Genomic DNA, 260936 nt, shown 5'->3' with positions numbered 1-260936 from the left:
TATCTGACCAGCCAAGCTATATGGTCCTGGTGAGTTCTCTCTAAACCCACTCGCCCTGCAGCCACACTCTATCTACTATCTGGAAGACCTTCAACCTACACCAACTCTTTCATCTATCCTGGTCCCAATACCCTCTCTCCAACCATTCATTCTATTCTATCCTTGAGATCTAAGAATACCATTTCTAGAATACCTACGCCATGATTAAAAGGGGGGAAGGGGCCCCTGATGGTTGATATGCCATCTGGGATACATTCAGAAACTTTTCAAAAGTCATCATAAACTGGTAATGGCAACAGTACAGAGCATAGGAGTAGAAATGGCTGAATGATTCAGAGTTAGAGGTGGTAATTTTATAGAATGAAAATGAAAACTGTGGCTGGTGCTTCTTATTGTCTGTCCCAGTTACCTGAAAAGGAAATGCAGAGCTAATAATTTCATACTCACATGGCTATCTCAGAAATTATGCAGTACTGTCCACCATTTTCAGAGGAAGATTTTTAATTTTTTAATATACTAATAACAACCATCAATAATAACAAAAATCAGTGTTTGGAAAAAATGTCTGGAAGCATCTAATCTATCTATTTGCTTTAAGGTGTTATTAAATAAACCATCTCAAACATGCCTAAGACAATCCCTAGTTTTGTCTTCTGTTTTAAGAGATGGCCTAATTTAAGTGATAATTAATTGAAAGACAAAACTCAACTTGTTTATTCCAAGTCTGAGTTTCGGGAGAAACCAGCAGGCTGGAAAAATCAGTAGATTATCTAATATTGGTCTTAATTCCACAGAGAGGTTTGGAAACTTTTTAAAAAAAATCTCTGCTAAAATCTTATGACTATTTCTATGACTTTGGTTTCCAATTACAAAGCCTTCTGAGGGTTGCCAACTCAGTGTTAAATGGGAACATGGAAGTTGACAACTGATTTATTTCCTAGTCCCCTGTGTTTCCTCTGATTGTGCTTGTTCCGAATTAGCTAAGAAAGGGAGGACAAAGTATACAAGTTGGTATTAGCCTTAACATTTTTCAAGGGAAAAATCATCATCGACCTTGTTGATAATAAAATTACTGGTAAATAAGGCTAATGATGATAACTCTAAGGTCAGTGGAATGCTATCAAATGCCTTTATTATAGGAATATTTAATAAAGAGGAAAATTAAGGCATCAGCTCAGCTTCTTCAACAGAATTGGGTCACAAAATTCATCCCCAAAGAAAAAGTCCTTCTAAATTCTAAATTATCAATTAAACATCAAAACCTTTTTACAGCTAATCATTCTAATTAAATTGTTTTAGCTATCTCTGTACATTATTTACCTTGTATAATTATGGACAAGGATGCCCATGTTCTAGTAAATAGAGTACAGATCTTCTTTTTTGAGGTGTTGTAAAATAATAAAGTTACCATACTTCGCATTTTCCTCCTCTATTGTCATCCCCAACAGCATATAAACATGGCATTGTTTTTCCTATGTTAAAAGAAAAATCCTTTACTTGACTCCACTTCTCTCCCAATCATTTCTTTGGCGCCTCTGTCACAAAGCTAGACAAAAAAGAGTTGCCTTTACTCACAGCTATAAATTGCTTTCCTCTAATTCCTTGTTAAACCCAATCTAACTAGGTTTTCAGACCCACAGCTGCATGAAAACCGATCTCATTAAGGTCATCCATGTTGTTAAACCCAATGGTCACTTTTATGGTCTATTAGCAGTATATTGTTATAGTAGGATCTGGCATATTGCTCACCTCCTCCTCGCTGATTCCTTTTCTTCCCTTTGCTTCCAAGAGACCACACTACTGGTTTTCCACTTAAGTCACCGACTGCTCCCTTTTCTCTTTGCATCAACATTTTAATATTGGGATAACCTGGGGTTCAGTCTTTGGCTCTTTTCTCTTCTCTGTCAATGCTTATTCCCTGGCTGATCTCACACAATCACAAGGCTTTAAATATTATCTATTTGGGATGATTCCTCAAAGAATATCTCCATACCACACCTTTCTCCAAACTCCAAATTTGTGCATCTGGTCTGCCTCCTCACAATTTCCACTCTGATATCTAATAGGCTTCTTGAAGTCAACATGCCCAAATGAAACTTCTGATCTTCTCCCTAAAACCCACTTCACCTTCAGCCTTTCCTATCTCAGTTGATCATAATACATCCTTCAAGGTGCTCAGATGAAAATCCCGAGATCTTCCTTGATCCTTCCCATTCTCTCATACCCCACATCCAAATCATCAGCAAGCCTTTTCGTTTAACTTTTAGATGTATTTAGAATAGGACCACTTCTGGGGCTCCTGGGTGGCTCAGTGGGTTAAAGCCTCTGCCTTTGGCTCGGGTCACCATCCCAGGCTGGGATGGAGCCCTGCATCAGGCTCTCTGCTCAGCACGGAGCCTGCTTCCCCCTCTCTTTCTGCCTGCTTCTCTGCCTACCTTGTGATCTGTCAAATTAATAAACAAAATCTTTTAAAAATAAAAAAAAAAAAACAAAATAAAATAAAGACAGAATAGGACTACTTCTTACACCTTAACTGCTATTGCCCTCTTCCTTGGATTACTAAATAGTCTCCACTGTTCTCCTTTTATCCCTTTACAGTCTATTTAAGAGGTTAACAAACTACTGCCTATGGGCCAAATTGGTCCAACTTCCTAGTTTTGTACATCCTAAGAACAAAATTGGTTAAAGAAATCAAAAGGAGAAGAATATTTTGAGGCAATATGAAAATTACATGCAACTCAAATTTTGGTCTCTATAAATAAAGATGTACTGGAACACAGCCATGCTCATTCATGTGCATGGGTAGACATATGCTACAGCAGCAGAGTTGAGTAGTTGTGAGAGAAACTATATAGCCCACATAGTCTTAAATATTTACTCTCTGGCTCTTTACAGAACAATCTGCCAACCTGTGGTATATTCTCAACAGATCAGAACGGAGTGGTCCTTTTAAAACTTCAGTCAGATCAGGACATTCCTCTGTAGTCTCTTAAGTGGCTCTCCAGTTCTCTCAGAGCAAAAGCCGAAGTCCATAGGATTTGGCCCCAGATGCCTCACTGCCTTCATTTCCTACAATCCTCCTTGTAAATGTTGTTCCAACTGCTCTGCCTCCCTGCTATTCCTTGATTACACCAACAGACACCCTTACCAGACCCTTGGCATTGACTCATCATTGTCTGGAACACTTTGCCTGAGATAGCTCCATGGATAAATCCTTCACCTCCATCAAGCCTTTGCCTAAATGGCACCTTTATACTGAGTCCTGTCTTGACTATTCTACTTAGAGTTATTACAAGTTCCATGCTGCTATATTTTTTTCTTTGTTGCACTTGCTCATAGCAGACTATATTATTTATTTATTTATCATTATAATAAACATAATAGGACAAAAGCTCCATAAGAACGACATTTTATGTTGGTTTTATCCACTGATATATCCCAAAAGCATAGACAAATAGCACATCATAGATGTTCAATAAATATTTGATGGTTTGACTTGAATTTCTGATATGTTACTGTTCATGTCTATGACATTTTTAATTGATCCTGGGCCCTTAATGTAAATCCTACCCAATATAACACCATATCTCTGGTAGAGCACAACTACTCAGCAGTTATCTACTTTATGGTATAGTTAAGCATCCTCTGTGCTAAAAATTAGAGATGGCCTTATATGAATTTTTAAAAACCATGAGAAAAAGATTCCTACCATACACATTTCCTTGGCAAGGAGTCCCATTTATTGAGGCATCAATCTTACAGAAGGAAGTACTTGTAATCACTAATCTAAAACTCCTGAAACTCCTGATTTTTAAAACTTCCCTTTTAAGAACCCAGAGAACTGGTTATCCTCACCCAAGAAAAAGGATTTGAATGTGACACTTTTTTTTTTTTTACTTAACTCATTATGTGTTTGAGTACTTATTATATGTAAGACATGTAAGTCAAAGATTTTTTTATATCCCAGTTTTTAAGAAAACTTATAATCTGGAGAAAAAGACAGATGTGTTCATTGTACTATAAAAAAAGATTACAAAGAGTTCCTAAATGTTAGTATAGAACACTTTTGTCCAATAGAAATATAACCCAAGCTACTACATCACTGCAAATTTTCTTGTAGCCACACCAAGGAAAGATAAAAAGGAACAGGTGGGGGACAAAAAAGGAACAGGTAAAATTAACACCCCAGTGTTTATAGCTGCGGTATCGACAATAACACCCCAGTGTTTATAGCTGCGGTATCGACAACAACACCCCAGTGTTTATAGCTGCGGTATCGACAATAACACCCCAGTGTTTATAGCTGCGGTATCGACAATTGCCAAATTATAAACACAGCCCAAATGTCCATGAACAGGTAAAGAAGTGAATGGAATATTACTTAGCCATTAAAAAAGAATGAAATCTTGTCTTTTGCAATGACATGGCTGGAGCTAGAAAGTATTATGCTAAGTGAAATAAGTCAGTCAAAGAAAGACAAATACTATATGATTTCACTTGTATATGGAATTTAAGAAACAAAACAAATGAGCAAAGGGGAAAAAGAGAGAAAGAGGCAAATTAAGAATTAGACTCTTAACTATAGAGAATAAACTATAAAAATTTAAGGCAGAAGACCTTTTTCCCAAAGACATACAGATAGCCAACAGACACATGAAAAGAAGCTCAACGTCACTAATCACAGAGAAATGTAAATCAAAACCATAATGACATATCACTTTACACCAGTCACAATGGCTAGTATCAAAAAAGATAAAAAATACTAAGTATTGGCAAGGATATGGAGAAACAGGGACCCTTATGCACAACTGGGGGAAATGCAAATTTCGTGCAGACACTTTGAAAAACAGTACAGAGAATCCTCAAAAAATTAAAAATAGAGGGGTGCCTGGGTGGCTCAGTGGGTTAAGCCTCTGCCTTCAGCTCAGGTCATGATCTCAGGGTCCTGGGAGCCTACTTCCCTCTCTCTCTCTGCCTTCTTCTCTGCCTACTTGTGATCTCTATCAAATAAATAAATAAAATCTTTAAAAGAAAAATTAAAAATAGAAACACTGTATGATCTAGTAGTATTTTCTCAAAGAAAACGAAAACACTGGGGTGACTGCGTGGCTCAGTGGGTTAAGCCTCTGCCTTCAGCTCAGGTCATGATCTCAGAGTTCTGGGATGGAGCCCCGTTCTCTGCTCAGGAGGGAGCCTGCTTCCTCCTCTCTCTCTGCCTGCTGCTCTGCCTACTTGTAAACTCTCTTTCTGTCAAATAAATAAATAAAATCTTTTTAAAAAACAAAGAAAATGAAAACATTAACTTGAAAAGATATGTGCACACCTGTGTTCATTACAACATTATTTACAACAGCCAAAGTATGGAAGCAATCCAAGTGTCAATCTATAAATGAATGGATAAAGAAGATGTGGAATATTAGCCATAAAAAAGAAAGAAACCCTGCCATTTGTGATAGTATGGATGGACCTAGAGGGTAAATTCAGAGAAAGACAAATACTATAAGAGTTCACTTAAATGTGGAATCTAAAAAAACAAAAACCAAACTTTAAAAAAAAAAAAAAAAAAACTCTACTTGAGAGAACACAAGCAGTAGGGTGACAGGGAAGCAGACTCCCTGCTGAGCTGGAGCCCGGTGCAGGACTTGATTCCAGGACCCTGAGATGGTGATCTGACCTAAGGCAGATGCTTAACAGACTGAGCCAGCCAGTCTCACCAAAAACAGACTCTTAAATACAGAGAATAAACTGGTAGTTGTCAGAGGGGAGGTAGGTGGGAAGGTTGGTGAAAGAGATGAAAGGTACAAGCTTCCAGTTATAAAATAAATAAATAATAGAGATGAAAAGTATACCATAGGGAATATAGTCAATAACATTGTATGGTAACAGGTGATGACTACACTGATCGTGTTGAGAATTCAGTAATGTCGAGAATTTTCAGATCAGTGTATTGGACATCTGAAACTAGTACAACATTGTATGTTAATCACACTTAAAAAAAAAAAAAAGCCAGTGTATCCTTATGGCACACTGCAATTTGAAAATCAAGTTTTCTTCAGAAATATTTGATCCATATTAAAAGTTCCTGAAATTTACAGTTGAAAAAAACAGAGTTGCACATCCAAGTTGCTCTAAACAAACTTGCAGCCCACAAGTAGGCTGACTGCCTTCTTACCTTGATCACACCTTTCTAGCTTTCTCCCATCAGTCACTCTGCTCTTGTGACCCTTTTAGCTGGGTCTGGTTCTCTTGGCTGGCTCTTCCGTAGGTAGCTTGACCTTCTATGAATGCTATACTTGCATATCAAATACTATATTTCCATCTTCCCATCATATGCTGAGTTTTAGGATCTATCTTGATAACATCCAAGATTTCTGGAAGTTGGACCATGTCTATGTCTTCTTTCTTGAAGTTTCTGCTCCTGCTTCTGCATCTGGTCTACCCAGTAGCTGGGCTCATCCCATTAATCCAACAACATAATCCCGAGTATCAACACCCTTATCAAAATCAATCCCTTGCCTGCCAAGGTTGATAATAGAGAAGGTGAGGAGAGGAAAAACAGAAGTTGAAGCTTTAAAGTTTGTCGCAGCCAGTGCGACAACACGACCAGGGTCGAGAAGATAAAAGGATGGTGAGGTGAAGAAGAGACGTAAAGAGCTGGGGACAGGAGGGACACAGTGGATGATGTTCAAGCGGTGCCAACTTTAGTACGAAGTGTGCACGATTATATAGAAAGCAGAAACACTTAGGGGAGACTAACCACCCACCACGTACCAAAAATAGTTTCTCCAGGCTCCTGTTTACCAGTTCCCTTAGGTTAAACACGCAGACATCCTGCCGCCAGCATGTTGCTTACTTATGGATAAGTTCCCTATTGATGAAGGGACTGAAGAAGGGCGCCAGGTGCATTTTATGGTCCATGCAAGAACAGCAAGGTCCAGGCATGGATTTAGGACTTAGGCCTGCATTGTCCTGTTCCTGATAAAGCCCAATGGGGAGTCACGTAGGTGATCATGAGACTCATAGCACAGACCCTATCTCAGAGCTACTCAACCTTTCCATTGCTGAGGTTGCTTAACCCCTTAATGTCAGGAAGGCGCACGTCAGGGCCTGGTTTGGCTCATATCTCAAGCTTCTGCGTGGCTTCCCACAAAAGTTCAGGTACCTTCTCTTTGTGGAAAGTCCTGCTCCTTGGCCAACTTAAATCTAAGCTTGATTTCATTAGGGAATTGACAGAGAATTTTAGTTTTTACTTCATGTAATGTAAGTATAGGAAGGTCTCCCATGAGTCAAATGCTCGTGTTCTCACACTGAGGTTAACAGGGGTAACGGGCCCTAGTTACATGCCTTACGTATACATCTACATTCTCACCTGTGTCCTGGATATGTCCAGCTGCTAGACAAATGCACTCTTTACCAGCAGCCCCAAATGGGTCTGACAGACCCAGCCTCAGAGTCAAAATGTGGCAAGGGATGAACTCTTCTCCAAATGTGGGTAAGGTCAACATGACCTAATACCAAAGCTCCTCTGTTCCTTGCCAAATATGAATGAGCTTGTTGTGAGTAATAAAAAAGAAAACCTTAATGAGACATACCTGCGTCACTAGGTGTGCTTTCTGCAGACACTCAGCTCGTCTGTCAAGTCAGTGGTGAGGTAAAGGACTTGCCACGTTGAAGGGCTATCATCAACCAATGGAACAGAAAGAGAAGAAGGAGGAAAAACGTTAAGTAGCTTTGAGCCGAGACGTGAGGCCCAGTTTCCCACTGAGAGCTACTTGAAAATAAGTTTCTCCCCTCTCCTCTTGCCAGAGAAGCAGGGCCTGTCCAGGTCTTCACAGCTGACTGGTATCACAAACCAAATCCTCACCTGGACAGCATGCTTTGCCTCTGAAGGCTGCACAGCTGGAACACAAGGAAGGCACGTCTCCTCAGCTGTCCCCAGGTATGACCAACAGACGTGTCTCCTGCGTCCCTGACCCTTAGATGTCATTCTCTCAGCCAGCATATTATGATAATGACCAATCGCTCTGCTGACTTATACACTGGGACATACAAAAACCAAAGCCAGTGTGTGGGCCTGAAACTCAGCTCAGCTTCTTGACCTTTTCACCTTTATCTGTAACACAGGCCATGAGTTTGATGCAAAACATGTTAGCACGGCCCCACTGGTATGGGAAAACACCAAATGAAGGCGCTTTCCCACATTCCATGACCTTTCAGCACCTTCTTGTTTTAGGTCAAACTCCCAGATTGCTCGTCCCATTTTGCTAATGAAGGTAGATTGCGTCACTCTCCCTCCTCCTCCTCCTCCTGCAGGGAACCAAGGAACCACTCAGGTGGTTTGGAAACAACTTCCTTTCTTTAGAGGGTGGGGCTCTGGAATCCAGACAATCTGACCCCAAGTTACCTTGTGACCTGTCAGGAGGCAGGCTGTTCTGAGGAAAGAATCACAGGAGATAGGGATGTTACTTGCAACCTAATAATTCACAAACTTACATACACCTAACCTAATAATTCACAAACTTATATACACATCTCCACATCAGCCCTCCTTTCAGTGACTGAAATCCGGCCAGTGGAATACAGACAGGGGCCAGGAATGACACATCCTGGAAACCTCCCATACCTAATCTTCCTATGCTCTCTACCTCCCTGCTCTGTTAGACCAATGCAAAGGATCTTGGGAAGAGGCAGAGAGTAATGTCCCAGGGAAAGACAAAACCACTCCATGGGAGGAGCTTACATTCCGGAATTACTGCATGGAGAAGAACCACCCCTACCAGCTGTCCTGGGACATGCAGAAATAAACCTTTACTGAGGAAATCTTGGGATTTTAAGGAACATTACTAAATTCACCTTCCCTGACTAATTTACATTCTTACACTGTATTCTTATCCCTTTACTTCAGAAACTGAGCATATAGGAAAAACACATACTTATTTTTTCCATAATCGGAATGTATTTGAATTCTTTGTCGATGTTACTAGAGTTCCTTTCATGTCAATACAATTTGACATAATAATGAGAAATTGTGCATAAATAATAAATTGTGCAATCATCTTTTATGGAGTCCCTTCAGCAACCATGTTGACTTGTGATGCTAAATTCAGAATAAAAATGCATAGAATCCAAATATAAGGAGTTGGAAAAAAATCTGTTTAATAGTGTTAGATACCACTATTAATCATCTTATAAAGGTCATTTCATGGAAAAGTAAATTTTTTCCTTAATATACATTACTGTCAACAAATACCTGCAAATTACACAAGAAATAAGTCACTGTCATTGTTCCAATGTCTAGGACAAGGGATTTTCAAAAAAACTCTTTCCTAAAAGGAAAAAATTTTTTGACATGTGTGGTAATGCTACATGACCATTAAAACCCTGCGAAGTTATCTGGACTAAATCAAGGATCGGTATGTGTCGGGAGTGAACCCAAGTCAAAATGCTTAAGAGGGAGGAACATAGCCTTCACCACTGGTACATCTCCACCAGTCCAAGGTAAAATATCAAAACTGGAATAACCAAAATGTGCATTTTCCCAGTAGAATCAACTTAGGAGGTTAACAATAGTGGCATTCACCAAAAAAAAAAAAAATCTTGACACCACTATTTAGTTATCTTTGAATTTTTGTTCTGTATTTATATATAAGAGAGGTTTATTGGGCTATCACCTCTGAGGAGAGACAACTTAACTGAGATCAAGCCTAAAATTTGTCCTCATCTATATGGAGGAACTCCACTATCTACAGGTCACAGAATAATTGAATTTTGGTCTAATTATATTTGTTTCATTTTCTTTTAAAAGTCTCCACATGAATGCTTCTCTCATGGTTAATATTCAGATTCATCTCTCCACACCAATTTTCTCACTCTCCATCCCTTTTTTCCCTAGTCCCCCGCCATAATCCTTCCATAATCTTTTTTCCTGAAAAAAAGATTATTTAGTAGTTTTTTTTTCCAGTCTGGGCCTTAATAAATAGTAATCACTTTCCATTTTTACCTAAGCTTATCTTTACTTCTTCCACATTCAATAATAGCTTCAGCTGGCTAGAAGCTTCTAGGTTGAATTATCCCTTCTGAGCACTCTGAGTACTAACTAGATCATCGCTCTTGTTTTTGAGGATGAATCTGCTCTTAATGGTGAGCAGTCGGTTTCTAGGGTCAGCCTGGGTTCGAGCTCAGCTTCACTTGCTGTGCTGTGTGGCTTTGAACAAGGTTACACAATCTTTCTGACCGAGTTTCCCTATCTGTACACTGGGGGGCAGGGGGTGGAACCTAAAGTTTTGAGTTATTCAAGATTCACGTATGACCAGTGTTCAGAACATAAAAAGCATTTGGCATCATTTTTAATCTTGCCTAGGACTAGACATTTTCTTGAATCTGTGAATTGTTCGTATGTTATTTCTAGCAAAGTCTTGGTGAGTATCTCTTCAAATATTGCCTTTCCTTCACCATTTCCTATGAGAACTCCTGATAAATGTATGTTAGGCTTTCTGGCTTTCTCACTACCATCTCCATGTCTAGCAACCTCTCCTGCTTTTATTTATTTCTTTATTTAGGCGGGGAGGGGCAGAGGGAGAGAATCTTGAGCAGGCTCCACGCCCAGCGTGGTGCCCGATCATGACCAGAGCTGAAATGAAGAGTTAGATACTTAACTGACTGTGCCACCCAGATGCCCCTCTCCTGCTTTTAATATCTCTACTTCTGTGTGCCATTTTTTAGGTAATTTCCTTATGACTGCTTTCCCAGTTTACTAATAATCTTTTCAGTTATGACTAATCTGCTGCTGAACATTTTTGTTGATAATTTTAAATATATACATTTTCAGGGGTGCCTGGGTGGCTCAGTGGGTTAAAGCCTCTGCCTTCGGCTCAGGTCATGATCCCAGGGTCCTGGGATCGAGCCCCACATCGGGCTCTCTGCTCCGTGGGGAGCCTGCTTCCCCCTCTCTCTCTGCCTGCCTCTCTGCCTACTTGTGATCTCTCTCTGTCAAATAAATAAATAAAATGTTGAAAAAAAAAATAATGGCATAAGTCCTGCTCAGTTATTTTCTTGTGAGTACAGAACTTCACTTATCTAGTCATTTTACACATATTAGAGTCTTTTTGATATTATTTTTATCTTGAATTTTATTTTTTTTTATGATTTTATTTATTTATTTGACAGAGAGAGAGTGCGCGCAAGCAGGGGGAGTGGCTGGGAGAGAGAGAAGGAGAAGCAGAGCACCGCTGATCAAGAGTCTGATGCGGGGCTCCACTGGACCTGAGCCGAAGGCAGACATTTAACTGACTGAGTTACCCAGGTGCCCCTATCTTGAATTTTAGAGTATTAATCGTCTTGTTTGTAGTATCTTCTGATTCTGTCTCAACAGTGAACTGGTTCTTCTTGTAATTTTTCATTCTTCCCCGTGTGCAACTCTTTAGCCAGCTTTGGCTTTTTCCAGGTACCCCAAGTGGTGGGAACATTCTGGACAGAAATTTTGCACTGCTTTTGCTGCGGACTCCATATATTTCTCGGACCAGTTTTTATATTATATTTTTTGGCTTCAAGATTCTTGAGTCAATGCCTAGTGTAAATTTAGATTCTATACATATGCTCAGAACCTTGAGTTTTCATGGGAGGCTTTTTGTCTCCCCAAAGCTGTAGGCAGACAGAAGCATGCTTCCTTGAAAGGTAATACAGGAAATAGACTAAAAGCACCAACGCTAAATACTTTCTGGGTTTTAATCTTCACTTGACTTTGTAATTAGCACTGAAGCTCAGACATGTTCTAAAGGAAAAAAAAAAAAAAAAAAAAAAAAAAACCCTGTGACAATTTACCTGTCTAGAGCCTTTCAATGAAAGGGAATTAGAAAAACTTCACATACAGGGATGTCTGGGTGGCTCAGTCAGTTAAGTGTCCAACTCTTGATTTTGGGTCAGGTCATGATTTCAGGGTCGTGAGATCAAGCCCCACATTGGGCTCTGCACTGAGCATGGATCCTGCTTAAGAGTCTCTCCCCACCCCCCTCCCGCTACCCCTCAATCCCCCACCAAAAAAAACAAGCAAACAAACAAACAAAAAAAAACTCCACATAACAGCACAGAAATATGGCAATGACAGCTAACACACAGCACAGAGTATGTGTCCTGCACTGTTCTAAATGTTTTACCTACATTAACTCATTTAATCCTTATAGCAACCTTACCAGGTAGGTAATATTAGTTTCATTTTACAGACAGGAAAACTAAATCACGGGGAGGTTTTGTTTTACAATATGAACTACTTCAGGCATATGGTTTCAGATATAATCTGGATATAATCTTTTTCCTTCTTGTGTACACAAAAGGTTTGGTGGAATAGTTGGAATAAGGAATGAGCAGTGGGGGGTAGGGGGTGGGGAGTGGGGAATGCGGCTCATACTAGCACAGTTGGCAATGCTGCCAAAATCCAAAGTCTGCAATCAAATTCTTAATACTCTTTTCATTCAAAGCCACTGATAGGAAAGCCTCATTTTCCAATACCCAAAGTTCCTTCTGAAGTCATTTCTTCCCTAATGCCCCTTAAGAGAGTGCTCTAGTTTTCTAAAAGCTGGCCGACAACCCATGGCCATTTCCAGAGCACATCACTCCTCTGAGCTGAAAGCACTTCTAATCTGTAGGACATGTGCAAAGGCTACCCAAAGTCACCTCTGATATCCCTAGCCTCTTCCCCAAAATCACCTACCTTAATTATTAAACAAAAATAATATTCCTAGATTCATTAGATCATTTCATATAATGGAAAAAATACAATATATTTGTCAAAAATATTTTGCTTAGAAGTTCAAAGAAGTGAGTCGAGCTAGAGACTTTTTCTGATACAACCAGCTTTTTATTGTCCTCTGTGCATAGGAAGAAATAAAAAAAGATTTTGGGGAAGTAAAATCAATACTAATAAAACTTAACCATCTAGAATTTAAACTGGTGAAATTTCAATATTACTCAAAACATGCTATGATTTTCTACACCATTTCTCTGGCAGCTGCAAAACTATAGTGGGTAGAACCATCTGGAAATTGGTCCGTGATCCCCTCCACTCTCCCATCCCAGGCTCCTGGTGACAGAAGTTCACGGAAGCAGAAGTGGGGTGCATTGGAGTCTCTCAACTGGCCCTCCACCTGAGAATCAGTGACAAGTTCAGGGCTCAACCCTGGGACCTGCTGTATTCAGGTCACTCAAACCCTCTTTGTTTGTAAAATGAGGGACAACCAAAGTGTTAGCCAGCCACCTGATGATACCCCAACTCTCCAGTCTTATTGGTTACCATTTCTTTAATATTTAAATTAAAATGGTGTAAGCTGCCACTCAAACACAGAGAAGAAAGCAGCACACAGGCTACCATCTTGAATAGTTATGGAGACACCCAAGAGTATCCATTTCCCTGGATGACTTTCTGCTCAGATTTCCCTGAGCCCCTAAATCTTCAACTCTACTCACATCTTACCCCCTCCAGTTTAATCTTCCCTTCACTCTCAGTAGCGCAACCAATAAAGCAACCCCTTTTTCCTTTGATTCCCCAAAGCCATCATGATGACCAGCCTTCTGAACTTATCAAACCAACTTTTTGAAGGCTTATAAGTAAACGGGTTGTGGTGATGGGGTGGGGGAATGCCTCACGTCACAGAATCAGACCCTCATGAACCTTAACTTTGAACTATGGACACTGCTGTTCTCAAAAGTCCCTCAACTATCCTTGATTATGGAAACTTGTCCCTGGTGGTTTTGTCCTCTGGGATCTTCATGGAGCTCAGGATTAGCCCCCTCTACTTCTTTCTTCTCAAACCAACCTTTAAGTTCCCACAATGTCTTACCATTTTTCGTATAGCAATTCTTCATTCCTTACTCTAAAGTTTCTGCAGCCTACTTGTTGACAGGGGAAACTCATTAAGGTGATTTAAAAATTAATTAATTAATTGATTGATTAATAATAAATTATTTTTCTATTTTTCCCTATTCCGTAGCCCCATCCCCAAACGCATTCCTGGAAGTGGCTAAATTTGCACATCAATGTCTTTAAGGAGAAGGGATCAGTATAAAAACACATTCTTCCCTTTTTTTTTTTTTGACACATCCTTCCTCTTAGATGAATTATGCCCCTTCCTCCTGTTATCTCCTGTGAAGAACCAGAGAGTCCACTTTCTTGTTTTAAATAGCAACGTTTCCCTTCCTACTGCAGGGAGTAATACCCATTCTCCAGTGGGCGTGAGGATGACACATGTGCACCAGCATATGCAAACTGGCAGATCTGTACTTAGTGTAAGAGCGTTGTGGTTGCTATGATTTTTTGACTGGCATTATTTCCAACCCTCCCCTTTTGGAAATACACAGTAATCTTAAAAAAAAAAAGAAAAAAAAACGAAATAAATCATATTACCCCCTGCTTTCAACTCCCCAGTAGACTCCCACTACTCTGAGGATATAATCCAGTGTCTTTCTCAACTGGGCTCCAGTTCTCCTTCCTAACCCTTCCGTGTTCTTTGACCTCACCTCCTAGCACTCTTCTTTTTATTTACGACACTCCACGTGTATGGGCCTTCCTTCAATGCTTTCATTCAAGACACATGTAGTGAATGCTTGCTGGGTCCCAGGTAATGTTCCAGATACTTGAGGTATATCACTGAACAAAATATGAAACACTTTCCTACCCAGAAGCTATTGTAGCTGCTATTTCCTCCTCCTAGAATATGTTTACCCCAAAGCCTGGCAAGGTCCAGCTCCTCCGCGTGCTTTGTGTCTCAGCTCAAATGTTACCTCCTCTAAGACGACTTCCCCAACCCCCCTTTGGAGTGGTGCCCACTTCCTTGATCACTGTGGATTTCATCATCCTTCTTTGGTTTCAATTGTACTTATTATCTTCCAATACTATCTCTGTTCCAGTACTGTCTCGTACATTTATCTATGTATTTAATTTTTAAATTGTACTTATTTTTTTTTAAGATTTTATTTATTTGACAGACAGAGATCACAAGTAGGCAGAGGCAGTCAAAGAGAGAGGAAGGGAAGCAGGCTCCCCACCGAGCAGAGAGCCCGATGTGGGGCTCGATCCCAGGACCCTAGGATGGTGATCTGAGCCGAAAGCAGAGGCTTTGACCCACTGAGCCACTCAGGTGTCCCCTTAAATTGTACTTATTAGTCATGTGTCTTTCCCAGTTAGAAGGTAAGCACCAATGAGAGCAAGGACTCGGTCTGTTACACTCCCTGTTGTATCCCCAGCCGTATTGTAGGCACTCAATAAACTGTATACACTGAACGAGTGAGCGAATGGAGGAATGAATAAATGAAAGAAACTATACCTACTTTTGTTTGAGGACATTTTTCCTGTTCTATGTGGTCCTTATTGAGTTGTCAGTAGTGGTACAGCCCTGCCATCCCTGGGTAGAGGTGACCCAGCTTGGGTCAGTTATGGACCTGCATTCTTTTGGATACGGTGATTAGTCCAAGCCAGGCCAACTAGTACATTTTTCCAAAATTGTCAAAATAGGAAGTTAAGAGGGATATATAAGCTTTAAGGATATATTTGCAAAGCTACTGGCAGCCACCATCTTCCTTTGACATAGACTCTGTCGAGGGTAGATCAGAATGAGATTAAAATTTAAGGTGAAACTGACCAAGAGATAGAGCCAGAGAAAAAAAACCACTTTAATAACATTAATTGAGCCTGTGTTTCTAGTCCTGCTTAAAGTCTAAAATCCCGAGTCATTAAATTTCTATTTTTGCTTAAGGCAGCATGAGTTGGGTTTTTGTGCTATGCAGCTGAAGAAAGTCCTTTTCATGAGTTGGTACTTAAACTGGTAACTTCCAAGCCCCTCTGCTTGTCTTTTCCTAATGAAATAGTCAAGCACAGCAGCCCCCAAGCAATAGCCATGGCATATGACCCTGTCATATTTGAATGTTGTTTAAAACCTGGGCTTAATAAAGGCAGCCACAAGTCTACTCCCACAATTCAGGGAAGCTGCAAGCTGCTTGAGAGGACACCCCAATTTTTCCTTCCCCTCACTACTGGGTAAGCAACAAGGAACAAGGTTTATGGTCAATGGAGTGCGATTTTTTTCTCCCACCCCAGACCCACTCTGAAAAGTATCCTTTGCCCGGGATCTGTCCATCAAAAGCACTGGCAATGGCTATTTTCCTCTCTCCATTTCCCCCAACCTCACCCCCTTTCCCAGTGGCCAGAAGAGAGGCAAACCAAAATCTTACACCTAAGAGTAGAGCATGGCTGGCTTATTTATTCCACTCTGTGAAAGACAAAAGCAATGATACCAGTTGGGCTGATTATGCCTAGATGGTTGCAAAAGATCTTTCCTGCCAAAACCAGACCCTGAGCAATTCATATTGGATGCTTTAAATCTCATCAGAAAACCCAAAGCAAAAAGAAGCAAAAATCAGACAATAGAAACAAGGCAAGGTGCTGATCTGGCTGTGCTTAGCACTTAATGAGCCACCTGACTTTTCAATCTAATTCTCCCTCTTCTTTTCTTTCTTTTTTTTTTTTTTTTTTAAGATTATTTATTTATTTGACAGAGAGAGAGCACAAGCAGGGAGAGTGGAAGAGGGAGAAGCAGGCTTCCCACTGAGCTGGGACCCCGATATAGGACTCGATCCCAGAACTTCCCTCCACCCGCCAAGATCTAGAGGCAAGAAAACACTGAAATGAAGGAGTTTCTAAGGTTTACCAAATTCTCTGAACCACACAGTAAAAAGAGACGATGAAGAAACTTGGCCTTGACCTGTGACTAGTGTGGAGAGGCCTGCCCTGTTTCTTGGATATGCTCTGCACAGAGCCCAATGTGCATACAATGTTTAATATTCATACTAATGGCTAGCTGTAGCAGGTTATGTAAATGTGACCTTATTTGGAAAAAAAAAAGTCTTTGCAGATAAGGATCTCCAGAAGAGAATACCCTAGATTACCTTAGTGGGCCCTAAATTCAGTGATGAATGCCTTTATAAGAATGAGGCACAGGGGCACCTGGGTGGCTCAGTCTGTTAGAGGACCGGCTCTGGATTTTGGCTCAGGTCATGATCTCAGGGTCCTGCGAGTGGGCTCCGTGCTCAGGGGGAGTCTGCTTGAGGATTCTTTCCCTCTTCCCCCTGCTCATGTGCATATGCACACTCTATCTTTAAAATTAATTAATTAAATTGATTTTAAGAAAGAGTAAGGCAGAGACTGGAGTATGAAGCTGTAAGTCAAGAAACATCAAGGCCATCAGAAACTGAGGAGGTAAGTAAGGACTTCCTTTCTGGAGCTTTCAGAGGGGAACACAGCCCTGCTGACCCTTTGACTTCTTACTTCTGACCTCTAGAGCTGTGAAAATAAATTCTGTTATTTGAAGCCGCCCGGATGGTGGAAAATCATTTTGGCAGTCCAGAGAGAATAAAGCACCAGCCCATAGCATTGGTCCAATAGCTGTTAGGTGCTTTGCGGTCACTTTCTCCTTTACTCATGGCAAAATATCTTTACAAGGGAGGGAATTTAGCCCCCTGAAACAGACAAAGGGCTTAAAAACCTTGCCCAAAGTCTGCTGAGGAAAGATGACATCTGACTTCAAATTTGAATCCAATTCTGAAGCCCAGGCTCTCTCCACCATGTCACTATTTCTGTAGTTGGTACAAGCATTTGTTTTCTTTTCTTTCTTTCTTTCTTTCTTTCTTTCTTTTTTAATTTTTTATTTTTTATAAACATATATTTTTATCCCCAGGGGTACAGGTCTGTGAATCACCAGGTTTACACACTTCACAGCACTCACCAAAGCACATACCCTCCCCAATGTCCATAATCCCACCCCCCCCTTCTCCCAAACCCCCTCCCCCCCAGCAACCCTCAGTTTGTTTTGTGAGATTAAGAGTCACTTATGGTTTGTCTCCCTTCCAATCCCATCTTGTTTCATTGATTCTTCTCCTACCCACTTAAGCCCCCATGTTGCATCACCACTTCCTCATATCAGGGAGATCATATGATCGTTGTCTTTCTCTGCTTGACTTATTTCGCTAAGCATGATACGTTTTCAAATCATGAAAGAATTGGGTCTGCTCTGGAGGCCCAGTTTCTAGCATCTCTGACTCCCAGAACTTCTCATTTTTTAACACCTCCTCTTCCTTTATAGGACACAATTATTTTCAGTCATAGGCATGGACTGCAACAAATATATTTGTTTACAGACTAAAATTTGCATTTACCAAACAAAATGACTGCATTTCACACCTTGCACTGTTTCTATGTTTTATATTTAAACACACAAAAACTCCCAGTGGTCACACTGAAGGACATAATTAAATAACTAAATTCTGTTTCTGTTCTTACCATTGTTATGCTCCAACTGTGTCTTTCTCATCTACGGCCTAAACACAAATACATGTAATACCACAAGAGCTGGACGCATGAGTTTAGCCCTAAATGGGAACAATTCTGAACCCACAGGAATTTACTCTTGAAACAAATGAACATGGCTGTGCCCTGAGTGTTGGGATCTGACTGTATAATTAAGAGTTGTCCAATTGACTTATATACTAAATACAATGATTATTAAAAGATACATAGACTTTTTTTTTTACTGCGGTAAAAACACATTAAAAAATTATCATCTTAACCATCTTTAAGTATATAGCTTAGTAGTGTTAACTATATTCAGGCTGTTGTGCAGCCAACCTACGGAACGCTTTCATCTTGCGAAAAATGAAACTCTCTACCCATCCAACAACTCCCCAATTCCCCTTCCCTCTGGTCTATAGCAACTATTTTCTAATTTCTGTTTTTATGTATCTGACACCTTTAGATACCTCATACCAGTGGAATCATACAGTATTTGTAAATTTTGTGATGGTCTGACTTCATTTTAAGTGAAATGTAGAAAATGTAAAAATGTTTTTTTTTTTTTTAAAACATTACACACGGGGCACCTGGGTGGCTCAGTGGGTTAAGCCTCTGCCTTCGGCTCAGGTCATGATCTCAGGGTCCTGGGATCGAGTCCCTACATCGGATTCTCTGCTCAGCAGGGATCCTGCTTCCCCCTCTCTCTCTGCCTGCCTCTCTGCCAACTTGTGATCTCTGTCAAATAAATAAATAAAATCTTTTAAAAAAATTACACAAAGGAACCTAACAAATATATTATTATTAAAACTCAACACTAATACCAAAATACCAAAAACTTTATACCAAAAACCTATTTCTTATAGGGAGTGTGCATCATAAACATTGCTGAGAATTGCTGTTAGGTGGAATATAATGAAATACACTAAACTCATAATCAGCTTTGTTATCATGTTTAAACTCTGCACCAGTGGTTCCCCACTTCTTGCCCACTCTGGGGACTGACTACTGCCCACCTTGGGCACACCCCTGCTACAGAAGATGCCAAGACGCCAAGCATGTGAGGCTCCAGGCGATCAGGGCTACCATGCTCACCGATTTAAATTTAAAAAATCAAAGTATGTTTTCTGATGACCAGGTCACCGGCCTCTGGGTTTCTATATCCCTGCTGCATCCTGCTATGAGACACTCAGAAGCCAGGACCCACTTTGATAGCATTAGGAAGCTGACTTGGGAATAAACTTCCAGAAAAGAAGTGGTATGAGCTGAATGCAGACAACACTCCCTCAAGCAAACAAAAATACTCATTTTTTTTTTTCTGAAACCACACTGTTTTCCTTTAATTCATTTAACTTGACACTATCAGTACAGAGAAAAAAAAAAAAAAAAACGAACCCGCCCCTTTGAGCATCCCCAGCTCAGCACAGAAGCACTCACCAGAGTGACTTTGCCACCATGGCCCTGGGCCATTGTATTTGTCTCCCCATGTTTCATAATGGTAAGTGTGGACAGTACTGACGGGGGGAGTGCTCTTAGAACAGAAGTGCTCCCCTGAACAGGAACAGGAGACCAAGCTACTGCAAAAGCCGCAGTCTCATCAGCAGGCTTAGCTGGAGTGGACACCATTTGTTTCTGCAAACTCAGGGATGGAGAGACCTATCTAGACCTAAGCATGATCTTGACCTCACTCGCCACCCCCCCCAGCTCCGGCCTCACTGTTGTTTTGCCATGGGATCTGAGGCAAATTACTTAACCTCCCTAAAGCTCAGTGAACCATCTGTAGAAGGAAGATACAGAGAATCCTTCAGTGACCTTCTTTAATGCCCTCTTTATTTGAAAACAAGAACTCCTCACACATGGGTCCTTGACTGTGGAAGTAAAATGCTATGGGAAAGCTCCAGAATATATGAAGCATGTCAAAAACAAGATTTTAAGAATTTGAAATAACATTATGTACATATTATACATGTATTCCTTATAATGCAGGACATAAAAACTAAATGTCATCTCAGGACAGAGCCCGGCATCTTGATATGTGCTTGCAAGCAAGAAAAGAGAGAAAGTTTGGTAGCAAGGGTCCCAGTGCAGGCAGAGTTGGGCTACAATAGGTTTAGGGAGATGTTGATAACTAGGGAAAATCCATGCTCCTTCATTCCCTATAAATGGGCCTCCAGTGGCTTCATCCCGACAAGCCCTAGTTTGACCTCCAGAGGGCAGCTATGTGAGGGATGAAGCATCTCCACCTGACCCTGCCAAACCTCCCTACCGGCCATGCCACTAAGACCGCACTGGGTTGGATTTGGGGCCTCGCTCTCTTTGTGCACATAGTAGGTACTCAATATAGGAATAATACAAAAATAACTAAAGGGCTAAAATGTACTAGAACTCTTACGCTCAAGGATGATTAGTCAGCCAACGACAATTGTGACCAATACTGAAAAACAATAAATACTACTACTACTATAATAATGTCCATACATTGCTGTTTTGTGTACCTGTGAAGATTATAGGATATTGAAAGCTTAATGGAAAGAAAAGGTAAATATAAAGGTAGAAGCCCCTCTGCAAGGGAAGGAAGACGAGTCTTAAGCCATGCTTTGTTATTTCCACAGTTTTGCTGAATCAAACCTTGTTTACCTCGCCTTACCAAAAGATAAGTGTGGAGGTGTGTGAATGCTGTATAGACGTGTAACTGAGCATGAAGCTCGCCATTGGCCCATGCAACATATCCTGCTTTGGCATGATAAAGCTTTCATGCCAACTGAATGCTTAATGTGGTTCCTTCCCAGATGAACTGAGCTATACCATTAGGGTTCTTGGTTGCAAATACGAGAAATAGACTCTGGTTAACTGGAGCAGAAAGGGGAGTTGATTTAAAGGACAGGGTAGTCTGCAGAATCAACAAGAAGCCTGGATAACCAGCCTCGGGGAGAAATCAAGCAAGGGGAAGCAAAACCACAGTTCTGCCCCTGCAAAAATTTGTTTAGAAGGCTGCCACTGGCACCCTTACCCAAGACAGTCACTGTCACACCACTGGACCTGAACATATGTAAGACCCCTGACAGCTCCTATAACTTCATCCCATGCCCTCAAGATTTGAAGTCCTCCAACTTTAAAACTTACTACAAAGCAGCAGTCAATAAAACAGTGTGGCACTGGTATAAACACAAAATAGAGATCCTGGAATAGAGATCCCAGAAACAAACCCTTACATACCTGCTCAAATTATTTTTGAGAAGAGTTCTAAGGTTATATAATGGGAAAAAGGCAGTCTATTCAACAAACGGTGCTAAGAAAACTTGATATATGCAAAAGAATGAAACTGGACCTTCAGCTAATACTATATAAAAAAATTAACTCAAAGTGAATCACATATCTAAGGGCAAGACCTAAAACTATAAAAAAAAAAAAAAAAAAACAGAAGATAACTCGGGACAAAAGCTTTTTGACATTGGATTTGGCAAGGAGTTCTTGGAGGTGATACCAAAGGCACAGGCAATGAAAGAAAAAAATTGGCAAACTGGACTTCATGAAAATTATAAAATCTTGACATCAAAAGACAGTATCAACAAAATTAAAAGGAAAACCATTGAATGGGAGAAAATATTTGCAAATCATCTATCTGATAAGAAATTGTATCCTGAGTACTTACAGAACCTCTAAAACTCAACAATGACAACAACAACAACAAAAAATAAATCTGACTCAGAAATGGGCAAAGGACTTGAGTAGAAATTTCTCCAAAGAAGACACACAGATGGTGAATAGATACATGAAAAGGAGCTCAACAGCACTAATTATTAAAGAGCTGCAAATCAAAGCCACCATGAGATATAATCTCATTAGGATGGCGACAATCAAAGAAAGAAACAAAAAACAGAACAAGTGTTGATGAGGATGTGGAGAAATTGGAACCCTTGTGCACTGTTGATAGGAATGTAAAACAGTACAGCTGTTAGAAAACAGCATGGCAGTTACTCAAAAAATTAAACATAGAATTGTCATACAATACAGCAATGCCACTTCTGGGTATATCCCTGAATATTAGAAGCAGGGTCTCAAAGAGATATTTGTACATCTATGTTCATAGCAGCATTATTCACAGTCACTAAAATGTGAAAGCAACCTAAGGGTCCATCCACAGATAAACAGATAAGCAAACTGTGGTATATACATATAACATAATATCATGCAGCCTTAAAAAGGAAGGCAATTCTGACATAGGCTACATACAGCGTGGTAAAACCTGAGGACATTGTGCTAAGGGATATAAGTCAATCACGAAAAGACAAATACTGTATGATCCGTCAAGGTACCCTACTTAGTTTAAATCATACATAAAGTAGAATGGTGGTTGTCAGGGTTTGGGGAAAAGGCGGAATGAGGAGTTACTGTATAATGGGTATAGAGTTTCAGTTTTACAAGATGAAAAGAGTTCCAAAGATGCATGGTGATGAGGGTAGCACACTTCAAAATGACTGAAATGATGAGTTTTTATGTTTCTGTCCTTTACCACAAAAAACTGAAAAAAAAAGGGGGGGTCACAGTCTGAGTGCAAGCATCAGACTGGGTACCTTGAGATTTTAGCCCCTGTTTCTGGACAAAGAGGCAGGGAAGGGACAACCTGCCCCATCCCATTTCCCTAACAAGAGGTCTAGCCCTGTTCTCCATCCTGCTTGGCATGAAGCAAAATAGGCAGAGTGTGCTGTGAAGCCTGAAACAACAAATATCTCTCATTCATCCCACTGAAATCAAACAACCATTAGGAGCCTCTATTCTCATCATCTATTAAAACTAACCTGGATGGCATCCCTGGTTTTCCTGCCCGGCGTTGCCGCCCTAACCTGGGGTATCCTCCGTGTGGACGTGCTGGCAGCTGAGCAGGAAAGGCAGTGGGCTCTTTCCAAAATGAAGGAGACGAACCTCTGACTTCCTTCCAGTTTACAAGCACATCACTTCTAGTTATCATCACTCATTCATTCAACACACATGTGTATGCCTGGCAAGGAATCCGGTCCTAGAAATACAGTTGTGAAATGGAAAGACAAAACAGCCCTGATGGGATTTATAGTCCAGTGACCCAAAATTCACCCCTAAGGAAACTCCCTATAGGATATTCTTTTTGTTTTGTTTTGTTTTTAAATTTGAGAGTGAGAAAGGGAGAACAAGTCAGGGGGAGCGGCAGAGGGAGAGGGGGAAGCAGACACCCCGCTGAGCAGGGAGCCCCACATGGGACTCAATCCCAGGACCCCAGGACCCCAGGATCATGACCTGAGCTAAATGCAGGCTCTTAACCGTCTGAGCCACCTGGGCACCCCCCCCCCCCCATAGGATATTCTTTTCTGGAGGCTTTTAATAACAGCCTAAATTCTGATCAGCTTCATGGCCTCCAAGCCGCTATCCCTAAAAAGATAAAAATGACCTCAATGACCACTCAGCTTCCCTCAACCTAGGGGATGTATGAAAGTGTTCAGATGTTGAGCTTTTTCACATCTTAGAATTTATGTAAACAAATGATTATTAAGGAATGGAAATGACTCCCTTTAACTCAGTTCCCTGAAACATAAAACAACAAAGCAGCCCACTGTGCCCTGTTTCCCTAATTATAGTTAGGCGCATTCCACAGAAGGAGGTACAAAGCTGAGCAAACACAGACATTCTGATGGTTCCCAGGCACCCACCCTCTAGCCCCCCATAGCTTGCCCTGTGGCAAAATACAATTTACTTCTGAAAAGACCACAAACCTTTCAGCAGCTTCTCACTGATAGGCCCTGAAGAAAACAGAAAGGTCTAGGAGGGTAACTACTTGACTTTAAATTAATGGGAGATATCTATATCTATATCTAAATCTATATAGATATATAGATATCTTTTTTAATGGGACATTTTTGTAAATCATTTCACATCTGTTCTTAAAACCAACAGGAGGGGCAGACAAGTTATCACATGGGACCACAGACTCAGTGCCTAAGAACAGGTACAGTTGGTATAAATACATAAAGTCGGCTGGGTATAGGAAAAGAAGTCCGATTCCTGCATTACAACTAAACATAAATAACCACCATTGTACACTGTTAAAACAAATACAACAAAACATGGCCAGGTAACATCCCTCTCTATAGGCTGTCTGCCTCAAGAAACAGAAGGGGAACCTACCTAGGTATTCGGCCTTCTGGTGGTAACTTTTATTAGTTGTACAACATTAATCAATTTGCATCACTTTTGGGGGGTCTTAAAGTCTCAACTGTAAAATATAAAGCTCAAACCAGAAGAACCTGAAGTCCTTTATGTTAACAAAATATTTTCAGAATCCAGTATGTGCCCCACACTTTAAATACACTGTACTTTACAACACGGATGCAAAATAACCATTATTGTGTCCATTTTTCAGATGAGGACTCAAGGCCCAGAGAGTGTAGTTATAGCTGGCACTCAACTTGAGATATTCCACCCTGTAGAATTTTCCACTATGTGTCTAGGGCTATGCTTACAGGCCCCTGCAACTCTAGGGAAGCAAGAGAGTAAAGACAGTTTCATCACCTAGGCCTAAACCAAGCCAGCAAATCAGCAGGGAAAATGCTTAATTGTATACAACTATATAGGAAGGCAAGGGCAGAGTGGGCAGGGGGTAAGATGGATAGAAATAAAGAGAAAGAATGACAAACAGAAAAATATAAAATCAGAATCTATGATAACTAGAAATAGAATGGATTAACTACTTAGCTGTGTAACTAAGGACCCTGTTTCTTTCCATCTTCTGCTCTGCCTCTCTATTTCATATGTCTGTTAAGCTTGGTTCTCCTCAAGGTCATGAGATAGCTGCTGGTGCAACAGAGCTATGTGCTTCCTCATATAATTCTGCTAAGAGAAAGAAATATTTTGTTTGAGCATTTCAAGCAAGAGCCGTGAAGTTCACGGAATGACATCTTGGGTCATACTCCCAGCCCTCAATCAATAACCGTGGCCAGAGAAGTAGGATAGCTGAAGCACCCGGAACCCAATCCCCATGAAAATACTGTCTTATTGATAGATTCTCCCCTTTCTTCCTAGTTTACCGGGCCTTACCATTCTCCGGGATGGCTTCAAAAATGTGTGACATGTGCAGTCACACAAGGCCCCACTTTTGGTTTAATGCTCTGCTGTCACCACCTTGAAATTCTTAGGAAGGTATGAACAATGGGCCCCACGTTGTCATTTTGCATTAGGTTGTGTAGATTATGTAGCCAGTCCTGTTAACTCCTCCTCTTCCCAAATTTCTGCATTGGGAGTGCCTTTCGGATTGGTTTGGACACTCTTAAATTCTCTATCATCTCTGTGTTCTGGCTTAGGTGAATCATTTCTGTGGCTTTCAATGCTCTCCATCCAAAGATACTACTTAGCTCAAACACCCCTGCCAAGCTCATCTACTTATATCCAACTTGCCATAGTGATACCTCAACCTGGATGTCTTAATGGGCAGTGCACACTTAAAAATATATAAAATATGAATCTTTTTTCATTTTTTCTTTTTATTTATCCTTATTATGATCACTTAGCCACCATATAGTACATCGTTAGTTTCTGATGTAGTGTTCAATGAATCTTTTTATTTCCTCCCCCCAAATACCTCTACTCTTCCATGCTCACTACAATCAAGGTTCTTTGGGTAAATTTCTGTACCTTTACACACCATCTCCCTTTCCTGACTCAAAGCATTTGTGTGTTTATTGCTCCCTCTGTCCACCAGAATGTCTGTATCAAATTACATTTCCATAGGCAATCTATCATAAAGCCCATTTACCCACACCCTGACCATGACAGTTTATTCTTTCTTCTACTAGTCATTGGATAGGTAGAAAAATGGTTTATTGTCTTATTTCCTATTCTTTCAATTATGAAAAAGGTAAATTAATTGACATTTGCCTTTCTTCTTTGAAGAACTGATTTTTTTGTTCCATGTGTCCACCTTCCCTCGTAGAATATCTTAATTTATATGAGTCCATTATATATGAAAAACATCAATTGTTTGTCTTAAAATGAGTTGGAATATACTTGGAACAAGGAAAGACAAATCATCATCAGGTCTCAATATAAGATAAAGCTTGGTAGAAGCAATAGGAATGTTCTTTACTCTGAGACCATAAAGATCGAAAGGGAGAGTGTTGGGGAGCCTGGATGGCTCAGTTGGTTAAACATATGCCTTTGGTTCAGGTCATGGTCTTGGAGTCCTGAGTTTGAGCCCCACATTAGGCTCCCCGCTCAGGGGGGAACCTGCTTGTGCTGTGTGCATAAATAAATAAAATCTTAAAAAAAAAAAAAATTAGGGAGAGTGTTGTGGGCAAAGGGCAAAATCAGGTGTAAATGCCATATTTAGGAATTGAGTTTTGTATGTTTGTGCTGTCAGATGGGTCCCTATGTGGTTGCCACTTGTGCATCAGGACTTTGAATCAATTCCACATGGACTAATGGGCTTTAGTGAGACGTAGCTACTTGAGTCAGGTCAGCAAGAGAGTAACGGGCCATGGTGGGGCCCTCCTCCAATGGACACATTTGAGATCCAGTTGAGGGAGCCTGACTCACTTTGTTTCTCCCTTCATATGAAAGATCAAGTACAACAAAGCAGCTTTGTCAGACTGGTTGATGGCAGTCTGATTTCGGGGTGACTTAGACTAGCTACTAGTGGTGTCAATGTTTATATTGACAGTAGGCCCAGCAAAACTTGCTGATAGATTAGATGAGGTAAAATGAGGGGGAGAAAGGGCTTCAGGGTTGACTCCTTGGTTTTGTTTTGAGTGGACAGTGTAGCTATTTACTAAGATTGGTTAAGACTAGGGAAGGAACAGGTTCAGATGACACTAAACTTCAAATCACAGTGAGTGGGAAAACAGTAGTTACTGATAAACAAGGTTTGGATAGGGAAATAGAAACAGGAATAAACAGTTTCTGTAACATTGTGTTTGACAAAGAGGGCTATTCTGGAAGTGCTCAGGAAGCAACTGGTATCATTTCAATTCCATAACCTTCAGAAAGGTGAAGTTTGAAGGTAAGTGAAGACTCAGAATGTTCTTGATTCAAGAAGGCAAAATTCAATTTCAATGTGAAGGTCACAACTATAATTAAGTTTCTACAATTATTTCTATTGACAAACTCGGTGCCCAATATAATCACTACTATTGTCTTCTGAATCCGTCCGTTGCAGAGGCATCATCATAGGCTGTTAGCCTGTGTCTGTGAAGGTAGGAAGGTAAGGAGAACACACATAAGTAACCTAGCCAAACTAAGATCTTCTCCGGGACCATTATTCCTTGCTAAAATATATGGGTATATTAACACCATTATTGAGCAGTTACTATGTGCCAAGGACTGCATCAAAGGAAACGTATGCATCATGCCATCTTCACAACAGCCCTGAGGTAGTCAAGTTTGGCAACACAACCAAGTTCACACCATTACTAATCCAATCTACACTGGAATTAGAACCCACACAATTCAACCTCACTTTTTTGAAAAGGTGGCAACTATCTTACTCATCTCGGAGTTCTCCAAAAGTACTGGTCACAATTCCTGGACCATGGGAGATCACCATAGAGTTGAGTTGAGTGAGACTTAATATATGCTCTGTGCTCAATTTCTTCTCAGACCAAGAAAACTATTTCAAAACAAAAGTAAGCAACTACTTATATCTGCCTCTTCCTTGACTGAGGAGTAGGAAGGTTTACACAAAAGCCAACAATCACTAGGAGAGGGATTCAGGTCAGACTCAAGGTGAGGTAATCGAAGTTTCAGAATCTTTCCGTAATAGTATTTTAGTATCAATGTTTTTCTCCATAAATGAATTGGCAAGAATCCACTGACATTTAGGAAAATGTGTAATTTTTAAAAATGCTCCCATTCTACTAATTTTAGCTTTGGGAAAATTCGACCTATTTTAGACCTCTACTTTAGAATATGTTTACTTTGGTGGGGGGGGGGAGAAGAGTTTAAAGCCTTCTAACCGTTTTTCATTACCCTCTCCCATGCCTGTCCTTCGCCTTTCTTCCCTCAGGCACTGCTCCAGCCACTGTGCTTCACTAACTCAGTACCAGGTTTGATTCGTTTAGCTGGAACCAAATCTTCCACTGCCTCAACTTCATCAGATCACATTTTCTTCTGCTATTTTTCACCATTAGAAAAAAAAAAACAAAAACTTTTTGCAGCTCCACTAATCATTTCAAATTATGCAAATAATTACAAAATTTGTAATTTGTGACATCTGGGTGCTTGCTGGTACCAAGCACGATTCTAAGAGCTTTACATGCTTTATACTCAAAACCACAGTCATCATTTTACAGAGGAAGAAACTGAGGCCAAAATGGTTAAAATCATCAACATAGGAGCTTAAAGTGCAAAAATACAAGATTTGCTGGCAATAAATGTCTTTATTATGATTGTTTTAATGGTTAAAATTTTATTTCCTAGGTAAAGTAGTAACAGGATAAAAAAATTACAAAAAAACCCTCCTTAATAATTCATTTGAATTAACTATAAAATTAAAATACCTAATTAACACCTTCTAAAATAACACCTTCTAAAATAAAATATATATGTAATAAAAACCTCAATAATCCAGTTCTCCTCTTATGCAATTACTTACAGACTCTGAACTAAGTTAAAGATTTAGCCAAACAGTAATTAAAATATGCCCTCAAATAATTTTATTCTAAGTATCCTATACTTTGGAGTAGAATTATTCCTTTATTACAATATGTTAATTATATCAATTTTTAGTTACATTTTTTTGGTGTGAACTTAGCCCAATTTAAAATCCTGTGTGCCTGGAAAATACAACTAATTCTTCTTAAAAGCTACTAAGAACTTGTAACAGTTTAATATTTAGATTTACATCTCACCCTATTTATTTTGCAGGTAGAGGATTTAATGATACCCTTTTCTTTTGTGAAGTGGAACTTAACAATGTAAAAGCAATTTCCTTTCTAAACTGTATAGTTTTATTAGTTATCTATATAACAGTCTTATACACTAGTAAGCAAAGCAAGCAACATTACTTTTTTAAATAACATCTTTAATTAAAGTTTTTGCAAAGGTAAAATATTAAACTTAAAATAGGTCTTAGTACATCAAAATACTAAGTTCTCTAATTGTATTCCAAGATGGTCTTTAAAACATAATATCCTGTATATCACAGAAGAGCAACCTTGATCTGCAATTGTACAGAATGAATTTTACAAACATAATAAATATATTTACGCCCTTACACATAACAGTATGTACAACAGCAGTTGACAATAGTAGCTCAGAACAGCGAAAGGATTAGCCCCTCCCCCAAAATTGTAGCCCTGACACATACTGGACCGATTTAAGGAAACTTGACTAAAATAGTAGTTACTAATTCAAAGCAGTTCTTCCCTTAAGAGAAGAAAAACATTTCTCTTGTTCCTCAAAATAATCACAAATATTAAGTTCGGTATGTTCTTCCTTAAATCATAAAAAATGACAAAAGATAGGCTAAGGCAGGTTTAAAAAGGGAATTATAAACTTCAGAATAATTTCCATAGCATAATAGATTAAAATGCAAAACTATTTAATATAAACTCATGAGGAACTATTTAAGCAACTATGTTTTAACCAATGAATTCAAAATCTGAAATAGCTGACTCAGACAGATAGATGGCAAACAGACATGAAATCAAATGAAAATGTACAAAGATGGATCAATAAAATATTCCATTGCACAAAAGTTCAAAAAGTTCAAGATGAAGTAATCTGAAAATATAGGAATTTTCTCAAGTGGAAGAAAATGCTAAGTTATAAAGGGAACTCCCAAGAGGAAATTATGTGTTTTCCTGTACAAGGCATATTTACCTTTTGAAAAGAATGCTGACATTATTGCTATAAGGTAACCAAAAATTACTTAGAGGGAGACAACCCTTTTCTATTCCTCCATAAAAGCCAGAAAAAAAGAAAACCAAATCTTTGATTTTCAATATAGCAAAAGAAAATCTTTATACAAAAGCTATTATATTTTTATGTTCTTGCTAAAACCAAAATCTATTAGAATATGCTCTTCAAGAACATATTTTAATCACTATACACACCACACAGATCCTGATATATTCCTAAGAATAACATCAAGGTGGCTTTGATTTTAAGAGAGGCAACAATATGTGATATGATGACATTTAATTAACAGAAAGAAATGTGAACATTTAAAAAATATAAAAGCCCAATATAAAGATCCCCCTCATATAACAGACATTTTACTCTAGGAACTAATTGCACATTAAAGTTGTTGTAGCCAAATGTGGCTCTCCACAGAAATTAAATGTGCTCTCAGGCAATTCAAATGGTCTGATTATCCAAACGACCACCAAAAAAGAGTACATATACTGAAAGGCACACATTTCCACACTTTACCTAGTAATTTTGTGTAAATTTTCCTTAGCACTGCTAACATTAATCTTTTTTTTTTTTTGTAGTAAAAGGTGCCATCACCATCTGTGCAAATCTCAACAAATTCTCTTCTGAAACCTTTACTTATTTTCATAATACCAAGTCTGAACTATTTTCCCTCTTTGAATAAACATGTTATTTTTATTTTAAAATTCTGAAAGTGGGAATCCTTGCCTTTTTCAAAGGAATGACATTTTATAGAACCTAATGAAATGATTTGTTAAATACAATGTAAAAGCATGATTAAGAATTCAAGTACAGTAAAAGATAAGCAAGTGGCATTCTTATAGCAAGCCACTATAATAAAACCAAAACATTCTATCTGATTAAAAAGGAACACGATGCAGTAATATATTAAGAGCACAATTTGGTATGCAGTGTTGTTTGGACCGGTTTTCAGAATTTTCACAGGTAAAAGAAAAGCATTTGCCAAGTATGCCATAATTAATATGCAATACACAGGTGCAAATACAAATGATTATTTCCTGCTTCAAAATAACCCTAGTGAGTCACTCTGAAAGCAGTGGTTGTTCATGTTTGAAAATAACGTTATAAAAACAGGCCTGTATACAATTCTACTATGAATACAAATGTTTGTCTACATAGAAGGCCCAAAACATGAGCTGTGTATCATATAGTAATTCAAGGTTCAGTAGCAGAAGAACTACAACAAGCCAAAGGGTTTCAATCAACATTGCAGCACTGCTAAACTTTTATAGGTAGTTCAGGTGGTTGACTTCTTCATTGGGTAAATACAAACCTATTAGCAACTAACTGAAGGACAACTGAAAAACAGGACTTCTGTGATTTCACTCCCTCCCTTCTCTTCTCCCAGATTCATTAACAAAAACAAACAAAAAACCTGTGTGTGCTTTGAGTAGTGGGGTAAACAAACAAACCTCCCCTCCAAAAAAACTAAATTAATATAGTAAAAAATAAAACCGTATTACACCAGTTAATGGTATCTAAATAAAACCTAACTACTAGCATGCTAGAAACCATCATTTACACCAAAGTTCAGAACATAAGTTAAAGGGACCAAGTTGCTATGTGGGGTGGGAAGTAGGGAAAAAAAAAAAAATTAGCCTTTTTAAGAAGTTTAAAGATTTCTGTTAAAAAAAAACAACATATAACAGCTCACAGTTTTTCTTTGCAATGTAAAGTGTTTCTGTTATTTCTGGAAATACCAAAGGCAAATAAAAGGAAGACAAAAATGGAAGACTTTAAAAAAAAAAAAAAAGCAATGTACAAGTATCTTAAACACACGTTAATTTTGTCAAGATAGACCATGAAAAAGAATCAGTTATAAGAAAACACAGATGAAGTGTTCCTACAGTTCTCCCAGGCAACTAGTTCATACAGAACACAGCACTGCCATATTGTTCTTTAGAGGCTCTTACAGAATACAGAGCTGTGCATTCTTAATATACATATTACATTTCTATTATTCTTAATATACAAGTCAAATTTCTATGCTTTCTTCTCGATGTGCAAACTGGAGCCCATGCCTACATTACCAATGGCCTGGAAGGGCCACCAAATGAAAGAGAGGTAAATATGTACTTAGTGGCCCACCCCCTTTAACCCCAAAATTTCTCCCTCAAATTACCAAGTTGCAATTAAAAAAATTTGTTCAATTAGAATAGTTTTTAAATTCTTCACTAGTAAACACAAGAAACTTTTATAATTACTAAACTGTTTTAAAAAAAATCCAGGTCCTCACTACCCACTGCTTCAGTCAATGCACAGAATGTTATCTGAATGTCTGTTTAGCTTAAAGATTAAACACATATATAAGCATATACTTCAGCCCAACAGGAAAAAATCTGTATCTATTCTTATGTATGTAATTTCAGCTAGATGGTACCTCTGTGAAATAAAACTGTATTCCTGAGGAGCCATCCTGGGGTTTCTTCATAAGGAATGGGACTAAAAGAAACAAGCATTTTTGGTAAGGAAACCAAAGTTGTCATTTTAATTCTGTTTAACTCAATGAGGCCCAAGTCTTTAAATTAAGTTATATTTAATGAGTACAAAACCTAATTAAAATAAATAACCATTCCTGGGTCAAATTGTCTCCAAACTGTGATTACTGATTACTTCCTTTAACTCTTAAAGAGATGTTTCATAAAGCAGGGAAGAAGAGGTATATATTACTGAGGGAGAATAGCTAGTAAAAATATTTAAGACCTATAATGAGAGTTCTAAGTTGTTTCCTTATACAAGTGATAAAATTCAACACCATAATTCTTACCCTTTTGTAAAAAGATCACACGCAATTTTTACCAAATATAACCACATACGATACGCAGTTTCAGTTCAATCTATCAAAAGGGAATTTTCTTCAGTTCGTTCCAAGTTTCTTCTGATTGAACCCAAGTTGAAGGAAGGAATATAGACAAAGCTTTACATGCTAATTACTGGTGGCAGGTACCTGTATTTAAAATCAACAGTTATGGTTTTCCAAAACCCCAACCTCCCCCACCCCAACAACCCCAGGTGCTACAGTTCCATGGCTTGCCAGTTAGTAGTGTCTATGTTGTCAAGGTCTCTTTGTTCCAGTAGCTTTGATTCTACTGCACTTTTCTGACATGCAGAAGTTAAGTTTTGGTTGGTGTATGTCCCAAGTTTCAAACTGTCCACTTTAATTTTTTTTAAGTTTCTTTGTTTTATTTATAAAAGAAAAGAACCAACTCTTCACCATTCTGCATCTCCAATGGCTTTGGAAAATATATAATCTCTTCCATTAAGATTCATAATGCCATCCTTGAGATGAAATTTCCACTTGTTTTTACTTCTGTGTATCTAAATAAATAAAAAAAAGAATGTAAAAGATACATTCAAAAGACAAAGCAAACAAAAAAACCCATTAATACACCAAAAAAATCTGTCTTATACATTACTACATTTATATTCTTTTAATTGATAATTGACATGTAACATTAGTTATAGCAGCACGATTCAGTATTTATATATATTACAAAATGATCATAAGTCCAGTTAATAACTATCACCATAATACAGTTACAAATTTTTTTCTTGTGATGAGAATTTCCAGTATATAACATGTCATTAACTATAGTCATTATGCTGTGTATCACATCCCTATAACTTATTTTATAACTTCCAAGTTTATACCTTTGACCCCCTTCACACATTTGCCCCAATCTACCCTCTGGACTCTAATAACCACCAATCTGTTCTCTGTGTCTATGAGTTTGGTTTTTGCTTCATTGTTTTTGGTTTTTTTGGCCTGGTTTATTGTAGAATTCACATACAAAAGTAAGGTCGTATGATATTTGTCTTTCTTTCTCCTGTTCCACTTAGAATAATGCCTCAAGGTCCACCCATGTTGTCACAGATGACAAGCTTGCTTTCTTTTTTATGGCTGAATATTACATCATGTGTATATAAATATATATCACATTTTCTTTATCATTCATCCACTAATGGACCTTAGGTTGCCTCCATGTCTTGGCTATGGTAAATAATGCTGCAATGAACATGGGAGGGCAGAAATCTTTCAGAGTTAGTGTTCTCCTTTGAATAACCATTAAGAAAGCAGAATTACTGAATTATATGGTAGTTCTATTTTGGATTTTCAAGGAAACTCCACACAGGTTTCCACAGTGGCTATACAAATTTACATTCCTACCAAAAGTGTCTAAGGGCTTCCACTTCTCTACAACCATATGTAACACTTGTTAACTTCTTATTTTGGGGGGAACAGTCATTCTGACAGGTATGAGCTGATATTTTATTGTGGTTCTAATTTGTATTTTCCTAACAAACAGTAATGTTGAGTACCTTTTCATGTACCTGTTGGCTATTTTATGTCTTCTTTGGAAAATGTTCAGTTCTGCCCATTTTTTAAACTGAATTGCTTATTTGCTATTGTGTTGTATGAGTTCTCCATACATTTTGGCTATTTACTCCTTATCAGATATGTGATTTGCAAATATTTTCTATTCCGTAGGTTGCCTTTTCATTTTCTATTTCCGTAGGTTGATGGTCCCCTTTGCTGCGCAGAAGCTTTATAGTTTAATGTAGTCCTGTTTATTTTTGCTTGTGTTGCCTTTGCTTTTGGTGCCAAATCTAAAAAAATTATGACCAAGACCCATGCCAAGGAGCTTAATCCCTGTTTTCTTCTACTTTTATGGTTTCAGATTTTTTTTTTTTTTAAGGTTTTATTTATTTGACAGAGAAACGAGAGAGGGAACGTAAACTGGGGGGTGGGATAGGGAGAAGGAGGTCCCCCCCGAGCAGGGAGCCCAATGCAGGACTAAATCTCAGGACCCTGGCATCACAACCTGAGCCCAAGGCAGACACCTAACAACTGAGCCACCCGGGAGCCCCATGGTTTCAGATCTTACATTAAAGTCTTTAATCCAGGCGGCACCTGGGTGGCTCAGTGGGTTAAGCCTCTGCCTTCTGCTCAGGTCATGATCCCAGGATCCTGGGATGGAGCCCTGCAGCGGGTTCTCTGCTCAGCAGGAAGCCTGCTTCCCCGCCTCCCCCACTTTGTCTGCCTCTTTGACTACTTGTGATCTCTGTCAAATAAATAAATAAAATCTTTAAAAAAAAAAGTCTTTACTCCATCTTGAGTTGACTTTTGTGTATGTCATAAGATAGTGGTCTAGTTTCATTGCTTTGCATGTGATTGTCCAGTTTTCCCAAAACCACTTATTGAAATGATTGTTGTTTCCATTGTATATTCTTAGCTCCTTTGTTGTAAATCAATTGAATACATATGTCTGGGAACATTTCTGGGTTCTTTTCTGTTCCATGGATCTGCATGTCTGACATTATGCTAATACATACTGTTTTGATTCTTACAGCTTTGTAATGTAGTATAAAATCAGAAAGCATGATGCCTCTCTCTCTTAAGATTGCTTTGGCTATTCAGGGTCTTTTGAATTTTGGAATTATTTGTTCCAGTTCTGTGAAAAATGCCACTGACATTTTGATAGGGATTACACTGAAAATGCTGAATCTGTTTAACACTTTAAGTAGTATGGACACTTTAACAATATTAATTCTTTCAATCAATGAACACAAAATATTTTTCCATTTGTTTCTTCTTCAATTTCCTTCATCAATATCTTAAGTTTTCATTGCACACATGTTTCATCTGCTTGGTTAAATTTATTCCAAGGCATTTTATTCTTTTTGATACAATAAATGGAATTAACTTCCCCTTCTGATTGTTTATCAGCATATAGAAATGCAACATATTTTGTATACTGATTTTGTATCCTCCAATTTTATTGTATTTGTTTATTACTTAACAGTTTTTTGGTAGTCTTCAGGATCTTCTGTATGTAATACTTGGTCTTCCATAAATAGTGACAGTTTTACTTCTTCCTTTATAATTTAATTTGGATGCTTTTTATTTCTTTTTCTTGCATAACTGTTCTGGCTAGAATTTCTAATACCATTACACAATGGAATACTATGCAGCCATCAAAAGAAATGAAATCTTGCCATTTGCGATGACATGGGTGGAACTAGAGGGTATCATGCTTAGCGAAATAAGCGGAGAAAGACAACTATTATATGATCTCCCTGATATGAGGAAGTGGAGATGCTACAGGGGGGGGTTAAGGGGGTAGAAGAATAAATGAAACAAGATAGGATTGGGAGGGAAACAAAGCATAAGTGACTCTTAATCTCACAAAACAAACTGAGGGTTGCTGGGGGAAAAGGGGTTGGGGGAAGGGGGGTAGGGTTATGGACATTGGGGAGGGTATGTGCTATGGTGAGTGCTGTCAAGTATGTAAACCTGGTGATTCACATACCTGTACCCCAGGGGATAAAAATATGTTATATGTTTATAAAAAATAAAAAATTTAATTAAAAAAAAAGAATTTCTAATACCATGTTGAAAATGGCAAGAATAAGCATTCTTGTCTTGTTCCCGATCTCAGAGGAAAAGCTTTCAGCTTTTCTTCTTTGACTGTGTTACTTGTAGCTTTGTCATGTATGTCCTTTATTATGTCGAGGTATATACGTTCCTTCTGATACTTTTTTGAGTTTTTATCATAAACGGATGCTGAATTCTGCCATATGCTTTTTCGGCATCTACTGAGATTATCATAAGGTTTTTATCCTTCATTTTGTTAATGGGGTCAGTTGCCACATTGATTTGTGTATGCTGAATCATCCTTAGATCCCCTGAAACAAATTCCACTTCGTCATGGTCATGGTGTATGATCATCTTAACATATTTATAGCTGAATTCAGTTTGCTAATGTTTTGTTGAGGATTTTGGCAACTGTGTTCATCAGGAATATTGGCCTTCTGATTTTCTTTCCTTGTGGTGTCTTTCTCTGGTTTAGGTGTCAGGTTTAATACTGACCTTATAAAAGGAGTTTAGAAGTATTCCCACCTCTTCTATTTTTTGGAAAAGTTTGAGAAGGACTAGTATTAATTCTTCTTGAAGAATTTCTTCTTTATCCTCTTAGAGTTCACTAAAAACTATCTGGTTTCATGATGGTGTGCTGGAAGGCTTTTATTAGGAATTTATCCATTTCTTCTAGGTTGTCCAATTTCTTGGCGTATAACTGTTCACAGTTGTCTTGTGATTCTTTGTATTTTTGTGATATGTTATAACAACTCCTTTTCACCTGATTTTGAGTCTTAACCTTTTTTTTTCTTGGTGAGTCTAACTAGAGGTATGTCAATTTTCTTTTTCTTTTCAAAGAACCAGCTCTTAGTTTCACTGATCTTCTCTATTATCTTTTTAGTCTCTATTTCATTTATCTTCACTCTGATCTTTATGTCCTCTCTTCTACTAACTTTGAACTTCATTTGTTCTTTTTCTAGTTCTCTGAGATATAAAATTAGGCTGATATTTCTTGTTTCTTGACATAGGCATTTATCTCTATTCCCTCCTAAGAGCGCTTTTACTACATCTTATGAGTTTTGGTATGCTCTATTTCCATTTTCATTTGTCTCAAGATTTGTTTTCCTCTTTTGATTTCTTCTTTCACTCAATGATTGTAGAGTAGCATGCTGTTTAATCTCCAAATATCTGTGAATGTCCCAATTTTTTTCTTGTAATAGATTTCTAGTTTCATACCATTGTGGCTGGCCAAACTGGTGTGACCTTTTTTTTCCCCCCAAGATTGACTGACTGATAGAGAGAGAGAGAGAGAGACAGAGAGAGAGCGCGCGCACGCGCACACACAACCAAGGAGAGCAGCAGGCAGAGGGAGAGAGAGAAGAAGCGGGATCGCCATTTAACAGGGAGCCTGATTCGGGGCTCAATCCTAGGACTTTGGGATCATGACCTGAACCGAAAGGAAGAAACAACCAACTGAGCCACCAAGGTGCCCCCAAACTGGTTTCTTAATAAAGTAAAATCTGAAAAAAACAGGGCGCCTGGGTGGCTCAGTGGGTTAAGCCGCTGCCTTCGGCTCGGGTCATGATCTCAGGGTCCTGGGATCGAGTCCCGTATCGGGCTCTCTGCTCAGCAGGGAGCCTGCTTCCTCCTCTCTCTCTCTCTCTCTGCCTGCCTCTCTGCCTACTTGTGATCTGTGTCTGTCAGATAAATAAATAAAATCTTTAAAAAAAAAATAATCTGAAAAAAACAAAAACAAAAAACACCAAACCACCAGCCTATTCACTCATTAGGTGAGTTTTTAAAGAAATAAATATATCTACAATTAATATTATTTTACAGCTCTTAATACTTGTATTCATTAATAACAAATTTCTCTGCTAAGTATCTTATCTTTGCCAGCTTTATATATACATGTGTCCCTTTTTCCACAGGAAATTTTCTACTAGCAAACTTTTAAAATAGGATAACCTTTGTTTTCTCTGATGCTTCTAGACCACGGTTTTGCCTTTTCTCTGTAACTCCTTTTATATCTACACCATGTAACCTTGGGCTTTTCTTCATTCTTATCTAGACTACTGGGACACTATCCTCAATACTGGAATCATGTTTACAACCATTCTCTTCCTCACACAGAGTAACAATTTCCATATTGCTAACTCTTCTGATACTATGGTCAAACAGTATTAATATCCATACTAATATTAGTATTTCTAACCTCTAATTACTTTATCTCTAATTCTACTTTAGTTGTCTACAGAACATCTGGCAACTGTTTTCTCGATGGCCACCAAATTATCTTCTAGTTTACCACATCAATAGCCTCTTGTTACCTGATTTATTACAGTAACTTTCCAACTCCAGGCTTCACGTTCAACTTTCTTCCAATCTGCTTATAAATACTGGTGCCACAAGCACAGTTCTAACCAATCATCTCCACTTAACTATTTCTATTTCTAAATGACCTGGTAATAACTCACCTTCCAAGCTTATTTCCTACTTCCACATTCCTCAAAGACTGTATTTCAATCAAAAGAAGTATCCCATTTCTACAAATTCAATTCCTACTTCAGGATCCACCTCAAAAACACTGCTGTGTTCTTCTCAAAGCGTTCCTTAATCACATCAGCTAAAAGTAGTCTCCCCTAATAATTTTCAGTGTCATTCCCAAACACATTTCTAGTATCATTTCTAAGTATATACAAATATGAAGAATTTCTTCTATCAAAGTAAAACCGCTTATAGTTTCCTCAAGACCTAACATGGAACATTATATGTGGCAGTATTTAACAAATACATCTGAGGGAATGCTGATCATCTGGTCACTTACAGATTTCAAAAACTATGTCCATCTGCAATTATGCCAAAAGGGTAAGGGCAGTGTTCAAATAGCACCAGATCCTGGGCACTCCCCTCCTTACCTTCATTTATAGTTTTTAGTTGTTTGCAATTCATAGACTGAAGGAGAAAAGGAGTTATAAAAGTTAATCAACTGGGGTGCCTGGGTGGCTCAGTGGGTTAAAGTCTCTGCTTTCGGCTCAAGTCATGATCCCAGGGTCCTGGGATGGAGCCCTGAATCGGGCTCTCTGCTCAGCAGGGAGCCTGCTTCCTCCTCTCTCTCTGTCTGCCTCTGTGCCTACTTGTGATCTCTGTCTGTCAAATAAATAAATAAATCTTAAAAAAAAAAAAAACTTAATCAACTGAAATGACCTTTCTTCCCTTTCCCGATAAATCCCTTGCATCATTCAATTTTCAGCTTAAGCTCCCTATTTTCCAAGAAGGACCCATGGTTCTCCCTCTTCTCTGATCTAAAGGGACTTCAAAATCAAGCAGCTTTTATTTTCAAAAAAAGATAATCATAGCTTAGAGAGGTTCAATGAACTGACCAGGAATATTTTGCTAGTAAGTAAGTGGCAAACATGATTCTCAAACACAAGACACTTTTGACTAAATCAGGCCATTTCATATAAAAATCCAAAAATGCTCACTATGATAGATATTGTCTGAACATCCTTGCATAAAATTCCATGGTCTACCCTCCCAATACAAACATCTCCATGGCATATTCTTGGCAAGCTGTCATTCAATTTCTGCTTCAGTATGATTAGACACGGGGGACAAAGAATTGCAAATTAAGTTATTCCACTCTGGGCCTATTCTAAGTCTTTCATACTTTACCCCTTATTGAAATCTGCTTCCTCCAAGCTTCCACTCACTGATCCTAGCTCTATCTTCTGGGCTTAATTTAAAAAAAAAAAAAGAAGAAGAAGAAGAAAGGAAGAAAATCATACACTTAATGTATTTGAAAACTACTCCCAAACTTTTCCTCTACATCACTGAATTAAGCTATATACACATTTAATATTTATCACATTTGTCTTTTTATTACAAGAAAATAGAGCAAAATAAAGTTAAAATAGCAGTTACGGCAGAAACTCTCATGTTAAGTGGTCTTGTATTTCTGGTCTAAGAATACACTATGTAGATAAGATGTTAAACCTAACATCTTAAGATGAATGATTTGAATATCCAACAGATGAATGATTTGAATATTTAAATCCAATGATTTGAATATCTGTTGGATATTCAAGTCTGAGACTTATCATGCTCAGAACTAATCACTCTCCTCACCCAAACATGCTCCATCTTCAGTCTTTCCCATCTGAGTTGATGGCATCTCCATTCTTCCTCCTGGTTCCTCATCAAAAAATCCTGGAATCATTCTTGATTCCTCTTTTTCTTTTCTACCACTTATCAAGAAGAGTCAGAAAATCCTGCTCACTCTTCCTTCAAAACACATCCAAGATTCAGCGCTTCTCACCACTTTGAGTACTATCCCCCTAGCCTAAGTCACCATTATCTCTCATTTGGACTACCACAGTATCTTAGTCTTCTTGTCTCAACTCTGCTTCCTCGGCACAGTCCACTCTCACCAAAGTAGGCAAGGTAATCTTTTTAGAATTAAAATGTAAGTGACACTACATCTATTTGAAACCCTCCAATTTGCTCATAAGAGGCCATGTCCTCACAAACTTTCATACACCTGCCCCACTTACCTCTGACTTAATCTACTAACTATACCCCTTCCCCTGCAACCCCAGTCCAACCACTCTCACCTCCATGCCACTGCTCACACACAACAGCTAGGCTTTGTTACCAGATAATGACAAGGCTAACTCTCCTCAAGGCTTTGTTCAAATGTCATCCATTCAAAAGATTTAACAAGACTAACCTTCTAACCTTTTAAAAACTCTAACCTGAATCCTTTCCTACCAATTATCAGCTTCTAACATACCACAATTATTTATTTATTACATTTTAGCATCCATCTCCCTTAACTAAACTTCCCAATGGCAAGGATTGCTTTAATTTGTTTACTAGTGTTTCTCAACCTCCTAGCACAGCATCCTGGTACACCAAAGACATTCTATTTATTGAATGAAAAGACTTCCGTCTCCTTTTTTTCTCTGACTCTCTAGGAAGAAAGTAGGAACTATCCAAAAGTGGGCAAATTTATTTCCAGCATGAACTGAGTGACTGCAACTTGAAAGACAACAGGATTATATAAGCAAAAAAGTGATGAGAAGCCAGGAAAAAGAAATTCCCCAGACAAGTAAAGACACTGATCACATTCTTCTGTATTGACAACTTGCTAAAAGCAACAAGCTAAAAGCTTCAGGATCAAACAGTCTGTATACTCAGCACTTCAAAAGAAAAGGCCCTTAAATTTCCTAATGACAAACATATTAAGTAAAATTGCCAATAAATAAGACTGAAGCCTCAACACCTGATGCCATCAGTACTTATCTATCATAATAAGGGAGAACTCTGCTTTATTATTAGGTTTAACTATAATTTTTATTTGATTGGCAACATAAACTTCATTATTCTTTCTATAAGTTTCTAAAATTGACTCGTTGAAATTCTAAAGTTTAGTCTTCAAAAATAAAATCCTAAAATTCAAGTTGGCTCAAACCACTTCCAACCCCATTTTAATCATTCATAGAACACTAGCATTCTTTATTATTGACTAAAACATCAGGCCAAGCCCTCAAGAACTCATTTGATTCTAAAAATTAGATCTTTGTAAACTTTAAAATTGTTTATTGCTCAACACACTACTTAAAGCTATTTTCAATTTCTGTCTCAAACATTAAATTGTCTCTAGGAGCAAAACCAACTAATTTTAACATTTAAAATATTGTATGTACAATTTGTACCAGAGAATACAACCATTCTTACATTATGAAAATACTTAGAAGTATATTCTTCAGTCTAGCTAAGGTAAAGGACTCTACTGCCTGATAAATCTGACATCTTCTCATCATGAAACTGTGTTCTAATTTGGTTACATGAGGTCTCTTTGAGATTTCCTGACAATATAAGGTATTTTCCTAACTATTTTAACACTAATACTCTTCCACTACACAATAACAAAAAATTACATTTATTGGGGAGCCTGGGTGGCTCAGTGGGTTAAAGCCTCTGTCTTCAGCTCAAGTCCTGATCCCAGGGTCCTGGGATCGAGCCCCGCATTGGGCTCTCTACTCAGCAGGGAGCCTGCTTCCCCATTTCTCTCTCTGCCTGCCTCTGCCTACTTGTGATCTCTGTCAAATAAATAAAAATCTTAAAAAAAAAATTACATTTATTATAATGTCCCTGGTGTAATTAAGAATGCTCACCCAAAAGTCACACAGTACAAAAGCAAATGCCCTGATAATTCTGTTTATGAATGACTTCACTGCTTTATTCTGTAATCTCACTGCAAGTAACTGGCTTTATTTCTCCTTTTCATTTCAAAATGATAAAACTGTTTTGACATTTCCCTCCATATATGTTTCCAGTAAGTATGGCTATTCATATGCAGTAAGGATGACTACTTATAAGATTCATTTCTATAAAAGCAACACAAATGTAAAATTTTCATTACTTATAAAGGAAACTCATGCAAGGCACAATTTTGCATGATCATGACTACAGCTCCAGTGCCTGGCGTATGCAGACACTTAGTAAGTATTTGTTTAGTGAATGAGTATGCTTATAAACAAAAGCCCAATTGCTTCTATTAAGGTTTTCCTCATTTGGTAAAAACCACTGTTGAAATTAAATTATAAATGCAATATAATTTGTGGACTTATTAGAAATTTCATGAGCATAGATCATTTTATTCCGAATTAATGTTTCAATAATTAACAAAATTTCAACAATAATGCTAATAACTGTAACAAAAAAACGCTTGGCAAGTAGCAACCTTTTGAAGAATTAGGAAAACAAGAATTCAACAGTTAATTCTCACAGATCTAGTTTAAAAATACCTGAGGCTATAAAAAATACAGCAAAGCTAAACAATTTTAAAAATGATTTTTAGTAAAAACATATTTGTTAGTTAGCAGTCCTGTTTACTGCCCTAGTTTTTTCCTTAGTAATAAAAAAGTGACAGGATTCAATTAAAGCCGTTTAGTTTGGAGGCAGTTGAAACTAAAGGAAAAACTGGTGGGGCGCCTGGGTGGCTCAGTGGGTTAAGCCGCTGCCTTCGGCTCAGGTCATGATCTCAGGGTCCTGGGATCGAGTCCCGCATCGGGCTCTCTGCTCGGCAGGGAGCCTGCTTCCCTCTCTCTCTGCCTGCCTCTCCATCTACTTGTGATTTCTCTCTGTCAAATAAATAAATAAAATCTTTAAAAAAATAAAAAATAAAAAATAAAGGAAAAACTGGTTACTCTACTGGGTTATTAATGTTAAAGGACAACCCTAAAGTGACTGTTAACTTTGCTAGCGAGTTAGGAGATGGTATAAATTCAAAGAAGCCTACTTCTCCTCACGATGTCATTCTTAACATTTTTTCCAAATGTAAAGCCACATAATTTCTCATTTTATTAAAATAATCTACTAAATTTTAACAATGTCTACATTCACCCTGTTTATACTGAATGTAAGAGGCATCTGTTAACTGCCCAAATTTTTGAACAAGGTAGAGAAGATACTGAGGGAAGAAATTACAACGGAAAAAATGTCAGTAACTTGATATAATCCTTACCTTATCATATTGGCATACAACAACATTTTCTGTATCAAAGAGCTCCTGTCCTTCCTCATCACTCACATCATCTTCACTGTTGAGGGGCTCCTACAAATAAGAAATAAAGAGTATTTATTTATACTTCATGTATTATTAGAAAAAGGCCCTTCTAATATTCAAGGAAAATATAATGACCTTGATGTTCTTGGAGAATGAAGGTTCAGACAGAAGCATATACATACATATATTTATATCAAACTTACTATTAATCAGCTGTGTTAAGATTTTGCCGATTTTACTGAAATTCCAACAAGAAATCAAAAATAAAAAGTTAAGCTACATTAATGTTAAAGTCTGAAAAGATGTTTATCTCCTTCATTCTTTCAGAATAGCACAAGACTACTCTGTTTAAGAGACCTAGAAGGGGACCTAAGAAAATGTGAAGGTTTAATGAGATAATGGTACTATGTACCAACAGCAGCAGCAGAGCAAAAGGGAAAACAGTGGTAAAGTTGGAGGGGGGGGAAAAGGATTATAAAAGAGGCTAGGAATCTGGCTTTTCTCTATGTGGAGAACTAAGACTCTATTTATAATATTAGCATGTCTACCGTTATGATGGTGATTGTGGGAGGCTTATAGTCTAACTAAGGCATTTAGATTAAAAGGATACATGTCGGAGGGGTAAAATGGAAGGGGGTCTCAATCCCAAAAAGAATTAAAGGCCAAGACCTACTAAAGCATAAAATGACCAACTATGTTAAATCTGACCTCAGTTATTTGAGAAGACCAAAGATGTAACTCAGATTTCTAGTTAACAGAAAAAGAGAGTAAGACAAAATGAAAAAAGAGAAAATGTAAAGGAAAATAATCAAGTAGATATTAAGTCTAGGCTTATACCTCACACACATGTATATTTAATTTAAAATAGGTATCACCAATGTAAATATAAAAACAATTTATTGAAGCAAAATTCACATAACATAAAATTCACCATGTTTTCCATTTTAGAGCATACAACCAGTTATACTTGGTACATAATGTAATTATCATCACTATCTAATTCCAGAACGTTATCTCCTTTACCATTAAGCAGTTGCTCAACCCCCATCCCCACCTCTCCCCAGCCCCCCACTAATCTGCTTTCCATCACTATATATTTACCTCTGGCTAGTTCATATAAATGCAAACATACAATATACACATATAACAACATGAGGTATGTATGGTTTCTTTAATTTATAATGTGTGAGGTTCATCCATGTTGTAGCATAAACTGGTACTTTGTTCCTTTTCACAGCTAAATAATACTCCATTAAAAATCACATTTTAATTTATCCATCCATCAACTGATAGACATTTGGGTTATTTACATCTTTTGGATTTTGTAAGCAATTTTGAACATTCATGTACAAGCTTTTGTTTGAATAACAGTTTTCAATTCTCTTATACATATACTTAGGAGAATTGCTGGGTCATATGATAATTTTACACTTAACATTTTGAGGAAACGCCAAACCATTTTCCACAACAGCTACACTATTTTCCATTTCCACCAGCAATGCAAAAGAGTCCCAATTTCTCCACATGCTCACCAACATCTGTTTCTTTTTTTTATCTCTTTTGATTACAGCCATCCTGGTAAATGTGAAGTGGTATCTCTTTGTGGCTTTGATATATGCATTCCTGTAATAACTAATGATGCTGAACATCCATTCACATGCTTATTGTCTACCTGTATATTCTCCTTGGATTAATGTCTATTAAAGTCCTTTACCCACTTTGGAATAGAGTTATTGTTGAATTTAAAAGTTTTCTAGTCTGGATATTGAGCCCATGTTAGATAGAGGATTTGAAATATTTTCTATTTTATAGTCTGTCTTTTAACTTTCTGCATATTGTCCTTGAATATACAAAAGCTTTTAATCTACTAAGTCTGTTGTTTTTTTAATCACCTGTGCTTTGGTGTCATATTTAAGAAACTATTTCCAAACCCAGTGTTATGAAGCTTCTACCCTATTTTCTTCTAAGAATTTTATAGTTTTAGGTCTTTAAGATCTTTGATCCATTTTGAGTTAATTCTGTGTAAGGTGTAAGGCAGGGGTCTAATTTCACTGTTTTGCATGTGGATATTCAGTTGTCCAAGCTACGTTTATTTAATAAGATCATTCTTTTCCTATTGAATAGTCTTAACCCATGTAAAGATTTTTTTAAGATGATAGCATACATAGCAGTATTCCACATTAAAAAAGACACAACTTCTAAAGCTTAGGGATCCAAAAATTTGAAATGAAAAGAGCTATTATAACAGAAATAAAGTTGGTATGATTCCACTAATATAACACAAAACAAACTATATGGGCAAAAAAAGAGAAATTACTAGAGATAAATAGCATATAATCATAAATGGCTCAATTCACTGCAAAGTGTTTAAGTTTAAGCTAATATGCATCCACTTTGAGGTTCAAAATATAAAAAGCATAATGACCACAAAACAAAGAAATACACCATCATAGTAGGAGATGTGAACATATCTCCCTCACTAATCGATAATGGTGTAAGCACACAAAAAATATCAGTAAGGGTATAGATTATCCAAAGAATCTAATTCTAGTAATACATATAGAAGACAACCAACAGCTACAGAAAAGGTCTTTTTCAAATATACAGGAAGCATATGCAAACACTGACCACATAAAGCAAGTTCTAATCAATTTCAAAGGATGCATACGTTAGTTACACAGATCATAACTCTACAAACAAAAGTTAACTCAGAATAAGAATGAACTACAAAAAAATATACTAAAGCTAAAAGTTGATTCTTAAAAAGCATTAATAATCAACATAACCTCTGCCTAGACTGAACAAAAGAAGAGCAGGATGGCACAAGATCAGAAATGAGAATATAAAAATGAAAACGACTACAAAGGATTCTGGTACCAAAACATAATTATCATTAACTTTATGCTAACTTAAAAATTTGCAGACATAGCTCCAGAAAAATATAACTTATCCAAACTGTCTCAAAAAGAAACAATACCTGAATACAGTAAGGACATTACTAGAATCAAATAATTTTAGCAGTATGCTTTAACCAATATTCACAGAATTAAGTACATCTTTTAAAAAAAAGAAATCCAAGTGTGACAGAACACTCACCAGAACTCATTTTATAATGCTATCACAAACCTGAAAACCTAGCAAGAAGAGTATGAGAACAGAGAATCATAAACAGTACAGGAATGTCCATGAAAAAGTCCTGAACAAAGTGAATTCAGCAATTCATAAAAAGGGTAAGAATAACCAAGTTGTGCTATCCAACGAATACAAAACTGGTTATAAGTAGAAAACCAATTAGTGCAACTAGTTATTAGATAACAGATTAAGGATAAGAAATTGTATGATTAACAATTGCAGAAAAACTATTTAACAAAATTCAACATTCACTTAGAATTTAAAAAAGCAAAGCTCTTAGTTAATGTGAATAGAAGATAAAAGATGTCCATAAAAAGCCTATAATAAACATTATACTTAATAGTGAACCACAGAAAGGGTTTCTTTTAAAATTAAGAACAAGATAAGGCTGCCTGCTATTTCTAATCAATATTGTGCTAGAGGGCTAAGCCAATGAGGCAAGAAAAACTGCCATTTTTAATTATTTGATTGTCTACAGAGAAAATATGAAAGAATCAAATATGCTAAATCTCATTAGTAATCAAATTAAAACTAAAAGGAAACACATTTTCTACATATTAGACTGGCAAAAATTAAGAAGCGTGACAATATCAAGTATCGGTGAAGACATATTAGTATAATTTGGCATTTTATTGTAAAGTTAAAAACATGCATGCCTTAGAATCCAGTAATTCAATGGTTAGGTGTAACACTTAAAAAAAAGTCATGACTTCAAAATATTTTATAACTTTAAGAGGAAACAAATAGAAACAACCCTAATGCCCATCACATCAGAAAAGAAATGGACAAATCAACTATGGTATATTCAATAGTGAAAATAATTACCAGTATATACAACAACTTAGATGAACCTCAGAAATAACACCCTGAGGGGGGGGGAGCAATCAACTTGTAGAAGAATAGACAGAATTACTCCATTTATGTTATAAATGGGCATTCAAAACTAAACACTATGCTCTTTAGGAATATTAATAGATGGTAAACAAAAAAAAGTTAATGATAAAAATCCATGAGCCTGGTTACTCTGATAACAGAAAGAAGAGGATGGAGGTTAGAGAGAGGTACTCAGGACACTTTAATAATGGATATATATTTTTTAAAGATTGATTGATTGATTGATTGATTGATTTAGCACTGGTGAGCAGGCGGAAGGGGCAGAGGGAGATGGAGAGAGAGAGAATCTCAAGCAGACTGTGCTGAGCGTGGAGCTTGATGTAGGGCATGACCCTGAGATCATGACCTGAGCTGAAATCAAGAGTAGGACCTTAACTGACTAAGCCATTAAATGTATTTTAAACTAAATGTGGACATAAGGGTATTTTTATGTTAAAATATTTTTTACTCATTGGTATCTATTCAACATTTAATATTTTTTAAAAAAACATTAGATATAAAGAATTTTGTCCTAAAATAAAACTACATCTTAAGTTGCAGAAAGCAATGAACAATGAAAACTGTGGTTAAGACAAATATCTTGAACACAAGTAACCAAGCAGGAACACTGTGGACAACAAAGATATATTTATAAGCTTCTAGAAATATGTAACTAAAGATGAGTAACAATGGTTTATTTAACTCACAGATAGACACTAGGAGTAGGTAAAGTGATGTACAGAACTAGTATAGAATACAGACCAAAAGGAAGTTATGAATAAGTCTGTGACATTCAGTTTTTTCTTCAAGTCTCCTCACTTCCCAGATGTGCCATACCTTTTTAATTATTGAAGCAGAAGATTAAGCTCATTTTATCTGCTCTGCCAAGGTCTTATGTTTCAATCACATCATGAATGCATAAGCCAGAAAATTACAATTACTTACACTCTTCTCTCCACCCCCTTTATAAATACAACTCAGTATGATATATTTATATTTTATTACTGGCTATAAGAAACAGTATTTTATGATGATAAATACAACCAGAACCACCTAAAAACCTTATTAGGTTAGAACAATCTAACTTTATATTTAAAATCCTATTTATATAACACCTTAATTAGTCTCTGAAAAAATAGGATATAATTCATCAGTTTGGCACCAAGTAAAAGAAATGATTGAGTAGTTTCTCATTTCAAGTCTTTTACTATAAACTTACTTCTTCTACCTGCCCATCCTCAGCTCCATCTTTCTCTTTGTCTTCCTCCTCATCATCATCATAGTCTTCTTCTTCATCTTCATCTTCTTCAGATGATGTATCCCCAGTGCCATCAACCTGTAACACCAATGGGGCTTGTGCTTGTGCAGGCTGGGCCTGTGGTTGCTGTTGGCCAGTTGCAGTTATCTGTGCTTGTGCCGGTGTAGGTGCAGCCACTGTTGTAGGTATAACTTGAGTCTTATTTCCTGTAAATAAGATTTGTTGTGGCTGAATGATGACACCTGTCTGTGGTGAAATCCCTCCAGGAAGAGGGGCCAGTACCTAAGGCAAAAGAAAACCATAGTAAAACTAGTAAGAGGACCAAGTAGCTCAGTTTCATTTTGTGGCACACAGAACTAGGCATAAATGCTAAAGAATCATCCAAAATGGCCTTATCTCATACAGTTAAAACCAAGCACAAAAGGGAGTTAAACGAGTATAATGATCCCACTTCCACTTTACCATTCAAAATTCTGAAGGAAAAAAGATTTTCTGAAAATAAGTATTTATTGAGCACTGGCTATATACCTGGCAAATTCCAAGCCAACAGTTACACATATGATTAATTTATTTCTTTGATGTATGGACAAGTTTAGTAACTTGCCAAGTTCATAGTCACCGAGACACAAAATTTTAACCCAAGTTTTCTGATTCTGCGCTAATTATTATGTTACACTGCCTCCCTGTGGAGAACACTGCACTGAAAATGTGGTCCTAGGCCCCAGTTTTGTCTAGGATCCCAGGTCAAGATATAGCAAAGGCATGTCATTTAACCTCCTCTGGCTTTTGTCACTTCACTGTTAAATTAGGATCAATGGTTCTCAACCCTGGCTACAAATTACAACCACCTGGTAGCTTAAAAATACTGAACTTGGGCCCCACTCCAACTATTCTGATTTAATTGCTATGAAATGAAATCTAATCATTCAAAGCTCTCCAACTGATTCTAACTATACAACCACACCAGATCAGATGATTTCTAAAGTTCCTTTTTGCTTCTGCATCTAGAATTCTAAAGTAAACTATAACTCAAAAAGAACACATTAACAAATATTAACTGTATCTTTTACAATAAATATAATCATAGGTATTAACAAATTAATAAATTAATCATTAGTGATAAATAAAAAACAGTAAATGGCAATTACTTGCCTTTAGGTTCAAGGAGTGCAAAATAAGACAGTATTTCCCTCAAGAAGTTTACAGATTAATGGTGCAATAGACAAAGCAGTAATACAACTCAAAAGGTAGAAGGTATAACAGAAACATGATATGGTATTATGAGAACACAGGAGACTGGACTAAATTCAGCTTGAGGGCTAAGGTATGGGCATAAAGCCTTCTTAATAGGTAATACTTGAGTTCTTTTGTGCTTGGAAGATTAGCCAGGCTTTTCCATTTGATTGCTTTGTCTGATGCAGAGAGTAAAGGGAGTTGCTAGAAGGAAGGTCAAAGGGCTTTCTAAGTAAAATAACATCAAGTGAAAATCTGGAAAGCTGTAAATCGGCTAGATTAATGCTTCTCTGATCTTACTACTATCATCACACTATAATATGGACATTATGTTTTCATGTGTCTCTTTTTTAAAGTACCTAAATTCTTTAAGAAAATAAATTATTTCTCTTTCCTCTTTGTCCTCATAGTACAAGAGTTTAACACCCAGCACAGAAGTAGATACAAAGATTTAACTTTGATCTAAACAGCAGCTGAAGAAGATAACTGGAAGCATGGCAAGAAATAAACCTGAAGAAATCAATAAAATCAGATCCATAAATAAACAAAGATCCTATGAATCATGCTGAGTTTTAGACTTGGAAAAAGCCTAAGAGAAATTTTCAAAATGAGAACTAGAAAATACAGAGTATCAAGTTAGGAAGGAAGCTTAAGAGTCAGGGAAATCAATTAAGAGGATAATATGCACACGCACACACAAACATTACATATAGTATATATACTACTGGGGGAATAAGAAAAGTATTTTAAGTGGGAAATTATGAAAGCTTGAACTAAGAACATGATGAGAGAGACCGAGAAAAGAAAACTAGTTTCAAACATCAAGGGACTGCAAATATGTTAAAACTGCAGTGTGAAAAAAAGGAATATTAAGAATTGGTAGGACTGGGCGCCTGGGTGGCTCAGTGGGTTAAGCCGCTGCCTTCGGCTCAGGTCATGATCTCAGAGTCCTGGGATCGAGTCCCGCATCGGGCTCTCTGCTCAGCAGGGAGCCTGCTTCCCCCTCTCTCTCTGCCTGCCTCTCCATCTACTTGTGATTTCTCTCTGTCAAATAAATAAATAAAATCTTAAAAAAAAAAAAAAAAAAGAATTGGTAGGACTTCATGATACTTTGCACATTAAAAACGCATAAGTTTCATGAAACTGGATTCATGTCTGCCTTGCTCACTCCTAAATCTCCAATCCCTTGCAAAGACTCTGATACACAGCCACATAGTAAATGCTTGTTGAATGAATGCTAGATAACTTAGAGGCTTAGGAGGCTGGATGGAGGGTGGTATCACTGATAAAAAAGCATGTCCCGGGGAATGATGAAAGATAAGCAGGGGTAACAACAATTTAGTCTTAAGTATATTGAATGTAAGTTAAGCTGTGAGGTATATAGGAGGAATTTGCAATGACAGGACATACAGCGTTGGGAGAATAGTCTAAGAATTCGTATAGATAAAGCCATGGGAAAGGGAAAGAGAACCACCAGAATTCATACAGAAGAAAAAAGAGCCACATCGTAATCACAACTTACTATTCTATTACCTGTTGTATAACAGGAGCTTGTACTCCACCAGGCTGCATTTGTGGTATAACTTGTTGTTGGAGAACCACTGACTGCTGAGGCTGAAAGATATACTGGGCACCATTGGCTGCTCTTACTACTTGAAGAAGCTGGCCTAAAGCAGAAGGTAAGTATTACAAGTTATCATTTTAGCAGTGACCATCTGAAAACAAATGAATTCATAAAGAATGTCAAAATGCCATAGAAATGGCTGGGCAAGAAGTCTAACAACTAAGGGCTGCCATACACAGTAAACTATAATCCTCACCTTCTCTAGGTTCCCTCCATGTTCAAGTATGCTGCTTAAAATCTTTTTCCTTACTTACCATCCTTATAAAACTCTTTTCCAATAAAGTTTTAACAGATTATGGAAGTTGATTAGAAGTTTAAATTATCTTTACTAACATGTTAGGAGTCGTGTAAAAGCAGTAAGATCAGATGTTTCAAGGGCTATTTCTTTTTAAAGCTCTAAAGACATGAAAGTATAATAGTTCATTAACATCTTGAGCCAAAGCATCAGGATTGTGATCTCTGTCAAATAAATAAATAAAATCTTAAAAAAAAAAAAAAAAAAAAGCTCAAGTGCAATTTTCATCTTCTCTACTGCATCCTCAGTAGTAATTATCATTTTATGTGCTATAGTACTCAATCTTTTTTTAACAACCTAAGCCAAATGGTAAAAGAAATATTGATTCTGTCTTTCAATGAGGCCAAAAATGAAGACTAGATGTTACAATTTTCTGAATTATACATATAAATAATGGTACCATTACTCCTCATTACCTGAATTTGTTAGTATCTGCTGAACAGGAGTCACACCCGCAGGGAGTGCCAAGGTAGCAGCTGTAGCAGCAGCACTCTGAAAAAAAAAAAATCAAAACCATATATGTGCATAACAGTACCTCAATTTATCTCTGGCACATTTTCATAGTGTTTGAAGTTTATCATTTAGTACACACTAAAATGAAAAGTTTTAACAAGACTAAATCCCATTTTATAGAATGATACAATGAAGACCACCTAGCTTAAAGGCCTTACTTAAATACTTCAAACAACAAAGTAGAGTAATATAATTGGGTTTTTTTCCCCCTGAAGAATGTGTTCTAAGGAAACCTCACACATACTAATAGTGCTATTCCACATATAAAATATCCATTCCATTATTTCTTTTCCTACTCTATTTCTTATTCCCAATTCCTTGTTGTCAATTACAGCTGACCCTTCAACAATGCAGGGGCTAAGGGCATCAACTCCTCACACAAGTGAAAATCCACATGTGACTTGTGACTTCCCAAAAGTTAAATAGCCTACTGTTGACCAGAAGCCTTACCAATAACATAAATGGTCAATTAAAACCTATTCTGCGTGATATATATATACGTATTATATACTGTATTCTATAATAAAGTAAGCTAGAAGAAAATATATACCTTATTTATTGAAAATAACCATATTTATCAAAAAAAACCCTGCATATATATGGACCATACAGTTCAAACCAAACTGTTCAAGTTCATACTTGAAGCAAAATGTTAAGTATCTTTGTTTTAGAAATCTTAATATTTTTAATTTATACTAAAATGAACAGGCCTAAAAGAAACCTTATATCAGAAGGATGAGCTTATATAGCTAGCAATTCTATGATGCCCTAAGATGACAATACTGGTACTCTACCTAGATGAAACATATTAGTAATAGTTTAATTAACACTTAAAATACCTAAAAATCTTAAGAAAAGTCATCAACTTTAATTTCTACATTCTAAAATGAAGGTAGTATCTGACATTTAAGTTAAAAATATATATATACATGGGTGTACTCTGAATCTCTTTAAATCCAGGATAAATTTTTCATTTATTGCTTCTGGAGACTTCTCCTCTCCCCTTTCCTCCAAGAGTTACACCACATTTTCTTTTACTGTTTTTTTTTTTTTTTAAATTCTGTACTCAAAAGTATTTCCATGCATCTCAATATAACTACATATGGAGGTAATTTTTCTCCCTCATCCTTCAATCTTTTTACAGGTACCAAGTCTTCACATACCAATCTAACATATACATTTCTAGAAACATCTCTATTTGGCAAGCTTTGAGAAATAAATTTAACTGTGCTTTGAAGATATTAATGCCAGAGAATCTCAACAATACTTGGAAAATTATATGCAAGTAGGTTCATGACACTATCTAGTATAGACTTCACATATGGTATTCCAAGAAAATGTGCTTCTTGTTGCCATTTGATAGGCCTACCTAGTTTCTACATCTAAAGCCTCCAATTCCCACTACACCCCAGAATCCAGCTATAGCCCCACCAGGTTTCTTCATGAAATCCTAGTTCTGCATTTCATTTATTTTAAATAAATCTTGTCCATATAGGCAAATGTAAGATAATCTAAGTCTAAGGACCACATTAACAACCACTTACTACTGAGAAATACTATTCAGAAATTTTAATATTCAGATTTTATGAGATTAATAGGGCTCCCTCTACTGGCAAAGTGAGAAATGTAGTTTCTACATGGCATACATGACACAATAACCACCTTCACACCTCTGCACATCCAAGACACTATCAGTAAGTATTTGTTGAGTGACACACCATACACAAAACACCTTTTATCAATGCCTACTGGGGCATCTGGGTGGCTCAGTGGGTTAAGCCTCTGCCTTCAGCTCAGGTCATGATCTCAGGGTCCTGGGATAGAGCCCCACATCGGGCGCTCTGCTCAGTGGGGAGCCTACTTCCCTCTCTTTCTCTGCCTGCCTACTTGTGATCTCTCTATCAAATAAATAAATAAAATCTTTAAAAACAAACCAAAAAATGCCTACTAAAAATTTCTTCTTGTATTTTATGAAATAGCCCTAAAATGAATAATGAATTAGAGCAATTATTTCATTAAGAGAACCTGTAAAACTGGTTTGACGTCAGGTCCTATTTGTTTTGTAGGTTCCCTGAAATAGCTGTCTACCTAATATATCACTATCCTACATTCTTATTAAATTACGTAACTTTTCAATGTTCATTTCCAAAGCATGCATAGCTTTAAAAAAAAAAAAATCAAAACCAGAATAAAATCTTGCCATCTGCAATGACATGCATGAATGGAGCTAAAGTGTATTACATTAAGTGAAATAAGTCAGAGAAAGACCAATACTCTGTGATCTCACTCATATGTGGAATCTAAAAAAGAGAACAGATGAACATATGGAAGAGGGAAAAGACAAAAAGGAGAGAGAGAAACAGGCCATCAGAGACTCTTAACAAAAGAGAACAGACTGAAGGCTGATAGAGGGAGGTGAGCAGGGAATGAGCTAAATGGGCGATGGGTATTAAGGAGGGCAACTGTTCTGAAGAGCACTGTGTATTGTATTTAAGTGATGAATCACTGAATTCTGCTCAAGAAACCACTATTACACTGTATGTTAACTAACTAGAATTTAAATTATTCTTTAAAAAAAGGAACTCATTCATCAAATGGTTATCTTTGAGTCAGGAATAATTTGAACAAACAAAACAAAAAAAAACCCTTTTATTTGTAAAGAGCCTACAGTGATTGTATTTCAGAACATATAAAATACATGGATAAACACTGATACACCAACTAAAATACTAAAATACACATAAATGCTACTAACACCTTTTACTGACAGATGTTTCTGATGTATGATCTATTTAAATACATGCTCTTTAGAATCAAGACATAACAAACAACTAAGAGACGTGCCACTAATTTTGACTTAGTCTCTCTTTTTCTTTTTTTTTTTTTAAAGATTTTATTTATTTATTTGTCAGAGAGAGAGCGAGCGAAAGCGAGCACAGGCAGACAGAGTGGAAGGCAGAGTCAGAGGGAGAAGCAGGCTCCCCGTGGAGCAAGGAGCCCAATGTGGGACTTGATCCCAGGACGCTGGGATCATGACCTGAGCCGAAGGCAGCTGCTTAACCAACTGAGCCACCCAGGCATCCCTTGACTTAGTCTCTTTAAACACTATGTTAATTCAAAATTTTCTTCCAAACACTAAAAATTCTTAGAAATCAGAGGGGCCTACTCCAAGTGATTCTACAAAATTTTCTGTTTTAAAAAGGACAAAAGTCAGGGCGCCTGGGTGGCTCACTGGATTAAGTGGCCAATTCTTGATTTCAGCTCAGGTCATGATCTCAGGGTCCTGGGATCAAATTCAGCGTCTGCCTCTGCACTCAGCAGGGAGCCTGCCCCCTCTCCCTCTGCCCTGCCACCTGCTTTGCATGTGCACACGCTCTCTCCTTCCTTCTCTCTTAGATGAATAACTAAATCTTAAAAAATAAAATAAAATAAAATAAAAGGACACAAGTTATTCCTTAGGAAACAGTCTCAATAGTACCAACTGCAATACAGATCCTACAGTGAGACTTGCATTTTAAAGAGTGGAGGTTAAAAAGAAATTTGGGCCTGAGACTTGAAATAGAATTTTCTGAATGATAATAATTCTTGTGATGCCATGACAGACTGGAATTTTGTGATTTATGAAGAACTGATTCCAGCAATTTGAACTAGAAGGACAAACAGATATCCTTGATTCTTTTGTGAATTTAAAAACTGCAACTTCTACTATCATGCAGAAATTTGCAAAAACTGCAACTTCTACTATCATGCAGAAATCTGTAATTCTGTCAAGCTATAAATTTGTAAGGCTGGTATATTTAAAAAGGAGTCATCTGTCTGGTAGGTGAGCCCTGTTTCGTATCTGCTTATCAATCACAGATGAGCTCTGAAGTTAACTATTCATTACTCACCAAACAGAAGTGATTTTTTAAAATACTGCTTTTTCAGGGCACCTGGGTGGTGCATTTGGTTAAGCATCCAACTTTTGGTGGCTCAGGTCATGATCTCAGGGTTGTGAGATCAATGGAGCCCTGCATCAGGCTCTGCATTCTCTGCATTCTTTCCCTCTCACCTCCTCCCAATGCGCTGCCCCTCCACGCATACGTACACACAAGCATACTATCAAATCAATAAATTTTTGAAAAATACCTATTTTTGCTTTTTTCATTTTAAAAAAAGAACTATCTGAAAAAAAAATCTCACTGCTAGCATTAGACTAAGATTTTCTTTAAAAAGTGATTCTTGGGATGCCTGGGTGGCTCAGTTGGTTAAGCAGCTGCCTTCGGCTCAGGTCACGATCCCAGCGTCCTGGGATCAAGTCCCACATCGGGCTCCTTGCTCCGCGGGGAGCCTGCTTCTCCCTCTGACTCTGCCTTCCACTCTGTCTGCCTGTGCTCACTCTCACTCTCTCTCTTACAAATAAATAAATAAAATCTACATTCTATTTATTGTAAAAAGAACAAAAAGCCATTTATGAGAATGCACTGGAATAACTATTCTAATAAGACTTCTTTTTAATGTCTTATTAAAAAAAAAACTTTAAGCATATAGGTAAAGACTCTCTAAGAATCTGAAGTAGTTTTTCTCATTTTATTTATATGGTACTATATTCGATGGGAAATATCACATGCCCTAAATGAAATTTGAAAATTTAGTTTGTTCAGTGAATATCCCTTAGAAATACCAAAAAACTAATGCATAATAAACTCAACTGTTTAAAATATATTTTAAAGTAGTGATATACACATTGTAATAAATCTTATTATGCTATACTATGGTTAAATCAGAGCAAAAATTTTCAAAGGTTTCATCTTAAAAACAGTTATCCTGAACTATCCAAACAGTTCATTTTTATTTTTAAAGTTTTAATTCTAGTAATTAATGGGTCTTCTGAAACAGGACTATAATTGGCATATTATGTTTGGTAGGTCCCCTAAACCCATTTTCCAAAAATAGCTTGGAATGAAATAGCTCTCACAAAGCATCATTCTTTTGGTATTTTCAACAGAAAACTGCATGATTTTATGAAATCTACGTCTAAATACAAAACTAACCTTGAGATCTACTGCTAAATCTAGTAATTAGGAAACCAAATAAAACAGCTATTTTGTTCAAGTCTTGAATAAACTTCAAGTTGTTAATACACAACATACCTGGGCATAATCACAATTTTGAGTTAGAATAAGTAGAGCCAAACAAAGTCTTATGTTCTGAGTCTTACCATGTTTGATGCATTCATATGTTGTATCAGCTTAGAATCAGGAACTATAACTTGTGGTGCAGCAGCTATTAAAAAAAAAAGTACAAGTACAAACAAGGAACCGTGACATGAGGCTGTTTCATAATCCAAAGAATACTATACAATGCTGAAAACTTATTTCCTGTTTCCTACATTCAAATGTATTCACCCATTTGATACCTCAGAATGTTATAAATTTCTATAGCAAGTAACAGCTGTGATATACCCATCTTATACTGAAAACATCAATTAAAAAGATTTGAGTAACAACACCTAAGAATACAAGGGAATTGGGGAACATGAAGTAGTGAGATACCTAATACCTACACGTATCCAGCTCTGTGCATTCTTAAACTGGAAATTTTCAAACACAACTTAATTGTCTTACTAACTCAATACTGTTTTATTGATATAAAGATACTACTGTTAGAATGAGTTAGTAGTCCATTAAGAATGAACTCAAAAAAACTATTAACTAGTTGCTTTTAATCTATATAGCCCTCTTCTCCCATCTGGTAGTTGCCAGAATTTTAAGTTACATCCACCAACTTTTTCAAAAATATAAATCAGAAATAATGACAATGTTAAAAAAAAAAAAAAATAAGAAAGAAAGAATGGCAATGTTACATAAGAACAAAAGGAACTAAGTGTTTGATTCCGCAAATTTCAGAGAATAAACAGATAATCCCATTATCCTAATATTCTCTGAGTGAAGAAAATCAAATTTTAATTTATGATGACCTAAAATCCTAGTGCCAGCCCTAAAGGCAATAGGAGGAACAGTCATCAAAACGGATCAAAAGGATAAGATGATTTGATCCAGGAATAGAATAAAACCAAATATTAAAAGTCTTATTTGGTATAAATAGTAAAACAATCCAAACAGACATTTCTACCATACATTAGTTACTAAATATCACTATCCATTAGAAGTCTTATATATTCTCAGATACTCTCAAATGGGGCAAATGGGTAACTAAACCATTATCTTAAAATAAAACTTTTCACTAACCTTCATTCTCCTCTCCAGTAACAAGATTTACAAAACTAAAATACATTTGAGTTTCAGCTCAGGTCATAATCTCAGGGTTAAGTTTTATAACTGAATACATTATGTGTCATGACCGAAAATACTTACTACATATTATAGGCCAAACTTCCTAACCTTCTCAGGGCCCAAATTTTCCTTAGCACTGAAATGTTGGAAGAGCTACTTCACAAAGCCTTTTATAAGGCTTCAATGAAACAAATCTATAAATTCACTGGCACATTACAAAGCACTATGGACACACTCTATAAATACCTGATTTTTCTTACCTTCAAACCAAGTAATATAAATTAAGATATGTATATACACTCTTCACTTAAAAGAAATCTAATTTCATCATTTTACATTTAAAGTACTAGGGAATTGAAATCTCAGACTGCCACACTTAAAAACTCCCCCAGTGTTTAAGATATATTTATAAAAACCAACTCAAATGTCTCTGAAATAATAAATCAATTTCATAAAGAAAGTAGATAACGATTTTACCATATAAAATAATGAAATCCTCAGTAAATAAATCTTTGTCCATCTGATGTATTTTAGGAAATCTACCATTATGTAGCCTTCTCAAAAGAAAATATTAATATTAATAAAATATTAATACACTTACATCATCTTAGGCTCTCAATTGGTTATTATTACTACAATACAGAATCCATGTAAATACACATACACAGACAACCCCTCAGTCAACAGAAAGAAAAAATCCACATTTCTCTTCTCTGAAAATGACAAATTTCATTTCCAAGTTGTAAGCTGAAAAATACATCCAGTCTCACCTTGCTGTGATGCAGGAATAAGGACCTGTTGGGTCTGCGCTTGCTGAGGTACTGTCTGCTGTGGCTGAGTTTGCTGATGGTGGTGGTGGTGGTGATGTTGCTGCTGCTGGGGTTGATGTTGCTGCTGAACTTGCAATAAAAGCTGCTGCTCTTCTGAATGAAATCCATCTACTGCCCTAGACTGCATTAGTTTATTCTCCCACAACTAAGGCAAAGAAAAGTAAAAAACATTCTAAGTCAATGCTAGTAAAGGTAACTCCAGCCACATGGACAAAATATATTTTACTAGTCTGTTTATAAAATTCTCCCATTTTCAATCTTTATTTTCTCCTCTCACCCTAGGACAGCTATTATAATGGGAAAAAAATCAGATACGGGCAAAAATAAGAAAGAAAATATTTATGACTATTTCATACTTTTCCCTAACACAGATCCTCTCTAACAGACTTAAGTGTTCAATCTGGAGAATCTCAACCCTTATAAGAAACTGCCCAAGAAAGAAATAAGCCATTTTTTAAATATACAAAATGAAATTAATTTAGTTATTTTGGGGTGCACCTGCGTGGCTCAGTCAGTTAAGCATTTGACTCTGATTTAGGCGGTAAGCTCTGCACAGTTTGACCCACCTCCCAGCCCCCACTCTTGAGGACACATATAGTCTCAAAAAAGTAAATGTAATATTTTTAAAAAGTAATTCAGTCATTTTGTACACACACCTAGCCCATACACACACTTTGTTTTCTCCCCTAGGATATCCTCTTGGAATACTGCCTAACACACCTGAGACTTCTAGGAGATCCTTCAAAAAGGTCTTTTTACCATACTCACAATGATTTTTACATCTTCCAATACTTCGAACTGTTCCAGAAATTCTGTATTTGTAGCTACATGCTAATAACAATTCCAGCATATCTCTAATGGCTTGCTAAAAAAGTAAACTAAAGGTCAATCTCCCAAAGCAACAATTCCCCTTAGTAAGCTCACTGTTTAGATCTGCCTGAAGACTACAGAGATACTAACAGTATCTCCCTCCACTGGTTGTTGTGAAGATTCAGTAACATATTTATGTAAAACGTTTATCAGAATCTAGCATAAACTCAGTGACCAATAAATGTTAGTTTTCATTATTACAGTGCTAGTGCTATTAATTGTGTAATAGAGCATTACACTAGAAATCAGAAACATGGTCCTCGTTCGGCCACTATTCGGTTTTGTGGACAAATTGCCTTTCTTGGGCATTTTCCTCATCTAAAAAGAGGACAAGCTGATTTACTTCTAAAATCACTTCCAGCAAGAAACTGTAAGTGTATGAAAAATCTCAAATTAAAAACAGCTAGAATTCTACCTAGGGTAACAAAGAATTACTTTCGGAGAGCTCAAGTTGTATCTGGTTCATCTCTGTAGAGTAGGCATTTAGCACAACACACAAGACAAAATGGACACCTATTACTGTCACTATCCCTTCCAAAGCACTGTTCCAATCTGTCCTTACTAGTATGGCCCTGGTTCAAGTCCTTTCCTCCCACCAGTACTACCATAAAGTGTAATGACTTAGCCCACTGAGCTCCCCATATCGTCATAAATTCCACAAATAATTACTGAGATCTCCTATATACTAGGCACTATTAGAGGCACTGAAACAGTGAACAAGCCTGACAAAATCCTTCCCCTCACAGAGCCCACCAATCTAGTGAAAACTTGCTCTTCCAATCTATCCTCTATAAATCAGTGGTCCTCAAAATACTGTCATCAGCATCACCTGAGAACTTGTTAGGCATACTAATTCTCAGGCCCCACGCCAGACCTACTGACTCAGCAACTCTGGGGATGGAGCCAAAAATCTGTTTTAATAACCTGTCCAGGTCACTTTAATGCATGCTGTTAAAGTCTAAACCAATGCTTTTCAAAGTGCATATTGCAATCCATTAGTGGGTTGTTAAAAGTCAATTTAATTTCTTTTTTCTTTTTTAGTATAAGTAATTGAATTAAAAAGAAAATGTCAAACTGTGCCTCTATCAGGTCAGACTCTCTGCAACAGCAGTCCAAAAATCTGCATTTTAACTAGCAGCCCAGAGAATCTTTCTCACTTTGAAGATTAAGCTCCTTAATACAGAATTATGTTACCTCTGTAACTGTTACTATGACTCGCATTCTACCTTCCTAACAGTGTCAACGTACTTTAAGTTCCCTGAATATAGCATACCTATCTCATGTCTAAATCTTACTAAACCATTCCTTCTGCCTAGCAGTCTTCCCTCATGATTCCCTAAACAATGGATATGTCAAAGTCACATAGCCTCGAAAGAAATCACTCACTGCCTCCAAATTCTAGAAATATTTTTTTAAAGATTTTATTTATTTATTTGACAGAGAGACATCACAAGTAGGCAGAGAGGCAGGCAGAGAGAGAGGAGGAAGCAGGCTTCCCACTGAGCAAAGAACACAGGGCTCGATCTCAGGACTCTGGGATCAAGACCAGAGCTGAAGGCAGAGGCTTTAACCCACTGGGCCACCCAGGCACCCCTCTATCATACTTTTCACACCAAGTCTACCTTCTCTACTGAAGTATGAACTCCTTCAAGGCAGAGACTGTCTTATTCAGGAGGCAACAGAATGACTAAGAGCTTATCAGACATTTAGATTTAATTTCAAAGAAGAGACGGGCAAACAAACTGTTGTTTCTAGCTAATGTACAGATGCTACTGACATCTTGGCCAAGACAATTTTTATTGTACAGGTAGTGCCACAGGAAGTATACCCCTACCCCAAAAAAACCCCAAAAATCCATTCTGGGCTGTAGCCGACTAAATGCCAAAGGTGCCCACTAGACATTAAGACAAGCAAACATGGCCCCACACATTTCCAACTGCTGCAGGTGGGTAGGGAGCAGAGGAAAAAGGGGTGTTGGAGTAGGCCACTGAGAATTCACATTTACCAAGTACCAAATACTGTCCCAGGTAACATGAAAAATACAAATACAATACTGTATATTTAGCATTAAACTTTAATATCAAATAATATAAAGTTCAAACTAATTATTGTTTTTATCCAATTTTTTATGATTTTAATTGTACTTATCAAAATACTCTACTATTCAAATATCACCTATTTATTTTTTTAAAAGATTTTATTTATTTATTTGACAGACAGAGATCACAAGTAGGCAGAGAGAGAGGGGAGGAAGCAGGCTCCCTGCACTTTCCAAGTAACTTTACACATAGACTCATTTTTACAAAATCCTGTAACACAGACATTGTTACTATCTCCTTTTTACAGAAAAACAACAACAACAACAACAACAAAAACAGAAGAACAATAAGTTAGATAATTTATCCAAGACCACCAACCAACAGCAGGCAAAGTGGTATATAATCCAGGCAGTCTGATTCCAGTATTCCCCAGTCACAGAACCTGGACCCTGAGAGTGAAGACTAAGTGTCCTTTAAATTCTACACCCTAGACCCCTTGCTTGCCACATCCTAATCCTAGCTCTGGTCCAAGTTTTAATCTCTACACTATATTGCTGCTATCACAGCAGGTCCAGTCACAACTCTGGTACCTTCCTTTTCCCTGGTAAGTATTATACATGTCATCTGAAGACAAAAGGCCTTCATTAAAGTCTGTACTATTTGCTAAATAATCTTATCAAAGCATATTCCTTCTGAATCTGTTTTTTGACCTATAAGTTTGTGATTAAATCTATGGTTTCCTGGCAGTTTGCCAGGCTAGAAATTTGAAGGATTCTACTTCCACAAAACATCTAGTTCCTGAATAAATACAAGAAAACTGCATTTCTGGGCTCCCATGAAATGAGGTTGGGGTATGGAGATCCCCCCAAGGAAAATGAAGTAGAGAATAATAAATTATTGTTCAAGTTATGGCCCAAGTATTTATATACAACTTGAGTATATTTAGAAGAGTGGTTCTCAATCAGAGGTGGTTTTGCCCCCCAGGGACATTTGGCAATGCAGAGAGAAATTTTTAGTTGTCAGAAATGAGCAGTACTACGGGCATTTAGTAGGCAGAGGCCAGGTATGCTGTTAACATTCTACAATGATCAGAACAGCTCTCTGCAACAAAGAATTAACAAATGACAGTAATGTCAAGGCTGAGAAACCTGATCTAGAGACCAATAAACTGAGTTTCAGATTTGTCTCCAACTGAGGAAATTATTCTCACTTTATTTCATTGAGAAGAGAGGCCAAGTTTTATATGTACTTGCTATTTAGATATGGGTAGGTCTGACAGTGTGGAAATGAGGATGACTTTATCATTCACTTTAAACAGGATTTGTAGACTGTCATTCCCACCCATAATCACTCACTAACCCAAAACACAATTTACATTCAAATACAAATTAAAGAATATCAAGACTATGTTTTAGGTGTTTTTTCTATCTCCCATAGTTTATACATTCAAGTAGGTCCAAAGTGTTTCAAGAGATAACCTCTGTGACTTTTTTAATCACCTCTCTTCCAGCATTATCTAGTTAGACTTCAAATTACATGCACAGTCCTTACTCATCTTAATTCGTCATCTAATTCACCACTGTATCCTTCAGCAGTGGTGAAGTTTTTGATAAGAGTCTGTGACACAGCCAAAAAACGGGGAGGAAGGGGTTAGAACTAGACAAAGTTCTCTGTGAATAATAAAACATAAAAGCAATGTTAGTTTTTATTAGCAAGATGTCTAAACCTGTAGAATATAATACAGTATCTAGCGGCCACACATAGTGATTTATTTATTTTTACTTTTTAATACATGGTGATTTAAATTGCAATTAATTATAATTAAAAATTTAGTTCTTCAGTTCCATTAATTACATTTCAAGTGCTTAATAGCCACATGTCACTAGTGGCTACCATACTGGAGAGTACAGATACGGACCATTTATCACCACAGATAGGGCATATTCTGGAAATTCTGAGATCTTGAAGAAATTCAGTAAAGAGAATTAAAATAACATAAATTCCATTTAGTGTAACAGTGTATTTTCAAACACAGTTACAACCCACAATAGAAGAGTATGCCCCATCTGAAAAACAGCAAAAATATTAAAATACTTTGTTCTGTTAGGTTCTGGAACCATGTTTGTTATTAACTAACTTAATTAAATACTTACTGAATACCAACCACATATGCGAGGCACTGTGCTAGAGACTAGGGATTCAAAGTCGAATAATTCACAATTTTTGTCATTATACATCAAACAATGTATAACACATACATAATATTCATATATTACATACATTATTTATCTATTACACATATATTTGAAAAATCAAGTGTAATAAAAATAGAGTGAGATCTATTTAATCTCAAAGACAGCTCATTCTCTTTGGATAATGCTTTGATGCTAGTGGGACCAGTAGAAAAAATAAACTCCCCACAGTTTGTGAAAAGCAAGAATAGATAACCAACAACCTGGATTGACTACCAATTTGATTTAGAGTGGATTAAAGAATTTGGGGCTGATTTTCTACATTTAAAAATGTTATATCGGGGCACCTAAAGCCTCTGCCTTCAGCTCAGGTCATGGTCTCAGGGTCCAGGGATCAAGCCCTGCATCGGGCTCTTTGCTCAGCGGGGAGCCTGCTTCCCCCCCCTTTCTCTACCTGCCTCTCCGCCTACTTGTGATCTCTGTCAAATAAATAAATAAAAATCTTTAAAAATGTTGTATCTTGGGGTGCCTGGGTGGCTCAGTGGGTTAAAGCCTCTGCCTTCAGCTCAGGTCATGATCTCAGGGTCCTGGGATGGAGCCCCACATCAGGCTCTCTGCTCAGCAGGGAGCCTGTTTCCTCCTCTCTCTCTGCCTGCCTCTGCCTACTTGTGATCTCTGTCAAATTAAAAAAAAAAAATATATATATATATATACTGTATCTTCTAAATAAGGTCAAAGTACCTCAAGGAAAACCATTATATGAGCGTAAGATAAACTGCAAAGTAGCTCCACATAACACAAAGGGATCTTACTCTCTCATTCATATCCTGAGACACTTTATGCTACTTAAGCAGTATATATTGCGATTCTTCCATCTTATGCCTCAAGAGTTGGCATTCTTTTGCTTGTATTTTAGGATGCCTACTCTTCACTTTTAATCACACCATCACATTTCATGAACCATCACATTTGTCTCAAGGTAAATACAAATTTCCTCATCTCACTTAAATCTACGTGTTTCCTTCCTTGCACAGGCAGATTCTTGTTAAAAACTCCACAGAAGCTACCCCCAGATGCCTAAACACTCTAATATTTCATGACCGTAATAAAGCTGAGGTTTACTTTATTTAAGGTAAGTTCCTAAGCTGCAGCCTCCACACTGCCACTGAATAGATAAATAATAAAGTTCTTAACACTGACTATGATTACTGATTTGTACGTAGTCCTCAAGAATATCAATACCCAATTTTTAAGCCAGCAGTTCTAAAACTTTTTAGTCTCAGGATCCTTCACTGCTATCAAAAATTACTAAAGACCTCAAAGAGCTTTTATGAAATTGTAACTAAGTTGGGTATTTTGTTTACAAATTCATTTAAAAACAGCAATGTATCCATCGCATGTTAACATAAATAACACATTTTTAACAAAAATAACCAAATCAAATTTACTGACAAATAGTTTAAAGGAAAAATAGCTGGGTTCTCCTATCTGCTTCTACAACCATCTTATTGTTTTGGTTGAATATATCAAGAAAATCTGTCTTCCCACACAGTTGGAATGGTGATGTTTCTTAAAAGGTAGCTACAATGTAAAATCTGAAACCACACACCAATGAACTTTTTGTACTCTTAGATTAAAATCCATTAATTTATCTTTCACTTTGAACAAGGGATTTTGCAACATCATGCATTGGTCATTTGGAAAATGTAAATTCAGTGAATTATGTGATATTTCAAATATTAACACATTTCATTAAAGGTATCAAATATTCTGATTTCTTAACATTAACAATGATCTCATCTTGATTCTTCAGTACACATCTTTTTTTTTTTTTTTGAGATTTTATTTATTTGACAGAGAGAAATCCCAAGTAGGCAGAGAGGCAGGCAGAGAGAGAGGGAGAAACAGGCTTTCCGCTGAGCAGAGAGCAGGATGCAAAGTTTGATCCCAGGACCCTGAGACCATGACCTGAGTGAGCAGAAGGCAGAGGCTTAACCCACTGAGCCACTCGGGCACCCCAGTACACATCTTTTTAAATATTCACTGCATCAAAAAGGGAAGCATACATAAAGCACTGTGCATATGAAGAGTTACCTCAAAGAAAAGTACTTGTGCAGTTGAGTAGCAAGTTTAATTGGCCACTTTTCATGGAACACAACTTTTACCGAAAACATGACAAACTCATGTTTTATTATTTACTATTATTATTATTATTATTTATTATTTTTATTATTTACTCATCTGTCATTATTCAGATGGACATTTGGCCAACCTCACCTCCTGAAAGAATCTGTGGGGAAACCTTAGGATTTCACAGACCTTATTTTGAAAACTACTGTTCTGAGCAATAAAGCAAAATATTCAATGATTTCATGAGTTATTACAACAACAAGGAAACACAAATGTTAAATAAAAATATCTAATTACCATTGCGTAAGTCCAAAGAAATTCAAGAGATAGAAAACCAACACCCAGTGTAAAATATATCATAAACCTAGTATTTGGCCTACATTTAAAAAAAAAAAACACTTAAGAACACAAAACTATTTTATCAAAGCACTTACTTAATCTCCACAACATAAATACTTGTGATTTTATTTATTTACTTGACAGAGAGATCACAAGTAGGCAGAGACAAGCAGAGAAAGAGAGGGAAGGAGACTCCCTACCGAGCAGAGAACCCGATGTAGGGCTTGATCCCAGGACCCTGAGATCATGACCTGAGCTGCAGGCAGAGGCTTAATGATGAGCCGCCCAGGCACCCCCATAAATACTTTTTAAAATATAGGTACATTAAAGATCATTAAAAAAGTAAAAACAAACAAACAAACAAAACAAAAATCAAAAACTGTACATATGTTAAATAATTAGACCATAAATATGCAATGTTAATGGTCCATTAATAATAGTGAATGCTATTGCCAGGCACTGTGCTTAATAAGCACTTTATATGGTTATTGTATTTAATCCTCAAAACAAACCTATAAGGCAAGTCTGACCAATTCTTGTATCACACATAATGGAACTGAAATACAAACAGTGTGCCTAGGAGCAGAGGAAGGATGGATGGTAGAGCAATCTAAAACTAGCATCCTTCACCCATCCACACACTGCCTCCTGCAGCAAAGTTGAATGTTCACCCCATGGAAAAATTATGGATCAGTCCCTAGCTGAAGAGAGGATTTTAAGGGGGGGAGAAAAAAAGGCATGACTATTAAAAATAACAAAAAGAGGCAAACTCACGGTTTTTAGTTCCATCAGAACTTGTTCATCAACTCCATCATCCAAAAAGATGTCTCTTACATCATTAATAACATCTTCAATCACAGATCTGTACAATTTAGGCTTCAAAGGAAAAATAAAAAACTTGAAAAAATCATTTTTCACATATTACAAACAAACAGTCATTTTTCCAACTAAACACAATTTATTTTAGAAGCTATCACTTAAGATACGGTCATCCTAACAAACACGATTTGCTTCAATTAAAATGGATTATTTTACGACTGCATATTTTAAAAGAAGTCTCAAAGACTAATACAATTCAAATACAGAAGTCCTTATGCATACAAGGTCCACACAATTTCCAGTTATAACTTCCTATGTTGTTATAATTAAAACATCTAATATGACCCAATAAATAGCCTTATGGGTTGCTTATGTCTGGTTCCTATTATTCTTCCCTTTGTTTGACCCCTGTTAGATCTCACAACCTCCTCACTAAGACTTAAACTGGACAACCTTATGTCCTGCAGTCATTTGCCTGATAGTATCTACAACCTAATTTAAAAATCACGTAATTTCTATTTTCTGTTAACCAGTCTGTGCCTTTAAACCATGAAATTGTTCATATACCCACAATAACAGGAATCAAAGGCCCAGATGAACAAGGAACACTGACCTCTTTCCCAGGATTTCTTTCCTTTAACAACTGCCCAGATGATGCTATGAAACAGAATCATGGACAGCCTCAACGTTTACTTTTCTAATTATTATTATTACTACTATTGTTGGTATTATTTAGGAAGGGTTGGAGGAGAAGATTGTTCTAAAGGTTGCCAGAAGAATAAAAGGAGAAAAAATGTGAAAGCACTTTCAAAAGTATAAAGTATTTTTTAAAAATCAAAATGTAACGGACAATAATCTGCTCAACCCACATCCTATTTTTAACATGTTAGGCAAGAAGCTTGCATGTCAGTATGATAGAACTAGTGCTATCTTGTTATAAATCCTAACCATTATCTCACACAATTAAGGTTATCATCCTTTTTCTTTTAATGTTTGTTATTATTTGTGTTTTATAACCTGCTTAAAGTAAGAATTACTGGTTCCCCAATAATACCAAGGGTTTGCTCTCATAACCAAACCTCAAACAGAAATGCTTCACTAGCATCTCTTTCAGAAACATTGTTATCACAGGAGAACCATCTAAGAAAATGCATTTCTTGCACTGCCAAAACTACAAATAACGAGTTCCTCTGCATAACTTACCTCAACCATTAAAATCTATTCCTTTTCATCACAACCAGAAAAACAATTCATATACCTGGGTTCTGACCTTTGCTATTCCACACACTAACCTACTTTACCAAATTAACCTCTGTAAACTATTAAGTTATTCATGTGCAAATGTGGAACTCTATAGGATCTCAATTTTAACATTCTGATTGTATATATAAGGAAATTGTCACTGACTATAGGTATCACTTTATCTATGCAGATTTAACCACTGAATTACAAAAATAACATTTAAAAAGTGGCTTTTTTAAGCCAATAATGATCCTTAAACCACTATTAAGGTGACGGTATAATTTTAAATTTATTACTATGAATCTGGACAGTTGGCGTTTTATGAAGTCAATCACTCCTAAAAATCTGCAGCTTGGAGATCCAGAGATTTACAGGTACAAAACTTGCTTCCCTCTGGCACTCCCTACTTAATGAATTTATCTTGTTTTAGGATTTTGCTTATGCACCTTAGTTAAGTCACAACTTCACCATTTAGCGGATTCATAAAAGCACTATAAAGGGAAATGTGTATTCTTCATGACATACACACACAAAGAACAATTTAGCAGAATTCTTCCGAAGTTGATAAGCCCCCATAATACTGATGAATGGGGGGATGTAGGGACTATCTGAAATAAGCAATTTCCAAGTTATTATTTAAAATACTAAACCTTACTTGAGCCAAAGTTTTTGCCTTTTACAAAATAAGAACTATTTTAGGTTTGTCCTGGTTTTCAAAACACAGACATTCCAAACTGGTAAATTAAAGAAACATGACTGTCACTATCTAATGACTATTTAGAAGGTTCCTTTCAAAAGTGTTAGTTCCCTGAGGGAACACTGGAAAATAAATCAGATTAACATCCATCTAGAATATTAATATCCAATGAAATAAACTGCCAACTTACAATTTTAATTTTTTTAAGATCCAGTTTGCACTACGCCTCCTCACTCTCATTACTCACAATTCGTCTGTACATAAGTGTACTATAGAGATAAGGTCCTATGCTGAGGCTTTAAACACTTGAATATTTCTTCAAAAAGCTTTGTGTCTCCAACATTTATTACAGAAAAAAGACGTATTAGAAGCTTTACTTTTAACATATTTTCTGAATACTTGAAGAACAGAACACTACCAAAAGTCAAGTACCCTGCAGCTCACAGTTAATGTAGGAAGCATTTTTTTTTTAATTCCCGACAATAACGCATTTTCCAATACAAAAACGATTAGACATCTGAGCTACAGTTCTGTTTAAAAGCAAAAATAAAAAGAAGGGCCAGCAATTTTATTTTCCCCTAACAAAAACAAGAAACCCTAACTGCTGCTTCACAACCACCACCACCAACTTGGGACGCTGAAAGCGGCCCTGTCGGGTGCGAAATTACAGGGCAAGCAGAGGACCTAGAAATAAACTGAGCTCTGCACACTCCTGCCTCTCGCCTCGGGAGCACGCACCTCCCAGCCCCGCTCTCAGCAGCTCTCACTATTTAAAGCCGGATCTAGTGTTTAAATGGAGAGGCGGTGACGTAGGCCTGAAAAGCACCTTCCCATCCTGGCAGAGTCTATATTAGAGAGCGGCAATGGCTCTATATAAACAGGGCAGCCAAAGGGAGGAGGACCACAAGGCTCAGGGACTGAAAAGCAGGGTAAGCGGCCGCAGCCATGATGGATCGACCCGAGTCGCCAACGGTACGGAGTCGGGCGGCCGCGGGCTTATCCGCGGCGTTTGGGACCGGGCAAAAACGTGTTTTATTGTCAGAACAAAAATAAGAGTGGGGTGGACTAGTGATCACATTGCGTTGGTGACTGACAAGGTTATTTATGTGACTGCTTTTTGCAAACCTACGTGATCGCAAGTAACCAAAAAGGGACTAATGGGGAGAAGTAGGCAAATTTCAAGGCGAAAGCAGGGGCACTTTGACCACTGTAAGCTTTTTTTTTTGTTGCTTTGGTGCTTTTGCTAGTGGAAGATACGATGGGGGTTTTGCTTCCCCTTCGCCATTTTACCGATTCGGAAGGAACCGAGATAAGTGCTTTTCAACCTTAGTCCTTTTTTTTTTTTTTTTTTTTTTTTTTTTTTAAGAAATATAAAATGGCCCCAGTGAAGGCTCCCTAAGCACAACCGCCAGAAACACCCCAAGTGACCCCCAAAGTAGCCGTTCACCTTCCACTGCATTGAAGTGGACCACAGCGGGTCTTGGGGACTTGCCTAATTCCCCAGGCGCGGTTTTTGTTTTGAGGCTGCTCAGGGTGCCCTTCTCGAGCCGGCGCGACCCGGCCCGCTTCAGGGTGGGGGAAGCGGCGGCTTCCCGCCCACCCTCCCACCCGGCGACCGGGGTCTGGGACCCGGGCCGCGCGCTCGCCCCGGCCCAACGGCCTCTGCGGCCCGGACCGCCCCGCGGCGGCCCCAGGCCCAGCCGGCGCCCCCGCCCTCCCGCCGCCGCCGTCGCCGCCGCCGCGAGCCCGAGGCGCCCCCCCGCGCCCGCCGCCCCGGCCCGCTCCGCCCGAGGCGGGAAGCGGCGGCGGCGGCGGCCGCGCGGGCGGCTGAGGAGAGTAGAGGCCGGGAGTCGCCGCCGTCCCCGCCCCCGCCCGTTCCGGCCGTTGCTGCCGCCTGGACGAAGCCCCCGCCGGCCACCAAACCACGTCCTTACCACGGTGTTTGTATTTGCCGAGTTCGCCATTTCCACACACAACACAAACAAGAGGGGGGCAAGCCCGAGAAAACAAGATAAAAACAAAACCAAAAAAGAAAAAAGAAAACCAAAACACCCGGAGGGTGGCCCAAGCCACCGCAAGATTGGGGGTAAAAATTTCAAACAAAATCGAATCCTGAAAGAGTAGAGGGGAGCGGTGAGAGGAGGAGGAGGAGGGGGGCAGTCCTCCCAGAGCTAAAAACCTCGAGAATCGCCCTTAAAAAAAAAAGCCACGACCCTTTTGGGGTCCAGGGGGCGTTGCCCGCTCCCCACCCCGCGCCAAGGAGGGAAACCACCACCGGTCGCCGCTCCCCGCGCCGCCGCTGCCGCCACCGGCTGCAGCTCCAGCCGTCCGGTCCGCCCGCTTCTCCCCTTTATATAGTGAGCCAACGAGCTGCGCGAGCCGCCGCCGCCGCCGCTGCCGCCGAGAGACAGGGCGGAGGGGGAGGGAGGGGCGGAAAGGGCGGGGGCAGAGGTGGGCGGGGTTGAGCGCGAGACACCGCGAGAGCCGCCTGCGCAGGCGCGCCGGGGCGGAGGCCGCCGTGGGCCGCGTCGTCACGCGCCGTGGAGGGTGCTGGGCGGGCGGAGCCAGGGAACTGGAGTAGTTCTGTCCGCTTGCCGACTCCCCAAGTCTCGCGTGATCACGTGGTTGCCAGCCAGGCGGAAGTGTTCCACAGCTCTTTTAGGGTGAGGGACTTGCAAAGCACTGCTGGAGAAGACGTGAGTTCTGGTGACCCTGGAGTCCAGAGTTACCTGGGACCGACTCTTGTCAGGTGTTTCTGCATCTCCCTGAGCTGGAGAAGCTAGGAAATATGGAAGGGGTGGTGGCTCCTGCCTCGCTAGCAATGGCTGCAGAGGACCTGTCACGTGTTCCCGCTTCCGGCCCCGGGAGTGCTCGGACTCCGGGCAGAGTTTTAAATGCGGAGTCATCTCAGGGCTTGAGTTAGTGATTCCAAGCTCTGAGGCTTCCGTTCGTCTCCTGAAGGGTGGGCCTTTCCCCAGCAAAATTGTGTGCGTCTTCCTGAAGGGGAAGAAATCTGATTTGGGCCCACTGTTAACACATTTCAGGATTAGTAACCCCCTGAACTGGCTGAGTTGTCTCCCCAGTACAGCTAAAAGTCTTTGGGCTCAAGTTTCCCAAGTTTCGGCCATCTACTAGCCTACTAGTACTTTAAGTGACTTACAACGGTGGTGGGAATACCAAACAAAACGAAACGAAGCAAAATACGAGCTACCGGATTATGACAGCACGTAACGTTCTCCCCCACCACCACCTCTTTTTAATACTGCCAAAATTCTGTAACCATATGTCCTGCGTGTATTGACTAACATCTGAAATACTTCCCCTTGACCCACCAACTCTCGTGGCCTCTCGCTGCGAGAGAGCGGGCAAAAAAAGTCCATGTCTTGAAGTATAAATCAGAAGGCGTTTGACCTGCTCTACTCGGGCAAATCCCGCCTTTATGGCAACATTTCACGCGGAACAGAGAATGCTCTGTTTAGAAGGTAGAACTCACAGTACCTAATTCTCTTGTCCCTAGGAATTTTGAGAAACATGGAATGTAGTCTGGACAAGTGAGGGAGTTTATCCTCATAAAGCAAAACGAAATGAAGTTGGATGCAGCTGAGAGCATTTTTGAAAAATATCAAAGACAACGTACCAGAGAGAGGAAAAAGATGCAACCTGCCAGGACCTGAAGGAAGAAATTAGAGAAAGCAGAGGCCGTTAAGACTCAAAAAATGGGAAGTTGTGGGTATGCTTGTGATGGGCATAGAGAATATCAATTTTGAGATTTCTTTTAACACCACCTGCCTTAAATGAGTTGCATTTCAGTTCCCTGCACAGCTTCCTGAGTGAAGGCACTTAAAAAGCCGTCCTAGAAAATCTTAGTGTTCTTGATACATAAAAATTGGATTCTATCACCTTTTGTAATTCTTTTAATATTCAGGTGACCATTAGCCGGAAAAGTTGTACTAAACAGTACCACTACTGGTAAATTTCATCACTAATTAGGACTTCTTTTTACCTCTTTATGTATGCATACTACCAACTATTTGCACTTGGAATCACTCACCTTCCACGTCATTTTCTTCTCTCACCACTTGATAGTCTTAACTAAATGATAAAATGTTTTGCCATCAGTTAAGATAAAGACCACTGCATACAAAACATGGGTTTGAATGTATGAGATTTATTCTCCACAGACTTATTCCAATGGGATTAGTCACCATTTTGCTCTGATTGAACCTGGTAACAAAATACAGTTACTGGATTAAAAAGACAGAAAACCCCGTCCTGGACTCCTTAAGATCTTCCTACTTCTAAGAGGTTCTGAGATGGCCTCTGTTTGTACATACTTTAAATTGCAACAGTGCTGAAGCACTTAACTAATATTAAACCAGATCTCTTCCCTTCTCTTTTCATTGTGCCTGGATTCCATTCCAATTTAGTTTTCCGTTCCTCATTTAGTTGTAATATGTTGTAATATGCCTTCAATCACTACATATGTGGGCCAGCCACCTTAGTTACAGAAAGAGACATTACCTGATCTTGCACCAAAATAGTGGGTCTGGATAATTTGGAGACTACAGCTGTTTAATTCACAAAACTGGAAATCTGTGAATAGAAAGCTCCTCCCATGTAAGACTAGATTTAGCATTATATGTAAATTGTTTTTATCTGAACTTTTTCTTGGGGAAGGGTAGCTTGAATAACTTTTCTAATTTTAGCTGTTCCTTGTACCATGTATGAATCATGAATCATTTTACTGCATATTCAGTTTACAAACTCATACTTTGTAACAGCCATATACTTAAACAGATAGATACTTATAGTGCTCTCTTTCTTTGTAATGCATCTTTTATTTATTTTTTTTACTTCAAAGTGATTTGTACTGTACGATAGCAAGTTACTTCTTCCTTTTAATGTTAATATTCTGCCTAAACACTGAATAATTGCTAAACAAAAGAAGCAATGGAAAAATTTAGTGCTTAAATTTTAATATACCATAAACAAAATGACACCAAACCTTATATGTCCAAACAGTAAAATGTTCTGCTCTGCAAATGACTATTTTAGCAACAATGCCAAGAGAGAAAAAAAAAAAATCTAAAAAGACTGCTCATGGAAATTAGCTTGAACTAAAATCTCATTATGTAACTTACCTTCAGTTTCCATGTTCTTAAATAATAGATAGATAGATAGATAGATAGATAGATAGATGGATCAATAAAGGGGTAATTATCTGGTGTCTTTAGGAAGCATGCAGCCCTAGTAGTATTGGGCACTTTGGGAGAACACTGAAGTGAAGAGGGAAGATCTTGTAATTCAAGTCTACCAATCCTAGTGAAAGTCCCTATTGTATAGTGCATAGTTATAGCATTCATTCAATATATTAAAAGCACTGATGTATTTCAGAACTAACAAAAAGAAATATATTCAGAATTCATATATTTTTAGGTCTTTATAAAAGCAAAACAAAAAACACCTGTTGATTTCCATATGCACTGATGTATAATGCAGTGTATAAAAAGAAATAACTAGCCACACCAATGACTTTATACATATGAGGAGATTTTTTAAATTATTTTTTTCACTATTCTCTTCCTTTTCGCTTACAGTTTAAAATTGCTGCATGGGACGCCTGGGTGGCTCAGTTGGTTGGACGACTGCCTTCGGCTCAGGTCATGATCCTGGATTCCTGGGATCGAGTCCCGCATCGGGCTCCCAGCTCCATGGGGAGTCTGCTTCTCTCTCTGACCTTCTCCTCACTCATGCTCTCTCTCACTGTCTCTCTCTCAAATAGATAAATAAAATATTTAAAAAAAAAAAAAAAAAAAAATAAAATAAAATTGCTGCTTCATGTCTTAAAACAGCAACTTACTTGCAATTATTTCTTGTATATGGAAATATAAGGCAGTTAGTGGTGGCTTAGCAAAAATAACTTAGTGCAGAGTCTGTGCAATCATGTTTGACAGTGCCATTACTTTACTGTGAGACGTTCTGCAGTAACTAAACTTCTCTGTGCTTGATAAGATGAAATAGTAACCACCACCTATGGATTGTTGGTAAGATCAAAGGTACTAGAAAGTGCTTTGGTAAGTATTGGATGGACGTTTTTATTATTAACGGTAAGTTACGTCAACAACATCAAAAGGGGATGTTCTTTTTAACACACTTTATAGAACACTCCTATGGTTGATGATTAATTTATCCAGAGAAGTTTGGCTAAATCTTGATAACTTAAGTGGTGAGTATACAGAATAAGTTTTGTATGTAAATGTAATATATGCTGTTGTAAGATAAGATTCCATAAGCCAAGGGACACCTGGGTGTCTCAGTCAATTAAGTCTCTGACTCTTGATCTCTGACTCTGGTCATGATCTCAGGGTACCTAGATCAAGCCCCATGCTGAGCAACACGTTCAGCAGGGAGTCTGCTTCTCCTTTTCCCTCTACCCCCTAGCCCAACCCCTGCTCACGCGTGCTCTCTCTCACTCTCAAATAAATCTGGGGGGAAAAAAAAAAAGAATTCTTTAAGCCTTTAGCTTTAAGCTAAAGGCTTAAGGAATTCATGATCATTGGATACAATTTAGATATAAGGATATATCCCACTGGATATAAGGAATTCCAGTATCATTGGAATTCATTAGGTTGCTTGGTTACATGTGTACAATTATACCTAGCAAAATTACTTTTGAATTTGTTTATTGACCCAGCAATGCCAATTCTAGGACTCTATCCCACAGATATAGTAGCAAAAATATGAAAAGGTATATGCCCAGACCTATTCAGTATAGGGCTGCTTGTAACACCAAAAGAAAGGAAACACCCTGATATGTCCATATAAGAAGATTGGTTGAATAAACTATGGTACTTGCACACAGTGAAATACTATACAGCTGTAAGAAGGAATGAGGAATATCTCTATATACCACTATGGACAGAATACAATGTTAAGTGAGAAAAGCAAATAGAGATAAGTGTTCCTTGTATGCTACCATTTAAGAAAAGAAAGACTATAAAAATATGTGTACATACACTTGCTTAAATTAAAAAAAAAAAAGGAAAGATAAACCAAAAATTTTTAAAGGAAAGTTACCTATAAGGACAAGTAGAAAATATTATGATGAGAGCAGGTATAGAAACTAGGCTTATTTAAATATGTTCTTTATATTTTACTCTGGAAACCTATTCACTTAATTACAAAATGAAAATAAAACTTATTTATAAGATAAGATTAATTATAATTGGTCTCAAAACTAAAATAAAATGAAGGAAATAAACCTAATAATATATTTCATAACACACAGAGAGGAACCTTTCCAAGTGACCTTAAAACACAGTAATTTGGAGCACCTGGGTGGCTCAGCACATTAAGCATCCTGCCTTCAGCTCAGGTCATGATCCCAGGGTCCTGGGATCGGGTGCCATGGGTCCTATGAGTCCCACCAGTTCCACATCAGGCTCCTGCTAGCCTACTCTTCCCTTTCCCTCTCCCCCTCCCCACCACTGTGCTCTCTGTCTCAAATAAATAAAATATTGTTTAAAAACAGTAATTTGATTATACATCTGTAAGGACATATTTTCTAAAAACAAGAAGAAATATGAAAGTTTTTTTTTCCACTCCTCTTTGTATTGATGTGATAATGTTTGTACATGTATTCTGGCTTTTTAAATGTGAAATGTGAGATAAATAAAATGAGTAATGTTCTAATGATATCATCTTAAATCATTCTTGAAAACCAGGATTCCCAGCATTGGAGAAAGGAAATGCAGATGTAAGGTACAAGTGGATAAGTAAAAATTCCATAGTCCTGAATTTGAATTAGAAGCGCCATGGTCCATTTTGTTGTATTTTTTACCCTGCCTCTGAAAAGGCCTAGAACTAACCAACCCAGTAGCACTGTGTACACCTAATGCCTAAATTATGGCATTTCAAGACTGGGACTCCTTAGAGAAATGTCTCATTCTGATTCCAGGTCAAGACCAAGAAATGTCTTTTTTCTAAAAAACAACAAAACCCAAATCCAATGTTTTAGCATGTAAAATATACATAGCTCTGAAAGAGTCTAAAGACAGTAACCGATCTAGCAACTGTGAGCATCTCTAGCTCCCAGAAATAATCTTGAAATATTTTCCACTAAAAGGTATCAAGCCTCCTTGCAGATATTGCTGATTCCAAGATCTGAGCAAGAAAAATATCAGCTTGAATCAGATGAAATTGCCAATGATTGCCCAACCTAATACAAAATGAAATATCCTTTCATACAGATCACAAGGAAGATGTATTAGTTTCCCTGGGCTATTGTAACAAGGTCCCACAAACTGGGTGACTTAAAGATTAGAAATTTATTTTCCCACAGTCCTGGAAGCTGGAAATCTGAAATCAAGGTGTCAGCAAAACCATGCTCTATCTGACCTTCTGAGAAGAATCTTCGCAGCTTCTCGTGGTGGCCTGCAATCCTGGGTGTTCTTTGGCTTATGGTTGCATCACTCCAATCTTCTGCCTCTATCTGGACATGGCATTCTCCCTGTCTTTACATTGTTTTCCCTCTAGGCATGTCTGTCTCTGTGTCCCAAATTCCCCTTTTTGTAAGGATGCCAGTCCTGTGGGATTAGGGTTTATGACCACATTCTAACTTAACTGTCTTTGAAAGACCCTATTTCCAAATAAGGCCACTTTCTGAGCTACTGGGGTTTAGATTCCAACATCTCTTTTTTGGAGGACACAATTCAACCCATAACAGAAGACACCAAAGATTGCTCATGTCCTGTCGAGAGAATTTAGGAGCCAACATGAAGAGGCCCCTATTGGCCAAAGCTGAGGCGCTTTGAGTTCCAATAGGATAGAACTTAATAGCAAGTTGAAGTACATCAAATATTTAAATCCATTAATTTATAATACTACTTAAAAATGAAACTTCTAATTGGTCACTATTGGAGGATGCTGGGGAATTAACTCTTTATTTTGAAGAGTGATAAATGAAGAAAACTAATTGAGCACTTATCTAGCCTTTCCACACGGACTGTACTACCAAGTACCAAATTGTGGGTGTCTTGGATTGAATGTGACCCCCCAAAAGAAAACGTCCTAATCCTCAGAACCTGTGAATGTTACCTTACTTAGAAAAAAGTTCTTTTTTTACTTAAGGTTTTATTTTTTTGAGAGAGAGAGAGAGAGAACAAGTTGGGGCAGCAGGAGAGAGAGAAGCAGACTTCCCAGCTAAGCAAAGGAACCCAACACGGGTCTCAATCCCAGGACCTGGAGATCATGTCCTAGCTGAAGGCAGATTCTTAACCAACTGAGCCACCCAGCCGCCCCAGAGAAAGGGTCTTTACAGATATAATTATGTTGTTGAGTTTGTGATGAGATCATCCTGGATTACCCTGGTAGGTCCTAAATCTAAGAGATACAGAGAGGTGAGCAAAAAGAGGAGGAAAGGGAATGTAACCGCGGTGGTAGAAATTGGAGTGGTGCAGCCACAAGTTGTGCCAACAGCCACCAGAAGCTGGAAGAGGCAAGGAACAGATTCTCCCCTAGTGCCTCCGGGAGGAATGTGGCCCTGCCAATACCTTTATTTTAGACTTCTGGCCTCCGGAACTGCATGAGAATAAATTTTTGTTATGTTTAAGCCACCAAGTTCATGGTTATTTATTACAATGGCCTCAGGAAACTAATACAGTAGATGAGAGGAAGTTTCTCAGTAAAGAAGTATTCCAACTAGAAAGTGAATAAAGAACGATAAAATATCACCATTTCACAGCCTCTAATGAATTGACATGGAGGCCTTAAACACTGGCATCTGCTAACATCACAAAAAGAGAAATAACCAGATGTATATGGTTCCTGATGAAGAACATACTACCACCAATAAGGTAGTCTTACCTTCACGGCCACGACCCGAAAATAGAAACCCTGCATCTGACTAGGCTTATAGATCCAACTAACAATTTTCAAAAAATACAGAGGAGGCAAGGACATCACAAACTACAAAACTGGAATTCAGTCAGCAAAACTCAGACGCTGGGAAGCTAGAGGACAATTGGTCCAATTTCTCAACAAATAAATTCAGGGAGAGAGAGAGGAACCTGCAGATTAAAAGAGGCATATCAATCTATCACAATGTGTGGAACTTACTGGAATCCTAATTCAAGTAAACCATAAAAGAAATGACAGTTATGACACAATTGGAAATCTGTAATTTACTGGATATTTGATGAAATTAGAGTTACTGAATTAAATGAAATCATTCGTGTAAAGTGTCAAAAATAAGTCCTGTGAAGCTTTATTTTACAATCAGTGATGGTTCTTTCTCCAGATGGCTTGTCTTCCAGTCAAAAAACAGTTCATATCCCCAAGAAGGCCTGTTATTGTGTTATAAAAGTAAACACTGTTTAATTACATGGATTATCTCTTTCTCTGATTCTTGGACCTCAGCCATATATACCTTATCTTGATTCACAAGTTCAATAGCTGTGATTTGAGACAGTTAAAAATGGTGAAAATTAAGGTGCTCACTGATGTATTTATAAAAGCATTCTTCTAGAAGACAAAATCTTTTTTTTTTTAGAGGCTTTATTTATTTGAGAGAGAGGGAGTGCATGAACGCAGGAGGGGCACATGGAGAGGGAGAAGCAGACTTGCTGCAGAGCAGGAAACCCACCTCCCTCAATCCTAAAACACTGAGATCGTGACCATGACCAGAGCCACAGGCAGATGCTTAACCGATTTAGTCACCCAGGTGCCCCCAAATTATCTTTGATTTACATGCCAACTTTATCTTCTTATTTATACATCTTCAACTTGATAGAGGCCTCTGATATGACACATTATTCTACATAGATAATTTTCTAATAAAACACAATAAAATCTGTAGTTTATCTACAAACCCTGTCTTAGAGAATTATTATGTAAACTGGAACTAGATGGACCATTTTCAATTCTTCAGAATCTACCTTCCTCTGATAGTAGAGGTTGTACAGCTTGTAAAAAGGGAGGGGGTAGAAAGACTCTCATAGATTCCAGGCCAGAATGGGAGTACTGGTCTTCCATTTAATAGTTTCCTGTGAGAAAATCGAGGGGTGCATTTCAAATACCTTGTTGTGAACAAGGTTCTGGATTAATGTTGTAGGATGTTTCTTCAAGGTAATGAGATACCCAGCAGGCAAAACATAATAGATGATTAAACAGAAAAAATGGAGCTTAAAAAAAAAAATGAGGAATTTGCCATTTTGTGTTCCTGCCAAGATGAGAAGCAATAATAATAATAATGGATTTACTTTAAAAGCTTTAATCACAGGGTACCTCCTTTAAAGCTTGTAGCAGTCCAATGAGATAAGTAATATAATCCCTTCGCTGTGGATGGGAAACTGAGACTCACCTTCAGCAGTGACTTGTCCAAGGTCATACTGCTGTTTACTTGTGAAATTTTAGAGGTACAAGTTCAAGGCTCTTTCCACCTGTCTTAGGAATAAGAAATTATCAGTCCAGGTAAATGCTAAGGTTTTGAGTCAATTCACCTTGCTCCTTAAGTTTGTCAAATATATGTTAATTATATAATGCATTAAACTTCATTTGGGAGTAGAGAAGCTATAGCTTGTGCAAAACTGAGACCTGAAACTGAGACTTTTCCCTGATTAAGAAAATTGCCTTCATAAAAGTGTCATCAAGAAGCATGTATTAAATCATTTAAATAATTAATTTTTCTGTTTTTACATCAACTGAAAATCATGCATTTCCCATTTTAAGTAGCATCTACTCAATTACTGAATTTGTCAAGAACAGTTATTTTCTAGCAAGATTCTTTATAATCAAAACATTTATGTCTGGATTTATCATTTATCATTATCATGCTTTCATTAAACAAGAAAATAAAGGGTGACCATTAGAAAGGGGAATCCTTTCTATTTTACCTAATAAGCCAGTGGCATACCTCTGATTCTGTAGATAAAAAAAAATATTAAATTGGGCATGTGCTAATGTCTTTGCACAAAAATAAATCAGAAGAGACAACAGTATACATTGAAAGGTATAGTGGTTTAGCAAGTAGCCAAGCGTGTGGACTTTGCAGTCATGTGCACTAAGATGCTTTTTCTTGCAATGACCAAGGGCAAGTTACCTCATCTGTGAAGTGGAAGTTTAGTAATATTACCTACTTTAGAGAGTTGTGCAATGATAATCCATGTAAAGCCTCTTAGCATGGTGATTGCCACAAAGTAGGTCCTCAGTAAGTATTAAAGACCGTAACAACAACAACAAGAAGAATGCTGTTGGTACAGAAAATGAAATAGGTTCCATTTTGTCCTTGTCTTGATCACGTTGAGCAGTGGAGAAAATGTGAGTTAGAATGTCCTTCTGAACTGAGTTTACCAATTAAGCAAAGCCATCCTCTCTTTTGGATGTGTAAGAGTTTATTTTTTCCATCTGTAAAATTAGAATCAAAGAAGCAATTCCAAGTATGAGATGGAACACATACTATACTCTGAATTAGTAAATTTTTCACCAGTTTCTTTGAGGTTAAGTCATTTGAATAACTGATTTCTGTTTTAAATCTGTTGAAAATCATCTATTTCCTGAAATGACTCAGACTGTTTAAAACTAGAGGCCTTATATAAATCTCTAGTCAAGAGATATAATTGCTCATTTGCCAAGTGTAGAATGCATTACCATTCCTCAATAAATGTTAAATGAAATGATAGATTTTCCAGCCTTCAGATACATTGTAGCATGTGATAAAGACAATCGATACTGTCATTTGGGCACAGGAGGACAAAATACACCTGAGCCCAGATAGAACACAGAACTCGGAACCCACAGTATGTAGAGTGGTGTTTCATTTCTTCTTCATATATTTTGCACACCCTTAGGGATATTTATCACTAACTGTTGTTTTACTTTCCAAGGATAGAATTCATTACATAATCACTTCTTAATTTTCTCAAATTTTAGTGAACAATACGATCAATTCCATATCCTTCTTCCTGTCTCCCCTTTGATCAATTCCATATTCTTCTTCCGGTCTGTCTCCCCATCCTTCCTCCTGTCTCCCCTTTTCCCTGAACTTACCTTCCTTTTTCCTTCCCTCCCTCTTGCCTCTCATTGTCTCCATTACTGTTCCTTTGCTTTTCTTTTTCCTTTTTAATAGACTAATTACAGAATACCAAACATAGCCTCTTTTCAGTGCCCTTAAGGTGTTTTCATCTTTCCAATATTGGCTTAAAAAATGAAATCAGAATTTCTGTCTGACTTTCAAAGAATGTGATTGGATAGTGATAATCAAATACAGACCATTTTCAAAATCTCTATGTTCTTAGTTTCCATATTTAGCCACTGATTTTTTTTTCCCAAACCAATCATGACATTCAAAAAATATTTTATTGGAGAGGAAAAACAACAATAAAACAAGAAAAGTTAAATTACCAAAAGCCATCAAATAAAAATTATATAAAAGAATATATGAAGCCCGTGTATTTCTGCCTTTCCAGTCATACCTTTTGATCACACATGTGTTTTTTCTTATGTTCACAAAGCATCTCTGGCTATAGATAGATGATAGATAGATAGATAGTTCTACCGCTAGATAGATAAATATAAGTACACTTTGTTTTTTACCAAAAAAAGGATTCATGCCTTAAATTTTATATACAACTTGCTTTTTTTATTTTTAGAAAAAACGATTTATTTATTTATTTGAGAGAGAGAGAGAGAACAAGCAGGAGAGACAGGGAGAGGGAGAAAGGATCTCAAGCAAATTCTATGCTGAGCATGGAGCCCGACATGGGGCTCGATATCACAACCTTGAGATTATAACCTGACCCAAAACCAAGAGTCAGATGCATAACCAGCTGCACTATCCAGGCAAACGCTCGGTTTGCGTTTTCATAGACCCAGTATATCACAGACCTCTTTCTAGACCAGTAAATTTCATGTTCTCAGGTGACTTTAACGGCCCCCTCTGTGGGTACCCAAAGAGTAGGGCTGTTTCCTTTTGTGCTATTTTAAACATTGCTGCAATAATGTCCTTGTGAATGTTCCTTTATACACTTTTGCTATTGCATTTGTAGAATAGATAAGTAGAAATGGAGTTGATGGGTCTCAGGATTTTTACATTTTAAATACTAGTCGATAGTCACAAGCTACCCGTAATAGGTTGTCCCCACTCTCTCTCTGACTTTATACAAGTCCCACATAGCTGTCCTGTAAAGTTGAGACCATCTCCATTCTCATTGCTCCGGAAAAAGGAATTTTAAAAAAGTTGTTTCTGGGGCACCTGGGTGGCTCAGTGGGTTAAGCCGCTGCCTTCGGCTCAGGTCATGATCTCAGGGTCCTGGGGTCGAGTCCCGCATCGGGCTCTCTGCTCAGCAGGGATCCTGCTTCCCCTCTCTCTCTCTGTCTGCCTCTCCGTCTACTTGTGATTTCTCTCTATCAAATAAATAAAATCTTAAAAAAAAAAAAAGTTGTTTCTGTATCTTTCTTCACATTACACTCTTATCAATGTCTTCCTCCACTTATGTTTTTTCCTTTCTAGAGAAATCCAGCTCCTGGAAGCTTTAATTCCTTCCATTATTTGCCCCATCATTGTTTCTCCATATTTATTTTTGTAAATTACTTGGAAAGTGGTAATATTTTATGTAATTACTTGTGTATTGTGCTTTAACAGGCATTTTAATGGGAATATTAAGACATATTTTCACAATGTTCTTTGTTCTTAGCTTATTTTCCTTTCATCCAAAAAGAAAGACTAAAGCTGTGTCTAATTCCCAAGATCTGGAACTCTCCTTTCTCAATTTTGTACATACTCCCATTTAAAAGAATGTATTATAGGGGGACCTGGGTGGCTTAGTCATTAAGTGTCTGCCTTTGGCCCAGGTCATGATCCCAGGATCCTGTGATGAAGCACTGCATCACATCACATTGGGCTCCCTGCACAGCAGGGAGTCTGCTTCTCCCTCTCCCACTCCCCCTGCTGTGTTCCCTCTCTCACTGTGTCTCTCTCTGTCAAATAAATAAATACAATTTTTTAAAAAAAAATTTTAATTAAAAAAATTTTTTAAAAGAATGTATAATTCAATTTTTGCATGTCTGATTCCCACTAGACTTTTCTTCCAATTATTCAGTGAATACTTATTAAGCAACTGGCCCTATTCTAAGCTATGAGTGTATAGCACAAGATAAAACAAGCCAAATTCCCTTCACTCATAAATCTCATGAGGCTGGTGAAACAGACAACAGAAAAGAGAAGTAAGTAGAATATTATATGTTAGGCGTTTGTAGAAATTCAGGTGAGAAGAGTAGAGATAGATTCATTGTGTGTTTTGCAAAGGGCTCCAGTAAGGCCTGCATTGGGTAGAACATGGGATTTTAGAAAAATGAGTAATCAGAAATGATGCCCAGGTTTCTGTTAGGTAACTGGGAAGATGTCACGTTCATTCAGGTTGGGGGAAATTGAGGGATAGACATGTTTAGGTGATAAAAATTGTTCTGGTTAGGTTTAGATGTCTGTTGCGCATTCAAGTGGAGACATCAGATAAACTGTTGAATACAAGTTTAGAGCTCAGCAGTTTGACCTGGAAATAAATATTGGGGAATCATTTAGCATGTATAGGTACTTACAGCCATGGAGATGCGTGAGATGCTGTGAAGAGTGTAAGAAGAGAGTATAGAGGCATTCTGACATTTAGAGGCTGGACCAAGGAGAAAGAGCCAAAAAACAAAACCTAAACAAACAAACAAAAAAACCAAACCAAAACTGAGAAGGAGTTCGCAACGATGTAGCATACAAACCAGGAGAATGAGAGCCAGGGTGGAAGGTGGGTGTGGATACCAAGGTTAGAGAATGTTGCAAGAAGAGAGTAAAGCTGCCAAATGCTGCCAAGAAGCACAGAAGAGAAGGTAGGAAAGATCTTAATCTGCCAAGTCAGAGGACATTGGCAAAAGCCATTAGAGTGTAGTAATGGAGATGGAAGACAAATTGGAGTGAATTGAGAAGAAAAGATGAAGTGAGAAAATGGTGATCTCCATGGTCAGAAGTAGCAATCAGCAGTCGGAAGACAGACTTCTCATATTGGGAGGACAGGGTCCTTTGTGTCTGCTCTTGCTCCTGCAAGAGCCTGCGCTGGGAAGATGGGGGTTGGGTAGCTGCTTCTGTGCTAAGAGCAGACATTGACTGAACCTAACTGCACTTTACCGTCCAAGCCTTGGCCTGGAAATTGCAAGCCTTCAATAGACTCCAGCATTCCAACAGGTTGTATCAGATTCTGTCAATGCAATGGATTGTCTAGATGGGGAGACAAGATTCCTCGTACTTCCTACTCCACCAGCTTCCCAGAATCCTTGCCTCAAATGATTTTTTGAAGATGGGATTTGCTAGAGACTATTTCTGGGAATAGTCAATGAGGAAAAAAAATTCATAATGATACAAGAGAAATTGCATATTATTGCAGTCATCACTCTTTGAGAAAGGCCAGCGAGGATAGGCTTCAGAGCAAAAAGGGAGGCGTTCATCTTTGCTGGGAGCAGGAAGCGTCCATATACTGTAAAAGGAGAGAGGATGAGAAGAAAGAAAGTTAGAATTGGTGGTGGAAGTGTGTAGGTAAGTTGATAGATTTGGTGGTAGGAAGGAAAGGAATTTCCTGTGATTGTTTAAAAATTTTGGGTAAAATACAAGGGAAAGTTATCAGCTGAGAATGCAGTGTAAAAAGTGGGAAGGAATTGTTGAAGTTTTGAGAAAAGAGGCGAAAATATGAATTAGTCATTTTTTGCAGGTACAACATCAAGGGTATCTTTAAAAGTATATAGGATTGTTATGGAGAATCAATTGCTTTCTTGAGATTTAGGATAAGAGTCATCATGGCTGTGGTGCTTTTCTCTGGTGTCAGCTGCTTGTGGGAAGGCATAGAGTAGGTAGGCTTAATTAATGTGATAGAGATTACTTACTGCTCCCAAATATCCATTTTTGCCTTTCCCTTAGTAGTAGAATTCCCTGAGTGTTAGCTGGTCTTGCCCAGCAAGAGATTACATTTTGATCTTCCTTTGTGGCTAAATGTCATCCTGTGCTTACATTTGATCCAATGCATATAAGAGGTGATGTGAGCAACTTTTGGAACATCTTCCTAAAGAGTGAGCCATGTGCCTTGGGCCTCGGCAAGTCACTATTGTCAAAAGTACATATATGACAGAAAACCAGCGAACAACCAAGTAGTAATTCATAAAAGTTTATTTTTATTTATTTATTTATTTATTTATTTATTTAAGAGAGAGACAGTGAGAGAGAGCATGAGCAAGGAGAAGGTCAGAGGGAGAAGCAGACTCCCCATGGAGCTGGGAGCCTGATGTGGGACTCAATCCCGGAACTTCAGGATCATGACCTGAGCCGAAGGCAGTCATCCAACCAACTGAGCCACCCAGGCGTCCCACATAAAAGTTTATTGTGCACACACCAAAATACAGTTTGCAAACTGGGAGCACTCAGACCAAAACATGGAATGAGCCTCAGGGTATATGGTTAGAGGACAAGGTCCCTTCTCTAAGGGGTAGTTTATATAGTGGGAAGGCAGTGGTTATTTATACTTCCCAGTGATTGGTTATAATAGAATTTTCTTAAATAATAGGGAATTGGTCTGTAATGACCTCATATTAACCTTGGGAACCAGTTCAAGTTTTGCTTGTGATTTCCAGACACAATCGAGAAATAACCCAGGTCAAGTTAGTCTTCCAAAATAAGCTAAATTAAACTTTGTATGAAGGTCAAGGAGATAGCAATATTTGGGGTTATAGTGTCTGATAGCATGAACAAGATCCAAGTTTTGAAGAGGAAGGAGAATGAGTTACGAAGCAAAGAGGATAACTCTCTCCTCTTTCATCTTCAAGCCCACAGGTATCTGGTATAAAAGAGAAAAACCACCTCCTGTTGCAAGGACTGCAGGGCAGTGGGAGCTTGTGGCTGGAAGGGGATACCAGTGTTTCAGTCTGAAGGTGGATGGGAGTGAAGGGACTGTTCAGAGAAGATATTATAGGTAAAGAGTACTGATGACAGGTCTTGAGTCTTAGAGGCACAGGAAATTTTGAGGGAGCTAGAGAGCAGCGTAAGAGGGGTTGTATTCATGGATGAATTGGGGTGATGGGTGGAACAGTTGGGATTTCTAGTGGTTCCTGAGGCTAATGGAAACATTCATTGGCAAAGTGATCCTAAGGTCCAACTAGAGGAAGGTCAGGAATTGGTTTAAGGTGGGAAGCACAGACGACCCAGCACTCTTGCAGCCAGCTGAGATCTAACACCTAAAAAGCAAAGACATCATCTGAGACTTTGGTCTCTTAAACAGTTGCAGTGATGAGCCAGCCATAGGAGCAGCCGAGTCACTGAAAGCGCCAGGAACTCTGTTAATTCACGGTATTTAAGTTCTCTGTGCTGCAGTTTCTCAATGACATGGATGGGAAGGGGATGATAATGGTACTTATTGGATAATTATGCAATAGATTGAATTAACAGCTCTAATTCTTCACCCCTCCCTATGTGTACACCCTCTGCCTGTGACTTTGCAGTAATACTAAACAGATGGATCTGATTTCTCTCCCTGTTAATCTCGGTCTGGTCATGGAAGTCCCTTTGGCCAACAGAATTTGGTAGAAGCAATGGTGTGCCATTTCTAACTGTAGGCCCTAAGAAGCCTAAGTATTTCCACTCTTGTTCTTGTGCTCTTGCTTCTCCATGAAAATGACATACCCAGACAAACCTGTCAGTTCCAAAGGAGGATAAGAGATACATACAATGGATCTGCCCTAAACTAAGATGCCCCAGCCAAGCCCAGGCTAAGGCAGAGCTCGAGGCAAACATTCAGCACCGAACCGAAGTGAGCCCAGCTTAGGTTGGCCTCAGTAGACCACAGATATGTGAGCTTTAATAAGCAAGAACTATTGTTTTAAGCAACTGAGGATTGGAATGGTTTGTTATACAGAAATGGCTAACCAATATAAAATATAAGGCATCAAACATGGTACATGGCATTTGGTAATTACTCAATGTTATTGTTCTAGTTACTATGGCTCTTAACAAGTTACCCCAGAATTATTGGTCGGAAACAATTATTTATTATGCTCATAGATTATGAGGATCAGGAATTTGGACAGAGTACAGCAGGAATGGCTTGTCCCTTCTCTGTGACATCGGGTGCCTCAGCTGGAAGGCTTGAAGTCTTTGGGCTGGAAAACAACAGAATCTCCACGCACTTACGTGTCTTAATTGATTTTAGCAGTCAGCTGAGACCTTCGCTGAGACTGTTGAGTGGGACACCTACATATGGTCACTGGACGTGGCCTGGGCTCCCTCAAAACATGGTAGCCAGGGTGGAAAGGTGAGTAAACTAAGAGAAAAGGAGACAGAAACTGCATCATGTTATGACCTCACCCTGAAAGTCCCATAGCATCACATGCACTGTGCTCTACTAATTGGAGCATTCATAAGACCACCATTGAAGACCCAGATTCAAGGGGCAAGGAAATAGGTTCCACAGTCTGATGGGGGCTGGAAGGTTCTGGAAAATCATCTGGGACTGGAAATATTGGTATTTATTGCATTTATTTGAGGAAAATATAGTCTGTCATAGTTAGCCACTTTTGTTTCTGTTATTCTCGTCAAATAGGTATACTGACCCTATCTAAATCCACCATTTATGCTTAATTCTGCCTACTTACTTACCTACCGGTGTTCCCACTATTTGTTATGCACCTGACCCCCTCACCATGCCATACTTTGCCTTTGGAAGTGGCACCCTTTCCTTCAAGAGCTGGCCCAAAACCCATCCCTTCACAAAATCTTTTCCCTGGTTGAAATAATTCATTTGAATTCATCCACAAATTTCTAAAATCTGTCATTTTAGCCCCACTTTTTCAGCACTCTTTGTATATACCTTGCATTATACATTACCTTGCTATATATAATTCTTCCTGAGGGCAAGAATGATAATATTTAAACTTTTTAATGTACTTAGTGAAAACCAATTATTTTTGATGATCTTAAGAATGCCCCCAAACATTTATTGTTTTTGTTGTTGAAGATGATGGTAACACCAGATAAATAGTCTGTAGTCACATGACAAACGCAGCTTTCTAAGCACATGTGAAATACTGCTTGCAAATATATTGCTGCCTAGCACGAACCAACGTGGGGCTGCCTCCCAGAGCCATTCTTAGGAACATTTCTGCGTGTGCTTGTGTAAAACATATGTATCACCTTTTCCTAAAGTTTCAAGATGAAGGGTGTGCTCATTCTAGTGTAGGTCCTTCAGCCATCCCCTCTTCATTGGTTTTGGTTTTTCCATTTGTGGCTCCTCTTTTTTCCCTTCAAACCCTTTAGACATCATCTTTCTTGTTTCTTGTAGGCTCGTCTCCTCGTCTATGTCCACTGATACAGGGATTAAAATGAAATATTAAAACATTGTTACTACATCTATATTTCCTTATGTATGGATTTATGTTTTTGTAAATTCTAGGCTCCAGATATTTTCATGTCTATTTTTTTTTTTTAAGTAAGCGCCACACCCAGTGGGGAAACTTACAAGGGGCTTGAACTCACACAAGACCCGAGCTGAAATCAATAGTTGGATGCTTAACCAACTGAGCTACCCAGGCTCCCCTTTCATGACTACTTTTATTTTTTTTAATTTTTTAAAACAGATTTTATTCATTTATTTGACAGGCAGAGATCGCAAGTAGGCAGAGAGGCAGTCAGAGAGAGAGAGGAGGAAGCAGGCTCCCAGTGGATCAGAGAGCCTGATGTGGGGCTTGATCCCAGGACCCTGGGATCATGACCTGAGCCAAAGGCAGAGGCTTTAACCCAATGAGCCACCCAGGTACCCCTCATGCCTACTTTTAAAAAATAGATCTCCATAAGCTCATGATTTAAGTACCAGCTACAGAACAAAGGAGGCCACATACTGTTGTGTAGTTCTTATATTGCACAGAAGGACTCTTATGAGAAGGCAGAGGTGAAACCCCGTGCTTGATCTACTTGCAGTATTCTCTGTGTTCTAATGTGGGGCTTTACCAGCCCAGAAAGCGGGATGCCCTTTTGTAATTCAAATGAAGTTGTCAAATGTGCTACCCTTGATCTTGATGATGCATTTCCTATCCGAACCATCTTCTGAACGAGTTATTTCACGGGAGGCTGAATGTCTCATTCACCTCCGCATCCTTCAAACCTAACAGAACACAGAATGGGTGTTTCAAAACATTCTTGAATGACTACTATATTGATTAGCAGTTATTCCAAAGAAGAGTACTTTGCAGATATGTTAGTCATTGCTGTCACCTGAAAGTGAGATGACCCACTCACAACCTTCCTGTAGGTGGCAGAGTAGCATAGATAAGAGGATGCTGATTTAGATCTGCTGATTACTGTGGCTTTCGGTGCATTTTTGCTGCATGCCCAGAAGACTAATTCTTTTAGTCATGATTACTTTTTAACAAGGAGGATAAACCTAATAAATTAAAAAACAAAAAAAAACATTAAAAGGCAGCACACAACTGTTAAAAGGTGGCAGACGAGATGTGCGCTTTATTCAAAAAGAGTTCAATCTGGTAAGAAATAATTGGAGACCATTTCAGTCTCTGGGATATCTTCCTTTTCCCGCCAGTGCCCACCACACTACTCCAGGCTCTTGGGACTTTATAGTGTTTAGTGAGGAGAAGAGAGAGGAGGAGAAGAAGAGGTGAGGGAGGTGAAACAAGATTAAAAAAAAAAAAAAAAAAAGGAACCCCTGGGGTTTGCTTTCTACAGGTATAGAAGAGATTTACCTCGTCCCCTCTGTTGACCTAGACTGTGTGGGGGAAGGAAAGTACATGTATTTCAGCTCTGAGTTCTTCTAAAAATAGTATCTGTAATTTTTTTAAAAATTAAATTTTTTAAAAAGTGAATTTATATAAGTTCTTTTTGGAGATCTAGGATAGCGTTCTCTTTGGTTTGGAAAGATATTTCAGTGGGTTCATGACATGATGCAATGGAGTAGAACCAAAAATTGCTTTGCATAAGAAAGTGAACTATAAAGGATTCTCATTATACTTCTGTTCAAGTTATTTGGTCTGCCATTCCACTCAGTGGGTCTGTGAGGCGAAGAAAAGATGCCATCAAGCCTGAAACATCAATTCATACTGGTAAAACTCAGGAAATAATTGTGACTCATGTTCATGGCTTCCCCACATTGGCCATGAACTGGGACACATAGTTCAGGTGGCCGGGATTTGGGGCGGTGATGACTCTGTCAGTATTCTCAATGAAGAAATTGAAAAATTAATTGAGGGTCAGAGGGCAACTTTCACTAAAGAAGACTTATGCCTTGGACTATTTTCTGGGCACTTTGATTTTCAAGAGTGATGACTTTAGAACTTAATCCCCACTTACCATGAGATTTTAAGAATTTTTCAGTTTTCTCTTGGCAGTCAGGGAGACCACAGTTTGGGGACTTGAGGTCTTGGCTCCATTTACTCGGGCTAGAGGTGGGGAGAGAGATGTTGAGCAAGGATTCCCTCAGTGGGTTGCGAGCAGTGAGCTTTCAGAGCAGGGATGTCTGATATTGAGTCTTAAGTGCTTTCCTGCTTTGTGCTGTACTCACTATTAATTGCTAACCTTCAGTAAATATCCATTGTACCATCAGACTTGAATTATTAGTACCTGGCAGCATGGAGAGAGGGGCTGCCTGCATTAAATATGAACGCATCTACAACCCTTAGGACACATGGTTGCACCGGAGTATAACGCTAACTTGTATTATGTTTTGGGAATAGAGAAAGTTGCCCAGCATGGAGGGAAAAAGAGGAAATAGAGGTGATCAAGAAAGAGGGGGGGGGGAATTTGGAAAAGAGCTAACAGATGATACAGAGGACATTTAAATTCTCATCTTCACGTCCTCTCATTCCCAGCTTTTCTTCCCACAAATCCTGAAGAACACTAGGGAGCACCCTTGGCTTCAGACAGCCACTTGCATAGTTATTCCACTTGAATATTGAAGTACAGGGGGACCTTCGCAGACTGAAACCTTGTGCCCGTGTGGGACCTAGACAGGTCTCAAAACCTGCGCAAGAGGACTCTGGGCCGATAGGGATGAAAGAATGGGGGAAGGAGTATATTATTCTTCAGCTAAGAAAATTTCACGCTGTTATTTGGCCATTAACCCTTCTGTGTACCTGCTATCAGTTACCAGTATCAATTAATTTCATACTGGCTAGACTATACAGTTCTGTGTTCTATTCAGGACAGAGTTCTCTCAATGACAGGGGACCCCTTATGGATCATTGTATTTTGCAGTAAGATGTCCATGGTCTATTTGAACTAAATAAAACACAAAGCTCCGTTTCTCTCTTTCCTTGTTTACTCAAAAACAAAAGAAAACAAAACAAAACAACAAAAAAAAAACCCCTTCTTTTCTTTGCCCTTAAGCTTTCCTCTTGTCCAAAAATACCTGGCACATTGTAGATGGAGGAGTCTTTGTAGAATAGTGCTTTATTGGTAAGATTCTAAAATAGCTTCATAGCATTTACTGGGTTGAGTCGGCCTCAGGCTAGCTGCAAGCCCTCCGTCAGCTTGCTTCGCTACCAACCTTACCTGCGGATGTGCAGGAGGCCTTCACTCAGGTCAGGCTCACCTCCCACGCATGCAGCATGCCCCTTCGCCACCTGACTCTTCCCCGTTCTAAACTCCCTTCCTCTTGCCACGGAGACCTCCAGGTCTCACAAGTCATCTTTTCTGTGAAGATCTTACAGGTAATCTAGTCCACATTGATTTTGCCCCCATCTGAGTTTACGTTGACATTAGCCATTTGGATTCATCAATCGATTGAACAGTTGTTTGTTGAGCCCTGACCGTATGCCAGGAGCACATTGCAAATATGGTATTTGATGATGCACTTTTATATTTCTCACTTATAGGCTTATGCACTTGTTGCCAAGAAAACCTTAAGGATTACATAATTTCGTATCCTCACAGAATTGGCCAGAAAATAGGAACACAATAAGTATCTCTTGAATTGACTAAATTATATATGCGATAAACTAGGATAAACAGTTGTTAACCCGCCACTTGTTAACTTGTCCTCTTATGATCATTAACCATATTAACTGGGTGATGGGCCTTCTTTATAATAAACATTTTTCCTTATGCCCCCCCTCATTAAATCTTCCATAGTGAAAAACTGTGTTTAAAAATGTTTATTAATAGCTTGTTTTCATAGCTCAAAAGAAGGGTATTACAGACAATAATCAGCAGAACAATAAAAAACAGAACCTTACCTCTATAAAGTTAGCCAGTGTGTAGACTTTATTACATAGGCACATATTCTTTTTCTTTTAAAAAAAGTAAACTGGTTTGACATAAAATTAATCACACTAGTACAAGAAGTTACACCAAATGAGGATGGATGCTGAAGGAAGGAAATACAAGCCTTGGATCAGCTGAATCATTCATTAGATCTTGGGTCTCTCCATTTTGACAGATTGAAATTCACTGATGGACATTACAAAAGTGGAGGGTCAGCAGGAGAGCTCTTTTATCACACTCCCCATGCGAAAACACTGATTCTGTTTATTTTCTTGCATATGGTAAAGTTTTCTCCAGGTTCTGTTGGCAGGTGGACACCAAGGTCAAATGAATGCTGGCTTAGGGTTAGAGGAACTCAAAAATCTTCCCTTTCACCTTTGACTTCAAAACCCTTCAACCCTTTGGTCCAGGGTCTGTGCACATCTGCTTTCCCAGATCTACTTGCATTGGATACTACCTGGGGTTGCTGATCCTGAAGCACATGGAGGCAAGATGATTGTGGCTAGATGGTGTCCATGACGGGCACTGCAGGTTTGATCTGAGGCACACGGGACTGACCAGGAAGAGGATGCTAAGATTCCTTGCTCAGTCCAGTTCGAATTGAGCCTTTACATTTGACCCCATTCTAAGTATAAGAAACTAAAATCACACTAACATAGACCACAGAAGAGATGGTATTCTGTGGCTTCTGGATGTTTAAAAAAATTTTAATCTACATTTTCATGTTACTAATAGACAGTGAGGATAGAGAGAACTGACCCTTTCCATAACTGTTTTACAAATAGTCCCAGAATGTTTACGGAGCATTTTTTTTTTCCTCCCTCAATTTCTGCAGTCTTTTGTGTAAAAGGACATAACTATAAATCATAGATCATCCTAATGTGGCCCCTCAGTACCTTGGAGGGTTAGACCTACGTTTGCTTCAAGTGGTCTCCAAATCCTAACATCCATTTTGGAGCCCTGTCTGGTCTGTTCCTCCTCACACTCGCAGCCCTGTTGTGCTGGGTGATGCAGGTAGAACTTACAGAGCAGTGTTCTCGCTGAGGGCCACCATCCTTTTGATCCTCCAACTACAAAACAGAGGACTGCAGAATTTTCTGTGTTTGTCGTCTGGGCAGACAGTAAAGGATCGAGACATAAAAAGGAAAAAGATGGGCCAGCTGATATTGGTTCTTGGTTCTTGAGACTAAATGAAGAGTCCTACAGACACGAAGTATCATTAACAGTGGCACCAATGGCTCTTTTATAAAATAATCCATAAAACTGGAGCTGGCAAGGACCATTAGTTCAGCTTTTTCACTTTTTTAGCTGAGGTTACTGAGGTCCAGTTGTGAAAACAGCAAGTTACTTCACATGGTGATTGTCTCCATGACTATGCCCTTCAAAGCTTCATAGAAACTCTAATTTTCCCTTGATAAAGGGCAATCCCTTCAACGACTTCACATCAACAATGCTCAGTGTCCTTGGCTTTGACCTTACCTCCTTTTAAGGAAGCTGGCTGACAGCACGGAACTTGGACCAGAGTAGACATTTGATAAACATTTGAACTGAAATCGTTCTACTGTTTAGCCCCACTACATAATCTTTTATTTTTCCCAGAGCTCTTTCCTTTAAGGGATGCTCTCTAGTTCAAGTATTTTGAGGTTTGGTGGCCAGTGCTGTATTTGTCACCTCTCTACACTTTGTCTTTTCATACTGAAATTCTAATTTTTGAGTCTGTTCTTTTATAGCTTTTCAGTATACACAGTTATTGTTTTCCTCTGTCCAGGTACCAAATACATTATTATGGATAATTTCTGTCTTTACAGACCTGGAATTCCAAGTTCAGAGTTGTGTTCCCCCCACCCCCTCAATTCTTAAAAGAAAAACAAAAAACTAGACTCTCAAGCAGATTCACTAAGGCACACTAGAAGAAATGTGAAAATTACATAGTCCTTCTTTTAGTTAATACATGGGAAAATGTTACTGATACGTTTATTTTCTAATCTTGTTCACTTTTAATTCCTCAAACACATAAATATGAGTCACAATATCCAAAGCAAGTTTCTTTTACAAATAGCACAACTAAAAAATGATGAAGAAATGGTGATTTGTAGGGAATTGGCACTTAAATAGTGGTAATGTTTAGGAAACTTTCATTGAAAATCTGGTGAGAATGCCACGGCTGATGTTGAATAAAGAGTGGTCATAGTTTTGATGGGACTTGGTATAAGGTGTTAAAGATGATTTGCTTATCCTAGCAGATATTTTTTGGTGGATATAATCTCTTGGGTCAGTTTTGTTCAAATTTTTTGGTAGACTGCATTCTTAACATGACCTAAACTCTAGAAATGCTAGAATTAACCATGATCACTGTTTGTAGAAGAGTTAAAGTTATCAGCCTCAAGTGGGAGAAATTCTAAATGTGGGAGAATTCTAAAAGTAGGCGAGGTGGCAATGCTTCCTACTCAAATTAATTTAATATTCCCAAGGCTTTTAAGAAAAAAAAAAATCAGATCTTCCTGTGCTTTCCTACCACTAATCTTATAATGAGACTGAAAGCAGCCGTGAAATCATGATTTCATTTCACAAATTTCATTCTTACTCTCTGACCTCCATCTTCATAGGGTGACAAAGGAAGTACCCAGTAATGTTGGTCAGTGCTTACTGTTGGGGAAAAACGAGGACCTCACACACCAAGACCGGCCATGCTTTCTTCTCCTGCTGGCTATTCAAATGGGCAAGATCTGTCTGATCAAGATCTGGCTTGCAGAAATAAAATTGAGTCAATAATCTTACTATGGACAACATCTGTGCTATTGTATTTTGGGCACAAAAATGTTTTTCAATATGAGTAAAGTAAACTGTAGTTTAAATTCGCAGCTATTGGTTGACAGGGGAAGCAGGAATTTTAAAAAAATTTAAGTTTTCCACAAAATAAAGCATGCTTGCTTGCTTTAATATAAGTATCTGATGATAAGTAAGGGTTAAGTATCTTAGAGCTCCAGGGTCAGTGTTCATTCAGCACTTACCGAATACCTAATAATTTCTCTCTCTCTCTCTCTCTTTTTTTTAAATTAAGCTCTACAACCAACGTGGGGCTGGAACTCAGGACTCAGAGATCAAGAGTGGCATGCTATATCAACTGAGCCAGCCAGGCACCCCCTAATAACTTCCTTGTATTTCATTAATATATGTTTGTCCTATCAGCAAGGATTTAAAGTGGCTGAAACCTATTATACTCCCTAGCTTTGTCCTAGGTACAGGAAACAAAGAACAAGATACATTCTTTGCCATCATGGATCATATTTCTTGGGGGCACTGATTTCTAGGGAAATAAACTCTTGCTCTCACCCACTGGATTTGAATAGAAATTAGTCCCATTTCAAATAGAAATATATTACATAAAAAAAGTTCTCAGGAGTTCTGAGTCCTGCCAATAATGCGGGAATGCTGAGAGCGGGGAAAGACCCAAGTAGGAAAAAAAAAATTGTCCGGATAATATTTAATATAAGTGAAATGCAAAACTTTGATAAGAAATAACTAGTATTATGTTTATAAGAGTGGCAAAAGGGGTTTAATGCCCCCCCCAAATATCTTAACTTCATTCTCCTTTGACCTATCATAATGAGTACATTTCTTATCCTCTTTTACAATAAAGTCACAAAGCAAGCCACTGGACTCAGAAGAAAGCATAGCTCTTAATATCATGTGACATCTAATTTATGTCCTAATAATAATACTATGTATTGGTAAAATGAACTTACTTTTTATTTCACATTATTGCTAACACAGACAAGGATTTTTGGTGACCACACATAGACACAATCCAGGTCCAGAGGCAAACTTAGAATCCGCACACCAAAAAGGCAATTTTCCTAACTGTGTTTTCTAGGTAGCCTATTAACAAAACACTAGGCCTAAAATATATACTATTGTATTTCCCAAACCCCTAAATGCTACCCATAATTAGTTTCCCAAAAATACTAGTAGGAAAGCAAATTTGATGAAATCAAGGTGATAGTTTTTTTTGTTTTTTTTTTTTTTAATAATTTGCTTGTTGAATGTGGATAGCATGGAAGGGATGTTCCTAAGGGTTGGTTTAAAAAAAAAAGTCGAGGTAAAAGCACAAAGGCAGTGCGAATTAACCACGATGGGGGAAAAAGTTTCAATAAGCAATACACACGCGATGCTAGCAGGTGAGGCAGAGATCTCGAGAGGGTGCACAGGCACTAACCTTAAGTAAGGAAGGTGCCAGAATGACCTTCACCTTGCCAGCTCCTTCAGTCCACCTTGATGTTTTTATGAGGAATCTCATGTGTCTCTCATACAACAGGGGAAGAGCACTTCCTCACTTGACAAAGACCTCCAGGGAGCCCCACTGTATTTCAAAGAGCATACAAAACCACTTATCAAAGAAAAAACAACTAGAGTTAGAGAGTCCTGTTACTACTGAGATGAACCTATATGCAGAAGGGATCTTGGTAGCCATCCAGTTCAAATCCAATGTCCCTCTCATAGCATCTGGGACTGATGGTTATTTTAACCTTTGTTTGGGCATTTGCCACAAACGGAAATTTTACTGCTCAAGTCTATTCCTCTTTAGAACCACTCTTATTAGAAAATTCTTTATGTTGAAGCAAACATCTGTCATCTAGAAAGTTCCTCTTTGTTCCTATTTTTGCCCTTTGAAATTACACAGGGTAAGGCTAATTCCTCTCCTTTTTATTAAAACTCAACAGAAATTTCAAGGCAGCGATATTATTTTATTCTCTCCTATTCTATTCCCCTGCTCCTTATATCATCAGACCCTTCACAACCCTGACCACCTGCCTCTGGACACAATTTAATAATGTCTTTCATAAAATATGGTACCCAGAATGGAACTCAGCCTTCCATCCAGAAGTGGACTGACCAAAGCAGCATGCAGGGCTCCCTGGGCTTTTGTTACCACAGGCTGATGCACTGACTTTGTGAATAATCATGATACACTCCTGATTCAACAATGAACTCCTATTTTGACATGAACTGCTATGAAACCAGCACTTTTCAGCACCCTTCCCACCACCTCTCTGTATTTAGAGAGTTGCATTTAAGCAACTAGAATACAGTTTCTTACTAATGTCTACTGAATTTCATCCTTTTAGTTTCAGTCTTACGTTCAGGTATTTTTAAAAAATGGTACTGATGTCTATTTTCTAGTGTCAGTACATAGTCATAATTCAATTAATATTCATTGAATCAATTAATCCTAAATCTGCCAGTCGAAACAGGATATATCATTTATTTCTCTGTGTCATCTGACAAATCTGACAAGCATGCTTCTGTCCCCTTACTGTATTCTTCATGGGAGAAACAGGCATTTAGAGCCTACCTGTAAATTGCTGGGCAGGTGTCCCATCTGGGATGGCCGATATAGGTCCGTGTGTGGTAAGAAAACACCAAGATACAAGTAAGAAGTAGAGGTACAGAGTGTAAATGGGACCATATGAAGGGAAAGAAAATTGAGTGTCCTAGCCTCTTGGGACTGGGACTAATATTCTCAACATTAGAAAAATATGGCTTTCCCCCATTTCTACCCTAGAGACTTCTGCCTTGTAGATCTGTTACAATACTGTGATTATGGATCTCTGAATTTTAGGGAAAAGATCATGTAAGTTCAGTTTTAAAACAGCTCTTAAAATGATCTTTTCCACTTATATTCCGTGTAAAGTCTGAGTCAGAGAGACATGCAACTGTCTATAGGCTTGAGGTATAAAAAGAGCTCCCAAGTTCCCCGACAAATGCCTGAGGTATTATATATATATATATATACATATATCCATGTGTTTCAGGAATCGGAAATGGCCTATGTTTTTCAGTGTGAATTTGGGAATTCATTGAGATTGCAAATGTCTCCTGAATTGAATATAATCTTCTAATTAATGTCTCTTTTCCCCCAGAATGAAGAAAAATAAGCTCAATTTTGCTTTCCCTTTCATAGCCACCCTTTGCCAAATATGGGGCTAATCACAGAATAAAAAAATATCCTATTGTGCCTTTTCCCATTGTCTATTGTGACTCAGGATGGTGAACCCTGGGACCAGAGAGATGGAAAAAGTGTCTTCATCAAAATGATCCCAAACCGGGAGGGAAATGTCTCAAAAACTTCTGTTGCATAGCGTTAACATTGCAAGAATAGAGACATGTATGAAAGGCCTAGTAGACCCAAAAAGGAAATATGTTTTGTACCTCTTCTGAACCTTTTCTAGAGGGCATGACAGAGGGGGATTCTCAAGACTGTGTTTTCTAGAAAATCATGGAAGTGACAGATGAACACCAGAAGGAAATCCTGCCAACACTGATGTGGAAGGTTCTCTTCCTAACTCCAGTAGTCACAACAAGCCACACTCAAGAGCTACAAGATCAACAGAGCAAAGAGAAGGAGGCTTAATTAGACAACAAGCTCCAGAAGTCAGGGAAACCACCTGCTTCAGGCATATCAGTCTCTCCAAAGCAGTCATCTCAAGGTTTCCTGTGAGATTACAGGTAACCACAAACAGGAAAGTCCAACATACTGTTCCAGTAAGGAGTAGCCATGGTAGGTACTGCCTTGAACTCCAGCTGCTCAGGAAGACGTCCTGTCATGATGCTTGGGTCAGGCCCAAGCGGGCCTGCAAGAGGGCTTCATCACTGGACCCCACACTCCTTGGGGTTTTCCATTTCATCTCCTTCAAAGTCTGGCTTCAAACTCTTTTTTTGCTCAATTTCCACCTGTCGAGAGTAGAAGTTGGAAAGAAATGTCAGAAAGGAGAAAAAAACATCCCAATAAGAAGTAATCCCAAAGAGAATACCTCACCGGGAGATTCCCTATAATTTTGTCACTGTTTTGAGCTTTGGCCACACTGGAGCTACTCTGGCCTGGAGGACGGCACGGTTCTCTCTTGGCACATGCTTTTTGCTTGGTCTGGAACTCCCTCTTCTTCGCAGTCCACCTGGAAATTTTTTATTCTTTGCCTTGCACGCTGCTCAAAGGTCACCTCTTCTGTGAAGCTGTCCTCAAGTCATTAGGTGCTTCTCCTATCCATATCTCCACTGTCCTTGGTACATGAACCTGACTCCAGCATTCCACAGGCTCCCTGGGACAGCAGCAGGCCCTCCTTGACTACTGTATCCCCATAATGCAGGCATGTGGCGGGCAAGCATAAAGGTTTGCAAATAAATGGATTCCTCTCCAGCCAGCTGTTTATACTCTCTATTACTTTATGGCTTTACAAAGTCTCCCAACTGGTCCTGGGATGGAGCCCTGCATCGGCCTTTCTGCTCAGCAGGGAGCCTGCTTCCCCCCCTCTCTCTCCGCCTGCCTCTCTGCCGACTTGCGATCTCTCTCTGTCAAATAAATAAATAAAATCTAAAAACAAAAAACAAAACAAAAAAACCCCAAGTCTCCAAACTGGTAGGTATTGTCTTGTTTATGGTTCTACCTGTGTTTTCAGCAAAATATGGTAGCTGTAACTAAATGGATTAATACATTCATCTTGCCTTGAAAGAGACACACAATGAAGCCTTTGACAAGTCAGAAAAGAAGTACATCAAGTAAGAGAGTTTCACAGTTAAAGCCGCTCCACTCTTTACCACTTTGGATATTTTATGACGAAGGAAACAATTCAAGCAGTGGACTAGGCCCATGCTTGATGAAAGTGCTATTTTTTTTTCTGGCCACAAGATGGAGTATTTGTTCTTCTCGGTAGTTTAAGATTGTAGAGGCCACAACTAAGGAAACATTTACAGAAAAACAAACCATAAAAAATCTAAGAATATTATTAAGAATAAAAAATTATTAAACCACTTTGAAAAATACTTCTTCAATAAGTCCCACTTTCTGTCTTTGACATTTAATCTGCTACTGAATTTCTAACACCTCAAGACAGAATGACCATGTCTGAACTCTTCCAATTTTGTTTCCTCCTTCCACTGCCCGGATCCTGTTACAGAAGCTTGCTTGGCTTCTGAATTTTGTCTTGCTATAGCCCTGTGACCAGGTCATATGTGTCCCGATTTTACACGGATCTACATCATCAACTCTGAAGCCGAAACACATACTTTGGGTTAGCACTTTCCTGAATTCCCCTCCACCTTCCAAGTGCACAACTTCTGCAACATGTATTATGAATGAGAATATGATCTTATGATATACTCATTTATAATATTCATATATCTACTCATTCATAATATTCATATTATATATAGTGTACAATTAATAATACAGAATGTTATAGATTAATAATAATCCCTTTACCCCATGACTTTTTTTTTTTTAATTTATTTATTTGACAGAGAGAGAGCACAAGTAAGCAGAGCAGCAGGCAGACTTTCCGCTAAGCAGGGAGCCCGATGTGGGGCTTGATCCCAGGACCCCGGAATCATGACCTGAGCCGAAGGCAGCCGCTTAGCCCACTGAGCCACCCAGGTGCGCCACCCATGACTCTTTTGATGTTGTTCATGATGACTGAAAGACATTATACTCTCCTCTTCCGCCCACCTCTTATCTTTTCCCAACATTTCTCTTGCTCACTAGAGATTAATCATTCAAATCACAGCGGACTCACCCACAGCCGCGTATGGCACACCTGTCTCTAAGGCAGTAAGAGTCTGAACACATGGCATCCAGGGCAGACACCGCTAAAAGGAACAAGATGGGGCAAGGAAGGGTGGGGAGGGGGGATGGTGGAGGGATAAACAAACGGTCTTGGACACATTAGCCAGATGCCTCCCGAGGCTACCTTGTAGCTGTAGTGTGCGGAATAATTGACCCACTTCCTGACGTCAGTCTTGTCTTCCACGGAGATGGATCTTACAGCGGCTTTGGAGGCAGAAGTTGTGGGCATGCTGAACTCCACATTCACGTGACTGGCAAATCTGGAAGGCACTTCCCGGTCAGAGCCAAGTTCAAGGTGGCAGAAGAAACAGTGAGGGTGACCAGAAGCTATGAAAGGGAAAGAATCCAGACATTAGGTTCTTTGGAGAGCCATGGAAGGAGAGGCCCATAGAGGCACCTCAACCACAAAAAAGGCCTGAAGACCGCCTCCCAGCTCCACACCGGGCAGTCTTTCCGGGGGTCCAGGGCTGAGCATTTCCTTCCGCGGAAATCACAGTGCCTGTGCCTCAGACCCTTTGCTAGAACTATCTGATTACAGTGGCCTTTATCCTAGCAATAAAACCCACAGCCTGAAAAACGGGTCACTCTGCCTGCTGAAGTCAGGGTGATATGGGAACACAGCACGAATACCAGAAATAAAGGCCTAGATCCATAGAATGGCAGAAAGGAATAAAAGGGAGCAGCACTTAGCAACGAATAAAACATCAATGACAGCTACACGGAGCCAAAGAATCAATTCCCTTTGAAAGAAGAATTTTCTCAACAGCATTTCGTCTTTTTACAAAAATGCTTTGGCACGTTGGTGTGGGTAATGGCATCTGTAAATGACAAAGCCTTTAGAAACAGCACAGACACATGAAGGATGGACGTGATGCACTGGATAGGATGCAGACTAACAGAACCCTGCGTGTGAGCCCCAGCTCTCCTCCTATGTGGTAGAGATCCTGCCCCCAAGTCGTTTGTTCTCCCCTCGCCTCAAATCCTGACTTGGGAAATGGGGAAATGGGAGATGGGTGGTAAAGGGTGGGCTAGACAACGCCAGGCAGAGTCCCTGGCTGTTCTTTAATTCTATACATCTATGGCTAGTTCTACTGCACTTGGATGGAAAACTTAATGTTTTCCATTTGAGGGCTGTTCTTAGATATGTGCGTGAAGAGACAGATCAGTCTGTGGCTATAACCTCTGAAAGCACGGTTTGCTGAGCACTCTAGTGTCTCAAATGCTGCCTGCACACCCTCTCCCTGCATCTTTGCAAGAATCCCTTGAGATCACAGTCTTTACGTTCTACAGATGAGGCCACAAAAGCTTTGGGAGGGAAAGTGAATGAGCCAAGGTCAAAGCTGGAAAGTGGTGGACTGAGGACTGAATCCAAGCACTCTAGCCCGGAGGTGTTTCAACCACTCTGAGTCACAGCCCCCCACAGAGTCCCCAAAGAGTCCCCAACCCCAAGACCAGTTTGCAGGGTGACGTGAGTGGAGAAGTGAGCTGTAGGAACCTCCGTACAGCAACTTGCCATGGATAAACAATGTGACATGGCTTTGGCTTCATTATGTAATACCAACAGCCCTTAGTTAAAGGAGTTTCCCCAAATAAACAATTGCAATTTTCTTTATTGATCTGGGCAGGACTTTCTAATCTCAGCAAGTGAGGACATACACACTCTCTCTAAGGAAAACATTACGGAGTGAAGTACATGTTTTGCTCTGCTTGACAAATAACATAGTTCAGTGGTTATTTCTAAAAAGTAAAATTCTGGAAAACTGAGAAATTTGCACTGGTTTCTAAGAAAGAAATTTTAAATTGGATACACATAATAGTAAAAATTACATTATCTAAAAATGAATCCGTGTGTTTATTTTTTAATTATAATTACAATTACAGTTGTAATTACATAGCTATCGGCTACATTTATTACAGGCCAGAGATTGTCCTAAACACTTAAAGGCATTATCTAATTTCTTTCTTAATGAGCTAGGTATTAATAACCCTATTCTGTAAATGAGGAAAGTAAGATTTCTTTGCAAGGTTTAAGTAAATCGCCTGAGGTGACAAAGCTACTAAAATGCAGCACTAGGAATAAAACTCAGATCTGATGCGGAATTATTGTGTATTGCTATGGATTTAGATCACTACAAATTACATTGAGGAGTTTCTTACTTTTAATCAATGGCAACCTGGACAACAGGTTTTTGTTGTTTTTATCTAACTGTCCTTATGTGCACAGTGTTGGAATAATGAGGAATCATTACTTTCCACAAAGCTGGTCTCTCCGCCCACCCCTCCAAAGTACATTCACAGCAAACTCTCTGAATGCGGCATTCTCCCATGATTCCCAGCACCAACCAATGGATGTGTAGGGCTGGTGGACAGGTAGGAGAATGCAATTCTGAGAGCTAGTGTCGTCTAATTTATGGTAATGAACTATGCGAGCCCACGCATTTTGTCATCTTCCTTGATGAAGTTGAGAAAATTTAACATTAAAATTCAGATTTCTATTTTCCATAAAAGGTAAATTCTATTGAAATTGTTTTCTCTCGATCTAATATTAGAGAACTGGAGTTCCAGCAAAGAAAGCTACCTATGCAAGACAGCATATTTTGTTTCCTGGTGGATGACCTGGGCAAGCAGTAGGCCTTGTTCTGCCACATTCTAAGACTTAGAAAAGCTCTAAGTCTTGGGATCAGGGTGAAAGGGGTCCTTAAGAGCCCGGTGGGAAGGCAGGGGCGGCCAAACATGCATAAGGCGGGGCTGGACCTGCCAGTTTAAACCATGTTGGACTCCAACGGCAGCTTGTGAACCATTTGGTAGCAGGACTGGGAGAAGCCCACTGTGGCTGCAGCAAGTCAGGGGTGCTGACCCGCGGTCCCGGGCTGCCTCCGGTCTGACAGCCCTGCCGGCGGCAGGCAGGAGTAAGCATGCAGAGGTTCTGGTCTCCTTCTCTGCTAAATGGAGGTATGAGAATTATGAAAAAATCACCTGTAAAATATACCATCCAAGGCTGACTGAAGTCCAAGATGAGCTCAGAAAAAGGATGGCAACTAACGGAGGGCACACCAGATGGGCGGAGCAGGAGCTGGTCACAGCGAGTGCTGGCAACGCTAAGAACCCACTGTCCGACTGCAATTCAGATCCTATATCTCTCAGGTTTCCAGAAAAGAGTCTTACCAATTTCTGGAACCTATCCAGAAATATACCATTGGCCAAGAGTAGAAGAAGAAGCCCTTTTTGGGTGTGTGGGTGGGGGTCGTTACTAAAAATGTATAACCAGGATGCCTAGGTGGCTGAGTCGGCTAACGGCCTGCCTTCAGCTCAGGTCAGGTGTCCCAGGGTCTGGGATCGAGCCCCCCCCATCAGGTGCCCTGTTCAGCAGGGAGTCTGCTTCTTCCTCTGGCTACCACTCTCCCTGCTTATGCTCTCTTTTTCTCTCTCTCTCTGAAAAATAAATAAAATCTTTAATAAAATAAAATAACGTGTAACCATGATATAATAGCAAAAGCAGTGATGGGGGAATAGCTTAAGGGTAGACTTAGACTGTCCTGTATTTCAAAAATATTTCACAAATAAAGGTTCCAGTAATCAGGAAATACATTTGCAATACATCATCTGCATTTCCTTGGCCTTGAGCCTACTGAACACTAACCTGCTGGGAAGCATTAAGTCAAGTGTTTGCTGAAGACCTATATTTTCCCTTGTCCCCTGTCCTGCAACCACTCTCCCCACCCCCACCCCTTCTTCTGGTCACAATCCTTCCCCCCCTCACCTTTGCTTTGAGAAATAATCTTCCCTAGCACTGCATGTCGTGTCAGTCAAAATGTGCTACCCTCCCCTTGACTCCTGAGCCAAGTGACGCAAGGACAGAAAACGGCTTGTGATGACTGACCCCAACGGCTGCAGCCTGAGGAGACATCTCTCAGTTCTGCTTTCGAGAGCCATCCTTTCTAAGCCTGCTGGCTCAACTGTTCCAAGCTTTCCTTCAGTTCTCCAAGCTACCCTCCAACAATCTTTTTGTTGTTGTTGTTGTTGTTGTCTTTGCTGCTTATCACCAAAACCCTCTCATACAGTAACTGTTAAATATTCGAGAGCAAGAACTTTGAAACAAACGAGATAGATGTGCGCCCACTGAGAAAACCGCAAACCTCTTCTCTTAGAAGAAATACTTTCACATTTGTGCCTACTGTGTCCTCTACAAGAGGCAGCTGGGTATTAAGAAAAGACCCCTGGATGTGGCTTTGTGACTTCAGATACGTCGTGTTGCTCCTGGTCCCTAATTTTCTCATCTATAGAGTGAAGAGGTTTGACTGAGTTATCGCCAAGGTCCCTTCCAGCTTGAAGACTCAGTAATTTCATAACGAAATTATCTGAATCCACGCTTAACAAACTTGAAGGGCCAAACATTCCGATAAACATAAACCTGAGGCCTTGTCTTTTGGAGGTCAAGTCTCCAGCAGGTTCAACGGTCACTCCCCCGCCTTCCACCTCACTTCTCTTCTCAAGGGCTTCTGTGCCGAAGGAGAATTCAGGGCTTTTCCTTTCAGACAGGTCCCGTGGCTGAGGTAGAAATCACAGTGCTATCACCAGGAGAATACAGTGCTGATGTCAGGAGAAATGTATAAGCAGGCCCAGAGAGGGAGACTTTGTTTTTTTAAAAAAAAATCCTGTCAGTTTGGAAACCAGGGTGGGGGTGGGGGTGTTTGGCAAGTCCGGCCTCCAGCACAGAGGTCCAATTGTCTCTTCATTTCGCACTGGGCTACAGTGTCTGACACAGAATGCCCCGGTGTGTGTGCAGGGCCTGGCCAGCTTGGGGAGGTGACCCGATCGTCCTGCTTCTTACAGGCACGTCACGTCCCAGTTTGGGTAGGATGACACAGCCATTCCACACTCAGAGCAGGAAATGGAGACTCTAAACCCTTCTCAGGGTTTAATAGTGAGAATGGAAGAAGGCTATCTGCAGAAGGGTAGAGTTCTTCCCAACCTCATCCTTTTTGCCTGGCTAGCATATCTACTTTTGTTAACAAATGGGCGAAGTTTACAATAAACAAGAAGTGGTTGAAAGGACCATTCGATTGTGGGCTTATGGCCTGTCATTGGGGTCATGCAGACTTCCTCTTAGAAATAAGACTATTAAAGCCTGTTGGATTGCTCTCTAGTTTTGTCATTTCGCTAAATTCCCTGGACCCCTAAGGAAAGTCGTCACCTTCCGTGCTCACTCAAGCACAAAAGCCTCCCTGAGAGCTGTGAGCAAGGCAGTGAGGGCTGGTAAGCTTGCTTTCTTTGTGTAAATCAAACACGCCTTCCTTTCCTTTGTATCTGATAGAATTTCCTTTTGGACCTTCTGGTCCTGGCTGACCTTCAGTCTGATCAGAGGCCATTTCTCCTTTTCTCCCTCCTCAAAATCCCAACTCTGAGTTGGAGATGTAATGACTGACACGGGTCTCGCACAAGGGGACTGGCATCATGAGTCTGACTCCTCACCCATACTGCATTTATGACTGGCCATAAACTGATCCCTCTTCCTACACTCAAGGCACAGCGGGAAAGCTACCTCTTCAAAACCAGAGGCTTTCTAGGATCTGGAGATAGACAGCTTCCGGAACCACAGAGAATACTTAAATGAGTCGGAAAAAGCATACAAATTCATAAGTTGCCCTGCAATCTGCTTAGCAGCTCAGCTGACAAGAAGAACACAGAGTTTTCTAGAAGTAGGTAATAAAGGAGAAAAATGGAGTAAACTGGGCCATTCACGTTTGTTACTTACTTTTTGCTCAAGTGTTTTTGCTTCTCTGGTCCCACTTCTCCATTACCATATTTCTGTCACACAACAAAAGCCAGGCCTTCATAGGGAGACAGAATGTGGAACTCTAGGGTCAGAGAGCTGGGGTCAGCTCTCCTGTAACCCACGTGGCAGCTTTCACAGAAGAGAAACCTCTACCTACCTGAGTTTTTGTCAGGCAGTCGGTTTATCCTCCACACAATGGAGTTGAAGGCATGTTCGTACTTGGCAGTTCCCAGAGTTACTCTCATCACAGGCTCAGAGCCAGACATACTGGCTGAGCCAAAACTCGCCCCCCGGTTCACTTTGGCTTTTAAAGACTTTTCCCCCAGGACGCTTTCCCTGCGGAAGTTTTTCACCCATTCACTGGGCACGGGGTAGCGAACCATCACATTCTCACAGGGAACCTGAGTGAGAGGGTCTCGGTTAGAGGAGAAGCCGGCTGACATCCTGAGCCAGCTCTGCACCTCCACCTCCGCCCCATTGATGCTTGCTGCCGTCCTGAGTGTGAAAGGCAAGGTCTTCTCTGCAAATACTGTCCTGAACCGCATGAGCTCAAAGCGGCAGGCATCCAAAGGGTTGAACAGAATAACCCGTGAGCTGCTGAATACGTCCTCATCCACACACCCATGAAAACGGCACTGATGGAGCTTGATCCACTTGGTGGTGGTGGTGGGCATGATGTCTTGCCGGGAAACTATCTCGTTCCCTTTGACAAGGACATCGTTGAGACCCAGGCGGCACTCTGCCAGGCCAGAGAGGAAACTCAGAATGTGGATCCGCGTCAAGACGTGGTGCTGGAGAATCTGGTTGTCTCCTTTGCTCACAATGCCAGAGAATTCATCCTTGACATCCACAGTAATCTCCTCCTCCAGGTAGTTCAAGCCAACTGTGCTCAAGTCCATTGACAACACCGGCAGATTCATGAGCCGGTCCTGAACGGCACGGATGAAACTCAGGAAGTCGTCGTAATCGGTGGTGCCCAGCTTAATCACTTGTTCCCTCTCTGCTGTGTGGGCCACAGCAGGTTTGGGTTGGTATTTCTTCTTCTCCTTGTAGATGACACGGTCTATTCGTAAGCTGTGGATCCTGCCATTCTCATCATAGTTTTGGAGCCGGGGTTCCGAAATTTCATGGCAGATCTCCAGCTTGAACTCACGGAATGGTTTTTCTAGACCCTGCTCATAATACAGCTGCAGGTAACCACTGTCTGTTAGTTTGATGTAGATGGGTCCCCAGTGCCTAGACGACATGATGTTTTTCTTCTCAGGGATCCTTAGCATCATTGGCCACCCATCTCTGGGCCGGGACAGTGCTGAACCAGGTGGGGGGTCATCTAGTTCAACCCAGGCTATGGGGTCATCATCTGGTAGCGTCGCGCTGCCTGAACGATCAGGGTCATCAATCTGGAGTTGCTTGAGTTTTTCAACAGCATCAGAGTGGGACTGGGTTTTGCTTGAGTCATCAAAACAGATGGCATCCTGGTGGACGGCAATGAGAGAATCCCTTTGGCTCTTGCCTGTGGCACTGGAAACGGAATTGTTTTGGGAGCGTCTCTCCTGCTCCTCAAAGAAAGCAGTGAAAGGGTTGATAGGGGAGGGTTGGACATCCTGCAGAGTCTCATTCAGGAAAGGATTGGTTGCCCTCCAAGGCGGAGCCTCCGTTATGGAAGGCGGTTGGTTTAAGGATGAAATGTCCAGTTTCTGAACTTTGGAAAAGTTCATCAAAGTGCTCTTGGGACGTTCCCTCTTCTTAAATGACCCAGCTGAGTGATGAGGTACATCTGGGGTCACAGATGCAATAGGTGGTGGGTTTGGCTTCAGGGGAGAGGTGACTGGTGGCAAAGGGCAGCTGACCTCATTGTCATCAAAAGTGACCCAGCTGGGGAAACGAGCAGAGGTTACTGGAGAGGCAGGATATCCGTTCATGGCTGGACTACTGGCCTGCCAGCTGATGGCCTCCATCTCTACCTCTTCATCTTCCTGGACTGAGGAAGAACTGTCTAAAAGAAAAAGGAGAACATATGAGGGCTGCTATTCAGGGCCTCTTAGATGTATGGGAAACAGGTATGGGAATGAAGAATGACTAGAACTTTATCTGGAATCCAGTAAATTCCAAAGAAGCTCATTACCTGTGTCAAGATGCTAGTCTGGGCACAGATTTCATAATTTTGTAATAAGCACAGCACAGGGGCCACACGTCAAATGCAGTAAGAATACAAATGGGCCTATCGATAAGACTAAGGCCCCTCATAGTTTAACTCTTATACATTCTCCCCTTGATAGAAGTTTCTAGAAAAGATGCTGTCCTTACTATGCTCTAAAGTGTGTATTAATTTTTAGACATTGAATTCCACCTCCTACATAAAATGATAAAAAGATGATCTCATCTCATTGAACAAAACACATTACCTGTTCTAAGTGATCACAGATAATGTGATTGGAGGGGTTTTTGCCCAAATGTGATCAAGAAATACTAAAGACAAAATATTAATACCCTTAAGATGAAGTAAGTCCATACAAGTGAATAAGAAGGCTACAAAAACTTTAATAGAAATTTAGACAAAGGACATATACAGACAGCTCAGGGGAGGGAAACAAAAACAGAGTAATAAGCATGTGAAAAAATGTCCAATCTCACTAGCAATAAAAAATGTAAATTAAAAACAATCAGTGAAGGGACGCCTGGGTGGCTCAGTTGGTTAAGCAGCTGCCTTTGGCTCAGGTCATGATCCCAGCGTCCTGGGATCGAGTCCCACATCAGGCTCCTTGCTCAGCAGGGAGCCTGCTTCTCCCTCTGCCTCTGCCTGCCATTCTGTCTGCCTGTGCTTGTTCTCTCCCCCCATCTTTCAGTGAAGATTTTAAAAACTTTTCATCTTCAGTGAGGTTAAGGATACCATTATATGAACAGTAAACAGAACTTTAAATGGACTGTAAGTTTCTATAAACTCTCTATAAGTGGTTTAGCAATTTGTATTAAGGCTTTTACAAACATGTGTAAACAATAACTTTGTATTTTACCCTAAGGAAATAAATCCAAATTGTGAACCCTGTTTTGACTAAATGTTAACCAACTAAGGTATACAATAGAATAATACCCAGCCATTATAACATTTATAAGTATGCAGTAATACGAGAAAACACCCACAGTCTCTTCTTTTTTCTCTAAAATACTTTCCCGTCTTGGGGTTTATTTATTTTTTGTGGAAGGAAAGGGGATATTATAAATAAAACACCACCTTAGCAGGGACTTCAAGGGAAGGGATACAGGACTTGATTTTCCATGTGGGAAAGATCCAAACCTTTTAGGTAGCAAAATGGCCCTGTGTGTTCGCTGGAATTGTGCAAAGGGAGGGGAAATTGAAGACTTTGGCAAGGAGTGGATTGTGACGAAGGAATGGCACAGAAAACAAACCTGTGTGGCATATAGTAGATACTCCGTAAAAATGTGTTGATTGAATAAGTGAGAAAGGAGACTTTGCACTGGGGCAGTTCTATTTTCTCTGTCCCTGGAAGAAAGCGTATGGAGATCTCTGAAACCATTCCACCCACTATGTCTACCGCCAGCAACCTGGCATCAAAGGAAACAGATGCTCAGTGGTTGAGTCAAGTAGTTGAGTTTTCTAACCGCCTCACTAGACCTTCATGAATATCATATCCAACCAAACCAGATCAGCAAAGCCACACACAACTGCAAGTGGAATTACAGGTAAATGGGATGGCTGGCTCGTTACTCATCTTCCCAAGTGTATTTATTCAAACAACGAGCAACTTCCTCTGCTGAAAACATCACCTTGAAAATGTAAGCTAAAATATGTGAGCATGCATACACACAGATCCATACTCACCCCAGAAATATAATGGGTAAAAAAGTGTTTTCTGTGTGTACAGCAACCACAAAAGGATTTCAAAGCATTTTAAAATGACAGATGAGACTTTCCTTCAAATTAATCATTAATCCACTTTTGGAGATGTGGGATTTATTTTCTGGAAAATGAAGGGAAAAGGGTCAATAACCTAGGTTTGTAGGATTTGTATTTTACTTATTATCATTACTACTACTTCTACCAGTATTGTATCAGAAGCCAAAGGGAACAATGTGGGTCTGAGTAAAACAGAATCACTTCCTTGGAACGTGACTGATCCTCCCCAGATGACTGGAGAAGCCGTGCATCTCAAAACATCAGTGTTTTATGAAGCTGCTCTAAGGAGCTTTTGTAACAGTAGAGTTTCCACCCAGACAGCCTGGTACTGACCCAGCCCCTGTACCAGGGACATCCTTTTTGTCTTGGGGCTCATCACCACTCCCTAGTCTGAACAAGCCAAAGTTCTTTTCCTTTGGAGGGTGCTTTTCTGCCAAAGCTGTTTATTCTTGCTGCCAAAGGATTCCCTTCTGTTGGGAATCTTGTCCCCAAAATAGTATTTCTCATTTTCCTCTATGAAGCCAAAAAAGAAATGGACAGGGCAGGGGTGGGGCAAGTCTTTGTCTTCACTGAACATAATTTTTTTTTTAGAATAAATTCCTTTGTAAATGAGGTTATTTAAAATCATACAAAGTCCTCGACAGTTCTGAAGCATTAGACTTAGCATACAATTTAAATGAAATTTCTTTAAATCTGGAGGGAAAATTTTTAATTAAATTAATTTCGAGAGACTCCATCTTCTCTTTGACAGCCATTAAAAACTATCAAAAGACTATTACAAAATATCTCTCGGTTGGTAGAGAATCATCTCCCATGATTATAATCCGTTCTAAAAATCCATCTTTGGGGGCAGTAGTGGAGTGCAGGTCAAATTTCTGGAAATAAGATTTTTTTTCTATGAAGTCATTTATAAAGAAAAATGTCTTAATAAAGATACTTTTACAGATGAAAAGCAAAAATGGTCTCTAGTTCACGTGAAAATAAAGCATTTCTTGGACTGAACTCAAGGACTAACAAACACAGTTTTTAGAAATAATCCCTTATTGACTTTCCTATTTGTAAGCTCTTAATTTTCTATCATTTGTCAATAACTGAAAGGCATCTTGAATTGTTTTTTCAAAGATTAGGTCATATTTTTTCTGAGCCTCTTTTTTTAATTTTTTAAAAAGATTTTATTTATTTATTTGACAGAGAGAGAGATTACAAGTAGACAGAGAGGCAGGCAGAGAGAGAGAGAGAGAGAGAGGAGGAAGCAGGCTCCCTGCTGAGCAGAGAGCCCGATGCGGGACTCGATCCCAGGATCCTGAGATCATGACCTGAGCTGAAGGCAGCAGCCCAACCCACTGAGCCACCCAGGCACCCCTCAGAGCCTCTTTTTATTAAAACCTCTTTATTATATTATTCAAGACTTTCACATGTAAAAAATCAACTTATCTGTATGTGAAATTTCTGGAGGAAAATATCCGATCATATATGACAAAAACTTGGTATCCTTTATGTAATACGACAGTGTATTCTTAATAAAAATGATACACCTGGGGTGCGTGGGTGGCTCAGTTGGTTAAGCGTCTGCCTTTGGCTCCGGTCATGATCCCAGAATCCTGGGGTGGAGCGCCAAGGCAAGCTTTCCGCTCAGCAGGGAATCGGCTTCTCCCTCAGTCCTCTCCCACCCTCTCCCCATTTGTGTTTTGCTTTCTCTCAAATTAAAAAACAAAAAACAAAAAACTTACAAAAAGATACACCCTCACCAAAAAAATTAAATAAAATAAAACAGGATAAAAACACATAATTCGCCAATTAAGAAATATAAATGTCAGTAACTATTTAGGAAAGAAAGTTGAACCTTATAAAACAATAAATACAATTATCTCTGTGTCAAAGGGACAAAAATTTACTATGAATCATTACTTGTGACATCAGGAAGTTAACACTCTGATGGAAGGGCTCAAAAAATCTTCCTGAAGGACAATTTGAAAATTTGTGTAAAAGACTCAAACAATGCGATCCAAAAATTCTATTCTCAGGAATGTAATCTAAGGAAAGAACAAGATGGGCATGAGAAGAGTAGATAGCGGTAGGTTTATCACAGCAATGTTTGTATCGTAGAAAAATCAGGAACAACGCAAATGGGAGATTGGTTATATTAACTATCATGCCCCTAAAATGGAATCCCCGGCAGCTATCAAGACAACGCTAGTGATGCCTGTTTATTCACATGGAAGCTGTTCATGATATATACAGCTAAGGGAATAGTAACAAGAGCCTACAAACTGGAATCTGACTGCCTTGGTTTCAAATCTGTACCTGCCGCTTATTAGTTAAGTGACTCTGGGCAAGTTGTTCAATTTATTGGCAACTCAGCTTTCCCACTTATGACATTAAGAAAATACTAAATCCTACCTGACAGGGTTGTTGGGAAAATACAGATGTTAAAATTGTGCCTCACAAGTAATTAATGTCCAGTAGATGACAGCTGTTATTACTACTACTACTAGAATGATACATTTTTATTATATAAAGTTTACATGTATTAAAAAGCCTTGGAATATAATATTTCATAATATTTTGATGTGAAAACAGATGTGTCCTGTGGGGTAAGAAGTGATTTAAAAATACTAAATCTGTATTAAAAAATACTGTTTGCTTACAAAATAAAGAAATGACAAAAGGTCAAAACACATCTTTAGCACTCCTACTATTTAACCTAGAGAAAGAAAATAGTTTAGCTGTAATCCATGTTGAAAAAGCAGTAGTTAGATCTTTCCCATGACACTTACGACTGATGTGGCTGATACTGGAAACAATGAAGGGAATGGGGGGGAGCTGGCAAATTTCTCCAGTAAAAAATAGGCAAAAACTAATTATCTTCAGAACAAAATTAACTATCATAAAGAATTCCATTTTACTGACTTGATAAAAATAAAACCAAAACCAAAAATCCAGCATAATTTTAATTACTATCTCTTCCACTTGCTACCTCCAAATTACTTTTACTATGAGTTGGGCTGCTGCCAAACAAAAGCCATGTATAAAAATCAGGCTCTCATTTGACACCACAGGGAGAACTGCTAATACCTATGAGCTTCCTAATGTCTTTACTGATGCAAACAAACAAAAAAAAGAAATGGTGGTAGAACTCATACAGGAATTCATCAAAGTGGAGGATATAAAATCAATGCAACAAAATCAGTTGCATTTCTATACACCAACAAGACAGAAGAAAGAAATTAGGGAGTCGATCTCATTTACAATTGTAACCCAAACCATAAGACACCTAGAAATAAATGTAACCAAAGAGGCAAAGGATCTGTACTCAGAAAACTATAGAACACTCGTGAAAAAAATTGAGGAAGACACAAAGAAATGGAAAAACGTTCTATATGTTCATTGATTGGAAGAACAAATATTGTGAAAATGTCTGTGCTACCTAGAACAATCTATACATTCCATGCAATCCCTATCAAAATACCATCAACTTTTTTCACAGAGCTGGAACAAATAATTCTAAAATTTGTATGGAACCAGAAAGACCCTGAATAGCCAAAGGAATGTTGAAAAAGAAAACCAAAGCTGATGACATCGTAATTCCAAACTTCCAGCTCTATTACAAAGCTGTAATCATCAAGACAGTATGGTACTGGCACAAAAACAGACACACAGATCAGTGGAACAGCCCAGAAATGGACCCTTAATCAACTAATCTTTGACAGAGCAGGAAAGAATAACCAATGGAAAAAAAGACAGTTTCTTCAACAAATGGTGTTGGGAAAATTGGACAACCACATCCAGAAGAATGAAACTGGACCATTTCCTGACACCACATACAAAAATAGACTCAAAATGTATGAAAGACCTAAATGTGAGACAGGAATCCATCAAAATCCTAGAGAAGAATACAGACAGCAACCTCTTTGACCTTAGCTGCAGCAACTTCTTGCTAGACACGTCTCCAAAGGCAAGGGAAACAAAGGTAAAAATGAACTATTGGGACTTCATCAGGATAAAGAGCTTTTGCACAGCAAAAAAAACAAAAAACAAAACAAAACAAAACAAAACAAAAAAACCAGTTGACAAAACTGATGAAGTTCTAGAGCATAGGTGATGTTCAGTGGGGTGAGGTCTGGAGCCGATGACCAAGAAAGAATTCTTGAGACATCTTTGGTGCAGAATGGTGGTTTATTAAAGCACGGAGACAGGACCTGTGGGCCGGAAGAGCTGCTGCCCCGGGCATGTGAGGGGTGGTCTATTACATACTTGTAAGATTGGGAGGGGATTAGGGATGGCGTAAGTCTCTAAGGAATTTTGGAAGCAAGGTTTCTAGGACCTTGAGGGGCTAGCTATTTCTGGGGAAAAGGTTATTCATTACCAGTAATAAAACCTTCTGGTGAGACTCTTTAGATGTGTATCAGTGGGCCATATGCTTGGGAATGATTGTCAACACTATCTTGGAGGTTTAGAGATAAAGTTTCCTAAAGGAATTGTTAAAGTAGACTTACAGGATCCTGGTTGTGGGTAGGGGGTTGGTCAGGATAGGATTGTCCTTTGCCCTTAGCAAAGCCTTGTGGTAGAGGTCACTCTACCTATTTTAAGGGCTTGTCATTAGGTAAGGAAAGTTAATAATTATTCTTCTGCCTCTGTGTCCCACATCAAAACCAAAAGACAACTGACAGAATGGGAGAAGATATTTGCAAATGATGTATCAAATAAAGGGCTAGTATTTAAATCTAACACCCAAAGAACAAATAATTCAACCAAAAAATGGGCAGGAGACACGAACAGACATTTCTCCAAAGACATCCAAATGGCCAAAAGACAACATGAAAAAATGCTCAACATTACTTGGTATCAGGGAAAGACAGATCAAAACCACAATGAGATACTACCTCACACCAGTCAGAATGGCTAAAATGAACAAGTCAGGAAATGACAGATATTGGCAAAGATGAGGAGAAAGGGGAACCCTCCTCCACTGTTGGTGGGAATGCAAGCCAGTGCAGCCACTCTGAGAAACAGTATGGAGGTTCCTCAAAAAGTTGAAAATAGAGCTACCCTATGACCCAGCGATTGCACTATTAAGGATTTACCAGAAAGATACAAATGTAGTGATCCAAAGGGGCACCTACACCCCAATGTTTATAGCTGCAATGTCCACAAGATCCAAACTATGGTAAGAACCCAGATATCCATTGACAGATGAATGGACAAAGAAGATGTGAATACACACACACACACACACATACAATGGAAAACAACTCAGCCATCAAAAAAAAAAAAAAAAGAAAAGAAAAGAAATCTTGCCATTTGCAGTGATGTGGATGGAACTAAAGGATATTCTGCTAATTAAGTAAAATAAGTCAATTAGAGAAAGACCATTATCATATGATAACAGAAAAAATAATTCTACATACGATCTCATTCATATGTGGAATTTAAGAAACAAAACAGAGGATCATAGGGGAAGAGAAAAAAAATAAAACATGATGAAATTATAGAAGGAGACAAACCATGAAAGACTCTTAATCACAGGAAACAAACAGGGTTGCTGGAGAGGAGGAAGTGGTGGGACAGACAGGGTGACGGGGTGGTGGACATTCGGGACAACACATGGTGTAATGAACACTGGGTATTCTATCAGACCGAGGAATCCCGGACCTCTACCTGTGACCCCGCTACCTCTATTTGCACTATATGATCATTAATTGAACTTAAAAAGTGAAAAGAAAAGAAAAAAAGAAATGGTAGATTCTTTCAATGTTAGACCACAATCTATTTTAAGTTCCCCGAAGATTAAATTAAATGATTACAACGGTAGTCAAAGTCACCAATCTGAAGAAGAAGTCAGAACTATGGGGGAAGATGAAGTTTCCATGGTATCTTGAACACAGCAGATACTCTGTCATCTTTCCCCGTTTGCTACCTAATGTGCGCATTCAATGACAAATGCAAAAAACTTACTGAGAGCTATTCCCTGGAATTTATTTTCAGTGGCAAGAACACATAATCTGAGCTGACTGCTGTTGTCTCAAGATGAGACAGCAAGAGCATCTACTTGAAACTGTAATCAATCTCAATGCCCAGCAGGCCCTTATGTATTTGTGGATTGGTATGTAGAGTGAAAAGAGGAACACAGAATTTTGGGGTTTGAAGAGATTTTAGAAATAATGAAACTTGGCCCCTTCATTTTTTGCTAAGACTGAAGCTCAGGAAGTTTATGTGGACTGCCCAAGGTGATATTTAAAAAGTCCTACTTTTAATGTTCACTAATTGTGGCATTTTCTTAATGATTGTTTGTTAAGCTAAAATCCAGTTAATTTTTCCCATTGTCTCTGAGATTGGCAAGAGTTACCTCGACCCACAGCTTTTCAGCAGCATTGCTCAGCAGGGGGAAAGAAATGAACGAAACAAGGGTCTACATCCATTTATACAGAGAAACCTTTGGGCACAAGGTCAGGTGATGTCAGTCCCTGATGTGTGAATGTCTAAGAGTGAGAAAGGAGTCAGTCCTCTGAACCTTATCAAGGGAGCTTCTAACCGGGATAAAAGAAGCTGAGACCGGTTTAATCTTCACAATACACTGATAGTGAGAGCCAGAGGGTACGTGTCTGTTCATTGGTCCTCAGCATTCTCCAGGAGAAAGGATGCATTGATGCTGGTCAGAGATATCCTTAAAGTAAAGAAGTTCATAGAACTACCACTTAACTACTATTTGACCGAATCCCCGGCAGGGGTATTTGACACTACATTGTGGTTTCTATTTGTTAAGAGGACCTATGAAGCAGTGTTGAGCTGCCCTGCCAACTTCCTCTCTGCTTACCAAGATGAGCGCACCCAACACATTTTTATCTCTTTTTTTGCTCAGAAAAGCATCTGACCCTAAGTTTGATGAATGTCTCAGGAACTTGTGTGCTCCCGATGACTCTGTTCTCTCTGGTTCTAAACTTTTGCTTTTGTTGTCCCCCTGCCCACTTTGCCAGCACTCAACCTCTGGATCCCTGCTTTTGGTGTCTTCCTCTAACAGCTAAACTTCCACTCAACCGGCTTACTGGTTGCCGGGTGTCCTAGGCCTTTCTGGTATCAGCTTCTCATGTTGTCTTAGATGAAGATGCTATTCTTCAGCTCCCACCAGGGCAGAGATCTTACTGTAACACCTTGCTGTGGTCTGAGGGAACCAAGTTCAGTTCCTTAGCAGAGGTCACAGGCAGGGAGCAGGGATAGATTCCAATATCCGTAACAAACTGAAAAATCAACATTCCATTTTATAAATTAATCTCTTTAACATTTTATACATTAGCCAAAGACTTAACTAGTAATAAGGCCTGCTGAGAACCTAACCTGTGTTTCATTTATTTGTTATTGCCATAGCAAAAAGCCTCATGTATTTTCCTCTCATCCTTGACTATTTGAGCACACCAAAGAGGGGTGAACAAAGAGGACTTTGTAGGGTCTAAGCCTTTTTGAATGGGCAATGAAGCTCTGCCTAATGGACCATAACATTCTTCTATGATGTCCTAAATAGACGTTTTTCCCAAGAAGATATACAAATGGCCAACAAAAGGGGTACCTGGGTGGCTCAGTCAGTTAAGCATCTGCTTTCAGCTCAGGTCATGATCTCAGAGCCCTACATCAGGTGTCCCATTCAATGGTGAATCTGCTTGAGATTCTCTCTCTTCCTCTGCCTCTCCCACCATTGATGCTCTTTCTTTCTCTCTCAAATAAATAAAATATGAAAAAAAAGAAAAATGCCAACAGACATATGAAAAGATGTTCAACATCACTAATCAACAGGAAAATGCAAATCAAAAGCACAGTGAGATATCAATCACTTTATGCCAGTCAGAATGGCTCAATTAAAAAAAACAAGAAATAATTATTGGCAAGGATGTGGAGAGAAAGCAACCCTGTGCACGTTGGTGGTAACGTAAATCAGAATAGCCACTGTGGAAAACAGTACAGAGGTTCCTCAAAAAATTAAAAATAGGGGGTGCCTCGGTGGCTCAATCATTAGGCATCTGCCTTTGGCTCAGACCATGATCCCAGCGTTCTAGGCTCAGGCCCCACAACTGGCTCCCCACTCAGCGGGAATACTGCTTCTTCCTCTCTCACTCCCCCTGCTTGTGTTCCCTCTCTCTGTTAAGTAAATAAAGAAAATCTTTTAAAAAGAATTAAAAATAGAACAAGCATATGACCCATTAATTCTACTAATAGGTATTTACCCAAAGAAAATGAAAACACTAATTTGAAAAGATACACACACCCCTGTGTTTATTGTAGCATTATTTACAATCGCTGAGATATGGAAGCAACCTAAGTATCTATAGGTAAAAGAAGAGATCAGGAAGATGTAAAACACACACACACACACACACACACACACACACACTGGAATATTATGTAGCCATAAAAAAGATGAGCATGTCATTTGTAATAACATGGATGGATCTCAGAGATATCATGTAAGTGAAATAGGTAGGATGAAAAAGACAAATACTATATGATTTCACGCATATGTGGATCTAAAAAACAAATGAAGAAACAGAAACAGAATCAGATCTATAAAAACAGGGAACAAGCTGGGAGAGGGGAAGGGGTAGGGGGATGGGCAAAATGAATGAAGGGGAGTGAGAGACAAAGGCTACCAGTTACGGAATGAATACATCACAAGAATAAAAAACACAGGAGAGGGAATATGTAGTTAATGGTACTGTAGTAGCATTGTGTGGGGATGATGGTAGCTACGCTGTGCTGTGCACAGCATACAGCATAAAGAAGTTGAATCACTATGTTCTGCTCCTGAAACTAACGTAGCATTATGTGTCAACAATACTTAAATAGAAATTAAAAAAAAAAAAAAAACAATAACTCATCTCTGGGGTGATGAGAGGTAGGAAAGGTTCTTTTGGTTCAGGAGCTTAAAAGAGAAAGAGAAGCATCCAGAAGTTACTGTAAGGGAGAATGCATGGGAGGGCCAAGGGAAAAAGAGGGTCTCCATCCTGACTCTGAGTTGAGGGAGAGTGTTTAGACCCAAGAAGTACCAGAGGCTGGGACCAGGACCGTCTACAGGGGCACTGGGACAATGTTCATGTCCTTATTGTGACCAGGACAGGGGACTCATGAGGCCTGGCTGTCCCTCTGCCACAGTGGAGTCTCACCCATGCGTGTCCCCATACCCTCCCTCACTATTCTTCCGGCTACCACGTGAGGAAACACCCCAGCAACAGCCTGTTGGAGCCTTAGTGAGAGGAACAGCTACTTCTCCAAGGCGGACTCTGTAAGTTCAGCAGGGCGCTTGGATAAGGGCAAAGAAACAGAGCTGGGGGCTCTCACATAGTATTACATGCACTTGGGTATATGTGTGCTGGGGATAAGGAGAAAAGCGAGCATTCGGACTGAGTCTGTATCAAGCCTATCTTCCATGTGTTGTTGACTTTGCTAGGCTATAATATAGCTTCCAGGAGAAATTCAAAAAGTCTGTTGGTGGCAGCGGTACCATCAGCTGGTCTAAGATCACCCGCAGAAAGGTTAAGGGCAACTTTTACTAGCCGAAAAGATCTCTATAAATGATTCCCTTTCACCTATATTGCCTAAAGCTCGTTTCTGTTCATATGGACTTTCCAGCAATGACAATAACACATAACCAACAGCTCCTGCGTGCAGTAAGCCACTTCTTTCCAATTGAATTTGAGGTTGGTAATTCGCTTTCATTTCAGTACTTATTCAGCTCCCGTTTAGTTACCAAGATCAAAGGAGACATTCTCTTTTTCTTCCATCCTTTCTTTCTTTCTTCTTTCTTTTTTGAGAGAGAGAGAGAGAGAGAGAGCACGCACGAGCATATGCATGCACGGAGTGGCTGGAGGTGCAGGGGGGAGGGGCACGGGGAGAGGAGGAGAGAATCCTAAGCACGTTCCATGTCCAGGGCTCGATCTCAGGACCCTGGGATCATGACCAGAGCTGAAATCAAGAGTCAGAGGCTTAACCTACTGAGCCATCAAGGCAGCCCAGCAGGTGTTCTTAAACAGACACTGATGGTAGATGAAATTTATGAACTGTAAGCATATCAAGTTAAGATCATTTCTTAGAAAAATAGGAGAGCAACTAATTTCTAGCCTGACAATAGATTAATTCTTTCAGGTAGAGCTCTGTTTACATTTTTGAACATCTAAAATTTTTCAGAAGCCCTCATCAGGTAGATAATCTGCAGGCAAACCGTGAAATGCTATTTCCAGATGGTTTACTCACTCAGTGCTTTTCCTGACTTGCTACAGCATCCACACAGTCTGGCATATATACACCATGACTCCTGGGTGGACACAAAGCTCGTATGGGAAAGGCTAGATTAAAAGTGGTTTGTACTAATGATGGATTGAATTCTTGGCTTTATACTGGTCTCTACTGCCTTTTTGTGCCACTGTAGACAACAGAGAGCAAAGCTTGGGCCCTGTAGTCAGATCAACCTGGCTCTGCCATTAGAAAACTCTGAACCCTCGGGCACCCTACTTCACCCTTTCTAAACCTCAGGATTTCTCAACTCTCAAGGCAAATAATAACAATATCCACTTCATAGAGTTGTGAGGGTAAATGAGATCATTAATGGACACTGAATTTAGCCAGCCCACAACTCAATAAATGTCACTATCACAATAAAAAATATGTAAGCATTCATTTCAGAGTTCTCAAGGAAGCAAAAAAGAGAGAGGGAAGAAAGAGAGGAGAGAGAATGCCTTTGAAGGTGTATTCTTAATCTCATAGAGACTGAAGGACTATTCTTAATCTGATAGAGACTGAAGGACAGACTGAAGAGGGAAAGGAGGAAGAAAAATGGAAGGAAGGAGAAGAGAGGTGGAGAAGGAGAAAGGGATGTCTCAGATTATGATTGCAGGAGTTCAAATCTTTCCGTAATTATTGCATAGATAAATCCCCAAAGGCTTGGGGATTACAAGAGACACGGGGGTCTGCATTCACAAAGTCATTGTGACTACACAAAGCAGCACTAGTCTATCATGTAAGAGAAGTGTTAAGTCTTGAGTACACTCTGGTTGAGACAGAACGTCAAACTTTCTATTATCCGTCTGGTACTAAGAAGTACTAAGAATTGCCTACGGAATTGTTGGGCAGATCTCAGGTGTTTTCATACTCCAGACAAGTAGTTCCCAAAGTAGGGGGATGCACACAGACAGGCACAGGGAATCGCTGACTGGGGTGTGGGAAGAAAATATCAGAAACTTTTTGTTTACTTTATAACCAATCCTTCAAACATTTCTAATTTTTGTTCACATTATAAAACATGTACTAAAATACCTATTATGTTTGTAATTTAGAAATAAATTAATATTACACACACACACACACACACACACATGCACACATATATTAGAGGCTCACGATCAAACCTCTTTGGAGAAATGTGACCAAACATTCAGAGAAAACTGATATAGTACATTACGCATATGTACTATATTAGCATGACTTCACATATACAAAAAGGTATCACCTTTTCCTTGTTCTTTATAAAAGTGGGCTATTGTAACCAGGAAAATGGTCTTGGTTGTCAGTCCAAAGGGAGAAGTATCTTGCCAACAAGAAGATTCTATTACTCTCTTAAGCTCTCCTATTATTCCGGCAATAATTCAATCCTAAGTGCTCCAAGCTCCCCTATGATCACACTAATGACCTATGTGAGGCTTTCCCTGTTGCCTAGAACCCAGCTAAATATGACTTCACCACCACTCATTCTTAGCTTTCTAGACCGTTTTAAGAACAGTCTTCTAATTCTGCAGAAATTACGAAATTAACCTAAATAAATGTCAGAGTAGTTGTCCTGGTCAAGGACTGTATGACGTCGGTATCAGACCCCCCCGTCTTATCTCCCTTTCTGATTTGTCCTCTTGGTGCCCAATGAAGACATAGCAATGACAGGAAGAGGGGATGTCTGTGAGCCTGTGAGATCCTGACCTATGCCAGGTTCATCACTAGCACAATAAATGTCTTTAGTTAGTTAGTTAGTTAGTTAAGATTTATTTATTTATTTTAGAGACAGTGAGAGAGCACAAGTAGGAGATGCAGAGTGAGAGGGACAGAGAAGCTCAAGCAGACTTCATGCTGAGCGTGGAACCCCAAGCGGGGGCTCCATCTCACAACCCTACGATGAGGACCCAAGCGAAACCAAGAGTTGGACGCTTATCCGACTGTGCCATCTGGGCATCCCTCAGCAAGTGTCTTTAAATTAAATGTTTTAAATATCCTGCTGTTCAAGTAACAGGTTGAGACTGTTACTTTTCAATAAGGTTTTAGAGGAAAATTCAATCCCCAGAATTCAGAGCAGAAGGACAAAGTCAATAGAGTGAACAAGACAGATCGAAGAAATTGTGTACTGCCTCTCCTGCATCTCTCCCCAACCTCGGGTAACCATTTCACAACTGAAACATCTCCCCCTCTCATTCAAGGCTTCAGCAATCAAGGTGCCCGACCCCTAATGCATATGGCCCAAGCCAAGTCAGATACTTGTTGGAAATCTTGGATAGACTGATGCCAGCACAAAAATAATGGAAGCTGAGGTATCCAGATAGAGACACACTGGAGAGCCTGCACATTAGTTCTTATGGATTTGAGGCTTACAGTTGCCAAGGTTCCTGACCCTCTGTGGGAGAAAGCAAAAATGGCCTCCAATCCTTCCTTTCTCCAGCCACACTCTTGGGCAGTCCCTTCCCACAAGGACTCTGTGCTGCAGCATGGGATTTAACCTAGTCAGGATCAAGTAGATCACAAGCACAAACGTGAAAGGTTTGCCCTCTTTTGCTGTACTTGGTACCCTGAGACCATGATGAAGAGACTGTGCTGGGGAATGAATGACCATGTGGAGAAGCAAGGTACCCTCGCCAACCCGGCACCTGACGGCAGACCCCCAAGTGAGTCCCCATGGTGATCAGCGTGGCCTAGCGCAGATTGGGATTGCTCGAGCTTGTCTAGACCGTGGATATGCAGAACCTTTAGCTAAACCAATGATTGTTGGGGTTGCGGCAGGTACTAATTTTCAGTGTGGTTTTTATGGAACACAGTTCAAGTTGATAGACCAACTTCCTGCCGTGTGAATTCTCAGCTTTTCTTCTGATTCTGTAAACCATTATATCCTTAGAATAAATTCCTTTTGCTTTAAGTTAGTAACGTTGGCTTCTGTTGCTTACAATCCAAAATTATTTAGTAGCCAGGAAGGAGACAGATAACAAGATCTTTGTTGGAACCACAGGCAGATATAAATTTCTAAAACCTTCTAAATGTGTCTGGCTTTGAGCCAAACTATTTTGTTGCTCCTCTCCACTCTCCCTCATTCTTTTCACAAGGAAATAGAACAGTATTCTTATGGCTTAAACAATACAAGACACATACTCATAACTCTGGTCAGGCTGGAGGGGAGGAATTTTAAGACTCTTCTCTGAAGAACACTCATCTTTGGTCTGGTCACCCCAGGCAAAAACAGGTGGGAAGGGGAGAGGCTCTGATTGCACCGCCAAGTGGTCAATGGACTCTGGCTCTAGGCTGGATCCTATTCTGGTTTCTCCATCTGTTAACACTGTGACCTTGGGCAAGTTACTTAAATATACTAGGGCTTTAGTTCCTTCACCTGTAAAATAGAGATAATAGCAATATTTACCTCTTTTTTTTTTTTTAAGATTTTATTTTTTTATTTGACAAAGAGAGAGAGATCACAAGTAGGCAGAGCAGCAGGCAGAGAGGGGGGGGGGAAAGCAGGCTTCCCGCTGAGCAGAGGGCCCAACGTAGGGCTTGATCCCAGGACCCTGAGATCATGACCTGAGCCTAAGGCAGAGGCTTAACCCACTGAGCCACCCAGATGCCCCATATTTACCTCTTTTTAAAAAATATATATATTTTATTTATTTATTTGACACAGACAGAGAGAGAGAGAGAGAGAGAGAGAGAGCAAGCACAAGCAGGGGGAATAGCTGTCAAAGGGAGAAACAGACTCCCTGCTGAGCAGGGAGCCCAACGTGGGGCTCCATCCCAGGGTCCTGGAATCATGACCTGAGCCGAAGGCAGCTGCTTACTGACTTGGCCTCCCGGGTGCCCCTAATATTAACCTCTTAAGTTGTGGTAAGGACTGAGTTCATCTATATAAAGCTTATATGGCAAACATTTTATAAATATTTAGTGTTATTATTATAATGATTATTCCTTAGAGTCTAGATAACCTTGGGGAACAACTTGGAAAGAAACATTTGGCGCTGTGGGAACTTCAATAAAGACATGAAGCAGAAGGTTTTATTTCTAGTCCGGGCTCTGCCACAAACTTGCTATGATCTTGGGCAAATCTCTGGGCCATCTCCCCACCTAAAACATGGGATAATCATAAATCCTGTTCTAGTTGGAAGCAAATATAAAATAACACATATGTCGGAATGTTTCTAAACATTCAAAAGTGCGCTTAACTGATGTTTGGTAAGGTCTATAATTACTATTCAGATAATGTGGTAGTTTTAGGTTCCAAGTATGTCCTACAATTCCCCATGCCATTCAAGTAGGTCCAAGCTGGGCACTTGTTGCATTTGAGAGAGAGAGAGAGAAAGAGACAGAGAGAAATGCAAAAAGCAGTCTTGGAATAAAGATTTATTTACAGATCTATTAAACCAAAACCGATGTGTTGAAAAGGTTGGTTACATGTCAGATCAAAGAGGTCATAGCCTTTTCAAAAGTCTCCCAAAGACCATTGGTATTTCTGAGGAAGTAAATGAAATCAGGTAACCAGAGAATACGGGAAAGTGGAAGGCCAACAACACACTCCTACCTTTCTATAACCTGAGCTGACATATCCAACTGAACTGACTGGTTCCCCAGATGTCCACAGGACCAGGGTTCAGTGTCTTTTGCCTCTGCTGGGCATACCTCAGGATTTAAGGCCCACTGAATCTAATGTCCTTGCAATGTGAATTCATTTTAAAGCACACTACTATTTATAATTGTTCCAGTTACCAAGTTCTAAATTAAGTAACAATTTGCTTCTGTACTATAAAGATGAACTTTTTCGATAATTTTAAGAAACATGTTATATTTTTGAACATTTTCATGGTGCAGAAATACATAAAATTAAAAGCACCTGGGGTGCCTGGTTGGTTCAGTCTGTTAAGGGTCTGACTCTTGATTTCAGCTCAGGTCCATGATCTCAGGGTTGTAAGATCGAACCCCGGATCAAGAGCCATGCAGGGTGTGGAGTCTGTTTAAGATGAAATCAGGGCCCCCAAATCCTGCTGCCGCCTGAGATGACTGATGTCACTATGACAGTTTTTTCTTCACGCTGTCTCACCATGCACAGCCACATTCATGAACACACAGCTATCTAGAGAGTAGGGATCCTTTTGCATATATAGTTTTAGAACCCACATTTTCTTTTGCTTAATAATCGCAGATGAGAATTTTCATGGGACAACATTCGAAATAGGCAGCGAGCAAGACAGTAAGTGCCAGCAGCTGTTGGCAGAGGCTGACCAAAAGTTAGTATGACATTACGTTCGCTCAGAGAGTCTGGAGGGCGGTTGGTATTCATTCCAGTGCATACATACAATGTCTGGCAGCCTCGGTGGGGACATGCAGGATATGTGAAAAGTAATAAGAAGCTGTGATCGTGGGTAAAGGATGGTCAATGTTGATCATTTGTTTCATGAGGTCAATGTGATCCCTGACTGAAAGTCAGGGGCTTCAGTAGACAGGCATGAGGTAATGGAATCAGGATTTCTATTTTCAAATCGAAAACTTGCCTGGCTGTGACACGCCGAAATGTTGACAAACATGCGGACTTCCAACTCTTTAAAAATAGTAATCTCTGTTTCCTCCATGGAGGGCGTTTCCTAAGGTCAGACTGAACCTCCTTTGCAGCTGGACACACAACCGACTGGTGTGTGTGGCTACTTGTTGCTGCTTCTTTGCACAAATGAGAGAAGTCAAGCGAAAGATGCAAAGGTGGTATCATCTGGCCACCTCAAGGCATAAACATGGTTATGTTAGAGGGCAAGTTGCACAACATAAAACACAGGTTTGCTTCCTCAAAGACTCTTCAAGATCATGCGCTGCATGGTATAGGGCTTTCTAGCCTATCTTCAAGAGCAGACGTGGGCAAATACACTAGTCAGCATTTGATCAAGGCTGTTAGCAAATAAAGGGTAAACCGTCCCAAAATATTTAGAGGAAGAATGTAACTATTCTGTCTAAAACTTTAAGATTTCTGCTTAAGATTAAGGGGCGGTAAGGCATGTGTCAGTGGAGAGAAGCACACGCTGAATCAGGACAAAATTGAGCCAAGGAAAGAGATCTTTGTGGTGTTCGTTTTTCTTCAAAGTATTTAATTTGGGATGGACTGTCTAAACGTTTCCACATAGCCCCTGGTGACTTCTGGAGTGTGTCTAGAGTTCTCTGGGGATTTGGGGAGTAAACTTGAGGTTTTAGGGCAGGAGAGGGAGCTGGAGGGAGAGAAGGATAACAACCCACCATCACCTCCACGTTCAAGACCACAGCAGGGGCCAGGCTGACGCTCAGCATTCCTGTCCTGGATACCAGAGGCTCCACCAGACTGCAACTCCATGTGATCCTGGAACACCTGACCTAAGGTGGGTCCCACCTCGGGGACACTGAGGCATGGAGGTTAGTGAGCAAACCAGTTAAGTGGTGGAGCTAGAATCCAGACCCAGGAAGCGGGAGCTCACCACGCTCAGCTTGACCGCTCTGAGGTACCGCAGCACCGACCACCGCTCAGGGTTATGGAACTACCGAATCTCGAGCAAGTGACTTAATTTCCACGTCTCTGTTGCTTCACTTTTAAAAAGCATAATAAAAATAATCTGGTCTGTCCGCCACAACATGGCTGTGACAATCCTAACAAGACGTGGGAGGGGCGCCTGGGTGGCTCAGGGGGTTAAGCCGCTGCCTTCGGCTCAGGTCATGATCTCAGGGTCCTGGGATGGAGTCCCGCATCGGGCTCTCTGCTCAGCAGGGAGCCTGCTTCCCTCTCTCTCTCTCTCTGGCTGCCTCTCTGTCTACTTGTGATTTCTCTCTGTCAAATTAATAAATAAAATCTTAAAAAAAAAAAAAAAGACGTGGGAATACATGTGAGTGTCCCTTGTACAATACGGCATGCCCTCCATCTTAAGTTATGTGCATTATTACTGATGCAAGAAGAGAAAGAAAAGGGGCACTGATTTCTTCATTTTGAGGTTTGTTCTTTGTCGTATGAACATTTTAATTTGAATAATCAACATCAGGCAATGGAAGTAATGGATATTCACATTAAACATTGAGAAAAAGCAGAAAGCATTCTCTCTATCAGGAATCTGTGATGAGAAAGAAAGAAAAAAAAAACAGTGATTATTTCGACAAGGCAGTGACTTAGGCTCTCTGGGGGGTACTCTAGCTCCGGTGATAAAGCCTGCACTAACTGCTGGCAGGCAAGGGACACTTCCCTTTCTGGAAGTGGAAATGAACTCTCAAGGATTTGTGGCTCTCCAGATAATGACTTCCTGTTCCACAAAAACAAAGCACACCCACTGGAAATAACAGTTATCTCTGGTCTTAGAGCTATGGTTCTTAGTCTGGTCTGCAAGAGGGTTCTCTAGTTCCAGGCCTCCAAATCCTCAACTATTAATCAGATGGACAAAAATGCCAGAATTTATTTCTCTTTTAAAGATTTTATTTACTGGGGCGCCTGGGTGGCTCAGTGGGTCAAAGCCTCTGCCTTTGGCTCAGGTCATAATCCCAGGGTCCTGGGTTCCAACCCCACATTGGGCTCTCTGCTCAGCAGGGATTCTGCTTCCCTCTTTCTCTCTGCCTGCCTCTCTGCCTACTTGTGATCTCTGTCAAATAAATAAATAAAATCTTTAAAAATAAAAAAAAATAAATTAAATAAAGATTTTATTTACTTTATTTGACAGACAAGAGATTACAAGTAGGCAGAGAGGCAGGAAGGGTGGAGGGTGGAGGGGAGGGGAAGCAGGCTCCCTGCTGAACAAAGATCCCTGACACGGGGCTCGATCCCAGGACCCTGAGATCATGACCTGGGCTGAAGGCAGAGGCTTAACACTGAGCCACCCAGGTGCCCCCCAAATGCCAGAATTTAAGTTCTTTATAGATTCTGGACACTAGTCCTTTATCTGATATGTCGTTTGCAAATATCTTCTCCCATTCTGTCAGTTGTCTTTTGATTTTGTTAACTGTTTCCTTTGCTGTGCAAAAGCTTTTGATCTTGATGAAATCCCAATAGTTCATTTTTTCCTTTGCTTCCCTTGCCTTTTGCGTTGTTCCTAGGAAGATGTTGCTGCGGCAGAGGTCGAAGAGGTTGCTGCCCGTGTTCTCCTCAAGGATTTTGATGGATTCCTTTCGCACATTGAAGTCCTTCATCCATTTTGAGTCTATTTTTGTGTGTGGTGTAAGGAAATGGTCCAATTTCATTTTTCTGCATGTGGCTGTCCAATTTTCCCAGCACCATTTATTGAAGAGGCTGTCTTTTTTCCATTGGACATTCTTTCCTGCTTTGTCGAAGATTAGTTGACCATAGATTTGAGGGTCTATTTCTGGGCTCTCTATTCTGTTCCATTGATCTATGTGTCTGTTTTTGTGCCAGTACCATGCTGTCTTGATGATGACAGCTTTGTAATAGAGCTTGAAATCCGGAATTGTGATGCCACCAACGTTGGCTTTCTTTTTCAATATCCCTTTGGCTATTCGAGGTCTTTTCTGGTTCCATATAAATTTTAGCATTATTTGTTCCATTTCTTTGAAAAAGATGGATGGTACTTTGATAGGAATTGCATTAAATGTGTAGATTGCTTTAGGTAGCATAGACATTTTCACAATATTTATTCTTCCAATCCAGGAGCATGGAACATTTTTCCATTTCTTTGTGTCTTCCTCAATTTCTTTCATGAGTACTTTATAGTTTTCTGAGTATAGATTCTGTGTCTCTTTGGTTAGGTTTATTCCTAGCTATCTTATGGTTTTGGATGCAATTGTAAATGGGATTGACTCCTTAATATCTCTTTCTTCTGTCTTGCTGTTGGTGTAGAGAAATGCAACTGATTTCTGTGCATTGATTTTATATCCTGACACTTTACTGAATTCCTGTATAAGTTCTAGCAGTTTTGGAGTGGAGTCTTTTGGGTTTTCCACATAGAGTATCATATCATCTGCGAAGAGTGATAATTTGACTTCTTCTTTGCCGATTTGGATGCCTTTAATTTCCTTTTGTTGTCTGATTGCTGAGGCTAGGACCTCTAGTACAATGTTGAATAGCAGTGGTGATAATGGACATCCCTGCCGTGTTCCTGACCTTAGCGGAAAAGCTTTCAGTTTTTCTCCATTGAGAATGATATTTGCGGTGGGTTTTTCATAGATGGCTTTGAAAGCCAAGGTTAGAGACAGTTACCTTTGAGCAGAATCACCCCGGACTCAGACCAATCTGCTGGAAGTCATTAAACTCCCAAGCAGGGCTGAAGTCTTTGATATATTTCTCCATCAGAGCACACACAGGCATGATCTCTTTGTGTTTATATTCCCACTCTGGCCACTACATAACAGACTTTTTTTTTTTTAAGATGTTATTTATTTATTTGACAGAGAGAGAACACAAGTAGGCAGAAAGGCAGGCAGAGAAAGAGGGGGAAGCAGGCTCCCCGCTGAGCAGAGAGCCCGATGCGAAGCTCGATCCCAGGACCCTGAGATCATGACCTAAGCTGAAAGCAGAGGCTTAACTCACTGAGCCACCCAGGCGCCCCTACATAACAGTGTTTGAACTGAATTGTGCTGGGAACTTCATCTAGGAGACCAAAGTTGGGAAAGAGGAGAAAAACAAACAGCTCCATAAATCAAGTGATAGAGAGGTCAGCAAAGAGAGTTTAGTCATCTACCATTAAATGAATTCTCTTTTCAGTTGATCTATACATGTTCAAGTTTTATTACAATGTATGATGGGCAGAAAATACAGTACTTCTTATATAAGAGGCTGAAAAAGAAGGAAAGGGTGAAAATTAGATTTGATGTACTCAAGAAGCAAGAAATGAAGTCATAGATGTAACACTCCACTTTCAGGTGCCTTTGAAGTCACCTTCAATGGAGATTTGCCATAGTGCTTTCACAGAACAGTGTTCATATTTTATTAGCGCCCTGTGTACAATCAGTCCTGTGATAATATTTTAAAAAGAAAAAACAGTGACCCTACAGTTCTGCAAGGGGACAGCTTCCTTTCCACATGACCATGGAATGTCATAAAACCTAGAGTATAGAGAAGTTTAAAAGTTTTCAGAAAGAATTGATAGGATTCTAAAGTCTACTAATCTGTAACCTCATTAATTACAAAGAAGGTTCAAAACTTTCTTTTAACACAAGCAATCCATGCTCAGTGAAGAAAATTTAGAAAGATATGGGCAAGTCGGGGTGCGTGAGCACCCAAAGTCCCACGTTTACCACCATGATAAGAGACATCTGTGCTGTTATAAAGGTTGATGAAGGAGAAACTGAAAATAACAGCAGCCAAACGTGTTCCCAGATTAACTGTAGGACACAGGTGGGAATAACAGGACCTGAAACTGCGCTTGGTACTAGGATCTAGTGGTCACTTTAAAAAAAAGGTGCGGGGACTTCCGTCATCTTATGCAACTCCTCTGAACCTCCCAGATGATTACAGAAGTTATTCACACATACATAGAATAATACGTTGTATAAGCACACCTTGTGAGACCATCACAATAAATGAAGAAAAGGTAAAATTTAACACTCTCAGCATACTAGAAATGGGGGACAATTTCCTCAGTCTGATAAATGTGTGTGTGTGTGTGTGTGTGTGTGTGAATGTGCACGCGCGTGTGTGAGTAAACTTCAGCTAATTTCCTAATGGTGAAATATTGAATGTTTATCCCCAAACTCACCGCATCTATTCAGTATTGTAGTGGAGTCCATATGCATGGCAACAAGATAAGGAAAGGGAATGAAAAGCAAATGAAAGAAATAAAACTCTCTTCATAGGTGGTATCATTGTGTACTCAGCAAATCCAAAAATATCAGCAAAATCATAGAAGCATAAGCAAATGCAGCAAGGTGTCAGGACACAAAGTCATAACTTAAAAAACTCATTATAGGGGCGCCTGGGTGGCTCAGTAGTTAAACTGCCTTTGGCTCAGGTCATGATCCCAGGGCCCTGGCAGGAAGCCTGCTTCTCCCTCTTCCACTCTCCCTGCTTGTGTTCCCTCTCTCACTATGTCTCTCTCTGTCAAATAAGTAAAGAAAATCTTAAAAAACTAATTATGTATTTTATTATATGTCTAAATACTAGTAACAGGGATACCTGGATGGCTCAGTCAGTTAAGTGTCTGCCTTCAGCTCAGGCCATGATGCCAGGGTCCTGGAATCAAGCCCTGTGTCAGGCTCCCTACTGAGCAGGGAGCCTGCTTCTCCCTCTCCCTTTGCAGCTTCCCCTGACTGTGCTCTCTCTTGCTCATCCTCTCATACTCTCTTTCAAGTAAATACATAAAATCTTTAGTACAAATAACTGGAAAATGAAATTTTAAAAAATTACAATATCATAAAAATTTCAAATACACAGAGTAAATTAAATATGTAAGACCTCTATACTTGAAAGCTACAGAACACTAGTCAGATAAAATAAAGAAGGCCTAAACAATGAAAAGATTTCATGTGATTTGAATGATTGGATTTGAAGATTCAAAATGTTAAGAAGAAAAAGTTTCTGAAATTGAATTATAGTCGATGCAAATCCAAACACAACCCCTGGATTTTTTCTTCCCCTTTTGGTAGAAACTGATATACTGTCAATTTTTATGAAAGCCTGTCAGTAGCCAATATAAACTTGAAGAAGAAAAATTCTGGAAGGCTTATATTAGTAAATTGTAGTATTTATTATAAAGATTCAGTAACTATGATAGTTTAGTAGGAAAGATAAGTAAGTTAATAGAGAGTCTGGAAGTAGACCCATAATATATACTCATTTGGGTTTTGGCAAAGGTGTCATAGAATTCAATGGGGGAGGAGAGTTCTTTTCAATAAAATGTACTGGAGGGCGCCTGGGTGTCTCAGTGGGTTAAGCCGCTGCCTTCGGCTCGGGTCATGATCTTAGAGTCCTGGGATCGAGTCCCGCATCGGGCTCTCTGCTCAGCAGGGAGCCTGCTTCCCTCTCTCTCTCTCTGCCTGCCTCTCTGTCTACTTGTGATTTCTCTCTGTCAAATAAATAAATAAAATCTTAAAAAAAAAAATGTACTGGAGCGACTAAACATACATATGGAAAAAAAAAAAACAGACCTAAACCTTTTCCTCTCTCTATATATACAGGAATTAAAGTGAGAAAAATCATAGATCTAAATGAGAGCCCAAACTGTAACACTTCTATAGGAAAACATTAAAAAAAAAAATTTCATGACCTTGCAGGATGCAGTGATTTCTCGGGACACAAAAAGCACTACTATGAAAACAAACAAACCAAACAACAAAAACAAAACAAAACAAAACAAAAAAACCAAAAAACCCGTAATAAATTGCAATTGATTTATCAAGATATCACTTAAAAAGTTAGAAGGCAAGCTACTGAAAAAAGACTTCTATCAAGCATACATAAAGAATTCCCATAAATCAATAATAAAAAGAAGAATAACCAATAAAAAAAATGGGCCCCTCATAAAAGAAGCTTTGTGAATGGCCATAGAGCACAAGGTAAGGTGTTTAACATCATTAGACAGTAAGGAAGTGTAAACTGAACTACAGTGAGATACAACCCATCCACTAGAAAGGCTGAAGTTGGGAAGTATGATAATATCATGCGTTATAGGATGGAAAACAACTAAAACTCTCTTATATTGCTGGTAAGAGTATAAAGCAGTAAAATCACTTTGAAAAATGGTTTAGCAGCCTCTAATAAATTTACACATTCACCTAACTTACAACCCAGCAATTCCACTACTATCTTTATATATAAGAGAAGTGAAAAATGTGTCCACAAATAGATTTGCTCGAGAATGTTCATAGCAGCTTTATTCATTATAGTGAAACAATAGAACTACCCCAACTATCCATCACTAAGAGAATGGATAAGCAAATGGATATGCAGTTTGCTTCATATTCATATAATAGAGTACTACTGTAGCAGTAAACCTAAGTGAACTGTTTACACATATAGCAACATGACAAATCTTAAAACCATCACCTGAATCTCAAAAGTCACTGTCACACACCATCACCTACTCTGGTTTCACTGATTCATTTAATGTCATATGAGCCCTATAAAGTAGATACAATTATCCCTCTGTTTTATTTTTTAAAAAAATTTAAGGATTTTATTTATTTATTTATTTATTTGAGGGAGAAAGATAGTGAGAGAGAGCACGAGCAGGGAAGAGAGGGAGAAGCAGCTTCCCTGGTGAGCAGGGAGTCCCATGTGGGGCTCGATCCCAGGATCCTGAGATCCTGACCTGAGCCCAAGGCAGCTGCTTAACCAGCTGAGCCACTCAGGCACCCCTATTCCTCAGTAATGAAATACTAGTAATGAAAAAGATTCACAGAGGAAGAATAATAGCCAAGCCTGTATTTACTCTTTCATTAATTCATTCAATATTTACTGAGCACGTACTGTTTGCTAACAGGTGGTGTGTCACATGTTGAGGATACAATGTTAGCGAAACCAGACACAAGATTTAAACCCAGTCCTTCCACTACACACACTGCCAGGTACTGAGACAAGCCCTACATTAAAAAAAAATGAGTAATGTACTATCACTGCAATTACAATACAATAAAGTGCTCCCATAGGTATATGCAAAGGGCTGTGTGAACCCGGAAAGTGAAATGCCTGAGAATTCCGCCTGAGTTGGTTGAAGCCAAACTGGCAAAAGGGCTGACATTTCCACTGGTAACGTAACAGCAGACAGAATGCTTTCCGGGGCTGAGAAAAAGTGGAAAGAGCTCAAGACCTGGAACTAACTCTGCCTGGGTGGGAGGGGGGCTCAGTACTGACATCTGCGAAATGCTAACTGACAATTTGAGGGGTGGTTGTGGGAACCGGAAATAATACCTAAAAATCAAAGCACATGCAGAAAAAAATGAAAAGTATAGTAGCTTTTATTTTTGAGCAGATCACTGGTGTTAGTCATCCTGTCAACATACGTCTCCTATTGTAGTTGGTGCATCAATCCCCAGGAAGACCTACCCGTCAAAATAAGAATGTGATTACCTTTCTAAGGCTTGAAAAGCTTTAGACTAGACCCTCAACCCACAGTGATTTGCTGGCTTTTGATCCCCTTCCTCGTCTGAGCATGCCTTGTGCCCAACATACACCACGAGACTGTTAAGTAGAGTTGGCTATCTCAGTATGAGTGGCTCCATATGTGGTTAGAGGCCAGGACCCCAAATACTTGGACTAATGGGAACCACAGCCACTCCCCACTCTGCATTGTTCCTTTTCATACAAAACCACTCAGAACATGCACTCAATCGCTGCCTCCTCTGTGCCCAGCTCATACAATCCTGCTTTTAATCGACACCACATAGCCCTCTCAGTCTCCAGGTTCCTAGAACAGAGGCTAGCGGTAAGCATTAAATTAATTTGAGAGAGACAGCCTCTCAAGGGAGGGCCAAAGTGGCAGAATCTTCTCAATACACAGAGGCTCTTCCTGTGGCGCCTGCATCCAGGATTTTAATATAGATAATGAAATAGGTTCTGTATCCCCTCTGATACAGCAGGTTAGTGCTGCTGAATATTAAGGCATTTACAAAATGCAAGGTCAGAAGTTGTTTGCGAGGCTGAGTAGCTCTTTACTGACATTTCTAGTTGAGCCTAGAATAATTACAGCAAGAGTGGCCCTGGCCCCAACCTCTCCTAACCACACAGGTTTACATGCACACGGTTGACTGATGAACTGATGCAGAATGGTGTTTACATTATTTAATCATCAGAGCACAGCACATGGGAGAGAGCGCAGCACCAGAGAGAAGTGTGGGTAACGTCGGGCCAATAACTTCTGTTCTCCAAGCCTCAGCTCCCTCACCTAGAAAATGGGATAATGATGCCGTGCGGGACACTGTGAGAGTTCCAGATAATGCAGGCAAGTGCCTGGCATAATGCCTTGCATGTACCAGACACCTAATAAATGGCTGCTTTTGTTATCATAATTAATGGAAGGCATGGACATCTAGAGTTCTGGGGGAGCCAAAGAAGAAGATATATATGCTACCAGCTGGTTGCTTTTGTTGGAGAGAGGCCATGGTAAATGGCTCGTAGCGGGCTTCCGTGGAGTGGAGTTCAGGGAAGGGTTGGTGTGTGACGGGGGCAGGGTGGGGGTGAGTGGAGGGAAACAGGAGAGACAAAGTGGGGAGAGGAGCAGGGAAAGAAACAGCTTTCAGAACAAGCACAAATATCTTGTTACTAGACTATAAGCTATTTGAAGGCAAAGCTCCGGTCTTATTTTAGGTTACCTTTCTTTTTTTCAACCCTGTTTTTATTTGTTATTACAAGCTCTATCAGCATCTAACATGACACCTGACACCCAGCAGGCACTCGGTCAATGTTTACTGATCTACTGCGCTGACCTGCGCTCACAGGTGTGGCTCTGACTAAACAGGAAGAGGAAACGGACAGTGGCGGTGTGGGACCATTGTTGAGCAGCCGTTCTGATAAGCAGAAGTGCCCTTTGTCCCAGCAGTTGAATCACTTGCCCCATCGCAATGACAAACTGTGACAGGTTAAACTCACAACACCAATAATGCCATGAAATCATTCCCTCGACAAAGCACTAACTCCCAGATAAAGGCTCCAGATCTTAACACAGGCAACGTCTGTCCCAGTCTGTCACCTTCCATCCCAGTTAGTACATCAGATACATGGAGTATTTTACTGTCCTGTCCTGGACTAGGCATTCTGCATACCCTTTGTCCATTAATCTCAGGACAACGCTATGTAAGGTATGAAGCATAGTTTAAAAGTGAAGAAAGTGAAATTCACAGAGGTGAAGTAACTTGCCTAAAGTCAAATATCAACCAGGCTTCAAAATCCTATCGTCCGATACACCCACAGAAGGGTGTATGTATCACAAGTTTTCACACACCGAGTACAGTCATGGAACCATACCCGAGGAAGAAATAAATTCCCTGTACTTCTTTCTTGTCACGCCCCCTCCAAAGGCAGCCCCTCTTCTGACTTTTCACAACTCTATGAGTTTTGCCCAGAACACTCCAACCCATAGTAATTTCTCCTTCCACTGAATGCTTGGGTTTTTCTTCTCTGTAATTTCCTAAGACCTTCTTGGCATGTCAATTATTCATTCTGTTACATACGTTGTCTTTGTAATCACGACTGTTATAAGCTTTTTGAGGCCCAGGTTTTATACTTCTTTACCTCCCCTGGCACTTCTAGGATGGAGAACTTAATGCACAGGATAGGTACCTAACAGTTAACTTTCTTTCTGTGTATCTGGCACTGCTCTAAGTATTATACTGGGATTAGCTCATTTAACCCTTCCAACAGCCCAGTGAGGTAGGTACTGCTGTTTCTATAAATGATGAAATGGAGGCACAAAGCAATAACTTGCCCAAAGTCATACAGTCAGGGAGGGTCCTCTGGATTCAGCTGGGGCATTGTTAGGCCAGGGAATGCAGGAATTGGAGGGCTTTCATTATTCTGTTCTCTTTTCATAACATTTTTATTCAAGTATTAAAACACATAGAAAAAAGACCACTTAAATCACACATTTAGGTTCAATGTACTCTGGGTGTGAGGAGAAAGGAACTATGGGGAGAGCGTGTCTCGTTTGACCAAGCACTTGGAGTGAGCTCCTTCATTTCCAACACAGAAGAAACTTACATCAATTCCCCGTACCCTGAAAAGCTATCATAATGCCCTTAGGATAAAAACCACCAGATCAGGGTCTGCAGGCTTCCTTATCATTTTATCAAAGGCAGAAAGAATCATCCTTAATGTTGTAAACAAATTGGCCATTTTGTCCCTTCAATGCTCACCACCAGCTTCCGTGGGCCAAAAATCAGTCATCATATCTCCAGCTATGAAGATAAAAGTTGTAGTAAGCAGGATGTTGTGAACCAAACCAGAAACCTTGGACAAGACAAACGGTTAACCTACTGAGACATACAGGTATCCCGGCCCGACAAGACCCTTGCTTCTTCCTGCTACCAGTGGGTTTTTCATTTTTTTTTTCCCCCTGAATTTAATTTCAGAAAAATAAACTGTGACTTTCTATCAAGTATCTTTTTTATTTCCTCCCTTCTTTGAGCCTTCACTCATTTGATGCAAGAAAAAAACCTCAAAAGCAGAACGATCTCGAATAAGCATCAATGTAGACAGCTTAAAAAACAAATAAAGTTGAACGGGTTTTTAGAAAATGAAGACACCTGTGTAACTCACACCCAGATCAGGAGAGAGAATATGATCAACAACCCAGAAGACCCCTTAGTGCCCCATTTAGTCACTAACTGCATCCTTACGCTCCAGGGTATCTGCTATCCTGACTCGTCACACCATATATTAATTTACTTATTGTTGAACTTCATATAAATGAAATTATATAGTATGTCCTCTTTATATTCATGAGATTCCATCACTTTGTTGCACGTGGTATGTTAATTTGCATTTCCTATTGCATTTTCTATGTTGAAGTATGTGGATGTGATATGATTTCTCCACTCTGGTGTTGATAAGACATAGCTACATTAACTGTAGCTAATGCTCTGTGAACATTCTTATACATGCTTTTTGGTACAAAATATGTGTGTGTTTTCTTGAGTATATAAGCAGGTATGGAATTATTATGTCTTCGGATATGCAAAGTTGATCATAACAAGTTACACTCCCATCTGCAGTGTTTGTGATTTCTGTTCACTCTAAATCCTTGCCAACACCTGATAGTGTCTGTCATTTTCATTTATTTTTTATTAAATATTTATTTATTTATTTATTTATTTGAGAGTGAGTGATACATCTGTGAGTGGGGGGCGGGGCAAAGGCAGAGAATCTTCAAACAGACTCCCTGCTGAGTACGGAGCCTGACATGGGGCTCGATGTCATAACCCATGAGGTCATGACCTGAGCTGAAACCAGGAGCTGGACATTTAACCAACTAAGCCACCCAGGAGCCCCAGGTCATTTTCATTCTAGCTATGGTGCTAAGTGTATAGTGGTGTTATATTGTGCCTTTATGTGAGTTTTCACTGATGGCTGTGGAGTCAGTTGTACACCTGCTGGTCATTTGGATATTCTCTTTTGCGAGTACCTTTTCAAGGCTTTTCTGCATTGGGTGGTCTACTGTCTTGGAGTGGTGTAGAAGTTCCTTACATGTTCTATATGTGAGTCCTCAGTAGATAAATCTACTGCAAGTATCTTCTCACAATGTAGCTTGCTTTTCACTCTCTTAATAGCATTTACTAGCAAACAGTCTTAATTTTAATGTCATCTAATTTATCAGTTTTTGTCCTTTATAGTTAGTTCTTTTTGGCTCTTGCTTAAAATGCATTTTTTAGGGGCTGCCGTAATAGAGACTGACTGGTGGGGCTTCCTGACAAGGCCCCAGCCAACCAAAGTCATACGAGCTCATCTAGGCCATCACAAAGCTCTTTCTTTGGAATTTTACTCTTTAGGAAATGAAAATGAAACTGAAAATGGTTGATAGCACGAGAAGAAACCATCTGAGAATCTCTACCGGAGACCCAAATTCTGTTCTCCCGTCCTTTCTGAGCATGGCTTTTCAGCTTGATTTCTTCAGTTCTTCCTTTTTCCTTCAGTTCTGTGAGAACACCCTTCCCCTCGGCTCCTCCATATCCTTCCAATAAAAATTTCTAATTAACCAGAGTCTATTTCTGTTGCTCACAACCAAAGAATCCCACTGGTTTGTTCATTTACTCTCTCTATAGTCACATCTATTTTTATATTTGGTGCTAAGCACAAAAGGGCAGCTTGACGTTACACTGTGCGAACAAGTAATTTCACCTTCTTGAAACGCAGTCCTCACCCTTTCACGACCGAAGGATCATTTTTAAAAACTCTGAGTTTCCTGATATGCCGGGACTCATTCTGCCAGGACACTCACATTAGGAAAAACAATGGCATTTCCAACTGATTGGCTCCTAGGGAAATGAAGAAGGGGAAATCTAGCTAAAACTGCACATTCTCCAATAAAGCAGACAATAAAAAGGTACAATAGAGCATTAACCCCTTAACAAAGTACCCAGCAAAGACAGCTCTGCAGCTGTGCCCAAACATGATAATTACTACCTTTTTATTGCTGATGGCTAAAATAATGAGTACTGATCATTTAAGTGGAAGAGCAAATGATATATTTGTACATTATTATTTAAATAAGGAGCACTTCTAAAAATTAAATTATCCTGAATAGGCAGCATGGGGGAAGGAGGTGACAATCTATAGAGACACTCTTTTAACTGGAAGGGTGTTTGGGGAATCATCTCAATAATTATGTGTTCAGACCCTTCATGTTTCACAAAATAAGAGCACAGGCCAACATTAATGTGATTTTTAAAAGAAAAAACAAACAAATTAAACCTCCAAATGAGTCTGAACTAGCAAGTCATACACATATTTCATTGATACAATTGTAATATTGGGCATTTCTGGATTACAGTTTTCGGAAGTGTTTTTAGAAACTATGCTGTTTCCTTCAGCATGACCTTAGTCGTGGTGAATCTTCATTCCTTAAAGCTGATTGGGTTTGACTGCTCGAAAACATTCAAAAACTCAGCCTGATGAGTAAATTTCTGTAAATACATTTTCTTTTAAAAAAAGGGACAACACAGGGGAACCTGGGGTGGCTGGGTTGGTTCGGCGTCTCCCTTTGGCTTGGGTCATGGGCCCGTGGTCCTGGGATCGAGCCCTGTGTTGGGCTCCCTGCTCAGCGGAGAGCTTGCTTCTCCCTCTGCCTCTGCCCCTCCTCTGCTTGTGCTCTCTCTCTTTCTCGCAAATAAATAAATAAAATCTTTAAAAAATAATATTTTTTAAAATAATATTTTTTAAAGATTTTATTTATTTGACAGACGGAAATCACAGAGAAGCAGGCAGAGAAAGAGAGAGAGAGGAGGAAGCAGGCTCCCTGCTGAGCAGAGAGCCCAATGCAGGGCTCTATCCCAGGACCCTGGGATCATGACCTGAGCCGAAGGCAGAGGCTTTAACTCACTAAGCCACCCAGGCACCCAAATAAATAAAATCTTAAAAAAAAAAAAAAAAAAAAAAAAAGTGGGGGGGGGCACACAACACTTCGGAGTTAGAGCAATCTATACTCTGACACATCCTGGTTTGGGATCTTGAACACAAGAAAGTCTACTTGTGTCTCAGTTTCCTTATACATAAGAAGGAACTAACAGTCTTTCAGACGGGTGTGGCTGGTAAATGAGATACTGTACCTGAAGCTATTATATCTTTAGCTTTTATTATTGTGACTAAGGAAGGAGAATGGTTTCTGTCTGTCAAATGTAAATTGGTTCTGAAAGGGCTTCACAAAAAAAGTTTACAGAATTTAAGCATTACCATTAGGGAGTGACAAGACTTGCGAAGTCTCTGGACTTATGCCACCCAGCTCAGACCCAGAAATTATTTTTATGGATGTATGTATATTTGTATTTAATTTTCAGACCCAGGAATTATTTTTAAAAGGATTCTAAGAACAAAACACAATCATAGAGTCTAGGTACTAAAGTTGGAGCATTAATGCACAGATGTGCCTCTTGGTGTCCGACGAGATAACACTCATGCTCTAATTTTGAACCCATCCCTACAAAGCCCATAAAGAGGCCCATGGAGAAGGGGTAGCTATTGGTGCAGGGAAAATTGAAAGACTGACAGACACAACAGAAGTGCTCAAAAGAAACCAGATTCACTGAGAGAACATCTTTTACCCATGAACATAGATGCTAAGGGACTGTGGGAGGGTCAGGGACAGAATGGCTCCTTTAATGGGCTGCAACTTCAAAATTCAGAGGGCAGGCTTCTGGGATGGTGCTAGCCAGGTACAATAGGCTGGTCTTCGGACAGTCAAGCTTTATTTGGTTCAGCACTGGATTACCGGTCTTTCCTTGGTATTTGCCTAAAACCTACTTCCAAGGGAACAGAATAGTTCATCAAACACCCCAAAATCTGGTTACCTTGACCACTTAGGGTCCTTATCAACAAAATGAGAAAAATCACACCTACCTCATGGTACTACGCAAATTAAATGAGATCTCATGAAAAGCATCATTATAGTGTCTGACACGTAGCAGTTGCTTGATTAATAAGTAATTATTGGCTTTAAACAAAAAAAGAAAAGCCAAATGTTGCATCTAAACTGCTAAGAAGATAATCTATGGATCAAGAGAAAAACTTCATCTAGTCTGGATAATTCTATAATTTGTTGAATCTTGGTTTTGAATAACTGCTATTATATCTTGAATGCATATTTTCTCCAAATATTTTCTCCATACCTTCTTGTTTTATCTACACATATCTTAAAATTTTGCTTAGTTGTGGAAGCCTGATGATACACAGTCCTGCACCGCTGGGGCAATAATACATTATATGTTAATAAAAATTAAAAAAAAAAAAGAATTAAAACTCACTTAACCAATCATATAGACCAAGCAATAAATATATATATATATATATATAAAAACCATATATAACCAATCTATAGAAAAAAATCTATTCATAAATATTCAGGTCTTGTGCTCTGCAGATCTGACCTTTTCTTGGAATTACAGAGCTAGAGGATGAGATCCCACAGAGGCTGGTTTTTCAACAGATGATGAAATGGTCCTTCAATCAATCCTATGGACCAGGTATTTTTGTTTTGTTTTGTTTTGTTTTGAATCTGAATCTGTTTTGATCATGTGTATCGAGGGGAAAACCAGGAACTGTTCGTTCTGTCTCCATTGCCTCTTTCGCATAATAGATGTGTATTTCCTGTGGCGAGTCAGGGATAATGTGCCAAAGACAGGAAGAGACTGGGTCAAAGGTGTCATTGTCTTGTTTGAGAAGCCTCCACACCTTTACATTTCAAAAACTATGGCTCTCAAATCGTTTCATATGCATGGTCACCTTGGAAGGGCAATAAACCAAAAGACACACACAGGGGACCCTGAATTAGGGCAGGAAGACCCGTCCCTCTGGCACTCAGAGAATTCATTGAACACCTTTGTGCCTCAATTTCCACATCTGGAAAGTGCAGGGGTTGGATCAGAGAACGCTGAAGTACTCTAGTGTTTAAAACTCTGTAATTTATATCCACTCTTCCACTTTTTTTTTTAATGTGAAAGACAGCAATGAAAGCCACCCCACTTTTGCCAGAATGAATGAAGAATAAGACATTGCTCTGATGGGACAAATGAAAGAAATAATAAAATACGAATTCCTGTTAAATATAAACATACACACAGTGCCGTCCTGCAGTCATCCCCCGAGAGCCATCTGCCCCACGAGCGACGAGCCTGCCTGTGATGGGCTCTTTCTTACCATCTACAGTAATGATGGAACAGACCTCTGAACCCTCAAAATGGCGCATTTAATTCCAACTTACAAACTGTGGAGACTAGCCAGAGCTGCAGACAGACAGGGCACCTGCTCCCTGCTAACCGTGGTCAACACGTGAGCGGCAGGCAGCATCAGGAACGAGTGGTAACGCTGAAGTTATGTTGACCTGGGAGACCACGGCATTCAGCCACACAACAGCCAGGTGTTATTTGTGAGCTCATCATGGCTAATATTTCTTGAGTATTTACTTCATGCCAGCACTTAAAGCCACGTGCTTTATATACGTTATCGAATGCTTAAGCCTCCTCTGTACCACGTGGGTCAGGAGACCAAGGCTATGGCAGCCCAGGTCCCAGCCGTGCTGCTCAGAAGCACCATGACTGCTTTCTCACAGGGAAGCCGGACAGGGGGAGCTCCTGTCTCCTTTTTCCCACACCTTCTTTCCAGCTCCAGTGATCCACATTCCTTCCTCTCAAGCCCGTGAGTCCCAACAGACTGGAAAGCTCAGAAAGTTTGATGCCTGACCTGCTCTTTGATTTTTTGCAAGTGTTTTCCTCTACGTGCCAAATGGTTCAATGACTACTCCTGTCTTCCATGATTACATACACATGTACCACCAGTATCCCTAGAGTGCTTGTTGTGTTAGATGTTAATTCACGGAGTAGGTTTGAGCTAGAATTTAAGCTAAATAGCAAGACATGTTGCAGACTTGGAGGACAGGTCAAAGGGAGACTGGACCCTCCTGGAAGACATAGCTGAATGTGCATTCCTTCTTGCACTGCATCTAGTTTCGTATCTAGCCATTGACAGGTACACACCGGGATGGTATAATGGAAAGAACAAGGGGACAGGAGGGAGTACACAACACGGGCTCAGGTCTCCACCGTCCTCATTCTCACGCAGCCATCTCCGCTCTTGCTTTCCTCTCCCCACACCGGAACAGAACCCTGACACCGAGAAGTACCCAATGTCGAGGGGTGTTTCTAACTCTGGAGGGGCAAAGAGGAAGAGAAAAAGCTGAAATCGATTTAATGGACTAAAAACAGTAACAACTTATAAATTCACACTATGTGCCAGGCACTGTGCAGAAAAACTTTTCTAAGATGATCTTCCTGGCTTCCCACAAGGCTCCTATGAGGGAGACATTCTTATTAACTCCATATAAAGACGAAGTAAATGAGGCATGGAGAGGTTAAATAACATCCCCAAGCTATACAGGTAGGAAGTGGCAGAGCTGAGATGCGGCAGAGCTTTGCCACTGAAAACAAAGGGATCTGCTTTGTAAAGAATTGTGTGAAACTGTTAGAAAGGGGCAAGTTCCTAGGAAACCAAGAGACTGCTCGGAGCAGACCTTCTCTGGAACTAACTCGGAAAGGGGTATCAGACAGGAAAGCACCACGTTCCCATACACTATCTTTGTTGAGTGTATTTTTGTAAATGAAGGAGGGGCCAATTAACATTGTCTAGTGGGACACATGAGCCTGATGGCTTGGCTGCTTGTCAGCCCAACACAGTTATCTCCTGGTCTTTGGCCAACATGTCACCCCATACTGTCTCTGCCTCACTAAGTGAAAAGCAGAATGGACATACGTGTGTGTGGGTTTGGGTGTGTGTAGGATTTGTGCAGTGTAGGCGCAAAGCCCACAGGCACACCTTGCATTCTTGGCTAAAATTCCTTCCTCTTCATAAAGAAGAGAGATTATGTGATTGTTTTAGTCATTCTTTTCTTCCTGGAATGGCTTTGGGAGGGATATAGTCTGGCTGGGGTTTAAGCTCCCAAGCAGACCAAGCATAAAGGCAGGCTACTGACACCCTCTGTGTCTGTGGATTTTGGTCAGAAGGGGAAGCTGGGACAACTATGCAGGCAAAGGCTGTCTTTTGCTGTGAAAGCTGAACTCTCTAAGGAGAGGAACCAGAAGAGAAACTTTACCTTATCTCAACTGTCCATACTCTCTCTCTGTTTTCAAAATAAATTGAAGCTGTTTGGCTTTTTAAAGCTACGAGTTTTGTGCTTTCTACAGAAATGTAATCAGTAAATCTCCCCTAAGTCATTTCCCCTACAAACTGCAAACTCCATGATACCAGAAGGAGTTGTATTTTCTAATTCAATCAACTTCCCTCCTGGCTTCTGTTCCTGGCTGATGAATCCCCACCACACCTCCAACCTAAGGAATTCTTGCTTTTCCCTGCCGGCAGCATTGAGTCTAGGCTTGCCGCTGACATATGCAATGGCTAGCTCTCGTTTCCTAGTGTAAGTGCCTGTACTGATCACAACTGTGCGGGTTTAGGTTTTTTTTTTTTTTTTTTTTTTTAAAGATTATTTATTTATTTATTTGTAAGAGAGAGAGAGTGAGAGCGAGCACAGGCAGACAGAGTGGAAGGCAGAGTCAGAGGGAGAAGCAGGCTCCCTGCGGAACAAGGAGCCCGATGTGGGACTCGATCCCAGGACGCTGGGATCATGACCTGGGCCGAAGGCAGCTGCTTAACCAACTGAGCCACCCAGGCGTCCCCGGGTTTAGGTTTTTAAAGCAGAGAGATTTCTGGAGACTAGTAAACCTTTTGTGTGCCTTGGGGTTACAAACTTTTTGTGTTTTCATTACGTAACACTTAAGAATTGTTTAAGAAACCTGTCCTTACTTATAAAGCCCATCAGTCGAAAAAGGACATTTACAAATTAATGAAAAAGACAGAACTCCACAATTTCAGTGTTCTTCTTGCTGTATTGTCCTCCTCATTTCTCCCTCTCCCCTCTCTTTCCCTTTTTTCCCTCACCACTTTCATTCGGTATACGATCTCCTATAAGTTCTTTCCAGCACCTGGCTTCCGTTCATGGATTCTGTCACAAAGACCAAGGAGTCTAATCAAGGAAAATTGAAACATGTCACGTGATCAGATCAGTAACAAGAGCCCAGGGTTTTTTGTTTTCATTTCTTGCAGCATATTTTGGGTGTGGGGTGAGATGGTAGAGAACAGAAACAGGAAAAGTAAAGCTGAAGATCCTTAAGGGCAGAGACTGTCACGTAATCATCTCTGTTCCCTCCAGGAAGCCTAATGGAGCACCACTGAGTCTCCAACAGATGTTTACTGAGCGGTTCCTATGCAGAGTCCATGGTGACTAAAACAGACAGGGTGCCTGCCTCCCGGAGTCCTCAGTCTCAGAACGAGAGAGAAAATGGCTAAAAACAAAAAACCACCAGCCCCCACATAAGAAATAAATCATTACACACTGTGCTAAGTGTGATGAAATAAAAGAACACACTTCGCAGGGAGCCTAAGCCTGGCTTTCTATTCTAGCCCCGGGGGAGGGGTTGGGGGTTGGGAGCGGTCAGGGAAGCCTCCCCGAGGAAGCCACACTTAAGTGGAGACCAGAAATATGAACAGGAACATTTACAGAGTAAATGATCTTCAATAAAGCAAAGGCTTTTTTCCCCACTTTTCAGACAACTGGAGTACCACTTTCTGTGTGTGCAGGAAAGACGTGAGTGAAATGTTAACAGTGTCATCCACATCTTTCGTTCCACAGGCAATGGAAGTAAGATCCTCCTATGAGCTGCCCGAGGCCACTGGGTCAAGGACTAGACCCCGGGGCCGCTGGCCCCCAGCCGAAAGTCCTTAGGACTATACCTCAAGAATAGTAGTGGGTTGGGGATAAAATATTTTTAAAAGTGAACTTTTACATTTTTGTTTAGGATTTATTTATTTGAGAAAGAGAGAGTGTGCAAGTGAGCAGGGCAGGGGTGATGGGGGTAGGGGGCACTTTGGAGGGGGAGGGAGAGGGAGAATCCAAGCTCAGGCTGGAGCCCAGCGCCTCAATGTGACCACCTCAGGATCACGACATAAGCAGAAACCAAGACTGTATATGTGTATACAGGTGTATAACCTGTATATATCAGGTGTATAACCAACTGAGCCACCCAGGTGCCCTAAAATTGAACTTTAAGTAAAAGAACTCAGTGCTGCTTCCCCAGAATGGCTGGTTATGTTCAGATATTTCTAACCAAAATGTTTTTGTGAACCAGGAACAAAGAGGGAATCAGGCAGATTTCGCCATCTGCGTTCAAAGTGAAAACAAGATGTAGACGCGAAAACAGTACTGTAGCGATGCGATCTAATCAATTCAAAGTGATATTTAAGGTCTACTGACTTCACCCATTAGCCCAACAGGAACTATGATTAGCCCTAAATGCTAAGCTTAACTGCACCCAAGAAGCAGTCCTGAATTCCCAGGTTAGGCAGTTTTTAAATGCCTGTGACACCTGGCAAGCTAACGCCACCTAAGCAACTTTCCTGAGCAACTTCCCCATCTTCGTCCCTCTCTTTCCAACACTGCTACAGCAAACAATGACTAACACCTCCATTTCTCACTCTCAGTCAGCTTGCCCTTCCTTCTCACAACAAAGATACAGAATGAATTAGAAGGACTGGAGAATACAGAGGGGAAAACCCACATTCTGGTCCACTCTGGCTGCTCCAAACTTAGAAGTGAACACACCATGGGCAATAATCCAAGAGCTTCACCACCACCCTGTTTGTTAAGCAAAGATAGTAAGAGAAAGGTTTCCAATAGCTGCCAGGGGGTGTCTCTCAGAAGAGAGGTCTCATGAAGAAGGGAGACAGACTTGACTAGCACTAAAACTCAAATCCTTCACCACTTCACACCTCTTCGGGAGACAAAAGATTGGAAATGTCCCTCCAGTCAAAACAAGATCTCTCTCTCTCTCTCTCTCTCTCTCTGCCTTTCCATGATTCTTAGCCCCTGCTTTGTGTTGGCCTCTTTGTCTCTGCAAAGAAGCTGCTTCATTGAAACATCATAGGAAAAAAAAAAAAAAAAAAACAGTTGTCCCCCAGACAATGAAGTCCCCTGCACACAGGCATTTCCAACGTAGGCAGAAGGCAGGCGACAAAGCCTGCAGAATTCTCAACCTGTTGCTATAGTAGCAAAAAGAATGTGATTCAAGCAGCTCTGCTGAGATCCATATCCAAATCCTTCCAGCTCCCAAAGAGAACATTAACCCTTCACTGCCCCTTGTTGGGGGCAGAATCACCCGGGGAGAACTGTAAATTTGTCTTGGGCCCTGGGTATTGTAATCCTAGCATTTATTCACTCCTGCATTCACTCAGTATCTATTTATCTGGATTCGCTTGTGCTGGCTCCTAGGTTTTCAGCTGTAAACAACGCAGACATGGCCCTTGGCGAAGAGCAAGAGGAGGAGTAGGATATTAAATCATTGCTCAAATAACAATACATTACGGAGCATTAGTCATATATGGGAGCCACATGAGGTTCTCAGCGAAGCCATCGCCAGAATGGAAACAACCTATCCAAGATAACAGCTTATACACTAACTCTAGCAGACTCTACATATCCTGGGCCACTGCCATTATTTGATTGTTTGCATGTGCTAATCTGACAAGAACACCACTGGAAATGCCTGTTCCCATCATATCACACCTCCTACAAAGCATTAATTTGAATGAGTTGTTTAATCAAGTTGGTTTTCCCCATAAAATAGAAATAGCACTGTTTGTCAGAGAAGCACGGCAGGCAATTGCGGAACAACGACTAGGAAACAGACGTGGCAGGTGAGGGCACAGAGAACCCAGGAAAGAAGCATAGTCACAAGGACACTCCAAGGACTTCTATCTAAACAGCCCCCAACCCAATTTACTTCTAAGGTCAAGATGGTAACAAAGAAACGTTAGGGAAGAGAATTTAGAAAGGACTCATAATCCAGCTTACTTTCCCAACGTGGTAGTGCAGAAATCTTATAGCACTGAACACCTTCCTGCTAGACTTCTTTATTTCTCATGGAGCATTAGTACTAGGAGGGAGGGGTTTCTTAGGAAGCTAAACTCATTAGGTAATGAAATCCTCATATGCTTTTTGTGAAACAAGGCAGCATCGATCAGCCAGTGGAGCAAAAGTGGAAAAACCAACAGGACAGGTTGCTAATCTCAGATGGCTAGAAGAGGCAGTTTTGTGGAACTTGCATAATCTTTTGTATCTCAGTTTCCTCGGAGGTAAATCTGATACACTCTGTAGATCCAAAGGCACAGAATGATCAACAGCAATGCCTATACAACAGTGGTCTGAAATACAGTTGACCCTTGAAGAGCCTAGGAGTCAGGGAAGAGCCAACACCCCATAGAGTTGAAAATCCACATGTAACTTTTGACTCCCCAAAACCTAACCACGAAGAGCCAACTGTTGTGCAGAAGCCATACTGATAAGATTAACGGTAATAAATCTTTCCTTAAGAAAATCAGAAGGAAGAGGGGCACCTGGGTGGCTCAGTTCTGTGTCTGCCTTTGGCTCAGGTCCTGATCCCAGGGTTCTGGGATTTCAAGCCCCATGTGAAGCTCCCTGCTCAGTGGGGAGTCTGCTTCTTCCTCTCCCTCTACCCCACCCCCTGCTTGTGGCTCTCTCTCACTCTCAAAGAAATAAATAAATCCTTAGAAAGAAAAGAAAAGAAAAAAAATCATAAGGAAGAGAAATACATTTATGGTACTATAAAAAACCCATGCCTGTGTGGACTTGCGCAGTTCAAACCCAAATTATTCAATGCAAACTGTATTTTGTCGCTATTCTTAGTAACATTGTAAAACATAGTTTCTGGAGAATACCTGAGCAGCTCAATCATATTTAAGAAGACTAGTTTCCTATCTTAACCAGAGGCACAGGCTAAAGGTCTTTCACCAAACAGTACAGGGAGAGATGGGCCCTCAGAAAGGGATATTCACCCAAATCTCTTTTAACCCCTGCAGCACTAGGCTAAGACTTAGGAAAATGTCCCAAATGATTTGACTAGATGGAAACTGGTTTCTTTTTGCCTGAGAAAGAATGATGATAGCAAACATGTTGTACGATCTGAAGAAATGACTTCATCCTGACTTGGCAGTTTCTCTCTACAAATCTGTATTTCCCTGGCCTTTGACAATGGATTTGGTTACGTGACCTGCTTTGACCAAGAGATGTTAACAGATTAATGACATAACCAGCAGCCTGAACTGAGCTTGCTCATCATGGCTTATGCTTTTTTTTATGCCTGCCATCACCATGAGAAGAATGTGTCCAAGCTAATAGCTGATCCTATAGAAAGGTTGAGGGACATATAAGAGTAAAGGCACTCCCTGGGGCACCTATGTGGCTCAGTGGGTTAAAGCCTCTGCCTTTGGCTCAGGTCATGATCCCAGGATCCTGGGATCAAGCCCCGAATTGGGCTCTCTGCTCAGCAGGAAGCCTGCTACCCTTCCTTTCTCTCTGCCTGCCTCTCTGCCTACTTGTGATCTCGGTCAAATAAATAAATAAAGCCTTAAAGGAAAAAAAAAAAGAGAGAGAGTAAAGGCACTCCCAAAGCCAAACCAGGATCAGTGGATTCTCCCCACTCTAACCTGCACACAGAAGGGTTAATAAAACACACTGTTGTATGCTACTGAGGCTTTGGGGTTGTCTATAATGTAGTGTTATTGTTGCAACAACGGAAACACTCACCATAGTAAAAATTCACCTGTAGTTTAAGGGTCAAAACCTTGCTTGCTTTTTTTTCTCTTAATATGTAACAAATAACAGATTTCTGATTCCCCCCGACCCCATTGGGCTGTAAGGTTCTCAAAGCAGGGTCCTATTACATCCCCAATGCAAAGACTTACTTAGGGAGTCTATATCACGTTCTCAGCTCAGGGTATGCAACCGTAAACATACATATGCAGCCATCAGTCTCCACGTGTGAATTTCCCCACCTAAGATCAGGTCCGTGTGATTGCCCAAAGCTGCTTACAAAGTTTACTGATGTGGCATGAAGTACATCAAATCGGTAACGAACTCAGAACCACCCGGTGTTGTTTGCCCAAGTAGGAGAGCTGGAATCACCGCATCTTTCAGTAACGGAAGGGACTAACAAGGTCACTACGTCACTGGTTTTCAATCCTAGACAATCATTATTAGAGCTTTCTGAATTAGATTCCTAAACCCCATGTATAGATATTTAGTTGAATAATCTGACATAAGGCCCAGACATGTGTTAGGGTTTTCGTTTGTTTTAAAGATTTTATTTATTTATTTGAGAGAGAGACAGAGCACAAGCAGGGGGAGTGGCAGAGGGAGAGGGAGAAGCAGGCTCCCTGTTCAACAATCCCAGGGCCCTGGAACCATGACCTGAGCAGAAGGCAGACATTTAGCTGACTGAGCCACCTAACATGTGTTGTTAAAAGGTCTCAAAGCAACGCTGATGATCACAAGAACTGCAGATGCCCCGCATCTAACAGAACCCCTCCAAGCATGGACTGCATTTCTTATGCTGAGCTCCACTGAGCATTTGTGATGATGATAATGGACCAAAGAGTGAACCCAGAGGTACCACCGCCAGGGAACCACATGAATCCATTAGTTGTTGTTAGCATAACAAACCATTCTAAAACTCAGTAGCTTCAAACAGTAGGCACTCATTATTGCTCCTGAGTCCTTGGATCACTTTATGTGATCTCTGCTGGGCCCATTCATGCATCAGGTCTGCTGGCTAGTCAAGGATAGCCTTAGTCACATATCTGGTGGGGAGACAAAGGTCTCTGGGCCCCTGCAACAGAGTGCAGGCATGTCCATAGGGTGACCGGGCTAGATTCTAGGTGAGCAAGTAGACATATGTGAGGCCACTTAAGAGCTACACTGGGGACTGGTACATATGCATATTGTCACTCCAGCATATTTTGTTGGCCAAAGCTACAAGGCCTAGCCCAGATTCAGGGACTGGGTAAACGGACTCTACCTCTTGATAAAGGGAGCTACAACGTCCTTATCACAACAGACTCGTTTCAAAGTCTATTATACAACCAAAGGGAGACAAGGTTGCCTTAACCCAAACACGATTTCTAAGCATGGGCCAAAGTTTTCCCCTAATCGCAAAAAGTTAGACACTCCTGAAGGTGAGCTTTCATCTGACATTCCTCATTTCCATTCCCGCCTGCATACACATACCTTACTTACTCCTCAAGACCTCAGTTTCAAAAGAAAGCCAAATAAATCTATTTCTTCTCAGCACTATTTCATATCATCCTCTGAGGTTTTTAAAGATGATGTGGAAGGCACGCCATCCTTACAAGGACTTGTTCAGGGCGAGTGTCTCTGTGATGCGTCTTCTTGGTGTAGGATGTGCCCACAGGTAAATGTGACCAAATGATCCGCAGGGCTACATCCTGCAAAGGCCTCCACAGCCTTCTCATGAGGAGCACCGAAGTGTAAGAACTATTACAGGAAAAAGATAACACACTAGGCTGGTAAAGAGCTCTGAGGAGCAGGAAACGGGCGCTTACTGAAGATGATAGGCTGAGACTAATTATATTCTCGCCACCAGCTGCTTCACTCACCCGTGCCTGACTGTGCCACTTAGGAACTGCACTTAAAGGACACTGGCTGAGTCCATAACTGCGTTCCTGACCCACGCCCCGAGACGTACGTAGCCTGGCTGGGATGCTGCCGGAGTTATTACAGCATCCCTACAGCTAAGGGGTTGCTTTCTGGTTTTTTTGAAAAATTACTATGACCTTTGGGTTAGTTCTACTTAAATTCTCTAAACACGGGCGCCTGGGTAGCTCAGTGGGTTAAGCCGCTGCCTTCGGCTCAGGTCATGATCTCAGGGTCCTGGGATCGAGTCCCGCATCGGGCTCTCTGCTCAGCAGGGAGCCTGCTTCCTCCTCTCTCTCTCTGCCTGCCTCTCTGCCTACTTGTGATCCCTCTCTCTGTCAAATAAATAAATAAAATCTTTAAAAAAAAAAAATTCTCTAAACACCTACTTGTGAGGTTCGGGACAGCAAAGGGAGTGCCTGGAAGCTCCTTAGGAGGGACATGGAGGATAGGAGGAGAAAGCATGTGCTGCTCACAGACAAGGTTGTCTTAAGGGCCTATTTGGTTCCCATTTATACGGCCAGCTTTCACTCTGCTTGGTGTCACCGTCTGAAAGACTAAGCAAGAGGAGTGGGTGAAATGCAGTGAACTAGAAAGAAATGCTAAATTCACCATAAAGATGCCTCAGAAAAGCCAAATTCAAGAAGATACTGCATTTAATTTAGTTTGCCAAGAAACTGTACAAAGTTCTGAAAATGCGTGAAACAGGCCATTGCTGGGAGGAAACACCCTCCACTCTCTAAATGGTCTTTCATTCCCAAGCACTGAGCCCTGGATCCGGGAGACAAGCAGGTGTGGCAGCACTAGCGATGGTTTGGTTTGGTTGGTTTTGTTTTGTTTTGTTTTTTAAGATTTATTTGAGAGAGAGAGAGAGTGACCACACAGGTGGCAGAGGCAGAGGGAAAATCTCTAGCAGACTCCTCACTGGGTGCAGAGCCCGACACGGGATTCGATCTCACGACCCTCAGCCGAAATCAAGACTCAGACACTTAACTGACTGTGCCGCTCAGGCATCCCCCGGGACAGCGATGTGTTCTACCCCGAACATGTAGTAACCAAACTGCAAATGCTCCCGAAGGCTAGAACTGCTGCTGGGGCTGGTCACTCCATGGGCGCCTCGGAGTGTATTCCGTTTGTTTGTCAATCACAGCTGAAAAGACTCACGAAATACAAACCGGCATCTCCAGGTGAAATCACCAGAAGGGTTCCCACCCCCATCTTCTGCTCACTCGGCAAAAAAGTAAGTGGCATTTTCGGATGGTCTTTTAATGAGCTGGTGGATTGGGCTATAGCCAGACTATGCTTTTGATTAATTAGCTAAGGGGAAACCAAAGCAGTAAGAAAGTGAACTATTAGTATTATCACCACAGGAACACTGATAGTGACAACGACGAGGAATTACTGATTTCTTTATTTTTTTTTTAAAGATTTTATTTATTTGACAGGCAGAGATCACAAGTAGGCAGAGAGGCAGGCGGAGAGAGAGGGGGGGAAACAGGCTCCCCACTGAGCAGAGAGCCCGATGTGGGGCTCGATCCCAGGACTCTGGGATCATGACCTGAGCTGAAGGCAGAGGCTTTAACCCACTGAGCCACCCAGGTGCCCCTAATTACTGATTTCTTTTCAGAAAAAGACAACGTCAGAAGAGGGAACTAAGAAGGGGATCTTCACCCTGCTCGTGCTCCTCCCCACTTGGACACACACACACACACACCCCCCACAACTTCATACCCTTCTTTGCACACTACTTTTTAGTAGTGCTTTTTAATGCTGCTCTAAAAACCTAGCTATGTGAGGTACAGGCTGCTCTTCCTAGAGAATCCTTTTTTTTTTTTTTTTTTAAGAATTTATTTTTTCATGTTAGAGAGAGAGAGACAGAGAGACAGAGCACAAGCAAGTGAGAGAAAGTGGAAGAGGGGAAGGCAGGCTCCCCGCTGAGCTGGGAGCCCGATGTGGGGCTAGATCCCAGGATTCCAAGACCATGACCTGAGCTGAAAATAGATACTTAACCATCTGAGCCATCCAGGCACCCCTTCCTAGAGCATCCTTACATTGCCTGCACAGCAGTGCCAAGGATGAACCCGTGATGCATTTGCAGGGACATCCAGACACAAGGCAAACTTTCACATGTGTCAGGGGAGTGCCTCGGCTTTGGGCAATTTCTATTCCAGTTTCTGCACCATTCTCCTGTGAAACCCCTTAGCTCAGCATCTCCACTCTAATGTAACCACATTTTAAGTCCTCGTGGCTGTTCAAGGAATGGGGCCATCTCAAACATACTGTAATAGTGGAGTATCAAATTCACATTACACATAGCTTTATCTTTCCTACAACCGTTTTCCTGAAGTCTCCCCAGGTATTAAAGTTAAGGCTACGCCAAGAACCAGAGGCTGCAGCTTCATTCCCCCACGTTCAGTGCAATCAACTGCTTGTGTTTAGAATAAATATTTGAAACTCAGAAGCCTGTTAACAATGTAGCACTTGATTACTCTGAATTACTCTCACCCACAGCATTGAGGGAGAAGTCCTTGGCACCAGCCCCACGCAGAAAACCTGCTTCCCAGCCCGCTCCATTTGCTTTCCAACGCTTCCCTCAAACTCTCAACACACTACACAAAGGTCCCAGTTTTCTCCCTTAAAGACCCCACGAATCCCACATCCAACATCTGACTTCCTTCTTCCCAGAGCACACAGATTTACTTCAATACTTCCAGTTCAGATATATTTAATTAGACCGACCTGTCTTGTTATCTCTTAATCAAACCCCTCTGCTAGCATCTTTCTCATTCAACACTGAAATCTCTTTGAAAGGGTTTTCTGTTTGCTTGTTTTGAGACAAAACATCATCTTGGTCTATTTTAAAGCTAGAGTAAAAGCTACTTTTCAGTTAGAGGTGCCTATGTATTAAAATGGCCACAATCAGTAGCACTTTTCCTCCTTCAAAACCTATCAGGTAAATAAAGTCTTTTTTTTTTTTTTTTTTTTTAAAGATGGCCAAAAGGGTAAACTGTACTAACCAGAAGTAATTAATATGTTAAGTTTTGTTTCAAGGCCATGCTATCAGGTTACAAGTTCTGATAAACCCTGCTGTGGGAAGACATGTCTTTGTCTTGGGACCACTGAGAACTAACCAAACAACCAAACAAAACACCTTTAATTCCATCAGAAACTCTCCCATCTAAACACAACGGAAACAGAAAAGCCAACACCAAAGCAGAGCAAATGAATGAAGTGTTCCTGCTGCTGGCAGCCCTTACCATTGGGAACAGAGGCCCCTTCCGGTCCCTCGCAGGGGCTCTGGCTCTTCCTGGGGTGGGGTAGGGGTGGCGAGGGGTCCAAGCCCTGGGTGCAGGTAGAGGAATGCTCCGTGCATGCTTGAACAGGACTCACAGCCGTCTGCCTGCCTGTCTGCCACTCCGTCCTCTCGTCTGGGTGGGAAGGGCCAAGATGAAAAAAAAAAAAAATGTGCAGGTTACTCACTGGCCTTCCCCAGCGGGCACACCCAGGAGGAGGGAGAGGCCCGGCACCGACAGGGAGATTCTTCAGCGGCTGTGCCTGAGATCTTGCTTCTGATTCCTTTTGTTAATACTTCCCGAACTTTAAACTCGGTCTGCACAGGCGCAGGTATTTGGGGGGAGGCAAACAACACTTGGGTAATTAGATTCCAAGAGCTTTGTGCAAAGGTTACTGTGAAAAGGCAATGCTGTAGTGCACATATTTTTAAATTTAACTCTGAAATTTGTTTCCACCGTGTGTGAGCTTTAACTTTAGCACAGGAAATGAGAGCAAGGGGCAACCTTGGTGCAGGGCCTGGAAAGGCCTGGAGCAAGGCAAACCTGAGTGTGGTTCAGACAATGAATTTCTCTATCTTTTAGGCTCTAACTTTTAGAGAAACAGGATTCTCAACAGTCTCCCAGAGTCGGTGAATCTTCCCTTGTATAAGAGACATGATCTTGAAATACGTGCCCAGAGATCAAGATTTTAGAAATGGATTCCCACTGAAGATGCAAGAACTTGGTACCTGATAGCCTGGCCTCTGTAAATCCTGACGGGGGAAGCTTTGTCAGTGGAGGGAGCCTCAGAAATCTGTCCGTATTTCAGTAGAAGGAGGTGGAGAAATGGAGCCTAGGGTGAGGAGTACCGACTGCAGACCAGGTACTTCTCTAATTTAATCCTGAAATGTCTTTAGGAGGGAGGTATCCTTCATCCTCTCTCACAGGTTAGGTAACTTGGGCAGGGCTTGGGGTAACTTGGGCAGGGCTTGGCCAGGTAGGGAATGGAAAACCCAGAATTTGGACCCAGGTTTGCCTGAACCTAAGACCCAGTCTCCTCACGACACCACCAGCTCTGACACCCACAATTCCTGCAGAACGTCACCATTTTCCCACTTGGAATTGACCTAAGGCTAGGTTACCTTTTCTTAAGTTTTTATACCAGTTCCAAAATGGATATTCTGTGAAATATAATTCTGCAGGATGTTAATAGGTATAACAAAGAATATCGAAGAAGAATATTCTATATAGGTTTCTTCATGGTGGCTTTTCACATCTTTAGTTTACTAACATATATTGCGAATCTCCCAGCTCAGGACCTAGTGTGCCAGGTTTCCTTTCCCAAAGCCTTTTGGAGTGGGGGAAGGGGAGCTTTTGGGTTTGGGAAATATTGTTCTAGAGATTGGTTATTGTGGTACTTTTCTCTCCCTCTGCTACAATCTGAATTTATGAGTCCTTTCAAAACTCACACATGGAATCCTAATGCCCAGCGCCGTGTTAGGAGGTAGGGCCTATGATCACCTAACTAGGACGGAACCCTCATGAAGGGGATTGGTAACCTTCTAAAGGGGAGTCCATACAGTTGCCTAGACCCTTCTACCATGGGAAGCCAAGAAGTCTTCCTCCCAAAAGAAGACTCTTGCCTGACCATGCTTCCATCCCAATCTCAGACCTGCAGCCTTCAGAGCTATGAGAAATAAATTTCTGTTGTTTATAAGTCACCCAGTCTGTGGTACCTTGTTACAGCAGCCCCCCAAGCAGACTAGGATACTGTCCTTACCTTTTTAAAGTGTTGTTGTTTTTTTAAATTTATACTTGATCTTAGCCAAAAGGCTTAGAAGTGTTTTTTTTTTTAATTAATCAAATTATTTTTATTTATTTATTTATTTTAAAGATTCTGTTTATTTATTTGACAGAAAGAGAGAGATCACAAGTAGGCAGAGAGGCAGGCAGAGGTTAGGGGGAAGCAGGCTCCCCATTGAGCAGAGAGCCCGATGCGGAGCCTGTTCCCAGGACTCCAAGATCATGACCTGAGCAGAAGGCAGATGTTTAACCCACTGAGCCACCCAGGTGCCCCTTTTGCTTAATTTATAAAGACAACTCATGACAAAAAAAGTTCAAACAGTATATAAGGGTATAAAATAAATAGTAACAATCGACTTGTTCTTTGTGACCACTAGTCCCATCCCCCAGAGGTAACCACTGTTGGGAATTTCTTGGGAATCTGCTTTAGGAATTTTTACACATATGAAGCATATATGAATACCCTTTTTAAAATAATGCAATTGGGATTAAAGCATACCCATGATGTGTGATCTGGCACTTAAAAAAATCTGGATATCGTTGAAATTTTCCATACCAGCAGAGAGTATTGTTATTGATAAACCGGAGCCCAGAATAGTAAAAGGTAGCTCTATCCCATGGGATCACTGCTTTATCAAAGGGTCCCCTGTGTGGGTCACAATATGCTTCAGTACTCGGCGTCAGATGTCCAGCCCCACCTTCCGTCCCCCACCACCCCCCAGCTCCGGGTAGCCACCTGCACACTTGATACTCATGCACATGACAGGAAGGATCTAAAACCTACCTCGTATCACAGGTTGTTATGAGGATCAAGAACAATGAGGACAATGACACCCCAGCCACACCCCAGGTGTTCCAGGCACTCCCCTTAATGTCGTCTATGTATTAGACTAAACCTTGCTCTTTGCAGCCCTGTGAAGTAGGCGTTACTATTAGCGCACAAACTGAAGGAGCCATCTCGCTGCGTGTACCTAGCACACAAGCCCACCCCAAGTGCGTGACACTCTATCAATAAAGTGACATCGTGTCAGCAAACCTGATCGGTGCCACAATAATATTTCTCAAATGGGCACTATAAAGTGGATCCCATGTTCCCCTTAAGAATAATGTTGTAATTAAGGGTTCTGTTCCAAAACTTCCCATTGCCTTACTATACATTCTAGACATAAGAAAATCTTGTAAAAACAGACCATAACAAAGCTCATCATCATTCAAAATAACAAAATAAGGTTCCATGGCTCAGAGATTCTGAGAGATTGGCTCCTACAACCCCTCCTTTTTTACTGATCAAGGAAATCAAACCCAGAAAATACGCGGGTCTTCTCTAAGGGTATATACCCTGTTACAACGGTCTCAGCCATGAAATAATTTTTAAATATACATACATTTCAACCCCGTATGATTGCTTAAGGGACTCCAACATATTCTATATGTAAATACAAAATATACTGCATCACAATCTGATGTGATATTAATATACAAGTTAGAGTAAGCATTAACCATTTAATTAGAAGTAGCTTTTCCTGCCTTAGAATTTAAAAAGTCATTTGAGAAATGGTTTGACCGACTCATTTCTCTTATAAAAAAAACTCTCTAGGCATAACATGAATCAATATCACCTTATTCTCTCAATTTATTTTTCTATAAAAACCACAAAATGAGTCCACTGGGTACTTTCCCCCATTAACATGGTAGCAGAAGCCTCTCTAGAGTTTGAGACATCACTCCAGACCTTAGCTTTGGTTCAGGATGCTCAAGCTTTGACCTGATCCTCTTGCCGATCTCTTTTTCTTTTTCCTTCCTCCCCACCCACCTGAAAGAAGGGAGGAGGGAGAGAGACTCATATTCCTTTAGTGTGGATACAGCTGAGTGGACACTATGCATTTTACTCTAAAGATGAAAAAAAAAAAAAAAAAAAGACAGGGACCTAACTCTTCCCTTCCTCCAACTCTGACTCTCATCCATCTCATCACCATCTCACCCGACCTTTGGCTCAGGTCATGATCCTGGTGTTCTGGGATGGAGCCTCGCGTCAGTCGGGCTCCCAACTCAGCAGGGAGCCTGGTTCCTCTCCCTCTGCCTGCCATTCCCCCTGCTTATTCTTTCTCTGTGTGTCAAATAAATAAGTAAAACTTAAAAAAAAAAAAAGACACGATAACTGCTTGCTTTGACTTCTCTGCAAACAGGAGTTGGGAAGAAACACAGTGCTCAGCTGCATCCAAGACGGGGCTTGTTGTGATCAAGTCATAGGTCAGGGTTCCAGCTTCCCAGTCTCTCGAGTGAGGAAAAGATCATCTACCTCATCAGGCTGTGACTCAAGTTTAACCATCAGACATTTCGTGAATGGCACAGCACCACACAAGTATCAGGTAATGACCATCACTGCTTCTGGCTCTCTAAATATGTTGGAGGGATGGGCTGCCTGGGTGGCTCAGTGGGTTAGAGCCTCTGCCTTTTGCTCAGGTCATGATCTCAGGGTCCTGGGATCGAGGCCGGCATTGGGCTCTCTGCTCAGCAGGGAGTCAGCTTCCTTCTCTCTCTCTGCCTGCCTCTCTGCCTGCTTGTGATCTCTCTGTCAAATAAATACATAAAATCTTTAAACATAAATAAATAAATAAATAAGTTGGAGGGAGATCGTGATAGTTGCTTTGAAAGTGGAACCAAGTTGTTTCTGTTGTTCGTGATCTCCCAGCCCATGGCCTCTGGTTCCCAAGGTAGGTCCATCAGGATAGTAACTAGAAGGTGGGCACAATTCTAGTAGAAAACAGACCTGCTTATTTTCATGTGAACACAGACCTTTTTCTCCACTCTTCTTGCTTTATCAGACTTTCTGAACTCCTTCCTTTTAGCATAATTATAAAACTATTTTTAAACCTTCTATGATAAAAAATTTCAAATGTATATCAAGGTGGAGACAAGGTGGAGACAAGAGTGTAACAAACCTCCCACACATCCCCCAGCACCTTCACGATTACCGGTTCACCCAAATCTTGTTTCACCTATTTCCCTACCATTATTTTGAAGCAAATTCCCAGCATCACATCATTTTATCCATAAACATCTTTGCATGTATCTCTAAAAGATATGGATTCTGTATGCAAACCAACCAAAATATTATTACATCCAAAAGGAAACCATAATTACTTAATATCTAATATCCTACCGGTATTTAAATTTCTCCAAATCTATTAAAAGATTTTTTTTGGTACTTTCCCCAAATGAATTAATTGATAAATGTTGTCTTTTCAAATCTAAAACTTCTTTTCCATCTTCATTTTTTCCTTGCAATTTACTTGTTAAAGCAGCTGGTTCTTTTGTCATAGAGATTGTCCTGCAATCAGATTTTGATTTGATGCTGTGACTCATAACATGTTCCTCGGTCCCTATTATTTCCTGTGAATTCAGAGTTAGATCTAGGGACTTGATCAAACTCATATTTGATTTTTGGATAGAAGAATCGATTACTCCAGTTTTATGCACAGAGCAGCCACTGAGAATCAGTGTTTAGGCATTACTTCATGGGAACTAGAAAATGATGATTTTCTCCCATTATTTCTTCATTTGCTAATTGGGACGCTATTATTATTAAAAGTTTATATCTGACTGAAATGAAAGCATGTAGTTCCCACTTCATTTTGCCAATAAGGTGTTGGACAATATATTAGTTCCTTTCTATCTACATATCTCAATACTGAAAAGATAATTTTAGACTTCAATTAAAAAAAAAAAAGACGACTCTATTAGATTTCTGGGGGAAACAACTGGGAAAATTTTTTAGAAACCTTCAATCAAAGGGCAGAGAAGGACTGGTCCACAGTGTATCATTCAGATTCAAATGTGATTCTTTCTATTGTGAGCTCTAGGACTCTGCTCAAGGTTTTTGGCATTTTTACCTTTAGTTTTCTTACCTATAAAGTAGGGATAGTAACTCCTACCTTATGACTTCTGTGAGGATGCATGAAAAAGCATTCAAAGAGCCTGTTCCAGCATCTGAAAAATCACAGATGCTCAATAAATTATAGTTACCACTGGTTGCACCATTGTCTCCCCCATAAGTAGCACAGTGCCTGGCAAACAGCAGTAGCTCAATAAATGCTGAGTGAATAAATAAAGTGTTGATTGACTTTACTTTGGCCCAAGCTAATGGTGCTTTAATATTTTAAGATGCTGGGGATATAAAAGTGAACAAAAAGTTCTGCTCATGAATTTACGCAGGAATGGAAAAGGGAATTTATTTGCTCTCAGGGTATTTATTCTAGTTGGCTCTTTTGAAAATAAGCACTACTAGTAACCCACAGGGTCAGGATAAGAGGGGAGCATGACCTCAACTACATAGGAAGACATGAGAAGACATCAATTTTCACCAAAAGAAAAATATACCAGTACTGTCATCATATTAGATTTGACCTGAGGTGCATTAAGGACTCACTAGGTATAGTGAGTTCACCTGTGTCCCACAAAAATGCAGGCTGAAGTCCGAAGCCCTAAATCTGTGGATGTAACCTTATCTGGAAATAGTCTTTGAGAATGTAGTCAAGTGAAGATGAGGCTTTACTGCATTAGGGTGGGCTCTAAATCCAGTGACCGTTGCCCTTATAGGAAAGGACCAGCATCATTGAGATACACAGGGAAAAAGACAGGGTGAAAACAGAATCAGAGATTATAGAGTTATGCTGCCATAAGAAAGGGCAAGGACTGCCAGCCATCACTTGAAGCTAGAAGAGGCAGGATGGACACTTTGCTATAGCTGTCTGAGGGAACATGGCCCTCCTGACACACTGGTTTCTAGTTTCTAGTCCCCAGAACTACAAGAGAATAAATTTCTCTTATTTTAGGCCACCCAGTTGGTAGTAAGTGACTATGGCACCCCTAGGAAACTAATATGTCCAGTGAACCGAGACCAAAGGTATGGACCAATCAGCCTAGCTTTGGCTTCAAGTGTCTAGTGAGAAAAAGAGCAAAGGAGGGGAGAGACCTTAAACAAGAGAACCTGATCGGTTTTAATTCATCTTATTTCAAGCGGGTCTATGATTGACGCTTCAAAGCTATGCAAGTACCAACAGGCAAGCTTGCTTTACCTGAAAGGCAGGTAGGCAGAAGTCATGGAACTTGCTGGCAAGGATACTTTGGGAAAAGGCACGCTGTCTGTGGAGTCTGGCAGGGGGAAAGGGAAACAATGCTGTCCGGGCAGGCATGGTGGTGGAAGCACGCTAGCCTAGGCACCCACCTTCCTATCTTTACTGTAACTCAGGAAGGCTCTATAGTCTAAGGGCGATGTTCCTGAGAGCACTACCCTCACCTAACCACACTGAGCCTCAACATACCATCCCATGCACTGTGAGAAGTCAGTGCAACGGTGTGGTAGAGAACCTGGCTTGGTCCCTTTACAAGACCATTGTTTGGATATTTGTAATACAAAACAGTGCTGGGAGGGGTGCATTCACAAACATTCCCTGAGCCCCCTCTGTGTGCCAGGCACTGGGCTGGACACTGGAGAAACTAAGAGTGAAAATAAGAACTAACAAAGAAACGAAGTCTTTGATAAATTAATTGTATTAGGGATGCAGGATTAGGGATGACTTCCTTCTTTTTTCCTTAAAATGTCTTTTAATGTTAAAATGTTTTACAATGAAATCCTTAAAATTAAAACTCAGAGCTAATTTTTTTTTAAAGATGTGGGAAAAGCTGTCACAGGCAGCTGTTTTGTTATTACCTATTTAACAAATATATGTGTATATATTTACAACATTGTGCAATTCTTCAACAAGGCAAAGCCCTAGGTACCTAGGGAGACAATGCTGCCCTCTAAGTTACCCCCACTCACACTGCACACTAACACAGGGTCAGTAACACATGATTTCACACTTAATTGGTAGCTAATTATTTCAGATGTGCTAATTTTATTTTCCCAGATTAGCTCCCCCAGGGCAGGAATTACCTCCTTTCATACCATCTGTTAGCACCTACTCCAAAGCCCACCATGCCCCAGGATGAGCTGGCCTTGTAGATGGAACTATGCAACGGACTTCTCTCTACTGTTCTGGGAAACGAGCCACGACAAGTTGCTCAGTGGTTATGTTAGGGCAAGGAAAGAGGCAGAAGAAACTGTGACTAAGCATCCCACTCACTGCAAGGGTCTGCTTAATCATTTCCTATTGGTTTGCCCTGAAATGGCACCACTGGAGACCACAGAGCGAAACATGCATGTGCGACCAAGGGAACCACCTACAAGTGCCCAGTGCCCGGGAGACAGAAGGGAACATGTGTATGTACACGTGCATGTGTGTGTACTCCACCTGATGCCTAAAGCAAATAAAAACTTTCTCGGTGAATTCAGACTTTTATTGTTCCACTGTGATGGCCACAGATGCCTGGGATACTTGCTGGAAGCAACCAGGAGGATTTTGCCCCACATATCTTTGGAAATGTGGGTAGGAGTATTATGTGCCTGACACCGTGCTAAGCTCTTTACATCTACTCTCATTTATTCCATTCAGAGGCCCTGCCAGCTCACCCCAAACCTGTTTCCCTGGTTGGGAACCTAGCTACAAAGGGCCGAGCTGGGACTGGATCCCAGTCACTCCTTTGGTGAGTCCAGCACAGACCTCTGCATGATCAGCTCAACAGCATGGCTGGCTGCACTGACAGAACCAGGAGCAAACAAAACCATTAGTCCCAAGCCCTTTGTCTTCCATACCCGAAGCCATCGCTCACCAGTGAAGCAATGAACTTTGCCTGGAGACTCAAATAACCCCACAAACTTGGCCTCTATGCATTCCTCCAGCGTTGGACAGAGGAGAGAAAGGGAACCCCGCTGTAACCACCAGAGTGAGTTGAGGAGCTGCATCCCCCCTCCTCCGCATGCACTGCAGCTAGTTGAGGTTAGAGCCATAGAAACCAAACAAAGGCTCCCAGGAGCCCACACAGCCTGGGCTCACAGCTGCCAGCCACTGTGGAAGGGAAAAGGGAGCCCCTCCCTCCTTCATTCCTCAATGGCTTAATGAAGATTTGGCCTGCCATCTTCCCAGGAAACAAACTCCACGCTGTCTGAGACTGATTTGTATTCTCGAACAACACAGCAGATCCACCTTTGAAACCAAAAGTCAGCAATAAAATGGGTCATAAACATGTGAGGTTATGAGCCCTCAGAGAAGGTGACTGGATTCCTCCCAGCCCTTGGGCCTGTCAAAACCAAACTCGTGAGGAAGTTCCTCAATGTCCCCACTGGGGCAAGGGGGAAGAAGGTGGAGGTCACGGCTCTCACTGCACTACTAACACAGACAGTGTGCTTTGTAGGCAGGACCTCCTTGCGCTCCAAGCTATAGGCTCCGCTGCCGGATGCCATCCACCAACAAATGAGAATTATCCACCTGGCCTTGCAGATCTGGAATGATTCTGAAAAAAATCACACTCATATTCGAAAATGTCCAAGATTCTAGCACATAAATGACAGACTGACTGAATGACTGAATGAATAAGGACTTTATATATAGCATAAGCAAGTACTATCTTTGAATCCAGCAAAGAAAACCCAATCATTTTCCTACTAAAGTTATTTATTTTTTTAAAGTATTCTTTAAATCCCTCTTTTGGGGATAGAAATTCCAAGGAAGACATCATCATTATTCAGATATTATAATATTTTTATTATTAAGGTCTTTGAATGCGTCTGAATATATCAAACTGACCTCAGTGCTTTGAACTTCTTTGTCATCTTCGTAGAGCGAGGCTCACAAGTAGACGGTTTCTGGGACTGAGTGTGTCTGGCTCTTTTCCAAAAGGGAAGAAGTCATAGGGAAAAAAGATACATCTGTCCTTTATGGATCCAAGACATGTGGAAAATAGTAGCTATAGTAAAATTATTATGATTTTATTGGAAGAGCTGACATTAATTAAACACATCTATATCAAGCATTTTTCTATAAGCATTAAAGACAGTCTTTTCGTTCACCTTCACAACAGCTCTCGAAACTGTTACTAGATTCTAATTTTGTATACAAAGAAACTGAAGCTCAGAAAACTAAAGTGTATTATCCAAGGCCAAACCGCTAATAAGTAGGGAAGCCAGTGTTCAAATTAGGCAGTTAGCTGCCAAAGGACTACTAGGTAGATGGCAGTGTTCTACCTTGTTCACGTCATGACAAGGGATGGAGAGTGAGTGCGTCCTTGGGAACACAAGGTGTCAGGCAGTGGCCACCATCGTGAGAACTTCCCCTTCGTGGGGACCCTGGCAAACGCCCCTCTCAGGTCCCCAGTGAGGCTCAGTTCCTCACATCCCACAGGGTCGCACTACTGAGTAGCCACATGATTTTACTTTCTAGCTCTGGATAGATTCTTTTGTTCGATTTCTCCTTTCTGGCAGAAAGTATGTCATTTAGAAAGCAGAGGAGCACTCTGTCACCACAGGTGATAATTCAGATTTCTATCTGGAGAAAAGATTCAGGTTTGCATACCTGTTCCGAAACTGCCTCTTTTTCTTCACCTTGGAAGCAGAGAGTAAATGGCTGTTTTTCCCAGTGGCTGTTCTATTATTGTTTCATTTTTCTTTTCTTTTCAGTGTTCCAGCATTCATTGTCTATGCAGCACTCCCAGTGCTCCATGCAATACGCGCCCTCCTTAATACCCACCACCAGGCTCACCCAACCCCCCACCCCCCTCCCCTCCAAAGCCCTCAGTGTACTTCTCAGAGTCCACAGCCTCTCATGAATTGTTCTAAAGCCAGTCTCTGCAGTGAGGAAGATGCTACCCGGCCCCTGTGAGCTCCAGCCAGAACGGATGCAGAGGTTCAAGCACGGCAATGAAGCTAAAGACAATCCTGACCATTAAAGTCTGTGTAAGAGTTCGTTAAACCAGCCTTCCATAAGCCACCCTGCCACCTCTAAGGCACTTGGAACTGTCAAACCAACGCCCACTTCCTCTCTGTTGGAGGAGCTGACTCTAAGAAATACCTATAAGACAGGAGTGAAATATTAGATCAGCTAAGACTGCTTGTTGTCTCCCTTTTTTTTTTCCTTCTCTTCATTTACTTAAATATTAAGACACCATTGAAGTCCCACCACACACTATACAGAGATTTCAAAAAAAAGGAATTCAATAACATATTAAGTTCATCATCCGGCCCTGAATTCATTAAGATGAGAATCTTCACCAAGTTTCCAGAACCTCTAAAACAGGGACAACCACCATGTATTATTCTAAGGGTCAACAACCAGGACTCTGGGCCTTCAGCGAGCTCTTCCTAGCTTCCGAATCTCTTTCTGCCTCCAGTTCTTTGCCAACTGCCTCCAAAATGCCTTTCATGGGCATCTGAAAGGAGAGAGGGACATATCGGAAGCACCAATGAGGCTGGTGCAAGGAAGCCCCCACAGGCAGAAGGCAGAGAGAGCGCCGAGGGAAGACAGGGGAGGAGCAAGCAAAACAGGAGTTTGGAAACACCGGACAGCCACTGGTGTGCCTCCACGGGGAGCCGGGCTGCTCTTCTGAATAAAGACGTGCTGCCCCTGCCAAGCAGCCTCCCTTGTAAAACAAATAAGTCCCAGGGATGGAATGTACAACACGATGAGGACAGCTAACACCACTGCAGGACATACAGGGAGGGACGTTACTAAGAGAGCAGATCCCACGAGTTCTCAACACAAAGACAAAGTTTTCTTTTCTTCTTCCTTTTCTTTTATATGAGAAGATGGATCCTTTTTGAACAAATTGTAGTAAGCATTTCACAACTTACGCATCTCAAACCGTCATGCGTTCCCCTTAAACTTACATAGTGATGTATGCCAACTGTTTGTCGATTAAACTGGAAAAAAAAGAATGCCTCCCTACTCCCCAAAAGACTTGCTGCCAATTTTAACTACAAGAGTCAGCCCTAAAAATGGTGGATCCTTTCCCTGTGGCCACACTGACCAGAGACACTCTCCAAGACACTTTCCAAGAACCAACTCTCTGTGGTAATGGAAAGGCAAGGGAAAAGGAAGAGAGAACAAACTGGAAGGAGGAAAAAAAGATGGTAGGGGGCATGAGCTGTCAGTCTTAGTCCTAAAAACTGACCAAGTATGCCTCTTCCTACCCCCCCACTTCCTGTTGTTTCCATCTAGCAAGATCTGCAGGGATGGTCTGAAGAGACGGAGGTCACAGGGGAGGAAGAGGCTGGGTGAAGAACACAGTGTTTCACTTCTTAAGAGCTGTTCTTTCTCTTAGTTCTGCAGACATAGCTGGACTGTTAGTCCCGCTGCCACATGAAAAATCCTACAAGGGAGATACGGGACAGACTAAAGGGAGGGAAAAAGAGCTAAACTGGAGGAAGACCACACCTATGTGTTCCATGAGCTTCATAAATAATATTCTTGGGTTTACTATGGAGTCAGTCCAGCCAAAATTTACACTAGCACTTGAAACTTAAATGAGGAAGTTCTTTCAAAAATGTCAAGATGAGCAAAGGCAAGATTGAAAAAAGCTTCTGCCAAGAGTAAGAATTAACAAATCATATTTAGGGGAGAGAGAATTTAGGGATGGGGGCGAGAGAGATATACACAAGGGGGGTTGGTATTTGAAGGAGCAAGGTTCTTGATGAGGCAAAAATATCAGTTCAAGACTCTGGTTTTTAGCAGAGCTCAGCAGCACAGGGATTCTGAGTATCTGGTAGGGGCTACCCAGGACTGACAACTGTCCAAGGAGTATGGTGGAAGGTCAAGGAGCCAAAGAATTCTAAGGCTACTGGTAGAGTATTAAAGAAAAAACTGTCCTTGAGGTCCAGTTGGGTTGGGTTGCACGTGAAGCCAGAAAAATCACCCAGAGACGTTTCAGCTGCGAATGAGATCCAACGTTGGCAAGCTGCAGAATAGCTAAGAGAGCAACTGTCCATGATGCTCATGGCTTCTAAGGTAACTTGATATTGCATACTTCACTTTATTCCTCAATAAATCCTGTGAGGTAGTCAGGCAGAGGGAGTATCACTATTGCCGTGTTCCAGATGAAGGCACAGAAGCTCACAGGGGCAAGATGATTTGCCAAAATCTTATTACTACTAAACTGGAGAGCGATGCCTCCAGATCAGCTCTTCTGACTCTTCTCCATCCAGTGCTCATTTCACTGCACCGTGACTCCAGCGTACTGGATATATCCAAAGTCAGCAGTGTGACATGCATGGCTCAGACAGACTCCGGTAGGTAGGCACTGGCAGTTCGTCTAAAAGTATGGAATGATGGCAAATGGAAGGCAATGGAAGTAACACAGAGGAATGGGGATTATGTCAGTTCTCCCACAGTTCGGGAAATTAGGGCTAGAGAGAGAGCGGGGGAAGCCAAATCCCCCAGGACAAGGAATTAGAAGGAACATAATGTACAGGCAGAGAAAGCAAGCGTATTTCCTCACCAGCAACAAGAGTTGAAAGCTAGAAGATGGCTCACGGTAGAGTGAAGGAATCCATTCGTGAGTGAATGCATGAAAGCCAAAGGAGCAGGGCAGAGGGCTCTGGCCCCCAGTGGATGATCAGCAATGGCTGAGCAAAACCTCTAAGCCAAGAAGTGGTGAGGCCCCATCTGTGACGGAAATGGAGGCAACCATTGAAGAAATCGTGGAACCTTCCCAAGGTTCTAATTAGGATGTTAGTATGAAGAGGTGAGAACCGCTATGAGCTTCAGATGAGACAATGTATGTAAAAGTATCCAATGGTGCCTGGTACACAGTAGATGCTCAGTAAGCTTTGGCTGAATCCGAACTTGAGTCATGTGAGCCTTGGGGAAATTTTCTCCTCCGTGTTGACCTTTGACTTTCAAATATTTACTGATGTTCTTATAGACAATGTGTTTGAGGTGATCTAATAATGAATCAGACACTGATACTGCTCTTATCCCCAAGGCATACCTGAGAGCAACTAGAGTGTCATCTTCTGAGCAATATTCACTTGCTCAGCAAATATTAAGCACCTGCTACGTGTTGGGCACTAGTGATACACCAGTGACATGACAAAGTCCCTGCACACACGGAGTTCCTGTGGGCACGACCATCAGAAACAAGCAACTAACATCAGGTGGGATCATGTGCCATGGAGAAACACAAGCAGGGTAAGGAGAGTGGAAATCGGGAGCAGGAGGCCATGAGTGAGATGGAGTGATCTGCGGAGGTGGCAGACGAGCCGGGACCTGAATGCAGGAAGGGAGAAAGATGTGTGCAAGTCTTGCAGAACATTCTCGCAAACAAGGAACAGCAAGAGAAAGAGCCCTGAGGTGCAGAACAGCAAGTGGGTCAGTTTGGGATGAATATGATAAAGATAAGAGTGGTCGGGGACACAGTGAAGCTGCTGTGGCAGAGAAGTGACTCCCTGTTGGGGTGTTGGTGTATCTGTGGGGAGCATGACAAGGAATCGAAGGTGGTTTCCAGAGGTGCAGGGCTGGACCCTGACAGAGCAACACCATTTGTGCCCACGGCAAAGGAACCCCATAAACCAAGGTCCAAAGGGAGGAAAGCAAAGGTTATATCCCTGGGGAACAATAAAGAGTTTGGTTTGGATGGACAGTACATTTGATAGAGGAAGTGGTTAAAAATCAGACTGGAAAGGTAAGATAATGCCAGAAGAGCGTTTGAGGGGCTGTGGGAGAGAAAGGTCAGAAGGAACGGAAACATGTAAGTTTTTATGTGAACGATGAGAGTAAGTACTTTATAAGATTTCATTAATTTCTATTTCAATAATTCATTTCATTCAGGGAAAGGAATATTTCATTCAGTAAACAGTTCCTGATACACATGGTCCGCTTCACGCTATCGGTGAGACACTGAGGCTGAGAAAGGTTCAACCTCAGTGTGAGCTGTGGGTGTTGGGGTAAGCATGAACCTTCTCCTCGTTCATGCTCTCTCTCACTGTCTCTCTCTCAAGGTTGGGCAGGGGAAAGCACAGAAAGTATGTGGACACCGCAGGGCCACGGGCAGCCCCGTGCCATGCTGGCATGAACCAGGCACACAGCATGGACAGCGGCTCCAGGACCAGAGAACAGGTAGAGAGATGATGGTGCCAAGCTTGGACTATCGAATTCTGGGATTAGCCATCTGGTTTCTGTTGTGTTCCCCAAGCCATAGGGCACAGCGCTCCATCTACATTAGGTGGTCAGTACTTGATTCATAGTCCACCCAATCTGAGTTCAAAAGCAAGAGAAGCACCGCACCTGTCCCATCTAGTCCTTCTCTTCTTGTGACCAGGGTTATGTGTGAGACACTCGGGGCTGTTCCTTCTGACCTGCCCAAAGAAGGCTGGGCATGTTAGCCTTTTCAAACTGTCAGGCGAAGTATCAAGAAAGGAATGACCTATAGGTCCTTTAATACTGAAAAGTTGCATTTGCTTGTTTGTTTGAAATAAAACAGACTGTAGTATACCCATGTAATGGAATGCTACTCGATAGAAAAGAATGAATTACTGATACATGCAACAGACCTGAGTCCCAAAATAATTAGGCTGGGTGAAAGAAGCCAAATGAAAGAGCCTATTGTATGATTCCATTTCTACAAAATTCTTAAAAATACAAAGAAATGTGCAGAAGCAGAGAGTGGGTGCCTGAGATGGGAGGTGGGGAGACAGCGAGAAACAGAGGGTTACAAATGGACACCAGGAACAACTGGGCACCGCAGATATGCTTGTTATCCTGATTACGGTGATGACGTCATAGATATGTATGTGTGTCAAAGTGCATCACACTGTATGTTACAAATATCGTTAGTGCAGTCTATGTCCATCATTCCTCAGTAAAGCTGGGGAAAAAAGGTAATGGTATATAGATCCTAAGCAGGGGTCCTAAAATCATATGCATTTCTATAACTTTTGTGGCAGAGCTTTCTTATGTCCATGAATATTGCTGTTCTCTGCCTTCAGGCCACAGAGTTAGGCCACAATTTCCAGCCTCTGGCTGGAAAACATGGTCAGGACTGGAGTTCTGCCAGCTGACTGTGCACCTTCCCCCACACACACACACACCTGACTGGAGGAGACTCTAAACACACAGAGTAGCTGGGGTCCTGGAACTCTGGAGTAGAGCCCCTATTCCCACCCTGTGTTCACAGTGCTGTGAATGAGAAATAAACTTAGAACTATGGAGAGCCACTGAAATTTGGGGCTCGCTCTATTTGATTTCCTAAGGCCAATTTCATGGTTTTACTTGTCTAGGGAGGTCTGGGTGATTTTTCTTTGTTCTGAGTCAGAAAGACCTTATTCTGAACTCTAGTAAGTACCTTGTACTTTATAGAATCTGAGCGGATATCATCTGGAAACCATTCACTGGAATCATTCTTTTTGGTACAAGGCGGGAGACAAATAGGTATATTCGAATGTAAATTCATAGATAATGGATACATTTTAAAGAAAATAAAAATACTATCCACTATTCTTCATGCTGGGGGCTTCATTTGTATTTTCTCATTTTAAGTTTTTTTTTGTTTGTTTTTCCCAAGGTCTGACTCTGAATTCGGTATCTGGAGGGTCAGAAGGGAAATGAGGCAAGCAGATGTATTGATAACACAAACCATCACTACTAGAAAGAAGGCCCTCAAATTCCACTGAATGCTAGTAACTCAGTAGTAAGAGTAATCGGGCAAGTACGGGGCCTGTATGTACCCACTCAGAGAACTCCAGTCAACTCCTGGGATTTCTTCCAGACTCTCCTGGGTAGCACTACCATGCATATAGCAACAAAAAGTTGTGCCAATATCTTTTTAAAATGGGTCAAGTTTGACACCTTCAGTGAACGTCACCTCTTTATCCTGGAATTAATGACCTTAATCTAAATTGTGCCATGGTGAGCAGATAACCCCAGAATCTCAGTGGCTTACAATTACAAGGATTTATCTCTCCAATTACATCCGTTAAGAATTAGCCCCAGCCAAACGAGCAGGCCCTGTCTAGAACATCAGACTCATCCCGAGCATTGGCGGGCACTGCCCTAAGAATTCAGACGTTGGCTAACATGTCTCAGTATTTAAAAGTACAGACCAAGTTAAAAACTGTTAAATAGGGGCGCCTGGGTGGCTGAGCTGCTTAAGCATTTGCCTTCGGCTCAGGTCATGATCCCAGGGTCCTGGGATCAAGCCCCCCATTAGGCTCCCTGCTCAAGGGAGTCTGCTTCTCCCTCTCCCACCACCCCAGCTCATGCTCTCTCTCTGTCAAATAAATAAATACAATCTTAAAAAAAAAAACTATTAAATAAAGTATGTCGTATCTTCCTCGATGAATATATGTTCATAACAACCCAGAAAGGCTGAGACGGAACGGCAGCTTGTTAGACTCCTCGGGGCTCCACACAGAAACCTCACTATGTAGCAGGAAGGAGTCCTACCTGAGGCCTGCTCCCTTCCTTCTCCTCCTGCTCAGCCCACCCAGCCTGGACCGTGAAGGCTACCCCTATCAGCACACTCAAGCTCTCTTCCCGGCCCCTGGAGGACTGGAGTTGCCTATACCAGCAGCACGGGCTGCACGTGGGTATACAAGTCCAGGAAGAAGCTGGAACGCAGGCCTGGGGCTGTTTAGGAAAAGGGTTCTGGAGTCCTGGGTATAGGGACTGTGTTGTAGAAGAAGGGGACTGGGGACAAGAGAAGCCAGAGGAGAACCAAAACAGGGCCCAATCCAGGGTCTGAGGGTGGCGTGCGGGTGAGTATGACAGAGAGAAAAGGAATGGCGGTGGAAGCATCTAGAATTTGATGCCAGAAGCCTCACTTCTGCCTGCATTTCATTGGCCAAGCCTGATGTCAACGGGGCAGAACACAATGCTGGGGGTGGGGGGGCTCCAGCATAGAGGGACAGTGAATACTTTGATCAATAATATAATCTTTCCTTAGACACCAGTACTGAGGTGTTTAAGGAAGGAGGAAAAAAATCCAGGAGTTGAAAATAAATATGAATAGCTCATGACTATGCTTTCTGAATGCAGTGAAATGACACGGTGCCTTCCAAATTGCACTCAGTGAAAGGAACTCAGTGGATTGGAATATGCCAAAGTGGAAAATGCCCCCACAATCCCAGCATCCTCTGCAGGGAAAAGGACAATTATTTGGCAAAGGGAAAGCAGGAAGTCTCCCGGGATACATTCTGGCTCAAACTAATAACGTGTTGCTTGAGGCAACCAATTTGTACAAACAAGGCAATCCTGAAGGGGCAGGGGGAGCAAGTCCCCGTGGTTGCTCCCTGCCCCCCCCCCACCTTCCCTCCCCACCTTCCCTCCCACCTCCCCTCAGGAAAGATTTTCTTTCTGATTTCCATGCAAAAAAAAAAAAAAAGAAGAAGAAGAAGAAGAAGCCAAAGACACAAGTGGTTTCCCAAATCATGTTGAGTGAGCCCACCGTTCTGAGTCAACGGGATCTGAGAGAATAAAAGAAACTGCCCTTCTCTAAAGGTGGTTTATAAAAACCAGCCGAGGACATAAAATAGAACTTATTTGGGGTTTGATTTCAGCTGTTTTTCCACAACTTTAAGAAATTTTCTTCCCACAGACTGAATCCGAGCTCTTAAATATGGGGAATTCTGAAAACGACATCATATGGCTATCATCGTAATGACGACTCCTTATTATAGACCAGGAACTTTATGTACCTGGTCTCATTTAACCCTCAGAACAAACTTGCAAGCTCAGTATTACCATTATTATTTCCGTTCTACAGTCAAAAAACTAAAAGTCAATATAATTAAATAATTTGCTGAACATCACAGAGCAGGAGAGTAGGAGAGGTGGTGTTTGACTCTATCAAACCCAGGGAACTGTAGCTCTCCATTACACCATATCTACCTCCTGCCAGGAATATGCAACTAACATTATGTTGGTGAAAAGCAAAACACAAGTGTATGACAGCAATATCTGAAACACCAGCCCCCTACCCCAAAGCAAAGAGACCAGCATTCGACAGCCCACCCCCAACAAATAAACCTGCCCCCAGACACATAAAAAATTTTAAAAATAGTGCCAGTAACACATTTCATTTTCGAAATGGAAATATTTTCATTCTTATTTTTTCTGATTTTTTAGAGTGATCTATATTATATATAATATACATCCCATAGAAATATATACAGTAGGGAAAGTCCCTGAGATAACCAATATTAGCAGCTTAGGAAATAGCTTATTAAACTTTTTTGTATATAGTTAGAAACACAAATACATCCATATATACATAGATTATATATGTATATATACACACACACATACACTTATACATACACATATATACATATGTATACACATACACTAATATAGCAAAACTATATATAGGCCAATGTAGCAGAATGATTATACATTCTATTCTCTAACTTACCTTTTTTAATTAAAAATATAATTAATTGAGACACTTTCTATGACTGCATAGCATTCCATTTATTTGATTATTTGGTTGGCTATTTGAGTTTTGTTTGCCTTTACTAATGTAAGCAGTGCCAGAAGGTACATCCACACACATGTCTAGCTATTTCCTGGGGACAGACTAAGAGTTACAGAGTGTGACATTTAAACTGACACCAAGGGCTAGGAATGTCTTCCCACACTCCTAGTGTGCAAAGTCCCAACTCTCCACTCCCCATACAAGATCGTTTCAATCATTTAAACTCTGCCAAGGTGCCAGACATTCTTGTTTAATCTGTATGACCAAATGGGGACTAATCATCTCTTCATAGCACTTTTTTGCATTTCCTCTTTAGTGAACGGACATATTTATGTTTGAACTGGCACAGAAGCCAACCAGTCGAGCAGGATACATTGCTCCTAGCTGACCCACCAAGCCATTCTGTAGATAAGCAGGTGAAAAGGCTAGGTGAGGGATTTTTTAAAAATATATTTTATTTTTTTAACTTATGAGAGAGATAGAGAGTCTCAAGCAGACTGTGCTGAGCTCAATCCCATGACCCTGAGATGATGACTTGAGCCAAAATCAAGAGTCTGACGTTTAACCGACTGAGCCACCCAGGTGCCCCTGCGAGGGATTTATGAGTCATAACCAGCTCCTTTCTCCTTACTGCCACTGAGGGAGGTAGTGAAGCATCAGATGCACTCCGGTTTCTATAGCAAGTGGCACTGCTAAGTATGGCTCCACAAAGACTACAGAGGATGGGATTATAGTGTCTTGGGCAGGGAAGGGAGAAGACTTCTAACGTGTGTTTGTATAGTGTTAGGGGTTGAACTGTGTGTCCCCAAATTTATGTTGACATCTTAATCCCTAGGACTTCAGTATGTGACTGTATTTGGAGATAGGGTCTTTAAAGAGGCAGTTAAATTAAAGTGAGGTCTTAAGAGTGGGCCCTAGTCCTGTATGGCCACCGTTATAAGAAGAAGAGACCAGGATGCAGACACATCCAGAGGCAATACCAGGTGAAGAAACAGGACAGAGGTTTCAGAAGAACCAATTCTGCTGATGCCTTAATCTTAAAATTTGGGCCTCCAGAATTATGAGGAAATGAATTTCTGTTGGTTAAGCCATCTGGTCTATGGTACTTTGTTACGGCAGCCCTGGTAAACTAATACACATAACATTCCAGATAAAACTAAAACAAACAAACAAACAAACAAAAAAACCAATTGTCCATTTCACAGAAGAAGAACCGATGAGCAACCCTTGGTGCTACCACTGGGGAGGGCTGACATCTTTTTTTTAAGTAAGTTGCAGAAGTAGAATTTAGTGACTCATCAGTTGGATATAATACCCCGTGCTCAGGACATCATGTGCCCTCCTTAATGCCCCTCACCCTGACCCCCCATCCCCCTTCCCACCTCCCCTTCCCCAACCCTGTTTGTTCCCAAGAGTTCAGCATCTCTTATGGCTCCACTCACTTTCTTAATTTTCATCTGATTTTATTTTTCAGGAAAGGCTGACATCTCGTTGATGTTTATAACCTTGTGTTTAGTGCTTCTCTCCGTTTGTAGATGAACCACGAGGTGGTGACATGAATTTGTTCTTGAGGCTCATGGCAGATGTGAATTCTACCAAAGACAGCTTCCTTTTTATAGGAAGTAGCACGATCTGTTTCCTCCCTTGACCCATACTCTGTTTCATCATTTAAACTGAGAATTCATTCTCTCCCTTGAAACAAGCATGAAAAGTTAACTCCCATTTTTCAAGAAAGCCTATGTTACTAAAACATTAATAAGGAGCTGTTCTAAGCTCAGAAGAATTTGCAAATGGAAGGATGAGATGCCCCTGAGCTTAAGTTAGGTGGCTGAGAACAGATCTGGAAGGAAAGAAGCTCTTCAGCACACGTCACTAAGATCGCCTGCGGCGCCCTGAGAAGGAGCCTCCGGAGAGAATGAAAAAGACTAGACCTTGCCCCACCCAGATTTCAGGACCAGGAAGAGTTGTGTGATCTAAGACACATTAGCTTGGGAGTCCAGAGACTTTGCATGGTCACGCCTCATGTCAAAATTAGTAAGAAAAACAAAAACAAAAAACTGTTCCTTAGATCTGAGGGGTTTCCATCTCCACCAGCTCCACTGCTCTTAACTTTTTCACAGGTGAATGGAACCCTCATGAAAAAAGGATCCATTGTTTAACTCAGGAAAAATAAAAAATAAAAGAAGAAAAAGATGAAACATTCAGAGAAGAATGAAGTGAAAAATAGCCAGTTGTGCCTTGACAATCTCTTTTTAAATAATCTGGAGTGGGGGCACCTGGGTGGCTCAGTCAGTTAAGCGTCTGACCTGGTTTTGGCTCAGGTCATGATCTCAGGGTCATGAGATCAAGCCCTGCACTGCGCCCCCACACTCAGAGCAGAGTTGGCTTCAGGTTCTCTCTCCCTCCCCCTCTGCAACACCCCCACAGCTTGCTCACTGGCTAAAATAAAGGAATATCTTTTAAAATAATAATAATAACAACAATTCAAATGGGGGGTGTGGGACAAGGAATTATAAGCCCAGGCTCTGCTTCTAATACTTAGGCCTTGGCTTTTTCCACCATAAAATGAAGACATTTTACTTAGTAATCTCTTAAATTTCTTCTAACTGTAAAGGTCTGTGATAGTTAAAGAATCCAAACCAATCATTATGAGCCTAGACCAAATACAAAAGCATCTATTTCCAGAAAGCTTCAGGAATAATGACAATGAACACTTGAAAGGGCACGGCACACCAGCCTTTGTGGTCCGGGCACTTAATGTTCTCTAGTATTTTGTTGTGCTCGAATTAACATTTCATTACCTGAAAAAAGCAAAGCTCATAATTCTCTGAAGCTTGACCTCGCTGGGTGTCAGTGATTTGCACAAGAGCTTTAGTGAGCAATTTCTAATTCCTTTCAATCAGTGATGTTTATCACTCACCAGGGAAGCTACTTAAAGTGAGAGATAACATCCTTCACGGGTAGAATTTAATGACATGTGTTTATTTTATTTTATTTTTAAAGATTTTATTCATTTATTTGACAGAGATCACAAGTAGGCAGAGAGGCAGGCAGAGAGAGAGGAAGGAAAGCAGGCTCCCTGCTGAGCAGAGAGCCTGATGAGGGGCAATGACATATGTCTAAAATATTCCATAAAACAACTCAAAAGTAACACCTGATAAACTCATTTCTATTTTTCTAAGTTCTCTTTCTAAACAGGTATACCTGGGACCAAGGTGTCTGGAGGCAAGCTTTTCTTCTTTTCGGAGATCAGAAGCCAGAGTATTGTGCAGATGCAACAGGACAAAGGGAGATGGACCTAAGAACATCCACTGGACACCTCCTTAGTTCCAGACATTTGTGCTGGAGACCAGACTGCTGGACAATCCAAGAATGAAAATATTACTGTTGCCCTCAAGGACCTGACTTTGGTCAGGATATGAAAGAACCATGCAACCAAAATATTAGAGGTGGGACAGGGACCATGACCTTCAATAAAGCTCCAGGAAGAACTCCCTCCTTACAGCTCACTGGGGAATGCCCAGTCTTTAGGACCACAGGAGGCACAAAGTAAGGACTTGGCATGAGAAAACCTCACTTGAATTTCATCTTAAACAATAGGTAGGGCTTCATCACAAAAGGAGTTATTCAGGGTAAAAAGCAAGAGTAAGTAGAGACTTAGAAATGGAACATTTTGAAGCGTGATGGAAGAAACAGTATAACTGGGATTCCATCCATTCTAAATACTAAATGTCTTTAGAATCTGTTCAGTTTCCTGTAACCTAACCCAGTCCACTAGTCCAGGCCACCATATATGTTGTCTGGATTATGGCAGTATGTTAACCCTACCAGTAATACAACCAATAACTACCAGGCTTTCCAAGGAGCAATGAAATAAGTGATCCTTTGTGATAGGTGTCCCAACCCTAACATACTGTGGAAACACCTGTGATTTCTGTGACATGGCCAGTATTGCTAATACCACTGGGGTTTGTTGCCTGCATCCACGATTGGTGGAAATGCTTGTGTCACTAACCTCCCTAGAGGAGAGAGACAATAAAGACCTATCATCCAAACTCATGGACCCTCTGTATTCTACATGGCTGCAAATACCCAGTTTTGATCGCCAGTTTGGAACTGAAAGGACACATCTTAAACTCTGCCCTAAAGGACTGGGTGAGTTACAGAGAGCTGACAAGCCTGGGTGTCAATCCCAATTTTGTCACTTAACTAATGTGTGGTCTGGACATTGCTGTCCTCATCATAAGACCAAAAAGAACGCCACAAGGTAATCAATAAAAAGCATTTCAGCTGTCATCTCCTCTTTAGGACTAGTACTTCAGCAATTCTACAAGGGACCTGCAGAATCTCTGGCTGGAGGCCACAGGTTTTTAATTAAGTGGTCCCATGATATTTAGTTTAGATTCTATTTAGAACGTAGCAACTTTTTTTTTTTAAGAGCAAGTAGGAGTGGGGGTGAGGGGCAGAGGGACATGGAAAAGCATACTCCCCACTAAGCCAAGAGCCTGGACCCCAGGATCATGCCCTGAGCTCAAGGCAGACACTTAACTGACTGAACCACCCAGGCACCCCTGGAACACAACATCTAATTTTTTTTCCTAAGATTTTATTTATTTATTTGACAGAGAGAGACACAGCAAGAGAGAACACAAGCAGGGGGAGTAGGAGAGGGAGAAGCAGGCTTTCCGCTGAGCAGGGAGCCTGATGCGGACCCTATCCCAGGACCCTGGGATTGTCACTTGAGCCGAAGGCAAATGCTTAACTGACTTATCCACCCAGGTACCCCTAGAACACAACATCCTAAACTCTGCCTCTCTTTCTCAGATTTTGCTTCTCACAGCAAGAGCCACAAGAAACCATTTCGCTACTACAGAAAAGCCTTCCCCATCTCACCATCTTTCCAGTGTCCGAGGAAAGGGACATGCAGAAAGTATAAGGTAGGTGAGGATCTGAGACTCCCAACTTAGGGAGCAGCCCCCCCGATACCCACACACATCCATATACATCAGTTTGTTTTTTTTTAAAAACGCTCAAAAGGTTATAATAATCCTCCAAAACAACGCAGAAAAAACTAAATGAATGGAGACTACTGGAGAGTTGCCTAACATTTGTGAAGATGGGAAAAGAGGTGTCCTTCCACACTCGATGCTCCTGTTTGTTCGCTTTTAATTCCTTCCCATCAGGAAGCCACATTTCAATCGGCAGACACACTTAGGCCTCAGTAACTGCAGAACAGGTTTGGAAAGAAGGGTCTTGTCCACTGTATCACTTCAATGTGCCAGCAGCATGCTGGGAGTATGAAATGAACATGAGGTGCTTCCTGCTTCCAAGAAGGTCTCGGTCGAGTGGGACCCCTAAACAAGTCATGGCTGTCCAAAGGGAATGAGCGCATAAGGCAGGTTTGTACTTAGCTCCCCGGGAACGCGCAGGAGGCGGCAGCAGGAGCGCTTCCCACGGCTCACTGAGTCATCAACGGTGCCTTTCACGGTACCAGGCACCAGGCAGGTGAGCCAGGAAGAGAGAGCTGGGCTGAAGCCCAACACTCGTTGTATGGCTTTAGCCAAACCATTTAATCTCCTTAGCTATTGTTTCTGCATCCATAAAGTAGGGCAGCAATATCTACTTTTTTTAAATTGTGAAGATTAAATGAGATGAAGTGTGTGTATGTGTGTAGCACATTCCTGCCACATAATAGTTATTCTATAAATAGAAACTCTTTTTAAAATTATGTATGATAGGGACCTGGGTGGCTCAGTCAGTTAATCATCTGCCTCCGGGTCAGGTAATGATCCCAGAGTCCTGGGATGGAGCCCCGTGTTGGGCTCCCACCTCCGCGGGGAATCTGCTTCTCCCTCTGCCTCTGCTCCTCCCCTCTGTCCTTGCTCTCCCTCTCTCAAAATAAATAAATAAAATCTTTTTAAAAAATTACGTATGAAAATCTTTTTTATTTTAAATTATCTTAGAGAGAGACGAGCATAAGCAGGAGGCAGGTACAGAGGGAGAAGGATAGGCAAAGACTCTCAAAGCAGGCTGAGTGTGGAGCCCGACTCAGGGCTTGATCTCATGACCTTGAGATCACAACCAGAGACAAAACAGTCCAACATTTCGCCAACTGAACTACCCAGGTGCCCCTGTATGAAAACCCTTTTAATGGCAAAAAGTCTGCTTGCAGATTATCGGTTTCTTGTAGGAGTCCTGAGATACCACATAACTTACTCATTTTTGTATCTCTAACAACTGGTAAAATACCAGTTTCACTCAATAAATATTTGTGTTTCTGAGAAAACTCTGAAGCTCTCTGGAGAAACTTTCAAAGAAACCAGTCATTAGAGGGGTTTCTTTTTGTTTTTCTTCACCGATTAAAATCCAAAATGCACAACTTAATGGAGACAAGAAAGCTAGGATCCTGGGGCACTCTAAGTACAGAAATGAGGCCAAATTTATATATAAATGAGAGAGAAAAAAGATCTAATTTAAAAAAAAAAAATTCTACTCTTCTTTGATTTTGAGGAGGAGACTACTATTCAGGAAGACTCTGAATATTGCTGAAATTTGTAGCTAGGCAAAAGAATTTTAAAAACAAATTAACTGGGGCGCCCGGGGGGCTCAGTGGGTTGGGCCACTGCCTTTGGCTCAGGTCATGATCTCAGGGTCCTGGGATCGAGTCCCGCATCGGGCTCTCTGCTCAGCAGGGAGCCTGCTTCCTCCTCTCTCTCTCTGCCTGCCTCTCTTCCTACTTGTGATCTCTCTCTGTCAAATAAATAAATAAAATCTTAAAAAAAAAATAAATTTAAATAAATTTAAAAAAAAACAAATTAACTTCATTTTTGTCTTCCAAGAAAATATATTCAAGGTAAAAAAAAAAAAGTCATGAAATACGAATGTGTCTTGAGAACTGGAACCCCCCCTAGGACCCCATCATGCACAATGATAATTACTGTTTACTGGGAATTCCTGTCTAGTGCTCCACCAACTACAGTGGGACTAGAAAAAAACCGACAACAGAGGAAAATGTCACATCTTATAAGGAGTTACACAGCCCTGATGAGGTTCTCCCACCAACCTTAACTAACAATGACCAGAGAAACTTCCTGAGCATCTAAAAAGTTCTTGTCACAAAAAACAGAGGTCTCAAGTTCTTAGTTTTCTACCTAGTATAAACACTTGTTTCTGAGTAAAAAAAAGAGTCCAAACCCCTGGGGATATCCTACTGCTCTGGGAGAATTCCACTGTGATCAGATCAGTGCAAATGAAACAAGAACATATGATCCACATTTATTTTAAAACCCACCAGCATTAAGTACAAAGAAAGTCTGGCAAAATGTAGTCTTGCGTCTGCTGAACCTAGAATTTTTTAAAAAGGCCAAGAGGTATAGCAGAGCCTGAGACACAGCAGGGCTAACTTTGTAAATGTGGACCAATTCATTTAAATATTTTTTTCTGGTTTCTCAACACTTTAGTAGTGGCAAGAATCTCCAAGTCAAGATTAGCCAATGTATGTTTGGGCTTCGGAACACTGAGATCTGACCAGGGACTCAGTCTGGGCTCGTGGACAGCTAAATGGATTTTCGTAGGTACATAAATATATGTGTGTACCGGTACACATAGAAATTATGGGCCTATATGGATACATATAAATTACACATATACACACCTACATACAATTTCAGAACTTTTGAAAGTCTTTAATAATCTAACACTCGCTATGAATCTCCAACAGAGGGGGCCCAGCATGACCTGATATACGGGCCCCTGGCATCTTGGTTTTTCTTGAGCTGCCACATGGGATACCTTTGGCAGGGAATACTGGACTCTTAAACTCAAACAGGACGCGGATGTCTGGGATGCTGATGACTCCCCACCTGCAGTCTCACTCCCTTCATTCAAGGATCCATTCAACGGACAATGATTAAACACCTGCTATGAGCTTTATCCAGGCCTGATGCAAACTGAGCGTTCTCATCCTATCCTTGAACTCTCCCCTTCTTTTGTGAGTAAAAGAAAACGAAAATGGAACCCACCACTTAACAGGAGAATGTGCTCCTGCAGACATTTCTGTGTTTTCTCTTTCCTGCTTGCCATGGACTTCCAAAGGCTTATTTTTATTCCCCCGACACTCTTCCTGTTTATCGTCCCATGTGAAACTATTGGTGTTTCAGAGGGAGGCTGCCTGGTGAAGATGACAGGGTATGCCTGTCATCCAGGGCAAGGGGGGCCCCCGGGGAGGCAGGGGGAGAGAGAGGAAACAAGTGTTAGTAAAGTTCTTGCCTGTTCCCAGTTCTCCCGCAATGTGCCCTGAAGAGCTAAATCCCAGGGCAAATATCCACATGCTCTCCAGCTCTGCCCCGTATCCTTCGATATAACCAAGGTGAGGGGATTTGTTTGCCTTCCTCCTCCTAATTACCCCCCCCACCCCTTGGTGAGAAAACGAGAAGAGAGTGCAGGTTGATCACAGAGTCTTGCCCTCCCACAAGTATGCCTGGGATCGGGATTGCCAACCCCCTGCAGAAACCCTGAGGCCAACGACAGGGAGGAGTCCTAGGCTTGGGTCAGCCCAGCACAGAGCAGTGGGGCCAAGGTAAACAGGCTGGGCCTGGGCCCCCAGAACCCTCTGCACACAGGAGATGAATCACAGAGCTTCTGGCCCAGCTGCAGGCTCGCACAGCGGGCTGCCAGGGAAAGCCCAGGCCAGCTGGGCCCAGGCCGCTCCTGGTGTAGGCTGCAGGTCTTCCCGCTCTGTGCCTCCCGCTGCCATGTTAAAAGCACGGGGCAGGGGGCAAACACCAAAAGTCTCCCCAAGACAGCTGCTCCCCAGGACCCCCAAGCCCTCGGTTTGGAAAGCAACTTCCCACAGCCTCTCTCTACACGTCCCCCTGGCTCACTTCTGAAGACTTCTCAGGGGTCATCCCACCACACGTATGGTTTGCTGGCCTCTTTGAGGCAGTAATTATCCTTATTTCCCATGTCAAAGGGAAATGAGGCTCAGAGCTGTGAAATTAAGATTTTTTAAAAATCCCTGCTGCCCTCTGCACTGCGTGAAGCAGCTGCACACACGGCCTGTTGCCCAGCCTGGCCAGGGACGCTCGGCCCCACTTCCCAGGTGAGGAATGGCAGCTCCGGGGAGAGGACGGGCCCAGAGACACACACAGAGCACAATCTGCTCCCTACCCTCCCGAGGATTTAGTTTACCTTCACTGGACCATCCAGCCTCCCAGGAGACCCTTCCACGAGGTTGGCCACTGGCACAGGCCTGGTGACCCCCAGGGGTGGACAGGTAGTCCCATGACTGGAGGGCTTTCCAGAGCTTTCAATATCTCAGATGAAAGCATTTATAAATTCCCTGCTACTAAAGTAGAAAGATAAATGCCACAGGGTTAGAAGTATCTGGTCATTCTCCTAAACCTTGTTGTTCCTTATCCAGGATGAGTTAAAGGCTTTTCAAAGCCGAAGTCCACCCTGACTACACAGGTCCGGGCATTCAGAAAGGATCCAGGGGTTTCTCTACCTGGGGCTGCATCCAGACACTCTCCACACAGTGGAGTGGAGTGCCTGGGCCACTCACCTCACTGCCTCTCATTTTTCCAGGGCCCCAAGGCATGCTGCTTGCCCCCTCCGGGCCTGGAAGAGTGGGTAGAGGTGAGGAGATGGAGGCATTCCCCTGGGCCTGGCCCTGGGCTGATCACTAAATAATGAGATTTGTTTTCCAGCATCCAGAAGCTTGTTTACATAACACAATACTATGGACACACAGCAGTTATCTAGAAGCACTCATATCTGTTAAGGAAACATGAACTTCTTCCTCAGACTACACCTATTATACATCTTATTTAAAAACCTTTTGATTCTATTTATGTCAAAAAGAGACCCCATGGTTGGGGCGCCTGAGTAGCTCAGTCAGTTAAGCGTCTGCCAGTTGGTTTTGGCTCAGGTCATGATCTCATGGGTTGTGAGATCAAGCCCCGCATGGGGCTCCAGGCTCAGCAAGGAGTCTGCTTGAAGATTCTCTCCCTCTGCCCCTCCCCCGACTCATGTGTGCACACGCGCTCTTTCAAATAAATAAATCTTCAAAAAAATTTTTTTTTCTTAAATAAACCTCATGGCAAAATAAGTGTATCTGTTCAGAGGGTCTGGAAGGTAACAAGGCAAAATGATAAACATGATGACTCCTGGGTACCGCCAGGCTTGGGAATCATGGTAAAAGACTTTGGAACTTTGGTTGAAATCCAGGTTCATCCATTTCTTATTGGTATTATCTCGGATAAGCTTCTTACTTTCTAGACTCGGGATCAACTAGGAAATGGGGAGAGAGCTCTCCGCCTTGCAGGACTGCTGTCCAGGCCTGAGATGGCACACATCATATTCCAGCACACAGCACAGACTCAGGAAGGGCTGGCTATGATCTATCATTACGTCTGCAAAAAAGGAAGGTTGCCAAAAGGCCATACCACTAGCCTTCCGTAGCTATAGAAACTGTCTCCTGCTGAAGGAGAGAGCTAACAGTATCACTCCTCATTGTATAGTCCGAGTTTTGCCTTTGCTTCTCCAGGGTGACCCTAGACTACCCTAGACTACCTTGAGCTCCTGGTGGAGACCAAAGTGTGTTGGCTTTTCTGCATTTGCTTCACGCGTGCCCTCATCCTAAATCCATTCTCCCCCTCTTCTCCAGCAGCTCTAGGGCCCGTGGGCTGACCTCTGAGGGCTTGCCTCAGCAGGGCCCTGTGCCCTCTGATTTCCAGCTGGGATCTGCCAGGGGGAAGCACCAGCACAAGATCTGGGCATTTATTCCTCCCTCCCTCCCCACTCCACCAAATATGGGGCAGTGGCTCCGTCTTTCCTATAGTCCCTCCTCCGTGATTCTAGCTCCGGCTGCCTCTGTAAGCAGTCCTCTCATTAAACCCTTGTCAGATAAAACTTGTTTGAAGATGCCATCTGTCTCCTGCCAGGACCTCGACCAAAATAATGAGGGAAGAGGTTCTCTCGGGGGAACTGTAATACTGTTAAATTGACATCAGAAAAGGGAGATTCTGAAAATAATTATAAGCTTTGGAGACAGATTAACCATGTCCAGGTCAGAGAAGGACTCTGATTTCCATCACTAGAACCTCTAGGAATTGAAGCCATTTTCATCTAAGTAGATAGGTCACTGGGAAAAAAACAGCCTGAGCCTAGAGATCCTGACTTTTCTACAGTGGAGAGCTTACCTCCCCCTTTCTGAAGCAGTAAGAATCCCGGGGCAGGAGAGAGAAGAAACCAGCTACATAGACTGTCTCATTTGGATCTGACAACAACAACTTGGTAAGCATGACTATTATCTCCACTTTTCAGGGGAGGAATGGAGTCATAAAGATATTAATGATCTTGCCCAAGGTCACACTGCTGGTAAATGGAAGGAGGAGGATCTGAGCTGTCTAACCCCGGTCTGCATGCTGCTGACCCGTGTGTTATACGCGCCCCCCATGGGAAGGCCGGGAAAGGGAGCTGAGAGCGAGAAGCGAAGGCAGGCGGGGGACCGGGGATGGGGGTATACAGCCTCTTCCTAACTGCCTCGGCTTCTGATGGCACCTTCCCATCATGCAAGGTCCCCCACAGTCAAGATGGGGTTGTAGGGACATATATCAGGCCCTGACTGAGATCATCAGCCGCAGAGATTAACCAGAATGGAGAGTGTATGTAAACAAAATACTCCAAGGGACTGTGGCTTGTAAAGAGAGACTGTGATAAACTAGGATTCTTCGCAGTATTATCAAATAACAACCCAAATCCTGCCTGAACCTTTAGTCTGCAAGAAATCTCTCTCTCTATGCGTAGACCCCTGTAATAACACACAGCCTAAGGACAAATGTTGCCCAAATTTGAAAAACGATCCAGAGACAAATGCCTAAACAACATTTTTGAGAGAGAAAAACAAATACTGTTGGACACACCTGGCAAATTCATCCACAGAGAAATTATCGGCAACTCTATCACTTTTAAAGGAAAATAATCCCTTGGGCCAAATAATACACCAAGAACATGCTACATCTATCCAATGCCATCGTCCTAAATCTAACCCAAGTACCGTGCTTGTTAACAGGCTCCTATTCCACCTGCAAAGCAAGGCGGCGTCCTTCTCTCATTTACCAGAAATCTAATAAATGAGACCACGGTATATGACAGACTCACGGACAACAGAATAATTATCACCGTAACATGATTCGTAGTCTGCACACAGTGGCCGAGTCCTGACTCTCATTCTGCTTCCCATAACATCTGCTTTTTCTCTGCGCTAATCTATCTCCCTCTTGCTGAAAAGGGAAGGTGTACAGGTGAGTGGATGAAAGATTCAGCCTTGGGCCTATTACCTATCGTTCAGTCATCCAAGGAGAAAATCAGTCGACAAGGAACAGTATTTGTACTGAATAGTAGAAAACAGCACGTTAAGATGTAATGTCAAATGGTTTCCTAGTATTAACATCTTGCCAACCAATCAGCCAGTCTGTATACACGTTTTTTCCTAATGCAATCTTGAACCACTCTGTATTCTAGCTTTTTAACGGGATGACAGCTGCACGGAACTCATTATGCAAACAAAGCTGGCTGCAGAGATTTTAAGAGCAGCAAAAGGTCACCAAAAGTGATCTGCACCCCTGGGGATAAAAATATATTATATGTTTATAAAAAATTAAAAATTTAAAAAAAAAAAAGCGATCTACAAAGCCCTCCGGGCTCCGTCTTACCAGTTGAGCCAGCCTGAGAAGCTTTGCCACTCATCTGCTCCTCAGCACTGATGAGCTGCAGGTCTGTGTATGAGGGATCAAAACTGGGGCTACTGGTGTCTTCAGAATGTGTGGTCCAGCTGCTCTCAGAGGTCAGAGGGCATCTCCTCAGGGAGTCGAAGGAAGGGCACGTCCAGCAGGGCATGGTCAGTGGCAGGGCTGGGGGACAGACCAAATGCAAAAGTAAGCAGTATAAATAGGTGTGCTCTGTTGATCTTTCATGCTTGTCTTACCTTGATGGTGCTTGGATCCTGTGAAATATTAACAGCCATACAAGGCAAGGAAATGATATTAACATCACTTATGATAGACAGGGGAAAATGACTGACTGAGAGCTCACCGTCAGTCAGTATCAAAACCAATACCATGAAGAAGGGAGTCTCCTGACTCTCAGATCGAAGAAAATCTTGCTAATGAAAAGCAGTGATTTCCAGCTCTAATTCTATTTCTAAACTGCGATTTCCGCTTCATCCAAACCAAAGCTTCACGAGTCCTACTGTTTCCCCCTTACCCTGCCTCCATTTTTTAGGGGCATGGCAACAATCTCAGGAAAACTCACCCAATTACACTGCAAAATCAGAGCTAGGTTACATCACGGGATAAGAGAAGATAGGTGAATATGGATGTATTTGCCTCAGAATGGGATACGGCCCTGCTTGAGGCTGACTGTAACCGGACAGTCTGCAGACCGTACAGATACCACGTGAGCTCTCCCGGGGCTGCTGATCGGTAATAGAACAGACAAGAACTTCCAGGATGCACAGGGCTTGACTTTCTCTCCTGAACGCCGAGCACCAAACCGAGACTTTCAAAACCGCTTTGGAAAGTTTCTTTTTTTAAAATGAAATTTTCGAACGTTCTTCATTTGTCTTCAGTACATAACCTACCACATGGTTTCTCCAAGGTGTTCCATGAGGATCTTCTCGCAAATTTATTAATAAGTACTACAAACAAGGGCCGAAAGGAGTGTGGACAGGGGAGGAAAAACAAAAGAGAAGGAAATCGCATTTCTTGGGTCCTCACGAAATGTCAGGCACTTTTACAAATATTACCTCATTTCATTACCAGTTCTGAGAGACAGGCACTGGTGTTATTTGACACAAGGGAAAACTGACTCGAGAGGTTAAACGACTTGTTCAACAAGGGACAGTTCTCTGGGGTGCCTGCGTAGCTCAGTCGGTTGAGTGTCCAATTTCTGCTCAGGTTATGATCTCAGGGTCATGATATCGAGCCCTGTGCTGGGCTCTGTGCTCAGCACAGAGTCTGCTTTCCTCCTCCCTCTACTTCTCCCCCTTCTCTCAAAAATAAATAAAATAGAATCTTAAAAAAAAAGGTGGGGGGGGGGGTAGTTCTCCTAGCTGGAGAATCAAAATTATAGTGTTGGCTTCAGAGAAATACGGGTTAAGATAAAATGGAGAAAAATGAATAAACAGCAATTTATGGGACATGTGGAACAAATATGAAACCACAGAGAATTTTCATTTAGTATTCTCTTACACATTTGTAAGACATATAGGTCTTCTCTGTCTGGAGTAGTCATGGCTCACTTTGCTTTTACTTTAAAAACATTACCCTCTCAGGCCCCTGGGTGGCTCAGTCAATTAAGCATCTGCCTTCAACTGAGGTCACAATCCCGAGGGTCCTGGAATGGAGTCCTGCATTGGGCTCCCTGCTTAGCAGGAAGTCTGCTTTTCCCTCTGCCCCTTCCCTCTGCTTGTGATCTCTAATAAATAAAATCTTCTAAAAATAAATAAATATGGACCACATCTTCCTTATCCATTTGTCCATTGAAGGGCATCTTGGTTCTTTCCACAGTTTGGCGACCGTGGCCATTGCTGCTATAAACATTGGGATACAGATGGCCCTTCTTTTCACTACATCTGTATCTTTGGGGTAAATACCCTGCAATGGCAGGGTCATAGAGAAGTTCTATTTTTAATTTCTTGAGGAATCTCCACACTGTTTTCCAAAGTGGCTGCACCAATTTGCATTCCCACCAACAGTGTAAGAGGGTTCCCCTTTCTCCACATCCTCTCCAACACATGTTGTTTCCTGTCTTGCTGATTTTGGCCAGTCTAACTGGTGTAAGGTGGTATCTCAATGTGGTTTTAATTTGAATCTCCCTGATGGCTAGTGATGATGAACATTTTTTCATGTGCCTGATAGCCATTTGTATGTCTTCATTGGAGAAGTGTCTGTTCATATCTTCTGCCCATTTTTTAATATGATTGTCTGTTTTGTGTGTGTTGAGTTTGAGAAGTTCTTTATAGATACTGATAAGGAAGATGTGGTCCATATACACTATAGAGTATTATGCCTCCATCAGAAAGGATGAATACCCAACTTTTGTAGCAACGTGGACAGGACTGGAAGAGATTATGCTGAGTGAAATAAGTCAAGCAGAAAGAGTCAATTATCATATGGTTTCACTTATTTGTGGAGCATAACAAATAGCATGGAGGACAAGGGGAGACGGAGAGAAGAAGGGAGTTGAGGGAAATTGGAAGGGGAGGTGAACCATGAGAGACTATGGACTCTGAAAAACAACCTGAGGGTTTTGAAGGGGCGGGGGGTGGGAGGTTGGGGTACCAGGTAGTGGGTATTAGAGAGGGCATGGATTGCATGGAGCACTGGGTGTGGTGCAAAAACAATGAATACTGTTACGCTGAAAAGAAATTTAAAAAAATAAAAATAAATAAATAAATAAATAAAATAAAATGTTGCCCTCTCAGTAAGGTATTCCTGAGCTGGTCTCTCCAAAGACACAAAGTCCCTTCTCTCCTTCATCTCTCCTTAGCATGATCACCATCTAATGTACTACATATCCAGTGTCTTCCCCACTAACATTTAAGCTCCTTGGTGGGAAGCCAGGAATTTTGGTCCATTTTGTTTACTTCTGTACCCCCATTCCTAGAATAATGTCTGGTGTGAATAGGTACTCAATGAATATTGGTTATGTCAACAGAAGCACCAGAAATCACTCCTAACAGTCTATGGTAAGTACAGACTCTTAAAACTAAACTTGTACCTATAAAACTCGAAAGGCTAAGGAAGTAAAAATAAACCACCAAAAAGCCAAAAGCAAAGCTGAACTTGTAAAGACTTTTTATAGAACTTCTATTTCCTACAGTATAATGGATTAGACACTTTAAGCTATTGGGGAAACAAAATTAAAATATTAGGAAAATGTAGTAACATTATTTGAAATACATTATAGCATGAGCAAGAAAGCAAAGAATTGTCAGAGGCCAAGTTCAAGTTAGAACCCAGAATGGTAAACAGCACACAACCTGATTTTCATACCCTGAGGCTTGTAAACAAACCAGAGAGACTCTTGAGGTTTTTTTTTTCCTTTTCTTTTTTTTAAATGTCTTGTGAGAAAGCAAAAGGAGGAAAAACTTAGGGCTAACTCAAGATGGGAAATCTAACAAAAGATGTGATGCATGAAGCTTGAATTCCCAAAGGGATCTGTTCAAGGGTAAATTAGGAATAAGTTCCACCCCCAAGCTAAGGATAGCAAACACAATGGTCTGTCTTAAGACTGGGTACAAGGTAGAGAAAAGAAACCTCCTGAGAATTTATAACTATAAACTGTCCCACAAAGGGGCTTGTAGCTAAAACTACTTGTGTGGTCTGAAAACCTTCCAGTTTGAGAACACAGTTGAAGTATTTGCAGGTTGGTAGTGGCCTCAGGCACCTGGGAAAAGCAAATACTAATCCTTTCTGGAGGAAGATATTTCAAAGCCAGTCTTCCCAGACAGAGTGTTCCTCAGTTTCACATGGAAAAATCAAATAATAAATAAATCAAATAAATAAATAAATAAATAATAAAAATAAGCAAATCACAAAATATATAAGAAATCAAGTTACCATAAACACAAACCAGAGAGCCTGTAATGTGTGGGGGCGGGGTGGGAGTGGGGCGGGCGGGGGGCGGGGGATAGCAAACAGAATCAGACCTGTGAAGAATTCAGATCTAGAATTATTAAGCAAGAAATGTAAGTATATTTACTACATTTAAGGAAACAAGAAAAGAAGAAATGAAAATGAAAATATTAGAAAAGGACACACAGAACTGAAAATGAGCTTCTGGAGAAGAAAAATACTACTGTAAATACAAAATTGTCTAGACAGCATAGAAAGGCAGAGAGGGAAACATGAAAGACAGATTAAAACACACGAGAGCAGTGCCTCACTGGTTCCGTCCATGGAGTGTGAGACTCTTGATCTCAGAGTTTGAGATCCCATGTTTGAGTGTAGAACTTAGTTAAAATTAAAATATTTAAAACACATGGGAGAGAAAATGGGAAGGTCTTGTAGTTATCTGTAGAACCTGAGCTCCTAAGGAGAAGAGTGAGAGAATGAGAGGCAATATTAAAAAAAAAAAAAAAACAAAAAAACATTACTGAGAATTTCCCAGAATTTATGAAAGATTTTATTTGTCATATTAGAAATTCCATGGTATCTCAAGATATGTAACCAAAAACAAGTGTACAAGTGGACATCAAAACCATACAAGACCAAAGACAAAGAGAGATCTTAAATAAGATTACTTTCAGAGGAATTATGATTAGACTGACTACCACCTTTACACCAAGGCAAGCTAAAGCACACTTCAATGAGCTGACAGAAAATAAGTGTCAAGTAAAATTATATACTCAGTGAGGAGATATTCAGAGGTCAAGGGAATAATAACAATAATCTAAACAAACAAAAACCACAATTAATCTAAAAGAAGGAAAGATGAGAAAAAGAAGCATGATACCACAAAAATAAACTATATCAGTGCTTTATAATAAACATAAAAGGACTAAAATTGCCAGCTAAAAAAAAAAAAAAAAGACTATCAAGTTGAAAAAAAAAAACAAATGAAATCCAATGTGCTGTTCACAAAAGACACATCTAAAATACAAAGATTTGTCAATGATGAAAGTAAAGGGATGAGGAAATCAAACAGGACAATATATTAAAATATTATATATGCCACATATATAATACATATGAACATATAAGATAATATATTAATGGAAAGAACCTGATACATTGTAGCCTATAGACTTTAAAGTAAAAAGCAATACTAGAAAGGGTCACAATAAAATTATATGTTTTAACTCATCAGAAATATAGTAATTCTAAATTGGTATATATTTAATAACTGAGTCTCAAAATTATTAATACAAAACTGACAGAACTGCAGAAAGCAAGAAATGTCCATCATCATAATGGGAGATTTTTAAATACACCTCTCTCAGTAACTGATAGACCAAGCAGACAGAAAAATCAGCAAGGAAACAGAAGATATAAACAACAAAATGAGCAAACTGATCTAATGGTCATACAAAGATCAACAGATGAAGAATACATAATCCTCATAACCCACATCTAGAACTCTTACAGCAGTGACCACGTGCTATGACATAAAGCAGATTTTAACACATAACAAAAACGGGTATCAGACCATGAACACTGATCACAATACAATTTAGTCTCTAGTTATCCAAACCACTTATCTAGATACAACTAGCATCTATTTATCTAAACTAGATAGAAGACAATTTGAAAAATTCAGAAACTAAGAAACATACTTTCAAATGATTTGTTGGTCAAAGAAGAAATATTAATGAATATTAGCAAACACTCAGAACCAAACAATAATGAGAACAGTATGTGTTAAAACTTTAAGAATGAGGGGCGCCTGGGTGGCTCAGTGGGTTAAGCCGCTGCCTTCGGCTCAGGTCATGATCTCGGGGTCCTGGGATCGAGTCCCGCATCGGGCTCTCTGCTCAGCGGGGAGCCTGCTTCCTCCTCTCTCTCTCTCTCTGCCTGCCTCTCTGCCTACTTGTGATCTCTCTCTGTCAAATAAATAAATAAAATCTTTAAAAAAAAAAAAAAACTTTAAGAATGCAAGTAAGCAGTACTATCAGGAACAGTTGTATTGCTTATATTTAAAAGAACTGAAATGTAATACAATAAGCTTCCAACTTATCTAGTTACAAAAGGAACGGGGGGCGCCTGGGTGGCTCAGTCATTAAGGGTCTGCCTTCGGCTCAGGTCATGATCTCAGGATCCTTGGATTAAGCTCCGAGTCGGGCTCCCTGCTCAGCAAAGAGCCTGCTTCTCCCTTTCCTCCTCCCCCTGCTTGTGTTCCCTTTCTCACTGCCTCTGTCAGATAAATAAATAAAATCTTTAAAAACAACAACAAAAACAAAAAGGAGCTGCAAAATAAAATAAAGATTTCTAAGAAAGATTTTATTTCCAGGAAATGAAAAATTATTTCTTAGAAAGGAAATAATAAACATAAAAGCATAAGTTATTGAAACTAAAAAATACATAGATTAAAAAGTTCTTTAAGAAGATTATGTAAAAAGAATTGAAAAACTGTCAAGAAAAATCTAAAAAAAAGAGGGCCCAAATAACCTTAAGAATGAAAAAAGACACATGATTACAAATGCTATATACATTTAGAAGGCAATGAGGAGAAATAATGAATGTGTTTACACCAATACATTTGGAAAAAAGATAACACTGTAGAAGTTCCAGGAATTTATAACTTCAAAACTGATTCAAAAAGAAAGTTAGAAACCTGACTTGTCCAATAATCATCAAATAAAGTTAAGCAATCCTTAAACTTTCATAAGAAAATGTCAGGCAGATGGTTTTACTGAAAAGTTATGTCAAGAGTTTTTTATTTTTATATTTTAAATTTTTTTATTTTTTATTATTTATGTTAGTCACCATACAGTACATCATTAGTTTTTGATGAAGTGTTCCATGATTCATTGTCTACGTATAACACCCAGTGCTCCAGGCAATATGTGCCCTCCTCAATACCCATCACTGGGCTCACTCATTTCCCCCCACAAAACCGTCAGTTTGATTCCCGGAGCCCATAGTCTCTCATGGTTCATCTCCTCCTCTGATTTATCTCCCCCCCTTCATTTTCCCCTTCCTTCTCCTAATATCCTCCATGCAAATAAGTGAAACCATATGATAATTGCCTTTCCCTGCTTGACTTATTTCAAACTTTAAAGAAAAAAATTTCAATCTTTCAGAGTACAAAAAAGAGAGACCACTCATCAACTCATATTATGAGGTTAGCATTTCCTGACATCAAAACCTGACAATGTGTATCTGATTAATACTTATATTCTCTAAAATGAGAATGACAGGCCAACCTCAATCAGGACATAGATACAAGAATCCCAAATAAATTATTATCAAAGAGAATTCAGAGATTGAGGAAAAGGAGAACTACATCATGACTAAATTGGATTTATCCAATGAATGCAAGGTTGGTTTAACACTTTCTCAATTTTTTTTTCATTACTGCCCCACTGACACATTTTTTCCCCAACCATCCTCTCCCTTGAAGTCCCTCTTCCCCAGTAGAATATTATGACCAGGAAATTGATATTAATACAATCTACCAATCTCACTCACATTTCCCCAGTTTTACATGTACTCAGGTATGTATTTACTTCTACGTCGTGTTATCGGTGTGTGGGTTGTATGTCTACAATCACAATCCAGATGCAGAACAGTGCCATCACCACAAGAATACTGACCTTTTATTCATTTCTACTTCTTCCCCTCATGCCCTGTTCCTAACCTAGGGCAACCACTAATTTGTTTTTCATTTCTATAATTTTGTCATTTCAAGAATGCTATATAAATGGAATCATGCAGTATGTGACCTTTTAGGATTGGCTGTTATTATTCATCAAAAATCTCGGAAATTCACTCAAGGTGTTGAATGTCTCCATACTTCATTCCTTTTGATTGCTGAATAGTGTTCCACAGTATGGACTAACCACAGTTTAACCATTCACCTCTGATAGAACACAGAGTTTCTGGCTCTTGGGTATTATGAATAAAGGTGCTTTGAATATTCATGTATGGTTTTTGTATAGGTTTTTGTATGAACCTAGGTTCCCATTTCTCTGGGATAAATGCCACAGAGTACAACTGCTAGGTCATACAATGGATCATTCATGTATTGCTGATGAGAATACAAACCATAAAAATGACTTTGGAAAAGAGTTTGACAGTTCCTTATAAAACTAAACATGCAATTCATTTCTCTGCTTCTTTACTAGCATTTAGCATTACCACTGTTTTTATTTTAAGTCATCTAATATATGTGTGATAACTCATTCTATTTGCATTTCCATATTGATAATGATATTGAACATATTTCCAGGTGCTGATTTGCCATCCGTATATCCTTGTCAGTGAAACATATGTTTATGTCTGTTGCCCATTTTCTAATTAGATTGCTTCGTTTTTTTCATTGTTGAGTTTTGAGGCTTCTTTATACATTCTAGACACTAGTACTTCATCAGATATGTGATTTTCAAGTATCTTCTCCCAGTGGATAGCTTCCTTCTTTATCCTCTCAACAGGGTCTTTTATAAAGCAAAGTTTTAATTTTGATGAGCTCCAGTTTATCAATTCCCTTTTAAATTTTAATAAGACAGATATATTGTATATCTATCATGTACTATATATGTAACTATGCTGTACACATAAAAAGAATAAGATTTCTTTGCCTCAGGGGCACCTGGGTGGCTCAGTGGGTTGAGCCTCTGCCTTCAGCTCAGCTCACAATCTCAGGTTCCTGGGATGGAGCCCCGCATTGGGCTCTCTGCTCGGCGGGAAGTCTGCTTCTCCTCCCTCTCACCTACTTGTAATCGCTGTCAAATAAATAAGTAAAATCTTTTAAAAAAATTAAATATTTCTTTGCCTCCCCAAACTATTTTTAGCCCCATTAGAGGTAATATTACCTGTTGATAACATGTGAATTAACATTACTAAATCAATTAACATAATTCACTATAGTAATACATTAAAAGAGTAAAAAACCCATATTGTCATTATAATACACACAGAGAAGGCACTGAATAAATTTTAGTATTATTTATGGTAGTAATTTTTGGCAGACTAGAAAGAGACGAAGTTCCCTAAACCTAGCAGAGCTAACCCCAAAACCCTATCCAAACAATGTGCACTGCTGGAGAGTGTTCCCTTGGAGATCTTGATCAAGATGATGGGTGGCCGCTTCTCCCACTTCTATTCAACAACCTATTTGTGGTCAGAACCTACACAATAAGGCAGGAAATAAAAAGGAATGAAAAAAAGCCAAGCCTATTCTTTGCAGATGATATTTTTGGATATAGAAAATAACCAGGAAGCCCTAATAAATTGCCAAATTAACAATTTTAGCACAGTACTTGTGCTTTTTAAAATAAATATATAAAATAATTGCATTTCTGAAAATAAGAAATATATAGAAAATTAAACTTGAAACAAGACAGCATTTATAATAGTAACAAAAATATCAAGTATATATAGTAATAAATCTAATAAAAGATGCTCAAGTTCTCAGAGGAGATACTTCTAAAGTCTATTAACAGATTGTACAGAAGATCTGAATAAGTGGAGATATATAATTAGGGTTTAAGAAAATGTTTGGGAAAATTGGACGGCCACATGCAGAAGAATGAAATTGCACCATTTCCTTATACCACACACAAAAATAGACTCAAATGGATGAAAGACCTAAATAGGAGACAGGAATCCAACAAAATACTTGAGGAGAAGACGGGCAGCAACCTCTTAGACCTCGGCCGCAGCACCTTCTTCCTAGAAACATCGCCAAAGTGAGGGAAGCAAGAGCAAAACTGAACTATTGGGACTTTATCAAGATACAAAGCTTTAGCACAGGAAAGTCAATAAAACCAAAAGACAACTGACAGAATGGGAAAAGATATTTGCAAATGACATATCAGATAAAGGCTGGTATCCAAAATCCATAAAAAACTTCTCATACTCAACATCCAAAGAATAATCCAATCAAGAAATGGGCAGAAGACATGAACTAACATTTCTGCAAAAAAAGGCATCCAAATGGCCAACAGACATATGAAAAAGTGAACATCACTCGGCATCAGGGAAATACAAATCAAAACCACAGTGAGATACCACGGAAATACAAATCAAAACCACAATGAGAGGGGCGCCTGGGTGGCTCAGTGGGTTAAGCCGCTGCCTTCAGCTCAGGTCATGATCTCAGGGTCCTGGGATCGAGTCCCCCATCGGGCTCTCTGCTCGGCAGGGAACCTGCTTCCCTCTCTCTCTCTCTGCCTGCCTCTCCATCTACTTGTGATTTCTCTCTGTCATATAAATAAAATCTTTAAAAAAAAAAAAAACCACAATGAGATACCACCTCAGACCAGTCAGAATGGCTAAAATTAATAAGCCAGGAAACAACAGATGTTGGCGAGGATGCAGAGAAAGGGAAATCCTCCTACGTTGTTGGTGGGAATGCAAGCTGGTGCAGCCACTCCAGAAAACAGTATGAAGGTTCTTCAAAAAGTTGAAAATAGAGCTAACCTATGACCCAGCAATTGCACTACTGGGTATTTACCCTAAAGATACAAATGTAGTTCCCCAAAGCGGCATGTGCACCCCAGTGTTTATAGCAGCAATTTCCATAATAGCTAAACTATGGAAAGAGCCTAGATGTCCATCAACAGATGAATGGATAAAGAAAATGTGGTATATACATATATACAATGGAATATTATGAAGTCATCAAAAATGAAATCTTGCCATTTGCAACAACATGGATGGAACCGGAGGGTATTATTCTAAGCAAAATAAGTCAATCAGAGAAAGATAAATATCATATTATCTCACTGATATGAGGAATTTGAGAAACAAGACTGAAGATCATAGGGAAAGGGAGGGAAAGATGAAACAAGATGAAACCGGAGAGGGAGACAAACCCTAAGAGACTCTAAATCTCAGGAAATGAACTAAGGGTTGCTGGAGTGGAGGGGGGTAGGAGGGTGACAGACCCTGGGGAGGGAATATGTTGTGGTGAGTGCTGTGAACTGTGTAAGACTGATGAATCACAGACCTGTACCCCTGAAACAAATAATACACTATATGTTAGTAAAAAATAAAAATTAAAAAAAAAATTAGGGTTTAAGAAAGTTAATATTGTAAAGATGTTCATTCTCCCCAAATTAATCAATAGATTTACTGCATTCTCAATAAAAATTTTTGCATATTTTTCCTATTGGTAAGCAGAATCACACTGTTTAGATATAAACGAGGTAGAATTTTAATAGTATATATTAAAAATGAACAAAATAACAGAAATAATAGTAAAATACTATATAGAAAAAAAATTAAATTAGATTCTTACTTCACACCAAATGGAAAAATCAATTGTAGGTGGATTGAATATCAAAGCATAAAAGGCTCCATAAGATAAATTTTAGGGGCACCTGGCTGGCACAGCTGGTTGAGGTCCAACTCTTGATTTCGGCTCAGGTCATGATCCCAAGATCATGAAATCAAGCCCTGTGTTGGCTCCAAGTTTGGTGCAGAGTTTGCTTGAGACTCTCTCTCCCTCTCCCCCATGTTCATGTATATTCTCTCTCTCTCTCAAATAAACACATAAATCTTTTTAGTCATTAGAGAGAGAGAAAGAGAGAGAGACAGAGAGAGCACAAGCAGGGGGAGCAGTAGGCAGAGGGAGAGGGAGAAGCAGACTCCCTGCTGAGCTGAGAGCCCGACGTGGGGCCCAATCCCAGGATCCTGACATCATGATCTAAGCAGAAGGCAGATGCTTAACTCAGGCAGATGCCTGAGTCAGCCAGGTGCTCCGAAATACATAAATCAAGAAAGAAAGAAAGGGAGATAGAGAGAGAGGAAGGAAGGAAGGAAGGAAGGAAAGAATATTTTAGAAGACATATACCTAAATATGCTCATGACTTCAGGGTAGGGAAAGATTTCCTTTACCAAGACACAGAAAACACTAAGCATAAAAAGAAACAAATTTCATATTATTAAAATTAAAAATTTCTTTTTATAAAAGGAACCAGATCTTAAAAAAAAAAAAAAAGGGGGGGGGTGCCTGGGTGGCTCAGTGGTTAAATCCTCTGCCTTCAGCTCAGGTCATGATCTCAAGGTCCTGGGATCAAGCCCCACATCAGGCTCTCTGCTCAGCGGGGAACCTGCCTCCTCCTCTCTCTCCGCCTGCATCTCTGCCTACTTGTGATCTCTGCCTGTCAAATAAATAAATAAAATCTTTAAAAAAAAAAAAAAAGGAACCAGAAAGAGAGTAAAAAGACCATCGACTTTATCCTACACCCATGTATAGGAGATACTGTCATATATCACATCCACAAGGAACTCTTAGAAATCAGAAAGAAAAAGGGAAAGACCCCAGCAAGAATACACCTGAATAGGACTTTTATGAAAGAAAAAAAAAATTCAAATGGCAAAAGGGGGGGGGGGCAGCTCAATCTCATCAATAATCTAGAAAATGCAAATTAAAACCACACAAAACACCATTACTCTTCCCCTTCCCTTTCCCCATGCCTCAGCATGACTAAATAGAAAAATATAAAGAAAAGAAAGAAAAATATGACAATCTTAAGTGTAGACAAAGAAGTAGTGACACAACATCTTTTATACATGGGTGACAGGTAAACTGAAACTGCCTGAGAAAATGGGCTGGTGTGATCTGATAAAGCTGAGGATAAACTCTCTATGGCCCCACAGGTCCCCTCTGACTCTTAGGCGAGAGAACAGCTTACACTTGGTCACCAGGCTGTGTGTTTAGATGCTCACAGGGGAAAAAGAAAAAAAAAAAAGAATGCTCATAGAAACACATTCCTAAATGCCAAAAAGTAGAAACAAGACAAATACCCAACAGTAATACAATAGATAACTGAATCGTGCTGTATTAGTTTGATGGAATCCACAGCAATAAAAACTAAAGGATCGTTTATAGCTGCAGGTGACCTGGAACAATGTCATAAATACTGTGTTAAAGGACCAAGGTACAAAATAATGCATTCAGTATTATTCCATTCACAGAGTTCAAAAAGAAGCGAAATTAAATTATATCATTCTTGATGCCTGTGTCGGCAGGGAAACTTTTAAGAAAAATAATATAGTTTCTATCACAAACCCCAGGAAGGCGGTGATACAGGAGGGAGGGATGGGATATCTGATGCGATCCGTAGGGAAGCTCGGGGACTTCTGGGTGATGACAATATTCTATTTAGTAAACTGGGTGATGGGGTTGTACTGTTGTTCTTTATAATTTAACAAACACTTTAAATATATTCCTTTATATTTATTCAGTAGTTAAATAAAGCTTATTAAAGCCACATCTCAAATGACTCTACTACTGAGAAAGAACGCTATTTGAATTGTTAGTATTTTCACACTGGTGTTTTACATTTGTTGGATAAAATTTCAGGATTTCCCTGAAAAAGCAACCAGAAATAATGCAGCTGGGAGAGTCGAAGTCCCAACATCTCGAAACACTGCTCTCATTTATCTATCAGCTTAGAAACCTTAGATGAGGGACGCCTGGGTGGCTCAGTCTGTTAAGCAATTGCCTTTGGCTCAGGTCATGATCCTGGGGTCCTGGGATGAAGGTCTCCCTCTGCTTATGTGCTCTAATAAACAAAAATTTTAAAAAGATCTTTAAAAGGAAAGGAAAGGAATCTTAGCTGAATCACTTTATTTAGGTTCTAAAGTGAACGTGCTCAGGCCACAAGATGAGTTGAATTGAGAGCTGGAGCCTACTTTTCTCCCAGGGGCCAGGCCTTTGACCCCTGGGCCAGAGGACAGCGGACTGCTGTCGTCACAGCTCTTCACACACCAGGGCTCATCCAGCCAGCAAAAAATAAAGTGAGGGGCACCTGGGTGGCTCAGTGGGTTAAGCCTCTGCCTTGGGCTCGGGTCATGATTTCAGGGTCCTGGGATGGAGCCCTGCATCGGGCTCTCTGCTCAGCAGGGAGCCTGCTTCCCCCTCTCTCTCTCTGCCTGCCTGCCTACTTGTGATATGTCTGTCAAATTAAAAAAAAAAAAAAAAAAAAAAAAAAAAAGAATAAAGTGAAACAAGATAGAAATCTGCTACTCCTCCTTTCCTAAGAGCTTAGGTATAAGGACCCAGGACCCAGACTGCCTGTCTAGTTCTACGCCCGGTCTCGCAGCCTGAGGCGAGTTAATCTATCTGTTCTGCTGTAAAGTTCTCACCTGCAAATACAGGGCTGAAAACTGTATCCACTTCACAGGGCGATTAGGTGAATACTGGCAAAGCACTTGGAAAAGTGCTTGCACAAAAGAGCCACTGAAAAAGGGTCTGGAGGTAATAACCTCCAGACCTAACCTTATGTCCAAATCCACTTGAAATCTCCACTTAGGTCTCCAGCCTTAACCCATCTGAAACGAAGCCCCCGTTCGCCCCCCACACCAGCTCCTTCACCCTGCCAGGTGCTCAGAACAAACCCGCCGAGCCACCCTTGATTCTTCTCACATTCAGCCCGTCACAACTTCTGTTAGTCCTCCCTTCAAAATACATCTGGAATCCAATCACTTCCCACCATCTCCAAGCTCCACCCTGACCCAAGACAGGTGTGTGAATATGTGACGTCTTCTCTAGCACAGCTCCATCCCCCAACATTCTTTCTCATCTAACCTCACCCTTAAGTACTCCCTCGGGCCTAAGGTCCTCAGTGGCACAGGAGAAATGACTGTGACACACCACTACTGTCAAACATTCCCCACCCAGCCCCCCTGCCCCGTGGTCCACCCACACTACTTCCCAGCCTCTAGGGCTACAAAAGCAGGTCTTATGGGAGGTGGGGTCACAAAGATCGACTGGGTTTGCAGCTGCCCAAGACATGCAAGTCCCTAAGTCCCTTTAATAAATCATATCTTGTCAAGGTGACCTCTTGGCCTTTCTCTCTGGCCTTAGGAGGTCATTTCTGTGTATCCCCCTTTCATGGAACCACCATCCCATCTGGATGGTAATAGGGGCCTCCCAACTGGGTCACCCATTTCCCCAAGTGTCCTCCTCCACTTGGTCTGTTCTCAACAGAGCGGCCATACAGGCTTCACGGAATCACCTGCTCCAGTCAAAGTCAGACCTTACCACATCACTGCTCAAAACCCTCTGATGGCTTCCCACCTCATCCACAGCAAAAGCCAAGGTCCTCCCTCTACCCTTGAAGCACCTCATGGTTCAAGTCCTCATGACCTCTCTGCTTCATCGCCCACCCTTCTCCCCATGTCCTTCCACTCCAGTCACTTACCACCAGCTCCTTCCCTAACTTCTGCAAGCTTCACGCCTCGCTTGCCCCATGTCTTCACCCAAAAGTTACTGCTCAGAGACTCGCTCCCTGATCTTACGTAAAACTTCACATCCCCCCTCACTCTGTTCTCTTTCTTTCCTTCATGTTTCTCTTTTTCCTGCGAACCGCACTAACACACTTACACCGTATCTACACCTTTACTGTGTTTCTGGTATGGCGTCGCCAGCAGAAAGTATGCTCCATGGGGTCAGAATATTCTACTATATCACCAGGGCCCTGAATGGTGACTGGCACATAGTGAGAATTCGAAGCACCATTGATTGAATGAATAATAAAATAACAAGCTGACCACTGAAACAGTTACTACAGGGGCGCCTGGGTGGCTCAGTGGGTTAAAGCCTCTGTCTTCAGCTCAGGTCATGATCTCAGGGTCCTGGGATCGAGCCTCACATTGGGCTCTCTGCTCAGCGGGGAGCCTGCTTCCTCCTCTCTCTGCCTGCCTCTCTGTCTACTTGTGATCTCTCTCTCTGTCAAATAAATAAATAAAATCTTTAAAACAATTACTACAGCAAATACAATATATTCTTTTGATCCTTTGGGATCCTAGACTAAAATTTAAATACTTACATACATTTTGATGCCATATCCTATATTTATACTTCGATGTCTACTCACTAGGGCAATATGATTTCTCCAATGCTGTAAACAAGCCCACAAATTAATACAAAATAGATCTAATTCCATTCTTCATTTGTGACTCCCCTGCTAGCTCACAGTTGGCAATACCAAGCAGCTGTCCCAGGACTGGTTCAGAGGAGCTCCTGTTTACCCCAGAGGCCTTCACTGGTGACAGACTGCCCAACCATTAGGTAACTTCCGTGTGGGAGAGCAGGGACTATGGCCAGTTTTCTCATAATTGCATTCCCAGTACCTAAATATTTTTTGCATGAATGAACTGGTTAATTAATGCATGCTTGGCAGTTTATTGTGTTTTGTGTCCCACACTGAGGGTGAGATAGGCCACAAGGACCCCCTGCGTAAGCTAGCACATTTTGGAAGAGAAGAATATTGGGAGTTTTTGTAAAATACTTTAAAGTAGATAATCAGAAGAAGTCATTTTCAAGAGATTCTCCCCCCTGTCCAAATGGTATGATGGTAGCTTCAAATACAACAAAAATATAATGGATAGTTTGAAATGTGCTTTTTAAGGCAGCTCCTGGGGGGAACAATTTAGGTATTTGTTTATGTATCATGAGTCTATGTTATACATATATTATATATACGTGTGTATGTAGGCGTATGTTATGCACATATACTCTGTGTATATACATATGTTTGTGTACCTGTGTGCTATGTGTATGCACGTGTGTGTGCTCATTGTGTGTATAATAACAGGAAATCAAAGCCGATGATAGCTGATAAGCAAAGGGCATGACGGGGAAGTTTCTTTGCCTATTTTGTTAAAAATAATAATAACAATACACTTCACTGAGGACACCATGCCTCAAGTTCTGTCTAACAGCTCATGTGCCCCATAAATGACAGTCCGTCATTCTGCAGGATGTTTCATATACATCTTCCATCTTTCATTCATTAATCCAACAAATTCTAAGCGAGTACCTACTAAGTTCCATTCTCCATATTCTGGGATAGAACATAAATGAGACAAACAACATCTCTCTCCTCTAGTGGGAAGAGAGACAACAAACAAACATAACCAAATTCCCGGTAGAAACATGGGCCATAAAGACATTTAATGCAGGAAAACATTACGGAGTTGGGGCAGGGGGAAATGATGCTTGAGCAGAGCTCTGAGTGAAATTGTAGGGGAAGAGTTGTAGGGGCTGAGGAAACAGTAAGAGCAGAAATGGGCTGGTCAGAACAGCAGGAGAGATTGTGGTTAGAGCAGAGTGGTGCCCACTGGAAAGGGGCAGAGGGCATCAGGCCCCAAGGAAGAAGGGCTTTGTTAGAATCCATTCCTCAGTACATTACTGTCTAAGACGGATTCCGGAGAGGTCATTAATTACTCTTAGAAGCAGAGAACAATTCAAGGTATTAAACGAAAATAAAACGTCCTCTGTTGAAGAGGGAAATACATATGCATACCAAATGCAATGGGCCCTGGATACATACTCACCAAATGGTTGGGATCTTATTCCACTCCCACCACCAATTCACCGTCAGTCGCCAGAATAAAAAGAATAAAAGAAATTAACCGCTGGGCTAGTCTTCTTCAGGACTGTCTCTCAGCTGCCACCCTGCCTCCCTCTTAAATGGCTGACATCATTTTTGGTCTTCCCCCAAACAAGGGGCTCTTTCTCTGGTCCCAGATAATTAGCTTCCCCAGACACAATGGGAAGGCCTCAGCCCAGGCTTTTGGGGAAGACATTTGAAGCACAAGGGAATATTAGTGTTTAGCTTGCGTGGAACAAATGTTCCGGAAATGAAAATTTTTTTACGTTTGTAATTATGCATATCCTGCAGCATCTGCATAATGGGTCCAATTCAGCCTTGACCTTGCCACAAAATTGCCATGTCTGTGGAGGAAGGTCAATGCATAACACGATGAGTGAACAGGAAGCTTCAGGCTGAAAATAGTGCCACAATTTTTTTCCTTCAATTTTGGGAACGAAGTTTGCTTTTTCAAGTCAGTTTGTCTGCCTATGTTTGCAAACATCTTCTAAGCACACACATACACTTGTAAAAGGCGTATATATGGAATCAGCCTTTGCTCTAAGAGGATCTCTGTAAAGATTCTGGGTGATATATAAGCTGACTGCTACATTCTTTCCGGTATATGGTGGGATTTTAAAACAGAAGAGACAAAATACTAAATTAGGAAAGCTTTTTGCCACCAGGGTCCCTGCTAAGAGACCCAGTGAATAAAATACCACCTGGGGTTAGGTTCATTTTCAAAAATATTTCTCTAGAGAACAATGTAGGGATTTAATTTTGATTTGAACCAGAAATTTGGTATTTTGTTTGTTTGTTTCCTTATTTGCTGTAACACTTTGGATCTGCTGTGCTCTACTGCTGTTTTAAGGCTTAGCAGAATATCCATGCACTGAGATTCAAGGTTCAGCAAAAAAGTTTGCAGTTAAATTTCTTGATATTCTTCAGTGGATAACCCAGTTCAATCACATGGCATTCAGACTAAGATGTGAACAGTATTCTTGCAGCTACTTTAAGTTTTAAGTATTTGGCAGTTATTCATTTTTTTTTTAATAATTATTTTTTTTTAAGATTTTATTTATTTATTTGACAGACAGAGATCACAAGTAGTCAGAGAGGCAGGCAGAGAGAGAGGAGGAAGCAGGCTCCCTACAGAGCAGAGAGCCCGATGCAGGGCTCGATCCAAGGACCCTGAGATCATGACCTGAGCAGAAGGCAGAAGCTTTAACCCACTGAGCCACCCAGGTGCCCCAAGCCGAAGTGTTCTTATTAAGTCAAAGAGGTAGGATTCTGCATTTGGCCTCTATCAAATTTCAGAGGTTTTAATGGAGGATCCCATATTTACAAGAGGGGCATGATTTTACATGCTCCTCATTCCTAGCATCCTCATGTCCAAAGAACTGATGAGAGCAATCTGTCATATGTGTTTACCAAAAGGCTTTGTCACTCAACTGACTGATTTTATTCGTATTTTTCTGAGAGAGATGATGTGTCTCCTTTTTTCCAGACCAACCACGATGGCAGTTAATCATTTCAAATCTTGCACTAGTTCAAATCCAAAACAAAGTTTTCCCCCTGATGGACTTAAAATATTTCTGCAGTTATCTTCCCAACCAGCTGTTGCTCCTCGTTGTCCAATCACCCTTGGTATATGCTTCAGTACAAGATAAAATCAGTAGCCAGGTCACGAGGTAGGGGTAGCAACTCCCTGGCTAATTTAAACTCCCCAGTGCAGCCTCCAACAATTTATGGCACAAAAATAAGAGATTTACCACTAATGACAGTCTCTTTGTCTCTTGCTCCACCGTGCCTTTGGCTTCCTTGCATTTTAATTTGGGCAAGTAGTACAGTCCCATTCCAGGCTGAAATCCAACGCTCCCTCGGTTTTATCTGTAGGGGGCACAGCTTAAAGGATAAATTCTTTTGTTTTTTGCTCTTCATCTGCCAGGAAAACTGTGAACAGTGTAGGAATGTGAACTTGGGGGGATGGAAGAGGAGGATCCGCGTCACATTCCTCCACCTGACGACTCCGTGTGCACACACATGTGCTATCTTCCCCGACTTCTTGCCAGCCTGGATGCGAGGGCATGGACCAGCTGGTTGAGGAAGGCTCCATTGTTTGTTTCCCAAAATCCAGAGGAGGAATAGCCCTAATCCATTCCATTTAGCCTCCTTTCTCATCCTCCTTCTTTTAGGTCAAGATCACGATCACCTCATAAAAAATATTCACAAAGAGGAGCGCCTGGGTGGCTTAGCGCGTTAAAGCCTCTGCCTTCGGCTCGGGTCATGATCCCAGGGTCCTGGGATCGAGCCCCACAGCAGCCTCTCTGCTCAGCAGGGAGCTTACTTCCCTTCCTCTCTCTCTGTCTGCCTGTCTGCCTACTTGTGATCTCTGTCTGTCAAATAAATAAATAAAATCTTAAAAAAATATATTCACAGAGGCTGCATAGGACGGGGCAGAAGGGGATCAAAACAGGTCTCCTCAAAATGTATCACTTTGGCAGGTGGACTATTCTGAGCTGAAGGCAAATGAGACCCTGTGGGCTGGAAAGAAAATTCTTCCCTTCCTTTAACTACCTAGAAGAATCTAACTGGAGTATCTTTCCCAGACTAAGCATTACTACCAGAGATAAATTTTATCTGAGTGACCCATCTGCATGGCAGGGCAAACATCTATTTCTCAAACACCTGCTCTTACTCTCCTGTGCATCAGCATCCTCCCCTTTGAAGCATCTGGCCCATCCCCCATTCATTAGGCCTCTATTTTTCCTGCCTGTGAACCACTTGTGTATGTGTGGTTCCCATCGTACAAAATTGTATTTTATTTTCCCCTATGACTCTGTCTCGTGTCAATTTAAGTCTTGAACCAGCCAGAAGAAACTTTGAAAGGCAGAGGAAACTCTCCTTCCCCCAAGTCCAAAACACACATTTGCCCCTTTCTTCTGACACAGAGATGTCTGACCAGAAAGTGTTAGGCATGTAACAGAAGCAAATGGGATATGGCAATAAAATGGGAATAAACAAAGAAACTACAACTACATTAAAGGGATGAGAACTGGGGCGCCTGGGTGGCTCAGTGGGTTAAGCCGCTGCCTTCGGCTCAGGTCATGATCTCAGGGTCCTGGGATCGAGTCCCGCATCGGGCTCTCTGCTCGGCGGGGAGCCTGCTTCCTCCTCTCTCTGCCTGCCTCTCTGCCTACTTGTGATCTCTCTCTGTCAAATAAATAAATAAAATCTTTAAAAAAAAAAAAACATTAAAAAAAAAAAAAGGGATGAGAACTGGTTTGCTCTGGTGATACTGATGCCAGCGGAAAGATTGCTGAGGCCATAAACAGTTTCCACAGATTTTCCTTATTTCTGGTTGAACTTCACCACCTACATGCATTGAAACACACCAATATATTCCAGAGTTCATCAACAGATTCCCAATTTTTGCATGTTTAAATCGAGCACATCAACTCTCTCTCTCACCCTAATTCTATTTTGTTCATGGGCTGTCCACACTAAAAAAAAGTTTACTTGATATAAACAAGGGTGAAGCTTAGCAAAAAACAGGTCTCAGGTCTGCTTGCTGGAAATTAATACACTAAGAGAAGCATATTTTTTAGAGTGGATAAATGAGACACTGATAGACAAATCATTTCTATATTGTCAGATTAGACTACAAAGAACCAGATGGCCATTCAATTCGTAGAAGTTGGCCATCTACCCAACACATTGTTTTCTCCAAGTGGGCACCATTGATCCGAGGCAAAACTGAACAAGAACTCTGGGAAAGATCCACAATCAAATGATAAATGATAGGAAAAATGTTTTAAATTCCAACTTTGATCCTTCCCAGGAAGAGATGATAGATGGGCCTGGCTATAAAATGAAACTTCTAGGCAAGCAATTCTCCCCCAATATACTTCTTCCTTTGCTTCCTCAAAGTACCTTCAAATTTTCAGCTACTATGAAATGGAAAAAAAAATTTATAAGACGTGCTGTAACTGAAAGATGGTCTACAGGAGGCAGATGCGGGAATCGTGGGAGCACAGGTTGGCTCTGGATTCCTACAAGAAGACCAAGTGAGAAGCTCAATGGACTTCTGTTAAATTCTGAGCACTATGTTACCCAGTTTTGTATCTGAACATCTGCACCTAAGACAACTATGGGGAGGAGGTGCTTAATAAGTATTGGGTGACTCAATGAATAAATTATAAAAGGCTATAAACTTTGGAAATAAAACATACTGTCTAACACATCTACTTAAAAGATGGCCTGCACTATTACGGATGCTCCCCTAGCCCAGATTGACTCATTTTTAGTCTTATGCTAATGGTTCTGTTCTAGGATTTTGGAAATTTGGTACATTAGTTTACTGGGGCTCCTGTAATGCATTGACACAAACTTCACGGCTTCAAACAACAGAACTCAGTTCCCTCCCAGTTCTGGAAGCCAGAAGTCTGAAGTCAGGATCACTAGGCTGAAATCAAGATGTCTGCCTGGCAGCACTCCCTCCAGGGGCTCTGGGGAGAGCGCATTCCCTGCCTCTCCAGGCCTCTGCAGGCTGCCAGCATTCCTCGGCTGTGGACTCATCACCCCAATCTTCAAGGCCACATCTTCAAATCCCTTTCTGTTCTGTGTTCGCTTTGCCGCCTTTGTGTGGGCAAAATATCCCTTTGCCTCCCTTTTCTAAGAATATAGGTGTCTGTACTTAGGGGCCCCCACTTCAGATTATCCAGGAATATCAATCTAAAAATCCGTAACTTGGGACTTCTGGGTGGCTCAGTTGGGTAAGCATCTGCCTTTGGCTCAGGTCATGATCCCAAGGTGCTGGGAGGGAGTCCAGCATCAGCCTGCTGCTCCCCCTGCTTTTGTTCCCTCACTCCCTCTCTCTGACAATTGAATAAATACAATCTTCTAAAAATGAAAATTAAAAATAAAAATCCTTAATCACATCTGCAAAGTCCCTATCTTCAAATAAGATAACATGTACAGGTTCCAAGGAGTAGGACCTGATATCTTTGGGGGCCATTATTTTGCCGATCACACCAGGAAGTCTTAGCGTTAACAAAAGAACAGAGCAGGCAGCAGTGACTGCAAGAAGCCTCAGACCGTCTCTGTCACGATAAACATACCTGCTGCACACACCTGTGTTATTTTGCTGTCATGCTCACAGTTACATATATGATGTTTTTGACGATGCACAGTACCCCGACCTTTGGGATTTAAATTAAAATCTGAGCTGCCCAGTAACCGTCAGAACAGAACTATCTTGGGGCAATGTCTGCATTATCCATGTTGACAAGGTCAAAGCTTCCTTTCTCCTTATCACATGGCCTTAGCTCTGTCAACCCCTCTTCCTTGTTGTCAAACCCATCTACGTGAGGAAACGCAGGAGGGAATTAGTCTACATGGGTGGGGCTGGTTTGGGTAATAGGGAAATTGATGGGTCCGGCTGGGTGTTGGCAGGAGAGGTGGAATTGGAGCCTTGCATTTATTACCATTTCTTTTACCACTCTGATGCTCTGAGATGGCTCTTGGGTCCTGGAACACTACCTGAGGTGGGGCTGGCCCTGCACATGGTTTATTCCTGCTTCTTATCCACACATCAAGCCTCAAGTCTGCTGGAAAACTAGCCTACAAGTTCCTCCTGAAGGAGACAGCTCCAATTCTAGAAGGATGAGTTAAACTTACATATGGTAACATAGAATTATTGTTTGAGCAGTTTTTAAGCCATGACAATGCTTTCAACACATTTGAAACTGTCATTTCTTGATTGTTCTCTAGTAATATCAACACATTCCATAACCCCATCATAATGCAGAGCTGGGACTACGGTAAGGCAAGTGAGGCACACTCTCCTTGGGTGCAAAATTCGGGGAACCAAAAATCTCGGGAATCAAACAACATTTTAAGTACAGTATTTTATTATAGTTTTTTTCTTTTCCTTTTCCTTTTATTTTTCTTTCTTTTCTTTTTTTTTTTAAGTAAGCTCTAGGCTCTACCTGGGGCTTGAACTCATGACCTCAAGATTAGGAGTTGCTCCACGGACCGAGCCAGCCACGCTCCCCTTAAATACAGTATTTAAAAAATATAAAATGAGTAAACTATGGCCCAAAGACTAACTGCCTACTTTTTAAGTAAACTATTACTAGAACTAGGGCCAGGATGAGGGGAAGGCCAGTGAGTCAATCACACAAGTATTAGCTAACTCTTGTTTTTAAAATACTGATATTTTGTTCATCAAGGAGTTTGAGGGTTTTTTGCATTGTTTTCCTTTTTAAAAAATAATTTTGATTTTCTAAATGAATTCTTTTTCATTACAGAATTTTAGGGGCACTGGGGTAGCTCAGTTGGTTAAGTGTTCAACACTTGATTTTGCCTCAGGTCATCTCAGGGTCATGAGATAGAGCCATATCCAGCTCCACACTCAGCACAGAGTCTGCTTGACCCTCCCCAGCTCACTCCCTCTCTCTTTCTCTCTCTCAAATAAATAAATAACATCTTTAAAAAACATTTTTTAAACCCATTGTTTCCCCAAGACAACCATTATATTTTAGTATGGCACAAAATGTTTTATGCCAATTTATCACAGAGAATATTAAAAAGATGTACTTGAAGTAAGTTGGGGGAAACCAGAGGGGGAGACGAACCATGAGAGACTGTGAACTCTGAGAACAAACTGAGGGTTTTGGAGGGGAGGGATGTGGGGGGTTGGGTGAGCCTGGTGGTGGGTATTAAGGAGGGCACATATTGCACGGAGCACTGGGTGCATAGACAATGAATGCTGGAACACACACACAAAAAAAAGAAATTAAGCTAAATTAAATTAATTTTTTTAATTAAATAAATAAACAAAATAGAAAGATGTACTTGGGAACCAAGATTTAATAAAATTAATAATTTTTATGACTACATTAAGGGTATTATGTGAAATTGACTCTTTTTTTTAGTATGAGTACATGGTAGCCAGAAGTTTTACTCACCATTACTTTTGTACCATCAATGCAGATTCCAATGCGTGAAAAAGGCAACCTTAGAATTATTATGAAAATAATTTTGACCCCGCAGGCCTCTTCAGAGACTTTTGGGCAATTCCAGGGATCTACAGAACTGCCACATTAAAGGAAAAGGTTTTAATAATATGTCAAGAGCACTATCAATGACAAGCTAAGGTTCTCAGTCAGAGGGAGGCAACAAAATTAAGACTACCCCCAGAATTGGTTTTGCAAAACTAAGTGGTCAGGAGCTGAAGCAAAGTGACTACGTTTGCCACCAACCCACACATAGTTCTGAGTCATCAGGAAACCTCTGAAGCTAATGGTAAGACATGAACAAGATGTGAACAAACCTGAATGCCATAAATATGTGGCATTTAGTGAACTGAAAGCATGGCCATTTGGGGGCAGGTAGAGAAACACCCTGCACCTTTCCCTCGTCTCCCCTGCCTTCTGGGAATCGGGGAGCGGAGGAAACCATAGGAGGAACAGCAGGAAGATGGAGGCAAACAGACCATGGTGCATCCCTAGACTGTTCCAAATCCGGGGGCCAGCCTGCCAGTCTGTGAAGCTCTCCTCTGACACTTTCCAGCATACAACCTTGGACAAATTCCCAAACCACTATCTTCTCAGTTTCCTCATGTACAGTATCAGTATAATATTAATGCTTTCCTCATATGACTATAAGAGGTACATGAGATGATATAGTCAAAGCGTTGAGCATGGTGCATGGGACAGTGTTTGGTAAATACATCTCATGAAAAATAAGACACTTCTGTACTGCTTCAGTCCCCTGTGTTGGAAAACTCTTCCCCTGTCTAAAATGCTTCACCGGCCCACTGTTCTGCCAGTGTTGGATGTTCAGTAAAGGTTACTTCCTCCCTCCAGCGAGACTGGGAAGCTTGTCTGGACCTGTCATTTCATCCCTGCTGCTCTGAGTGTCACGGCTCTCTCACCAACAATTCACTAACAAATCTGATGTTTAAATATGAATAAGTCGAGGGCCACCTGGGTGGCTCACCAACAACAACACAAAAAAAATCTATCAACCTTAATTTTCTCTAGTAGGTCTCTGTGGTAGACAAAATAATGCCCCCCAAAGATGTCTATGTCCTCATCCCCAGAACCTGGGAATATGTCACCCTACATGGAAAAAGGGACTTTGCAGATGTGATGAATTAAGGATCTTAAAAGTGGAAGAGGTGGGCGGAAATCAGAGGAAGATGAGATTCCAGAAGAAAGGCACAGAGAGATGCAGCATTGCTGGCTTTGGCGGCAGAAGAAGGGGACACGTGCCATGGAATGTGGGCAGCATCCAAAAGCTAGAAAGGGCAAGGAAACAGATTCTTCCTTAGAATCTCCTGGAAGGAATGCAGCCTTCCCAACACTTTGAATGAGCACAGTGACACCACGTCCAACACTTGGACTTCTGAACTACAGAACTGAAAGAAAATAAAGTTATGTTGTTTAAACCGCTAAGTCTGTGGTAATTTGTTACACAGCAGTGAGAGAGCTAAGAGAGTCCCAAAGGCTATCTGGTCAGCGTTGACATGCTTTGGTACACAATAAACTATGCAGCCAGGTCACCAGGGCGGGGACCAACAACGCCTCCACTTCACTAAGTTCCCCTGCGCAGCTTCTGGCTACTGAAATGCCACAAAATAAGAGAATTATCATTAATGACAGGCCCCACCCCTGAAGATTTAGCTCTGACAGGTCTGGGACACAAGCATACGCATGTTTAATAGTGACTCTATTAGTAATTGATCATGGTCCGTGCTCAGAGAGACATTCATGTCTGCTTGTAAGGAGCTTATAATTTAGGTGCTGAGTAAACATAACTCCAGTATCTAATAGACAAATAAATATGCATACTTCCAAAGACAGGTCAGCAGCCAGGACAAGTATAGAAGGCTAGAAGGGGCCCAGAGCCCATAAATCTTTCCATAGGTTTTGATGACAAAGCCCAGTTGTAGAACCAAGCCAGACAAGGTCTCTGCCGGCTCTCCTGTACGGCCTGTGCTGGAGGGCTCTGGCAAAGTGGATTCCCCTCAGTCCTGACACACCTCTGATGGCCATGGACCTGGTGAACACGGACCTACACCTGAACTCTTCTCAGCCTCCCACCCGGCTCACCTGTTTCCTTCTGAGGTGATGATGTGCTGGCCCAGGGGGTGTCATCTTCAAACTGAACCCAGTTGCTGATAGCCGAGGCCAGGTCAGGTGAGGGCTGCTCGGGGCTCCCAGGAGGGGAGGTCGCTTCAGAGATGAGACCCAGCTTCTCAGAGGAGTCATCCTGCTCTGAGTGGGAAAGATCTTGACAGCCTCCGTCCACCACATGGTTCTCCCCGGAGGAGCTCTCAGACTGGTCTGAGTAAGACGACGGTGCTGGGACGTGCTCTTCCGTGCCCCCTGAAATACATACCAGACACCACCGTCAATCACATGAGGAAGGCCACCCTTCAAAACTGTCTCATGGAGGAAAACCCCAAGGGTAGGTAAGGGGTGATCACAAGACTCATGATACGGGTGGGTGCGGGTGAAGGAAGAGCCATGCCCGCCTGTCTCCATGCTAAAGGGGAGTTTTCCTCACAATGGGGACGAAGGAAAACTCATCATGCCCACAGCCAGTGCCCCCGCAGCCTGAGAATGGAAATCTTGTTCATAATTCTCATCCTAGCATCTATTCCAATGCCTGGCAGTCACAAACAACAATGCTCTAGAGGCCAAAGAAAAAGATAACTGAGTCGAAGGAGAAAAGCAAAAGGCAACTGGGACAGACAGAGACTTTGGCTGAACAGGAAAGCTTCTGTCTGGACTAAACACATTCAAATTCACACTTCAAACTCCACGCAGTCCAAACTACGTGTGTCCGCAGGCTGCCAGGTGCGAACTCTGTACCAACAGCCGGCTGAATGAGGTCCAGCTAAATGAGGATCCTACCTTTCCAGCACTTTTTTGGTCCTAGAACACGCAACGTCCTTCAAAAAAAAATTTTTTTTTTAAAGAACTATATCCTAATCATCGGGGTGGCTACACAGATCTAGACATGTGTTGAAGTTTCTCAACTGCATAGCAAAAGTGGTTGATTTTACTATATGAATACTTTTTAAAAACCGAAGTACTTACATAAAATTTTTTCCTGCCATCATTAGCCACACAAACTAGTCTACCTGCATGTAACCAAAGCGTTTAGATGAGCACTGCCCAACAGAAATAAAAGCTGAACCACGTATGTAATTTTAATTTTTTAATAGCCACATTAAAAAAAAGTAAAAAGAGCTACTTCTAGTAATATAAATTTCAACTCCATATGTTGAAAATTTATAATTCTAACATGTAATTAATATAAAAGTTATTAATGAAATATCTTACTTTCACTAGGTCTTTGAAATTCAGTGTTGGCATTTTATACTTAAGACACACTTCAATTCCGACTAGCCGCATTTTAAGGACTCAGTAGCCCCATGGCCAGAATACTGGATGGCTCACCTGTCAACTCACACTTTCCAGGTGCTATCAGTGAATCTGGGTTGATAGCAGCTGACAAGGGTAGCTGCAGTAGGACAGAACCAGCGAACCAGACTCTGCAAATACCTCCTGTCCCCTACCTTGACCTGCATCCCTGAGCACCAGGTCCCTAGAAGTCAATTTAGCCATCTTCATGATTGTGGATGACAATTAACTGAGATCTTTCCACATGCTAGGCACTGTTCTAAGCACTATATGTATATTAATTCATTTTGTCTTCACAGCCCCCCTGAGGAAGGTACTGTGATTACCCCTACTGGATAGAGAAACGACAGCATAGAGAGGTTAAAGAGACCAACTACCCAAGGGCACATCCCTTAGCTGTGACAGAGCCAGGATCCGAGCCTAAGCAATCTGTCTCTAGTGCCTGTCACTCTTCACAGCTATGCTTTAAAAACTAGGAAATCCAAACTGCCGTTGGGAGTAACACCCTAAAAGGCCAAGTATAAAGGAGTTATTTATAATTACAAAGTTTACATTCCTTGGAAGAAAGCACCCAATACTTTTGGTGTTTCCAGGCCCTTCTGCTTGGGACTCGAAGTTTCCTAAAAATGCTTGCCCCAGGCTTCTCAGTGGACAAATCTGCACCTTAGGAAAGTGACAAACTGGCTCTTTTTCCCATTAAGATCCTATCCAAAGAATGATCGAGGAGAAGTCATTATAAAGAGTTGTGGTTCTTTGCTAATCTTTTCACTTAAGAAATGAGAGTGCTCCTTACCCTCAGAAGGGACAGGAAAGAGTGGCTCCTCATTGAAGGAGACCCACTCTGACTGGTGGGTGGCGATCACATGGTCCAAGGTCGTCATGCTAAGAAGGCACTGGTCATCTTCACATCAATGGCCTCAGGCAGACCCCAGAGTAACGTCTGGGGTGGGGGAATGGGAGCACAGTGAACTCGGGCCTCGGCTCTGTTAAGAGGGTCTTGTAGAGGGTGGCGCTCAGAACGTAGATAGATTGGTCCCTCTTTCCTTTGGCTAATCTGCCGGGCAGAAATCTGTTTAAAAAAATAATAAAAATTTAAAAGGACAATGATCACATTATATCCGACCCACACAGATCCAGGGTTTTCAACGCTGCCCACGAGGAGGTCTGGGTGGTTTCCAACTTGTATTACTCCTCTTTGCCCTGTCTTGTCCCCATGCCTTGTACAGAAATATCTGCCTTTAGCATCAAGATCTCTGCATAGGTCTTCCCATCAGACTTGCAAATAATTATGCAAATTTAAGCAATCGGATTCCCAAATCTCTCCAATTTTTATATTTTGGGAATACTTTTATTTATAATATAATACTATTGTAAAACAAAAATTAAAACTTTTCAAAGTATTTTCACTTTCTTTTAATAGATGGTAAAATAAAAGCATGTTCTTTCGTAGTAACTCATAACACTTTCTTGCCTTAAGCAGGTAGCTCTTTGCAAGCTTGATTTAAATCCTTGGCAGAAACCCAACCATCTCCAGATGGTACCTCCAAGCACAGCTTACCAACCAAGAGAAATAGAAATGGAGTCATCTTGTTCATTTGGAGTAAATGGGAAGGGAATATTTGCTTTAGTAAAAAATGTGAGTTAAAGAAACACATTTCCAATTTAGGCCAATTTGAATTAGTACATGAAAGTCTAGCCTTTCTTTACTCACAACACAATTATGTTCTTTGTATATAGAAAGAGACTTAACAGACTCATAATTCTGTTTGTACTATTAATGTCCATTTACAATTTGAACCTAGATCTTGCTCTTATAAATTAATAAAATCTGAATTAATGCAAAATTAATGTGTTTCCACAAAAGAGCTACTATTTGCCCTGAACAATATCTGTTCTTATTAATGGAATACTTAACAATATTCATTTTAGTCTAGAAAAATTTAACTCATAGCCTTCTGACTGGGGCAAAACAAAAAAAATGCTAAGAAATTTTAGTATAGATTATTACCTGCTATAAATAATCTATGCCGGGGTTAATCAGATCAGAAATATGTAATAATTTTTGACATTTTTGGTAGCAAACAGTTTTGCTGTATAATACAGCCTAAAAATAACTGCTTGTACATATTTATAATTTTCATTAAGTTTTTTAAAATATATTTTTGGAAGTTTTTATTTCTTTATTTGAGAGGGAGAGGGCGAAAGAATCTGAACAGACTCCACAATGAGCACAGCAACGTGGGGCCTGATCCCACAACTGGGAGATCATGACCTCAGCCAAAACCAAGAGTTGGATGCTTAAGCAACTTAGCCACCCAGGAGCCCCAAAAAACACATATGTTCATACCATACGTCATTTGATTCTATAGCCATTTTGCTTGAGTAAGGCAGATATAACTAAAATTCCTTTACAGATGAAGAAATTTGGGGTGAGAGGAGTGATTTATCCAACATTTTCATTGTTTCCAGGCCCTTGCTTGGTGCCCTAAGATGTTTCCTCCAGGCTTCTAACTAGAAGAATTCACACATTCCAAAAAAGTGACGAATGGACTCTTTTTTCTCCATGATTAGATCTTATCCACAGAATCATGAACTAGACGCCATGATAAGCAGGTGTGTTAGATGCACCAAGCTAAGAAGTGATCAATGCAACCCTGAAACGTAGGTCTTCTAATGCCAAAACTCTCTGATCTTTGGATCACAGCCACAAACAACAAAAAAAGTACCAGAATATATGCAACACCACCCAACTAAAGTACTTTGCAAACATCAATTACAACAGAACCATAATGAAATGATCTGTGAAAACTCTCCATATGGAAATCTGCCAGGATACCCCAGCTGCGCAGAGAATGGAAAGCCTGGAAATCTCTCTTCCAAGTCCCTCTCCAAAGATTCTTACCAACCACGGGACCAGACATGTGCAAACAGCCTGGAGACTACAGTGCTCCAACACCAGATCTCACCAGAGAACTACACAGAGCCCAAAGACCCCAAAACTGACTCTGGCTGGCTTGTCCCTGCAAGCCATTCTCAAGCCCCATCAAACATGAGTGTCGCTGTGTTCCTGGCTCCAGGCCAAGATAAGACAGCAAAATAGAAGAGTCAGACTCCTCCTCTCCCTACAACAGCATCATGTAAGCCAGGTCCAACAACAACAAAAAAGCCACAATACAAGTCCATGTGCTGACACATGCAGCGTCATAGCTCAATGGGGAAAACATCCTCCTGACCCCGTGATGATGAATCCAGCAAAATTCACAGATGAGTGTGGGTATGGGAGGGGACATGGTAAGAGGTAAGAGGTGAAGGAAAAGGGTGAAAGTAATGGGACAAATACTGAGAAATTTTAGAGCTCAAAGGTTTTAAAGACCAACAGTCTACCTCTCAAGTTCACAGATGAGTAAACTGAGGCCCAAGGAAATCAAACATAGCAACAGAGAATGAGAACATGGTCCTGGGATCTGAATCCTGTACAGGCTTTAAGTCTCATTTCAGCCCTGTACAGCAGGAATAACAAGACTAACTTCGTAATTTAAAGGATTCAGAGAGATAATAGACATGGTGTACTTAGTACGGGAAGTAATGAGCCCTCTGTAACATTGATGATGGTAACAGCAGGTGACGGCACAGAGGGCTTATTACGTACCAGGGCCCAGTCCAAACTCCTTATGAGTGTCCGCTATAGCCGTCACTGATATTGTTAATTTACTGGCCAGAAGTCACACAGCTCATTAGAGGAAGTCTTTGGACTAGAATGCAAATTTCATGAAACAAACCTCCCCCTGCCCCGTTTCTGTCATTTCCACATTCTGGCATTATGGATTTCTCTTTTCAATCATTTTTAGCAAAGTTCTCCCAGATGTTACATGGAGTCAAGCATTCAACCTCTTCTTTCCAGATACAGACAGAGTCTGGCTAAAGAACCAAGACTACTACTCAGAAAGTATGAGTGAAAGAAGAGCCCCAAAGGTATATCTACACTTCCTTAGCTTGTCTGTCCCAGATCCAGACATGGGCTGGTTACGGATAATAAGCAGCCCCAAGAAAGCCTGGTGGAACAAATTTATTACATAGTCATAATCCTGTGAAATGGATTCTGGGTATTTGCCATGAAACAGCCATATCCAAGATGTGGCTGTGCCAGCAGCTGGAAACCACAGGGGAACCCAATAATTGTGAGGCTAAGTTCACACTGGAGTCGGGTTCTCTATAAAAACCTCACCCCATTTTTAGAATGTGAATCATAAAGTGAAGCGTAAAATCACCACAATGGGGTAGTGACTCAGTATCAGCAGCAGGACTGACCAAAAGACACTACTAGATTCATTGAAGTCTCTGGATTGCCACTTCAGAGAAAAGCTTCTTCCCCAGCATCACTTACATGCTGAAATCTGGGGTGGAAAACACAGTCAGCTGACAAGATGGGAACCACAGAAATGGCTCTGTTTTATGCCAATCCTCTGACACACATTCATAAGCCCTATGTGTTTGGACATAGACTAAGCACCCTTTGAGACAGTGATTCTCAACAGCTTGCGATCTAGCTTGGGACACAGAAGAGCAAACACAACAAATCTGGAAATAATCCTCCTACAGGACATACCAGAAATGCTATTTAGCCAGAGAGAGATCTGCAAGGGTTGGAACCATAAAAAACAGAACAGATTTCTTGGATCTGAAGTATATCCTTGGTTCTGGTCCACCAGAAGGGAAGAGTAAGGATATCCGAGGACATCCTTGGGACAGAGGATCAGTCTAAGTGGAGAGTAAGAATCAGACCTTTGTGGGCTTGTTTCTAGACCAGTGAAGAGGTCAGTCTGATGAAAGCTGAGGTGTCTACTGAGGAAATGTGGGGAGAGAGGATTGGTAACCTTAACAGCTGAGAAGAAGAGTTCAGTAGGAAATGGTAAGCTGCCTGACGTTTAAGAGTGGAGAGTGACTAAAGAAATGTGCCTACGAGAGAGTAACGTTCCTCAGACTGCACTGAGGAGCTTGGAGATGGAAGCTATCAGCCACAACAGCCTCAGTGTCTTGGGCAAAGCCAGAGACCAGGAAAAGTCTTGGGCAAAGTCAGGGACCAGTGCTCAGCACTGAGCACTCTGTGCTGGGTTTGATTAAAATTAACTTCACCTGTTTCTTTTAACATTTTTTAAATGGGGTAACTAGAAAACTTAAAATAATACATATGTGGTTTGTACTCTATTTCTATTGAACAGCCTGGCTCTATAATAATCCATTCTTTATTTCACCTTTGTTTTTAAAGGATATTTTTCAGGAGACATAGAATTTGAGGTTGACTTTTCTTTTCCTTCAGTATTTTGTCTTTTGGAATCTATGGTTTCTGATGAAGAGTTGGCTTTCTCTCCTCCCCTACTGATCTGTCTTCAAGCTCCTTGACTCTTTCTTCTATTATCTTTATTTCCTGTTAAGTTCATTCTATGAACTTTTCATCTCAGTTATTCAACTTCTCTATTCTAAAATTTTCATTAGATTCTTTTTTTTTAAAAAAAAGATTTTATTTATTTATTTGACAGACAGAGATCACAAGTCGGCAGAGAGGCAGGCAGAAAGAGGAAGGGAAGCAGGCTCCCTGCTGAGCAGACAGCCCAATGTGGGACTCGATCCCAGGAACCCTGGGATCATGACCTGAGCCGAAGGCAGAGGCTTTAACCCACTGAGCCACCCAGGCGCCCCTCATTAGATTCTTTTATAGTTTCTATTTCTTGCCTGTGATGCCCTATATGTTTAATCACTATGACAATGTCTTCCTTTAGTTCTTTGAACATATTTACAACAGCTGCTTTACAGGTTTTGTCTGCCATATCCAATATCTGGACCATCTGGGGATTCATTTCTATTGACTTTTTTTTACTATTTTAATATTGAAATTAATATTTCCCCATTTCTTTGCTCACCTACTAATTGTTGATGAGACACTGAAGACATTCTGGATTTGATCTTCCTCTACAGAGCTGATTTTTGCCAGTAGTCAAAATGCTTGCTCACATTCATTATAGTCTCCCACTTTGTTGGGTGGATCTGAGAAAAGCCAAAGATGCCCCTAAGCATCTCTAACAACTGCAGAACTCAACTTTCCAACTCAATCTCCATGGCAGATTTCAGCAGCACTTGGTTCTAGGCTTTTTTAGGGTAGGTTCAGAGTAGGTCTTATTCTAGAGTAGCATCTGGCAAGCTACATCCATGACCCAAAGCTGGCCCTCTGCCTTATTTGTAAATAAAGTCATAATGACACAAAACCATGTGCATTCATTTACATATTGTCTATGGCTGCTCTGGCTCTACAATAGCAAATTTGAGTAGTTATAACAGATGCTGTATAGTTCACAGGACCTAAAATAATTTCCATCTAACTCTATAAAAGAATTTTACCAACCCTGCTTGAAAGCATGTTCCTTTGCCCTAAGACGCAGACTTTCTGTGACTTTTCTGGATGGTTAGAATATTAATAATGTGTTAAGGAAGTCTTTCCGATGTGGCTGGGCTGGACTGGACTGCCAATATCTCCCAACATGGTTTAACCTCTAGTATTTCTGTCCCATTCTCAACCTTGGAGCCACCACTTTTGGTAAATCTCATATGGTTTCAGTCTGTACATTTGCACTCTAGCCAGGCCAAGGATTCCCTGGGTATACCCAGACACACTTCTGCTCCGGCATCCCCCATGCTACTCTCTCTTCTCTAATGTCCTGTCCAGCAGATTCCAGCTGCTTCAACTGCCCCCGACTCTGATCTCCGTTTGCTTAGCTCAGCAGGACTGCTGTGCTCAGTGTAGACTCCAGCATATGATGCTGCATCAGGAAACTCTCCCCTGGAAGGGAGCCAAGGTAATCATCAGGCTCACCTCACGAGCTTTCCTTCTCTCAGGACTGAAATACTGTGATTTCTGTTGATCAGTACCTGAAAACACTTGCCTCATACATTTTGTCCAGTAGTTTCATGGTTTTACACTGCACAAGGACTAGTTTGTTATTAGTTATAGCCAGAATTGGAAGTCCTCCCCAAAACATTTCCTTTTGACTTGTAATCATTTTTAAAAAGAAAAAAAGAGTCCAGTTCAGATAATCTAAAATAGGGTTATTTTATAGTGACATCCTAGAAATCTTAATTAGAAGTTTTAGAAAACTTTCATAAACCGTATAAAAAGCAAAGGAGGGTTTCATATAACTATATGGATTAATTCCATCCCTTCAGAGCTGAGAAAATGTTTTGTTTTGGTAGGTTAGTTATGTTTTATAAACACAGTAACATAATTCTTGTTTGGTTAGTGAACCCTAAAGATTATTTTAATCTGAGAATTTAGCCAGTTCCCTCTTATATCTCTTTGCCATATGTATTCAACTAGATAGTTTCTTTGGACGTGTCTGCATCTAGTTGTTGGGTTTTGAGGCTACTGGCAAACACTATCTAGCCATCTGTTTGGGGTTTACGCAGAAACATCTCAAACTAGATCCTAGTGCCAATACCAAACCCTTAAGTAAGGCCTCAGACTTTTTCTGATCAAAGACAAACATCTCAAGGTCAAAAAGAAAACTGGGAAGAAAGTAAGAATGAAAAACTAAGACTGCATAGATCAAATGTATTTCTGAAAAGCTTTCTTCTAAAGCAAGACATTCAACCAACTTCCTGAACATCTACTATGCACTCAGAATTTGCAATGCTTGAATCAAAGTAATACCATGCATGGTTTTGTACTCTGAGACCTCTGTCAGAGTGGGCTAGAAAAATCACAACGATTTAATCATAAGTTAAAGCAACCATGCCACTTGTTTCATAATTTCTCAGAATAAACACAAGCCCTGAAAGCACAATTGCCCTGTGACAAAGACCCAGATCAGATTCAGGACCTGGAACACTGCTTCTTTTCCTTCTCCTAAAGTCTTTTACTGTAGGAGAGAACAGGTTCATTTTAACAGAATCTGAACACTGGAGAACACACACACTTTAATTAACATGTGCTTTGATGTTCTCAAAAGGAAAAGGTAAGTTGCTTTGGTTGTATGTTCCTACTATTTTTTCACCATTTTTACTTTCATTTAAATACATTATTCTTTAAAATAAACAAACAAACTTTTTTTTTTTTTTAAAGATTTTATTTATTTATTTGTCAGAGAGAGAGCGAGCGAGGGCGAGCACAGGCAGACAGAGTGGAAGGAAGAGTCAGAGGGAGAAGCAGGCTCCCTGCGGAGCAAGGAGCCCGATGTGGGACTCGATCCCAGGACACTGGGATCATGACCTGAGCCGAAGGCAGCTGCTTAACCAACTGAGCCACCCAGGCGTCCCAGAACAAACAAACTTTTGTTTGACTGTTTGACTGACCACTTTTTTTTTGTTTGACTGACCACTCCTCTTCCACTGGAAATTGGTTAAAATGAACACTCCAGGCCCAAGTCAACCATACAGAAGAACTCCAAAAGGAATATATTTATTTCAACCAACATCAGTTTGTATCCATGATTCCCTCTGAACTAACTCCCCACTTTCTCTCTTTCAATCACATACACCATAATTCCCCATCACTAGATGTCTGTTTTTGTCCCCTCTAAAGTCACATCATTTGTGTATATATACACATACATACATGTACAAATACATACACATATAAATGTATCTATATTTATGGGCATGCATATTTATATATATCTCAAAGTAATAATTAAAAACATCTTATTAATTGATTTTTCTTCAAAATAAACAATCCTGATAGCTGCCTTATTAAAGAGCTCTGTGGCTCCACATTCGGAATCAAGGATCTCAATCGCATTTGGCCTAGAAAATAGGCTGTATCTGATCTTTGCTGCATTCCTGAGGCAGTGACCCTGAAGGACGTTCCCAGGTGCCTGAACAGTGTGTTACATTCAGAATGTAATGAATAATCGTGGCAGAAGGTCACCCTTTAAGGTTTGCAGAAGACTTTCTAATACCTCAAACTCTAGGGAGGTCCTGGCTTACTCCATCTTGGTAAACTCCGCTTACTTTAGTTTCATATTTAGAACAGGAATACAAGTATTTTGCCTGTGTGAAAATAAGGAGTTGGTGTGGATAATTTCTTTCCATCTGTATTTTAGAGCCATAAGTCTATCGCTTTAGATGTTCCATCATAAGACTCTCAGTTGCCTAGGAGTCATAAGAATCTTGCAGGTCCCAATAATGGCCATATCTTCTAGACATAACCTAAGACTTTCCAAGAAGCTAAACAAAATATTATTATATTCCATTGAAACTAAAATGCCATCAATTGTAAAATACATCTCATTTTAGAGATTATAAAATATTTTTAAATATGTATATTTATTTGTATGTCTATATATACACATACACATACATTTCTTGAAATCAAAGAAATACTCTTAGTTTTATACCAAATACCAAAAATTATAATTAGTATATATTTCCAGGATACAAAGAACTTCATGGATTATGTCAATTCATTCTTACAACAACCCTGAGGTAAGTAAAACAGCTATTTCTCTCATTTGACAGATACATGAAATGACTCAAGGAAGTCGCTTGACTAACCTAAGGTCACACAGTGAAAACTGACAGAGTTGGGACAGGATCACAAGTCTCCTGATGTTAACTTATGTACTCTTTCCACTACGCCACATTCTGCCTTTCAGAAAAGATATGGAACAGATATGCTAGCTGGGTTTCCAACACCTCTTCCTTCTCCTCATCCAGCACCAGGGGATGGGTCATGACTGGTTAAGCCAATCACAGAACATTTCTATTCCTGCTTTCCCACCTCCCTAGCACCAAGGATAACCAGCTGACCAAGTTCTGGTCAATGAGACATAAATGGAGGAAAAATGAGAACTAAAGTTCAGGGATGTTTTTTGTCTTTGCTTAATCTTGCTTTGTATTGCACGTCTCCATGACATGGATGGATAATGCGTATGCATTCTCAATCCTTGTCCCTTTCCCATTTTTCCTATCTTGAATATGGTTGTGATGGCTGGAACTATGATAATCACCCCACAACCACAAATGCAAGGACAAGAGAATCACAGTCACTGAGCCACTGAGCCAGTATCAACAATCATTCAACTCTATATTTATTATGTGAAAAAAGTGTTTTTGTTTAAACTACTGTAATCAGGTTTTCTGATAAGCAGATGGGTGCCATTCTAGATTAACCATAGAGATTTTAAGAGGACCCCCATGATCTCCACATCCTGGTGCAATCCCCAAGATTATGTCATATTTAAAAGGGATTTTGCAGACGCAATTAAGGTTGCTAAACAGTTGACCTTAAGATGGGGTGACTTAAAGCAGAGTGTTTTCTCTCACTGGTAGCAACAGAAGCAGTCAGAGAAATTTGAAGTGTGAGAAGAAGGTTTTCCATGGCTGAGACAGAAATGACCACAGGGCGACTACAACCCTAAAACTACAAGGAACTCAATCCTGCCAACAACAGGCAAAGGCTTGGAGAAGACAGTTCCAAGTGAGCATGCAGTGGGCCAACCCTTAATTTCAACTTTGTGATAATGTGGATAGAGAACCCACCCATACCCCACGAGACTGATAGTTTAAAAATGGGAGGAGAATTTATTCTAAAGTTCAAAATGCTGAGGGACAAGTCTTTTAAAAGTAACTTCCCAGTATGGATAAGGGACTGAACTCAATTGATATCAGCTATTACCCCTGGTAGGGAATAAATTAAAAAAAAATACAAAATAGCAAAAGAACACAAAATTATACATGCAGCATTTTAGAACATACTACATAGGATTTCCCTCTCCAAAAAGTTCAATGTCGGGGCACCTGGGTGGCTCAGTGGGTTAAAGCCTCTTCCTTCGGCTCAGGTCATGATCCCAGGGTCCTGGGATCGAGCCCCACAGCAGCCTCTCTGCTCAGCAGGGAATCAGCCTCCTCCTCTCTCTCTGCCTGCCTCTTTGCCTACTTGTGATCTCTGTCAAAAAGAAAAAAAAAAGTTCAATGTCTTTTTCTTCCTTGGTTACTTAGAGCACTACGAAATTAGCTTGCCTTTCCAGAGTCATGGGGCAAGGCTGAAAGGGTGATCATTTTTAATACAAAAAAATTAAAGAATAATTTTGGGTACCTTTCCTTTGAACATTAGGAGGCTAATGAACATTCAACCAGTTTCCTGGTACAGTAATGATGATATGATACCAATGACTCTTCCTAACACCAAGGGATGTCAACATTTTGGAATGTATTAAAGGCTAGGTGAGGGGAGAGTGAGCAAAAGGGAAGGCAAACAGAAGTGGAACAGAGTGTGGAACTCCTCTCAAACTTATTTTAAATAGAGTATTTATTAATTCATCTACCAAATCATTAGCAAACACCTGCTAGATGTTCAGGATACAAAAAATAAATGAGATATATATGAAATAGATAAGCTTTCAAGATAAGATAGATAAGCTTCATATCTAAGAGGGGAAAGAAGGATGAAACAAGTTAGCTATAAATACGTAAACTACCTACAAATCAATACAGGGTTAAGATGAGGAGTAAAAAGGAATCTTAGTTATTAGGGTGTTAAGAGAAGATCTCTCTGAAGAGGTGACATGTAATTACCACTTCAAGGATGAGAAGAAGCCAACCGTGACTGGACAAGAAGTAGAAAGTATTCAGGGTAGAGGGAACGAAGAGTCTGCGACAGAAACAAACAAACAAGAAAAACCTTGCACTGGGAGTAGAGCGAGCAAGAAGCCTAAGACAATGTTGTAAAGGCAATTCATTTTTAGGAACATAGGATCTTGCAAGCAAACTGAGATGCTCAGATTTTATGCTAATCACAATGAGAAGTCAATGAAGGATTTAAAGAACAAAACTTATTTCACCTTTTCAGAAGCGGAGTGGAGAAAAAATGGGAAGAGGAAAGAGAGGAAGTAGAGAGAACGATTAGGAAGCTGTCATACGGGTGAGATGAAAGATGACGGCAGCCTGAAGGGGCCCCTGGGTGGTACAGTCGGCTGAGCGTCCAACTCGCAGTTTCGGCTGACGTCATGATCTCAGGGTCATAAGATCGAGCCCCACATCATCAGGCTCCACACTCAGTGGGGAGTCTGCTTGAGACTCTCTTTCTCCCTCTGCCCTCACACACGCTCTCTCAAAATAAATCTTAGAAAAGAAAAAAGGAAAGGTGGCAGCCTGAAACAATTCAAGAGCCTATCCCTGGGGTTATGGATTAACAAAATGTGCTATCTACATACAACAGAATATTATTCAGCCTTCAAAAGGAAGGAACTTCTCCTACAACAATAAACTTAAGGACATACGCAAGTGAAATAAGCCTGTCACAAAAGGACAAATACCATATGATTCCACTTATATGAGGACACTAGAGTAGTCACATTCACAGAAACAAAGTAGAATGGTGGCTGCTGGGGGCTGAAGTGGGTGGGGGTGGGGAGAGTGGGGAGACAGTGTTTCATGGGTATAGAATTTCAGTTCTGAAAGATTACAAGAGTTATGGAAATGGATGGTAGGGAAGGTTGCCCAACAACATGAATGTACGTAAGGCCACGGAACTTAAGAAACACTTAAAAATGGTGAAGATGGTAAATTTTATATTTATTGGAACACAGTTTTAAAAAATTTTTTCTTTAAAAAAGACCACCTAAGTTGAAACTATGCAAAGCAATTTTCAGATTGTTTTGTGATCTTGAACACTTTTTGTCAGAGCATTAAGAACTCTCTTCTTACTGATTATAAATATACAGGGTAATAAAGATATAAAACTAATGTGACTTAGTACACTATAATTGAAAACAAAAGTAGTTTCATTTATTAAAAAAAAAAAATTATAGTGGCCAGAATCAGGATGGGGGCATTGGGATGGAGAGAATAAAGTGTATCAGAGGTAGACGTTGAAGGCAGGGTCTCCAAGTTTCTGATGGATGCCATATGTAGGGAGAACAAGGGTGGACCTCCTGGATTCTGGCTGAGGACTGGGTTGGCTGGTACTGCCACTGACTGGGTTGGGGGAAGGAGTCAGAATCTAGGGGTAAAATAAATATTTCTTTTTAAATAAGATACATTTGGGATGCTTATTAGACATCTAAAAGAGAGCTCAACTGTGTACTTGAACATGCAAATCTGGAGCTCCGGGCTAGAGACAGAAACTGGAAAGTTATCATTACACAGAATGGATCAGGTCCTCTAAGGAGAAACTGTAGCCAAAGAGGAGGGAGGCTGATGTTGTCTTATGCATGGGCAGTGTGGAGACACACCATGAAGCTCCACTCAGAGCCCTGGACCCTGTGGCTCCAACTGGACAGAAAAGAGAAGGGAGCCCACGTTAGGGGGTGTTGTCATGCTCTGCTCTTCAAAACACAGACATGTGGGAGACAGAGGTCTTGGTCCAACCAGGCCATTCTACAGCTGGCCTCATGGAAACAGAAAAAGAGTTTGGAATGGAACATTCTCCATGAGAGATGCTTTGGACCCCAGACTTGAAGAAGAAAAAAAAAAAAAAAGAAAAGAAAATGCTGCTAAAGCGCTCAGTAAGTCCAGGGGCAAACATCCTCTGTGCTAACTCTGCCAGCAGGAGAGAGGCAGGTACCAAGCATGTTATAACAAAGGCAGGAACTTCCCAAAACCACAGGCAATTTTACAATTCTGAATAATTATTAAGTGAGACAATGTGGGTGAGAGTAGTCAAAAGACTGTAGCATTCTTCCGCAAGTAAGGTCTGTACATTGTTATCAATCAAGCAGCAAAATGAAGAAAGGGTAAGGGCCTCAAAAACAAAGTCAGGTGCTTTGGCAACTGCCCTGGGGCCACCAATCATTCTTCTGCAGAGCCAGGAGGTCAGGGAGGATTAGACACAGCACAGAGCAGCAGCTGGAGTGGCTCTCTCTTTCTTTTCTTTCTTTTTTTTTTTTTTTAATACACAGAATCATCCTTGACTTCTCTTTCCTTTTTTTTTTTTAATAAGATTTTATTAATTTATTTGACAGACAGAGATCACAAGCAGGCAGAGAGGCAGGCGCGGGGAAGCGAAGCAGGCTCCCCGCTGAGCAGAGACCCTGATGCAGGGCTCGATCCCAGGACCCCGGGATCATGACCTGAGCCTAAGGCAGAGGCTTTAACCCACTGAGCCACCCAGGGGCCTCTGGCTCTCCCTTTCTTAACAATGATGCCCAGACCTTGCTCCTACCTCCCCCACCCTGTCCCCAAGCACTCTTCATGTGCAAGCTCACTTTTGTCATCCCACAAATGTGGTACATCATCTCCTTTGTTCCTCCTACTAACCTCCTGAAGGAGGTACTATTAGTAATAGCAACACTTTAAAAAGGACAAAAGTTAAGTACAAAGAGATTAAGTAACTTGCTCAAGGTCACAGCACTTGTAAATTGTAGTCCTGGGATTCCAACCCAAATCATTCTAAATTCTTAGACTGTTCTCTAACAATCACTGGCTCATTCACTCAGTCAACCAGCGACAACTGAGACCCTACAATGTATCAGCCCCTGACCCTGTGCTAGTTTTAGGGAAAGAGAAATAGACATTACAGAAGCCAGAGAGGCCAATCAGCCAACTTAGACCCATGAAGGTCTTTAATATTATAATTATTTTAAGGGGAGCCCAATACAGGGCTTGAACTCACAACCCTGAGATCAAGACCTGAACTGAAATCAAGGATTGGATGCTTAACTGAGCCACCCGGGGGCCCCCCAGGATTCCAATATTTTTAACAATGGAAGTACATATTTAGTCACAGGAATATACTGAAATGAGTTGAAGAGGTACCTCCTATAACCTTCAATTCCTGTCCCATTACCAACCACTTTGTCTAGAGAGTTCAATGAACATCATTTATGGTGTTATCCTGCCTATAGTTATCCTGTGTATAGCAAAAGTATACTTTATTGTGGGTTTCTCTGTATGACTATGCATTAAAAGCTTTAACTTAGCTAAAGGCAAATATACAAGTAGAGTCATAATATTTTCTGACCCTGTCTTGGAACTTCCTCAGTCTTTAAATTATTGGGAAGGACAGAAAAAGGAAGGAACATAGGTCTCTCTCCACCACCCCTCGAAGCCCCTGAACTTGAATGACAGCATGGGTTACTATGGAGGATGACCAGGGGCCACAGGTGTGGAAGAGCCTAGGGACTTCCTAGAAGAGGCTACATCCAAGGTAGGTCTTAGAAAGATGAATTGCACACTGATTCAAAGATTTTTTTAAATTTATTTGTTTAACAGATAGAGATCACAAGTAGGCAGAGAGTCAGGCAGAGAGAGAGGAGGAAGCAGGTTCCCTGCTGAGCAGAGAGCCCAATGTGGGGCTCGATCCCAGGACCCTGGGACCACGACCTGAGCCGAAGGCAGAGGCTTTAACCCACTGAGCCACCCAGGTGCCCCTTGCACACTGATTCAGAACATAAGCTCTGTCTGCAGTCAGGCAGGCCAAGTCCCTCATTGTTAAATAATCATGAGTATGTTTCAAATTGTCTATACCTGAATTTTACCTAATAGTTTTAGAGAGTCCTATGAAGATGAAGGACATGAGATTTCCAGTGTATGAATGATAAGCATCTCAATGGGGTTCCTGGGTGGCCTAGTTGATTGGGAATCCAACTATTTCAGCTTGGGTCATGATCTCGGGGTCATGAGATCGAGCCCCGAGTAGGGCTCCATGCTCAGCAGGGAGTCTGCAGAAGATTCTCTCTCTCCCTCTCCCTTTGAGCCTAACCTTAGCTCACACAAGTGCATGCACTCTCTCTAAAATAAATAAATAAATCTTTAAAAAAAATAAGCATCCCATTAATGTTATCTATTACCATGATTATTGCTATTAAGGTTGAACAGGAGTTAGCCTGGCACAGAGACAAGGTAAGGACTTGCTGATTTCTTTCCTGTGGTCATGGCATTCAGGAAGTGAAAGTGGAAGGAAGGGGGGAGAAATTTGGGGAAAAAAGGAAGTAGTGGTGTGAGCTTCAGTCTGACACAGGAAATGGCCTGGCTAGCTGGACACGAGGCATTAGCTGGCCTGGAAATGCCTAACAAGAAAAGGTGCAGGAGGCAGGGACGTCACACCGGTCAACTCTGGGACTCCATGTGCATGACCATCTACGTAAGCAGCATCCCTGGAGGGTGCGTGGCACAACCAATGCAGCTGAAGACTGCATGTTGCCTGAACGGGTACACCAAGGGTCCCCGAACAGCGTCCACAGTTCTCCCACTGCTGGTGTGGCCCAATCATGTGGGCTGTTTCAGCAAATAGGAGGCAGCAGTGGGACCAGCACTGTTACCAATCCCTGTGGACCATATGGAAACCAGATCTAAGAGCCCAGTTGTTACTAGAGAATCTGGGATTATCCCAATGTATTGGTACAGTGGTAGCAACATGCAACCCTCATTTTAGAAATTCCTGCCAATGCTCCCAATATCAGCAATAACAAGAATTAGAGGACAATCCAGGTCTAGGCCACCGACCTCAAGCTTGGTGGGTGGCTCCAAATGAAGTCAGCTCAGTGCAGATTTGCCAAGAAAAACATACAGCTTTATTCTCTCAGGTAGAGGACAGAGAGAAAAATAATTTCCTCACATTTCCCTCTTTCATAGAAACAGAACTTTCCTCCCGAGCTGCACTGCCAACTCCCCTTAACTCTTTCCCAACCACTCCACTTTTCAGCATCTCCCCCTCCCCAGAAGTCCTCACCAGCACGCCATCCCCTGGCACTCTGACACCCCCACAGCACTGCACTGCACAACTGTGGGAGGCACCATTCACCTACACACGAGGCAAAGGGAACAGTGCCTCTTTATGGGAATGCTGCCCCTGGAGCTGTGCCCGTCCAGCAGCCCCACACATGTCTTTCTACCACTCATCCACACTTCAGAGAAAGCAGGAGAGAACCTTGACTGGGAAAGAAGGTGGAAGTACATGCCTACAGCCGTAGGAATCCTTGAGCTTATTCTTCATTCAACAGAACAAAAGAAACCACAGTGAAAGGAAATACAATGACACCTGGGTGAGCAGGAGGATGGCAGCCCAACAGAGGGCAGAGACGAACCCAAAAAACATCCTAAGCAAAGGAGGATCGTGGAGTTAATTGAGAGTGGAGGTGGGCAGTGAGTTTTAATTGGGGGTATGCTGACATTCAAGGACTGTGAAACAAAAGGGCAGATATAGAAAATGGAGATCTTGGGCCTAGAGAAAAATCAGGGGTAGAAAGTTAGATTTCAGGGGCGCCCGGGTGACTCAGTGGGTTAAAGCCTCTGCCTTCAGCTCATGTCATGATCTCAGGGTCCTGGGATCGAGCCCCATATCGGGTTCTCTGCTCAGTGGGGAGCCTGCTTCCCACCCCCCTGCCTGCCTCTCTGCCTATTTGTGACCTCTCTCTGTCAAATAAATAAATAAAATCTTTAAAAAAAAAAAGGAAAGAAAGTTAGATTTCTCACACACACACACACACACACACACACACACACACGATGATATATGAAGCCAAGGGAAGGAACAGGTTATCAACAGAGGAAGAAAAAGACAGACAAAAGAAGATGGCGGAGTCCCACAGCATGCCTACCTATGGCAAACAGGGAAGCAAGAAGGAAAAATGGGGACACCCCAAGTGACAGAGCCAGATGGTGAGAGAACTGAGAGGAAAACCAGAGGCCTCCGGGATCATGAAAGCAAGAGACTTCCCAAGAAGGTTCGTTTCTCTGGTGTCCAATGTTGTGGACAGACATTACAGGGGCTTGCGGGGTTACTGCTGACCCTTAAGAATGGTAACTGAAGTGTTAGCTCCTTGAGGGATGGTCTATGCCCTTTGCCACCATATTCCCAAAGCTCAGGACTGACCTCACAGAAGAAAAGCAACAAGCATTTGTGGAACAGAGTTAAAGTAGCTAGACTCATAGCTCCATTGTAAAGAGTTAATAATATACTGTGATTACAGTTTAAAGTTTAATGTCTCTTAATAACTTGGTACAGGAAGGCAAAAAAATCACCAGTGCACACATTGTTAATCCCCATTACAAGCTTCCATGAAGGAAGCACTTTTCTTTTCACCTGGCATGAACTGAAACCCACCTCAGAGAAGGAACAAGAGGTTATTTCCTGGGATCTTCCCTGCCCCCAAATTCTCCAAATGACCACAGCAAGGTTGTAAAGCCTTTCTGCTCTTGTTTCCACAAATTTATTAAGTTGGGATTCATATGAATTGATGTGCAACCTCAAAAGTACTTGAAAGGTGGGAATTATATTTAACTAGTCTCCAACAGTATGTGACTCTCACACGTCCAACAAAATTAAATACATAGCAGGTAAACATGGCCTCCATGGAAGGATTTAGCATGCCTGCCCACCTGGTTTAGCAAGATTAAAGCTGGCCTGACATTTACCAAAAGAGCACCTCTTAGGAACCCAATAAAACCTTTAAGGGCTAAAAATGTCACATTATATTTGTTTCCTATACCAAGATCAACTCTGTCTCACTCTCAAGTTGTAATTTATTTATTTTTTTTTTAAATATTTTATTTATTAATTTGACAGAGAGAAATCACAAGTAGATGGAGAGGCAGCCAGAGAGAGAGAGAGAGAGGGAAGCAGGCTCTCCGCTGAGCAGAGAGCCCGATGCGGGACTCGATCCCAGGACTCCGAGATCATGACCTGAGCCGGAGGCAGCGGCTTAACCCACTGAGCCACCCAGGCGCCCCTCTCAAGTTGTAATTTAAAGAGAGAATAATAACCCCAGCAAATAGCTTCTGCCAGCTTGCTCTGTGTGGCACTGTGCCGAACGCCGTATGTGCATTTTCTCATCTGATCTTTGCAAGTGCTCTATGAGAGTGCTATTGTGAATGCCTACTTCCAGACGAGGAAACTGAAGCTTGGATCTGCTAATGTTCTCAAAGCTACACAAGCGGTAAGTGGTGAAGCTCAGCTTTAAACCCAGAATCCTCAAAGGATTAATTTTCTCCGCTGTATAATTTTCTGCTGCATCACTTACATCCAAAGATATATATATTTTTTTTAATTAGAAAGATTTTTAAAAAAAGGAAATCATGAAACAGATGGCCAGCCTACACAGGGACCAGATCTACAGGTTCCAAATGATGGATCTTTTACTACTGATGGACCCATCTGCCCAGTTCCCCTGAAGAAGTTTAGCCAAAGCTGCATGGGAAGAGAGGGCAGGCATGCGTGGCTGAAGGCCCAGACTCCCAGCTAAGCCCTGTCAGATCCTATACTAGAGACCGCCTCACCTACAATGCTCCTCCCTCTTCTTCTCCTTTCACTGGCCCCTATTTCTCTAGGGAAATAATGGTGGGTTTGAATGTGTCTTGGGCTGGGTTCCTTAGACATCAAAGCCTGAGCCCAAGCTTCTAGGCCAGCACTTTATGGCAATCCCAGGGAAGACAGAGTCAGAAAAAGAAACGAGACAATGAAATCAAACATAAAATGGAGCAAGATCAGTCACACAAAACTTCTCATTTGGTCATACTGGACATCCCCAGAGAGGCTAGTAGAGACTTCAGCCTCCCAAAAGTTTCCATCCAAGGGAGCAATGCTCTGACAGGGAAACTATCTGCCAGCTCCTGCCTGTTTCTTGTTCCCCACTGGGCCAAAGTTCATTCCATGGTAACCCAATATCCCCAATTCTTTCAGGGTGTACTGTCTGGCTCCCTCGGCAGCAGATGGGAAAGCCAGATCCCATACCCTACAGAGTGATGCCTCGTCTGAGTCCAAAAGCGGTGGGAGCAAGCCCAATGTGGACGTGGATGGTAGAATGGTACAGTCCACCAGAGCTGGTCACCAAGAAAACCCAGACACAGGTGGGGCTAAGAGCATTTCAGGTGGTGCCTAAGAGTTAGCCAACAGAGGAAGGTTAAACCTCCCTAGGAACCAGTACTGGTATGCAATCCCACACAGACAGAAAATGGAAGAGATGATCTAATAAATCTTCTTGGAATGTGAGTTATTTGTGCTCATTGAGTTTCTGCAGGTTCTTCGAATTCTGACTGCCACAGGACATCATCCATTCATACATTCTTCATTCATTCAATAAGATTTCTGTAGCATCTCCTATTGTTAGGCATGTTCTAGTGAAATTCTAGTGATAGAGGACCTTGCCTTGGAGAGAGAGACAGGCAAATAAACAGATAATCACAATACAGTGTAGTCAGGGTACCCCAGGAGAACCCAATAGGGCCATGAGCACATAGAGGAATGGCTCCTTCCCCAGTCTTGGGGTCAGTGAAAACTTAGGGAAGGTGATACCTGGGCAAGAGCTTAAAAGATGAACAGAAATTAGTTGGACAAAGAAAAAGGAGATTCCAAGCTGGCAGTATGGCTTCTGTAACAACAAAAGAGGACAATGCAATGTGGTTAATTAGAGGGTGCCATTTTACTTAGCCATGTTTAAATGGCTACATTACTATGCAAAAGCAGTCTGGTACCAAAAAGTATGTGCCAGAGACACCCTTGTCTCTTACCTCCATCCCCAGACCTCCCCGCTAGCCTCATTCTTGAACATGACTCATCACTGACCCCTATCCCTGGAGTATGTATGTATCAGAAATGCGGTAGGATCTGGAGTTAAGTGAGGAAAAGATGAGGCTAGGAAATGAGTTTTAAGTTCAGGGATGGCCCGAGATTCAGGGTTGATGTTAGCCATGGGGCAGGAGGCAAAGATGAGGGTGATGCAGAGCTAGAGTGTTTTGTACATAACTTAGAAACTTGTAGTGTAATAGTTTCTAGTATGTTCCCCCACTTAAAACAGCTATAATAAAATGTGGTATGTTCATACAAAGTCTAGGAGATGAATGAAGCATGTTGTGTTTTCTGAACTGCAAGCAGCTCCATTTGACTGAAGAAATGAGCCAGGAGAATAGTAAGACAAAAGGCTGGAAAGCTGAGGAAATCAGGTCAGACAGGGCCTTGTGGGCCATCCCAAGAAGACTGGGTTTTCACATAAAGGCCACGATGATCAATTAAACAATTTTAAACAAGGAAATGATATGATTCAATCATATTGTAGAAAGATCATTCTGGAACCAATGAGGAAGACAGACTGGAGGGTGGGAAGACCAGCTTGTAATCACAGTGATGAGGCATGGCAAGATGAGGGATAAAAAGGAAGATTTTTTTTTATGAGCCATTTAAAATGAAAGACCAAGACATGGGAATAAAGTCTAGATGGAGCTCGCTTATGTTGAGGGAGTAGTGATGTGGTAGGTGGATGAAAAAGATTATTAGAAAACTGGACACATTTCTGGCCATTCACTGTCCTTCAGAAGGACTTCTTGGGGAGGAACGATTGAGGGGTGGTAGGGAGATGAGTTCAGTTTTAAACCCAGTGAGTTTGATAGGCCCGTGGGACAACCACACTGAGGTCTCAGGGCCTCTTAAATAGATCAAGAACTCAGAAGAAGAAAAATAAGTATTAACAACACGGACTGAAAGGTCATTGGGTAGCCATGGGTCTGGAGTAGGCCACTTAGAGAGAATGCACAATGGGAGGAGAAACAAGAAAGGTGGGAAGGTCACCATTCATGTGGAGGGCACCAGATAACCAGCCACTCAGGAGATCACCGTCCATGCCTGCTCTTGTCTCCATCATGAAGGTCTGCACCAATCTAATCTTCTATTGCAAAATCAATCTGGTTGGCTTCGAACCCAGAGGAAGACCGTGTAAAAGAGATACTGGTGCTTGCTTCGACAATCAAACTCTTCAGGTGACACAGAGTTAGGGCAGCTCTCTGTGAGCTCAAGGACATTGGGAAAAGGAGAAGGGGAAGCATTAGACAGAACTGCAGGGAGTATGTATTTCTGAACTTTCAGGTCTCCAGCACTTGAAGAAGTGAAACCTTCCTCACCTTTCTGCAGCATGGGCTTCTTTGGGTGTGCCTAAGATGTTTTCACACTGACACCAATACTTGCACTACATACACATGTCACCCATTAGAAACAGTTCTCTAGTTTGGGTCAAGGCCAAGATGTACAAATCAAACTTGAACACCTTCCCCTAGAACTGGTTCTTACTTTAAAGAAAAAAAAAAATGTACAGATCTCTGGGTCTGTTTGACATATCATTTAAGCCAGAGACCCTCATCTCCAAGTAAATAAACACACATCCAACATATTTACAACTTCGGGTGCTTCACAGACACCTTAGCCAAAGTTTCCCCCATGAATCCCCTAGGGTTCCCTCGACTCTCTGTGGAAAGCTCCACCCTAGAACAATTTATCTAGCTTGTGTCACTCTCAAAACTGTTCAAAACAAAACCAAATCATACCAGAAGAGCACAGCAGAAGGAAGCCAAGCACTGTGGCTTCCACTGACCCTGAACTGATAATTCCTTATTTCCGTTTTCAGTAATGCAGAGGATATCTCCTTCCCTTTTCTACGAATCCCTCCCCTCCCGCTCTCCCAACAAAACAGACTATAGACATATAAAACCAAAACAACCCAGCCCAACACTAAAACTCAAGCCTCTCTGGGAGCCGCTCCGCCAGGGCCCCAGGCTGACTGTGACATTATCCTCAGGCAGTGGGCCTCTTACAAACAAGAAGCATCCCTAGTTCATGACTGTTGACAGAGGCAGGGGCACAAGGGTGTCTCCCAACTGCTGGGGACAGTGGCCAGGAATGCAGCCACGCTGGGTGGGCTTGGCACAGAGCAAGAGTCGAGTAACTCTCTGTTGACTGAGGGCTGACTCTGCTTTCCTAGGGCAGGGTCTTGGGTTTCGATGGGTGACAGACACTGTCAACACCCCTTTTTTGAAGTCTGTAAATTTAGAGAGCAGATAAGTTAGGAAGTGTTACAACTTCTAGGATAAAATAATCCTCATTATAAAAATGCAACCAACTCAAACCCTTTCAACGGTGACAACTCACCCACCTCCACGCTCCTGGTGAATTTCCCTTTTGTGCATCTCTTTTTCTAACATATATATTTTATTATAAAAGGAATACACTTTCACTAAAGAAAACTTGGGAAATATTTTTTAAAAAGGATAACTACCGCTGAAGCTCTGAAATGATGTGATTTATAAAAATTCCCTTTGTGTGTACCTTTTTCAGCTTCCCAGGGACACTTCATTGTTTCAGGGTGAGGTGTTTCTTTGGGGGGGGGGTGCTGTCACCACAGACAAATGGGACAGGATCCTTTGACCTTGTGACTCTCTGGGCTCTCACCTCATGGCCAAGAATTATTTATTCTATTGTTTTTTTCCAAGTTGATGGAAATTTCCCACTGCGTATACCCATTCTCTTTACTTCCTCAACCTGAAAGACCAGAAAGAAAAATGTAATCCCTCAAAGCTCTTTCCTATTATTTTTTCTGCTTCAGTTCTCACACCACCTACCTCCATCTGGAGAAGTTTTCTCAAAGATTCTAGGAGGGATCTAGAAACCAACCACACCACTATGTGTATTTGGTCCTGCCGCCACTAACAGTTATACTTCTTCACTGACGCTAACTCTTACAAAACAGAAAAGCCACACAAGTTCAGAGTATGTAAACCATAAATGCAAACACAGCAGATATGCTAATTAGAGACTCCAGAGAAAGCCTTCAGAATTTGATTCTCCCTGCCTCTGGGTTCTTACTCAGCTCTGAGAGGGAGACTTTTGAAAAAGCAGATCCAGAATCATATTATAATATGCTGAGGGAAATCAAGGGTCTTGGATGCATTTTCCAACCCAGTGTAAAACTGGAATTTAAAACAGTAAGGGAGGGTCAGTAAGTGTAGTAGAGAAAAGCAAGAGCCTTCTTACGTGGCTCGCAGTGGCAAAGAGCACACATGAGTATACACACATTAGTGTACACAATCCTGAAAAACGGTCATTGCCAGGATATCCATTTTTTCCTGTGTTTCAGCTTTCGGGTCTCTGAATGCTTGGGTAGCTGTGAGTCAGATACCAACCGCCACATCCATGGGCCAGACTTGATTTCTGGGGGCAGTGTTTCAATTACAGAAAAAGCATACACAGCTGACATGTGTGTGCAGAATTTATTGCAGTATCTTCTTAACCTCTTTTACTTTTAATAAGAACAACAACAAAAAAAAGTATGGATTAAATTGAAATGTGGTTTTCCGTTCCGGGGAAATGCAAAGGGCTTTAAAAATGTGTGAGCTGTCACCACTCCTCACTTCCAACACGTCGGCACCAACAGTGAGAATTTTACAGCGATAAAGCAATGAACAGCTTCATCACACGGATACAGCTACACTACTGTGCCCTCAAACCTCTGAGATGGGCATTTTTACTACCAAGTCCCATCTCCAGATACAAAACTGAGATTCAGGCCATAAGTCACTTGCCCAAGGGCACAAGGGGAGGAAGAGGTCAAGTTGTATCTGACCATTGTCTATGGACTCTGAAGTCCAAGCATGACAGAGCTCGGGAGATAAACTCTCCAAAGGAAAAGGCCAGCATAGTTCATTTCACACTTGAAAAGGAAAAAAAAAAGAACAATCTGGAAAAGGGGAGCTGGCTTGACTTTTCCACTGGAGCTGGAATGTTCTCAGGTTCAGCCACATGGCCCCATCTCTTCTTAGGTCGGCTTTAATAACCCTCTGTGGCTTTAGCTGTATGTACAATCAGGGACCCCCACACAGATGTCTCCAGGGCTGACTTCTTCCCTGACTCTCATGCCCACGGAGGGCCTTCACTTCCATGTTTAACAGGCCTCTCAAAAGCCACATATCCATGACAGAATAGCTACTTTCCCTCCAAAGCTGTGCTGCAAGAAGCCTTCCCATACAGCATGATGGCGGCTCCATCTTGCCATGGCCCTGGACAAAAGTATCAAGTCATCCTGGCCCACCCCCTCCTTTTACGTGATTTCTCTCATGTTCATTTTACAAAAAGACAGTGTACAAACAGATTTCTCCCGTGCTTCTTTAAAACAGCAAGCTCCACTAATACACGTAATAAGACATCATTTGCTACGACCTGTTGGGAGCATGTCTCCCACAGCCGTTAGGTGAGCTGTAGCCACCGCAGCACTGTCTACCAATGTACAGTGATGTTCACCTACTACTTTAAATGGGCTACTTGTAAAACACTTGAGTAACACTTCCTATCACCCCGACATTGATTTCAAAAGTGCCTTACAGCTAATAAGTTCATCTAATCCTCCAAAGAACTCTCTGAAGTAAGCACCGCCATTATCTCCTTTCCACAGATAAGGAAACTAAGACACGGGGAAGTTCAACAGCTTGCCCGAGACCACACAGCTCCAGTCAGGACAGTCTGGCTCTCGAGTCTATCAGGCTTCATGCATGAAACACACTTTTCCCCCTAAAGGTACAGAAATGAACTTGTTTTTTACTTTGCTTTCTTAGGGCTGGGACCCACCTCCGCCAAGTTCCTGGCCAAGATGGACTGCACATTGTCTGTCCTCTTCACTGGAAACTGGTAACCAAATGACAAGGGACCAAAGTCCCTTGTCCCCTGGGCACTGTGCTGTGACCAGCCAGGTCACCCAGCGGAGTCTAAAATGTGACAGCAAATGACTCTGTCTCCTTGGAACCACCTCCCCAAGGCCTGCTCAGGGATCTGGAACTGAACACAGTTGGCTCTGGCCAGCAGCACAGCACGAGGGCTCCCAGGCCTCTGAGTGTGATGGGTGGCGCAGCTGGCGGGGGGGGGGCGGGGGACGGCTGCTGCTGTGGAGAATACGGGGCCAATGAGGCTGCTGGGGAGTGCCTGGGATGTGTTGAATTTACTCAGATAGATCCTCCCAACACATACACACACCCCTTTTAGATGTGACTGTAATACCAAAAATGTTAAGGAGAAAGAAAAAGGTAGAAGAAGAGAAGCAAGTGCGCTTCCACAGCCCTGCTGACCATGTGAACTGACAGCACAAACAAGGACAGTTGTCCTTCTAGCAGGATCTCTGTGGGTGTGCCCAGAGTGCACAGACGGCCCCCGTTAACCCTTTAGAGCATTTTTCCTTTGGTTTCCAGATACAGCAGGGTCAAAGGGCACAGCTTCTAGAACTAAGAGGTAAGGTCAAAGCCCTCTCTTCATGACAACCTCGGACAGGTTACTGAACCCCCAGTACTAATTTCTGACCTCACAGAGTGGAGGTGGAAATTAAGTGAGATCATGTGGAGTAAAATGGTAGCAGAAGACCTGGGTCACAGCAAAACTCGATGAATGGTGGCTACTGACGGAGATTTTGATAATTTCACTAATAAAAGTTGTTCATACCCTTCAACTGTTTAGAGTCTTAAGTAAAGGGAAATGGAGGGACAAGGAAGGACGTAGAAAAAAATTAATACTTTATGTGTGGCCAAGGGTGGGAAAATATACAAATAAAACTGTATTTCTGACAGCTCTGGTTCACACATTTAAATAACGGACAAATGAAAAAGCTCACCGGCTACGGCTCACCCCAGCCTTATCCACTTAACTCTGGCATTACAATCTTTCTCCTTTAAAAACTCAAGTCAAGAAAGACAAATATATTCAGTTTCTAAAACAAACAGAGGAATAAAATCTGTTTTCATTTAAAGCATCTCACTTTTTTTTTTTTTTTTTTTAAGCAATTAGCTCACTTCAAAGGGCAACCAATGGAGTGATTTTTATCAAGCTGGCAAGGGGCTGGTGTCTCACTTCAAAGTTCAGGCAGATTGAAAGCTGCTGATAGTCCTACTACACCGGCTGGTATTTGGCAGAGAAAGTGCTGAGAATGCCGGTTCGTTCAGATGGTGAATGTGCGCAGACCGCAGCACGACAGCGGCACCTCTTTCAGGGAGAGCCAGGATTCAGCCTGAAAGAGAAGGGTGTAATTACCCCACCCCCAAATTAAAATTAACGAGGGTCTTTGGGGTTCCAGCCGCAAGAGCCTCCACAGGACATAAGAATAGACGGAGGAAGTCCTAATTAGATGGACAGAGCCCCGAGTGCTTCGTGACCCCAGCCCTATGAATATCTGTAAAGCAACTTAAGTGGGACACCACCAAATGTCCAGGGAGGTGGGACCAGCGCACACAGACGTGCCAGGGGATTCCTGCGTGACTTGAAACAAGCTGCTTGACCTTCCCAGGTCATTCTGCAAGCAGAGTGAGAGACCAACCGCCTGCCAGTCTGACAGAGTTTATGACAGGATGAGATTTTATTTATAAAGAGGGTTGACATCCTGAGCTCCATAGTGCTCTCCTATTAATAAAACGAATATGGTAAGAGCTCAAAGTAGAGGCCAGATTACCCATCTGCTCACAAATCACCAAATGGCTTCATTTTTCAGGATGTGATACGAGCCATTAGAATATTAGAATTAGACTATCACAAGGCAGTCAAGAAAGGAAGACTTTAAGAAGTGGTCTACTTGACTCCTTCACTCCAGACACAGAAGTCTAGCCACAGACCTCAACAAGCTTGTGCAGACCATCAGAGCCGCAGCTCACAGGAGCCCGTTCCCTAAGACCCACTGTGCCTACCTAAACCCTATTTCTAACCTCCAGGCCAGCATGGTTGCTCCTCTATGAGCCTTCCCACCCCAGCATAACCTCAGAAAGACTCCCTGTCTCTGAATTCACAGCTGAGGTGTCCCCTTTGATTATACTATTGATCTCACTGTTATCTGACTACTACTAATTCTGTATGAACATTATGCCCTTTCTCCCTAAGATTAGAGGCTGTGTCAAAAGAATAAGCATTATACTTCTTTGAATTCCTCACAACTTCCCCAGCGCCTTGTACCCAGAAGATGCCCAGTGCCATTCCCATGAAACTGCCTTCCAGAGATTTTACTGGCTGATTAGCAATCTGCAAAGTAGCTTCACACTCATTATGAAAACACTGCACAAATAACATTAACCTTCTCTTAGCTGTCAGTGAAGCCACCTCAGAGCACAGGTCAGGGTTAGTCGGAAGCCAGCTGGAATGGTGGAGGTGTACACAATGAACAAAAAATTCAAGAGACTGGGTTTTCAGTCCTGCCCTTCTATTATCTGTCTGTGGATTTGGGGCCAACTGTTTCTCATTAATTGCATTTCAGAAAACCAGCTATAGCACAAGAACCCTACCTCTTGAAACTGCTAGAAATGTTAAAAAATATATATGACACATTTAACATTTATTCAACATAAACACATAGAGAGGATACTATTTGTGTAGTGTTTAATGTGTATTTTTCTTAAATACCACATTGCCAGATAAATGCTATCCAGTGGGGAAAAGTATCACTTTCTAATGAACATGTTCAGCATTTTTAGATCCCTCCTGGCTAGTTTAAGTGTCCCTTCCCTCACTGACTCTCACTCAGGCCTAGAGTTTTGTCTGCTAATCTTTTGCAACTTCAGACCAAGCTTCCTGCAGACCTGAGATCGAGGGAGCTACAGGGTTTCATCGTAGAGCTGACCAAGGGAAGGCCAAGGCTAAAGGAGGAAGTGAAACAGCTGGCTTTCCAAAATTACCTGGAGAGGGAAAGAGACCAGCAGAGATGGCCTCAGGCCTCCTGGCGAGAGGTTATGACTCCAAACTTTCTCATCCACCTCTGGAGGTATGCAGAATCCACAGGAATTCTGCTGTTATAGAAAGCACACCTTGTAGGTATGGTTTGTCAAATCTGTTAGGAAAAGGATCTCTTCACATATTATCCACACTTCATTTTATAGTCTGGACCCACCATGACCTCTCTTATTTTATATGAGGTTCATATGCATATAATTTCTAGTACAGTCTATACACACCCCCAATGGACTGTTATACTCTCATACCATCTTGAAACAAATACTGTAACCTGCTGGCCAGCACTCAGAATGCTGACTCTGAAAGTATTTCATGTATTCACATGGTGTGGGCAGGCATATCGCTGATTATCAGAACCCTGGCAGAGTTAACGCTTTTTCCAACATCCAGAATTGAGAAAAATAGAATAAGGAGAAAACTAACCCCTGCTGTGTTTTATTTCTTGTGTCATGTTGTACATGCCAACATATTTTCTCCTTCACGTCCACTCTTGGAATGCTCTCTCATTACAGGAGCGGTGAGTCACCATTAAAGGAATTGCTGCGACCTGCCCTGCCCGTCAGTATAAGCTAAACTGTGGACATCTTGAGTTCTCAGGGGGGTATTTATCTTGGGAGAGTTGATCACACTTTGCATGATCATATGGTACAGATGTTTATTCATGAACATGACCTCAAGTGAAGTAAGAAATGTCTTGGTCTGACTATTTAAAAATTCAGCCAAATGTCCACCCAATGGGCAAACCCCAGTTCCAGAATTAAAGCTGTGATGGATCAGAACTGATGTATGCTGACAGACTTGAGTGAGAGGTCTCGAGCCAGACAAAAGGGTGTGTGCTCACTGATAGGGGTGGGGGCAGATAATCGGGGCAGAATTACAAAGGGAGGGATAAAGTAGCACTTATGTGCGTCTTCTGTGAATCCAAACTTCTTTCGTTTCCTCGGGGTGAGAATTGCATCTGCAGTGTAATATAAACCTAGAGAATCAGTCACTCTCAGAGACCCCACTGCCACTGCCAGCCTTCAGCAAATCCACCAGATGGAGAATGCCGGGACCTTCCAGACTTTTCGTCCTTCCATTAGGCCCTTCATTCAGGCCTTTCCCTCAACCACATCTTAATTTCTCCTTTTAGCTCCATGGTTTTTGAAGTGTAGACTTTGGACTGGCAGCATCAGCATCACTGGAGCTCTTGTCAGGAATGCTAATTCCCACGTGCCGCCCCAGACCTACTGACTTAGAGCATCTAGGAGTGGGACCCACAAATCTGTGTTCTCTCAAGGGCTCCGGGTAATTCTGAGGCACACTGAAGTTTGAGAACCGCTGCTGTAGGTGACATGAAGATGAGAGAGCATGTGCATGTTAGGAGAGGACTTTAAAAAAAAAGGGGAACAATTTTCCAGCAATGGAACCTCAAGTCATGTGACAGATAGTGAGGGAGATTTGAGGCTGCTGACTTCATTTGGGCCCTCATCATTTCTCACTTTTAATCTCATCTAGTTTGGTCTTCTCCCCACATTGCCACTAGAGACATCTGCTTTGCCTGAAAAATCTGACCAGGTCAAACCCCAACTTAAAAACGCGTCAGTGGCTGCTCCTTGCCCATAAGACAAAGTTCCAAACACCTGCACACAACCCGGGGCCCTTCATCATCCGGATCTGGGCCACCTCCCTGGTCCTGTATCCTTCTGCACTTTCCCTCCTACTCAGCCATACCTCACTGCCTGCAGGAGGCTCGTACTTCCCCAGCCCGCTGACATGGAGTTTGGCTATGACTTACCTTAGCCAAGAGCATAAGAATTGAAGTGATGTCTGTGACTTCTGAGCAGATACTAAGTGCCATATTTTTGTTTTACCATGTTCTTTTTTTTCCCGTTCCCCTACATGAGATCAGTATTATCCCAGAAAGAGGCTGTTTCTTAAGCCTCTGAAGGGTCTCAGAATGAAAACAGATAAGGAACAGAACCATAACTGACCTACCCTGGACACCCAAGATAAGTGAGAAATAAACCTTGTAAGCCATTGAAATTTGGGGGTTATTTGTTATTTTGCCTACGCTGACCATTATGGCACATCTGATCCCCCAGACCCCTCTGTCTGGAATGTCTTTCGCCTCTGCTCTACCTTTCCTTCCAATCCCACCTCAGTCCTATCTGCATAGGAGACTGGCTCATCCCTCTACACTCAGTTCAGGTGTTATTTCCTCAATCAAGTCTTTTCTTGTTCCTAGGTATAACTGATCGACTCCTGTAGGATCCCATTTGGATGCTACAGACCTGTAACTGTGTCCTTGGAACTTTGCTGGGAACTTCCTATTCATTAGCACCATCCCTAGAACAACAACTTCTCTTAAAAAAAAAGAAAGAAAGAAAGAAAGAAAATTAAACCCTCATTTGACAGAGTGGGAGACTTTGGCTCAGAAAAGCAAGGCAGCTTGTCCAGGTTTCCCAGCCATCAGCCACAGAAACAGTTTTCACCAAGTGTGGGGCTGGCTTTGAGCTCAGCAATCTTTCCCATGCCCCACACATCTCCCTCCCTCCTCCATCACCAAGCTTTCTGACCCTCCCATTTCCATTCTGGTGGAGAGAGGAAAAGTCTTCTTATCAATAAGTTAAAAGTTTGTGGAATTAATTTGACACTTGAAAGACTTGCATCTGGAAGTGGGCTTCTTACCCCCTGAGAGGATAATCACTTTCTCTAAGTGGATGGATTTATTTAAAGGTTCCTGGCAAAAGCACTGGGGCGCCTGGAGAACTGTAGCCCTCCGCCTGTACCTTTCCCAGGTAGTGTGGCGGTGAGCTAAGACAGGCAGATTCTCACTGACGATGCCCTCAGGACCTTTTGGGTCTGTCACAGGGTAGGATGTGAAGGAGCAGAAGGTTCAGAATTCCAAGTAAATCAGCTACATATTGATATTTTCGGTAAGTGAACAAGGGAAAGAAAACAAGGACAGAAAAGCGACACAGTGGCAAAGAACTAAACCAGACCACCCAGGTCAGACACAGCAATAACCGCCGAAAGTAAGAACGGCAATTTTAGGTTTCTGTGAGCTGCTGGCATTTTGTTGTGAGGTTGGGCTTTTTATTTGTTTTTCTCTTCCTTTCCCTCTCTTTCAACTTGTCCAAGGGAGGACTGTAAAGTATAAGAACCTGCATGTCCTTCCCCTTAAGCCATACCAGTCAAAGATGAGCATTCAACAACAAAAAAAAAAAACAAGATATTCTTCTCACATGACATTCATAACAATTTCTTCAAGGTTTACAAAGCTTTTCTAAGTTACTAATTGGAATCCATTTATCTCTTTCACCAGTCCAATGGAGTTTTTTTTTTTTTTAATTCCTCAAAGGATGTATTACCTTTAAACAATAGGATCAGTAACATTAATAATAGCATTTTTCCCCCTTTGAGTTTAGAAAGCTGTTCAGAGCTGCAAATGGTCACTGGGCCAGGCAGGACACATCTGATTTACTCTTTAAAAGACCATCCACTCCGTACAGCCTTATGCTTGGTGTTTTGCAGGCATTGGTTTATTTAATCCTGGAAAGGACGCTATGGAGCAGGTCCTTGGAGCAGGAGCAATTTTTTATGGCCACCTTACAGATGAGGGCAGTGAGGCACAGAGGGCACAAATGACCTGCCTGAGAGAAAGGGTGTCTCTCCCCTTCAGAGGCCAAGTAGCTGCACGAGACAGTTAATGATTTACCCACAGCCCTCAGGGAGCTCCTTCCAATAGGGGCAACACATGCACTTACACATTCTCATTCTCTCTCTGTCTCTATCTCTCTCATCTTCAACTCTTCTTCACCCAGTAAGAGGCGGGTGTCCAGCAAATTGCTTGGCAACGTGCGGAGGAAACTCCATCCAAAGCCAGGGTCTGCCGGGTCCAGGCCGCCTCTGGGCGCTGTCCAGCCGGCAGCGCGCCTGAGAGGCCAGGCAAGGGTCCCGTCTCCGGACACCCCGGAGGTGGAGCGGAACGCCAAGACCCAGTTTCACTCGGGGCGGAGCGGGGTGGCGGGGGAAGCACCGTCCCCAGGGACACCTGTTGTCGCCTCCCTATACGGGCCAACAAAGATGTCGCGGGGACTCACATCTCGGGGAAGACACCCGTCGGCAAATAGTGTCCACGTAGGGTGAGGGAGTCGCAGGTGTCTTCCCGACCACCCCTCCACCTCGCCCCCCTTTAGGCGGGCTCACCTCACCCCCTCCCACCCCCGGACGCCTGCGGCTGGTGGAAATGTCGCCCCTGCCCGGGGCTCCGACCGAGGCACGCGCGGAGGTTCAGGGGCCCGCTGGGCGAGGGGCAGCACCCGCGGCGCTAGGACCTCGCGGGCGGCCCGCCCCCACCCCCACCCCCACCCCTCGCCCGCTCCACCTGCGGAGCCCCACCGGCGGGGCATGCTCGCCCTCCACCGCGGGACGCGGGCGCTGTTACCTGCGACACCGGCTGCAGGGTCCCGAGCGTCGGCCGGAACGCCGCCGCGGCAGAGCCGGCTGCGCTGGCGCGGGGATCCTCGACCGGCCCTGCTGCTCCGCTGCCCTCCCTCGCGGCCGCAGCGCCGCCGCCTGCTCCCGACTCTCCAGGCTCGCTCCGCGCCCGCGGGCTCCTGGCGCCGCTCCCGCCGCTCCTGATTGGCCGCAGCGCGCGCCCGAGACGCGCGCTGATTGGGTGGCCGGGAGCCGGGGCGGTGGGACGGGCGGGGCGCCGCCTGGACCTGCTCCCGGTGTCCCCGGCGCCGCTGCTTCGCGTCCCCGCTGCACCTCCGGGCGGAGATCCAGACACGAAACCGGGATCTTGCCCCTCTGCGCTCGGTTGTGGAGAAACGGGATGAAGTGGAAAGTAGGACGAGAAGCATGGGGTGGCGAGGAGTGGGGATCGCCTTGCAGTCTCTCCCACTCCTCATACCAAGGCTGGACCGGCGGGGAGCGGGGGGGGGGGACCCTTGCTTCTGCGGCCTCACTCCTGCAAAAACCTACAGGGTTTTGATTTCCTGTTTTTATGAGCAGGACGGTGGGTTGTAAACAGCGGTTGCCAAATTGTGTTTTTGAACTTGGCTTGGACTTGACGCACTATCTATCTCTATGTGGTCCAACCAGAGTTCGCAAAAGGGAAGCGACGTGTGTGAGGTCCGACACGTTTACAAATTAGTAAGAACGAGGAAGATGGTGAGATAGATCTTCACTTACAAGGACCTCAGTACCTAGATAGGGAGCTAAGGCTGAATAATAATGGTAATAGTAACAATAATAATAACCCTGACGTCTCTATGGCACACATTGTTTGCCAGGCACTTTTCTAAGTGCTTTGGATATAGTAATACAGAAGTACAGAAAACAGCTGGCCTCAGGATGTCCACATGTCCTGTGAAACGTGTGGCCAAGTGACATCAGTTGGCAGTGTGAGAGATTCTCATCTGGAAGTCACACCAGCAGTCACCACGTTGCAGTTAAGGGGCACAAGTTAGAAGGGAGAGAGAGCGTAGGGAATTAAAATTGTTCCTGTCTTCCATATCTTCTCCCACAGTTCTTTAGCCCTCCCAACATTTTGTCTCACCTGAGCTGGGCCTTTCTAAAGAATAAGAACAACCACTATAAATTCAGGATGCTGCCAAAACTTTGTTTTACCACTCATAAAAGGAGCCCCCTTTTAGCAACCAGGTAACAGTGAGTAGAAAAAAGTAGCACCGTTTCTATTTTAGCACCTTTAACTTTAGTTGCAGAAATACCTTGAAAGCAAATATGTAGCTATCTTCCTACAAGGATTTCCTCTCTATATATTCTCCTATGTTGATAGAACTCTAGAAGGAGAAGTTTGGGTTGGTAGAGAAAGGCTGGAGTGAAAACCAGCTTGACCTACTCTGAACAGCTTAATTTGTACCCTAGTTGAGCCTAACATCATTGACTTTGAAAAGCCCAGGACCCTACAAGGAATTAGCTCCGTTTTCCAAGTTTATATCAAGGGACGAGTGATCCGTTGACACTATATTGAAAAGATGGACTGGGCTGGGTTGAGCCTCACCTGATAAGAACACCAGAGCAAAACAGACTGTGTAAAGAAGGTTCTTATACCAGTATCCCTGTCCAAGCTTCAAACGTAGGTGGAGACATCTGCCCATCATTCCAGTTGCTCACTTTCCAAAGCTGTGGCTTTTGCCATAGCATAAGTTCCATTTGGATTGGTCACACTATCACTCTGAAGAAGAAAGGCTATTTAAGGTAGAGAACTAGGTTGACCCAAGATAATTTCTTAAATCGATAGCCCTGGTTGCATTGCACTAAACCCTTCTGAAGGATGAGAAGAGAAAGAAGAATCTGGATTCCACTATGGCCACCCTGGAACCTTCTTGTGGGCAGGAACTGCTTATGAATCTGTCTGTCCCCTATCTCATCTCGCAAAACATTTTGCTCGGTTGTGCCTCCTGCATTGCATTTCTTCTATTTAGCACTCAAGACTCAATGAAAATGTCCTGGTAGTGATCCCCTTGTCCCTGTTATATTCTTATTCCAGTACGAAGCAACAATATTCTAGTGATCCATTTACATGACCATCCCTCCAACTAATTATCACTAATGCCTGGCCTAGTACAAGGAACTCAGTACTAAGTATTCAATAAACTTGAACTGACTGAATGAAATTACTTATAGGTAGTAGAGAGGCATTAAGGAGACTGGAACCATACCCCAGTGCTGTTCAACAAGGCATCCTGTAGTTCCAGGCTTCCTGGATGTTTGATATGAGCCAAAGTGATCCTCTGCCCAGTCTAATAGTGACTAGGTAGTTTCTGTATGTTAGGCACTGTCAGCTACAGAGAAGAATGAGGTCTGAAATATACACAAGATGAAATGACACAGCTGATTTAGAAAATCAGCTTTGGTGTTTCCTCAAAGAGTTAAACACAGAGTTACCACAAGACCCAGTAATTCTACTCCTTGGTACATACTCAAGGGAATTTAAAACATATGCCCCTATAGAAACTTGAACATGAATATTCTTAGCAACATTATTTATAACAGCTATGAAATTGAAACAACACAAATTCCACTAACTGATGAATAGGTAAACAAAATGTGGTACATCCATACAATGGAATATTATTCAGCCATAAAAAAGGAATGAAGACTGATACATGTTACAAAATGGATGAACCTGGGAAACATTATGCTTAGTGAGAGAAGCCAGACACAAAGGACCACATACTGAATGTTTCCATTTAGATGAAATATCCAGAGTAAGCAAATCTGTAGAGACTGAAAGCAGATCTGTGGTTGCCAAGAAGTCAGGGGAAGGAGAAATGGAGAACAACTGCTGAGTGGATATGGGGTTTCCTTTTGGGTTGATGAAAATGTTCTGAATTTAAATAGTGATTATGAGTGCACAACTTTGTGAATATACTAAAAACCACTGAGTTGTAAAAAGCAAAATGAAACATATGTGCAGCGGGCATTCAGAGAGTTTGGAAACCATCAATGGAGGAAATGTTAGTTAAATCTTAGAGTGTTAGTAGCTAACGGTGTAATAGTGTAGAGGAAAAGAAAAGCCTATAAAATACAGTTATAAGTTGGTGTGTCTTGCCCTCAAGCTCCCACCTTCAGCAACCTAGAGGGGATTTACTCCTTAGATCTGCACTGTCCCATCAAACATTCTATGTTAATGGAAATGTTCTTTATCTGAGCTATTTGATATGGAAGCCACCATGCACTTGTGGCTATTGGACATGTGAAATGTGGTTAGTACCCCTGAATATAATATACAAATATAAATAGCCACATGTGGCTGGTGGCTACTCTATTGTCAGTGTAGTTTTTGCTGGTTTAAAGTTTTTGCTGAAGTCATTGTAACTGGCAATATAGAAAAATAATGGAGGGTATCAGAGTGGGGGAGTCAATGTCTTTATGGTTCTATAGCCTGACTCCAGCCTGTATCTGCTAGAAATCCTTCAATAAGATCTCACTGCTCCTACCCTTCTTCCTTCTATGAACTCTTAATGAACTTCAGTCAATAATATAGAATTTAGTTTTATCTTTATGGTAGGATGCTTCCATTCCACAAATATTTATGGACAAGCATTCTGTGGAATTATGGGAAGAGGGATAGTAGACAATGTCAGCCAAATTCCAAAAGGTAGTTCTCAAGAAGGCAGACAAGGAGAAGACGCAAGAGAAACCCTTCCCAAGGACCCAGCTCCTTACTTCCCTCCCTCCAGTGTTACACACACACACACACACACACACACACACACACTATTGAGTGAGAAATCTTGTTATTAGGAAGCTGAAGCGATGCTAAAGAATCTTTATATTTCCTGTTTCCAACCCAAGCCTTCTAACATTCATAACTCCTTCAATACACGTTCCAGTTCATGTTCATTTTTCTCTTCTTTGAACTTTCATTGAATTTAAAATCAATAGAATGTAATGACGTTCTAAATGTTCTTCCTTAATGTTATGTCCCCACAGCAAGATTCATTTGTTGTGCAAATGTTCATTGAGCTCCTGCTTATTTTTGTGCCAGAACAGTCCTTGGAGCTATGGGTAAAAAGAAAGACAGGGTCACTGGGAAGGTTAGAGCCTAATGAAGAGGGACACAAAGAAAATGTTCTGCCAAGTTTGGCCTAAATGTGTAAGAAGGTTCACTGAAAGCTCAGGGCAAGGAGCAACTGGGTGTACACAGAGAAATCAGGGAAGGTTTCTCAGAGGAGGTGACATTTAAGCTAAAGAAACTTAAAGGATGAGTAGGAGCTTTTAAAGTGTTTTTAAAAACATAATTCATTTATACTGCTCACCTTCCAAAATGGGGTTTGAGGTGGTGTACTGGAAGTTTTGAGAACTTTGTATTGGAAGTTTGAAAGAATGAATTAATATCGGGATCCAACTCACCATATGTGACAATGTTTTGGATTGTTGACAAGGGAACTGACTAGACAGTCATTCTGGGGGCCCTCAGGGCTTATTCCTGAGGACAAAACAAAATAAATATAAGATAAGTCTCTCTGATCTCAAGAATTTAAAATCTCTCACCTCTACTATTGCAATATCCTTCTTATCGGCCTTTTGTATTTAATCTTTTCTTCTTTCCTAGGGTATCCCAAACCTCAGTAATTTGGTGTCCCACTGTCACCAGTCATTCCATATCCATGTACCGTCTGCACTATCATGTACTTCTTTCTTTACATTGGCTCTCCTCTTGCTCAACTTCACTGAAAAGCAATTTTTATCTCATTGTCATCTATGATAAACAAGTATTACTTGCCATAAATAGAACGTTAACCACAAAAATAGTACAATGAAAGTAAAACCACATTATCTAATCTTAGCTGACTATTGTAGGCTGCCAAAAGTTCTGAGGCCCCACTCTTTCTTTCATAAGGAGAAAGATTATCAAGACTTAAAGAGGTATTAAAGACATACCAGCACCAAACTGATCATTTCTCCTTGGCTAAATCAAACAGACTGAAAAAAGAATTTTGCAAAAAGAATAACTGTCTCGCTACATGAGCTAATGAAATTTAATGTCCCTTTTCCATTCTGCTTACAACCAGCTTCTGTACCATTAAAGTCTGCTCATGCTGGGTACCACATATCTGTAAACAGCGCTATGATCCTTCCCTCTCACAGCTATCAGAATGATCTAACTCAATGTTAGATCTAACTCCCCTATTCAAAATCCTTCAATAGCTCTTCATGACCTAAAGGAAGAAGTCTTAGTGCCTTACCATGGGTTACAAGATCCTCCTGGATCAGACTTAACCCACCTCTCCGATTTCAGCTTCTGTTACCCTCTCCAACTTTATTCCACCGATACTGAACTATTTGCAGTTCTCAGAATGCACCATAGACTCTCATGTCTCTGTAGTATTCCCTCTACGTGGCAGGCTGTTCACCAATTACACCCACCTTATCATCTTTCATGTCCCTTCTGTGCTCATTTCTATTTATCTGCCCAATACCCTACAAACCCACACACATCCACACGTGCACGCACACGCAAGACATGCCAGCTCCAAATGACAACAGGATTCCTTCCAAAACACCTGCTTCTTTTTTCCTCCACTGCCTCACCCGTGTGTCTCTGGCAGGCACGGGCAAGTTCTCACAAGACTCCACAGTTCTTATCACAGCTGATTGGTCGACAGGTGATCACATGAGCCAAGGTGAATCAGCTAGAGTTCCTCAAAATTTCCTATGAGGAGAAAAAATCGGCATCACTTTTTCCTCTGCTTTAAGATTGGAGAGAAACAGGCAAACAAAGCAAAGAGAGATTCTCCACTCCATTGTGCTGCAGACCAGCTACTTCCTTGCCCCTTCTTCTTTCCCCTTTTCTTTCCCTTTACGCTGTGAAAGAGACCCAGTATCTTTCCAATTAAGTCTTTTTCCTAAACTACTTCAAGTTGAGTTTGTTATTTACACCAAAGTATCCTAATACATTTCTAATCATCCTTGAAGTCCCAACACAAAAGCTACTCTTTTGTGAATACTTCCCTGACTCTTCCAACCCAACAAAGGTACCCCTTGTCTATGCCTCCTGCGTCTTGTAACATTGGATCCCCTTTCCAACAAGTATTTTTGTCATCTTGACATTTTTTGTGAGAAATAGTGTTCTGTCCTCTTTGCCTGTTTGATTATTCCATTTACCACCTGATGAGAAGGGAAACTTAGAATATAGCAATCTATTGACTGTATGCCCTAGTTAAAGTTGATATTGAGTAAAAAAAGTTTCAGCTCTTCTACTATGAAGAATGTTTTTGAACCAAGTTGAATCCTAAGAAGAACCTTTAAAAAAAGTGCCAATTACAAGAACTCTCCTCTGCTACCCAACCAGGATGAAATTAGAAATGCACCCCATAAACAGCAACCACCAAGGGGCAGGTGGAACCTAGATATGCAGCAGAAAGTCTGAGGAACACAGGGAGGGGAGAATCAGAGGAAAAAAGGGAGGTCTGAGACAGAAGGGACTGTAGTAGTCCTGTCTGTCCTTGGATCTCTGTGAATGAGAGGCAGGTCCATAATGAATGTTTTCTACCACCCATGAATGTCTGTTGGCAGCCGTACTTGGCCAAACAAGATTGAATTCTCTTAGCTAACTGATTGAACCTATGCACTTTTTCAAAAGTTACTAGGCATCACAGGGTCATATATGTTTGTGTATGTATCTCATTCTAGACTAGAAGCTCCTTTTCCAGATTCTTTTGGTCTTGGCATGTTGGGCATCAGTGTCTAGCACATGCTTGAGTTGAACTTTGATGCTTAAGCCTATGTTTAGGTAGGAATGCTTTCCTGCAGCAAGTATCAGAAGAACCAGTCATAATGGTTCAAGCAGTCAAGACATGTAATTACCTGACATGAACAGTCTGGATGCTGGCAGCTCCAAGCTACAACGCTCCATGACATCTAAAGGACGTAGGCTGTTTCCGCTCTCCCACCCTTGGCTTTTTGGCTTTATCTTAAGCTGCTTGTCTTGTGAATGAAAGATGGTTGCCACATTTCCAGGTATCTCATCTTGAGAAAAACATATACAAGAAAGGAAGAAAGTGGACTGAGCTGAGAAACTTTTCCTTTATCAGGGAGGAAAATCATTCTCAAACATCCCTTCCTCCTCCTCTAGTAAACTCCCCTTCATATCCCATTGGCTAGAACTGAGCCACATGGCCATTCTTAGCTACAAGAGAGGCTGGCAACACCAGCGTAGTCTGGGACTTGTCCGTAACTATGAAAAGTACTTGTATTGCTTGCAGTATTGCTTTTGACGGGCACATGGGTCACAGGCTTTCCCTACAATTTTCCTCTTAGTGCTGGAGACTGGCTAGGATTAACATGGTATCTAGGTGGGGTATCTTGAGCCTAGGTAAGGATCCAAATGTATTTCTTCATTCATTCATTACATTTCTTGCTTCGTACACTCTTGGACCCTTTATTCTGCACATGGGATTGATGAGAGGCCCTGTAAAGCTCTTAGATTCATACCTAGGGGGTCTCTTTAGTTGTTCGTGGCTGGATTTTTCATCCAGGAGAGTGACCTGGAGCACAGATTGCCTCACTGGTCTCTGCATTACTTCCTTTGCAAGACTACCCATGACTGGGCCACCTGGATGGTGCCGGCATGCTGATTTGGAGTGACTCTCACGTCACACACAGGATGAGCTTAGGGCTCTGGGTTACTGACAGTTCTCTGCCAAATTTTGGCTCTAGCTTCATGGGTAGCCCACACATTGGTCTTGACTGGCCATATTCCAACCGCAGTGCTGTTCCGGTCTACCTGAAGGCAGCTGGGGTGGGGGCCAGGCATTCTCCACTCTGTGCTGGCACCCAGGGCTGTTAACCCAAGCTCTCCATGGGTTCCTCAGCAGGTTTTTAGGGGTGGTGAATCCCTCCCAGGGATTTCCAGCTCCACAATGCCAGCAGGCCTTTTGCTTGGGATCCTTTCTTGCCTCTGACCTATGCAGTGACCTCTTGCCCTCCCTGGTCAGTCTTCAGCCATGTAGACCAGGACGGATGTTCCTTGTGCTCTTCTCATTCATCCTCTCCTCCCCACTAGGGGCAGTGGTGAGCAGGCAGGGGTGTGGTCAACAATGAAAGAGACAGCATTCTTGGAATGCTGGAATTAGACTGGGAGCTCAAGAGAAGACCTAGGGCTGAGAGATGTGTTTTCTACCTTGATAAGGTTGCTGGGAGAGTCAAAAGAGATTGAACCCCTGACAGTCTTTGTGATATGCAAAACTGCACACAAATAATAGTTATGTTTATTAGTTTTACTTGAAATATAAAAAAATTAAAAAGGAGGAAAGTTAAATACCACACCTCCCCCCCCCCCCAAGATAGAAGCATCTTGGGAGTATTTTTGAGAGGGAGAACTCTGATTTTAGATGCCCAGCTTTGCCTCCTCCCAGTAGTGGGATGCAAGCTTGGTTTCTGAGCCCTGGTTCCATTTTATAAAGTGGGAATAATAATATACATATATCGGAGGATACGCGTGAGTGTTGAATGAGGAGATACTTATAAAGAATTTAGCACTATTTCTGACACATAATAGATACTCGATAAATTTTAGATATTATCCTTATTTTACTACACAGATGTCTGTAGCAGACTGCAGATCTCCTAGGATATAGTCCTGTTCTGCACCAGAAATAAATTATAAGAAAGAATTTCCAAAATGAGACTGACAGAGGGGCGCCTGGGTGACTCTCAGTTAAATGTCCACCTCTTGGTTTTGGCTCAGGTCATGGATCTCGGGGTCATGAGATTGAGCACCGAGGGGTTCGTGCTCAGCAGAGGCTGTCTTAAGATTCTCTCCCCCTGTCCCTCCCTGCACTTGCACATGTGCACATGTACTCTCTCAAATAAATAAAGTCTTTTTAAAAAATGAGATCGACAGGGGCGCCTGGGTGGCTCAGTGGTTTGGGCTGCTGCCTTCCGCTCGGGTCATGATCTCAGGGTCCTGGGATCGAGCCCCGCATCGGGCTCTCTGCTCCGCAGGAAGCCTGCTTCTCTCTCTCTCTCTCTCTCTCTGCCTGCCTCTCTGCCTACTTGTGATCTCTGTCTGTCAAATAAATAAATAAAATCTTTTAAAAAAATATTTAAAAAAATGAGATCGACAGAGGCTGCACGGATATGTTAGGGTATCTGGCATCTCAGAGACAATATAGCAGGTAGGTAGGACCACAGACTTGATAGCCAGGAGGCTTGGGTTTGAATTCTGGCTCAGTCATGTGAGAGTTTTAAGACCCTTGGCAAGTTCCTTAGCCTCTCTGTGTCTCAATTCCTTCACTTGTAAAATGGGTCCTTGCGAAGAGTGAATAAGTTAAGTTACAGTATGTGTTTAGGATGGTGGCTGGCACATGGTGTTAGAAATTATTCAATACTCGGGTGCCTGGTTGGCACATCTAACTCTCGATTTTGGCTCATGTCATGATTCCAGGGTCATGAGACTGAGCTCTGTGTGGGGGCTCGTGCTGGGTGAGGAGCCTGCTTCAGATTCTCTGTCTCCTTCTCTCTCTGCACCTCCCCCGCCTTGCTCCCTCTCTAAAAATCCCCAGAAATTATTCAATACTATTAATATAATTTTGAATTCATTTAAAATTCAAAATAAAATTTGTTCTTAAAAATCCCAATTGACTTTTATTTCAAGGGACCTGCCTTTTAGCAACTGGAAAAAAGAAAACACAGAGATAGATACACTCCACGTTCTGTGTGCTGTTGTCTATGCTGTCCCCTTTGCCTGAATTCCCTCCTTTTGACCCATAAAGTCACTCCATATTCGCCACTAGCCTGGGGCCAGAGCTCATTCTTTTCTGCTTATGCCTCTCAAACGGGGCTGATGTCTCCTTTTTAGTCATCTGTGTATTTCCTGACATTCCTGATAAGTGCTTTTTTCAACAGAAAGCTGAGAGTAAGGTGCATCATTTTGAACTCTTGTATTTTGCAGACGAATACAGAATGGTGTATCATCGTGGAACAGACATCCTTCCTCTCAGAGGATGAAGGGACTGTCAGAGGCCTTCAGGAGATGATGCCTCTAAACCCCAGGAGGAAAACACACAAAGAATGATAAAGCAATCCCTCTTGCCTCT

General features: G+C 41.1%; 2 protein-coding genes, 3 long non-coding RNA genes and 1 other non-coding gene across 11 annotated transcripts; 1 reads left to right on the top strand and 5 right to left on the bottom strand.

The window, feature by feature from the left end:
- Nucleotides 1-29348: 29348 nt before the first annotated feature.
- GTF2A1 (general transcription factor IIA subunit 1) lies at nt 29349-72965 on the bottom strand. 2 transcript variants are annotated; one of them, XM_004739123.3, is made up of 9 exons: nt 72471-72965; nt 68553-68654; nt 60149-60353; nt 58304-58368; nt 53007-53082; nt 52205-52338; nt 49400-49720; nt 44134-44223; nt 29349-33562 (listed from the first exon to the last, which is right to left on the bottom strand). In XM_004739123.3, the coding sequence occupies exons 1-9, from the start codon at nt 72498-72500 to the stop codon at nt 33455-33457; spliced, it is 1131 nt and encodes a 376-aa protein (XP_004739180.1). In that variant the 5' UTR covers nt 72501-72965; the 3' UTR covers nt 29349-33454. The 2 variants fall into 2 exon arrangements, with proteins under 2 accessions (XP_004739180.1, XP_044927622.1); XM_045071687.1 differs by lacking the exon at nt 72471-72965 and adding an exon at nt 71984-72145.
- On the bottom strand, nt 58967-59110 carry LOC123390585. Its single transcript, XR_006605132.1, has one exon. It is a non-coding gene; the product is annotated as a small nucleolar RNA SNORA79 (small nucleolar RNA).
- On the top strand, nt 71263-76060 carry LOC106006145. The gene is made up of 2 exons (XR_001180046.2): nt 71263-71508; nt 74054-76060. It is a non-coding gene; the product is annotated as an uncharacterized LOC106006145 (long non-coding RNA).
- Nucleotides 76061-89578: 13518 nt separating this feature from the next.
- Nucleotides 89579-91139, bottom strand: LOC123389636. Its single transcript, XR_006604271.1, has 2 exons — nt 90743-91139; nt 89579-89873 (listed from the first exon to the last, which is right to left on the bottom strand). It is a non-coding gene; the product is annotated as an uncharacterized LOC123389636 (long non-coding RNA).
- A 3556-nt stretch (nt 91140-94695) lies between these two features.
- On the bottom strand, nt 94696-250968 carry STON2 (stonin 2). 5 transcript variants are annotated; one of them, XM_045071675.1, is made up of 9 exons: nt 250805-250968; nt 250125-250425; nt 218737-219012; nt 216624-216899; nt 190169-190366; nt 158292-158462; nt 109370-111208; nt 103561-103763; nt 94696-101551 (listed from the first exon to the last, which is right to left on the bottom strand). In XM_045071675.1, the coding sequence occupies exons 3-9, from the start codon at nt 218822-218824 to the stop codon at nt 101468-101470; spliced, it is 2859 nt and encodes a 952-aa protein (XP_044927610.1). In that variant the 5' UTR covers nt 218825-219012; nt 250125-250425; nt 250805-250968; the 3' UTR covers nt 94696-101467. The 5 variants fall into 5 exon arrangements, with proteins under 5 accessions (XP_044927610.1, XP_044927612.1, XP_012913425.2 ...); XM_045071677.1 differs by lacking the exon at nt 250125-250425 and adding an exon at nt 244516-244672; XM_013057971.2 differs by lacking the exon at nt 250125-250425.
- Nucleotides 250969-254663: 3695 nt separating this feature from the next.
- Nucleotides 254664-257888, bottom strand: LOC101682414. The gene is made up of 4 exons (XR_198491.3): nt 257704-257888; nt 256429-256549; nt 255247-255322; nt 254664-254895 (listed from the first exon to the last, which is right to left on the bottom strand). It is a non-coding gene; the product is annotated as an uncharacterized LOC101682414 (long non-coding RNA).
- Between the last annotated feature and the right edge of the window lie 3048 nt (nt 257889-260936).

This window comes from Mustela putorius, unplaced genomic scaffold (genome assembly GCF_011764305.1).
Source record: "Mustela putorius furo isolate JIRA1106 unplaced genomic scaffold, ASM1176430v1.1 tig00000129_pilon_pilon_pilon, whole genome shotgun sequence".
Taxonomy (NCBI): Eukaryota; Metazoa; Chordata; class Mammalia; order Carnivora; family Mustelidae; genus Mustela; species Mustela putorius.
Note: the sequence above shows the minus strand (reverse complement) of the source record. Positions and strands in the feature narration are given on the sequence as shown.

Coding starts and splice junctions, on each gene's coding strand:
- GTF2A1 (XM_004739123.3), bottom strand. CDS start 72,500: ATGGCGAACTCGGCAAATACAAACACCGTG. Junction 60,354..68,552: donor TTCTGATGGAACTAAAAACC/GTGAGTTTGCCT, acceptor TCTTTGCCTTAG/TTGTGGGAGAATAAACTAAT. Junction 49,721..52,204: donor AAGCTCCTGTTATACAACAG/GTAATAGAATAG, acceptor CTTTTGCCTTAG/GTACTGGCCCCTCTTCCTGG.
- STON2 (XM_045071675.1), bottom strand. CDS start 218,824: ATGACGACCTTGGACCATGTGATCGCCACCCACCAGTCAGAGTGGGTC. Junction 111,209..158,291: donor AGGGGCCTCTGTTCCCAATG/GTAAGGGCTGCC, acceptor TTTTTCTTTTAG/ACAGTTCTTCCTCAGTCCAG. Junction 103,764..109,369: donor ACTGCCTGACAAAAACTCAG/GTAGGTAGAGGT, acceptor TCCCTTTCATAG/CTTCTGGTCACCCTCACTGT.